At 37.5% G+C, this 288,358-nt stretch overlaps 1 protein-coding gene and 2 pseudogenes across 8 annotated transcripts; all 3 read left to right on the top strand.

Annotated features, from left to right (window-relative positions):
* Positions 1-4,606: 4,606 nt before the first annotated feature.
* LOC101005511 lies at positions 4,607-6,833 on the top strand (annotated as a pseudogene).
* Positions 6,834-45,676: 38,843 nt separating this feature from the next.
* Positions 45,677-239,317, top strand: CHM (CHM Rab escort protein). Of its 8 annotated transcripts, none has more exons than XM_017953980.3 (15): positions 45,677-45,787; positions 66,476-66,542; positions 113,133-113,205; positions 116,041-116,165; positions 129,226-129,613; positions 134,280-134,396; positions 135,285-135,405; positions 136,852-137,077; positions 180,915-180,992; positions 190,947-191,051; positions 191,426-191,489; positions 197,803-197,899; positions 213,725-213,823; positions 219,223-219,383; positions 239,108-239,317. In XM_017953980.3, exons 1-15 carry the CDS (start codon positions 45,739-45,741, stop codon positions 239,192-239,194), a joined length of 1,857 nt encoding a protein of 618 aa, XP_017809469.1. In that variant the 5' UTR covers positions 45,677-45,738; the 3' UTR covers positions 239,195-239,317. The 8 variants fall into 8 exon arrangements, with proteins under 8 accessions (XP_017809469.1, XP_021788581.2, XP_021788586.2 ...); XM_021932889.2 differs by lacking the exon at positions 239,108-239,317 and adding an exon at positions 227,321-231,022 and having other exon boundaries at positions 45,678-45,787; XM_031660757.1 differs by lacking the exons at positions 45,677-45,787; positions 239,108-239,317 and adding exons at positions 45,914-46,024; positions 227,321-231,022 and having other exon boundaries at positions 129,230-129,613.
* Positions 239,318-241,178: 1,861 nt separating this feature from the next.
* LOC101004097 lies at positions 241,179-243,437 on the top strand (annotated as a pseudogene).
* Positions 243,438-288,358: the final 44,921 nt, after the last annotated feature.

Genomic DNA, 288,358 nt, shown 5'->3' with positions numbered 1-288,358 from the left:
ATTTAGAAACTAGATAAATATATTGTTCCTGAAAGAACTGGAAACATGATGTTTAATATGGAACCTATGTTTATCATCATTCTGGTTTGCATGTCCTGGGTACTAAAGTTTTATATTTATTTATATCCCTTATGAGTTTAAAATAAGTATCTTCTTCAACAATCCACATTTGCAAGAGCTCAGTTCATATGATGTCTTTATGGCTTTTTAAAAATTGTTTCTCTTTAAAAAGTCCAAGTTAAAATATTGCATATGGGAGACATTAATGCTTTAGCTTTATGAAACATTGTGATAAAATGTATGGTAAAATTCCTAAAGGAGTTTTGCTTAGTTTAAAACTTTGGGAATTGTCAATTCTTTTTGTTAATTTTCATTTTAATTTTCAAGATTACATGAAGGTTGTATTTTTAAACAAATTTCTCCTAATTTTTTCATTTCTTAAAAAACACAGCCAACACTACTTCTGCTGACACGCACAAGCAAGGATGGAACTCTCTGCCATTACCCCATCAGTGTTGTTGCCAGTGGACCAGGAACACCTAGGCCCTTCCAGCACAACAGGTTCCTAATCTTGAGGGACCAGAGAACAAAGTCAGGGGCCCAGCTGCAACCTGCCCAGGGTTACAGCGTGCAGGCCAGGACTGCTGAGCTGCGCCTTGGGCCCCTGAAATCTTCAAAACAATAAAGTCAGTTGACTGAGTCCACTTTATACCACAATCAAACTCTCAAGGGCAGCAAAGAAGATAAAACCAAAAAACACCACCCAAAGGAGAGCACCTTCAAAGAATAAAGGAACATCACCCACACGGGTGACAATGATCCAGCACAAGATCTCTGGCAACTCAAAAATCCAGAGTGTCTTCTTACCTCCAAATGACCACACTGGTCCCCAACAGTAGTTCTTCACCAGGCTGAAATGGCTGAAATAAAAGACATAGAACTTAGAATCTGCATAGGAAAAAAGATCGTCGAGAGTTAGGAGAAAGTCGAAACCCAATACAAGGACTTTGAGGAATCCAGTAAAATGATACAGGAGCTGAAAGATGAAATAGCAATTTTACGAATGAGCCAAACTAATCTGATAGAGCTGAAAAACTCTCTACAAGAACTTCATAAGGCAATCACAAGTTTATTCAATTATTATTTATTATTATTATTATTTAAGACAGAGTTTCACTCTTGTCACCCAAGCTGGAGTGCAATAGCACAATCTCAGTTCACTGCAACCTCTGCCTCCTGGGTTCAAGTGATTCTCCTGCCTCAGCTTCCCAAGTAGCTGGGATTACACGTGCCCAGCACCATGCCCAGCTAAGTTTTGTATTCCTGGTAGACACAGGGTTTCACCATGTTGGCCAGGCTAGTCTCAAAATCCTGACTTCAGGTGATCCTCCCACCTCAGCCTCCCAAAGTTCTGGGGTTACAGGCATGAGCCACCATACCCGGCCTATGTAATGTTTAAAAATTATTATTTCTATCATTTTTGGAGAATAGGTGGTGTTTGGTTACATAGATAATTATTTAATGGTGATTTCTGAGACTTTGATGTACCCATCACCCAAGCAGTATACCCAATGTGTAGCCTTTTATCCCTCACACCCCTTGATATGTGTTGGGTCTGTGTCTCCACCCAAATCTCATTTCAAATTGTAATCCCCAGATGTTGAGCAAAGGACCTGTAATCCCCAAGTGTCGAGGGAGGGGGTTGATTAGATCATAAGGGCAATTTCCCCAATGCTGTTCTCATGATAGCAAGTAAGTTCTCATGAGATCTGATGGTTTATAAGGCAGTTTTCCTGGCTCTCTCTCACTCTCTTTCTCTCTCTTTGTGGTTCCAGTTTGCATGTTCCTGATCATTAGTAATGTTCAGCATTTTTTCATATCTTCGTTGGCCATTTGTATATCCTCTTTTGAGAATTATCTATTCATATCCTCAGCCCACTTTGATGCGATTATTAATTTTTCTTGCTCATTTGACTTCCTTGCAGATTTTGGATATCAGTCCTTTGTCAGATGCATACTTTGTGAATAATTATTTCCACTCTGTGGGTCATCTGTTTACTCTGTTGATTATTTCTTTTGCTGTGAAGAGCTTTTTAATTTAATAAGGTCTTATCTACTTATCTGTGTTTTGGTTGCATTTGCTTTTGGATTCTCGGTCATGAACTCTCTGCCTGAACGAATGTCTGGAAGAGTTTTTTCAATGTTATATTCTAGAATTTAGATGGTTTCAGGTCGCAGATTTGAGTCTTTAATACATCTTGAGTTGGTTTTTGTATAAGGTGAGAGATGACCCTGCAGTTTCATTGTCCTACATGTGGCTTGCCAATTATCCCAGCATCATTTGTTGAATAGAGTAGTCCTTTTCCCACTTTATGCTTTGGTTTGCTTAGTCAAAGATCAGTCGGCTGTAAGTATTTGGCTTTATTTCTGGATTATCTGTTCTGTTCCGTTGGTCTATGTGCCTATTTTTATACCAATACCATGTTGTTTTGGTGCCTATAGCCTTGTAGTACAGTTTGAAGTCAGGCAATGTGATGCCTCCAAATTTATTCTTTGTGCTTAGCCTTGCTTTGGCTATGCAGGCTCTTTTCTTGGTTCCATATGTATTTTAGGATTTTTTTCCAGTTCTGTGAAGAATGATGATGGTATTTTGATGGAAATTGCATTAAATTTGTAGATTGCTTTTGGCAGTATGGTTATTTTCACAATGTTAATTCTACCTATTCATGAGCATGGGATGTGTTTGCATTTGTTTGTGTCATCTATGATTTCTTTCAGCAATATTTTGCAATTTTACTTGCAGAAATCTTTTACCTCCTTGCTTAGGTGTATTCCTAAGTATTTTATATATTTTTTGCAGCTATTGTAAAAGGGAGTTAGTTCTTGATTTGATTCTCGGCTTGGTTGCTATTGGTGTATAGCAGTGCTACTAATTTGTGTACATTGATTTTGTATCCTGAAACTTTACTGATTCATTTATCAGGCCTAGAAGCTTTTTAGATAAGTCTTTAGGGTTTTTCAGGTATATGATCATATCATCAGCAAACAGCAACAGTTTATCTCTTTACCAATTTGGATGCCCTTTATTTCTTTCTTTTGTCTGATTGCTCTCGCTAGGACTCCCAGTACTATATTAAATGTAAGTGGTGGAAGTGGGCATCCTTGTCTTGTTCCAGTTCTCACAGGGAAAGCTTTCAACTTTTCCCCATTCAGTATAATGTTGGCTGTGGGTTTATCATAGTTGGCTTTTATTACTTTAAGGTATGTCCCTTCAATGCCGATTTTGCTGAGGGTTTTAATCATAAAACAATGCTGGATTTTGTCAGATGCATTTTCTGCATATATTGAGATGATTATATGATATTTGTTTTAATTATGTTTATATGGTTTATCGCATTTATTGACTTTTGTATTTTAAACCATTCCTGCATCCCTAGTATAAAACCCACTTGGTTATGGTGGAATATATTTTGGATACGCTGTTGGAATCAGTTAGCTAGTATTTTATTGAGGATTTCTCCATCGATGTTCATCAGAGATATTGGTCTATAGTTTTCTTTCTTTGTTATGTCTTTCCTGGTTTGGGTATTAGGGTGATACTGGCTTCATAGAATGATTTGGAGAGAACTCCCTAAATCTGTATCTTTTGAAATGGTTTCAGTACTATTGGTACCAATCTTTATTTGAATGTCTGATAGACTGCAGCTGGAAATGCATCTGGTCCTGGATTTGTTTTTTGGCATTTTTTTAAATTACAATTTCAATCTCACTGCTTGTTATTGGTCTGTTCAGAGTTTCTATTTCTTCCTGGTTTACTTATTACCAGGAATTTATTATTATTATTATTACTACTATATTATTATTATTATTATTACTGAGACAGAGTCTTGCTCTGTCACCCAGACTGGAGTGCAGTAGCATGATCTCGGCTCACTGCAGCCTCCAATTCCCAGGTTCAAGCAATTCTCCCGCCTCAGCCTCCCGAGTAGCTGGGACTACAGACGCGAACCACCATGCCCGGCTAATGTTTACATTTTTAGTAAAGACAGGGTTTCACCATTTTGGCTAGGATGGTCTTTATCTCCTGACCTTGTGATCTGCATGGGTTTTTCTTTTCTGTTGCATCGTCAGGCTGCAAATTTTTCAAACTTACATGTTCTTCTCCTCTTGAATACTTTCTATGTTCTTCTCCTCTTGAATGCTTTACCACTTAGACATTTCTTTCACCAAGACCCTAAATCATCTCTTTCAAGTTCAAAGTTCCACAGATCTCTAGGGCAGGGGCAAAATGCCACTAGTGTCTTTGCTAAAGCATAGCAAGAGTGACTTTTACTCCATTTCCCATAAGTTCCTCATCTCCATCTGAGACCAACTCAGTCTGGACTTAATTGTCCATACCACTGTCAGCATTTTGGTCAAAGCCATTCAACAAATCTCTGGGAAGTTCCAAATTTTCCCACATCTTCCTGTCTTCAGAGCCCTCCAAGTCTCTAGGAAGTTCCAAACTTTCCCACATTTTCCTGTCTTCTTCTGAGCCCTCCAAACTGTTCCAACCTCTGCCTGTTACCTGCTTGCAAAGCTGCTTCCACATTTCCGGGTATCCTTATAGCAGCACCCCACTACTTCAGAACCAATTTACTGTATTAGGTCCTTCTCACACTGCTATGAAGAAATACCAGAGACTGGGTTGGGAAGGCAGAGCGGACAGATTCTGTTCAAGGGGATTCCGGACCGCGCTGTGCTATGAAGCAGGTCAATGAGTTGAAAGAGAAGGGCAACAAGGCCCTGAGCACGGCAACATAGATGATGCCTTACAGTGCTACTCAGAAGCCATTAAGCTGGATCCCCACAACCACGTGCTCTACAGCAACTGTTCTTCCCCCTATGCCAAGAAAGGAGACTACCAGAAGGCTTATAAGGATCGCTGTAAGACCATGGACCTAAAAGCCTGACTGGGGCAACAGCTATTCACAAAAAGCAGCAGCTCTAGAGTTCTTAAACCGATTTGAAGAAGCCAAGCGAACCTATGAGGAGCACTTATAACAGAGGCAAATAACCCTCAACTGAAAGAGGGTTTACAGAATATGGAGGCCAAGTTGGCAGAGAGAAAATTCATGAATGCTTTCAACATGTCCAATCTGTATCAGAAGTTGGACAGTGATCCCAGGACAAGAACACTGCTCAGTGATTCTACCTATCGGGAGCTGATAGAGCAGCTACAAAACAAGCCTTCTGATCTGGGCAGCAAACTACAAGATCCCCGGATCATGACCACTCTCAGTGTCCTCCTTGAGGTCGGTCTGGGCAGTACGGATGAGGAGGAACAGGTTGCAACACCTCCACCACCATCCCCTCCCAAAAAGGAGACCAAGCCAGAGCCAGAGGAAGAAGATCTTCCAGAGAAGAAGAAGCAGGCACTGAAAGAAAAAGAGCTGAAGAACAATGCCTACCAGAAGAAATACTGACCCAGCCTGGAAGCATTACGACAAAGCCAAGGAGCTGGACCCCAGCAATATGACTTACATTACCAATTAAGCAGTGGTATACTTTGAAAAGGGCGACTACAGTAAGTGCAGGGAGCCTTGTGGGAAGTCCATTTAAGTGGGAGAGAAAACAGAGAAAACCATCTACGGATTGCCAAAGCCTATGCTCGAATTGGCAATTCCTACTTCAAAGAAGAAAGGTACAAGGATGCCATCCATTTCTATAACAAGTCTCTTGCAGAGCACCAAACTCCAGATGTGCTCAAGAAATGCCAGCAGGCAGAGAAAATCCTGAAGGAGCAAGAACGGCTGGCCTGCATAAACCTGGACCAGGCTTTGGAGGAGAAGAACAAAAGAAACTAGTGTTTTCAGAAAGGGGACTATCCCCAGGACAGACACCATCAAAAGGAACCCGAAAGATGCCAGATTATACAGCAATCGAGCTGCCTGGAGTTCCGCCAAACTCCTGGAGTTCCAGCTGGCACTCAAGGACTGTGAGGAATGTATCCAGCTGGAGCCAAGGGTTCATCAAGGGTTATACACGGAAAGCCGCTGCCCTGGAAGCGATGAAGGACTACACCAAAGCGATGGATGTGTACCGGAAGGTGCTAGACCTGGACTCGAGCTGTAAGGAGGCGGCAGACGGCTACCAGCGCTGTATGATGGTGCAGTACAACCGGCACCACAGCCCGGAAGAGGTGAAGCGAGGAGCCTTGGCCGACCCCAAGGTGCAGCAGCTCATGAGTGACATAGCCATGCGCCTTATCCTGGAACAGATGCAGAAGGACCCCCAGGCACTCAGCGAACACTTAAAGAATCTTGCAATCGCACAGAAGATCCAGAAGCTGATGGATGTGGGTCTGATTGCAATTCGGTGATGACTTGTTCATCCCCGCTTCCCTTCGCCCTCTTGTGGAAAGAGGAGCGGGGACCGCAGCAAGCAGCACGGAGCGGAAGGGAGAGCAGGAGGAGAGAAGGCCTCATCTCTCTGTATTTATACATAAGCCCAGGGAGGACACAGAGACTTGTACCTGGGCTGTTCGTGGCGCTGCTGCCTCTGAGCCCTCCCAGCACATGTGTGGTGTCTCCTCCACTGCCCTCGAGTCTCGTGTCTCCTTCCCCTGCCCCCAGTGGCTGTCTCGGCTGCTCTCCCATAGTTGGTTATTTTTTATTTTTGGGCAGTGGGCATGTATAGGGAGGAAAGGGGATTCTTCCCAGCCTCGGGTCCCAGCTGTCTCATGTTGTTTATTCCGAGTGCCCTTCTCCAATAAAACAAGCCAGTTGGGCTAGGTTATTAAAAACAAGAAAAGAAAAGAAGAAAAGAAAAGAGAAGAGAAGAAAAGAAAAGAAAAGAAAAGAAAAGAAAAGAAAAGAAAAGAAAAGAAAAGAAAAGAAAAGAAAAGAAAAGAAAAGAAAAGAAAAGAAAAGAAAAGAAAAGAGACCAGAGACTAGGTAACTTATAAAGAAAAGAGCTTTAAATGGCTCACAATTCTGCATTGCTGGGAAGGCCTCAGGAAACTAACAACCATGGCAGAAGGCAAAGCAGAAGCAGGAACATTCTTTACAAGGCAGCAGGACAGAGTGAGTGCAAGCAGGGGAAATACTAGATGCTTATAAAACCATCAGATCTTATAAGACTCACTCACTATTCATGAGAACAGCATGGAGGAAACTGCCCTCATAACCCAATTACCTCTACTTGGTCCTGCCCTTTTGGGGATTATGGGAATTATAATTCAAGATGAGATTTTGACTGGGGACACAGTCAAATCATATCAGGGTACCCTGCTTACTACCTGGTGATGTAATAATGTGTACTTCTGAGATCCTGTAACACTGAATTTACCTATGTAACAAACTTGCACGTGTACTTCTGAACGTAAAAGTCATTTAGAAAAAAAAGACAAAAACACCGGGCATGGTGGCTCATGCCTATAATCTGAGCACTTTGGGAGGCTGAGGTGGGTGGATCACGAGGTCAAGAGATTGAGACCATCCTGGCCAACATGGTGAAACCCTATCTCTATTAAAAATACAAAAATTACCTGGGTGTGGTGGCACGTGCCTGTAGTCCCAGCTACTTGGCAAGCTGAGGCAAGAGAATCACTTCAGCCTGGGAGGCAGAGGATGCAGTGAGCCGAGATGGCATCACTGCACTCCAACCTGGCAACAGAGTAAGACTCCGAAAAAAAAAATAATAAAAGAAAAATAAATAAAATTTTAAAAGAGACAAAAATAACTATAGACTACAGACAATGTAAGCTTTACATTGGAGCTTAGCTATGCACTGACACAAAGCTTTCAACACATCAAAAATAATTGCATGTTGATTGGGTAAATGGGAATTGACTACCAAGGGTGGGTTTAACACTAGTGATCAGATTTCTGGTATACCTGCTATGATAGGTTGGAGAATATATCTATATCTATCTATATATCTATATATCTATATCTATATCTATATATATACACACACACAGCAGAAGTCACAAGTTCATGTTCTCACAGGTACCTGGCAGGTAATATAAATGAGTGAAGCTGTCTGACGTAAGAAGAAATATCTTGACATGGGAAACAGTAGTTGATAAGGTTTGGCTCTGTGCCCCCACCCAAATCTACAATTATGGAATTGTAATCCCATAGTTTCCACACGTTGTGGGAGGGATCTGGTGGGAGATTATTTGAATCATGGGGGTGGTTTCCCCCATACTGTTCTCATGGTAGTGAATAAGTCTCACGAGTTCTGATGGTTTTTCAGGGGGCTCTGCTTGTGAATTCCTCTCGTTTTCTCTTGCCACCACCAGGTAAGAAGTGCCTTTCACCTTCTGCCATGATTCTGAGGCCTCTCCAGTCATGTGGAACTGTAAGTCCAAATTAAACCTCTTTTTTTTCCCCAGTCTTGGGTATGCCTTTTTCGGCAGTGTGAAAATGGACTAAGAGAGTAAATTTTTATCAGCAGAGTCGGGTGCTGTTGAAAAGATACTCAAAAATGTGGAAGTGACTTTGAAACAGGGTAACAAGCAGAGGTTGAAACAGTTTGGAGGGCTCAGAAGAAGACAGGAAAATGTGGGAAAGTTTGGAACTTCTATAGAGAATTGTTAAATAGGTTTGCCCAAAATGCTATAGCAATATGGGCAATAAGGTTGAGGTTGAAGTGATCTCAGATGGAGATGAGGAACTTGTTGGGAACTGCAACGAAGGTGACTCTCATTATGTTTTAGCAAGGAGACTGGTGGCATTTTGCCTCTGCCCTAGAGATTTGTGGAACTTTGAACTTGAGAGAGGTGATTTAGGGTGTCTGGCGGAACAAATTTCTAAGCAGCAATGCATTCAAGAGGTGACTTGGGTGCTGTTAAAGGTATTTGGTTTTAAAAGGGAAGCAGAGCATAAAAGTTCAGAAAATTTGTAGCCTGACAATATGATAGAAAATAAAAACCGAGTCCAGGTCAAGAGCTATTTATGACAAACCCACAGCCAATATCATACTGAATGGGCAAAAACTGGAAAAATTCCCTTTGAAAACTGGCACAAGACAGGGATGCCCTCTCTCACCACTCCTATTCAACATAGTGTTGGAAGTTCTGGCTAGGGCAATTAGGCAAGAGAAAGAAATCAGGGGTATTCAGTTAGGAAAAGAAGAAGTCAAATTGTCCCTGTTTGCAGATGACATGATTGTATATTTAGAAAACCCCATTGTCTCAGCCCAAGGAGAACTACAAACCACTGCTCAGTGAAATAAAAGAGGACACAAACAAATGGAAGAACATACTCATGCCTGGTGGATAGGAAGAATCAATATCGTGAAATGCCGCATAATGCCTAAGGTAATTTATAGATTCAATGCCATCCCCATCAAGCTACCAATGAGTTTCTTCACAGAATTGGAAAAACTGCTTTAAAGTTCATATGGAACCAAAAGAGCCCGTGATTCCAAGACAATCCTGCAAGGTCAAAAGAACAAAGCTGGAGGCACGCTACCTGACTTCAAACTATACTACAAGGCTACAGTAACCAAAACAGCATGGTACTGGTACCAAACAGAGATATAGACCAATGGAACAGAAACAGAGTCCTCAGAAATAATACTCACCACATCTACAGCCATCTGATCTTTGACAAACCTGAGAAAATAAGAAATGGGAAGATTCCTATTTAATAAATGGTGCTGGGAAAATTACAGCCATAAGTAGAAAGCTGAAACTGATCCTTCCTTACTCCTTATACCTAAAATTAATTCAAGATGGATTAGGAGACTTAAAATGTTGGACCCATTACCATAAAAATCCTAGAGGAAAACCTAGGTAGTACCATCTGTGACATAGGCATGGGCAAAGACTTCATGTCTAAAAACACCAAAAGCAACGCAGCAAAAGCTAAAATTCGACAAATGGGATCTCATTAACTAAAGAGCTTCTGCACAGCAAAAGAAACTACCATCAGAGTGAACAGGCAACCTACAGAATGGGAGAAAATGTTTGCAATCTACTCATCTGACAAAGGCCAATATCCAGAACCTACAAAGAACTCAAACAAATTTACAAGAAAAAACAAACAACCCCATCAAAAAGTGGGCAAAGGGATATGAATAGACATTTCAAAAGAAGACATTCATACAGCCAACAGACATATGAAAAAATGCTCATCATCACTGGCCATCAGAGAAATGCAATCAAAACCACAATGAGATACCATCTCACACCAGTTAGAATGGCTTATCACAAAGTCAGGAAACAACAGGTGCTGAGAGGATGTGGAGAAATAGGAACACTTTTACACTGTTGGTGGATTGTAAACTAGTTCAACCATTATGTTGCATATGCATTCCTCAAGGATCTAGAACTAGATGTACCATATGACCCAGCCATCCCATTACTTGGGATATACCCAAAGGATTGATAAATTATGCTGTTGTAAAGACACATGCACACGTATGTTTATTGCAGCACTATTCACAATAGCAAAGACTTGAATCAACCCAAATGTCCATCATCAGTGACAGATTGATTAAGAAAATGGCACATATACACCATGGAATACTATGCAGCCATAAAAAGGATGAGTTTGCGCCCTTTGTAGGCTGCATGGATGCAGCTGGAAACCATCATTCTTAGCAAACTATCACAAGAACAGAAAACCAAACACCGTGATGTTCTCACTCATAGGTGGAACTGAACAATGAGATCACTTGACCTGTAGGAAGGGGAACATCACACACCGTGGGCCTATCATGGGAGGGGGAGGGGGGAGGGATTGCATTGGGGAGTTATACCTGATGTAAATGACGAGTTGATGGGTGAGCAGACCAACATGGCACAAGTATACATATGTAACAAACCTGCATCGCTATGCACATGTACCCTACAACTTAAAGTATAATAATAATAAATAAATTTTAAAAAAAAGAAAAGAAAACCATTTTCTGGAGAGAAATTCAAGCTGGCTGCAGAAATTTGCATAATTCATGAGGAGCCAAATGTTAATCCCCAAGTCAATAGGGAAAATGTCTCTAGGGCACGTCAGAGGTCTTCATGGCAGCCCCTCCCATCACAGGCCTGGAGACCTAGGAGAAAATGGTTTCATGGGCCGGGTCCAGGGACCCCATGCTGTGTGCAGTCTAGCAACTTGGTGCCCTGTGTCCCAGTCACTCTAGCCATGACTAAAAGGAGCCAAGGTACAGCTCGGGCTGTTGCTTCAGAGGGTGGAAGCCCCAAGCCTTAGCAGCGATCATGTGGTGTTGAGTTTGTGGGTGCACAGAAGTCAAGAATTGAGGTTTGGGAACCTCTGCCTAGAATTCAGAAGGTGTATGGAAACACCTGGATGCCCAAGCAAAAGTTTGCTGCAGGGGTGGAGCCCTCATGGAGAACCTCTGCTCAGGCAGTGCAGAAGGGAAAGGTGAGATCAGAGCCCCGACATAGAGTCCCTATTGGAGCACCACTTAGTGAAGCTGTGAGAAGAGGGCCACCATCCTCCAGACCCAGAATGGTAGATCCATCGTCGACAGCTTGCACTGTGCACCTGAAAAAGCCTCAGACAATCAACACCAGCCCATGAAAGCAGCCAGGAGGGGGGATATACCCTGCAAAGCCACAGGAGCAGAGTTGCCCAAGACCATGGAAACCCACTTCTTGCATCAGCATGACCTGGACGTGAGACCTGGTGTCAAAGGAGATCATTTTGGAGCTTTAAAATGTGACTGCCCCACTGGATTTTGGACTTGCATGAGCCCTGTAAACCCATTGTTTTGGCCAATTTCTCCCCTTTGGAATGGCTTTATTTACCTAATGCCTGTACCCCCTTTGTATCTATGAGGTAACTAACTTGTTTTTGATTTTACAGGCTCATAGGTGGAAGGAACTTGCCTTGTCTCAGATGAGACTTTGGACTATGCACTTTTGGGTTAATGCTGAAATAAGACTTTGGGGCACTGTTGGGAAAGCATGATTGCTTTTGAAATGTGAGGACATGAGATTTGGAGGGAGCAGGGTTGGAATGATATGGTTTGGCTCTGTGTCCCACTCAAATCTCATCTCAAATTGTACTCCCATAATTGTCATGTGTTGTGGGAGGGACCAGGCAGGAGATAATTTGAATCATGGGGGCAATTTATCCCATACTGTTCTCATGGTAGTGAATAAATTTCATGAAATCTGATGGTTTTATCAGGGGTTTCTGCATTTGCATTTCTCTCATTTTCTCTTGCTGCTGCCATGTAAGAAGTGCCTTTCGCCTCTCACCGTGATTCTGAGGCTTCCCCAGCCATGTGGAACTGTAAGTCCAATTAGACCTCTTTTTCATCCCAGTCTCGGGTATGTCTTTATCAGCAGCATGAAAATTGACTACTATGAAAGTGATCTTCCACTTTCCTGCTTTTGACTGAGATACACCTACAGAAAGTTATTATTTTTTATTTTCCTTTCAAGTACTATAGGAAAAACAACTGTGCAAGAAAAACAAGAATTAACAACTGACATTTAAATTCAAATGTGTTTATGTGAAAGATGTGGCTATGTGTTGTCAGTTTGTAGCTTCTGATTTAGAGTGAAATGTAAAAATTGTTAGGTTATCCAGCCATTGTGATGTCAGGCACACAGCACCCTCTGTGAAGTACTGTTTCCAGGAAGTTGAATCTGAGTGTAACTAAGTCCCCAGAGTTAATTTTCATTTGTAAAAATAAGGAGGACAGAGAAACTAAGAAGGACATAGACAAATCCAGAAAGTGGTATATCCATAAGAACAACTGTTGTGGTTTCTCTAACTAGTCAATGGCAGGGAAAATAAAGGTGAGAGAAGATACTGTTCTAGATTCACAAAGACCAAAGATTTATCAATTAAGTGGAATTTATAAATCTTGTTTCTGTCCTAATTTGAGCACACATTTTTAAATAACCAGGAATATTTACCTGTGGACAAGATATTAGATTATACAAAATAATAATACATATTTGTGAGACATATGTGATATTTTGATACATGCATACAATATGTAATGATCAAATCAGGGTATTTACACTATCCATCACCTCAAACATTTGTCATTTTTTTGTGTTAGGAATACTTAAATCTTCTCTTCTAGCTGTTTTGAAATACACAATAAATTGTTATTAATGATAGTAATCCTGCTGTGGTGTTAAAGGTTAGAACTTATTCCTTTTATCTAACTGTATGTTTGTACCCATTAACCAATCTTTTTCCATCTACCGTACCTTTCCCAGCCTCTGACAACTATCACTCTACATTCTTACTCCATGAGATCCACTTTTCTAGCTCCCACATATGAGTGAAAATGTGTGATATTTGTCTTTTTATCCCTGGTTTATTTTACTTAACATAACGACCTCTAGTTCCATCAACATTGCTGCAAATGACAGGATTTCATAGTTTTCTAACGGCTGAATAGATTCCTGTGTATATATACAAAATTTTCTTTATCCATTCATATATTGATAGACACTTAAATTAATTCCATATCTTGGCCATGGGAATACTGCTGCAACAAATGTGGGTGAAGCACTGTATTGTATGGTGGTTCTATTTTTAGTTTTAGAGAGCCTTCCATACTGTTTTCCATAATGACTGTACTCATTTACATTTTCACTAACCATAAATAAGAGTTATGGAACAGAATGTCCATGATTGTTAGGCATGCATAAAAAGTATGTAGAGGTGACATTATGTGATGTCTGAGACTTGTCTTAAATACTTATGAAAAATGAGAAAGAACAAAAAGAAATAGATGCGGCAGTGAGGGAAATATTGATGAAGACTGAGTCTGGAGATTGGTATATGTGGATCCATTGTACAATTTTCTATTTTTGTTTATGTTTTGAAGTATTCATTTAAAAAATTTAAACTACAGAGAATTTTATTTCTAGGTATGATATATTATCATCCTACCTGACAACTCTCTCCTCCATCCCACTGAAGAAAACAAATATAAAACCCAGGCATAAAACAGTAAGTGAATACTTGAATGTAGTGGAGAGTGGTCAGGAGTGTCTGTTGGATGGAAAGTGCATGTTTACTTGGTGAAAGGGAGATAAGTACATTCCCATCTCAGCAATTTTTAGCCAGCAGCTAAGTGCACTCCACACTTAGATTTTTCTGACTAGACTACCAACCATTTATTCTAAAAATTGATGTAGAGAAAACACATTTTTTTTCTCAATAAACCTTATTTCAGGGAACACAAATAGTTGACTGGAGAAATTCCTTCTTTGTAGACAAATATAAGCTTTTTAAAGTAGAAGAATGATAGAATTAAGAAATCATTTTGTTTTGTTTTATTATGTTTCATTTTGCAATATCTAGTAAAATAATGGATCTTGGTAACAACCATCAGCAGATGCTAAAACCATTAGGAGAAAGGCTATGGGGATTATACAATGGATGAATTGGACTGATAACACAGGAACTCACTCATCAATCTTAATGACCATCATTAACAGGAGACAACGAGATATCATAGCACAACACAGAGGAAGTACATAGCACTCTGAAGCATCATGCCCAAGGAATTCAAGCTGAATTTAAGCAAGCCTCTGGATCTGACTTTCAGTTTAATAGGAAATATGGCAGATAGAGAAACAAGTTAGATGACACCAAGTCAACAATGTAGGACATTCTACAAGTCAATTGATGTAATTTCTCCATTAACTTAATGAAATGACATGAAAACTAGGTGAGGGAAGGTGGCAATTTTAGAAATAAGATACTTTTGTGATAGAATCTCTGAAAATCAGAAGTGGAGTTTGGATCCTGAAACAAACTCAACAACAAATAAAAGCTATTTTTGATGTAGTGTAGGAAACTTAGAATATAGAACAGATATTAAATCATGACAGGGAATAATTATTAATTTATTTGTTTGTAATAATGGATAAATAGTAAGATAAACAAGAAAATATGTTTATTGGTTATAGACACATATAGGAGTCTGAAGTATTTAGGATAAAGTGATACAATGGCTTAGATTTCTCAGAAATATTCCAGTAAAAAAAAAAAGAAAAATGGAACATAATTGGTAAGTTATGGTAATTTTTTATGCTGAATAGAGGGACTCATGAGTTCATTATGCATTTTTTTTTCTTTCAGACATGGGGTCTTGCTCCGTCACCAAGGCTGTAGTGCAATGGCATGATCATAGCTCTTGGGCTCAAGCAATCATCCCACCTCAGCCTCTCAAGTAGCTAGGATTACAGGTGTGCACACCATGCTTGGCTCATTTGTTTGTTTCGTTTTGGTTTTTATTATGAAGTTCTTTAAAGAACAAATTTCTATTTGGCTTTCACTACATAATTTGACTCATCTTGGGTTTATAATTTATAGGAACAGAAAGACCAGTAGTTTGTCTGCAATGGAAGAATTTTATGATGTAACTCTGATGGAACATAATTTATGGACCAAATGACAGGAGAAAGCCTCACATTTCATATGTATTTAAAATTTCATTTATATATTTCAGTTAAATTTTCAAGTTTTCAGAGGAATCAACAAAAGTTGTTTTTTGTTTGTTTGTTTGTTTGTTTGTTTTATCTTTCAGCCTAGTAGGCTGGAAAATGTAGCATCTCTTCAGATGTTGGAAACGTTCTTCTCAGTGTTCAGGAATGCCACCGCTGCTCCTTTTAGCACAATCCCCATATCCCTAGGCTTTTCTGATCCATTTGAGTTAGTTCCTGGTGCACAAGGATTGTTATCGGTGCCATGCTATGGTTCCTATTCCATAATCGAGATTAGCGGTGGGTAAACGTGTGAAGTACAGATCATAGGCCAGAACAGGAGAAGACAGTCAGATCTCCCCAACTTGACTCCCTCTATGCTCTCTTCTCATATGCAGTTGGGTTGATGTCTGCTTCACAAGAGAGAAAGAGACTTTCATGCCTCTGCCTGGAAAAGACTGATTCAGCCCAACCTTCCTCTCCTGAGCCAACCATATAGGTAAGTTCTGTAATCAATGTATGCAAAGTTTCACAGGGAAAACATAAGTTGATGCATGACAGATGTGATCACTTTCCTTCTTGCATGTGTTCTGATTGTTTTATTTTATTTTGGTCATTTGTTCCCTACTTTTTTCCCTACCTTTATTTTAAGTTCAGGAAGTCCATGTGCAGGTTTGTTACATGGGTAAATTCTGTGTGGCTCAGGCTTGGTGTATGAATTGGCTGGGATTTGTCTTCTGACTTGTGAAACCAAAACATTGAATCCAATAAACTAAATGCTGAAGCCAAGGGGAGAATCCTACCTGAGAAAGAACCAGAGAACATATATCCAAATTCTGTCTACCCACATTTTTTAGTGATCTCTGAATCAGGCATTTGTAGAACAGACTAAAGGCATCTCAATTAAAGATCATAACATTCTAATATAGAGGTTGCAAACTGACAACTCATGGGTAATTCCTGCACACAGACATATTTAAATTCAATCTGAACAGATAAGGGAGATGCTGCCCCAAAAATAACGTTTGAAGCTCAAGCCCAGTCCCACCTTCCACCCAGAAAAATCACCTGCTAAAACAAAAGAAACAACACTCGGGTTGCCCTCTTTGAGTCCCAAGTAGTAAAGAAAAAACAGTGTGCCCTATTCCTTTAAAAGCCAGGGTAAATTTAAAACCTATAATTGATAAGTGTAGGTCTTCTCCATGACCCTATAACACTCCAATGCTACCTTGTTGTCAGTGTAAACAAAGGTGTAGCCTGAGAACACTGAGACCACTGACAACCCCTAGCTTTCCTATCAAAAATCCTTAACCCAGTAACCTGCGAATGCATTCAATCATCAAGGAGCAGCAACTGATTTGCTAACAGAAGAAAGTAGAAAAGTAACTTCTACAGAAAACCTCACTGTGAGCACACCTCACCAATTCAGAATTATTCTAAGTCAAAAAAGCAAAAAGGTAGCTTACTAATTCAAAAATCGTAAAGCATGGGGCTATTCTGTTAGAAAAAGGTAATTTAACACTAACCACTGATAATTCCCTTAACCCAGCAGATTTCCTAACAGGGGATTTAAATATTAATTACCATACAAAGGTCTGACCAGACCCAGGAGGAACTCCCTTCAGGACAGGATGATACATGCTTCCTCCCAGGTGATTGAGGAAAAAACCACAATGGCTATTCAGTAATAGATATGGAGACTCTTGTGGAAGCAGAGTTAGAAAAATTGCCTAACAATTGGTCTCCTCAAATGTGGGAGCTGTTTGCACTCAGCCAAGCTTAAAGTACCTACAGAATTGCAAGACTATCTCAATCCTGACACAAAAGGTTACCTACACAAGGAAACGAATTAGCATAAGAACTGTTTATGGGAATGCATCTTGATGGGGCAGCTGGGTTGTTATGAAATACTCAGGAACCCAGCCCAGCTCTAGGACTCACCCCTAAGCACAGAGACAATGTTGGGCACGCTGGTAAAGGACCATTAGGATCCAGCAGACTGGACTGCTTTCTTTGTGGTCAAGAAAGGCAGGAAAATGGGTGCAGGACTGCTACATCTGTGAGTGTAACTAATCCGATAAGCAGAGGTCCATGGGTGGTTACGCACCCTGGAAAGGAATAAACATTAAGACCACAGAGGATGCTCTATGACTAATGCTCATCGGAAAATGACTAGGGGTGCTGGCATCCCTATGTTCATTTTTCAGATGGGAAAAGTTCCCCCCTAGGCAAAAATGCCCCTAAGATGTATTCTGGAGAATTAGGACCAATTTGACCCTCAGAGGCTAAGAAAGAAATGACTTATATTCTTCTGCAGTACCGCCTGGCCACGATATCCTCTTCAAGGGGGAGAAACCTGGCCTCCTGAGGCAAGTATAAATTATAACACCATCCTACAGCTAGACCTCTTTTGTTGAAAAGAAGGCAAATGGAGTGAAGTGCCATATGTAAAACTTTCTTTTCATTAAGAGACAACTCGCAATTATGTAAAAAGTATGATTTATGCCCTACAGAAAGCCCTCAGAGTCTACCTCCCTACCCCAGCTTCCCCCAACCCGACTCCTTCCCCAACTAATAAGGACCCCCTTTTAACCCAAACAGTCCGAAAGGAGATAGACAAAGAGGTAAACAATGAACCATAGAGTGCCAGTATTTCCCGATTATGCCCCCTCCAAGCGGTGGGAGGAGGAGAATTCAGCCCAGCCATAGTGCATGTACCTTTTTCACTCTCAGACTTAAAGCAAATTAAAATAGACCTAGGTAAATTCTAAGATAACCCTGATCGTTATACTGGTGTTTTACAAGGGTAAGGACAATCCTTTGATCTGACATGGAGAGATATAATGTTACTGCTAAATCAGACACTAACCCTAAATGAGAGAAGTGCCGCCATAACTGCAGCCCGAGAGCTTGGCAATCTCTGGTATCTCAGTCAGGTCAACGATAGGATGACAACAGAGGAAAGAGAATGATTCCCCACAGGCCAGCAGGCATTTCCCAGTGTAGACCCTCACTGGGACACAGAATCAGAGCATGGAGATTGGTGCCGCAGACATTTGCTAACTTGCGTGCTAGAAGGACTAAGGAAAACTAGAAAGAAGCCTATGAATTATTTAATGACATCCACTATAACACAGGGAAAGGAAGAAAATCCTACTGCCTTTCTGGAGATACTAAGGAAGCATACAGGGAGCATACCTCCCTGTCACCTAACTGTATTGAAGGCCAACTAATCTTAACCGATAAGTTAAAGGATAAGTCAGCTGCAGACATTAGGAAAAAACTTCAAAAGTCCACCTTAGGCCCAGAGCAAAACTTAGAAACCCTATTCTGTTGAACTTGGCAACCTCAGTTTTTTATAATAGAGATGAGGAGGAGCAGGTGGAACGGGACAAACGGGATTAAAAAAAAAAGGCCACCACTTTAGTCATGGCCCTCAGGCAAGCGGGCTTTGGAGGCTCTGGAAAAGGGAAAAGCTGGGCAAATCGAATATCTAATAGGGCTTGCTTCCAGTGAGGTCTATAAGGACACTTTAAAAAAGATTGTCCAAGTAGAAGTAAGCCACCCTCTCGTCCATGCCCCTTATGTCAAGGGAGTCACTAGAAGAGCCACTGCCCCAGGGGATGAAGGTCATCTGAGTCAGAAGCCACTAACCAGATGATCCAGCAGCAGGACTGAGGGTGCCCGGGGCAAGTGCCAGCCCATGCCATCACCCTCACAGAGCCCCGGGTATGCTTGACCATTGAGGACCAGGAGGCTAACTGTCTCCTGGACACTGACACAGCCTTCTCTGTCGTACTCTCCTGTCCCAGACAACTGTCCTCAGATCCGTCACTATCCAAGGGGTCCTGGGACAGCCAGTCACTAGATACTTCTCCCAGCCACTAAGTTGTGACTGGGAAACTTTACTCTTTTCACATGCTTTTCTAATTATGCCTGAAAGCCCCACTCCCTTGTTAGGGAGAGAGAGTCTAGCAAAAGCAGGGGCCATTATACACCTGAACATAGGAAAAGGAACACTCGTTTGTTGTCCCCTGCTTGAGGAAAGAATTAATCCTGAAGTCTAGGCAACAGAAGGACAATATGGATGAGCAAAGAATGCCTGTCTTGTTCAAGCTAAACTAAAGGATTCTGCCTCCTTTCCCTACCGAAGGCAGTACTCCCTTAGACCTGAGACCCAACAAGGACTCCAAAAGACTGTTAAGGACCTAAATCCCAAGGTCTAGTAAAACTATGCAATAGCTCCTGCAATACTCCAACTTTAGGAGTACAGAAACCCAACGGACAGTGGAAGTTAGTGCAAGATCTCAGGATTATCAATGAAGCCATTGTCCATCTATACCCAGCTGTACCTAACCCTTATACTCTGCTTTCCCAAATACTAGAGGAAGCAGAGTGGTTTACAGTTCTGAACCTTAAGGATGCCTTTTTCTGCATCCCTGTATATCCTAACTCTCAATTCTTGTTTGTTTTTGAAGATCCTTCAAACCCAACATCTCAACTCACCTGGATTGTTTTGCCCCAAGGGTTCAGGGATAGCTCCCATCTATTTGGCTAGGCATTAGTCCAAGACTTGAGCCAGTTCTCATACCTGGACACTCTTGTCCTTTGGCATGCGGATGATTTACTTTTAGCCGACCGTTCAGAAACCTTGTGCCATCAAGCCACCCAAGAGCTCTTAAATTTCCTCACTACCTGTGGCTACAAGGTTTCCAAACCAAAAGCTCAGCTCTGCTCACAGCAGGCTAAATACTTAGGGCTGAAATTATCCAAAAGCAACAGGGCCCTCAGTGAGGAATGTATCCAGCCTATACTGGCTTATCCTCATCCCAAAACCTTAAAGAAACTAAGAAAGTTCCTCGGCATAACAGATTTCTGACGAATATGGATTTCCAGGTACAGTGAAATAGCCAGACCATTATATACACTAATTAAGGAAACTCAGAAAGCCAATATCCATTTAGTAAGATGGACACCTGAAGCAGAAGTGGCTTTCCAGGCCCCAAAGAAGGCCCTAACCCAAGCCCCAGTGTTAAGCTTGCCATCAGGACAAGAGTTTTCTTTATATGTCACAGATAAAACAGGAATAGCTCTAGGAGCCCTTACACAAGTCCAAGGGACGAGCTTGCAACCCGTGGCATACTTGAGTAAGGAAATTGATGTAGTGGCAAAGGGTTGGCCTCATTGTTTACGGGTAGTGGCAGCAGTAGCAGTCTTAGTATCTGAGACAGTTAAAATAATACAGGGAAGAGATCTTACTGTGTGGGCATCTCATGATGTGAATGGCATACTCACTGCTAAAGGAGATTTGTGGCTGTCAGACAACCATGAGGAAAGTAACTAAAATTGGAAATCCCCATGGCCCTCCCTTATCATATTTTTCTCTTTACTGTTCTCTTAACCCCTTTCACTCTCACTGCACCCCCTCCATGCTGCTGCAAGACCAGTAGCTCCCCTTACCAAGAGTTTCTATGGAGAACGTGGTGTCCTGGAAATATTGATGGCCCATCATATAGGAGTTTATCTAAGGGAACCCCCACCTTCACTGCCCACACCCATATGCCCTGCAACTGCTATAACTCTGCCACTCTTTGCAAATATTCATTATTGGACAAGAAAATGATTAATCCTAGTTGTCCTGGAGGACTTAGAGCCACTGTCTGTTAGACTTACTTCACCCATACCAGTATGTCTCATGGGGGTGGAGTTCAAGATCAGGCAAGAGAAAAACATGTAAAGAAAGTAATCTACCAACTGACCCGGGTACATAGCACCCCTAGCCCCTACAAAGGACTAGATCTCTTAAAACTACATGAAACGCTTCATACCCATACTCGCCTGGTGAGTCTATTTAATACCACCCTCACTGGGCTCCATGAGGTCTCAGCCCAAAACCCTACTAACTGTTGGCTGTGCCTCCCCCTACACTTCAGGCCATACATTTCAATCCCTATACCTGAACAATGGAGCAACTTCAGCACAGAAATAAACACCACTTCTGTTTTAGTAGGACTTCTTGTTTCCAATCTAGAAATAACCCATACCTCAAACCTCACTTGTGTAAAATTTAGCAATACTATAGACACAACCAACTCCCTTTGCATCAGGTGGGTAACTCCTCCCACATGAATAGTCTGCCTACCCTCAGGAATATTTTTTTGTCTGTGGTACCTCAGCCTATAGTTGTTTGAATGGCTCTTCAGAATCTATGTGCTTCCTCTCATTCTTAGTGCCCCCTATGACCATCTACACCGAACAAGATTTATACAGTCATGTTGTACCTAAGCCCTGCAACAAAAGAGTACCCATTCTTCCTTTTGTTATTGGAGCAGGAGTACTAGGTAGACTGGGTACTGGCATTGGCAGTATCACAACCTTTACTCACTTCTACTACAAACTATCTCAAAAATTAAATGGTGACATGGAACGGGTTGCCGACTCCCTAGTCACCTTGCAAGATCAACTTAACTCCCTAGCAGCAATAGTCCTTCAAAATTGATGAGCTTTAGACTTGCTAACTGCCTAAAGAGGGGGAACTTGTTTATTTTTAGGGGAAGAATGCTGTTATTATGTTAATCAATCTGGAATCATCACTGAGAAAGTTAAAAAAATTTGAGATCGAATACAACATAGAGCAGAGGAGCTTCAAAACACTGGACCCTGGGGCCTCCTCAGCCAATGGATGGATGCCCTGGATTTTCCCCTTCTTAGGACCTCTAGCAGCTATAATATTGCTACTCCTCTTTGAACCCTGTATCTTTAACTTCCTTGTTAAGTTTGTCTCTTCCAGAATTGAAGATAGTTCTTCAAATGGAGCCCCAGATGCAGTCCATGACTAAGATCTACCATGGACCCCTGGACCAGCCTGCTAGCCCATGCTCTGATGTTAATGACATCAAAGGCACCCCTCCCAAGGAAATCTCAACTGCACAACCTCTACTATGCCCCAGTTCAGCAGGAAGCAGTAAGAGTGGTCATTGGCCAAACTCCTCAACAGCACTTGGGTTTTCCTGTTGAGAGGAGGGACTGAGAGACAGGACTAACTGGATTTCCTAGGTCGACTAAAAATCCCTAAGCCTAGCTGAGAAGGTGACCACTTCCACCTTTAAACATGGGGCTTGCAACTTAGCTCACACTCAACCAATCAGATAGTAAAGAGAGCTCACTAAAATGCTAATTAGTAAATTACAGGAGGTAAAGAAATAGCCAATCATCTATTGCCTGAGAGCACAGCGGGAGGGATAATGATAGGGATATAAATCCAGGCATTCGAGTCAGCAATGGCTACCATCTTTGCGTCCCCTCCCTTTGTATGTGAGCTCTGTTTTGACTCAATTTCACTCTATTAAATCTTGCAACTGAAAAAAAAAAAAAAAAGCTCATGAGAGAAAAATAAGAGAAACACAAATCTTCATAATTTAACATTCAGTGTATCCAGGATATAGCAGAAAATTGCTAGGCATATAAAGAACTAAGAAAATAGAACATAGCCTAAAGAGAAAAATAATCAGTTGAGCCTGACCCTGAGATAAACAGTTGTTGGAATTATTAGACAAATACTTTAAAGTGGCTATAACAACTACCCTCAATGAGATAAACAAAATATGGTTTTAATAAGTAAAACTCTCAGCAAAAATATAAGAAACCTCAATAGAGAAGGAGAAACAATAAAACCAAACTAAATGGAAATTCTAAAATTAAAAGATATATTTTCTGGAATTAAAAATTCACAATAGACTAAGCCAAATGAAACGACAGAGGAACAAGTAAATATATTTGAAGATAGATAAATCAAAATTACTTTATGTGAGGCTAGATACAGTGGCTTATGCCTGTATTCCCAGAACTGTGGGAGGCCGAGGCAAGCGGATCACCTGAGATCAGGAGTTTCAGACCAGCCAGACCAACAAGGAGAAACACCATCTCTACTAAAAATACACAATTAGCACGGTGGCATGTGCCTAAAATTCCAGCTACTCAGGAGGCTGAGGTAGGAGAATTGCTTGAACCTGGGAAGCAGAGGTTGCAGTGAGCCAAGATTGCATCATTGCACTCCAGTCTGGGCAACAAGAGCAAAACTCAGCATGCAGAGAGAAAAACAATAAACTGAGATTCAGATAACTCTTAGGTGTTATCAAATGATTTGACATATGTGTAAATGGAATATCAAAAGATGATGAGAAAGAATGGGGCAGAAAAAAATTTTCAGAAATAGTAGCTCAAAGTTTTCCAAATTTGATGAAAAACAGAAATGGGAAGATTTGAGATACTCAGTGAATGCCATGCAGAGTAAACAAAAAAGAAGTTCATGCCAAGGAGCATCACAGTCAAACTATTGAAAGTCAAAGATGTTTCTAGGACTACTATGTAGCCATAAAAAAAATAATGAGATCATGTTTTTCACAGCAATAGGAATGAGGTGGAGTCCATTACCTTAAGAGAACTAACACAGGAACTAAAAACAAATACTGCGTGTTCTCACGTATAAGTGGGAGCTAAACAATGAGAATACATGGACACAAAGGTGGGAACAACAGACACTGGGGCCTACTTGATGGTGGAGGTGGGAAAGAGTGGGAATCAAAAATCTACCTATCAAGTACTATGCTTATTACCTGGGTGGCAAAGTAATCTGTACACCAAGCCTTTACAACACCCAATTTACCCATATGATAATCCTGCATATGTACCACCTGCACCTAAAACATGAGTTGGAAGGAAACAAAGAAATTCAAAGATAAAGAGCAAATCTTGAAAGGAGAAAGAGCAAGATGCAATGGGAAGAAACAGGGGCGGGGGCTGCTGGGGATGGGAGACAGTGGGGATGGGGGACAGAGACAATCGGAGACAGATCCACTTAATGCCCAATTTCATCAGAAACATGGGAGTCCACAAGATAATGAAGCAGAAATATTTAAGTGTTAAAATAAAACTATAAACCTATAGTTCTATATTCAGCAAAACAATTCTTTAAAAATGAAAGAAAAATAAAGACATTTTCAGGTAAAAGAAAACTAAGATAATTCCAGGTCTGCATTACAAGAAATGCTAAAGGTAGTTCTTCAGGTTAAAGGGAAATAATTCCAGATGGAAAGTTAGATCATTAGAAAAGTATAAACGGCATCAGAACAGTAACTATCTGCCTAAATGCAAGGGCTATTTTTTAAAAAAATTTTGCTCTTTTCTGCTTAATTGCTTTATAAACCACATAACGGTTCAGTACAAAATGATAACATTGTCTTGTATTGTAACGTATATAGATATAATACCTATGACAATGATAGCATAGAATACATTATTAACTATAAACAGACTATAGAATTAGGGATTAATAACATAAGCTCTAGGGAAATCATTAAGAAATAAAATACAGGCAGGTCATAGTGGCTCACACCAGTAATCCCAACACTTCTGGGAGGCCAAGGTGAGAACTTAAGGGACTGCCAGACTAGCATGTGCAACAGAGTGAGACCCCCATCTCTACAAAAAAAAAAAAAAATTAACAGTGTGTGGTGGCATGCACCTGTAGTCCCAGCTACTTGGGAGCTGAGGTGGGAGGATCACGTGAACCCAGGAAGTAGAGGCTGCAGTGATCTATTATTTCACTCCTGCATTCCAGCCCGGCCTGGGTAACAGAGTGAGACCTCATCTTTATAAATAAACAAGCAAACAAGCAAACACAAATAAATGAAAAAAATAAATTAAATGCAAAGAATTTTAAGTAAACATTTATCAGGAAATAATAATGTATTTCTAAAAATATCAAATCGATAAAAGGCAAGAAAGGAAGAAAAGAGGAACAAAAAGCAGAGGGCGCAAACTAAAAACACACAAAAAATTGGTGGACTCAAACATATGTTAATAATGTTACCTTAAAAATTTCTTACCTAAATATTCCAAATAAATTGTCAAAATGGCTAAAAAGAAAACAAGACTCAACAATATGCAGTCTAAAAGAGATGTATTTTAATAAAAGGTATAGGTTGAAAGTAAATGGATATAAAAATATACAAATAGTAAGCATAAGAAGATGAGAATGGTCATATTGATCAGATGAAAGAGATTTCAAGATAAAATATATCACAAGAGATAAAGAAGAACATTTCACAATGATAAAAATTTATCAAGAAGGTGTAACAATCATAAACGTATGTCCCACGAGAGAGCTTCAAAATACATGAGGCAGTAGTTGATAAAATTTGATAGCAAAATAGATAATTCCACAAGCATAGTTGGAGAATTTAATAGTCTGTATTAGTTATCTATTTTATGTAACAAATTACCTCACAATAATTGACTTAAAACCACAAACATTTATTTCAGTTTTTAGGCACAGCTTAACTAGGTCCTCTGGCTCTGGGTCTCTCATAAGACTGCACTCAAGGTATTGCTTGGGGCTGTAGCCGTCACAATGTTTCACTGGAAGAAGATCCAGTTCTAAGTTCATTCATGTGGCTGTTGACAGGCATTAGAAGTTCCAGGTCAAAGTTCATTCGTGTGGCTATTGGCAGGCCTTAGGTCTCTTCGATGGCTGTAGGCCACTAAAAACATTTGCTTCTTGCTACATGTGCCTCTCTATAGGCTATTCACAATATGTTAGCTTGCTTTCTCAAGTGCAAGGGGAGAGACAGAGAAAGAGAGAAGTACTTAATGAGCACTTCTCCATATGCTGCCCTGTGAATGAATTATTTCCTTTGAATGTGTTTTGACTTTCCAAATTTTTGTCTTTCCATATTGTAAATTCCTCAGTAGAAGAAACCATGGCCTTTTCTTTATTACAGCCATTTCCCTGTTTTACCCTCCAGTGTTAACTTCATGGTTCTACAATGTCACAAAATTTATAGCAGTCAACATGTTTAGTGTTACTCATGGCCTCAGGAAGGGCATACTGGCATGTGCAAAGCCATCCAAATAGAACACCAACGTGGAATTTTAAAAACATGTAAACTACACATAGCTAACCATTGTATAGCCAGTTCATGAAGTTTAGAATTTGTACAGTGATAGCTAAAATATTTTAGGATATATTTCTAAGAACAATATAGGAAGTGGTATTTGAATTAACAGCTCCAGGATTTTTGACTTTTTGTCTTTGTACATTTGTGTTATGGAAGGGAACTAAGGGCATCTAGCAATTTTAACAAAGGTAGCAAATTCTCATCCAGCCCTACTTATTGGAAGTTGCAGAATGGCAATACAAAGCTACTTGAGTCTCGGTTGCTAAGGAAAAATAGAAATACAATTTCGGGAGCTAACCCCTCCATTCTATTAATGGGTTCTCTCTAACAGAATTTCTTTCTTTTTTTTTTAATTTCCAACTTTTATTTCAAGTTCAGGGGGACCTGTGCAGGATGTGCAGATTTGTTACATAGGAAAATATGTGCCATGGTGGTTTGCTGTACAGATCATCCCATCACCTAGGTATTAAGCCCAGTATCCATTAGCTATTCTTCTTGATGCTCTCCCTCCTCTCAGCCCCACCCTCCAACAGGCCTCAGTCTGTGTTGTTCCCCACAACATGTCCATGTGTTCTCAACATTCAGCTCTCACTTATAAGTGAGAACATGTGGTATTTGGTTTTCTGTTTCTTCATTAGTTTGCTGAAGATAATGGCTTCCAGCTCTATCCATGTCTCTAGAAAGGACATGATCTTATCATTTTTGATGGCTACATAGTATTCCATGGTGTATATGTACCACATTTTCTTTATCCAGTATATCATTGATGGACATTTAGGTTGATTCCATGTCTTTGCTATTGGGAATAGTCCTGCAATGAACACATGTGTCCATATATTTTATAATAGAATAATTCCTATTCCTTTGAGTATATACCCAATAATGGGATTGCTGGATCAAATGGTATTTCTGCCTCTATGTCTTTGAGGAATCGCCACACTGTCTTTGACAATGGTTGAACTAATTTACACTCCCACCAACAGTGTAAAAGCTTTCCTTTTTCTCCACAACCTTGCCAGCATCTGTTGTTTATTTACTTTTTAATAATTGCCATTCTGACTGGTGTGAGATGGTATCTCATTGTGGTTTTGATTTGCATTTCTCTAATGACCAGTGACGTTGAGATTTTTTTCACATGCTTGTTGGCTACATGTACGTCTTCTTTTGAGAAGTGTCTGTTCATGTCCTTTGCCTACTTTTTAACGGAGTTGTTTGTTTTTTTCTTGTAAATTTGTTTAAGTTCCTTGTAGATCCTGGATATTAGCCCTTTGTCAGATGGATAGATTGCAAAAATTTTCTCCCATTCTGAGGTTGTCTGTTCACTATGATGATAGTTTCTTTTGCTGTGCTCTTTAGTTTAATTAGATCCCATTTGTTAATTTTTGCTTTTCTTACAATTGCCTTTGGCATCTTCATTATGAAATCTTTGCCCATGTCTATGTCCTGAATGGCATTACCTAGATTTTCTTCTGGGTTTTTTAATAGTTTGGGGTTTTGCATTTGTTTGAAATGCTTGTTTCCCAGCGCCATAAAGAAATAGTACTTGAACATAAATTTAATTTCCTCAGCAAGGCCATTTTTATACTTTCTGCAGAAAGGGTACACTTACCGCAGTTTTGCCACAAGAGTACATGGAACAAAGGAAACAGGGTCATTTGTAACCTGACGTGTCCATCCTACTGCTGTGTCCATTTCCATTGGCTGGAACAGGACCTCATATTCTGTATTTGCCCCGATTGGCTAGCAATTTAGAACGTTTTAAAAGAGGCATAGGCAGAGGAGAACAAAGGAAGGAGGAAGTAACTTGTGGAATGCTGAGAAAGGTAAAAACACCTTCAAATAAGGAAGAGGAACAGGCTATGACCTAATGCTTGCTTCTACCAGGAAAAGCATGCCAGGGCAAATATTTAGGCTAAATTGTGGGGGCAAAGAACATAAAGTACGTTGATTTCTTTATTACTGCTAGCAGATATTTAAGAATGCTAGCACAGGTTGCCGGGTGTGGTGGCTCACGCCTGTAATCCCAGCACTTTGGGAGGCCGAGGTGGGCAGATCAGGAGGTCAGGAGATCACGACCATTCTGGCTGACATGGTGAAACCCTGTCTCTACTAAAGACACAAAAAAATTGGCTGGCGTGTTGGCGGGTGCCTGTAGTCCCAGCTACTCGGGAGGCTGAGGCAGGAGAATGGCCTGAACCCAGGAGGCGGAGCTTGCAGTGAGCAGAGATCGGGCCACTGCACTCCAGCCTGGGCGACAGAGCGAGACTCCGTCTCAAAAATAAATAAATAAATAAAATAAAAAAGGATGTTAGCACAGGTCTTTGAATAAATTTTGCTTCTAAGAGAAGTTACTATTTATTCCTAGACAGGGAGGAAAGTCTTTGAAGAGGAACCTCTACTTTACTTTTTACACATTTAAGTCTTTAATCCATCTTGAGTTAATTTTTGTATATGGTGTAAGGAAGGGGTCCAGTTTCAATTTTCTGCATATAGCTAGCCAGTTGTCCCAGCACCATTTATTACACAAGGAATCCTTTCCCCATTGCTTGTTTTATCATGTTTGTCAAAGGTCAGATGGTTGTAGGTGTGCAGTCTTATTTCTGAGTTCTGTATTCTGTTCCATTGGTCTATGTGTCTGTTCTTATACCAGTACCATGCTATTTTGGTTCCGTGGCCATGTATATAGTTTGAAGTCAGGTAGCATAATGCATCCAGCTTTGTTCTTTTGCTTAGGACTGTCTTGGCTATTCAGGCTTGTTTTTGTTGTTCCATATGAATTTTAAAATAGTTTTGTTTTTCTGGTTATGTGAAGAATGTCAATGGTAGTTTAATGGGAATAGCATTGAATCTATAAATTGCTTTGGGCAGTATGGCCATTTTCATAATATTTATTCTTTGTATTCATGAGCATGGAATTTTTTTTCCGTTTGTGTCATCTCTGATTTGATTGAACAGTGATTTATAGTTCTTCTTGAAGAGGTCCTCCTTCACTTCCCTTGTTAGCTGTATTCCTAGGCACTTTATTCTTTTTGTGGCAATTGTGAAGAGGAGATCATTCTGATTTGGCTCTCAGCTTGCCTGTTGTTGGTGTATAGGAATGCTAGCAATTTCTACACATCGATTTTGTATCCTGAGACTTTGCTGAAGTTGCTTATCAGCTTAAGAAGCTTTTGGGCCAAGATGATGGGGTTTTCTGGATATAGGATCATGTCATCTGCAAAGATAGTTTGACGTCTTCTCTTGCTATTTGAATACGCTTTCTTTCTCTTGCCTGATTTATCTGGCCAGAACTTCCAATACTATGGTGAATAGGACAGACTTTCTTAATCTGGGACTGTTGATAACTGGGTCTGGATAATTTTTTGTTGTTGGGGGTGGAGGAGACATGGGCTGACTTGTGCATTGAGGTTTAATAGCATCCATGGCCTCTGCCCACTAGATGCCAGTAGCTCTCCGCCCTCCCCCACCCCAGTCCCCACCGTTAGTGAGAACCAAAAATGCTTCCAGATATTGCCAAATGTCCACTGGGGGGCAAAATCACCTCTTTTTAAGAACCACTTTCGTGGACAGTATTTTTCAAACTGAAGGTCACACCGGTTACCGGGGTATTGGGTAGTGAAGTAAGTTCAGTGGGTAACAGCATTTTTAAATGAAATTGAATTCAATAGAAAGTATCAGAGCACTTAGACTGTAATTAGAGTAAGTGTGTTTCTTGAAATGTAGACATAATACATCATGTGTGTACTGTGTTGCTATTTAAAATCCATTTCTTACTGTGTATTGCTGCCAAAAAAAGTCTGAAAGCAACTGTGCCTAGAGCCCAGCTGAGAGCATTCAACCAGAATGGCTGCTATAAGGTCACAAACTTTCTCGTAGCTAATCTAACAGTCCATGATTGCCAGTATTAACCTTCCTCTAAGGTGGACCAGGCACCACTGTTCCCTCCGTTAATAGGCTCATGCCTTCCTCTCTTGATGCCTTTTCTCCTACAGCTCTTCCTGAACTATCATACTTTTCTTTTTTTTTTTTTTTTTGAGACGGAGTCTCGCTCTGTCGCCCAGGCTGGAATGCAGTGGCCGGATCTCAGCTCACTGCAAGCTCCACCTCCCGGGTTTACGCCATTCTCCTGCCTCAGCCTCCCGAGTAGCTGGGACTACAGGCGCCCGCCACCTTGCCCGGCTAGTTTTTTGTATTTTTTTAGTAGAGACGGGGTTTCACCCCAGGATGGTCTCGATCTGCTGACCTCATGATCCGCCCGTCTCGAACTATCGTACTTTTCAATGTTACCTATCGTTCAAGGTCTCCCCAAGTCTTTTATAATGTATTATCTGTCATTCTAGTACGAAATGGTCTCTCCCTTCTCTGAACACCTTTAGTGCTTTTTGTCTATACTGTAGAAGCTGTCTTTAAAAATGTGATTAGAAACCATACTTGAGAGTTTACTTTTAAAAATTAGTAAAAGAATGATTGGCTGTATGTGAGAGTTCACAAGAGAGGTTAAGAATATTGTACACAAAGATTTTTGATGTTCCTGAGAAAATGCCTAAAAATGCCACATATAGAAGACCAATATTTGATGACTTCAGGGTGGCCAAATAGAAGAAGTGATTTTTTCAGTCTGAAGATGAACTAAGTCTGTTGAGAAAATTATGCAAAAGTAACCATGGGCACTGTTGGTGGAAGATCCTCCTGACAATTAGTGTAAATAGACAAAATCATCATCATTAAATGACCATGGTGGGTTAATGGGGAACTGATGTAATTAAATGTTCTGTTATATTAAAAATATTTTGGACCTGGCACAGTGGCTCATGCCTGTAATCCCAGCACTTTGGAAGGCGGAGGTGGGTGGATCATCTGAGGTCGGGAGTTTGAGACCAGTCTGGCCAACATGGGGAAAGCCCATCTCTACTAAAAATACAAAAAAAAAAAAAAAAATTGGCTGGGCATGGTGGCATGTGCCTGTAATCCCAGCTACTTGGGAGCCTGAGTCAGGAGAATCACTTGAACCTGGGAGGCAGAGGTTGCTGTGAGCCAAGATCATGCCACTGCGCTCCAGCCTGGATGACAAGAGTGAAATTGGAAACAAATACAACTGACTTCTGGTAAACACAGAACTTCTAGAGCAGGGGTATGTAGGTGGCCCAGAGTATTCTAGCTGTCAGCATTCAGTGTGCCATGGGCATAAATCATTATGTGGGGGAAATGAATGGCATGAGAAGGACAAGCATTTGTAGCAATCAACATCCTTTTCTTTACTGGCCTCTTACTCTCCCACAATTGCCCCAAAGTAGAAGCATGGCTAGAGAGAAAGCAGGATAAGTGGTTGCTTTTGCTTGAGCTTTGTCCTCCAAAGTAGCACCTTATCAACACTTTTAAAGGTGGTCTAAATATTGCTTAGACCAGTGATTCTCAAGCCATCTGTTATGAAATAACTTTTTAAAAATTTTGGAATCAATTGCAGACTGATACTTTGTAAAGTGTAATAACAATGATTACTAGAAAAATGAAATGAAAAAAGACATAAAATACAAGCTCCAGTTTTTTTTTGCTTTTGTTTATTTTAGCTTTATTAAGGTATAACTGACAAATAAGAATTGTATATATTTAATATATACAACTTCATTTTTTGATACATGTATACATTGTGAAATGATCACCACCATCAAGCTAATTAACATATCCATCAACTAACTCACACAGTTACCATTTGGGTTTTGCTTTTGTTTTTTGGTAAGAACGCAGGATCTACTCTCTTAGCAAATTGCAAGTATACAATACGGTATTGTTAACTGTAGCTACTACGTCATATATTAGATCTTCCACATGTCTTATATAACTGAAAGTAGGAAATGAAATCAGTACCTCAAAGAGATTTGTGCTCCCACATTCCTTGCAGCATTATTTATAATAGGCAAGATAAGAAAATATCTTAAATTTCCATTGACAGATGAATGGATAAAGAAAATGTTATATATGTCTCTATGCCATTATCTTCTAAGACTACTCAAAACTTAGAATATTCCATTATATATATAATGGAATGTAATTCAACCTTAAAAAAGAAGGAAATCCTGCCATTTGCCACAACATGGATGAAAATGAAGGACATTATACCAAGTGAAATAAGTCAGACATAGAAAGACAAATATTGTATGATCTCACTTAAATATGGAATCTAAAATAGAACCCACGGAAGCACAGAGAAGCACAGAGAAGAATAGTGGTTGCCAAGAGTTAGGGGGTGGGGGGAATGGGAAGATGTTGGTCAAGTTCCAGCTTTTATTATTATGTTCAACATACATAAAATTACTCTATTAAATTGCTATAAAAGTTTCTAAATGCTTACAGTCAATTTCTGTACTTAGACCAGGAACAATTTGGGGGCCTTACTGTGAGTAGTCCTAGAATATAATGGCAAGAACTTAGAGGAAGTAATGTAAATTATGCAGTTTAAAAATTAGTAGTAAGACCCTGAGAAGAGTGTAAAATTGTTACAGTAGGCAGCTGGTCAGTCATGAGTGGGGCAGGAGAGGGCTCCCCACCACATCCCACCAGGAAAGTCAGGAGATCATCAAGTGATGATCAAGCAGTTGTCACACTGCCTCTTTAAAATAATCTTTGGTTGCAGCCAGCACCAGGAAAAGGCAGTATCCCTGTAGATAGAAAACACCTGAAATTGGTGATCAATAGCTTCTCAATAAGACCTCAGGAATTGGGTGAGTGGGCTCAAGCATGAGGCACTCCACCAGACAAGGGAAGAACGCCTCAGGTGAGCATGCATATGACTCCAGTAAACCCACTGCGCGTGCTTATCTCCCAAGTGCTAGAAAGCCACAGTACATGCAGGCAGGTCATCCTAAGGGAAGAATCAAGGAAAAGGGATGCAGGACCCTGGAAGCATGCCAACATATAAAACTGTAAATCAAAGGTCAAACACCGCACATGACCTCCAAGATTCCCACTTGGGTCTCATCCAAGTGTACTTACCTTTCTTTCCTGTTCTAAAGCTTTTTAATAAACTTCCACTCCTGCTCTGAAACTTGCCTCAATCTGTTTTTCTGCCTTATGCTCCTCAGTTGAATTTGTCTTCTGAGGAGGCAAGAATTGAGGTTGCTACAGACCCATACGGATTCGCCACTGGTAACCTAGATACCTCCACCACTAACAAAAAGATATTACTTTTACATGTCTTCACTCACCCACCAACCAAAACGCACAGACTCTTGCCCATTCCCACATCCCTGTTGGAACCTGGCTAGTGCTGGCAGACAAGGGAGTGGAGACAGAGAGGTGTTTTGGTTACAGCCCAGAGGCAACATTGATGTTCATGTCAAACTTCCTTAAAATCCCACTCATCCTCATCTCCATTGCCTACTTCGGAAATACCTACTACACCTCAGACTGATTGCTGATTAAATAGTTGCTTCTTTAAAATGTGTCACTCTGTATAAAAGAAACCAGGATAATTGACTAAACTAAGCTATGTTAAAAAGCTTTCTTCTTGACATTAACATGTATTTACTCTTTCTGCTAAAATGTAAATAGTTTAAGCACCTTTTGACCTCTTTCCTTGAAGTCTGTTTTCTCCCAGATGGCACAAGTTTTTCTTCTTTAAAAACACACACAAGGTGAAGCCAATGAACTCTGTATCCAGAAATGAGGAGACATTAACCCAAGGAGCAGTACATGCCCACACTATTTCTAAATTTGAAGACATATGGTATAGGAGAGAGCCAGATAAACAGTAATTATAACTACACTAAATACTTGCAGTAAACATATTAAATATATAGTAAATGTCAACAGATATAAATAATTTTGATAATTACAATACTCCACTATGCTCCAGGGCTTATAAAGATAATTATGAGGATTTTTTTCATTATTTTGAGTTTTTAAAACAATTATGATGTTTGCTGCTAATGTGTTTACAGAATCACTTAAGTTAAATTATTCACATTACAGTTACTTTTTCTATTTAAAATCGTGTAAGCTCCAAGAAGGCAAGGAATGTGTTTTTCTGGTTCACTGCTGTATCCCCCGCATCTGTCACAGTTCTTGACATACAGCAAGTACTTAAAAAATAGTTATTGAATGAATAACACCACATAATTTTCCTGGGATGACTATAATTGTATTTGGAAAGTACTTTCTTAAAAGATGGGGTCTGTGGGTTTTAGGGTATGTAGAGTATCTTATATTATGCACATATCAGCACTCAATATCACTTGTAGGCAGTGGTGTAAAAAAGTGTGGTGTAAATCTCCACTAAGGCCGAATTCAAGTTACCAACTTCTATCACTGAACTTGGAGCTGGGAAGAGATGTGGACATTGGCTCATGGGAGCTAGCATGCGCAGGCTCCTGCACACCACTGCTCAGATGTCAGTTCCCACTTACTCTGCCCTATCAAATTTTAGATATTGTGACCTTCAAAATGTAGATTTAATTTCTCCCCCTCCTAAAACAGGAGGGAAAGACCAAGCCTGGCATTTTACTGGGGTCTCTATTTCTGCCAGAAGATGGGAGTTTGTAACTAGTCTTGTTGCCATAATCTATTAGTTCTCAAAATGAAGGCCCAAGAACAGCAGCATCAACGTTACTTGGGAACTTTGTAGAAAAAATTTTAGGCAAATTATTAGCCCCGACCCCAGATTTGCCAAATGAGGAATATTTATGTATTTTTTAATTTAATAATTTTTAAATTCACATGTTTATGGAGTACAGAGTGATATTTCAACACGTGTATACAATACATAATGATCAAATCAGAGTAATTAGCATATCCATCACCTGAAACATTTATCATTTCTTTGTATTGTGAATGTTCAAAATTCTCCCTTCTAGCTATTTGAAATACACAATGAATTATTGTAATTTTGTAATTTTGTATACATTAATCAACTTCTTTCTATCCTCTCTTCCCCTTTACCCTTCCCAGCCTCTAGTAACCAGAACTCTACTCTACTCTCTACTTCTATGAGCTCAACTTTTTGAGCTCCCAGATATGAGTGAGAGCATGCACTATTTATACCTTTCTGTTCCTGACTTATTTCATTTAACATAATATCCTCCAATATCATATAAACAGAACCAAAGACAAAAACCACATGATTATCTCAATAGATGGAGAAAAAGGCTTCGACAAAATTCAACAGCCTTCATGCTAAAAACTCTCAATAAACTAGGTATTGATTGGACATATCTCAAAATAATAAGAGCTGTTTGTGACAAACCCACAACAAATATCATACTGAATGGGCACAAACTGGAAGCATTCCCTTTGAAAACTGACACAAGACAGGGATGCCCTCTCTCACCACTCCTATTCAACATAGTGTTGGAAGTTCTGGCCAGGGCAATCAGACAGGAGAAAGAAATAAAGGGTATTCAATTAGGAAAAGAAGAACTCAAATTGTCCCTGTTTGCAGACGACATGATTGTATATTTAGAAAACCCCATCGTCTCAGCCCAAAATCTCCTTAAGCTGATAAGCAACTTCAGGAAAGTCTCAGGATACAAAATCAATGTGCAAAAATAGCAAGCATTCGTATACACCAAGAACAACAAACAGAGAGCCAAATCAAGAGTGAACTCCCATTCACAATTGCTTCAAAGAGAATAAAATACCTAGGAATCCAACTTACAAGGGATATGAAGGACCTCTTCAAGGAGAACTATAAACCACTTCTTAATGAAATAAAAGAGGACACAAACAAATGGAAGAACATTCCATGAACATGGATAGGAAGAATCAGTTGTGAAAATGGCCTTACTGTCCAAGTTACTTTATAGATTCAATGCCATCCCCATCAAGCTACCAATGGCTTTCTTCACAGAATTGGAAAAAACTACTTCAAAGTTCATATGGAACCAAAAAAGAGCCCACATTGCCAAGACAATCCTAAGCCAAAAGAACAAAGCTGGAGGCATCGCACTACCTGACTTCAAACTATACTACAAAGGTACAGTAACCAAAACAGCATGGTACTGGTTCCAAAACAGAGATATACACAAGTGGAACAGAACAGAGCCCTCAGAAATAATACCACACATCTACAACCATCTGATCTTTGACAAACCTGACAAAAACAAGAAATGGGGAAAGGATTCCCTATTTAATAAATGGTGCTGGGAAAACTGGCTAGCCATATGTAGAGAGTTGAAACTGGATCCCTTCCTTACACCTTATATAAAAATTAATTCAAGATGGATTAAAGACTTAAATGTCAGATGTAAAACCATAAAAACCCTGGGAGAAAACCTAGGCAATACCATTCAGGACATAGGCATGGGCAAGGACTTCATGTCTAAAACACCAAAAGCAATGGCAACAAAAGCCACAATTGACAAATGGGATCTAATTAAACCAAGGAGCTTCTGCATAGCAAAAGAAACTACCATCAGAGTGAACAGGCATCCTACAGAATGGGAGAAAATTTTTGCAATCTATGCATCTGACAAAGGGCTAATATCCAGAATCTACAAAGAACTTAAACAAATTTACAGGAAAAAAAATCAAATAACCCCATCAAAAGGTGGGCAAAAGTTAGGAAGAGGTGTTTCTCAAAAGAAGACACTTATGCAGCCAACAGACACATGAAAAAATGCTCATCACTGGTCATCAGAGAAATGTAAATCAAAAGCACGATGAAATAACATCTCACACCAGTTAGAATGGTGATCATTAAAAAGTCAGGAAACAACAGGTGCTGGAGAGGATGTGGAGAAATAAGAACACTTTTACACTGTTGATGGGACTGTAAACTAGTTCAGCCATTGTGGAAGAAAGTGTGGTGATTCCTCAAGGATCTAGAACTAGAAATACCATTTGGCCCAGCCATCCATTACTTGGTGTATACTGAAAGGATTGTAAATCATGCTGCTATAAAGACACATGCACACATATATTTATTGAAGCACTATTCACAATAGCAAAGACTTGGAACCCAAATGTCCATTAATGATAGACTGGATTAAGAAAATGTGGCACATATACCACCATGGAATACTATGCAGCCCTAAAAAAGGATGAGTTCATGTCCTTCCGTAGGGACATGGATGAAGCTGGAAACTGTCATTCTCAGCAAACTAACACAGGAACAGAAAACCAAACACCGCATGTTCTCACTTATAGGTGGGAATTGAACAATGAGAACACTTGGACACAGGATGGGGAATATCACACACTGGGAACTGTCGTGGTGTGGGGGAGGGGGGAGGGGGGAGGGATAGTATTAGGAGATATATCTAATGTAAATGACAAGTTAATGGGTGCAGCAAACCAACATGGCACATGAATACATACGTGACAAACCTGCACGTTGTGCCCATGTACCCTAGAACTTAAAGTGTAATTAAAAAAAAAGATCTGTCCTCAACCTTTGATTTCCAGATAAATATTTAGATTTGAATTAATATTTCTAGTATTTGAATAGCAATTTTTTAAAACCTTTTACATTTTTAATTTTTAGGTAGAGAAACAGTTTGTACAGAATCATCTGTGTGCCCAGCTATATGCATGTTTTAAAACCTTTTAATCAAAACTCCTTTGCTTGCAATACTCACCCTGGCTAGCTAAGAAAACGAGGTGTTGTTATAAGGACACTCAGAGTTTGCATGAATAGAAAGCACAGAAAATAAAACACAAGCAGATTTCATGAACTGAGACCACAGCTCTTTTTTCACAAGTATGAACTTGCTTTTGCACTCATGACAAATATACATGTCTCTGCAGGTCTACTGTATTATCCTTTCTCTCTACCAGTAGACTTTCTCCGGTAGTCATCTTGACTGTGGCCCATACACAATCTGGATGCTGCATATAATGGCTGCTCTACCCTACTTTACATCAAGATAAATCTCAATGCATTTCTTTCAGCTTCTGTTATACTGCATCTTTTATCTATGTCATTTTAAAAGAATTTCCTGGAAAGGAAATCTGATTGACCCAGGTTATCTTTTTAAAACAGGCCACAGGTCTAGGCATAAATTTGGACAAGTCATGGACTCCCTTGGATCAGCTTTCTTTTTTGCTCTCCTTTTGGCAGGGCTCTAAGAAGGTATTGTGTCAATGGTAGACATTGATATTACAGAAATACAGAGACGATCCCTGTTTTTAGTAGGCATGTCATCTATTTCTTTCCAAACTCCTATTCAGTACCTATGTAGAATACAAAATACAGTTGAAGTGACCTTATTATATTCAAAGTTATCACAAAGTTAGTCCAAATATGAAGTGGTTCTTCCTATTTTTAATGCTTTGAATCATATATAGAGTTAATAAAACATTATTTTTGACGATTAGAGAGAATAGAAAGCCCTGAATCTTGGGTTATTCAGCCATTTCTTGATAAAGATAAATGTAAAAATGCTTTTGCATTGAAACAAAACATTACAGTAAAAACAAACTGAAATAATAAGACATAATAGGAGAAACTACTTATACAAAAATAGTAAACCATTTTAAAATTTGGCTATGAATAGCCATGTAATAAATTCTGGGGTGAAGTTTTGTCAGCAAATTTAGTGGAAAATCCCGTTGAGATTAAAATCTGTCTTTAAATTAGATTCTTATATCAAAAATGAAAAATTAAATACAATTAAATGCAAAACAACACAATATTGCCAATTTCAATGTGTTTGAACTTTTCATTTGTGCAACCATACTGAAAATTTACTGTATTCAAACTTTGGGGATAAAAAAAATAGAAGAAAACAAATTACCCTATTGAATTACAAATGCAAATGAATAGTATCTATACTTAATCTTTTCTATGTGTGTGCTTGAATATGTATAGGGAATTCTAATTAACTGGATGTTAGTTTGATAAAATATTGGGAAACTTTGCAATCAGGTCACTGAATATTCAGTTTTATTATGTTGGTATGCACTTCTATTTGCTTCTAATGCCAAGGATCCATTGGTAAAATGAATGCCCATTTTGTGGTCTGTTATGCAGAAAATGTTTAATCCACTGTTTGATTTACTCTGTTAAATCTTCCTTATTGAATGTGTCTATTCATCCATGCAAAATTGGGTATGCTGCTTTCTGTTACTATGACATTACAATTAAACAGCCAAAAGAAGAATAGTAAGACTTTCTATAAAGGTTCGTGAAATTCCCACAAAATTATTCAGCCTCTTTGTTTTGTTTTGTTTTGCAGGGACTATGAAAAATGTAAATGTGTTCTGAATATTTCTGTATTGAAGAAACTGACAAATACAATAGTTAGTACAAATAATGATTTTGTTACTAAAACTAACACTTAAAACATATTTCTAATATATGGAAATAATTGCTGTCATGACATTGATTATCTTTTAAAGATGGAAGTGAACATGAACTCAAAGACCTCAATTTTATAAACAAAAATGGTATGATAGAATAGTATTTATACACATTTGAAATGGAAAACTTTAAGTTAACTTCATCTGGATATATTGTAAAACTCCTCAAGGGGGTTGTATACTCACAACAACACTACTTCATGTAATTTGAGGTTATTCTCCAGTAGACTGGACTTTCTCCATTTTTAGCTATGTTTTATTGTCCAGAGCATTTGTACTGGTGAATTTTTACCACCACTACAACTACAGACTTGGAGACAAAAATTTTAATTCAAAATAAGCTTTAATACTAGTTCTGAATTTAAAAAATTCTTTATAAGTCTGGAACTTATAATAATGTGTAATAATCTACTTCTTGAATTATTATTGCTTATTTTTCATGGTGTTAAGAGATACACATTCATACAAACACAACTGTTTTCTAAGAATCTCTTTTAAATTGAAATCTGTGAAATGAGACAAAGAATTCAGAACTGGGTGTCAAAGATGCTCAATGAGACCCAAGAGAAAGTTGAAATTCAATCCAAGGAAGCCAGAAAAATGATCCAAGACTTGAAAGATGAAGTAGTCATATTAATAAATAACTGAATTGAACTTCTGAAATTGGAAAATTCACCACAGGAATTTCAAAATACAGTTGAATGCCCTAACAACAGACTAGACAAAGCAGTGGAAAGAATTTTGATGCTTGAAGACTGGTTATTCTGATCAACCTATACAGACAAAGAAAAAGGAAAAAGAGTTTCGAAAAAATGAATGCAGTGTTGGAGAGATATGGGATTATGTAAAGTGACCAACCCTACAACTCATTGGCATTCCTGAGAGAAAAGAAGTGACAGTAAGCAACTTGGAAAACATATTTCAGGATACAATAAGTGAAAAATTCCCCAATCTTGCAAGAGAGGTCGACATGCAAATTCAAGAAATTCAGAGAATCTCTGAGAGATATTATACAAGATGACTATCTCCAATGTACATAGTCATCAGACTTTCCAGTGCAGGAAAAAATCTTAAAGGCAGCTAACAAAAAGGGGTATATCACCTTTAAAGGGAACCTCTTCAGGCTAACAGCAGACTTCTCAGCAGAAATCTTACAAGCTAGGAAAGATTAGGTGCCTATTTTTAGCATTCTTAAAGAAAAGAAATTCCAGTTGAGTATTTCATATCCTGCTAAACAAAGCTTCATAAGCAAAGGAGAAATAAAATGTTTCCCAGAACTGAAAGAATCTGTTGCAACTAGACTTACAAGAGATACTTAAGGAGCTCTAAACTTGGAAACAAAATAAACATACCTGCTATCACAAAAACACACTTAAATGCATCACCCACAGACCTCATAAAGCAACTAAACTATCAAGACTACAAAGAAACCAGCTAACATCATCGCAACAGAAACAAAACCTCACTTATCAATATTAATCTTGAATGTAAATGGTGTAAACACCCAACTTAAAAGACACAGGGTGGCAAGTTGGATTACAAAAACAAGAACGAACATTCTGCTGTCTTTAAAAGACTCATCTCATGTGTAATGACACCCATAGGCTCAAAGTAAAGAGAGAAGGATCTATCATGCAGATGAAAAAAAAAAAAAAAAGAGCGGGGCTTGATATTCTTGTATTAGATAAAACAGACTTTAATCCAACAACAATAAAAAAGGACAAAGTGGGCCATTATATAATAACAAATGGTTCAATTCAGCACAAAGACTTAACTCTCCTAAATATACATGCACCCAGATTCATAAAATGAGTACTTCCAGACCCATGAAAAGACTTAGGCACACGATAATAGTGGAAGACTTCAATACTCCACTGATAGCATTAGATAGAACATCAAGGCAAAACACTAATAAAGAAATTCTGGATGTGAATTTGACATTTGATCAATTCGACCCAATAAACACCTACAGAATACTCCACTGAACAACCACAGAATATATGTCCTTCTCATCTGCACATGCTACATACTGTAAGAATGACCACATGCTCTGCTATAAGGCAAGTCTCAATACATTTTAAAAACGTGGAAATCATACCAAGCATATTCTTGGACCACAGTGGAATAAAAACAGAAATGAATGCCAAGAGAAACTCTCAGCAGACATTTTTGAGTGACTATTTGTACCAGATATTGGACTAGGTTCTGGGAATATAATGATGACCAATATGGGCATAGTCCTTGCCTTTGCAGATCTTACCTTCTAACAAGATGAAACAAGTAATTCCATAAGTAATTGGGTATTTCCAATCATAAGTTCAACAAAGAGGGAATATAGGGTGATAGGGGACCTAAGCTAGACTGATGACTCAAGAAAGACTTGCCAGATTATGTGACGTTTCAAATTAACTGTAAAGGATGAGAAGCTACAATAAAGAGGGGCAGAAGGATAAAGGTGCAATTCAGGCACATGGAAGGGCATCAGTGAAGGCCCTGAAGTGGGGAGAAGCATGAGCACTCGAGGAAATGAAGGAGAGCTAATATGGCTGGATCCTAGAGAGAGAAGGTTAAGAGGTATGAGACGAGACTGAAGAGTTAGGCAGGGCCTTTTAGGCTATGTTTATAATTTTGGAGTGTATTTTAAAAACAATGAGAAGTCATGAAGTGTTGTAGGTAGAGAAAGGCATAATCAGATTTGAGTTTTAAAATATTTACTCTGCCTTCAGTGGGGAGAATGGACTGGAGAGAAGCAAGCATTAATGAGGGATCCAACTATAACCAATTGTAGTAGTCTAGGGAAGAGATTATGTGGGCATTCCATATTGAGATTAATTGATATGGTTACAATATATTTTTGAGGTAAATATGGCAAGTGTTGCTGATGAATTGATTTAAGGGTGAAAGACAGTGATGTGTCAAGGATGATTCTTGGGTTTTTGACTTGAATAGCAGAGTAGAAGGTGGTACTATTTCTAAGACAGGGAATGCTGGATGAAGAGAAGATTTGGGAGCGGGATTCAAATGTTCAGTAGTTCAGCATTGGACATGTTTGGAAGAGATGTTCAGTAAGAGATTGGATATATGGGTCTGGAACACAAAGGAAAGGTCCCAGTGATAGAGACCATTAAATTATGATTTGTATAAAGATAACAGCCAGATTTCATAGTTGAGTAAATGTCTGAATACCAGGTAAGTGTTCAAGGAATCATGCTTTTTCAATTCAGGAAATAATTAAGTACAAAATTAGTGCCACAGTGATTTTAATAGAGTGGTCAATTTTTAGGTATCTGTTATCTCATTGTACTGTGACTTATCCCAATAAAATACTTAAGCTCTCAATAACAGATATCCTTAGAAAAACAGAATAGATGCAATTCAGCTGTTTTGCTTTATGCTTTTTTACTGTAATTATTGACTCCTATATTCATCTTTACTTTGCATAAAGTCTACAAAAATACATTTGAAAGAAAAGGTATTTGGAGCATTTTCTCCATGCACAAGATTGAAATTTTCGTAATGTAATAATATTTTCTATGCCCAGAAAAGGGCATGAATGAGTCCCGTAATGATTTTAGAGAAAGGACAGCAAAATAGAAGTTGGTAATATTATCCTTCTGAGGATCATGCTTTCTATCCTTAGGGGAAAAAAGAAGGTTTCAAATTCAGGGCAGCACAGATTGGAAAATCTATGCTACAGAGTAATTACTTGTTTATTTTGTTTTACCCTACTAAATGTAAACTTCATGAAGACAGGGGTTCTTGTCTATTTTGTTCATTGCTCTAATCTCAGCATCCAAAATAGTGTCTTGCACATAGTAGGTGTTCAATGAATATTTGAGGAATAAACAAATTAATGAATTACATCTTCATGGTGTGATTGTCAGAAAATTTCTGAATTCCTAGAAAGAGATACTCATATTGAAAAGTATATGTATGTGGTTTATATATCTCATATACATGAACAAATGTGTAGAAATATATATCCAAAGTATGGTAGAAATACTTTTATTTATCAGATTTTTAACCATCCATCTGTGGCTTCTATTAGAGAAGATTTTGGAAAGTTTCCTGCGTTTACTCTGAGAAATTCATTTGTTTCCATTTTCTACTGTCATATCAAGAGTCTCACAAATAATATCTATTTCACTTCTGATAATACTAAAAACTTTCTTTACATACCAAGCCAAATGACAGAGTGATTTACTGAACAGTGCATTATACTTCTCAGGGGAATCTCTTTTACAGGAAATACTAATCAAAGACCATATCATAAGAGAATTGTGTAATACAACTGGATGATCTATAAAAGAAATTAATGAAACATGTACAGTGTTGCTAATGATTATGGTAAAATGCAAGAGAAATGCAGTAAAAACCCATCAAAATATATTTTAAAGCATTTTCATGGAACTATTTACAATTAATGAACACTGAACATCTTCTAAATATAAGGCACATGATAGTGGTGGGCAGATATAAAGGCGAAGATGGTAAGCACTATGAGGACAGGGACTCATCTCATCCATCCATTAGGGGAGTCAAAATCAAGTTTGGTTTAGCAAACATTTATTAAATTCCTACTATGCACCGGGCTTAGGTTAGGTGCGAGAGTGAAAAAGATAAACGAGACTTGGTGTCTGTCATACTGTACAGGGGTTTCTAATTATGGTATTGCATGTCTGGGTGTGTATTTTTGTGTGGATATGTGGGGATATGTGTACTCTATAGGAATCGACATAAATGCAAACTGTCGAAGCAGTACGGCAGGTTAAGACAAAGTCTAGCACCGTGTAGGAAAACAGCCCACACACGGAGATGAAAGGAGGAGGAGGTGGAAGCCCAACGACATCCTGGGAATAACTGTTAGCTAGAGAATGGGAAGATCATTCCACGCTGAGCAAGAGTGTGGTCACAGATACTGGAAAGAAAACAATGTCTGGGGAACCACAAGCATTTTAGAGGATAGGTGGTATCGGGGAAGGCCCACTCCTGCACACTATCTTCGATTTATTTTGAAACTCTTGTAAAATAACTACACAAGAAATTTCTGTGATCAAAAAAGTATCCTCCTTCATTCCCAGCATGCTTCCCCTTTTGCTTTGGTGTTGTCAGACAGTGGAGTATTTTAAATGATAGGGGTCGGGGTAGGGGGCGGATGAAGGAAAGCGGTGGGAGGTGACAGACCTTGAAGATACTTAGGAGAACTCTGTTAGCTGTTAGACATAGACGACCTAAAGTCCCTCGTCAAATACAATCACTTTAATATAAAGGCCATTTAACCTTAATTATTTCTACGGTAGCTTATGGAAACTAATAGATTGGAAACTAAATGTAAACTAAGGAGAATCTTGCATGAACTTATCTAGTTCGTGCGGAAAATCAAATTCAGACTCAACAAACGCTTATCCAGTACAACTATGGTTTCATATATTTTTTCCCTCTTATAAAACAAGGCTAATCTATTGCCCGAGTGGCTGTCTGGACTAATTAGAACAAATACCGACGCGGTGAGAGTTCCATTCTGAAGAAACTAGGGTGAGAGGTTTTTCGTGGCTTTTCATTGAGGAGACATGGAAACGAAAAAGATATGGAATATATTTTGAAAGTATTGGTGTGAAAAACCGTGCCTCGAGGGCCAACACGAAAGTACAGACACGACGGCGGGAAACAGTTTTTTAGGCTGGAATGAAAATCTCCTTTGTTCACAGAGCAAACCCCTTTCAATTTCACTCCGCTCTCCGTGTCTCCTAACAATTCTTGCTTCAGTATTGTCAAGGGGTATCCAAGTCTCCCACATTCATCCTAGCTAACGGAATAACAATCTACATTTCTTTCCTACTTCAACCCTCCAGGCTAAATGAGCTACAGCACTCAGCCTGGAAAATCAGTCGAGCTTTTAATTTACGTGTAAACATTTTAAATATAATACTGTAGTCGCCTGCCAGGACCTTCCACCCAAGAACTACACCACCCAGAATGCATTGTTTTCCTTTCCGCCTTCCACTGAGGGAATGCCTAACTTGATCTCATTTCCACAAGTAATAGTCACATGACGCGTTTCCCGTCAAGATGGCGGATACTCTCCCTTCGGAGTTTGATGTGATCGTAATAGGGACTGGTATGTGTAACCTGGTACTTCCTGGACAAAGTTTAGGAAGACTGTCTTGTTTCTATTTTTTCTGTCAGTGGCGAGTTTTGGGACAAACATCGTGGGTCGAGGGTGGGAGGGAGAACGGAAAGGAAGTGAGGTAGTCCGGAGTCAGCGCGGGAATTGGCAGTTACAGGGAGGGGCTTGGACCCGCAGTGCTTATCGCCATTTGAGTAGGGGTTGATCTGGTCGATGCTGATTGCTGAGGTTGGTTGCTGCGGTGATTCCTGTTAATTTCCTTAGAGGGAAGTGGATATGCAGTGTCATGAAATGGAGGGTCGGGATTTTATCAACGGAGACGACTTTGGCAAGACATTATGATTCCTTCCTTATTGATTTCAAGGTGATATTCCCCATCATTTTGTCTCGCCATTTCATAGGACTTTTTCATAGATTTGTATGATCCTAGGGTACATCGCAGCTCAGGCACAGCTTAATCCTCAGTTTTACAAGAAAGATGCTCAATTATTGCCCATGTGCGTATGGATTTATTAGCGAAAGCAAACGGATTCTATTTTGTTGAGAAACCTAGGGAATTGTATTTTGTTGAGGTAGCCATTATTCCTGCTTTATGGTGCTTAAAGCATTTCTACCGCCCTAACTGAATGTGCTGAGAATAAGGTCCTGAGTTCCAGTTCAGGTGTGTGACCTTATCTAATTATTTTCCCGTCGTTTGTTCTTCATGTTTTGGGTGGAACCAGAAACTCCTCTGCAATTTCTGTTTGACATATGCAGTGTACAACACGTAGCAGAAGACATGTGGCAGCAATTTCATTTTTTTTTTAAAAATAGTGTAAGGGATGATCATTTTAGGTGGGATGAAATAGGTTGATGGGGTTTTCTACTGTTTGTAGAATGTGGTAGGCCAGAGAAGCTCTGGTGGATGGGACCCTGTCCATTGTGTTAATGAATTCAGTTCGTTGTCTTCTCAAACAGCCATGATGAGGAGCAGCCATGTTTTCAGGATGGGAGTAAAAATAATAGCTACCTGTTTTCGAATGCTTAAAATTTCCTAATCACTGTGCTAAGCACTTTACAAGCCGGACATAATCCTCACAAGCTTGTTAGAGTAGTAGGTACTCTCTGCATTTTGTAGAAGAGGAAAAGGGGACTTGGAAAGGTTGTAATTTGCTCAGGATCACACAGCTTGTACATTTCCAAAGGCCCCTTCCATCCCAGAAAAACAATCCGTGGTTCTGATCCTCAGAGTTGACCCATATTCGTAGAAACAATTGAGAAAACCTGGTTTTAGGCCTTGCTTAGTGCTAGTGTGAATTGCTTGAATTGGGGCGGGGGGCGGGGGGCGGGGCGCAGGCACTACATCTCTCTGAGCCTCAGTTTCCTTGTTTTTGAATATAGGGAAGGTAAACTAGATGGGGTTTATGTTGTCTAACAAAAAATGCCTGGGTAATAGTTCTCAGAACAGCACGGACCTGTTTATTCGTAGCCTGAAAATAACAGCATGGCTACAAATAACCTGGTTGTAGTTGCTATGAACAGATGTTGGATGAGAGCTGGAAAGAGCCAATGAACTATTCATTGGTTCTTTCCAGTCTATACTAAAACTGAGAACAACATCCATTTTGGAATAGTTGTTATACCATACTTGAGATTTATAATCTTGCTTTTTTTGTTATGTAGGAACTTGAGGTGTTTTTAACAATTTTTTTAATCAACAATTTTTCTTTCAGGTCTGGGTTCAAATTTTAATTGATGAATGGTAATTCTTATGAATGATGCTAATGCTTTTCATAAATATTTTGCCTTCTGTACAGTTCAGATTTGGAATACATCCATCCTGATGGAGTTTGTTTTGGTAGAGGTAGGAAGTTATAGTGAGTGAGCCAGAGAATTGCATCAGGTGACATTGCTTATATTTGGAAAAACACTCATATTATATTTATCCCAGTGAGTGCAATATTATTTTTCAGTGTTTGGGAAGAACTTATTTGAAGTTAATCTTAAAACTGAAATTTTTCATATTGTTTATTGGTGACACATTCTAGGTTTTATCAAGCACATTGCTTAAATTTATGATATGTAATTTTGTTTTTAGGTACATCAAAAGTGTAAAAATTGAATAAAAGAGTCATTCCCCAAATAAACGATTCCAACAAATCAAAAGTGTAAAAATTAAATAAAAGAGTCATTTCCCAAATAAATGATTCCAACAATTCTAATCATTATTTAATTTATTTTTTAGCGCGCTTGGAATATTTCTCTTGTGAAATAGTTTGCTGAAAGTCGCCTTTAAAATGTTTGCTTTATTAAATGTATTACATTGTGTAAAACATAGAAAAAGCAGTGTTTCATAGATTCAGTTGTATTAACAAAAGTAGAAGCAATAATGCATGCATCAGAAACATGAAGAAATAGGCTATTAGATATGCTTTTTAGCATATTTAGTCCTAGGTAAAATGTCCTAAAGGGACAATTGCTTCATCAAGTATAATCATGTGAAGATAATATTTTATAATCCCTTTGACCTTGATTAACTTGCATTCTCATTTTCTGTAATTCAAGATGGAAATTTTTCCTTAAGATCATATTTTCAGGAGATTATGGGAAAAATAAACTTTGTATTTTCTTAGTTAAGCCCATTTCCTTCTGATTAGAAAATACAGTAAATATCTCTTGAACACCCAAAGACAGAAGAGTAAGATAAAGTGAATTGTGGAAAAAATAGAAGAAAATGGAATAAAGAAGGAGGGTCAACTGGAGTCTCAAGGGAGAGGATAAAAATAGATATATGTGGTAAGGGTCTAGAAAGTGCTCCTCCTCAGCTTGGGCACAGAATTGTCATTTTTCAGGATATTTTGCCATTTAAAAAGCCATTTAAATGACAGTTTTGTGGATTATAGACAAGTACCATTGGTTTCAGGTTAAAAATAGTCCCAGTAACATAACATCTCACTGGAGGTGACTTATCTGGCAGCCTGTGTAATCTGCAGCACAGCAGAGCCAAGAGCTCAACAGAAGAGCAGTCAAGATGGAAGTTATAAGACCTATATGATAGTATTGAAATGCTTCATACATAGGGGAATCCCTGAGATCATCACTTAGAACATATTCATCCTCATTTTAAAAATAATTCTAGCAAGTTCAGCATATTAGAACCACCCCCTTAGAAGATACAAGGAATGTTATCAACTTCTGAAAAGACTATGTTTGGTGGGGGGGTGCTCTTAGGCATATAAATGACAGTTTATATCTGTATAGGAAAGGGAAGAGAAAAACACGTAAAATGCAAACTTAACATTAAACATCACAAAGCCCCGATAACATTTAGTGTAGTGACAGATATTCATTTTTCAGGTCATTCAACCCACGTTTATTGAGAACCTAGTCCCTTCCCTTGTGAAGTTTACTGCATTGCCTGTTCTGAGGAACTTTTTGGGCTTCCTAACAGTCATATCCCCAAAGCTGTTCTTAAGACAATGTAGGCTTTTCATTGCATCCTTCTTTCTTTTTGAAGACCATACAGAGATTCAGCCTGCATTTTTTTTCCCTTTTTAAAAGCACACTGCTCACATCTTTTGGAGTTCTTCCCCTAAGATGGGCTGCAGAGTATGTTAGCTTAATTTTTCTCCTGAATAGGATAAACACATAGATTCTTTTGATTTAAAAGTTTTATTGTTAGCCAAGCATGGTGGCGTGGGCGTATAGTCCCCCTTACTCCATAGGCTAAGGCGCAGGCATCCCTTGATCCTGGAAGGCAGAGGTTGCAGTGAGCTTCGATGGTGCCACTGCACTCTAGTCAGGGAAACAGAGTGAGACTGTCTCAAAACAAAAAACAAAAAACAAAAAAGAATAAAGGTTCATTGGCCAGGTGCAGTGGCTCACAACTGTAATCCCAGCACTTGGGGAAGCCGAGGTAGGTTGATTGCTTGCTCAGGAGTTAGAGACCTCAGCCTCCCAAGTAGCTGAAATGGGCAACACAGCAAAACTGTATCTCTGCAAAAAAATACAAAAATTAGTTGGGTATGGTGACACATGCCTGTAGTCCCAGCTACTTGGAAGGCTGAGGTGGGAGGATTGCCTGAACCTGGGAGTTTGAGGCTTCAGTGAGCTATAGTTGTGTCACTGCACTTTAGCTTGGGCAACAGAGCAAGCCCCTGTCTCAAAAAAAAAAAAAAAAAAAAGTGTTATTGCTAAAGATTATGGAGAAAGAGAAGGGATAACAAAGATAAACACGAGGGAAATTATAAGGACTACTGCCCCTAAATCCTGATTATCTTGCTAGATAGTGTTTAGCACCATACAGTAGTAGATGTGGCAGCATGGTATATGGTAATCACATGACCATTCTATTGTGTGATTTTTGGGAAAATTACAGAATTTCTTGCGACATCATTTAGTTCATCTGTAAAGTGAGATTTCAATAGTTGATCTTCAAGGTAGGGATCTACCAGCTCTAAAATTACCATTGTATATTTCTATTTATAACACCATGTCCTTGAGAAAAGGCTAAATTGTGTTCTGTGTAGTCTTTTTAAGAAGGAAGGTCAGTGTTTAATATACTTCAGAAATTTTCCTATAAAAATGGCTGATATGGTTTGGATATTTGTCCTGCCCAAATCTCATGTCGAAATGTTATCCTTATTGTTGGAGGTGGGGCCTGGTGGGAGGTGTTTGGGTCGTGGGAGCAGATCCCTTATGGCTTGGTGCTGTTCTTGTAACAGTGAGTTCATTCTTGCAGGATCTGGTGGTTTATTTAAATTTTTTTTTTTTTTTTTTTTTTTTTTTTTGATACAGGGTCTTGCTCTGTCACCCTGGTGGAGTGCAGTGGCACAATCATGGCCCACTGCAGCCTTAACCTCCTGGGCCCAAGCAATCCTCCCACCTCAGACTCCCAAGTAGCTGAGATCACAGACATGCACCACCATGCCTGGCTAATTTTTTTTTTTATTTTTGTAGAGATGGGGTCTCCCTATGTTGCCCAGGCTGGTTTTGCACTTCTGAACTCAAACAATTTACCTGCCTTGGTGGCCCAAATTGCTGGGATTACATATGGGAGCCACTGTGCCTGGTCGACTGGTTGTTTAAAAGTGTGTGGAGGGCCGGGCGCGGTGGCTCAAGCCTGTAATCCCAGCACTTTGGGAGGCCGAGACGGGTGGATCACGAGGTCAGGAGATCGAGACCATCCTGGCTAACACGGTGAAACCCCGTCTCTACTAAAAAAAAAATACAAAAAACTAGCCGGGCGATGTGGCGGGCGCCTGTAGTCCCAGCTACTCGGGAGGCTGAGGCAGGAGAATGGCGTGAACCCGGGGAGGCGGAGCTTGCAGTGAGCTGAGATCCGGCCACTATACTCCAGCCTGGGCGACAGAGCGAGACTGCGTCTCAAAAAAAAAAAAAAAAAAAGTGTGTGGCATCTCCCCACACTCTCGCTTGTCTTGCCTGTCACCAAGGGAGATGTCTGCTTCTCCTTTGCCTTCTGCTATGACTAAAAGCTCCCTCAGGCCTCCCCAGAAGCCGAGCAGATGCCAGTACCATGCTTGTACAGCCTGCAGAACCCTGAGCCAATTAAACCTCTTTTCTTTATAAATTACCCAGTTTCAGACATTCCTTTATGGCAACATAGGAACGGCCTAATAAAATACAATAACTGATTAGAAAAGGCATTTTCTTAAAAATGATAGGCTGCTTTTTTCAGAAAAGGTCATGTAAGTAGCACAGTCCCATTCCTTGATGTTGGTGAATTTAAACATTAAGGTAGTTAACCTTGACTGGCAGCTCATTGACTTATGATGATGTTGGAATAGCATCACTTCTCTAAGCTTTGGAGGATAGTAATATTGTAGGAGGTGTTGTGAAAACTGATATTTACCAAATATCTGTTTGTGCCAGCCTCAACACAAGTGATTTCCTATATATCTAACCTAATCTTCTCCCAGGATGCCTGGATGTGGTTCTCAAATCACAGGATGTCCATAATCCTCCCTGTGTATTTCCGAAATCTTCACATCTATTGTCTACAGTGGATTTTTAAAAATTGTAAAATGCCACCTATTTGTGGATCGTGGAGTGAATTCCAGCATTATAAAAATGAGGTAGACTATATCATAATGCATGTAGTAAGGATGAATGTTGTTTTTTTTAATATATATAACATATATATAACATATAACATCTATGTAATGCATGTTTTATATATATATAACATATATATGTATATACACACGTGCACGCACACACACACACACACACACACACGTTTTTGGAGAGGGCAGGGTCAAAACATTTAAAGCCTAGAGTATATTGATCAGCTGAATGACATAATGAGTAGGAGTGAAATGGTATTTCAAAAGTTGTTTAGTTTTACAAATGCCATACATTACATATATATATTTTTTCACTTTGACATGCGTGTATCTCATTTGAGCAGTATAGTGTAGCGATTGACAATGTGGCTCTGGAATCAGACACTCTGGGTTTGAGTTCAGCTATTCCACTTGTGTCATCTTAGACATTTTCCTTATTCTCTTTGTGTTTCAATTTTCTTATCTATAGGATAAACTTCACAAGACTGTGTTGAGGATTCAATGAAATAATTCCTATAAAAAAGCTTAGTAGGTGCTCATAAAATTCAGTTGACTTGTATGGTTGTAATGCCATACCGAGGTGCTTTTACTACTACTGTTATTTCGTGAATGCTTTCCAGGAAGGGGTCACGATTTTCGTGAAGAATGGTGGAAGGATTGAGTGTCTGATTTATGTTTCTCGTCTTCTCATTGGCTGCTTGGTGGGAAAGACCTTTATGTGTCTATTATCACTATTTCTATCAGATTTCTTACCTAGTGGCTTACAGGTTTTCTTTTTTTCTTTCTGTTTTGTCTTCTCTTTTGTTCACTAGCTTGCATTATTTATCATTGGTTTTCCTCATAGTTTTTGGAACAGATTTAGCATTGGTCTTATTTGAGGTATACTATGAAACACTCCCTTGTCAATGTAAGAGATGCTATAGGAGCGAAAGATAGCCTGCAGATTTTGCTGTTCCGAAAAATGCTTTGCACTTCTTCAGGCATTTGTTGATGGAAAAGTATGTTTTTGTTTGCTTCCAATACCTAGAAAAGTAAAGAGTTATCTAACTCCGGAGAAGACTCTCTGGGAGATGCTTACCCTTCTCTGTAAATCATGAATTTGAGCCAATACGTCAGAGAGAGCCACATCTGTTACCAGTTTCCTCTGCAGCATCATTTTCATCTCCCATGCCTCATGTCATTTTTCTCATTTTCTCCAGTGTTTTCATGATGTTTTGGATAACAGGCTACAGCAATTAAATTCAAATATGGCAGCTCACCATTACATTCTTGTGTTTAACATAAAATCCCAATGCACAGAAACAATTATAATTCCATATAATTGACCTGTTAACTCATGCTAAATCATCTGCTATTCAGTTTCAGTGCATTCTTTAACTAAAAAGTTAGTCTGTGCCTGTTCTGTATGTAAATATATTTCAAAGTAAAATAGACTAAAAATCACTGTTGGTGCTCATTGGAAACATTTTGGGGGCGTTTAGTTGTGGCCAGCAAAATAGGGATACACTGAAAGGTTGATGTTTTGTTTTTGCTTTTCTAATAATTTCATTTAAGGTTTGGTGTAAAAAGAGATGATAATTTACCACAGGTACTGCTTTTTTAGAGCATGATTATGAGAGCTAGCATGTTATATTGAGGGTGTTTTTGGAAAAAAACAGTTTGCAAATAGACAGGAGAAGAGGCCAGAGGCAGCTTGGCCAGTATGGTGCTTAATGTAAGTGTTTCATCTCATACTGGATTTTATCAAGAGCTGAAGTAGGTAACGTATTACTTGACTGATTTGGTTTTTATCACATTTTAAAAAGTACTGGTGAAGCAGGATATTTTCCTGACCCCCTTTGCGGGACTTGCAAAGGGGGCACCCTGTTTACTCAGCCCACTGCTTTCAGCTCTTCATAGGAGGGAGCAAGCTAGTGAACAAGGCAGGAACTGGAGTACATGAGTGCTGGAGTCGGCCTGCTGCTCTGGCGCCAGGAGGAGTGAACTGCACTCACTCCGACCTGCTGCGTTTCACCCCTCACAAGAGGAGATATGCAGTTGAGTGGGTGCAGGAGCCAGGGCAAGTGCTTTTGAACACTGGCAGGAGACAGCTCTGTGCTGGCCCCATGGTAGCATCTCGGGGGTTGGTGTCTGCCCCCCTGAAGCTCCGGAGGGAATGTTATAGTGCTCTTTTAGCTCTGCTGTGAGCAGACGACTTAAGGGTTAAGAACTCAGGGGGGCCTCTGCCTTTTTGCGTTAATCGGCTGCCTTCTACCAGTGAAGGCAAAGGGCAAGTGTGACAGCCTTTTTGTGTCCACACTCGTGGTTCCAGAGCTCTTGTTTGGCATCCAGGAGAAATGAGGTTGCATGAATGAATTGAAGGATGGTAAATGTAGGGAATTGTATTGCTGATGGAGATGGCCCTCAGTAGGAAGGGGAGCTGAAAAGGGGATGGGGCAGGAAGGTAATCTTCCCCTGAATTTCAGCTGTCTGGCTGGATTCTTCTTTGAAGTTACGCTGTCAAGGTGCCCCTCTGAAGTCGAGCCACTTCTCTCCAGTGTCCGACTGTAGTCTGCAGTGTCCAACTGCTTCTCCTCTCTCTGCTGGCTGAGCCTGGGGTTTTTATGTACACAGGATGGAGTGTGGTGTGGACCATGAGTAGTTTTGGAAAAGGCAACATTTGCACGGGAAAACAGGGATATAAGTTCTCACTTAGTGCCATGGTTTCAGGCTTGAGGGTGGGGTTTTCTCAGGGACTTGCCCTTTTCTGCCTAGAATTTCCCTGCCTCCTGTCCCTATCACTAACTTCTACTCCTTCTTTTGAGTATTCTTACCTGTCTTTTTTTTTTGGTCCAGGCCAGTGTTCTCATTGAGTTATTATGGCTATTAGTTAATGGCAGTTTTAATCATTTTATATTGCTTTGAAATGTTATGAATCATGTTTCTGTGATCTGGCTTTGCACATTTGTTAAACTAGTCTTTTATACGTAGATTTAAAATCATCATGAGAAAATTTACACAAGCTATAGAGAAAATAAAGTTTTATACATGGGTATCAGGCATATTAAGAAGATGCTGAGCTGTGAGTTCAAATCCTTATTTTCTGCACCTGTGTTACTTTGGTTTCCTCTATGTAAGCAAAATCAATGATAATTAGAAAATTATTTCTAGTACCTACAACACACTGTCAAACACATGAAAAATATTGTCTAACATTTGTTATATGCCAAGCACTTTGATAAGCCCCTGCAATGCACTGTCTCATTTTCACAGTAACCCTGCGGTAGATAGTATATCATCTGCATTTTACAAATGTGAAGCCTGAGGCTTAGCTAAGTTTGACGTAGGTGAAACAGTTAAGACCGAAGTTTTTCTGACTAAGGTTGAGGTATTAGATTAAGATTACAGTATTAGATTAATACTTAATTAGTATTAAGGTATTAGATTGCTAGAATCTTTCAGTTGAAAAAATAGCTCATAGTATCAAGATTAGATTGTTTTGCCCTGGGTTTGTGGTTGGCAGTTATTTTATTTTGGAGAGTTACCATTGTTGACACTAAAATCCTGATTCCAACAGTAGCCTCATGATGTCAGCTTCTTATTATTAACAGCATCATGACATCTGTGTCAGCTTGCAAACCTTCTTTTGATGAAGGTGAACAGAATGACCTGGTTGTGTTTATCCCTTAAAACCAAAGAGAGAATCCACCACTAAAGCAATGGCCAGAAATGGGATCAGAGATTACAGTTACATTTTAAGACATGATTTGCTTCTGTAGGAATTCTTCATTGATCCTGTAAAGATCTCAGTTAATTTAGAAAGTTTATTTTGCCAAGGTTAAGGATGTGCCTGTGGCACAGCCTCAGGTCCTGATGACTTGCCCCAGACGGTAGGAGCACAGCTTGATTTTACACATTTTAGGGAGACATGAAACATTAATCAATATATGTAAGATGTATAATTCATTGGTTCCATCAGGAAAGGCCAGACAACTCGAAGTGGGGAGGAGGCTTCTGGGTCATAGGTAGATAAGAGACAAATGAGGAAGAGTTACTTATGCCTTAGTCTGTAGTGAAACAGTAGGGCAAAGGAAGCCATCAGATACGCATTTATCTCATGGGAACAGAGGAATGACTTTGAGTTCTGCCTGTCCTTTGGTTGTCCACAAGGAATTTCCTTATTGGCAAATTGTGAGGGAGGTATGTAGCTTTTTAAAAAACCTTCGTAGCGATCTTATTTAGGAATAGAATGGGAGACTGGTTTGCCCAACACAGTTCCCAATTTGCCTTTTCCTTTTGGCTTAGTGATTTTGGGGAGATTTGTTTTCCTTTCACAATCCCAAGGTACATAATTTCCCACTGAAATATTTGTGCATGTGCTGGGGTTTGCCATTTTATGTCTTTTTTAGTGTTCTTTGCTTGCAAATTTAATTTTCAAGATTAAATATGGGACTCATTGTCCTGTTTATGGAGCTTTTTTTCATTTGGTTGACTATTCTTTTGTTTCCTACAGTCTTCAACAACTGTCAGTGCTTACAATGGATACACCACGCATCTTAATTGACAGGATGGATATGGTAGTACCTTTTTTGGTCCAAGGGCCTGCTCATTATAAAAAGTAGTTTATAAAGCTGAAAAGTTTTTATCTCTATTTTTTGTAAAATGATTTTCATGATAGGATTTTATATAAAGGGGAAGTTTTTTTGGTATGATTTTTATAACATTCTTGAAATAAGTACTCATTCTCTTTCATCATCTATTTTAGACTCATAGCTTTATGAGTAATGCAGTAAAGATCATGTTTCTTCTGTGGTACATTAGTAAAATATGTTCTGAACACAGAAGCTATTTTCCTTGTCACTAATTAAATATTATGTTAAGTTTGAAGAGCACTGGGCTGGGTTATACTTTGCTGTGAAAAGATCATTTTGGTCACTTAAATTACAATAGAAATATTTGTGTTAAGAAAATTAAGTAAAAATTAGGCCAGGCACGGTGGCTCACACCTGTAATTCCAGGACTTTGGGAGGCCGAGGCAAGTGGATCACCTGAGGTCAGGAGTTGAAGACCAGCCTGGCCCACTTGGTAAAACCCTATCTGTACTAAAAATACAAAAATTATCCAGGTGTAGTGGCAGGTGCCTGTAATCCCAGGTACTTGGGAGGCTGAGGCAGGAGAATCACTTGAACCCGGGAGCTGGAGGTTGCAGTGAGCTGAGACCGTGCCATTGTACCCCACCCTGGGTGACAAGAGTAAAACTCTGTCTCAAAAAATAAAAAATAAAAAAAAAAGAGAAAATTAAGTAACAATTAGTTGTAGTAGAGACTATTTCCTGGCAAGGTTAAGGTCTTCAGCAAACATTTACATTTATTTAACAAAACTTTAAGAGATTTTGAATTGATGTAGTTTTCTCCATTTAGATAAAAAACAGGGTATTACATCCATTTTTAAACATTTTACCATGGAAAATTTCAAACACAAAAAAGTAGAATAAAGTAACCCTCCACCTACTAGTCTCCTAGTTTCAACAGTTGTCAACTCATGGCCCGTCTTGTTTTCTCTGTAATGAGGACTAAGCTCTGATTTTTTATCTTGCCCAAATTCCTACCTAAGGGATCTCGGGAGTCCTGCCCTACAAACCATAAATTCTCATCAGATAAGTTTTATTTGAACCTATATATCGTGACTTATTTTTCCATCTGACTTTGGCGTAACATTATGAGACAAGGGAAAAATATTTAACCCCAAAATATATTTCCTTGTCATACCTTGAAATTGCCCTGCAAAGTCTCTTGTGGGAAAAATCCATATTCTATAGAGAATCCCCTTTCCCCTTTATTTGCTTCCTTTCTTTCCAGATCCAGGAGGTAATCAGCTAAGAGCCAGGCACCTTTTTAGGTCCAATAAGAAACATTTTACAACCTGCTCTGTCTCTGAGGTCTGCTACCTGAGAGATTCCTCTGCACAATAAAACTTGGTCCCTACAATCCTTTATTTTAACCTGAGCATTCCTTTCCATGAACCCCAGGTCTTGAGATAAACTCAACCAATTGTCTGCCAGAAAGTGTTTAAATTTACCTATAGCCTGGAAGCACCTTCCTCTGTGCCCCCACCAACTTTGTGTTGTCTCGCCTTTCTGAACCAAACCGATGTATTTCTTAAATGTATTTGATTGATGTCTCATGCCTCCCTAAAATATATAAAACCAAGCTGTGCCCCAACCACCTTGGGCACGTGTTCTCAGGACCTCCTGAGGTCTGTGTCATGGGCCGTGGTCACTCATATTTGGCTCAGAATAAATCTCTTCAAATATTTTACAGAGTTGGCCAGGCACGGTGGCTCACGCCTGTAATCCCAGCACTGTGAGAGGCCGAGGTGGTCGGATCACCAGGTTGGGAGACCCAGACCATCCTGGCTAACACGGTGAAACCCTGTCTCTACTAAAAACACAAAAAATTTGCTGGGTGTGGGGGCGGGCACCTGTAGTCCCAGCTACTTGGGAGGCTGAGGCAGGAGAATGGTGTGAACCCAGGAGGCAGAGGTTGCAGTGAGCGGAGATCGCGCCACTGTACTCCAGCCTGGGCGACAGAGTGAGATTCCGTCTCAAAAAAAAAACAAAAACAAAAACCCACAAATATATATTTTACAGAGTTGAACTCTTTGTGTCGACAGTATCTGACAGTATCTTCCACTGTTTCTCTCATTTCACAATCCAATCCTCTGTTATTTTGAAGCAAATCCTAAATATCATATCATTCTATCTGTATGTATTCCAACATATATCAAAAAGTGTAATGGCTCTCCTTTTTAAACATAACTGCTGTTTTGTTTAACATGTGCTTAACACTTGTATTACATGCCCTCCTTTGCATCTTCAGTGTTTTCTAAGGCATCTATCCATTTTGTTTCTTTGGTCTTGTGCTCTTCCTAGTTTAGTTTTCATATCTGAAATGATTTTGTCTTTAATTTGTTAACTCCATTTTTTCCAAATGTTCCTGTCACCTTACTTTTGAGTTTTTCTGATTTTGATTCATGTTGTTCTCTCAGAGCTGCCACCATTTTGTTAATTTCTTTTAGCACATAATGCCATAGGCTATATTTTTCATCTAATTTGTGAGGCTTTCTGACATTCTTTTATTGTCTGTCAGGTTGTTATTTTCTTCCTTATTCCCTTTGGTCCTAATGTACATTGAATGTGGTTCAACTGAGATCCTTTTGCGTTGCTCATTTTTAAGTGAAATAAGTTCTCCCTTTGTTTTCAATAGGAAAGGTAGGCCAGTAAAACCATTCAAACGGTTTTGCTGTAGACCTCTCTTCTGTGTTTTCAGGAAGTAATCAAACATGTAGCCTGAAATCTGCCGGCTCTGGCTCTGTTACGCTCCCCTAGTTTTGTCTAGACCTTCTTTTTCCTTTGCCTCTATTTTCCCTGTTCTGCTGAATTTGGATTAGGTTCCCGGCAGTTACTCCTCAGTGCAGGACTGTCCCCTCATTCACAAGGTGAAGTCTGCAGAACCCCTTCCCAGAGTCTGCTGCTGTTCTCAGAATGGCCTGCCAAGCTTCCAGTGAGTGCCTGATAGCAGGGCTGTAACAATTTTTTTGATCTTCTCTTGATTTCCTTTTGCACACTTTCTTTTTCTTTTTTTGTTTTGAGACGAAGTCTCACTCTTGTCACCCAGGCTGGAGTGCAGTGGCGCGATCTTGGCTCACTGCAACCACTGCCTGCCGGGTTCAAGCGATTCTCCTGCCTCAGCCTCCTGAGTAGCTGAGATTACAGGCACCTGCCACCATGCCTGGCTAATTTTTGTATTTTTAGTAGAGACGGGGTTTCACCATGCTGGCCAGGCTAGTCTCGAACTTCTAACCTCAGACCATCTGCCCACCTCAGCCTCCCAAAGTGCTGGGATTACAGGTGTGAGCCACCACACCTGGACTGCACACTTTCTAATACCATGTGGGTGTTACAGCTATTGGTGGCTTGTAACTACCCACTTCTATTTTGGGTTCATGATGATATTGTATCACCTGGCTTTGTTATGGATATTGTCCCTGGGAGTTTGGTTTGGGTATCCTGATTGTACTGTCTGTTTTTATGGGCGTTATAGGGGAGAATCAACAACTGCTGCCATCTTTACAGAATCCTCTTTTTATCTTTCACTTTATCATTTGCTCAAGAATAGAGGTCAAGTTGTTGACCTAGCATAAACATTCACTTTTCAGAACTTGAAACAAACCTTTGGGTCACTTATTCCAAGCCCTTTATTTTATCTAATAAGGATATCTATAAGGAATCTGAATTCCAGAGGTTAAGTGACTTTCCTGAGGTCACAGCTATTGAAACCTCAGGAAACTCTTTTTATTAGCCATTCCTAAAGGCTCACACCATAGTGAAGTTTTACAAATTAAAATAAATTTTCCAAGTTAATGTTTTAGTGGGTAGTCTATTTTTCAAAAAATTCTAAAATTACATGGCTATAAATACACATTTTCTTCCATGAGGAAGAATTTCGGAGATTTTAAATTACATTTACTAATATGTTTAGTATTTTGTGGGGAGGTCAGAGTGAATAAAAATAATTGTCAATTTAAAAATGATATTTTTATCTTTATGTTGTGGTAGTTCCCTAGGCTACTTTCATTTCCAATTTTTCCCTTTTTATGGTAGCCACTAAAAAGTAGACTTAAGATGTAAATATTTAATATAGAATTTAAGATAGGTATCAACAAAACTTATTTAAACCTGGGTTGAAATTTAGTTTCTGCTTAATTTTGTGATGTCATTATTTTTTGAGTGGCTGCAACATGAGTTAAGTATGTAGTTTCACCTTTGCATTCATTGCTCAATCAAGTTTTGCTTGCCAGCAATTCTGTTTTTCCTAAAAAAGAAGTTACTCGTTATTAAAGCAGTCACAGTAAAATTTCTAGTTCTATGTAATTTTCTTTCCATTCTGGTCTTCACTGGTTATAAATAACACATGGAATGACTTTCAAGGTAGAAAGCAGGAATCCATTTTGAAATGTTCTGTAAAATAAAGAGTGATTTATGGTTTCATATGATTTGAGCTGAAAGTACTTGGGCTTTACCAGGTCATCAAAGTCCTGTCAGGGGAATCTGTTATTTATTGTTCAATATGCTGGGAGTGGTGTAAGTAGTTTATTTTATGTTTATCTTGTGTAAGCATAGTGTTAGGAAAAATCAATCCCAGATACTAATACATTTTAAGAATATATCATGGGGAACTAACCTAAATATTATAGTTGTAAATGATGAGGTTTGACATTAAGAATTTGGATTAAAGGGAGATTTTGAAAAATGAATGAATAATGGTTTTATCCCTGTAAAATATTTTAGGTGAGATTCTTGGGTCCTGATTTTAACTTAGCTCCTTCATTTGATAATGAAACATCTCTATTTTATCTAGACAGGTTTTTAGAAAATTGCAGAAAGCTGGTACCATACATGTTAGTGTATGATGATATAACATCCATAAGCTTCTAATTTTTTTTCTAGCTGCCACCTTTGTAATGGAACCGCAACTGTAAAAGGCATGATGGAGGAAACCTCGGTTTCCCCCACTACAACTGTTATGAAATGCTAATTTAATACCTAATATTTACCTGTGTTTAATAAAAATGACTTGCCAAAATTGTTGTCTTGCATCAGAATTATACACGCTTGCTTATAATACTGTGGCAGAGAAGTTTTTTGGTACAGCCTCTCTAATGAATGTAATAGTTATATTTAATGATGTGAAATGTTTAAATGATATTAAATGTTTGATGAACCTCTTTAATTTACATGAGGAAAAGGTTATTGGACTTTTTAAAAAATGATTTTAAGTTGCTAGATCTTTGAAGATAACTTAAGTAGATGGTAAGCAAGTGATAGCTTTTTTCCTTCAAATAGCTAATCTTATTGAAGGGGAAGGAAGAGGAGGGAAGAGAAGCAACATTTATTGAATGTCAGTGACATGCCAAGAGCCACTGTGTATAGTGTTTAATATCATTTTGTACCTGTTCCTCCCTGCACCCATATGAGATGTATTATTAACTCCATCTTACAGTGAAAAACATTGCACTTGTATATTTGTGCTCACACATTTTACAGAGTGTTTCCAGGGGAATGCTGTGTGATTTGACCCTAATCTAGGTTATCTGTATCTAACTCATGTCTGGCTTTTCCTCGTGGGAGAGACTGTATAGTTCAAAATAAGCACATACATGTTTCATGTAAATGCCTCACAAATTGTGTGAACTTGAGTAGTTGTTCACTTTTTTAAGACCAAAAAGTTTTAAGTATGTTAACTTTTCCTAAATAATTTTTTTTTTTTTTTTGAGACAGAGTTTTTCTCTTGTTGCCCAGGCTGGAGTGCAATGGCATGATCTCGGCTCACTGCAACCTTCGCCTTCCAGGTTCCATCCATTCTCCTGCCTCAGCCTCCCGAGTAGTTGGGATTATAGGCATGCACCACCACGCTTGGCTAATTTTGCATTTTTAGTAGAGACGGGGTTTCTCCATGTTGGTCAGGCTGGTCTCAAACTCCCGACCTCAAGTAATCTGCCCGCCTCATCCTCCCAAAGTGCTGGGATTACAGGTGTGAGCCACCGTGTCCAGCCCTAAATAATTTTTAAAAACCATGAAGCATAAAGCTCCAGTTTTATACAAGTTTATCTCCTTGCTTTGACTACATTTTTTATTTTTATGTTTTGAAACCCTGATTTGAGCATGATCTGGCTAAAGTCCTTTCAAGACTCCCTATTCCTTAGAGGTTCAAGTTCAGATACTATAATTTGGCTTCAACCTCTTGGAAATTTTTTAAAATTTTGTTTTATGTTGATAAGAAGACTTGACATGAGATCTGTGCTCTTAACAAATTTTTTAAGTGTACAATACAGTGTTGTTAACTACAGGTACAAGTCGTAGAGCAGTTCTTTAGAAATTATTCTTCTTTCATAACTGATACTTCATGCTAGTTGATTAGCGACTCCCCATTTCCCTCTCGCCCAAACCTATGGCAACCACCATTTCACTTTTTTATTCTGTAAATTTGCCTATTTTAAATACCTCATATAGGTGGAATCATGCAACATTTGTCCTTCTGTGACTGCCTTCATGTTTGTTGCAACAATGTTCACAATGGGTAAGATGTGAAAACAACCTGAATGTCCATCGAGAGAAGAATGGATAGAGAACTGTGGTATATCCATATAAGGGAATATTACTTGGTTATAAAAGAAAAGTAATGAAGTACTGATCCATGCTGCAACATGGATAACCCTTGAAAACTTTATGCTAAGCGAAGTAGGCCAATCCAAACACTTTTTTTTAAAGCATCACTTTTTGGTTCTCCCTTCCTTTAACTTAACCAGGAATGCTCCTTTCCACTTTCCTTTTTCCGTCTTCTGCACTCCTCAGTTAGGGTTGTTAGAGACCCTGAAAGACCCAGCTAATTTCTCCTGTTCTTTGGAGCTTTCCATGACTCCCTCTACAGAGGGAGTGTTTCTTTCCATTGTGTTTCTATGACAGTTTTAAATAAACTTACTATTTTTTAATCTCTTTAAATTCTTGTTGTATAGACTCTGAGCTCTAACAGGTAGGGATTATCTTGCAAAAAAAATGTATGGCAACTTCTCACTACCTAGCACAGTTTGTTCTCACTCTCCCTTCCTGTCCCCTTCCCCCATTTTCTTTTTTTTGTCTTTTCTTCAGCAAATATCTATAAAGAACCTACTACATGCCTCCTGTCTCCTGGAAATTCTGTTTATTGAATGGGTGAGAAGAAATATGAAATCTTGGCCAAGAAGACATTGTTAACTGTATTATTAGTTTGCTATTTTAGTCATTCTAAGCATGAAGATAATAGGCCCTTGCCATTTAACATTAGAACAGCTTATGAATTTCACAAACTTATGGGAATGTTTGGATGGAAGTATTAAGGAAAAACACAAATGATAGTCATTTTGGCTTTATGTAATTTGGACTCAGATCATGTTCAGTATTGAAATCCATTCTTGGCTTTGCTTTAATAGCAGAGATTTGACTTCTGACATTGTTGATCACAGCCATGGAAATAACCACATGCATAACTGCCTACCCCAAGTAACAGTTATTTTGGACCAAATGGAGGCGAGTAATTTTATTATCGTTCACCATTGGAGTTGGCATCTGGTCAAAATAGGTGTATGTTTGGGGTAGTGTTAGATGGAAATATAATGCTTCTGAAATATCGTTCTGAAGGATAATAAGAGTAGATAGTGTTCATAGGGCAAGTACCCTTGCTAAAAACATAACTGAATCCTATGTGGTAGATCACGATATTCTCATTGATAGATGAAGAAACAAAGGCTCAGAGAAGTCAAGTGACTTATCTGAGGTTGTGCAGCTAGGTAAGTAGCAAAACCAAGATTCAAGTCTAAGTCTGTCTGATTGAGATCATGCCTGTTTCATTTTGTTGCTGTATTGTCCTTAAATCCTCATTTTCAAATTTGCATCCAAGTTGGAGATAGTGAATTAACAAGGTAATTTGAAGTGGGGATATGGAATTACGGAATTACTTGATATTTGGCAAGTTATTTAACCTTTCTTAACCTATTTCTTCACATAGATAATACTGCCTGCCTCCTAGGATTATAATGAATAAATAGGATGATGTATGTGAAAATACAGTGTGAAGGATAAAACCCTATACTAATATTTGGTGGCATTGTTATTAATGCTGTCATTATTACACATAAGAGCATTAATCTTTAAAATACTAATTCTGCTTCTTGAGTATTTCTTTGCCATTATCCTTTTAACTAAGCTGCTTATCAGCTTTTAAAGTACCATAATGACTGCATTTCACTAAAAAGGAGAGTTATTTCTTTAAGTGTGACAGAAAGTTCAGATGGTCTTAAGATTTCAATAAGGGTTTTAACTTAAAAACTACATTTAGCTATTTAAAACTTTCTTCTATTTCCCTCTACTCCAGATATTCTTATTTTGTTTACTTGAATTACATCTAAAGTTAAGGTTGGAACTTTATGATGACTTGTTTTTAGTGATTGATATTTAATGGTTATTTTCAGTACATTTGTTAGAACTTTTTTTTTTTTTTTTTTGAACCAAGCATTATATGCCTACAAAATGTTCAACACTGGAAAACTAGTCCTCTGTGAAGGCAGGCTGGAGTTTGTGTTTAGTATGGTTTTTAGCTAGAGACTGACTATATCAATTGTTTCCATAGGCATATTGTTTTTTATATACAGAAGATGACTTTCCCTTTTCCTGAAATCCTTGATGCTTAGTGTGTAGTTTAAACCCTTGCCAAAAGACTGGTGCTGTTTCTTTTCCACTAAGTAAGAACACGAGAAGATCAGGATGTTTCATCATGGTGAAGGAGTTCATAGTAGCACTATAGAATTGCACTAAACTTTTAAAGCATGCTTTATTTTTATAACTAATATAAAAAAATACTAGCTTCTATCGACATGGTAGATCATATGACAGAAAGTTATTGAAGAGTCTGGAACTTACAGGGTATTAACTATCAAATAGAAAACTTGATTTTTTAAAATCGTAAAACATCATTATCTTTGGCAATTTTTAATTTTTTGTTGGTGCTGGTAGAAGTAATATATATATGTCTTTTTATGATAATCAGCTTTATGGTATGATTAAGTTTGATTCCAAAGCAGTAATGTTTTGTTTTCATGCTGCTATATTGGTCAAAAGCAAAATAATGTATCTTATAAGCAGCCAATTTCTAAACTAGCTGACATATTTCTTAAGCTAAAAAATGTGTGCCATTCCTCTTCAGAGGCATTGTGGCTTCGGAGTTATATCTGCGTTTAAATTTCAACTCTAGAACTTTTTTTTTGTTTTAATCATTGGGCAGAAAGTTAAGATATTCGTGTCCCAGGTTCTTTTTCTTCTCTAAAATGCAAATGCAGATGGTTACCTCTCAGTGCAGTTGGGAGACTCAGATGAGCTAGTGTGTGAACATGGTTTTTAACTGAATATTATATAGTATTTACAATTCCTCATTGATCGTAATTTACATACAAAAATATTGTAAGTACTTTTAAAAATTATTTTTTCTTGCCAAATTAAGCAGAACTGCTTTTTTAAAAATATCTCTGGCCGGGCGCGGTGGCTCACGCCTATAATCCCAGCACTTTGGGAGGCCGAGGTGGGTAGATCACAAGATCAGGAGACTGAGACCATCCTGGCTAACATGGTGAAATCTCGTCTCTACTAAAAATACAAAAATGAGCTGGGTGTGCGGCGCGTGCGTGTAATCTCAGCTACTCGGAAGGCTAAGGCAGGAGAATTGCTTGAACCAGGGAGTCGGAGGTTGCAGTAAGCCGAGATCACGCCACTGCACTCCAGCCTGGTGACAGAGTGAGACTCCATCTCAAAAAAAACAAAAAAACAAAAAACACAATCTCTTCCACATAATAAAATTTTCAGTATGAGTAGTATATGTTTAAGAAACATCTTACAGTATAATTAATATAAAACTTTATAATTCTGAATACTAGCGAGGATGGGTCTCTTTGGTTAAACTATTCTATATAGCAATGGCATGAATTGAACATTTTATGTGAAATATATATATTTCTACATTCTAAATGATACAGGTGTGTGCTTTTATAGGTTTGCCTGAATCCATCATTGCAGCTGCATGTTCAAGAAGTGGCCGGAGAGTTCTGCATGTTGATTCGTAAGTTTATCAACGATAGCATTTAATACTTGCTAAATATCTCTATACAAGATTAAAATTTACATAAACACATATATGTCTGTACCTATGTACATGTATGTGTGTATCATACATAAACTTAAGTTAGGAAAAAGACTGGAATTGTTTAATTTTAACCACTAATATGTGAAATATATAGCATACAAGTTTTACTATTCTGTGAAATAGTGATCTTTCCTTTGAGAATAAACCAAATGCGTCATTTTATTTTTCTCATGAGTGATTTTGTTTAAAGTAACAAGTAATTCTCCAAGAAGCTTGAAAACCTCATGCCTGCCCTTTTTCTTCCATACGTGTGTGGGTATATACAACCTATATATGCTGTTGTATTTTAGGCTTCATATTCGATGATTGTAAAAATCAGCCAATTGATTTTGAGTATTATTTTCTTGAACTTCATCAAAATTTAAACTTAGGAAGTTTTAACTAGGAAAAATATCTACAATTATGTTTTTCCCTTTTTTCTTGAATGTGATGATAAACAGGAGGTTGATGGAAAACTCGGGTTTAAGATAAAGCATAGATTAAATCTCTCCATTTCTATACCCCCCCAAACAAACCCCTAATCTCCCACCTTTCTATTAAGTGCTTTTGACTATTATATCTTGGCACTTTAATTGTTCATTGAATAGGAATAGAAAGAAGAAACATACTTTTTATTTTCTGTTAGATATTAACTACAATGTTTTTCAGAATGCTACAATATAAAAAAAAATTAGATTTATCATAGCTTATAGTGCCTTCCCATATGTTATCTCATTGTAAATATGTGGGAATCTAAAAAGTAGCATGAGTTAATCTTCTTTTAACCTGTTCTGAATCCATTTTGAAAGCATAGTAACTCCTCTGTTATAATAGCTAAGATTTGGGAACAACTGGATGGAATTTCTAAATTGGATTCAGTTTTCATACACATCCTGCCTTTGTAATTCACTTTTACTATTTCACTATTGTATGCACGACTGCTTGTGTTAATCTCTCAATTCAGTCTTTTTGACATATCATGGATTTGCATGTCAGAAAATCTGCTACCTTGGGCCAGATATGGTGGCTTATGCCTGTAACCCAGCACTTTGGGAGGCTGAGGTGGGCGGATCACTTGAGGTCAAGAAGTCAGGAGTTTGAGACTAAACTGGCCAACATGGTGAAACCCCATCTCTACTAAAAATACAGAACTTAACTGGGCATGGTGGTGCATGCTCATAATCCCAACTTCTTGGGAGGCTGAGGCAGGAGAATTGATTGAACTCGGTCCGGAGGTGGAGGTTGCAGTGAGCCGAGATTGCGCCACTGCACTCCAACCTGGGCGACAGAGAAAGACTCTGTCTCAAAAAAAAGGAAAATCTGCTACCTTGAAGCCCAGGTACTGAGACAGTATGCTTTAAAATATTAATTCATATATATTTTTGATGAATTTATTTAACCTAAAATTAAAAATAAAATACTTGCTTCTCATTTCTCAAAAGTAGAATGATAGTAAAAGTTGTTATTTGTTGAGCTTGTACTATATGCTAGTCAACATATTAGTTTCTTTATACATGTTATGTAACTTAATTCTTATCACAGCCAAGTAAGGTAGGTGGTATTATCCCAATTTGACAAATGGGGAATGTGGAACATAAAGACATTAAGTACTTTTTCTAAATTTACCTTGTGTAATTTTAGTTTCAAATTTACTTTGTGTGTAGGTATGTGTGTTGTTTTTTTCTTTTTCTTTTTCTTTCCTTTTTTTTTTGACACAGGATCTCACACTGTTGCCCAGACTATAGTACAGTGGCATGGTAATAGCTCACTGTAACTTCAAACTCCTGGGCTCAAGTTATCCTCCTGCCTCAGCCTCCTGGTAACTAGGACTACAGGTGAATGCCATTGCACCCAGCTAACTTTGAACATTTTTTGTAGAGATGGAATCTCGCTATGCTACCTAGGCTGGTCTTGAACTCTTGACCTCAAAAGATCTTCCCAAAATGCTGGGATTACAGGCAAGAGCTACCGTACCTGGCCTATTTTGTGTTTTCTTATTCCAGGACATGAGGTCTTCCTAGAATGAAGACTATTTTATAAATCAAATTGAGTTTACTCATATTCCAAAAATAAAGTTTGATTAAAAATATAAGAACCTAGATCTTACTTTGACAAGCAGTGAATCAATTAGAAAAGCTTGATAATATGGTTGTCTTAAGACATTATAGTATAATAAAAATGGCATTTCAAAGTGACAAAACTTTTCTTCTTCTCTTGTACATCCTCAGACTTGATAGCTTTTGAAAGTTTAGATACATCTCGATATTGATTCTCCCACACCTTAAGCTTAGATTTGGGGGCTTCTTTGGCACCATTATCTGAGGGTAATGGATGTCTGCATACTGTTGATATCTCCTGATCTGAATCTGTTCTGAGCCCCAGTTTCATGTACCCTATCATCTGATATCTTCATCTAGATGTTCCATAGGCACCTTAACATGGCTATTATTAAGCCATGAATTCATCCTCCCCATTCTCACCTCAAAATGTACAGAACCCAAAAAACAGCATCCTGCTCCCAGTCTTTTGGAATGATAACATCGTCTACCCAGTTGCTCAACTTAAGACACCTGGAAACTTCTGTTGATTTTCTTGCTTTATCCTCCAGATTTATTCAGATGATTTTGATAATAATAGAAAACATTTATTGAGCTCTTCTAGGTACTATGATACATACTTTGAAAATATAATTTCACTTACATCCCCTAACTTTAATAGCTCTCCATATCTCTTTTTCTTTATGTCACTGTCATTTCCCTCGTTCAAACCTTGTCATTTCTCGGCTGGGTAAGCTCATAACCTCCTGACTTTATCTCCAGCTCTCTAGTTTATTTATCACACTGCCACCAGTCACATCACTCTGCTGCGTGAAATCCTTCAGTGTTTCTCTGCTGCCTATGTTAGTGATTTTCCAAGTTTAAAAAAAGACTTAGTGAGGGAACTGAAACAAAACGATGAAAGCAGAGCTGCTGTGCTTGAAATGAGTGGGTCTGGGTCAGTTTAGATATAACTGGCTTATAGGAGAAGGTCCAGATTTTCTGTATGTCATACAGTGCCCTCTATGATGTGGCCTTGCTTACACCTCCAGCCTCATCTCTTGCCACTTCAATCTTTAGATGTCGACACCAGCAATGCTGAAATTTGCCGTAGCTGAACATATTGTAGTCTTTACTTCATCTTCCTACTTTTTGTCTGGGATTTGCGTAAGGTATCCCCTCAGCCTGGATTGCCTGTCTCTACCCCTCAGCCTGGCTAACTTCTATTTGTCTTTCAATGTTTAGCTTCCATACCACCTCCTCAGGGAAGTCCCACTTCCTCAAACCCCACTGGCTATGTGTCACAACTATGCTCAGGTTTTTATAACACTGTATAAGAGTGCCATGACATTTATCATACTCTTAATCATTCACTTCCCTGTCTTCCCCACTACCCTTTAAACTCTTACATCATAGGTCTTAGTCATCTTTGTATCTCCAGCACTAGCACAGTTGCTGGTATGCATTAGATATTTGATGGATGGATAAGTGCTAATACATATTTGTGTATATGATTTTTTTTTTGTTAATGGTTAGTTTGGTGATGTATAATCTTTATGTCACACACATTTTGGATAAATAGCTGTTGTTAGAGATGTAATCTGTGGCTAAAAAAGTATGCAGTCAGTAACCTTGACTTTTAGTGTCATCAAGTTTTTACACTATCACTGTTCATTCATTTTTATTGAGAATCTTTGTGCAAGGAATTGTGCTAGATGTTAAGAATGCAAAGATAAATAAAAATACACTGACTCACAATCTAGTAAGGGAAGTAAAATAGATACACGTGCTATGCTGTTTGATGGAGGTATATATAAGGTGCTATATGGGGACAACTAACTCAGTGAGAGGGCTCCCCATAGGAGTAGGTACCTTATCTAAGGTTCTAAGGACAGGTAGGATTTCATCGAATGAGATGTACTAATAGGGGTTGGAGCTGGGAATAACATTTTGGACAGATGGAGCAACATGTACAAAGACTTGAGAGATGAAAGAGAATGACAAGTTTGGGAAGCTACACGTAGTTGAGTATGACAGGCACAGAGAATATACAATTAAGTACAGGGTGGGGTGGAAAGTTGCGAGTACAAAGGTAGGGCTCAGGTCAAAGAATTACTTTATCTTATAGACATTAAAGAGCTATTAAATGCTCTTAAGCAGGGGAATTAAGTGATCAGATGTGTGTTTTAGTACTACACAGTAGAGAGTTGGTTGGAGAAAGGTAGGCAGACCCACTAGGTGGCTGTTTGCAATGATCTAGTTTAGGGATGATGACCTGAATAAGCTATTGGCAATCAGAATGAATAAAAGGTAGAAGGATTTGAGGTTATATTATAGCAAGAATTTTTGGTGGTGGATCAGATAAAGTAGGTGAGGGAATGGAAGAAATTACAGATGACACCCAAGATTCTGGTTTGAGCCATTTGGTGGATGGTGGTGCCAATTTCATTTACTTATGTGAGGAATTCAAGAGAATGTTCAGACTTAGGGATAGAGCTGGGGAAGGGAAGATAATGTGTTCAGAATTGAAGATGTTGAGTTTGAGGTACTACTGACATACCTTGGTGAAGAGATCCATTCACCTAGGGATGTGTATGTGTTTGTGTATGTGGGTATATGTATAAGGAGCCTGAGTGGAAGATCTAGAGCTGGAGATAAGAGATTTGGGCATTATTTGTGAATAAATGGCCGTTAAAACCAAAGAAGTGAATAGAATCATCCTGAAAATGCATATAGTGAAACACATAACAGGCAAGTATAGAAACCTGGGCAAGAGCAACTTTTAAGGCATGGGTCAAAGGAGAAAAGCCACCAAAGGAGATTGAAAGGAAACAATCAGAGGTTGAGAAGAAAAGCAGGAGGGTGTAGATTTTCATATATGGCGACTCTACTCCTTGAAAACCTTAGTATCTCTCTACCCATAGAGGAGAAAGTCTTAAGGAAGGGAACATTTATGTAATCTTTTCCTGCTCTGGGCCAGGATTAAATATTTTCTCATTTAATACTCATTTTAGCATTTAAAACTCTTCATCAAGTTCAGTCTACTTCCCCAGCTCTATCTGTCATGTCTGCTTTACATGTAAAATTATACCATATATCTGTGTTCTGTGGACATGCCTTTCTTTGATTTTCTAAAAATAATTTTTTTAAATTGTCATTTAAACATGTAAAGTTTACCATCATAACCATTTTTAAGCATTGAGTTGAGTAGCGTTAAGTATGTTCACATTGTTGTGCAACAGATCTCCAGAGCTCTTTTGATCTTGCAAAACTGAAACTCTGTACCCATTCAACAATAATTCCCTATTTTCTACTGCTCTTCCAGCCACTAGCAACCACTACTCCACTTTCTGTCTATGATTTTGACTACTCTGGATGCCTCATTCATATAAGTGTACTTATGCAGCACTGTACTTGTCTTTTTTGTGACTGGCTTATTTCACTTAGCACAGTGTCCTCAAGGCTTATCCATTTTGTTGCATACTGCAGGATTTCCTTCCTTTCTAGGCCTAGATAATATCCCACTGTATGTGTATGCCACATTTTGTTTATCTCTTCATCTGTTGATAGATATTTGAGCTGCTTCCACTTCTTGGCTATTGTGAATAATGCTGCTATGAACATGGCTGTGCAAATGTTTTTTTAGATCCTGATTTCTATTTTTTTGGATAAATTAAAGTGGGATTGCTGGACCATATAGTAGTTCCACTCTTCATTTTTTAGGAAGTGCCATGCTGTTTTGCATAGTGGCTATACTGTTTCACATTCCCACCATTCCTATGCTTTGGCTTTATTGGGAAGTTGTATGTGAGCTTTTAAGCCAGAATGCCTGTGTTCAGATCTTGGTTTCTCCACTTACTAGGTGTGTAACCTTTGGCAAGTTATTCTGTACCTTAGTTTCTTTATAAAAATGACATAATATTGGTACCAACGTTAGCAAAATAAAAAAGGGCATAATATTTAATATCTAAGGTTGTTGGGATTAAATAAACTAATCTATGTAATGGATTTATAACAATGCTTCATAGTAAGCCCTCAGTAATGTTAGCATTTACTGCTCTTAACAATGCTGCTTCTGCCACTACAGGTGAATAGCCCTTATCTGAAATGCTTGGGACCAGAAGTGTTTTGGATTTCAGATATACACACACACACATACACACACACACACACACACATACACACACACACGTATCTGGGATTCAGATATATATATACACACACACACACACACCAGAGATATATAGATCAGATACATATATCAGAGCTATATATTGATATATTTTGATATATATCAGATATATACATCTGATATATTATGATATATATCTGATATATAAGATATGCATAAGATGTAGATATCAGATGTATATATCCATCATATATATCGATATATCAGATATACATGATAAATATATATGATACATGGTAAATACATATAAATATATATGATATATATATCTCTCTGATATGTATCAGAGATATATATAAGAGCATCTACTGCTCTTAACAATGCCACTTCTGCTGCTACAGGTGAGTAGCCCTTATCTGAAATGCTTGGGGCCAGAAGTGTTTCAGATTTCAGGTACGTATATATATATCAGAGATACATCATATATATCAGAGATATATATATCTCATATATCAGAGATATTTCTGATATATATCATACACAAATTTTTGTAATATTTGCAATATATAGTAATATTTGTAATATATATGTAATATATGTATTCGTAATATATATATTTTGTAATGTTTGCAATATATATAGTAATATTTGCTATATATACATGTATTTGTAATATTTGTGGTGTACTTACTAGCCGAGTGTCTCTAATCTGAAAATCTGAAATGCTCCAAGGAACATTTCTTTTGAGCATCATGTTGGCACTCAAAAAGTTTTAGATTTTGAAGCATTTCAGATTTCAGATTTTCTGATTTGAGATGCCCAACAGGTACTAATACTACTGCTACTATTAGATAAGAATAGTGGGAAGCCAGATTAAAGGAGTGACTAATTATGCCTGTGAGATTTGTGGAAAGCGTCACAGAGGTGACATTTCAGCTGAGTCTTGAAAGATGATGTGGGGTTTAATGAGGAATTGGAGCATTTCAGAAAGAGGGAACATACTGAAAAAGCATGGGATGCTAGGTGAACGGTGAGAATTTTAGTAGGACTGGAAGGTAAGGTAAGTGAATTGGGTTCATGAGAGTTGAAATTAGAAGAATTAAACTGGAGTCATTCTGAGGACCTTGTATGCTGAGGTAGGAAGTACTGACTTTTGTCTTTAATAATTATCTTTAATCTCATTCTGTCTTTCCTTCAAACCCATATTTCATGCTTCAGCATATCCTGTCAACTCTACTTCCAAAAACAACCTAAATCTGTTTTCTCTGTCTCCACTCTTCCTCTTAGTTCATCCCACCATCATTGCCATTGGACTACTCTGATAAGCTCCTTATTGATCTTTCTGTTGCTACTACTGCCCCAATTTTTGGCCTTTTCCTCATTTCTAACTGCAGCATTTATGATTCTCTTTCTTGCTTGCTATACTGTGCTATTGCTGTAACTATGCACTCATTTTTTATTTTTATTTTTTAGGCTAGTCAATTGAAGCAATGGGAGTTGAAAAGGAGAAGGAGCAAATAAATCTGTAACTGATTATGATCAATTAGTTGTAAATACCACCACACTTGGACATTTTTTCATTGTTTCATTTTTCATTGTTAATATTATTTATGCCTCTTCTCTGTTTCTTTCTCCTTGATCTTTCTTGCCAGATATTTGTTTGTTTTATTACTCTTTTCAAACAACCAGCTTTAGCTTTATTGACTCCTTCAGTGTTATCTTCAATATGTACTTTTATCTTTATTTCCTTTCTTTGGCTTGGAATCCATCTTGTGCTTTTTCTAACTTTTTGAATTAAATTCTTAGCTCTTTATTTTTAAGCCTTTTTGCTTAATAAAATCATTTATGACTATATAGTTTCCTTTAAGGACCACATTAGCTCTCTCCCATGAATTCTATGTATTTTCTAATGGCTGTTATGATTTCTTCTTTGCTCTGTTGGTTATTTAGAGGTTATCTTTTTAAATTTCCAAATATATATTTAAATTTCAACATCTTTATTGACTTTTAAATTCCAACACCCATGACAGAACATGCAAATGACACAAACTAATGTAAAAAAGTTCCAGTGTGCCTCCTTTTCCTGCCTGCATCCCACCCACTCTGTCCCCTGTCCCACCTCCCAGAAGCAGCTACTGTTACCTTCTATACGTTCTCCAGAGAAGTAAGTTACAGAAAAATATGTATTTATAATGTATATGTTAGATTTGGTGTAGAAAAATTGTAAGATACTGAGTAGTTAACACCAAGGATCTCTCATGTTGCCTTTTTGTAACCGTATCTACCTCCCTCCTCTGCCACTCCCCTGCCTTCAGTTCCTAACCCCAGTGACCACTAATCTGTTTTTCATCTCTGTTATTTTGTCCTTTCATGTATAGAACTGGACAGTTTGTAAACTTTTGGCATTGGACTATTTCACTCAGCCTAATTCCCTGGAGATCTATCCAGGTTGTTGCATATATCAGTAGTTCGTTTATTTTTATTGCTGAGTGGTATTTCATATTACGTATGTATCACAGTTTGTATAAGCATTCCTCTGTTGAAGGGTACCTGGAGTGATTCTATTTTATGGCTGTTACAGATAAAATTGCTATGTGAACATTTATATAGTTGTTTTGGTGTATGTGAACATAAGTTTTTATTTCTCTGGGATAAATTTCCAGGAGTACAATTGCTGGATCATGTGGTAATTATATATATTTAGCTTTTTAAGAAATTGCTATTTTCCAGTGTTCCTATACTATTTCCCATTAACAGTGTATGAGTGATCCAGTTCCTCTGCATCTTTGCCACAATTTGGTGTTGTCACCTTCTCATAGTTGTGTAGTGATATCTCCTTATTTTAATTCACATTTTCTTAATGGCTAATTATCTTGAACATTTTTCATGTGCTTATTTGTCATCTGTATATCTTTTATGATAAAATGTCTTCTGTATTTTGACTATTTTCTAATTGGATCGTTTGTTTTACTGTTGGGTTTTGAGTGCTTTATGCCTTCTAACCAAATACGTTTTTAACTTTAGTTTTTCTTTTGATAATTGGTTTCCAATTTAATTACACTATAATCAGAGAATGAGCTCTGCATGATATCAGTTATTTGGTATTTTTTAGAATTGCTTCATGGTTTGGAAGTATATAGCTCCATGTGGCTTATTGTGTTTAATTGTTGGATATGCAGCTCTATATGTTAGATCAATTTTTTTTTTTTTTTTGAGACGGAGTCACGCTCTGTTGCCCAGGCTGGAGTGCAGTGGCGCGATCTCGGCTCACTGCAAGCTCCACCTCCTGGGTTCACGCCATTCTCCTGCCTCATCCTCCCGAGTAGCGGGACTACAGGCGCCCGCCACCACGCCTGACTAATTTTTTATTTTATTTTTGGTAGAGACGGGCGGGGTATCACCGTGTTAGCCAGGATGGTCTTGATCTGCTGACGTCGTGATCCGCCCGCCTCGGCCTCCTAAAGTGCTGGGTTTACAGGCTTGAGCCACCACGCCAGTCTCTAGATCAAATTTGTTAATGTTATTGTTTGAAATTTATGTTATCTATTAATAATAACAGATAATAATAATTCTAATTAATAGAATTGAGGAGTATATTAAAATCTCCTATACTGATTGTGGAATTCTTATTTTTCCTTTCAATTCTAATTTTTGTTTATATATTCTGAGTATAGATAGGGGCATACAGGTTTAGAATTTTGATATCCTTGTGTAATTACTCTATTTGCCTAGATTTTTTCTTTTTTCTAGCTTTTTTGTAACTTTTTTCTTTAAAGACTATTTTGTATGATGTTAATGTAATGACATTAGATTTCCTTGTTGTATTAGTTTGTTTTCACACTGCTGATAAAGATATGCCCGAGACTGGGAAGAAAAGAGGTTTCATTGGACTTACAGTTCCACATGGCTGGGGAGGCCTCAGAATCATGGCGGGAGGCAAAAGGTGCTTCTTATGTGGTGGCAGCAAGAGAAAATGAGGAAGATGCAAAAGTGAAAACCCCTGATAAAACCATCAAATCTCGTGAGACTTCGTCACTACCACGAGAACAGTATGGGCTTAACCATCTCCATAATTCAAATTATCTCCCACTGGGTCCCTCCCACAACATATAGGAATTATGGGAGTACAATTCAAGATGAGATTTGGGTGGGGACACAGAGCCAAACCATATCATTCCCGCCCTTGGCCCCTCCAAATCTCATGTCCTCCCACTTCAAAAGCAATCGTGCCTTCCCAACAGTCTCCCAAAGTCTTAACTCATTTCAGCATTAATCCAAAAGTCCACAGTCCAAAGTCTCATCTGAGACAAAGCAAGTCCCTTCTACCTATGAGCATGTAAAATCAAAAGCAAGCTAGTTACTTCCTAGATACAATAGGGGTACAGATATTGGATAAATAAAGCCATTCCAAATGGGAGAAATGTACCATAGCAAAATGGCTATAGGGCCTATGCAAGTCCGAAATCTAGTGGGGTAGTCAAATTTTAAAGATCCAAAATGATTTCCTTTGACTCCAGGTCTCACATCCAGGTCACACTGATGCAAGAGGTGGGTTCCCATGGTCTCGGGCAGCTCTGTCCCTGTGACTCTGCAGGGTATAGCCTCCCTCCTGGCTGCTTTTATGAGCTGGCGTTGAGTGTCTGCTGCTTTTCCAGGTGCAAGCTATCAGTGGATCTGCCATTCTAGGGTCTGGAGGACAGTGGCCCTCTTCTCACAGCTCCACTAGGCAGTACCTCAGTACGGACTCTGTGTGGGGGCTCTGACCTCACATTTCCCCTCTGCACTGCCCTAGCAGAGGTTCTCCATGAGGACCCCGCCCCTGCAGAAAACTTCTGCCTGTTTATCCCGGCATTTCCATACATCCTCTGAAATCTGGGCAGAGGTTCCCAAACCTCAATTTTTGACTTCTGTGCACTCGCAGCCTCAGCAACACGTGGAAGCTGCCAAGGCTTTGGGCTTGCACCCTCTGAAGCCACGGCCTGAGCTTTACATTGGCCCCTTTCAGCCAAGGCTGGAGCCACTGGGACTCGGGGCACCAAGCCCCTAGGCTGCATATAGCAGGGAGTTCCCAGCTTGGCCCAAGAAACCATTTTTCTCTTAGGTCTGCAGGCCTGTGGTGGATGGGACTGCTGTGAAGACTTCCGACAAACCCTGGAGACATTTTCCCCATTGTCTTGGGGATTAACATTTGGCTCCTAGTTACTTAGGCAAATTTCTACAGCTGGCTTGAATTTCTTAGAGATATATATATATTTTTTCTATCACATCGTCAGGCTGCAAATTTTCCGAGCTTTTATGCCCTGCTTCCCTTGTAAAACTGAATGCCTTTAACGGCACCTGAGTCACCTTTTTTTTTTTAATTTTTATTTTTTGAGACAAAGGCTCACTGTCTTCTAGGCTGGAGCGCAGTGGCGCGATCTCGGCTCACTGCAAACTCCGCCTCCCGGGTTCAAGCAATTCTCGTGCCTCAGCCTCCTGAGTAGATAGGATTATAGGCGCCCGCCACCATGCCTGGCTAATGTTTGTATTTTCAGTAGAGACGAGGTTTCACCATGTTGGCCAGGCTGGTCTCAAACTCCTGACCTGAGGTGATCCACCCGCCTCGGCCCCCCAGAGTGCTGGAATTACAGGCGTGAGCCACCGTGCCCGGCCTCAAGTCATCTCTTGAATGCTTTCTTTGCTGCTTAGACATTTCTTCTGCCAGATACCCTAAATCATGTTTCTCAAGTTCAAAGTTCCACAGGTCTCTAGGGCATGGGCAAAATGCCACCAGTCTCTTTGCTAAAACATAAAAAGAGTCACCTTTGTTTCATTTCCCAACAAGTTCCTCATCTCCATCTGAGACCACCTCAGCCTGGACCTTATTGTCCATATCACTATCACTCTTTTGATCAAAGTCATTCAACAAGCCTCTAAGAAGCTCCAAACTTTCCCACATTTTGCTGTCTTCTGAGCCCTCCAAACCGTTCCAACCTCTGCCTGTTACCCTGTTCCAAAGTCACTTCCACATTTTTGAGTGTCTTTCAGCAACGCCCCACTCTGCTGGTACTAATTTACTGTATTGGTCTGTTTTCACACTGCTTATAAAGTCATACCCGAGACTGAGATGAAAAAGATGTTTAATTGGACTTACAGTTCCACATGGCTGGGGAGGCCTCAACATCATGGTGGGAGGTAAAAGGCACTTCTTACGTGGCAGCAGCAAGAGAAAATGAGGAAGATGCAAAAGTGGAAACCCCTGATAAACCCATCAGATCTTGTGAGACTTCTTCACTATCACAAGAACAGCAGGGGTAAAACCTGCCGCCGTGATTTAGTTACCTCCCACTGGGTCCCTCCCATAACACATGGGAATTCAAGATGAGATTTGAGTGGGGACACTGTGAAACCATATCAGAGTGATATATGAAGAACTTTCTATTCCTTTAGAATAAAAAAAAATAACTTTTTCATGTATATATTGAGACTAAACTTCTAAGCTAATCAAAGTGTTTTCTCAAGCAGTACAAGGCCCACCCCTCTCATGTTTTTTGTTATGTAGCATTTTGGTGACACTTTGACTTCATACCTCTTTTAATCATTATTGTTGTTGTTTTATTTTGTAAGTCAATGATTATCTAGATTTACCTTTGTGCACCAGTTTCTTTGCTTGCTCTTCATTCTGGCACCAGTATCCTGCTTCCTGAAGTTCTTTCACCCTGAGTCTGTTGGTGGTACACTCTGTCTTTGTGATCCGCCCGCCTCGGCCACCCAAAGTGCTGGGATTACAGGCGTGAGCCACCGCGCCCGGGCTATTTCATTGTTTTAAAACATGTAAAGCAAACTTGTTTTATGGTGATACAGGATTTTTCTTGGCCACTTTGCCAACCAGGGACCTCCACAGCCAGCAACATCCCCACTGCCTGGGCCTCACTTGGTCTTGGGCCTTCCACTGGAGGTGACCCGGCCACTCAGCCTTCCAGTGTTGTAGATTGTACTGGAGTTTGGTGGTTCCCCTAGCTCTTTTCCCGCGTTCAGGAAGAATGAGGATACACTGACAATTAGAAGGGTCTGGATGGGCAGAGAAGAATTTTATTGAGCGATGGAAGAGGAAAGGGGACTCCGGGTGGTTTCTCTCTCTCTTAGTGTGGCTGTGTCCGGGGCTTTTTATGGGCTCAGAATAGGGGAATGTGTGCTGATTGTTTTCTGAGTATGCAAAGAAAGGCTAAAGCAAAGGCACCACTCAAAGTTGGGCATAGTAGTGTAGAAAAGCAATTAGGAAAGGGTAAATATAAGTAAAATAGGTGAAGGGTGGGGATCAGTCAGAGGAAAGCATGCCAAACAGGAAGACAGGTTTTCAATGCAATCGGTGGATTTGACTTGTAGCTTGGCTTTCAGGCTTTAAACTGTCTTCAGCTTGGAGGTGGGGTTTCTCTGGGGACGTGCCGCTATCTGCCTAGGCCTTTGTCTGTCTCCTGCCACTATCGATAGCTTCTTTCACATATTTCCATTATATTGCCAGGTGAGGTATCAGAGCCCTAACACTGGGAAGTGGTCACCTCGTGGGTTGGTAAAAAGAATTTGCCAACAACAGTATAGGTTTGAAAAAGGAAAGTTTATTAGGAAGAACTCTGCAAAAGGTTCCAGCGGGTTGCCTCAATGAGAGGACTGAGCGTTCAGCCGTGTTTTTTTCCTTAGGGGTATTTGTGGACCTTAATGTGGGAGCTTAGGGTTGTAAAATGAGTTTCAACATGGCATTCCAGAGATGTATAGAAATTTTAGTTACTTATAAAAGTTGAAAGAGGCCTGGAATCAGATGTCAACTTTATATACCAGGGAAGTTTAATTATTTCTAAATTCCCTAGATAAGGAGTTGATCCTCCAGATGGCCTGTTTGATGGTCACCAGGTGGTCTTTGCTCCCTTTTAAATTCCTCAGATAAGGAGTTTTTGTCTCCGGGGCCTGTTCGGTTGCCACCAGGTGATTTTCACTTTCCTCATATATAACGTTTATGGGGGGTTTAATACGATTTGTTATTTTCTTTCCAGCTTTAGGGTCAGTATTTTTCCTTCCTTTTTCCCCTGAAATGTTGAATTTTGAATTTCTCTTAAGTGGAACTTTGCCTGGGGGATCCCTATGTTTCTACTGAGTGGTTTTGCATTTCCTTTTGCCTCATCACTTACTGCTATTACTAGTGGTCTTAGTTTCCTATTACTGCTGTTATAAATTACCACAGTTGTAGTGGCTAAAACCAATACAGACTTATTCTTTAGGTTCTGTAGGTCAGAAGTCCAAAATGAGTCTTATGGGGACGAAGTCAAGGTGTAGGCAGTGCTGCATTAGTTTTGGAGGTTCCAGGGAAAAATTTCCTTATCTTTTCCAGTTTCTAGAGGTCACCTGAATCCTTTGGCTCATGGCCCTTCCTCCAACTTCAAAGTGCATCACTTCAGACTCTGCTTCTCATTCCATCTCCTTCTGCCTTTGAATTTTTTACCTCCTCATTTTAAGGAACTTTGTGATTACATTAGGGCATACCTGGATAATCCAGGATAATCTTCCCATGTCAAGATCCTCAATTGCATTAACAAAAAGCATTATATTTTTTTGCCATATAAGATAATACATTCATAGCTTCTGGGGATTAGGACTTGAACATCTTTGGGGAGCCATTCTGTCTACCACCTTGGGCCAAAGCAATGTTTGTGTTTATTTCTAGAATTGAGAGTTCCTGTTGTATGTGAGTAGTATAAATTAGAGCACTATATTTGTGCTCCAAGTTTACAGTTATATATGATTGTCAGGAAAATTTCCCCTCCATCTACAGTCATGCTTCAGCAGCATGACACCATGCACCTTGCTGTCTGAATATATATTCTCTCATACCTTTATGCCTTTTTTAATGCTGATCCCCATTGTATGTGAAAATTCTTTCTCCTCCTTCAGGACCCATCTAAAATACTGCTTTCTATTGATGGCTTATTTGATAATCCCAGTAGTATGAATTTTTCTCTTTGTGTTTCCAAGTACCATGCATGTTTTTGTAATGTAACATTTTTCATACTGTATTATTGTTTGTAGATCTGTCGGCCCTATTAGACTCTTAAAGATCAGGAATCATGTCTTACACATCTATATATCCTCAGTGCCTAAGAGTGCCTGGAATACAGCAATCCCTTAATAAACCTTTGATAAATGAATAAAGTTTAAAAATATATATATGTGCCAAGCCACTGTGCTGTTGGTAGTAATTTACAGTTGCCTAGTACAATTGCCTAGTATAAAGGAAGAATTGATCCCTTGCTGATCATCTGTAGATTTATAAATTTATGGTAGTTCAGATGGAAGTCATCTGTTGATGAGAAAGTTGAGTGAACCCAGTGTCAAATGGACAGATCACAACAGGACTGGTGCCAAAACTAAGACCTTGTTCCTATTCCAGCATTCTTTGAAATATACCACACTAACTTTGCTGCTGATGATTTGTATTACTCAAACTAATTATAATTTATAGACAAAATACAACATCATTACCTTATATTTTTGGATATTCCTCAATTAAGTTCTACTTTTGAATGGGCTAGAAGCATGCTTCTAAGAAACTGTAGTCGTATTCTGGCACTTGGTAGGGTGGTGGTGGAATATAAAACTACAGGATAAACACTGGAGCATCTGCCTGGTATATAAATTTTATTAAATTGAAAACATTAAAGTTTTTATTGATCTAAGTTTAGACTTAGATAAAAGTTGTGAAATTAGTACAGATAGTTTTTGTACATACTTAATTTTACTTTCCCTAATGCTAATATCTTATATATCCGTAGTATAATTATAAAAACTCAGGAATTAATATTGGTAGAATACTATTAACTACAGACCTGATTTGAATTTGACCAATTTTTTCCTTTTTCTTTTTTTTAAATTATACTTTAAGTTCTAGGGTACATGTGCACAACGTGCAGGTTTGTTACATAGGTATACATGTGCCATGTTGGTTTGCTGCACCCATCAGCTCACCATTTACATTAGGTATTTCTCATGATGCTATCCCTCTCCTAGCCCCTGACCTGCCGACAGGCCCCCGTGTGTGATATTCCCCTCCTTGTGTCCATGTGTTCTCATTGTTCAACTCCCACTTATGCGTGAGAACATGCAGTGTTTGGTTTTCTGTCCTTATGATAATTTGCTGAGAATAATGGTTTCCAGCTTCATCCATGTCCCTGCAAAGGAAATGAACTCATCCCTTTTTATGGCTGCATAGTATTCCATGGTGTATATGTGCCACGTTTTCTTTATCCAGTCTATTATTATTATTATTTTTTTTTTGAGACGGAGTCTTGCTCTGTCGCCCGGCCTGGAGTGCAGTGGCGCCATCTCGGCTCACTGCAAGCTCTGCCTCCCGGGTTCCCGCCATTCTCCTGCCTCAGCCTCCCGAGTAGCTGGGACTACAGGCGCCGGCCACCTCACCCGGCTAGTTTTTTCGTATTTTCTAGTAGAGACGGGGTTTCACCGTGTTAGCCAGGATGGTCTCGATCTCCTGACCTCGTGATCCGCCCGTCTCGGCCTCCCAAAGTGCTGGGATTACAGGCTTGAGCCACCGCGCCCGGCCTATCCAGTCTATTATTGATGGACTTTAAAATTATTATCATTTATGGATTTTTAAAAAATGTTATTCTGTTCCAGGATCTGGTCCAGGATACTACCTTGCATTTAGTTGTTAATAGTCTCAGATCGTCTTCCCCGTGATACACTGTGGTGTTTTCCTATGCTGATTTTTCAGTTTTTCCTTTCTCAGCTTCATATGTTTATTGCAATTATTTTATAAAGAAGAGCTGAGCCCTCTGCCCCATTTATTTATTTACTTATTTATGTCAATATGGGCTCATGGATATTTATATTATTCTGCTGTTTATAATCCAGTACTACCATTGTTTAGTTTGTTGCTCAACTTGTTCTAGCTTTGGTCACTCTGAGTTCTTTCCTTTTGATTCCTATGTAGTTTTGAATGTCCCATCCTTGTTTAAGTACTTCCTGATACCACAAGATGCTCCATGTTCATTTGTTATTTTTCTTGCTCTTGCTGGAGAATCAACCACTTACCTCTATGAGAGAGGTTTACATTAGGTATTTCTACAAGAGCCTTGCCTCTATGTATTTGAGAATCATGTTTAGAAACCAAGATCTGAGCACTGGTTGTGCTCATTTCTACTAGGCGTTGATGTTTCTGGGTCCTCTGAGCTGGTTAATATATTTATGTATATTGACCTATTCATACATATATATCTACATTCTGTACCTATCTCCTTCTATATATAGAGAATATATATATTTAGCGTGTATATATGTGTATATATATACACACTAAAAACCATATATCTGTGTTGATACTTTCAATCAAATAGAATACATTTAAGAATACTATTTAAAACATTGATATATAGTGGAATAAGACGCAAAATTTACCAGATTTTTTTGTTAGGATGACCCATGAAAATTAAACATTTTGTTTTCATATAGGACGACTGTAAGCTATCTCCTGGCTTCCCCTATCATAAGCTTTCCCTTAAGCCATGAGAGCTGCTTTGAAGGAAATGTTGGAAGCCTTGTGTTAGTGTACACTTTTTCTGCTCTGAGATGGTTGACACATAGTAGGTACTCAGTAAATACCTTCTGGATGTATGACTCAATATAGTAGTATATGACTGGTGGACCAGAAACTTACATTGTTCCATGATCATGGTCAGAATTTGTAACCCTGGCCATCTTGCCAGATGTATATCATTGACCATATGGGAGATTCGGTAAATAAATTAACCCTTTCGATTCACCATCACAGCTAGAACAACAGCAGTTAGCACATATCCTGGCATCATCTTGTCATATGAAGGACCTTCCTTGTCTTTGTTACTTGGCAGAGCACCATCTGAGTGTAGACACTTCACAAATGCTATTTGGTAATAGTGTAGTGTTGAAGAAAGCTTACTGTTCATTTCTATGAAGAATAGTATACGAAAGTTTTCACAGAACTTGTTTGATTTGCTTTTCAGCTTTTCAATTTTTTAAGATTTTTCCATTCATGAAGAATGAATGCTACTTGATATTTTCATTAATGTTTTAAAACAATCTAAACTGTAAAAATAGTACAGTAAGGACTATGTTCTGAAGGGGTTGGCAAACAGTCCAGTTGCTTTTGTGAATAAAGTTTTTTGGAAAACCGACATGTCCATTCATTTTTGTATTGCCTGTGTCTGCTTTTGTTAGACAATGGCAGTGTTGAGTAGTTCCAACAGAGACTATATGGCTTAAAATATTTACTATCTCATCCTTTACAGAAAATGTTTGCTGACCTTCCTCTAGAAATTTTTTTTTAATTCTTATAAACGTATATATTGTATATTTAACTGTACAATAGCTTTTTTCTCTATTAGAGGAAGATAGCAAATTAAGGATCAGAGAATAATTAAAATTTATTAAAATAGTACTTTTAAAGCTTATTGCAAAATAATACATGTATACAGTATCATGAAGACAGCAATAAAAAGCATACTGCTATCACTTTTTAAAATATAAATGCCATGAATATTAGTTGTAGCATTTTTTAAATTATACTTTAAGTTCTAGGGTACATGTACACAACGTGCAGGTTTGACACATAGGTATACATGTGCCATGTTGGTTTGCTGCACCCATCAACTCGTCATTTACATTAGGTATTTCTCCTAATGCTATCCTTCGCCCAACCCACCACCCACTGACAGGCCCCGGTGTGTGATGTTCCTTGCCCTGTGTCCAAGTGATCTCATTGTTCAATTCCCACGTATGAGTGCGAACACGTGTTTGGTTTTCTGTCCTTGTGATAGTTTGCTGAGAATGATGGTTTCCAGCTTCATCCATCCCTGCAAAGGACATGAACTCATCCCTTTTTATGGCTGCATAGTATTCCATGGTGTATATGTGCCACATTTTCTTAATCCAGTCTATCATTGATGGACATTTGGGTTGGTTCCAAGTCTTTGCTATTGTGAATAGTGCCACAATAAACATACATGTGCATGTGTCTTTATAGTAGCATGTTTTATAATCCTTTGGGTATATACCCAGTAATGGGATTGCTGGGTCAAATGGTATTTCTAGTTCTAGATCCTTGAGGGATCGCCACACTGTCTTCCACAATAGTTGAACTAATTTACACTCCCATCAGCAGAGTAACAGCATTCCTATCTCTCCACATCCTCTCCAGCGTCTGTTGTTTCCTGACTTTTTAGTGATTGCCATTCTAACTGGCGTGAGGTGGTATCTCATTGTGGTTTTGATTTGCTTTTCTCTAATGACCAGTGATGATGAGCATTTTTTCATGTGTCTGTTGGCTGCATAGATGTCTTCTTTTGAGAAGTGTCTGTTTATATCCTTTGCCTACTTTTTGATGGGGTTGTTTTTTTCTTGTAAATCTGTTTGAGTTCTTTGTAGATTCTGGATATTAGCCCTTTGTCAGATGGGTGGATTGCAAAAATTTTCTCCTATTCTGTAGGTTGCCTGTTCACTCTGATGGTAGTTTCTTTTGCTGTGCAGAAGCTCTTTAGTTTAATTAGATCCTATTTGTCTATTTTGGCTTTTGTTGCCATTGCTTTTGGTGTTTTAGTCATCAAGTCTTTGCCCATGCCTGTGCCCTGAATGGTATTGCCTAGGTTTTCTTCTAGGGTTTTTATGGTTTTAGGTCTAACATTTTAAGTCTTTAATCCATCTTGAGTTAATTTTTTTATAAGGTGTAAGTAAGGGATCCAGTGTCAGTTTTCTGCATATGGCCAGCCAGATTTCCCAGCACCATTTATTAAATAGGGAATCCTTTCCCCATTTCTTGTTTTTGTCAGGTTTGTTAAAGATCAGATGGTTGTAGATATGTGGTGTTCTTTCTGAGGCTTCTGTTCTGTTCCATTGGTCTATCTCTCTGTTTTGGTACCAGTACCATGCTGTTTTGGTTACTGTAGCCTTGTAGTATAGTTTGAAGTCAGGTAGCGTGATGCCTCCAGCTTTGTTCTTTTTGCTTAGGATTGTCTTGGCAATGCGGGCTCTTTTTTGGTTCTGTATGAACTTTAAAGCATTTTTTTCCAATTCTGTGAAGAAAGTCATTGGTAGCTTAATGGGAATGGCATTGAATCTATAAATTACCTTGGGCAGCATGGCCATTTTCATGATATTGATTCTTCCTATCCATGAGCATGGAATGTTCTTCCATTTGTTTGTATCTCTTTTATTTCCTTGAGCAGTGGTTTGTTGTTCTCTTTGAAGGGGTCCTTCACATCCCTTGTAAGTTGTATTCCTAGGTTTTTTATTCTCTTTGTAGCAATTGTGAATGGGAGTTCACTCATGATTTGACACTCTGTTTGTCTGTTCTTGGTGTATAGAAATGCTTATGATTTTTGCCCATTGATTTTGTATCCAGAGACTTTCCTGAAGTTACTTATCAGCTTAAGGAGATTTTGGGCTGAGAAGATGGGATTTTCTAAATATACAGTCATGTCATCTGCATGTCAGAGACAATTTGACTTCCTCTTTTCCTAATTGAATACCCTTTATTTCTTTCTCTTGCCTGATTGTCCTGGCCAGAACATCCACCACTATGTTGAATAGGAGTGGTGAGGGAGGCCATCATTTTCTTGTGCCGGTTTTCAAAGGGAATGCTTCCAGTTTTTGCCCATTCAGTATGATATTGACTGTGGGTTTGTCATAAATAGCTCTTATTGTTTTGAGATATGTTCCATCAGTACCTAGTTTATTGAGAGTTTTTAGCGTGAAGGGCTGTTGAATTTTGTCAAAGGCCTTTTCTGCATCTGTTGAGATAATCGTGGTTTTTATCATTGGTCCCGTTTATGTGATGGATTATGTTTATTGATTTGCATATGTTGAACCAGCCTTGCACCCCAGGGATGAAGCCGACCTGATCGTGGTGGATAAGCTTTTTGATGTGCTGCTGGATTTGGTTTGCCAGTATTTTATTGAATATTTTTGCATCGATGTTCATCAGGGATATTAGTCTAATATTCTCTTTTTTTTGTTATGTCTCTGCCAGGCTTTGGTATCAGGATGATGTTGGCCTTACAAAATAAGTTAGGGAAGATTCCCTCTTTTTCTATTGATTGGAGTAGTTTCAGAAGGAATGCTACCAGCTCCTCTTTGTACCTCTGGTAGAATTTGGCTGTGAATCCATCTGGTCCTGGACCTTTTTAGGTTGGTAGGCTCTTAATTATTGCCTCAATTTCAGAGCCTGTTACTGGTCTATTCAGGGATTCAACTTCTTCCTGGTTTAGTCTTGGGAGGGTGTATGTATCCAGGAATTTATCCATTTCTTCTAGATTTTCTAGTTTATTTGCATATAGGTGTTTATACTATTCTCTGATGGTGTCTTGTATTTCTGTGGCATCGGTGGTGATATCCCCTCTATCATTTTTTATTGTGTCCATTTGATTCATCTGTCTTCTCTTCTTTATTAGTCTTGCTAGTGGTCTATCAATTTTGTTGATCTTTTCAAAAAACCAGTCCCTGGATTCATTGATTTTTTTGAAGGGTTTTCTGTGTCTCTATCTCTTTCAGTTCTGCTCTGATCTTCTTTATTTCTTGCCTTCTGCTAGCTTTTGAATGTGTTTACTCTTGTTTCTCTAGTTCTTTTAATTGTGATGTTAGGGTATCAATTTTAGATCTTTCCAGCTTTCTCTTGTGGGCATTTAGTGCTATAAATTTCCCTCTATACACTGCCTGAAACGTGTCCCAAAGATTCTGGTATGTTGTGTCTTTGTTCTCATTGGTTTCAAAGAACATCTTTATTTCTCCCTTCATTTCGTTATTTATCCAGTAGTCGTTCAGGAGCAAGTTGTTCAGTTTCCACGTAGTTGTGCAGTTTTGAGTGAGTTTTTAAATCCTGAGTTCTAGTTTGATTGCACTGTGGTCTGAGAGACAGTTTGTTGTGATTTCTGTTCTTTTACATTTGCTGAGAAGTACTTTACTTCCAATTATGTGGTCAGTTTTAGAATAAGTGCGATATAGTGCTGAGAAGAATGTATATTCTCTTGATTTTGGGTGAAGAGCTCTTTAGATTTTTATGAGGTCTCCTTCGTGCAGAGGTGAGTTCAGTTCCTGGCTATCCTTGTTAACTTTCTGTTTTGTTGATCTGTCTAATGTTGACAGTGGGATGTTAAAGTCTGCTATTATTATTGTGGAGGAGTCTAAGTCTCTTTGTAGGTCTCTAAGGACTTGCTTTATGCATCTGGGTGCTCCTGTATTGGGTGCATATATATTTAGGATAGTTAGCTCTTCTTGTTGAATTGATCACTTTACCATTATGTAATGGCCTTCTTTGTCTTTTTTCTTCTTTGTTGGTTCAAAGTCTGTTTTATCAGAGACTAGAATTGCAACTGCTGCTTTTTTTATGCTTTCCATTTGCTTGTTAGATCTTCCTCCATCCCTTTATTTTGAGTCTATGTGCATCTTTGCGTGTGAGATGGGTCTCCTGAATACAGCACACTGATGAGTCTTGACTCTTTATCCAATTTGCCAGTCTGTGTCTTTTAATTGGGTCATTTAGCCCATTTACATTTAAGGTTAATATTGTTATGTGTTAATTTGATGCCATCCTTATGATATTCGCTGGTTATTTTGCCCGTTAATTGATGCAGTTTCTTTATAGCATCGATAGTCTTTACAATTTGGCATGTTTTTCTGTGGCTGGTACCAGTTGTTTCTTTCCATGTTTGGTGCTTCTTTCAGGAGCTCTTGTAAGGCAGGTCTGGTGGTGACAAAATCTCTCAGCATTTGCTTGTCTGTAAAGGATTTTTTTTCTCCTTCACTTAGGAAGCTTACTTTGGCTGGATATGAAATTCTGCAGTGAAAATTCTTTTGTTTAAGAATGTTTAATATTGTTCCTCAGTCTCTTCTGGCATGTAAGGTTTCTGCTGAGAGATCTGCTGTTAATCTGATGGGCTTCCCTTTGTGGGTAACTTGACCTTTCTTTCTGGCTGCTCTTAACATTTTTTCTTTCATTTCAACCTTGGTGAATCTGACAATTATATGTCTTCCTTCTTGAGGGTTATCTTTGTGGTGTTCTCTGTATTTCCTGAATTTGAATGTTGGCCTGTCTTGCTAGGTTGGGGAAGTTCTCCTGGATAATATCCTGAAGAGTGTTTTCCAATTTGGTTCCATTCTCCCTATCACTTTCAGGTACAGCAATCAAATGTAGATTTGATCTTTTCACATAGCCCCATATTTCTTGGAGGCTTTGTTTGTTTCTTTTTACTCTTTTTTCTCTAACCTTGCCTTCTTGCTTTATTTCATTAATTTGATCTTCAGTCACTGATTCCCTTTCTTCCATTTGATCAAATAGGTTATTGAAGCTTGCGCATGTGTCACGAAGTTCTCCTGTCATGATTTTCAGCTCCATTAGGTCATTTAAGGTCTTCTCTACACTGTGTTTATTCTAGTTAGCTACTCGTCTAACCTTTTTTCAAGGTTTTTAGCTTCCCTGCGATCGGTTCGATCTTGCTTCTTTAGCTGGGAGAAGTTTATTATTACCGACCTTCTGAAGCCTACTTCTGTCAACTTGTCAAAGTTATTCTCCGTCCAGCTTTGTTCTGTTGCTGGCGAGGGGCTGCATTCCTTTGGAGGAGAAGAGGCACTCTTATTTTTAGAATTTTCAGGTTTTCTCCTCTGCTTTCTCCCCATCTTTGTGGTTTTATGTACCTTTGATGTTGATGACCTACAGATGGGGTTTTGGTGTAGATGTCCTTTTTGTTGATGTTGATGCTATTCCTTTCTGTTTGTTAGTTTTCCTTCTAACAGTGAGGTCCCTCAGCTGCAGGTCTTTTGGAGTTTGCAGGAGGGCCACTCCCGACCCTGTTGCCTGGGTATCACCTGCGGAGGCTGCAGAACAGCAAATATTGCAGAACAGCAAATATTGCTGCCTGGTCCTTCCTCTGGAAGCTTTGTCCCAGAGGGACACCCGCCTATATGAGGTATCTGTCAGCCCCTACTTGGAGGTGTCTCCCATTTAGGCTACATGGGGGTCAGGGACCCACTTAAGGAGCAGTCTCTTTGTTCTCAGAGCTCAAACCCTATGTTGGGAGAACCACTGCTCTCTTTAGAGCTGTCAGACGGGGACGTTTAAGCCTGCAGAAGTTGTCTGCTGCCTTTTGTTCAGCTAAGCCTTGCCCACAGAGTTGGAGTCTAGAGGCAGTAGGTCTTGCTGAGCTGTGATCGGCTCCGCCCAGTTCAAGCTTCCTGGCCACTTTGTTTACCTACTCAAGCTTCAGCAATGGTGACGCCCCTCCCCCAGCCAGGCTGCTGCCTCACAGTTCCATCTCAGACTGCTGCGCTAGCAGTGAGCAAGGCTCTGTGGGCATGGGACCCACTGAGCCAGGCACGGGAGAGAATCTCCTTGTCTGCCGGTTGTTAAGACCTTGGGAAAAGCACAGTATTTGGGTGGGAGTGTCCCGTTCTTCCAGGTACAGTCTATCATGGCTTCCCTTGGCTAGGAAAGGGAAATCCCCCGACCCCTTGAACTTCCCAGGTGAGGCGACGCCCTACCCTGCTTCAGCTAGCCCTCTGTGGACTGCACCCACTGTCCAACCAATCTCAGTGAGATGAACCAGGTATGTCAGTTGGAAATGCAGAAATCACCTGTTTTCTGTGTTGATGATATTGGGAGCTGCAGACTGGAGCTGTTCCTATTCGGCCATCTTGGAACAGTTATGGCATTTTTCTGTGTTGTACTACATTAGTTAGAATGAAAGAATAAGGAGCTGTATTAAAAAGACCCAGACACAATGGCTTGAAAACAATAACTGAAAATATTTTGTGGGTAAAACAAATGTGAAGAGTCCATGAGGACTCTGGTTCCTTTTATCTCATTTTCTTTACCACCCCCTAGGGTTTTCTTTGTTAGCACAGTCTAAACTGGGTCATAGGTTTGCCCAGGTTCCAGCTTTCAGAGAGGAGATAGAGAGTGGATAGACCTTTGTCCTTTTAAGTCCTGGGCCTGGGGTAGCATATATCATCTTTGCTCATAGTTCCCTGATAAAAACTAGTCATAATCCACATACAGTTTTATTGAGTTATAAAACTCATCGCTAGCTTGATTGCCATATGTCTACATCCAGCTGTGGGAGAGGGGAGATTCGGTAGAGAGGTAGTGGTCTTTGCTTTAATTGCATGCAATTTTCAGGGTCCAGAGTGTTAACCATTACACCATGGGGCTGGCTTAATTGCATGCAATTTTCTTACAGAAGATGTACTTGTTTTTTTTTTTTTCTTTTAAACAACACTTTAACATGTCAAAAATAGTTTTTCAATTGATTGTAATGGGCTGTGATATGGCTCGGATATTTATCCCCTCCAAATTTCATGTTGAAATGTAATCCCTAGTTTAGTAGGTGGTGCCTGGTGGGAGATGTTTGGATCATGGGAGTGCATCCCTTGTGAATGGTTTAGCACCATCCCCTTGGTGATAAGTTAGTTCTCACTCAGTTCACGTGCGTTCTGGTTGTTTAAAAGTGTGTGGCACCTCCCCCTTGTTCTTTTGCTTCCACTCTCATCATGTGAGATGCCTGCTTTCCCTTCACCTTCTGCCGTGATTGTTAGCTTCCTAAGACCATTTCCAGAAGCAGATGTTGGCACCTCGCTTCTTGTCCTGTCTGCAGAACCTTGAGCCAACCAAACCTCTTTTCTTTATAAATTACCCAGCCTCAGATATTTCTGTATAGCAATGCAAGAACTCCCTATTACTGGCAGTATAGTATTTTTTTTAATGCAGATGAACATGTCATGATTTACTTAGCCATTTCTCTACTGTTGCATATTAAGCTGCTCCCAATTTCTTGTTATGAACAAAATGTAGACATATATGCATGTCCTTTCTATTTATAAATGTCCAATATTTAGAAAAAAGGCATTGTCCCACATCTTTATCATATTTGTGTGTTTGTAAAATGGACTTATGATATTTTTCTTATTTATTTGTATTTTTAAACAATTGATACACGATAGTTGTATATATTTTTGGGGTATATGTGATATTTTCATACCTGCATACAATGTATAATGACCAAGTCAAGCTATTTGGGAAATCTGTCATCCTAAACATTTGTCTTTTTGTTGGAAACATTAAAATTCTTCTCTTTTAGCTATTTTGAAATATATAATTATTTTAAACTGTAATTTCCCTACTGTACTATCAAATACCAGAACTTACTCTATCTACTTATATTTTTGTACCCATTAACCAACTTTACTTCATGTCCTCTGCTCCCTTTTCCTTCCCAGCCTCTGTTAACTGTCATTCTGCTCTCTACCACCATGACATCCACTGTTTTAGCTCCCACATAGGAGTGAGAACATGAGATATTTGTCTTTTTGTGCTTGGCTTATTTTACTAAACATAATGATCTCCAGTTCCATCCATGTTGCTGAAAATGACAGGACTTAATTCTTTTTAAGGCTGAATAGTATTCCATTGTGTATATATACAACATTTCTTTATCCATTAAACCATTAATGGACATTAAAGTTGATTCCATATCTTCACTGTTGTGAATAGTGCTGCAGTAAACATAGGAGTGTGGATATCTCTTTGATATATTGATTTCCTCTTTTTTTTTTTTTTTTTTGAATATATTCCCAGTAGTAGGATTGTTGGGTCATATGCTAGTTTTACTTGTGGTTTTTTTTGAGGACCCTCCATTCTGTTTTCCGTAATGGCTATACTACTTTACTGATCTTTTTCTCTCATTTAAACAACTGTCACAAAGTCAGTTTGACTTTTTGAGCTTGTACAATTTCTGTGCCTCAATAAAACTGAATGTTACAATAAGGATTTACTGTACTTTTTGTTTTCTTTTTCAGGAAGACTTACCAGTAGAACAGTAACCTGAACTAATGAAATATTATTTCATCCTGATAAAACTGTTGAATAGGGTTATCTTTCTTATTTTTATTAAATCTTTCTTACTTGAAAACATTGAATATTAAATGAGACAAAAACTGTAAGACTAACAGCAAACAAAACTACACTTTGACTATTTTATGTGCACGTATTACATTCATGACTTTGTGAAGATCATCTTAGTACTTGTAATCTTTTGCCATTGTTTGCATGTATATTCCCTTCAAGTGATGTTGGTTGATGATTCTGAAGTGCCCCACTATAAATATCAAGTACAACCTCTGTTGATTTAGAAACACTGTCTGTTATTATCAAGAGCAGCTAATCTTATTCAAAATAGTGACTTCATTGTTGTGTTCCCATACATTTCTGTAGACATATGTTAAACTAAAGTGAAATTCTGCTATATTGTAATTGAGGGAGCTCTATTTTTGTGTGCCAGCTATCTGCCTCAGTAAATGTAAAATCTGTAGTTTTTTTCAGAGGCTACAATTACTGTAAATATTAATGAGCTGCGGGCATGTGAAATTTAAAGAACAGATGTGATTTAAAAGAGCAATTTGCAATTCTTAAATGTAGAGATTGGCATTTACTTTAAACTTGAAGTTGTTAAAGGGAGGTGTAGTAAGCACAGAAGTTGATACTTCAACAAAATCTACTTCTGTTTTTGTTCGGTGTAATTTCAATTTCTGTAGTTGTTCATTTACATGATCTCAATTCATCCTTTTTTCTGATCCTTTATGTCATTTGGTTTTATATTTTTAAAATATCAGTCTTCACTTTGTTATATACTACCTTCATATATATATTAACTGAATTCATTTAGATTCAGCTTTTCTTATTATTAAAAAGAGAATGCTTAATATTTAGGGTCTTTACATCTCATTATACTAAGTGTTTGGTGAATTTATGTCATGGGTCCAAATAATTGTCATAAATACAGTTGTTGATTTTTAAATCTTATATAATAACCATATTATTCCTAAAAGTTGAAAACATTGTTATGTTTTAATAATTTCACCAAGTAAGCATATTCATCTAAACAGTATTATCTTAGATTAAGAATTGATGATGTCATTGTTATATGTCTGTCAGTCCCTGGGCTAGATTTCTCTTTGGCCTGACAAATGAATTTTTTTTTTTTTTCCTAGGTAGGAGTTGTGACTAGTTAGGAGTTGTTTTTTGTTTGTTTCTTGGTTTGAAAAAAATCCTTTTTTGTTTAATTATAAAAATATACATATGCTTGTCATAAGAATTCAAGCAACGTATATATCTATATATTACAAGCATATATGCATACATACATGAAAGATATACATGTCATCCTTCCCGTATACCACTCCCAGTAGACCATCAATATAGATTGTCCCCAACTTCTGATGGTTTGACTTATAGTTTTTCAACTTTATGATGGTATAGAAGCAATACTCATTCAGTAGAAATCATATCTCAAACTTTAAAATTTGATCTTGGGCTAACAATATAAAATAGGATACTCTCTTGTGATTCTGGGAAGTGACAGCCAGTCACAGCTTCCAGGCAGCCATGTGATCTTGAGGATAAATAGTTGATACTCTACAGTGTTGCCTGATGATTTTGTCCAACTGTAGTCCAATGTAAGTGTTCTGAAGATGTTTAAGGTAGGCTAGGCTAGGCTATGGTGTTAGGTAGGCTAAGTATATTAAATGCATTTTTGATTTATGATATTTTTAACTTACTGTGGGTTCATCAGGATGTTATAAGTCAAGGCACATCTGTATACATGAAAAATGAAAAATACGCATTATCTTTCCCACATAACACTCCCAGGAGACTCATTATAGTTTGTTATGTTCTGTGCAGGGGACTTAAGAGAGAAAATTTCATGACAGATGAAGGAATGTATGAGTGAAAGGATAAAATGAAGTGAATCGAAGTAGTGAAAATATGCCATAATAGTATCTCACCATCACCTCTGTGTATTTACTCATTCTTTTCACATTTGAGAATATTATTTAGTAATATTATGTTAACAATAAAAAATTAATTTTTTTTTTTTTTTTACAAATAAATAGTGGACAAAAGCTACAAAACTAAATGAGACCATATAGGAATGTATAAAGAAAATTCATCCCAATAGATTTCTTGGGAGCTGTAGAGCTATGGCTGACAGTCATTTCAAAGTGTAGCTTGAAATCTCTATTGTGCTACTGAAGATTATCAGGATATCTTGTAGTTTCTTCACTTATTTATTTATTTATATAAATATGTTGCCCAAACTGGAGTGCAGTGGTGCCATCTCAGCTCACTGCAACCTCTGCCTCTTGGGTTCAAGCAATTCTCCTGCCTCAGCCTCCCCAGTAGCTAGGATTACAAGCATGTGCCACCATGCCTGGCTAATTTTTGTATTTTTAGTAGAGATGGGATTTCACCATGTTGGCCAACCTGGTCTCAAAGTCCTGATCTCAAGTGATTTGCCTGCCTCAGCCAAAATACTGGGATTACAGGTATGACCCACCGCCACCAGCCAGCTTCTTCACTTTTAAGGGAGAGTTAGAATTTTTTTCTTCAGGGCTTTGTAAGGTAGGGTAGGTAGTAGTGGTGGGGAAAGTGGAGTAGGGGCTTTTTGTGCTCATTTTTTCTCCAGCATTGACTTGACATTGTATTGACATCCGTTTTCTTACATGTCGTTATTGGCTATGTTGTGGCACTCAAGCGGGAGACCCTAAAATTTGTCAATAATTGCTACTTCTCAAGAAATATAGAAATTATAATGTAATTAGAAAGCAGTTATAAAACTGATTCAGGTTATGTTCTTTTCTAGTTCCTGGGTATCGAGGTGAACAATAAAACAGACTATGACCCCTGCCTTTGTGATGGACCTTGGACCCTAGGGGGTATAGACATTAAACATGCTCAAATTTTATATTATAAACTGTACTATGAAGGGGAAAAGGGGAGCAGTACTAAAGAATAATAGGGGCATCATTTAGATTTGGTGGTAGCAGGTTGGAGTGAATTGGAGTGGCCACAATGCAATAATCCCTTATTGACTTCTCACTGTGGATATGACACTCTGAAAGTGTTTGAAATATAAATGAAAGAAAATGACAGAGGCAAGTCTTAATCATATTAGGTTTATTTGCCAACATTAAGGACATGTGCCTGGGAGGTAGGTCTTTGCCTTTCTCCAAAGATGATTTTGAGGGCTTCAGTATTTGAAGGGGAAAGGGCAGATGTTGAGGGAAGAAAAATCTTTAAAAACTGTGTCAATAGATAAAAAAACAAAAGATTTGCATCCTTTTGAATCTTTAATCAGCTTTCACTGAATACACAATTTTCATGTGAGCAGAGGTAGAGGAAATAGCCACTCATACCTTCATCAGGCTCAGTGAATCTGCATTTTTACATAAGATAGTGTAGACAATAGGGTGGAGGAAGCAATCAGATACTTATTTGTCTTAGTAGTGGTGGGGAAAGTGGGGAATTTCCTTGTGGGCAAATTGTGAGGGAGGTATGTTGCTTTTTATCTTCATAGCCATCTTATTTAGCAACCAAATGGGAAGCAGATCTGCATGACCCAGTTCCCAGCTTGACTTTTCCCTTGGGCTTAGTGAGTTTGGGGTCCCAAGATTTATTTTCCTTTCACAGGGAGCCAGCATTATTTTCCTGTTTAATCCTTTTATAGAAATAGTTGATTTTTTTAGTAGAGCCAGATTTTTTTGGCTTGAAAAAGCTCTACCTCATTGACTTATTTCAGAAATTGCATCTGTATTCGTCAAGTCAATTTTATGCTATTTTTCTGCCTTGGAAATTAACTGTACATATGTAGAATTAAGTGAGAAATTTAGTTGTGATGCCCTGCTTTGGTAATGAAAGGACAAAAGTACTATGTGTAGATGCTCAATTGTTATTTACTCTTAAGAAAACAGTATTCATTCAACAGCTATTCCTGTGAGGTTTCTTGTTAGTGGCTTGTTTGGAAATTAAGATTGGTTAGTTTATATTTTCTTTACTGCAAAAGTAAAATAAAATGACTCTTTCTCTTCTACCAAAATAATCATATATATGTGAATAAGGTAACTAAAAGATAAGTATTTTAAAGGTTTTAGATTCAAGACTACCATAAAGGGATAGGGGAATAAAGTAAACATAACTTCACTTAGAAGAAATTATCTATTTAGATAAATAAAACAGTACAACCCTGTAAGGGTGAGAAAAATGTATAAGTATCTAAGAATCAGTGTTAACTTAGTTTTCTCTTTCCCTTTTTCCCCCATGTTGAAGACAGATTTTATGATGTCTGTGGAAATAATTTATGAGTGAAAGTGATTGTCGTTTGTTCAACCTAATCTAGTATTCAAGATGTAACCTGTTGAAGCCAACATGATGTAATAATAGCTACCATTTACTGAACAGTTACTGTCTTACGTGTCTGTGTGAAGAGACCACCAAACAGGCTTTGTGTGAGCAACATGGCTGTTTATTTCACCTGGGTGCAGGCGGGCTGAATCCGAAAAGAGAGTCTGCAAAGGGTGCTGGGATTATCATTAGTTCTTATAGGTTTTGGGATAGGCGGTGGAGTTAAGAGCAATGTTTTGGGGGCAGGGGGTGGATCTCACAAAGTACATTCTCAAGGGTGGGGGAGATTATAAAGAACCTTCTTAAGGGTGAGGGAGATTACAAAGTACATTGATCAGTTAGGGTGGGGCAGAAACAAATCACAATGGTGGAATGTCATCAGTTAAGGCTATTTTCACTTTTGTGGATCTTTAGTTGCTTCAGGCCATCTGAATGTATACCTGCAGGTCACTGGGGATATGATGGCTTAGCTTGGGCTCAAAGGCCTGACAGTTACTTGGTGCGCTACTACGTATTTTACAAGTGTTTTAACTTATTTAATTATTACATTTCTCTAAAATAAGTATAATTTGCCTCCTTTTGCAGATGAGGAAACAAACTCAGAGTCCAATGTCACATGCATATTAAGGGAACAACCAGGTTTTAAATCGAGGTCCCTTTGACAACAAAGCTTGTGCTCTTTCCTCTAAGATAAGCTGTAGGGTTGGAAAAGACACAAATACTGGGTTTGATGGTGGGGAGGTCTGGTTCAAGTTATGACTCAGTCACTGATTATTTATGTGACTTGTCTTGTTTTCCTCAACTGTGAAATGGGTCTAGTGCAAAACCTCCTTTGAAGAGTCACTGTGAGGTCCAATGAGTTACCTGTAAAAAGTTGAGGTGTGGCTGCCAAGGCCTGATAATAAAATGTAGCAGGTTCAACAAAACTTTTTTTTTTTTTTAATAATAAGGAATGTTTTCACCCTCTACTTTGGAGGGCAGAGTGGGAAAAATATTTAAAAGTAATTCATGTATTTGTATGGTCTTAAACCAAATGTCATTATATTTTTAGGTCACTGAAATCCATATTGACATTTGCAAATTTCAGGAGCTTCATTTGCAAATGATAATATAGTTTCTGCATGAGGAGAGAATTTTTTTCCCCTAGAGCTCAAACAGAGGCTAGATGGAGACAGCTCTTAATGTAGAATTGTGAAACATCAGCTTCTCTCTAGATACCACTTTGACTTGTTTATTCAGTGGATTTGAATTAAGACAGCTTTCATATGACTAGAAAAATACAAGCAAAGATAATTGAATGTACTGCTTCTACATACAACTCCCTTCTCCCCTTGAACAATTTGTTTACTATCCTTCCTCTTTCGAAAATAAAGAGAAAGGTTTTTCTATTATATTTTTTGCCGCCTTATTTTTTTGTTTGGTTTTAGTTTTATTGTTTTGTTGACTTGCTTTGACTTTGAAATGGCAACTGTCCCTACCAACCGTTGGGTGGGGGTGGTAGTTGAAGAATATCAGTCAGTTTCACAGCTGAAAGTATGCTCTGCAGCAATAAAGCTTTAAGCTTTTATCTGACATTCTAATTTTGCTATTTTTCCCATTAATGAAAATGAAGTTTAATTTTCCCTCCCAAGAAAAAGGAAGGGTTAAATTTAAGGAACCATGAATACTCTGAAGTAGAGGATAGGGAGAAAGGGAGAGGGAATCATCTGTCCTTAACCCTTTGATCTGTCATTTCTGTCCTCTCAGCTGTGTCCCCATTCTTGTCTCTGTTTGTCTTCTTCCTTCCCAGGGTTGTCAGTGAACGTAGCAATGCCTGACTGGCACTGGACTGTGTTAATTGCTTGCACAGGGTGCTGGAAACTCCTGTGGGTACATTCTTCTGTGTTCACATTTTGCAAGGAGAGGAGGATGGTGATGATGCTGTTGATAACTTACTATGTCCTAGACATTGCTTTAAATACTTTCTATGTTACAGGTAAATAAATTGAATTTCAGAGTAACTTCTGTAAAATTATTGACTGAGATCATGCTGCTAGTAAAAGGCACGGCTACAATTTGAATCCAGATTTGTCTGGTGCCAAAGCCTTGATTAATATCATTGTATTCATCGTAATAATTCCCTTAGCTAACTATAATTATTATGCATTAAGGATTCAGAGATGACTAAGCTACTGTCCTTGCCCTTAAGTTGCTCTCTGTGTAGTCACAGGAAGCATTCATGTAATCTAATTATAAGACAGCATGACAAAAGTCTAATAGAAGTATGTGCAAAGCTATGGAAGCACAGGGATCGGTTCTTTTTGAAGAGTTGAAGGCTTCATAAAAGACATGATACTGGATTTGAGTAGTTCTGTCTGTTTTTACTAGTTTCATCATTAGTTTTATGGTGGAATAGCATTTGGGGCATAGGCAGTAGCACTAATAAAAGCAGAGAGATATGCAGGCACTTGGCTCACTCAAGCAGTTTTGAGTGTGCAGTTGTGGTTGATGCATGGCAGAGAAAGGCAATGTCCAGAGATAAGACTGGGGAGTTAGGTTGGCACTAAGTTTTGAAGGGTCTTAGAGCAATGCTAAGGATTTTGGACTCTACTCTAGAAGTATTAGTGAGCCATTAAACATCTTTTAAGCTAGAAATGGCTGAATACGGTTTGCCAACACCTGATCACAATGGCAGTAGTGTGAAGATTGAATTGAAAGGGAAAGAAACTACAGGCAGGGAAACCTTTGATAAGACTAATGTCATAGATAGATAAGAGGGAGTGAAATTGATAATGATAAGACTTTGATAAGACTAATGTCATAGATAGATAAGAGGGCCTGAAATAATGCAGCAGTGGTAGGGATAGCAAGGATAGAAGGGGCTTAAGAAATTAACTAGAATGGATATGTGAGGAAGGAATGATGAGTGATTTTAAGATATTTTTATTTTTTATTTTATTTTAGCATAGGAGGTTGTAAGGATGGTGTTGCCATTTATTGAGATAGGGAAACTGAATGGATGACCAAGTTGGGGGTGTGGGACAGATAATAAATTTGTCTTTTGGACATGTAGAGACTAAAGTACATCTGGGACTTTTTGTGAAAGGAGGTGTCCAATAAGCTCATGACTCATGATCTATGTTTTCAACCAACTAGAAGTAGATTTGAGTCTGGAGCTCACCAGAGGGGCCCAGATTGGAGAAACCAGTTAGTGAGTCATCAACAGAGAAGTGATAATTGAATCACTGGAAACAGATGAGATCTCACAGAGGGAAACAAAAATTGAGGGCAACCTTTATGTATTATTTGCTCATCTACCTGCCTTGGTTGTCTATAAATGGATTTGAATGGGTGGACTAATGTGTAATGACTAATAACTCAAACATAGGAAGATCTCTCTCCAACCCTAATGACTGCGAATACAATCTAGTATTTCTTTCTGGCAGGCCGATCTGATTACCAAACTTCTTGTAGATTCATAGGGCTCTCTTAAAACCAAGTAACATTTCAAAACAACATGTTGTACGTGAGAAATATATATACACTTTGTGTTTGTCAATTAATAAAAGCAAATGAGATCCTGGTCTTCGTCTCTGACATTAGAATTGCTTCTGCATACTCTATCATAGAGGCCCACTTTCCTTGATCTTGGAATGAGGAGATGGTGAAAGGAGCTCAGCTTTCTTGTGTAGCAAGTGTGTGGAACTTACAGTAAATGAGAATTTGTATAGGGAGTAAGTCCAGTATATTTTCTAGCCTATTCTATTATTTGTCACCAAGGAGATAGTGACATGTCATGACTCTTTGTGGTACTTCAACCAAATTTAAATGAAATAGAGACTCTTTTAATGTCCATAGTATATTGTACTCAATAATATCTGGCAAATCAATAGTAGTAGACATGCCAGACTATTATTTTCCTATTCTTATCAAATGTGTGAAGGTATTTGTGCACATTAAATGTGAGATAAACAGTAAAATTGGTTGTATTTTAGGTCCTAGAAATGAATAGTTTCCCCAGCTCTGACATTAGAGTAATCATAGCCATGGAATTATTATCCAGATGAATTGGGGTAACAAAATAAAAGCTAGATTTCATTCCATCTACTGTTTGTAAATAGATGCCACTGTCTTTACTTATAGTAAGTCAGATTCCAGAATTTGTATTATATGCTTATGTTCATAATTTAAATATTCTAATCTTGTAAATTATAGGAGACAGCGTGTTTAGTGGAAGGAGCAGAGGCTTCGGTGCCTGATAGTCCCTGGTCTTAAATCTGGGTTTTGCCATTTCCTAGCTGAGTGAGTTAGACAGTACTCAGCTTCACAATTGTTGTTTTCTCCCTAATTGTAAAATGGGGATAATTGTAGCACCAATCTCTGGATTCTTGTGAGAATAGTGAATATAAAATGCCAAACTCAACGTATTTAGTACCCTATTTTTCTTGTTCTACTTAACATGGATTAAGCCAGCATTTCTCAACATATGCTTTATTAAGCCCTAATCCTTCAATATACTTTTTTAAAAAAAACATGTTTGTTGGTTAACTAAATTTGAGAAATTCTGCCTACTGCTATAATTCCCTCTTGGAGAGCTATAACAGACATTAATGTATTTAATCGTGCTGAGAAGCCGCCACATAAACAAATCTTTTTTTGTTGCTGTTGTTTAAATTTTTCAACCTAACATTTTCCAAATTTATTTTGTTACTGTGCATTTCTTTTCTTGGAACACCTATTAATAATAGCTCATTTTGATGGGGTACATTTTAGAAAAGGTTAATTTAGTAATCAGGACCAGGTACTACTCAATTAAGTGTTTAACTTCATTGAAACACAGCTACCATTATATCTTGTGGACTAAATGGTGCTAGCCAGCTTAAAAGTTTGGGAATTTGTATGTTGTAATGGACAGGATTAGAGTTCAGGAGAACCGAGTTTCAATTGCAGTTCTGCAAATTGTAACTGTGTGGCCCTGACTAGTGACTAAACTCTACACAGACAAGTCATAGTGTTCTCATCTATGAAATAACACCCTTTCTATCTGCCTCACAAGATTACCAGAAGAATCTGTGAGAAAATAGTTGTAAAAACAAGTTGGGAAATTAAAACTGCTGTCAATGGAAGATGGTATTTCTACTACTCTAGGAAAAGGAATTGTAGGAGCAGTGAATGAATAATAGGACAGTCTGAGATTGAGCTATGCTGTTCTTGTTCCCATCGAGCAACCTTGGATATCATCAGCTACCTGCCTGAAAACATTTTCAACTCCTAATTTCTTAATAATTAGAATGGTTCCCAGATGAATGTGCTTGAATGTCAGTAGCTTCATCTTTTGTTACTGTTCTTGGATTTGCTTACAGAAGCCATTTCACAATACAATATGTAGTTTAGTAGCATTTAGCTATGCCTGCTGCTGAATATTCAACACTGAATTGTAATTATGATGCACAATGGAAAAGAAGATTGTTAGGATTTAATTAATAAGCTCTAGTTAATGGGTTTAATACTCAGCCTTCTCATATAGTTCAACTTTCTTTGAGTCTACATGTAATATTTCTTTTCTGTTGAGATGTTAAGCAAACTGATATTGCTTTAACATTAAACACCATGTGAAGGATGAGAAAGATCTTGATTAAGTTTCAGTACTATTTTTTTCTATTATCTTCTTGATGAGTGTTAAGGGAGGGTTGTATAACTTATTTCCTTATTGTTTCTGGAAAACCTTAGGTGGCACTCTGAATAAGCTATGCAAAGCTTTCAAAAGATTACAACCATGTTTTCTACAATTTTTTTTTTTTTTTAACTTTTAGGTCTACAGGTACATGTGAAGGTTTGTTACATAGGTAAACTCGTGTGATGGGGTTCATTGTACACATTAGCTCAGCAACTAGGTATTAAGCCCAGTACCCAAAAGTTATATTTTCCACTCCTCTTCCTCCTCTCACCCTCAAGTACACCCCAGTGTTTGCTGTTGCCTTCTTTGTGTTCCTAAGTTCTTATGATTTAGCTCCCACTTGTAAGTGAAAACACTTGGTATTTGGTTTTCTGTTCCTGTGTTAGTTTGCTAAGGATAATAACCTCCAGCTCCATCTGTGTTCACGCAAAAGACACAATCTTGTTCTTTTCTATGGCTGAATAGTATTCCATGGTGTATATATACCACATTTTTTTAATCCAATCCATCATTGATGGACATTTAAGTTGATTCTATGTCTTAGCTATTGGGAATAGTGCTACAGTGAACATTTGCAGGCATGGGTCTTTATGGTAGAATTATTTATATTCCTTTGGATATATACCCACTACTGGGATTGCTGGATTAGATGGTAGCTCTGCTTTTAGCTCTTTGAAGAATGTTCATACTGCTTTCCACAGTGGTTAAATTTACACTTCCACCAACAGTGTACAAGTGTTCCCTTTCGTCTGCAACCTTGCCAGCATCTGTTATTTTTTGACTTTTTAGTAATGGCCATTTTGACTAGTGTGAGATGGTATCTCATTGTGGTTTAGATTTTCATTTCTCTAATGATTAGTGATGTTGAGTTTTGTTTTTTTTTTCATATGCTATTGACTACATGTATGTTTTCTTTTGAAAAGTGTCCATGTACTTTGTCCACTTTTTAATGGGATTGTTTGTTTTTCTCTTGTAAATTTGTTGAAGTTCTTTTTAGATGTTGGATATTAGACCCTTGTCAGATGCATGATTTGCAAAAATTTTCTCCCATTCTGTAGGTTGTGTGTTTATTCTGTTGATAGTTTCTTTTGCTGTGCAGAAACTCTTAAGTTTAATTAGATTCCACTTGTCAATTTTTGCTTTTGTTATGATTGCTTTTGGTATCTTTGTTATGAAATCTTTGCCCATTCCTATGTCCAGGATGGTATTGCCTAGGTAGTCTTCCAACGATTTAATAGTTTTGGGTTTTGCATTTAAGTCTTTAATCCATCGAGTTGATTTTTGTATATGGTATAAGAAAGGGCTCCAGGTACAGTCTTCTACATATGGCTAGTCTGTTATCCCAGCACAATTTATTGAATAGGGAGTCTTTTCCCCATTGCTTGTTTTTGTCAGCTTTGTTGAAGATAGGTGGTCATAGGTGGGCAATCTTATTTCTGGGCACTCTATTCTATTCCATTGGTCTATGTGCCTGGTTTTGTACCAGTACCATACTGTTTTGGTTACTGTAGCCATGTAGTATATAGTTTGAAATCTGGTAACGTGATGCCTCCAGCTTTGTTCTTTTTGCTCAGGATTGCCTTGGCTATTTGGGTATTTTTTGGTTATACATACATTTTAAAGTAGTCTTTTCTAGTTCTGTGAACAGTGTTGTTGGTAGTTTGATAGGGATTGCATTTAATCTGTAAATTGCTATGGGCAATACGGCCATTTTAATGATACTGATTCCTCCTATTCATGAGCAGGGGATGTTTTTACATTTGTTTGTGTCTTTTGATTTCTCTGAGCAGTGGTTTCTAATTCTTACTGTAGAGAACTTTTACTTCCCTGGTTAACTGTATTCCTAGGTGTTTTATTCTTTTTGTGGCAATTGTGAATGAGATTGGCTTTCTGATTTGGCTCTTGCCTTGCCTATTATCAATGTATAGGAATGGTAGGGATTTTTGAACATTGATTTTGTATCCTGAAACTTTGCTGAAGTTGTTTATCAGCTGGAGGAACTTTTGGGCCGAGACTGTGGGGTTTTCTAGATACAGAATCATGTAGTCTGCAAACCAAGATGGTTTGACTTCCTCTTTTTCTTTTGGATGCCCTTTATCTCTTTCTCTTGCCTAATTGATCTGACTAGGACTTCCAATACTATCTTGAATAGGAGTGGTGAGAGAGGGCATTCTTGTCTTGTGCCAGTTTTCAAGGTGAATCCTAGCTTTTGCCCATTCAGCATGATGTTGTCTGTAGGTTTCTTATAGATGATTCTTATTATTTTGAGATGTATTCCTGTAATACTTAGTGTGCTAAGAGTTTTTAACATGAATGAATGTTGAATTTTATCAAAAGTCTTTTCTGCATCTATTGAGGTAAACGTGGTTTTTGTCTTCAGTTCTGTTTATGTGATGAATCACATTTATTTATTTATGTATGTTGAAGTAACCTTGCATCCCGGAGATGAAGCCTGCTTGATCGTGGTGAATTAACCTTTTGATTTGCTACTAGACTCCATTTGCAAGTATTTTGTTGAAGATTTTTGCATCAATATTCAATCAAGGATATTGGCCCAAAGTTTTCTTTTTCTATTGTATCCCTGCAAGGTTTTTGTTTCAGGATGATGCTGGCCTCGTAGAATGAGTTGGGGAGGAGTCCCTCAGTTTTTTTGGAATAGTTTCAGTAGGAATGGTACCAGCTCTTCTTTTGTGCATCTGGTAGAATTCGGCTGTGAATCCATCTGGTCCTGGGCCTGTTTTGGTTGGTAAGCTATTTATTTCTGATTCCATTTCAAAGCTTGTTATTGGTCTGTTCAGAGAATCAGTTTATTCCTAGTTCAGTCTTGGGAGGGTGTATGTGTCCAGGAATTTATCCATTTCTTTTATGTTTTCTAATTTGTATGCATAGTGGTGTTAATAGTAGCTTCTGATGGTTATTTATATTTCTTTGGGGTCAGTGGCAATACTCCCTTCGTCATTTCTAATTGTGTTTATTTGTGTCTTCTTTCTTTTCAAGTCTAACTGACGTCCTATCTATCTTATTAATTTTTTCAAAAAGCCAACTCCTGGATTCACTGATCTTTTGAATGGTTTTTCCTGTCTTCATTGAAATTCTTGGTTGCAAATCTTTTTCTTTAAGAATGTTGAATATGGGTTCCCACTCTTTTCTTGCTTGGGTGGTTTCAGCTGAGAGGACCACTTTTAGCTTGATGGGGTGCCCTTTCTCTCTAGCTGCCCTTAATGTTGTTTCTTTCATTTTGCCTTTGGAACATCGGAAGATTACGTGTTTTGGGGATGATCTTCTTGTGTAGAATCTTGCAGGGGTTTTATGTATTTTCTGTATTTGACTATTGGCCTCTCTAGCAAGGTTGGGAAAGTTATCATGGAAGATATCCTGAAATATGTTTTCCAAGTTCTTTGCTTTTCACCTGTCTCTTTCAGGGATGCCAATGATTTGTAGATTTTGCCTGTTTACATAATCCCATACTTCTCAGTCATATTGTTTATATCTTTTTGTTGTTTTTTATTTTTGTTGGTCTTATTTTAGAGAACCAGTGTTAAAGTTCTGAGATTCTTTCCTCAGGTTGGTTTATTCTGCTGTTAATACTTGTGATTGCATTGTGATATCCTTGAATTATTGTGTTATTCTGCTTTGTCAGATTTGTTAGTTTTTTTTTTTTTTTTAATTGTTCCAGCTGTTTCATCCTTCAGCTCTTGTATTGTTTTATTGTGATTCTTAGCTTCTTTGGGTTGGGTTTCTCCATCTTCCTGAATCTCAAAGATTTTCATTTCTTTCCATATTCTGAATTACATTTCTGTCATTTCAGGCAGCTCAGCCTGGTAGAGAACTCTTGTTGGAGAACTGGTGTGGTTGTTTGAAGGACGTACGACACTGGCCATTTGAGTTACCGCAGTTCGTACATTGGTTCTTTCTCATATCTGCCTGTGGGTATTCCTTTAACTGAAGCATAGACTGAGTACAGTCAGTAGACTTCTTTTCTGGTTCTTTTCACAGGACCAAGGCTTTGTGCACAGTCTTTATTGGAAGCTGACTTCTTGTCTTTGGTTTAAGAGAGGGCTATGTTAGTGAGTATTTTTGGTCTTGAAGCCTTGGCGTGTCATCCAGTAGGTGGCACTTAAGTGTTCTGGTTAGTTGGTAGATTCTTGCTTGGTCGTGTCTCTGCTATGTTTCCTCACAGTTGCAGCCATGTTCCTTATCAATGCTCTGAAAGTGTGTGTTCCTTTCCCCCTTGAGTGCTGGCTGTAGACCATTACTTGGTGCTCCTGGGCTGCCCACTGAAACTGGGGTGATCTCAGCGTTTATGTTTTTTCCATAACTTGGAGGCAGCAGAGTAAGGGACCTTAGTAGTGATTTTGGCCAAGGGTCTTTTACTTGTACCGTGGGGGCTCCACCCCAGAGAGATGCAGGTCAGCAGTTGCTCAGTGCGAGCAGTCCAGGAATCAGGATCTGTGCTCTGGGCCCAACCTGGGTGTTCTCTAGTGGCGAGCAGTGGGGGGTGGGTGCAACTTACGGGAAATGGAGTGACCCTTTTTTCTGTCGACTACAGTTAGTTGGAGGTTTGGGTAAAACACTTAGGATCTTTGCTTCTTCACTAGTCCGAGGGTAGCAAGGGAATTCCACTGCAGAGGCAGTGGCAGAGAGGCTTTCAGATGCTCCTGGGGGCTCTGTCCAGGGAGTTGCCGAGCTGCTACTGGCTTAATAGCTCTGGTGTGGGTAGCTGGTGACCCAGGCCTGGAGGACCTGCCTGGTGAGGAGTTATGGGAACGGGCTCCCGTGTAACAGTCTGGCTGCTTTTCTGTAGGGCTGCTATGGTATGCTGGGTGCCTGCTCCAGTTGCTAATGACCTTGGATTTTCCAGTACCTCCAAGTATCAACATTGAAGGCTGTGAAGCAGCAAATATGGTGGCCTGCCCCTCCCTTTGGGAGATCTATCTGAGGAAGATGTGGACTTATTGCCAGACTTAAGGCACCTATAGGATATGGCTGGAGACTTTGGTTGGGAGGTCCTGCCTCATAAGGAGGAATGGGATTGAGGTTCCACTTAAGAAATGCTGTCTGGCCATGTTTTTGTAGAACAGCCGTGCTGTGCTGGTGGACCACTTCCGTCCCTGGTTGGCTTGGACTCCCCAAAGCCCGAAGGCTGGAATGGCTATGTCACCCAAAGAGCAAAGATGGTGGCGCACCCCTCCATCTGGGAGCTTCCTTCCAGGGAGTTTTTATATCTCTTTTGGCCAGAGAACACTGGCGAGGGCTGCTGGTTCCAGTTGGGAGGTCCCACCCAGTGAGGAGGAATGGAATTGGGAATCACTTAAAAAAGCAGTCTGGTCACATTTTCATAGAGTAGCTGTGCTTTGCTCGGGGACCGCTTTTGCCCTGGCTTGAACTCTTCAAAGCTCTAAGGGTGGAAGGGCTAAGTTGCCCAAACAGCAAAGATGGTGGCCTGCTTTTCCCTCTGGGTGCAATGTTTGAAAATTTGAAACCAGGGAGGTTTCAAATTTCTTTTTGGCTAGAAAACACTGGTGGGGGTGGCTGGAGGTCCTGGTTCAGAGGTCCTGCCTAGTGAGGAGGAATGGGAAAACAGCAGTCTGGGCCCGGGTGCGGGGGTTCACGCCTGTAATCCCAGCACTTTGAGAGACCGAGGCAGGCAGATCATGAGGTCAAGAGATCAAGATCATCTTGGCCAACACGGTGAAACTCTGTCTCTACTAAAAATACAAAAATTTGCTGGACGTGGTGGCACATGCCTATAGTCCCAGCTACTCGGGAGGCTGAGGCAGGAGAATCGCTTGAACCCGGGAGGTGGAGGTTGCTGTGAGCCGAGATTATGCCACTGCACGCCAGCCTGGAGACAGAGTGAGACTTCATCCAAAACACAAACAACAACAACAACAAAAAAAAGTCTGGCCACGTTTTTGTAGAGCAGCTGTGCTGGTCTTGTGGAACTGATTCTGACCTGGGGTGGCTTGGACTCTCCAAAGTCCAAAGACTGGAAAGACTAAATTGCCCAAATAGCAAAAATGGCAGCCCGCCTCTCCCCCTGGGAGCTCTGTCTCAGAGAGGTGTGATGCTGCTCCCTTTGGCTGGCTAGAATTCCAAGCCAGTGGTTCTTATCCTGTGAGGTGCCATGGAAGTGGGGCCTGCAGATTGTTGCTGCCCAGTCCCCTGAATTCGGCCCCTTTCCTAGGGATATGTATGGGGGTCTAGCCTCCCACTTCTTTGGAGTCGCAGCTTCTTTAGCCGGGTTGCCTGAAAGTTACAGTCAAGTCCTGACCCCACTCCCAGTTTGTGGTATTTTTCATCATAGATTAACTTTTTCCACAATTTTATATAAATGGTATCATACAATATGTACTCTTTGGCTAAGGCTTTCACTCAGCCTAATGTTTTTGAGATTCATTTATGTTTATATAGCAGATGATTATTCCTTTTTATTGGTGAATAGTATCCCATTTTATGGATATACGACAGTTTGTTTATTCATTCTCCTGTTGATGGTTACGTGGATTATCATCAGTTTGGGGCTATTAATAAAGCTGCTGTGGAAAGATTTGTACAAGTATTTTTGTCAGTATATGCTTTTCTCATGTGTAATTGCCTAGAAATTGAAATTACTCGATCATAAGGCGGATATATATTTATCTTATAAAAAACTGCCAGATATTTTTAGAAAGTGCTTGTACTGTTTTATATGCTCACCAAAATAAATGAGCGTTCTGGCCCTCTACATCAATACCAGGTATTGACAATCTTTTAAATTATTTTGGTGGCTGCATACTGGAATCTTATATGTTCATTTGTAATGCTACTATAATATGCACTTACCTAATGATATTGAGTACTTTTTCATGTGCTCATTAACCATGTTTTTTTGTGACGTGTCTCTTCAAACCCTTTGCCCATTTTTACCTTTTAATATCTATCTTATTAAGTTGAAAGAGTTCTTTATATATCCTGGATAACAAACCTTTAGTTTTACCTTTTTTTATTTTTTATTTTTGAGACGGAGTTTTGCTCTTTGTCACCCAGGCTGGATGGAGTGCAATGGCACAATCTTGGCTCACTGCAGCCTCCACCTCCTGTGTTCAAGCAATTCTCCTACCTCAGCCTCCTGAATAGCTGGGACTACAGATGTGTGCCCAGCTAATTTTTTTCTATTTTTTTTAGTAGAGATGGAGTTTCACCATTTTGGCCAGTCTAGTCTCGAACTCCTGACCTCAGGTGATCCGCCCACCTCGGCCTCCCAAAGTGCTAGGATTACAGGCATGAACCACCGTGGCCGATCAATACCAAGCCTTTATTATATATATTTTGTGAATATTTGTGTCTGGCCCATTCATTTATTAAAATAATTTATTTTGTAGGGAGGTTTTTCATTTGAAGCCTAATTTATCAATAGTTTTAATTGCTTTTTGTGTCCAAAGAAACTTTTGTCTGTCCTTAATGTTGCATTTTTGATATACATTTATTACTTACATATTGGTATATCCATTCAAATAAATTTTACTTTAATCTTGAAGCTTTCACCCATTAGCCAGTGATGCTCACTTAAGACCTTATGTTGATTGCAAATCAATCTAAGTATCTCAACAAAAAAATATAGAGTCAGTAGTTTCAGGTTTTTTTCCCCTCCTTTAAAGCCTAGGATATTTTCTAGTTTTGTAGTTTCAGGTTTTTTCCCCCTCCTTCAAAGCCTAGGATATTTTCTAGTTTTGTTGAGTTTTATATTTGAAGGATGAGAAGAGATAGCAGAAGTGTATTCTTCTCAGGCAAGAGGGATGAAAGTATAAATTGCTATGGGGAAACCTCAAATTCTAACATTCCTCTGTCTTCTCTATAGCTGCCATCACCCACCTTCTCCTTCCTTTCACTGTTCTCTCTGACGCAAGGGGTCACTGCTTGTAGGTTTCCTGATTCCAACATTTTAGTAAAGAGTGGCCATCTAGAATTGCTCCTATAGCTGAAATTCTAGCTAAATTTTAAAGACCACTGGAGATTCTGGACAGTGTATGAATTTACATTATTTCCGAAGAGACTGTCAGATGTAAGTACAATACGATTTATATTAATAAAGCTACTTTCACAGGCGTTTTATTTAACCCTTTTCTCTGTTAGAGAAAAGCAGTACTTGTTTGGTAAAATGCTTGAGCCTAAAATCTGCTTACTTTTCAGACCTATGTCAACAGTTGATTTAAGAAACGTGAATCAGAATTGGGAGATGATCTCTAGTAGCATTATGCAAGAGTTATTTTATATTGTATTTTATTTCATTTCATTATTTTATTTTATGATGAGGTCTTGCTATTTTTCACAGGCTGGTGTTGAACTCCTGGGCTCAAGGACTCCTCTCTCTTTAGCCTCCCAAGTAGCTGGGATAACAAGTGTGTGCCCCTGTGCCTGGCTGGAAGAGTCATGTTAGATATCACATTATAAGTTTTATTTTTTGTTTAATTGTTTAAAAACCTTTCATGAATTTTTATTTTATTAGAGAAGCAGAGAAGCAAAAATAAAAATGAAACAAAACCAAGAATCCCTCCCAACCAGAACCAGAATGGGTGTTGTAGGTGGGGTCAAGTGTACTTAGGGGTTCATCATATAGAGTCAGTAAGTGCAAATCGTTTTACAAGGATCGGAGGCCCAATATGCAGTGAAGAATTAAAGAGTTCTGGTTGCAGAAAATCCCCACTTAATGGTCTAATGTCTACAAAGTTTACCTGATCCTAGTTAGGAGACCTCTGGGTTGTCCGAAACAGCGATCTTCACATGACTGAGGAATGAAGAATAATAGCTCACCCAGTTATTAGTGAGAATTTTGTTTCTGTTACACTTACTGCAAATGTCTTGACGTGATGTGAATAACTGTTTCCCAGGATCTCCTTTTATTTTTGACCCTAAAGGCTAAGAACAGCACAGGGTCTTCTACTTTATCTAAAGTATCCAATTGTGTGTCTGGGTGTTTGTGTACGTTTTGTGTTGGAGATGGGTTTGGTGGTGGGTGGTGGTGGTGGTGGCGGTGGCGGCGGAGGTGTTGGTGGAGGAGGAGGAGATTTAAGTACTTACAGAAAACTTAGCAGTTTTTTAGTAGCTTTTTTTGAGATCTATCAAGATTTTCTTCCTTGCCACATTTGTAAACCCAAGAGTCATATATATTTATGTTATGTGCTAAATGCCCATGTCAAGCTGTTCACATAATCAGTGGAGAAAGCTTTAAGGAAGCCAAAGATGTTTTTTTAACTCCTTATATGATGAAAAATTTCTTTTGGGATCTGAGAGGCCCACTTTTAGCCTACCACTTCCACTTATGTGAGCATTCCAGTTATGTGTACTTTTGAACTCTTGAGGCAGTAATATTAAAAAGTGAAGTAAGTTTAAGTGTTAAAGATGGTTTGTTGATGAAGATCAGTGAATTGATTTTTATACCCTTTTCTTTACTCTTTTTTTTTTTTTTTTTAAATTGTTACAGAAGAAGCTACTATGGAGGAAACTGGGCCAGTTTTAGCTTTTCAGGACTATTGTCCTGGCTAAAGGAACACCAGGTAAAGTTTGTATCTGATCTTTTAATTTGCTTTGTTTTATTGTATGTTACATAGTAACCCTGCATTGAAGAAAACCCTAAGCTTCACCTGCAATACGGGATTGATTCTTTATTTTTCTTCACTTATTTTACAAAAAACATATAAAGTCACCTTTTCAGCTAATATTTTCCCAGTGTCTTTATCCTGTTTTAAATATAAATAGAGGCCGGGTGCAGTGACTCATGCTTGTAATTCCAACATTTTGGGAGGCCAAGGTGGGCGGATCACCTGAGGTCAGGAGTTCAAGACCAGCCTGGCCAACGTGGCAAAATCCCGTTTCTACTAAAAATACAAAAATTAGCCGGGCATGGTGGCACGTGTCTGTAGTCCCAGCTACTCAGGAGGCTGAGGCAGGAGAATCACTTAAACTGGGGAGGTGGAGGTTGCAGTGAGCCGAGATTGCACCATTGCACTCCAGCCTGGGCAACAGGGTGAGACTCTGTCTCAAAAAAAAAAAAAAAAAAAAAAAAAGAAATATATATATGTGTATAAATATAAATAGAAATATTGGCCGAAGAGTAAACTGTTTATACTTAATAACCATTTTCTAATTATTTATATGCCAAATATGACAATAATTTTTCCCCAAAATCATCTTTAGAAAAAATATCCTAGTCCTTATAAAATCTCACATTTACTGGTTGCTCTTAGAGTTAGTATATTTTGAACAAACACCAAAAAAAAAAAAAAAAAAAAGCCTAACAATTTGGGGAAGATACATTAATTTGAAATGATCTCAGTGGTGATTTTATATTTATAGATGTCACCTGACAGAATCAGCCAAAAGAAAAATCAAAGAAATTTAGTATGAATTCAGTGATTTTTTTCTAAGGGTAGGATCTCAATACCAAGCTGTTTAATACCATTATAAAGAAACTGTTTAGGGATCATGTATAGCATAATATGGAGAGTCAGTTATGGAGTTTGCTAACTTTTATAAGACAGATTTTTAAAAAGCTGTCCTAATCTTATGCAGATTGGTACGTGTGGCTTGAAATGAAATTTCTGCTGAGAGCATCATACAGAAGATCAGAAACTGCCGTATCGCAAAAGAATTTCGATGTTTGGAAAGGAGGATGATGTAGTCCAGAAAATTGTATTCAGTTAGCTAAGACTTGTTAAGCATTTATCATGTACCAAGCACCATTGCATTGATTGATTGATTTAATCAGTGTACATGACTTAATCATTGTGCATGACTCAAAAAGTGCCTCTCATGATGACAAAGACACTGATATTGAAGATACAGTGAAAATTCAGATTGAATATTGTTGCATGAAATGAGTGTAGAGAAACAAGCAATATTTGTAAAATAGCATTTCATATAATTCAAACTGTGTAAGTCAAGAGAGTAAATAAGTAGATATTTAGCTGTTTGGTCTGTATGCTTAAATATTCATGTATTTACTTTGATCAGAAACTCTTTTTTACATCTTATTTTTGGGAGGTGTATGTGACGGTCACCTTATATTTAGGCTTATTTAGTACTTCCATAAGAAAATTTAGTGTAGATTCTCAGAACAACAATAACAAAATATACCCCAATAGTCTGAATGGAAGTTAAAAAAAATAAATTTGGTGATGTTTTATATTTATTCAAATAAAAATGTTTTTCTGGAAGTTTAGTTTATTTTAATGATTGTTTTACTCCAGGATCTTAACTCTGCCACTGTCTTTGTCTCTCTCCACTCCCTTTCCCTGGTCCACAGTTCTTTTCTTAGGCTGGTAACCTCATGTCTACACATTCAAAATTCTTGTATTTCACCTTCTCTTCTACTTATGGTGGGATGTTTAGTACTATCTAATATTATACTTGATAATAAGAGCTGTATGTCACTACTTTTCTTCAGTTTAAAATTTTAAACACAGGACAACAAAGCCTTTTAAAAATGTTTATTGCCTTTATGACATTTGTAAGTTTAGAAATTTTCTGAGATAAATTTACTTAAAAGATGTTGTAATTCTATTTTCCTACTAGTTCCTTTAGTATGTATAATACAATTTCAAAAAGTTTTCTCTGAGAAAGATGTGTATTACACAGCTTAAGATTTTAAACAGATTAAAAATTGATCCTTGATATTTGAAAAAGGTTTATCTTGACACCTTCAAAAATACTCTGTATTCAGATACTCCATAAAATATAATTCGGAATTATTGAACATTTTAACAGACCACTTTCAACCCTTAGTGAGAGTTTACATGCTTTGTTACACATTCTTGTTTTTTATTGTCTTTCTTGTTTTATAAGGTATTCAGGGACTAATTATTATACAGCCCTTATTTATACTGTGCTGAATATTTTTTAGAAGTACTTTTATATGTAATCAAAATTTGATATGACTAGTGACCAACCTTCAAAGATCTGAAAATAAATAGAATGAAGTTATTTTGACTCTGCTGTTTCAACCAAAAAATGTAAAAAAACCCTGTTTTTATTAACGAGTAATGTATATAACAGATATACTTGATTCTCAGCAGATAGAGGGTTAGTTGTCCTAGTTCTTAAGCAATGTCTAAACAGCCATGTCCGAATGACTTTTTCAAAATTTCATATACCCTGATAGAAAAGTATAAATCAGATCTAGTTTTTGATAGTATAGATTTTACACATTGTTTTTCTCTCCTTCCTTTAAAGTTGGAACACTTGTTGGACTGTCTTTCGTGACTCTGAGTTGATATCCTTTGAGTTTTGGTAAGGTGAAATAAGCATGAATTTAGACAAGAGGTGCATTTTCTCAGAAAATGACATGTTTCACACTGCCCACTTTAATTAAAACTTATCTGTGTTTTGTTTAGGAAAACAGTGACATTGAAAATGACAGTCCAGTGTGGCAAGACCAGATCCTTGAAAATGAAGAAGCCATTGCTCTTAGCAGGAAGGACAAAACTATTCAACATGTGGAAGTATTTTGTTATGCCAGGTATGAAAAGTGTTTACTGCAGGTAAACTAAGTTAATGTCTTTTTCACTCTTCTTCAGAAGAAGCCAACAATAAAGATTTAGGTGGCATTGGTTGCTACAGGTTACATTAATATGCTGGTTTTGCCTGTTTTTAAATGGAGCTTTCAGTTTTCTCTGTTTGGGTGATAATGATAACATCTTGCCTTAATGCCTTCGAATTTACCAAGCTGTTTTAAATATATTATCTCATTTGATCATTAAAACAATTCTGTGCTAGGGTAGGGCAGATAGTAGTAGTAATAGTTGGATTTTTTACAGAAGCCTCAATGGAACTTAAGGAGATTAAGTAGTTGCAGAAGGTCACGTGGCTTGGTAAATGGCAGGGCCACACTTAAGCTCTAGAGTGGTAGAGCTCAAGATTAAATTCCAGAGTTTTTTCCTCCTGCTCCAGGATTCTTCCAACTATATCATCTTTCTTGAATAATACTCAGTGTAGCAAAATGGAAGATTATAATTTTTGAATAAATAAATTTTGTGGGCATAATATTTGGGTACATATTTTGGTAAGTTAGGATAGAACAGTGGGAAGTAATAATGTTTTAAGTATCTTCCTCTGAGAGAGATTCACTGTTTAAAAACAATTGGGTTAGTTTACTTTTTCAAATGATATATGATTGACAGGTTAAAAGGTAATAATCACATAGTTAAGTCATTCAAGTAGTTGTAGAGTCCAGAGGTTTAGAATATCAGACTGTCAGGCACTTTAATGGTAATTAAAACTTAAAATTCAATACACCAGAGATTCTTCAGGATATGCTTTGTCATCTTACATATCATTTTTGTGGCAGAGTGTTAAGCATGAGCCTGTGAAAAGTTTGGGAACGTGCTTGACTTCTTTTTTTTTTTTTTTTTTTTTTTTTTTTTTGAGACGGAGTCTCGCTCTGTCGCCCAGGCTGGAGTGCAGTGGCGCGATCTCGGCTCACTGCAAGGTCCGCCTCCCGGGCTTACGCCATTCTCCTGCCTCAGCCTCCCGAGTAGCTGGGACCACAGGCGCCCGCTACCTCGCCCGGCTAGTTTTTTGTATTTTTTAGTAGAGACGGGGTTTCACCGTGTTCGCCAGGATGGTCTCGATCTCCTGACCTCGTGATCCACCCGTCTCGGCCTCCCAAAGTGCTGGGATTACAGGCTTGAGCCACCGCGCCCGGCCTCGTGCTTGACTTCTTAAGCTATGTTCATATCTTTCATGTAAGTAGCATTCTTTCCCTGTAATATGCAGTTTGTGTTCTGTGATTTTCTGTAAAAGCGCAGCCTTTGAAATGTCTGGTATAGATTATAATTTGTATAATGCTAAATGCCATTTGGTATGAAAAGGTGCAGCTCACTAGCTATTGTTCAGAGCCAGTGCTGAAAGATTTAAAACAGAAGATGATTTCAACTGAAAAGACATATGCTTTAATGAAATGAGGAATAAATATTTGTTAACTTTCTTGTGTACTTTTGTGTGCCCATGAATATAGCTTGACTACAATATAGTGACAGTCACACTGGCCTTCCGAGAGGTATTATACTTTTGTTACTTCAAGGCCACTGATTACTTTTTATGATAATTGAGGTTCATAGTTTCTAATGGCTGAGTTGATACATTTTGAATGCAAAGAAAATTATCTTATTTTCAGTTCCTGATCTCTTTAGTTTCATTTGTATAACTTCTCAAAGTGAGAAACTAAATTGTTGTTGGTGGAAGTTTTGTTTGAAGACAGTGAAATAGAACTGTTATATGTTCCTCTTGCCAGTTAGAGTGTGGGGCAAACAGTAAATTGGGTAATGTTCTATATGTCTTAATTCACTTGGAAAAGTTAGCTGGTTATTAATGTCAGGAAAATAATAACTGGTTATTTCCTAAGCAGGAAAAGCCTTGAGAACATCCAGGAAAGTAGAGAAAGTACAGAAAATCCATTTGTAAAGGCTATCTATAGTAAGTTCTGGCAACATGGGTAAATAGGACTAACAATATCTCACTTAGCCCCAGCAAGACTGGCTTCCTTAATCTTTTGGATCATGTTCACAAACTTGAAATTATATGAAAGAGGCTAAGGCCAAAATAGTTGTCACAAAATTTTACATTATACAAGAGGTTATCATCAGCACTCACTTAAATCAAAAGCCTTATTTATTTAATACTTATTTCTGACAACTTCATTTTCTGTGTGTGTGTGTGTGTGTGTGTGTGTGTGTGTCTATGGGTGTGTTGTGCATGTTTGTGTTTCCCCCTAGCATTGTAGTTTAAAGCAGCAAATAGGAAGGGGTATCTGCTAGAGGCAGGGAAACTGAGAACCACATGGAAACTAGGGTTATAGTCCTTAATTTGCTATGTGATACTGAGCAAGAGATGTCTATTTTGAGTCTATGTTTTGCCATTAATAAAACGTGTTTGGAGGGGTTTGGACTAGGCGATCTCAGAAGTCTCTCTGGGCTCTAACATGCTACTATTTTAAGTGCTACTTGGTAGAATAATAAAGGAGAAGACAGCATTGGCAAGCTGAAAGCATACTTTGGGCCATTTAGTGTATGGGTAAGTGGCTTTTCATGTCAGAAGATCCCTTAAGGCCATCACTATATTATAGTCCAGTATAACAGGTGATGATCACAATTGTATCCCAGTGTCTTCAGGCAAAAGTTACATAATGTTCTTTATCCTCTACTTGAAAAAGTAGAGGATTTGAAGTACGTTTTAGAACGACAAGTATTAAAAATGATTAGAATAAAAATTGTACCATTTTAAGAGACGAGCTTTTGTTATCTAGAAAATTCTCTTACTTCCTCTTGAGTAAGTAAGAGTATCACTATATAGTAGATCTTTAACATTTTTAAAGGATACATTACAAAATCTTCATGGCTACCCTTTTGTAAATAATGAAAAATATGGTACAGGTTTCTGGCTTTTTGTCGTTGCTTTTTGAAACATATGTGTTAGTGATGCTAATGTTACATTTTGCAGATATGGAGTTTGTGTGTATTTAGTTCCATACAATTTTATCACATTTGTGGGTTCATGTATTCACTATCACAGTCAAGTTACAGAGCAGAGCAGTTCTATCACCACAAGGACTCCTACTATTGTTTTTCTGTTAGCACATCTGATCTACTTCTTATTCACCCTACCATTCATAACTCCTGGCAACCACTAATCTGTTTTCCAGCTCTATAATCTTGTCATTTTAAGAATATTATGTAAATGGAACTGTATAGTATGTAATGTTTTGGCATGGGCTTTTTTTTTAACTCAGCATAATTCCCTGGAGATTCATCCAGGTTGTTGTCTGCATTAGTAGTTTGTTCATTTTTCATCACTGAATAGTATTCCACAGTAATGGATTTACCACAGTTTGTTTAATCATTCAACCATTGAAAAACATCTGACTGTTTCTAGTTTTTGCTATTATAAATAAAGCTGTTATGCAATTTTGTGCATGCATTGGTTTTAATGTGACTTTCTCTGGGATAAAAGTTTTCATTTATCTGGGATAAATACCTAATATATAATTGCTGGGTCATATGGTAATTACATATTTGGTTTTAAAAGAAACTGCTAAGCTGTTTCAGAGGAGCTATGCCATTTTACATTCCTTCCAGAAATGTGTAAGTAATCCAGTTTCTCCACATACTTACCTTAATTTGATGTTGTCACTTTCTTATTTTAGCCATTTTGATGGCTCATTTTGAATATTTTTTCATGTTCTCTTATTTGCCGTCCATAAACCTTTTTTGGTGAAGTGTCTGTTCATGTCTTCTGCTTGTTTTAAAATTGGATTAGTTTCTTACTGTTGAATTTTCAGAGTTAAAAAAAATCCATTCTAGATATGTGTCCTTTGTCAGATATGTATTTGGAGAATATTTTCCCCAAGTCTCTAGGTTGTGTTTTCATCCTCTTTAAATAGGATATTTTACAGGGCAAATATTTTTAATCTTGATGAGATCTAATTGATCAATTGGATGATTATTTTGGTGTGAAGTCTAAGAACTTTTTGCCTAACTATAGGTATAGATTTTCTCTTATTTTTTTTTTTTAAATTATAGTTTTATGTTGGATGTTTAGGTGAGTGTTCTTTTTTGTTTTTCGATCTAAGGATATCCAATTGCTTCAACACCATTTATTGAAAAGGCTATTCTTCCTCCATTGAATTACTTTTATACCTTTGTCAAAAATCAGTTGATTGTACTTGGATGGGTCTATTTTGATGTTCTTTATTCTGTTCGATCTATTTGTTTTTTCCTCCACTAATATCACATTATCTTTATTACTGAAGCTATATGATAGGCTTTACTCTTAGATAAATTCCTCCCAATTTATTTTTCCTTGTCAAGATTGTTTTAGATATTTTAGAGTTTGTGCCTTTCCATATAAATGTTTAAATAAACTTGTCTATGTCTAAAGAAAAACCTTGCTGAGATTTTGATAACAATTGCTTTAATACTATAGATTAGTTTGGGAGGATTGACCTCTTTATTATTTTGAGTCTTCTAATCTATGAACATGGTATGTCTCTCTATTTATAAAGCTCATCTTTGATTTTCTTCAATAGAATCTTGTAATTTTCAGCATACTGATCCTGTACATGTTTCGTTAATTGCATACCTAAATATTTAAATTTCTTTGGAACAATTATAAATGGTATTGTCTTTTTAATTTTGGTTTTCACATATTCATTGCTACTATCTAGCAGTGCACTTGCCTTTTATGTTTTGATTTTGGATATTTATTGAAATCTTGCTGAATTTACTTCCCAGTTCTGGAAGCTTTTTTGTAGATTGCTTGGGATACCTAGATAATTATGTGTTCAGTAAAGAGGAAAAGTTTTACGTCTTTCTTTTCACTGGCTGCTTTTTTTGTTTGTTGGTTTAGTTTTGTTTTTAAGAATCTATTTTCTGTTGTGAGTCATGTGTTTTCCATCCACAGCCTTATGCCACAGGTTAATTGTGTTTCTGCTTATCTTTAGGATCGCTTAATAAGCCCTACTTTGTTCTTTTTTCCCAGAAAGGAAGTTCTCATCACTTCCTGAGGACATTTTAATTATACACTAATGCTGGGTAATCATTTGAGGTCTCTCATTTGCTGAATATATTGTTCTTCCACATAGTGTCTCAGCATATGCAATTCAAATCTATAATCTGGCCAAATGACAAATTATCAAAAGTACTACCCTTAAATGATTATTCATGCCAAGAGTTTAGTGTTTTTGCTTGTATCAAGCAAGTAAATAGATATAAGTCAACCTTGAATCTTTGGTGCACTATATATGAGGAGTATTGTTTTAAATGTTTTTGTAAATTTCTAAAACATCATGTAAAAATGACTTCGTAATGATATGAAGGCTAAAATATTATGATGTGTCTTGTCACTTTAGACCAGATGACTTAGCTTATTTATAGAGTTGGTGTATATTATGGTAGAATCTATGGTTTGATTTCTTTCTTTTTTTTTTTTTCTTTGAGACAGAGTCTCACTTTGTCACCACGCTGGAGTACAGTGGCGCCATCTCAGCACACTGCAACCTCTGCCTCCCGGGTTCAAGCGATTCTCTTGCCTCAGCCTCCCGAGTAGCTGGGATTACAGGCACATGCCACCATGCCCAGCTAATTTTTGTATTTTTAGTAGAGACGGGGTTTCACCATGTTGGCCAAGATGGTCTCGATCTCTTGACCTCATGATCTGCCTGCCTTGGCCTCCCAAAGTGCTGGGATTACAGGCATGAGCCACCGTGCCCGGCCTGTGGTTTGATTTTCATATATGCCACTTGATTATTTAACATTAAGGAAGAGTAAGATGTATATTTCTTGGTCATAAGCAATATTATAGCTATACTGATAGCCCTTTTATCTTTGATTGCAAGGAGGACTGGGCAAGAATTCAAATGGATTAGTGCAAACCCATTGCCACTGCTTGGAAAATACCTCAAAGAATTTGGGCAATGTAATTCTAATATATGTATTATAATATAAATATATAGGGTGTATTTATATATTATGTATTCTAACACATATATTCTAATATAAATATATAGGATAGTTATTTTTTGATTGTCATAACTTAAAAAATATTCTGAAGTATTATTCAACTTAAAGGTTTTCATGATCATTTCAACATTAAATTTAATAGTTTGGGTATTGCAAAACAGGCTAAATACTAAAATGTAAATTGTAGTAATTATTCTATCATAGGCTAGGTTCAAGCATCATAAACTGTAAAGAACTATCCAGAATGTTTTATCAGAGCTTTGTTTTCCTGATTCTTCCTTACAATAAGTGGGCTACTTAATATTTTGTACCTAAAATATTTTTGCTATACAAAAATTGTTTTTCATTGAAGTGATTTTTTGTGATCACACAGTTAAGTTAATGGAAGGGAAATGAAAAAGGACTAGCGTTTATTGGATATTATCTTTGTGGCAACTGTTATAACCTGTTGCTTTACATATTAATTTCATTTGTTCTATGCAGCAGTCATGCGCATGAGCTATAGGTACATCTTACTGACAAACAGAAACTCAGGGAATACTAGAGATGGCAGAACCAAATTTGAACTTGTGTGTTTCTAACTTAAAAACCTGTACTATTTCCATTGTATCATGTATTTCAGTCATCAGGTAAACACGGGTGTGTACAACAAGGGAACCAACCATTCCACCAAGTGAATAAAGTATTTCCTTTGTGAAGACTAGCACCTAAGAAAGTGCATTTACTTTAATTTACTGGAATACTATATAGTATTGTAATGTAGTTATATCTATAATGAGAAATTAAAGTACCTAACTCCTAGTGTTAGGAAGCTATGGGAAAAATCCGATATTCTTTAGTTGTTGAGACCAGTTTATATGCCATGGGATTTTTAAAATTGATACATAATAATTGTATATATTTATATGTTTTGATACATATAAACTTTGTGGAATGATGAAATGATCAAATCAGGCTAATTAGCATATCCCTCACCTGAAACCTTCATTTTTTTTTTTTTGTGAGAACATTCAGAATCATCTCTTCTAGCTATTTGAAATATACAATGCATTATTGTTAGCTATAGTCACCTTACTGTGTGATAGAGTACCAGAATGTATTCCTCCTACCTAACTGTAACATTGTACCCACTGACCAACCTCTCCTCATCTTCCCCTCCCTCTTGTTCTCCCCAGTCTCTGGTAACCACTATCAAGTTTTTTAGATTTCACATATGAGTGAGATCATGCAATATTTTTCTTTCTGTTCTCAGCTATTTCACTTAATATAATGTTCTCCAGGCTCATCCATGTTGTCACAAATGACAGGATTTAATTTTTTTTTTTTTTTTTTTTATGGCTGAGTGGTATTCTATCGTGTATATATGCCACATTTTCGTTATTAATTCATTTGTTGATGGGCATTTAAGTTGATTCCATATTTTGGCAATTGTGAATAGTGCTCCAATAAACATGGGAGTGCAGATGTCTCTTCAACCTACTGATTTCATTTCCTTTGGCTATATACCCAGTAGTGAGGGTGAAGATTGCTGGATCATATGATAGATTTATTTTTAATGTTTTGAGGAACTTCCATACTGTTTTCCATAATGTGCATTCCTGATTTGCATTCCTCCCAACAGTGTATGAGAGTTCTTCTTTCTTACCATGTAATAGTTTCATAGTTTATCTGAGAAAATAAAAGTAGCTATTGTTTCTAGTTTTAGATCTTTAACAGACTATAAAAAGGTGAAATATATTAATTCACACTTAAGTCACACAAACTCAGGTTATTCTTAGGTAAAATCTTGTTGCTTGTTAATTGCATAAAGTCATCTAGTTTCTTTAGTGAGAAGAGATTTTATCTTTCTAAAATATTAACAATAACTTTATACATTTTCTGCCCTATTTTCTGCATTTTACTGAGCATTGTTTCTCTTTTTCTGGTATAATATTAAAGCAGGGTGAAAACTTATTTGTTACATTTAAATGAACCAACTCTATATTCATACCAAAAATAAAGATTTTTTTGTAATAGGAATCTAAAATTCTACTGATTTATTTTGAATTCTTAAATTTTCCCTTAAAAATTATACAAGCAACAGGAGTTTCTTGAACAATAATATCAATTAGAAGAAAGGAATAAAAATAAAATGTAAAATCACTTGTAATTTTTACAATTTAGAGGAAATTACTCATCACTGTCTACAGTTAAGTGTGTTTTAGACCAGAATTGAACCACTGCCCAACTAAATGTAGTTGAAACAAGTACATACGTAAGCGGGTGGGTGGGTAAGTTGAGGATTTGTAATTGTGCTGCTTCAGCCCATCAGAGCACTGGGGTAGCACTCCACATTTCTCTTAGCTTTCCATTTGGAATTACAAGATGTTTGCCAGGATTTCAAAGAGGCTCTTACATAACAAAAAAATCTCTCAACATGAGGAAAAGGGGGAAGAGGTTTTCCTAACATATTTATGCTTTTTTATTTTACTGGACAGTCTTCAACAAGGGCCCCAAACAGACTCTTCATTATCTTATTGGCTTAAACTGGATAATGTACTTACTTCTAAATCAGTCACCAGCAAAGGGAGGTGAAATTATCATAATTGGTTTTGATCTGTCATGATCCATCCCTAAGGACTAAGCAGTTTCTAATATTGGAACAAAATTGGAGCTCTTAAAGCAAGGAGGAAAAGGGTATTTGTTGTTGAGTAGACAACCAACAGTCCTGCTGTACACCATTTTATGAACTTTTGTTCTTGGGTAAACATGACAAGAGGTTGATAGTTCACCTGTATTCTATAGTATGTGTTAACCTTTTAGGTTGGTAATAAACAGGGAAATATATATCTACCAATGTATCATATTGCAGCAGTTCAAAATTGATTTCATTTTTATATTGCTGTTTTGTAGAACAACAATTTTTGAATAGTCTGATTTTTGTAATTCTTATGAATAGCCATTAAACATTTATTTTAGGAATAAACAGCTGGGTAGCAGTATAATATATACTGTGAAAATCAGATACAAATGGCCTTAGAACAAAGTATAAACATCAAAGTAAAAGAATACAATGTCAGCAGCAAGTCGTATTGGGTAAGAAAAGGTACAAATGGCTAAAAGATAAATGGTGAACACCTGTGCTGAATAAATTAAACACCTGTTTCTCAGTTTTTCATTTGATTCCTCTAAAAGGCTGTTACAGGGTATTCATAAGACACATTTACTTTGAGGTGTTTCTTTGTTATTACTATTAATTGGTAAGCAGTACTAGATGATATCAGAATTTATACCTCCAAACTCTCAGAGTAATATGTGAATTTTGGCAATTAGTGAAAAATGCACTTACAAAAAGTAGTGTTAAGCAGTTTTTATTAAGAGAAATTATCTCAAAAATATTGTTATATTATAAATGACCTTTGGAATTAAAGTTAGCAATGTAAATGACACTAAATTTAATTTGTGAAATCAGTTTTGACTGTGAACATTTGTATAAGAACTAATGATGCAGATTGTTTTCCTTTATCAACAGTCTGCAGCTTATGATGGTTTGACTTAATGATTTTTCAACTTTATAATGGTTTTATTGGGGTATTAAATGCATTTTGTCTTACTATATTGGGTTTATCAGGATGTAACCCCATCATAAGTTGAGGAGCACCTGTGTATGTTTTAAAATCAACGTAATATCTTAGAACTCCAAGGTTCGTTTGAAGGCTTCTAATGCAGCTACATTATTTTGTAACTGGTAAATGTGTTTTTATAGTTTTCAAACACTTTTAAATTAATAGAATTGAACTATTACTGCATTCTGAGATTTTCTCTGAAAGGTTGAATATCTCTTTAAGAAAATGTCTTTTACCACAGTATAAAGTTTTACATTTGGGGGAAGATAGCCCTTTTAGATGAACAGAATTTTGCTTTCTGAGGATGTACGTGGAGTTTTAGGAGCTTTTGGGTATCTTTATATTTTCTCATTAGGTATTAACTTCAACCTTGGCAGAACTCCAAAAATACTGTGGTTGTATTTAATGCGAAGTGAGGACAGTGTCATGTTTTTATTGCTTGTGTTTTCTGTAGTGATAGGAATCTCACCAAATTATAATGTTCAGAACAGTAAAACAATAGTTTATTGATATAGAAAAAATTTCTGAAGAATTTCTTCTCTTCGCTTATACCTTTAATTAAGTATTTTGACTTATATCTTCCAGGTTGTTCAGTACTGGTTAATGTATTTCATTCACTCTATAAGGCTCCCCATCACAGAATGTAATAGAGAATCCCTGACTAGATCATTTGCTATGCTCAATTTTCACAGTGTCATCATCATAGTCTGTAATAAGAGAAGTTGCCATATTCTGTCTTATCTGTAAAGTGTAATTAATTATCCTGTCATTTCTTATAATTAAAGGCATGGAACTTTTTCTTTAAGAGTTAGGTGTAGAACTTTTACTGAAAAAAAAAAAAATTAGGCATGGAACTTTTGCTGAAAATTATCCCCTTAGATCCCTCCTGGAACACACTTTAGTTTTGTTGGTTTTCAAAATAATAAAAGTGAATACAGAGTGTGAACAATTCTGTAGAAAATATACAAATCACCTTTCATGTTATTGCACTTCGTTCTTAATGTTGTTAATGGCAATGCTATCATATGCTTATATGACCAATGAGATTTCATCATGTGAATGCAGAAAACCTAGGTATACAGGTTTTGAGTTGACTATTGAGCTATGGGCAGTTTAACAATATCTTATTTGATTAGTATCTTTTTTTTTTTTTTTTTAGGACGGAGTTTTGCTCTTGTTGCCCAGGCTGGAGTGCAATGGGACAATCTTGGCTCTCTGCAACCTCCACTTCCCGGGTTCAAGCAATTCTCTGGCCTCAGCCTCCCAAGTAGCTGAGATTACAGGTGCCCACCACCACGCCTGACTAATTTTTGTATTTTGGTAGAGACGGGGTTTCACCATGTTGGTCAGGCTGGTCTTGAACTCTTGACCTCAAGTGATCCACCCACCTTGGCCTACCACAGTGCTGGGATTACAGGTGTGAGCCACCGTGCCCGGCCTGATTAGTATCTTATATTTGATTAACCTTTTATAGTTTATAAACTACTTTTCATATATGTTAACTTTCTTATCTCACAACAGTTTCATAAAAGGTAGGGCAGGTGGACTGATCCCCATTTTATAGGTGGTGAATCAGACAGATTAAATGACTTGCAAGTATTTCCTAGGTGATGAGTCTGGGATAGAACATGGATGTTTTCCTCACTTTAGTTTCCTAGATCTCAAAAGTATTCATGTAACATTAATGATATCAATTTGTTTTTTTGTTAGATTTTATTAGAATTACTATAACAGTAAATGTGGCATTTTATTTCTTGACATTTGAGTGTTATTCTTTCATTGCCCCTCTTTATTTTTGTAGTGTTTATTGTGTTATTTTTAATAAGACAATTATTTTTTTCACTTAACTCAGATTTTCTAATTTGCAATACAATGTTTTTTTCTTGGCCTTATTTTTTGTGTTTTTTGCAAGAAGTTTGTTTCACATTTGAAACAAAAATAGCCTTTGCATGTATAAACCATTATTCATCAAGCATTTATCAGATACCATATCTATAGAGCAGTGCAGTAGGTGTTGTGTGGGGCACAGAAGGAACGGTGCTAAGGTATTCCCTCCAGGAATTACAGTCTGATTGGGAAAATAAAGGATATACTGGAAAACCAAAAGATTATTAAAAAGGAATGGATAAATACATGCTAGGTAAACTGCATGTGTGTATTATGGGAGCATGGTATAATAGAGTGATGAGTGTAATTGGGCTAAGGAAGACTAATTCAAAGTGAAATTTAAACTTTTTCTTAAAGTAGTTTGTTAAAGTATGTGATTATGTTTGAGAATGGAAGAATTGTGATATTATGCAGATTGGGAAGAAAAGGACAGAAGAGACAAATGATATGAACCAAACTATCATGATTTGACAATTAGAATTGATAAATTTGGAGTTAGAGATGCCATGTTGGAAAGTAGGTGGAGATGAAGCCAGAAGATTAGTAAATAAGGAAGGCGGTTTGATTTAGAGACAGGAAGAGGAAGATTTTTTTGTGGGGTAAGTTTTAGATTTGTTACAAGGAAGGGCTATTGTTAGTTCTTGATCAGTCAACTAGCAGAATTTTAGTTGCCAAGACCAATCACATACAAGGCATTGTGCCAGATATTGAGCAGTGTGGCAACTCAGTGAAAATAGTGGGCTCTGTGGAGGATAAAATATCATACAGAAATTGCTAAAGCAGACAGACTGAATGGGAGCCTGTTCTATAAATCAAGACAACGGTGGACTGAGAATGTTAACTCCAATAATAAATTTGGAAATGGGACTTCGACTAGAGTAATAGACATCAGTGCTAAAAAAGGCAGGAAATTATACAGAAAGGTCCTATTAGACACCACATTGTGATAGGCCAACTTAATCTTTTCAAGGCAGATTTATTTTCCCCTTTATTGAAGGTCTTCAGTCATATCACCAAGTCAGGAATTCCTCAATAATAACAATGTTGATAACTACCACTGTTGAGCATTTACTATGTCCCAAGCACTGTGTCAGGCTCTTTGCATGCAGTACTTAATTTAATCTTCAGAACAACCTTGTGAGGTGGGTGGTATTATCTCTGTTTCATAGATGGGTAATTTAGGTGGTCTCAGAGAGGATAAATAACTAGTCTAAGTTCACAGAGCTTACTAGTCATATGGTCAGGATTTGAACCAAGATCTGTTATTCTGAAGACTATGTTCTTCATCACTGTGGTAATTTGCTTCCAAAATACAACTCCCCTGTCTTAAATTCTCAAAAATGTGCATGTGACGTGAAATCTTTATATTTTTCAAATCTTAATTTTGTTTCTTATTTTACTGAAACATGAACAGATGAATGTTTAATGTCTGAGTCACATAAGCAAAACGTACACTGAATTTGATAAAAGGGGTAAAGGAATAAAAGTTGCTGTGAAAAGTTAAAGCAATATAAAAATGTAGCAGGGTAGAATTAACAAAAGCCTGGTGTTTATTATTATAATTTCTTATTAGTCAGGATTTGCATGAAGATGTAGAAGAGGCTGGTGCACTGCAGAAAAATCATGCTCTTGTGACATCTGCAAACTCCACAGAAGCTGCAGATTCTTCCTTCCTACCTATGGAGGATGAGTCATTAAGCACTATGAACTGTGAAATGCTCACAGAACAAACTCCAAGCAGTGATCCAGAGAATGTGCTAGAAGTAAATGGAGCTGAAGTGACAGGGGAAAAAGAAAACCACTGTGATGATAAAACTTGTGTGCCATCAACTTCAGCAGAAGACATGAGTGAAAATGTGCCTATAGCAGAAGATACCACAGAACAACCAAAGAAAAACAGAATTACTTACTCGCAAATTATTAAAGAAGGCAGGAGATTTAATATTGATTTAGTATCAAAGGTAAGTACTAATTTTACCCATCTTTGCATTAAAAACAGTATCTGGACCCATAAACCCAGTTTTTGTAATTCTCTGAGATGCAAAACGTTTGTTTTGTAAAGAGAGAGTAGCCAGACATTTGTAGTTCATTTAAAATATTCCTTAAGTACAAATTAAAAACACATTTAAAGTGATCACATTAAAATGCTTTAATTATGTTTTTAATCTATACCTGAAGAATACTTTTGTACTTGAGCACATACTACAACCTAATATTCTCTGGACACTATGAATTCTATCAAAAGAAAAATTCTAATGAACCTGTTTAGAAATCCATGTTATTTACAGTCCATTTCCATCAATTCTTTTAGCCTTTATATATAGTAACTATTTTCACAACTGTATGATGATGAATACTCAGAATAAACCAATGCATTTTTAAAAATCATGTGTTCACATGGACACAGGGAGGGGAGCATCACACACCGGGGCCTGTGGGGGTTGGAGGTTAGGGAAGGGATAGCATTAGGAGAAATACCTATGTAGATGATGGGTATGTAGGTGACGGGTTGATGGGTACAGCAAAACACCATGGCGTGTGTATACCTATGTAACAAATCTGCACGTTCCGAACATGTATCCCAGAACTGAAAGTATAATTTTAAAAAAAGAGTCTCAAAAAAATCATGTGTTCAGGTTTGAAAGCTTCAGAGGAAAATTTAATAGTGATGGAGGCAGGAAGGCTGGGAAGAAAGCTATTGTCTTCAGTTATGTTCCTGAATATAACTAACTTGAACGTAGTTCACTGTAACTTCACAGGAGGTCCCTCCATCTTAGAAGGGTACAATATTGCATTTGGTTTATAGGAAGCAAGACTATTTTAGTGCAAAAGAATAGAAAATCAGTAAGATAAAGGATTATGGCCTTAAAGGGTTACAGTACAGGACAGGATAAAAGTAGATAAAAACAGAGACTAAATCCTATAAGTTGAGAACTAACAATAAGGAATTGAAAAGAAGTACAAGAGGATAGTAAGTAACTTGCCACAGAACTAGCACAGAACTAGGCTTTTCAATTTAATGTACTTTCTTCAAGTTCCAAGTAATAGGGGACAGAGAGGGACCAAAACATTTCCCTTGACAAGTTGTTTCTGCAAATCCTATATCCTCATACTCTTGCTCCCTTTGAACTTGATGCCTGAAAATATAAATATCTTTTTACTACCCATTTTTCTTTCTGTCTGTCATATAGCACTCTGTGTCTGATTTTGCACAGTTGGCTATTGCATTGGTTCTACTTCATACTTCTGTACTATCTCTCCCCCCTTCTCCATCTACTTTGACCCTGTCATGATTTGAAATCTAGCATTTTTTGCACATTACCTTGGCTGTTCATCTGTGGATGGAAGTTTAATCCTAGCTCACTAATAACCTTCCTGGTCCCATGAGCAGTACTCTATGAAATAGGTGAAACAAAACATAAAAACTGAACAAGTCAAATAACAAATGGGCTTTGGTTTACAATTCCATTTTGAAGTAGTTACTTGGAATTTGTAATGTTTTACCTAAATAAATGATTATATAAATGTGGTTAAGAATCAAGGCTATTTCTTGAAAGTCTGTAACTTTTGTGTTAGCTGAAATTTAGTATATATCTCGCAAAGGGAAATGGTAGAAGATGGGACTGTTTCAATTGTAGGAATTGGTGTAGAAAATTATTCAGTTGTATAAGAAAATAAATGCTGGTTATGGGAAGAAAAAGATAATTGAATTAGAAGTTGACACATTTGAAGATACTCTGAAGGAGACTTCTGGGTATTTTCATCAGTTTAAATGGTTAGTAATAACCAGTTCTCTTATGGTAAGTAAAAACCAAACATATCTAGAGGCAGTGGGCTAGCCAGTTGGGACTGCGTCCTGCAGAGTTTCATGGGTTCATACATTCTATAAAATAACTAATAATCATTTAATGTACTCATTTTCAAAACCAGAAGTATCTTACTCACATATAACCCTAGTAATACAGGAGATTAATTGTCCGTTTTTAAAATGTAAGTCATTTAATACATATTCAGTGCATACTAGATGGAAAGCAATATATTCCATGTTATTGGGGCAATTGGTCACTCCTTGGAAATTTCATCGGTTCTAATAATTGCAGTTAATAAGCATCTAAGTTTAGGATGATTGCCAAATATCTATCTTAAAGCCCTACCTCTTTTCTTTTTTTTCTTTTTTTAATTTTTTTGAGACCGAGTCTTGCTCTGTTGCCAGGCTGGAGTGCAGTGGCGCAATCTTGGCTCACTGCAACCTCCACCTCCGGGGTTCAAATGATTCTCCTGCCTCAGCCTCCTGAGTAGCTAGGACTACAGGCGCGCACCACTGTGTCCGGCTAATTTTTGTATTTTTAGTAGAGATGGAGTTTCACCATGTAGGCTAGGATGGTCTCGATCTCTTGACCTCATGATCCACCCGCCTTGGCCTTCCAAAGTGCTGGGATTGCAGGTGTGAGCCACCGCACTCGTCCAAAGACCTCTTTTCTAAAGTCCAATGCAGTATCTCCAAACTACTTGACATTTCTATATGCGTTCAACCTCAAAGACATGGTGATATAATTAACAAATACTGTGCAAATACTGTGGGGTTTTACAGTTGACAGTACACATTCATGTATATAGCCTTTTAAAAAATAATAGCTCAAGGTAGGTTAAATAAAATATGTATAGTGTCATACTGCTCAGACTAATAGAGAAGATCAGAGATGAAGTTCTTAAAATGAAAGCTCATTTCTAAGTAAGTACATACTCTTAGTAGTTATAGAACCAACATGCTAAGTGAAGGAAAAATTGTTAATTATTAAATCTAATTTCCGTTATTGTAATCAAATTGCACTGCTCTTTAGCCCCTCATCACTGTGGTAGATCACCTAGAGGGTAGTGAAAAAGAGGCTTAGGCTGAGCGTGATGGCTCAGGCCTGTAATCCCAGCACTTTGGGAGGCCAAAGCAGGCAGATCACCTAAGGTCAGGAGTTCGAGACCAGCCTGACCAACATGGTGAAACCCCGTATTCTACTAAAAATACAAAAAATTAGCTAGGCTTGGTGGTGCATGCCTATAATCCCAGCTACTCGGGAGGCTGAGGCAGGAGAATCACTTGAACCTGGGAGACGGAATTTGCAGTGAGCTGAGATTGAGCCACTGTACTCAAGCCTGAGCAACAGAGTGAGACTCTGTCTCAAAAAAAAAGAAAAAAGAGGCTTAGATTTGAATATGGTGCACATTTATTATTTCTGAGCTTCAGAAACAAAAATCTAGTATAATTTTAATTGAAATTTGTTTTTGTTCTTCTGTGATATCTTAAATGCATTATTTTTCAAACTGGCATTAAACCTTAAGCTTTATTGGATCTTATTAAATAAAAATGCATTTTCATGTTTTATATCGTAATGTTTAGGAAATTATTATGGCTATTCAGGGATCCTTGAATCTCAAATGTGTATCTTTTTAAACAAATAAGGTTTTTGAAGTAACTATTTTTTATCACTATCGTAGAGTTAAGAATTGGCAATATATTCTTTAAAGCATGGGTTCTTTCAGTTATGTAGTGTGTTAGGAAGAGGGTAATGAAGTAACATGCCATATTTAATCAGGATAATCAGATTAGTTTCAAAAAAGTGATGTCAATTTTATTTTGCAGAATGCTGAACTATATAAAATTTTACTTGAATGGTATTGATTTACTGGTAGTCTTTACTGACTTATTAGTTGCTCAGACTAATGGTTTAGGTTGATTTTTGAGATTCCTTTTTCTTTGTATAGTAAAGCTAATTTTCCCATTTACTTATTATAGATGTAAAATTCATTTTTAATATTTATCGAGTTGTAGGCATTATTTAAGAGTATCTTAATATAGGAAATAGTCAAATCTGTTGCATTTAACCATACGGTTAACATGCTAGACAATACTGTTTACATTATTGATTTTATCTCTCTGATATTACTTATGAGATGTTGAAAATTAAATCAATTTCTCCCATACGTGCCAGCAATAACCATCATCTTCACTTTTTGAGAAAAGCATATCTCATATAAACCCAGACTTCTAGAATTACAGAGGGACCTTATAATTTGACTCTTTCAGTGTAAATGCATCACAAATATTTTTTTCTTTTTTGATGGGGTGGGGAGGTTCACTGGACTGATTTCTTCTTATGACTACCTGGCTTTATGTAAGATTATAGATTCTTATCCAAAACCCTTAGGGCCTGGTGTGTTCTGTCATTAAGATTAAAAAAATACATATTTTAGAAAGTAATGAAGTATATATGCTGATACGTTATATGATTAGCAGGGTCTGAGGACGCACTCTTAACTAAACACATTATTTCTGCAATGAAATATATGAATATTTATGTTAATTGGGACAAAGCCAGAGTGCCTTATCAGTATAGATCAGGTTTTGCTGCTAAACAAGTTATGAAAAAACTTATGGATTGCAAAGTTTTTTGGATTTTGAATTTCAGCTTATCAATTCTGAACCTGTAATAGATTGTGTTATGTATTATAATATTTATAGATATGACTCTTTCTACAAATAATCAAAAATATAACAAAATTATGTATCTTTATTGTTTTTCCAATTTTTCTAGTATTTCACCTTTTATCTTCTAAAATATTTACTTTGTACAGCTGCTGTATTCTCGAGGATTACTAATTGATCTTCTAATCAAATCTAATGTTAGTCGATATGCAGAGTTTAAAAATATTACCAGGATTCTTGCATTTCGAGAAGGACGAGTGGAACAGGTACTGTGCTGATCAAGAATTATAACTGGGCATCAGCTTAAGTTATTATGGTTTGTTTTGGAAAGATAAGCAAATAAGATTGTTATTTTCCTCATAAAGCAGTAAATTCCAATCCTGCATAGTGATTTACAAATGTAAATGCTTAATTAAAATTTCTAGTGCTAATTTTCTCATGACTTACTCTGCAGCTTGGTGTTGGTACCAAAAAGCACACAAAATACCAAAAAGCATACCAGAGTCACTATACCCAAGACTAGTAGTCACATAAATCCTTTTCTCCCATTAATCAAGATTTTGGAGAGGGAAAAGAAAGAAACAGTGAGTCTTACTGTCCACTTGATCAGATTCCACACAGAGAAGGAGGCCCAGAGCCTGGTTTGGAAAAATTCTTACCCTTATGACAGCTGATGAGATCCTGGGTTCTTCACTACAGCTTCCAGAAGAGCAGAGCTTTGCTATCCTGCTTACAGCACCAAAACTGTAGGGGCCAAGGGAAACACTCCCTCTTAAGCCTCTGAAGTTTCACTGAAAAATCAACTCACAAAAGGCAGATTAATTGGAGAAAAGGCATAATAATGTACTAACATATACATGGGGAGAACCACAGTGTTTGTTTTAGATAGCACTGCTAAATTTTTCTCTGTTAGGATGACATGCCATTGGTTTTTTAATGGCATGAGGAGTAACTTGGCAGAATTAAGTAAGAAAGCTCACAGTTAGCCCTGAAGTTAGCAGAGATGCCATTAATACTGATGGAAGGTGATGTGAAAAAGCCTGACTAGAATGGAAATGATAATCCTGTTATATGTAAAGGGGAAAAAAGTGTAATTTGGAATACTTATATCGTTAGGAAGCAGTTTCTTAACTTAAAATTGTAATATTTTTCAGGTTCCTTGTTCCAGAGCAGATGTCTTTAATAGCAAACAACTTACTATGGTAGAAAAGCGAATGCTAATGAAATTTCTTACATTTTGTATGGAATATGAGAAATATCCTGATGAATATAAAGGTATGTTTTTCATTAAGTTGTGTTCTCCAATTATTTGACATTTCTTACTATTTTAATACGCTTGCTCTGATTTAGTGAGCCACTTATTACTGTTTTAAAATGCGTCCTGACTCTGCACTATCAATAGGTTAGCCATTAGTAACATGTAGCTATTTAAATTTAAATTAATTAAAATGAATAAAATAAAAAATTCAGTTTCTCAGTCTCATTAGCTATATTTCAAGGGCTCCATAGCCCCATGTGGCTACAGTGCAGATATTTTCACTATTGCTGAAGTGGCATGCTAGATTTTAATTTTTATTCTTATTATTTAAATACTACTGTCAACTGGCTCTTTGTAGATAATAATTCCATTTCATGATTCCATTATTTTTTCTCATAAGTAAAAATACTATATATTTTGCCATTTTCCAGGATTGCTTTTGCCTAGAATCTTGAACTATTTTGTTTGGAAAAAAAAAAAAAAGGCTATATGGTATATGGGGAAAAATACTGGATTCAGAAAAGGCATGGTTTCTATTCTTGGCTTTGACCTATTTCATTGTGTGATCTGGGGCCAGTTACTTCACAGTCTGTTCAAAATTGAATATGCCATTTTAATATCAGAGCTGTATACTTTAAGTCCATTGGTCTGAAAATGTTATCCAAAATTGGAATATACTATTGATAATTTATTTATAAAGTTACAATGAGAAGTGCAGCGATAGTTTTTTTCCTCTGCGAAATAATGAAAGTCTAATCCTTGCTCTTAAAGCTTCAAGTCTACTAGGATCTGTCATGTTATCCACAGTGGCTGTATAAAATTCAGTTCTCTCAGTAAATTTTTATACTTTTTATTTATGTAAAATATTTCCGTAAAGTTTTTGTCTTTTATCATGGCATGGTATTTCCCACCACTGACAGTCCAATTACATTATATTCTGTTCTTGGTTTAAAAGAGTAACTTTTAGGGGTCCCATATGTTTTGATGTGATTATGTGGCTGTAAGACTGATTCTAGTAGCCACACAGAAATTCATTTCATTATTTTTTAGTTTATTTTCTGATTATTAGTGAGAAGTATTTATCATCTTAAATAAATACATTCCCATGTTGTCATAGTTGTTTAATATTTTCAGTACCATTATTGGCATTATCCTGCAGGTTTCATGACAATAAAGTGAGATTATTGCCAAATATGGTAACCCATTGAGTTATTTAATATTTTCCATTTTTTTAAATGCATGAAATGCTCAATCATATAAAGCTTAAAAATTGTGCCATTACTCCAAATTGGAGAGCGAGATTGTTTCCACTTTTTTCTAAGATCAACCATCAGTGTCCAAAATGTAATACCACCTACGTCCTTTTTGAGGTCTTTGAAACACACTTCATCTCCTTTTTGTGGGGTGCTTTTAAATAGAAGTTTGGTTCTGATTTTAAGTGATAAAATTTCATCTTTTCATAGGATATGAAGATATTACATTTTATGAATATTTAAAAACTCAAAAATTAACCCCCAACCTCCAATATATTGTCCTGCATTCAATTGCAATGACATCAGAGACAGCCAGCAGTACCATAGATGGTCTCAAAGCTACCAGAAACTTTCTTCACTGTCTTGGGCGATATGGCAACACTCCATTTTTGTTTCCTTTGTATGGCCAAGGAGAACTCCCCCAGTGTTTCTGCAGGTAAGTTTGCCATTGGTTTTCTTGTCCCTTCTAAAGGTGATACTTAAATAACAGGTGAGAATTAGGAAGGCAAAAATGAGATTTATTCAAGATTTAGTGTATGCAAATATATACTTTATTTTTTTTTTATAATTGATTTACCTGGCTATCTACCCACCTAAGTGATATATTCAGTGTGGCCTGTTTTTGAGCTTTATAAAAATACTATAAGTTCCTTTTTCCACTCAATAGCGTGATGGAAAGTGTTGTCATTGCATATAATTTTAGTTAATTTTTATTGCTACATAATATTTTATTGTGAATATACCACAGTCTACTTTTTCATTTTTCTGTTGATGTAACACAGGATGTTTCCAGTTTTTCTGCAGTTAACACCCTTGTGAATATTTCAAGTTGTATATATTCAATAATTTCTCTTGGAAACTTATCTAGGAGTGGAATTTCCAAGGCATGAGATACATGAATGTCAACACTTTACAACATCGTGTTCAGTTATTTCTCTAGAGGGCTGTACCAATTATAACCTTTTAGCAGTACATAAGAATACCCAAAGCTTTTCATGTTTGCCAGTATTTAAAATTTTTTTGTCAATCTAACTCATATAAATTATCATTGCATTGGATTTTTATTTTTCATTTCCCTAATTAGCTGTGAAGTTGCGCCTCTTCTCATGTGTTTACTGGCCATTCATGTTTTATCTTCAGGAAATACTTGTTGTGTCTTTTTTTGTTTGTTTTACACATTTTTAAAAAAAAATTTATTTTTTGTGGGCACATAGGAGGCATATATGTTTGTGGGGTACTTTAATACAGGCATGCAAAGTGTAATCCATCATGGTAAATGGAGTATCCATCCCCTCAAGCATTTATCCTTTGTGTTGAAAACAATCCAATTATACTCTTTATTTTAACACGTACAATTAAATCATTATTGACTGTAGTCACTCTGTTGTGATATCAAATACTAGATTTTATTCATTCTTTCTAACTACGTTTTGTACCTATTGACCATTCCCACTTAACCGCTGCCCCCTCAAAACCCTCAGGCTCTGATAACCATCCTTCTACTCTCTGTCTCCGTATGTTTAATTGTTTTAATTTTTAGCTCCCACAAATAAGTGAGGCTATGCATTGTTTGTCTTTCTGTGGCTGGCTTATTTCACTTAATGTAATGACCTTCAGTTTCATCTACATTGTTGCAAATGTCAGGATCTCATTCTTTTTTTTTTTTTTTTTGAGATGGAGTCTTGTTCTGTCACCCAGGATGGCGTGCAGTGGTGCGATCTCGGCTCACTGCAACCTCTGCCACCTGAGTTCAAGTGATTCTCCTGCCTCAGCCTCCTGAGTAGCTGGGATTACAGGTGTGCCACCACGCCTGGCTAATTTTTGTATTTTTAGTAGAGATGGGGTTTCAGCATCTTGGCCAGCCTGGTCGTGAACTCCTGACTTCGTGATCCACCCGTCTCCCAAAGTGGTGGTATTACAGGCGTGAGCCACCGCGCCCAGCCAGGATCTCATTCTTTTTATGGCTGAATATTACTCCATGGTGTAACTGCACTACATTTTCTTTATCCATTTATCTGTTGCTGGGCACTTAGGTTGCTTCCAAATCTTGGTTATTGTGAACAATGCTGCAATAAATGTGGTGTGCAGATATCCCTTTGATACACTGATTTCCTTTCTTTTGGGTATATACCTAGCAGTGGGATTGCTGGATCGTATGGTAGCTCTAGTTTTGCTTTTCTGAGGAACTTCCAAACTGTTCCCCACAGTGGTTGTAGTAATTTACACTCCCACCCGCAGTGTTCAAGGGTTCCCTTTTCTCCATATCTTTGCCAGTATTTGCTAGTACCTTTCTTTTGAATAAAAGTTATTTTAACTGGGGCAATAAAATATCTCATTGTAGTTTTGATGTGCATTTCTGTGATGATCAGTGATGTTGAGCACCTTTTTATATGTCTCCTTGCCATTTGTATGTCTTCTTTTGAAAAATGTTTCAGATCTTTTGCCGATTTTTTAGTCATACTAGATTTTTTTACCGTAGAATTGTTTGAGCTACTTGTATATTCTGGTCATTAATTCCTTGTCAGATGGGTAGTTTGCAAATATTCTCTTTCATTATATGGGTTGTCTTTTCACTTTGTTGATGGTTTCTTTTGCTGTGCAGAAACTTTTTAACTTCATGTGTTCCCATTTGTCAATTTTTGCTTTAGTTGCCTGTGCTTGTGGGGCATTGTTCAAGAAATCTTTGCCCAGACCAGTGCCTTAGAGGTTTTCTCGAATGTTTTCTTGTAGTAATTTTATAGTTTGCAGCATTAGATTTAATTCTTTAATCCATTTTGATTTGCTTTTTATATACGGCAAAAGATAGGGGTCTAGTTTCATTTTTCTTCATATGGATATCCAGTTATCCCAACACCCTTCATGGAAAAGACTGTCTTTTACTCAGTGTATATTCTTGACACCTTTGTCAAAAATGAGTTCACTGTAGGTGTGTGGATTTGTTTCTGGGTTGTCTATTCTGCTTTTTGGTTTATGTGTCTGTTTTTATGCCAGTATCATGCTGTTTTGGTGACTATAGCTCTGTAGTATAATTTGAAGTAAGGTAATGTGATTCGTCCAGTTATGTTCTTTTTGCTCAGGATAGCCTTGGCTATTCTGGGTATTTTGTGGCTCCATATACATTTTAGGATGTTTTCATTTCTCTGAAGAACGCCATTGGTATTTTTATACAGATTTCATTAAATCTCTAGATTGCTTAGCATAGTATGGACATTTTAACAATATCGATTCTTCCAGTCCATGAACATGGAATAGTTTTCCATTTCTTTGTGTCCTCTTCAATATCTTTCATCAGTGTTTTCTAGATTTCATTGTAGGGATTGTACACTTCTTTAATTAAGTTAATTCCTAGGTATTTAATTGCATTTGTGGTTATTCTAATTGAGATTACTTTTTAAAGTTTCTTTTTCAGATTTTTCAGTGTTGACATATAGAAATTCTACTAATTTTTGTATGTTGATTTTATACCCTGCAACTTTACTGAATTTTCAGTCTAATAGTTTTTTGATGGGGTCTTTAGGTTTCTCCAAATATAAAATTATATCATCTGCAAACAGGGATAATTTGACTTCTCCCAGCCTCTCCCAGTGGCCACCACAGCCACTGGCCCACTGGGAGTTCTGCCAGGCCACGCCTGATGTTCACTTAAACCCCAAGTGCTCTTCAGTAAGCTTGTGTTGAATGCTTCCAGGCTTGGGCCTTACCCTTCATGGCAGTGGGTTCCCCTCTGGTCGAGGGTAGGTCCAGAAAGGCTTTCTAAGAGCCTAGGCCTCGACTTGGGTCCCCAAGAGCCTGCTTGGTGCTCTGCACCCCTGTGGCTGAGTTGGTGTTTAACACACAACACAAAGTCCCCTTTACTTTTCTCTCTGCTTTGCTCCAGCAGAAGTCTTTTGCCATAGACACCACAGCTGGGAATGTACCAGGTCTCACCTGAAACCAGCATGTCTCAGAATCTCACAGCATACTACCTGGGTATTACTGTTGGTTATTTTGTAGCCAAGGGCTTTTAACTAGCAGGAGATGAGCCCTGCCAGGATTGGGTCCTTCCTTTCAAGGTGACAGGTTCTCTTATGGTCCATGGTATGTCTAGAAATGTTTTCTGGGAGTTATTAGAGTCTAGAATGGTGGCCTCATGACTCTACCTCGTGTCCTATCTTATTGTGGCCGAGCTGCTATCCAAGACAAAAGGCAAAGTCCTTGTAATCTTTGCTCTCCTCTTCTCAAGCAGAAGGAATTTGTCACCTTCATTGCTGTGAGCTGCATGGCCTCGGGGTTAGGGAGGGGTGGCAGAAGCAGTCCCTTAGCTGCTCAGGCTAGTTTCTCCTTAGGCCATGTGCTGCCCTAGTCCATGGGCTCTAAGCCCAGCCCAGCATTAGCACTTACCTAAGAATTACAGTCTTTATGTCCTAGCCTGCCTTTCAAGTATACCTAGAACTCCAGAGCACCTTAGCCCAAAGTGGCAAGGCTTGCTGAGACGCTGGAGCTCCAGCTGCTGGGATGGGCCATTCCTCTCTTGCTAGGGCTGGTCCAAATGCTGTCTCAGTGCCAACTGAGCCCAGCATAACTTTGCTCTCCACTGACAGGGCAGCACCGGGTTCAATGCTACATCCCCCAGTTGCTATGCTCTCGCTCCCTCAAATGCATAGATTTCTCTCTCCATGCCGCATGGCCACTGCCGTGGAATTGGGGAGGGGTGGTGTTGACGATTCAAGACTGTCTTCAGTGCCTCCTTCAGTGATAGGAAGTTGCCACCTGGTACTGTGATTGCTTACCTGATTTTTGCTTCTTATGATGGTGCTTTTTTTGTGTGTAGTTAGTTGTTAAAATTTGGAGTTCCTGTGGGAGGGATGATCACTAGAGGCTTCTTCTATTTGACCATCTTGCTCTTCTTGTTGACCTTCGCCTGTTTGTCTATTCGGTTGTTGTCTTTTTCTTACTGATTTGTAGGAGTTTTAAAATATATCCTGATTAGTGGTCTTTTTTCAGTTATATGTGTTGGATGTATTTTGTCTTACGGTTTTTATGATACATGAAGGTCATGAAGATTAATACAGTCAAATAGAGCAATGTTTTTTTTTTTTTTATGCTTAGCGTTTTTGGGGAGGTCATATAGTATACCTGAAGTATGGAGACAAAACTGCCTAGATTTAAGTCCTGACTTTTCTGTTTATTAGCTATGTAACTTCGGGTAAGTTTTACCACCTCTCTTTGTTTTTCAGGTATCAAATTTGGGATTTTTTAATTCAGTTGTAACTTTGTGTCCTAATTCATTATTTTCTGCTCTTTATTATCTCCTTTATTTTGCTTTCTTTGGATTTTATTTAGATCATCTCTCCCCTCCCCTGCCCTTGGCAATTATTAGGCTGAAATTCCGTGAATTAAGTATTCATCTTTTAAATATTTTCTAATATAAGCATTTAAGAATAATTCCTCCAGTTTATATCTGTTGGTGGCAAATGCTTCCTAGTTATATCTGAAAATAACTTTTTCTTCTTTTTTGTCTTGAGTGGAAGTTTACTAAGTAAACAACGCTAGGCTGACTTTTTTTTTTCTCAATACTTTAAAATTTTGTTCCATCATCATTTATGTTCCACCTTTGCTGCTGAAAAGTTCAATGTCAGCCTACTTTGTCATTTCTTTATTATGACAAGTTACAAAGATACCTTTTTTCTCTTATATTGTTTTTTAATATAGTTTGCTTTTGTATTCTGTATTTTTACTACAGTGAATATTAGGTGTTGATTTCTTTGTATTTATCTTGCTTAATATAGGTTGAACCATATGAAATTAACATTATTCAACGATTTTAGACCTACATTGTCCTGTGGTTCAACCAAATACATTGTGCTTTTTCTGTCTGTAAATTTATGTTGTTTATTGTTTTGGAAATTTATCAGCCAATATCTTGATAAGTATTGTTTTTTCTTTCTTTTCTCTTCTCACCTTTTTGTAACCCTAAGTAGGTATGTTTTAGAACTTAGCATTTTCTCTTCTATATCTCTCAATCTCTTTTTCATATTTGCTATCTTCCTGTCTTTCTGGCTGTATTCTGGGTACATAATTAAGATCTGTATTCCAGTGTATTAATTCTCTTCACCTGTAACCCATTCATTTTCCTTCTTCAATATTATATTTCATTTTCAGAACTTCTACTCACCATCTTCCTTGTCATTCTTGATACTTTTTACTTGTTCATTTTTTGAAATTATTTATTCTATTTGTTTAGTCATTTCATATATAGATATTTTACATTTTCTTTCTGATAACTCTAATATTTAAACTTCATAACAGTATAATATTGCCATGTATTGTTTCTGTTGATTCATCTCAATGATTTTGCTTGTGTGTGCAATGCTTTTCCTTAGCTGAGAGTTTATATTTGATTGATTTTAATCTGGGTACCCAAATTGCGAGTACCTTTCTTCAGGGATTGTGTTTGCCTCATCCTAAAGGCACTCCAGAATTAGGATCATTTTAGTTCCCTTTGGGGGACCTCACTTAATAATGCAATACAACCTCCACATAGTGATACCGTCACAAGGTTTTGTTTTTTGTTTTTTGTTTTTAATTTCAGTATTTATTGCTCAAAGCTTTTATTTCAGGTTAGGGTTTGTATTGTATGTACATGGAGATCAGTGTTTCCCATGGACGTTCCCCTTCCTTCAGTGTCATTGGTTCATAACAATTATTTCATCCAAGACCTAGTTTTGGTATTAACAGGAAGTCTCTTCACAGTATCTAGTTTAGTTTACCACTGGAAATAGATATTCTCAAATTTACATTTCCTAGATATGTGATTTTATGACTTTAGGTGGCAACATTATAAATTTGGAAGTAATTTATTTCCAAATATGATAGATTTGTGTCTTTCTAGACAAGCTCTTCGTCTTCTGATCGTCAAAGTAGGAATAAATGGGGAGTGCCATGTCCCGCAGGAACCAAAGGTCCTTCTATCAACTTAATACAAGCGGGGGGAGTTCTATGGTTTTCTTAGTTACTCTTCCCCTCTTCCTGTGTCATTGCCTGATTCAAAGGAGACGTACCATGTTTTCTCTCATGTTGCCACTTGCTACTCACTCCTATGCAGCTTAGGATAAGGAACAGAAACAGAATGAACAGATCACTGGGAAGTGATCTAAGCTCACTGACCTTGTTACTAGTGTTTTACAAAAATGGAATGTTTAGCCCTATTTATCTTTTTTCCACTAAATCCCTCTATTTCTAATTAATACATTAAAAAATTCATTTTGTTTTTGTTTATTTCTTTGAAGGGAAAAGACATTTACAAGTTTTGTTTGTCGTGTACAGATATAAAATTTCAGAATGTGATCCTATGTATTGAATCTTAGACAAAGAAAGCATTTTTCTCCAAAGATGGTTGTAACCTTAAGGCTGAGATTTGTCAGCCTTACATATATTTTTATTCTCTGCAGAGCCTACATGTGGCTCAGATTGAATGCTTTTTTATAAAAATTATACCTTATCCTGCCAGGCGTGGTGGCTCATGCCTGTAATCCCAGCACTTTGGGACTAAATATATTAAACTTCTGGGTAATTCTCTTGAGTTCTTATATTTTATATACTTGAGACTGTCTGTGAATTATAATAAACATGCATTTCCTTGACCTGCAGATAATTAACTTTTAATTTTATATTAGATTCTCTCCATAATGCTTTATAATTCCATATAAATATTGTTTTATTTTTATCCTAAAGTAGTAACACTATCACCATCTATACATCATAGCCTACACATTTTATCACCAGGTCATCAGAATAAGGTGTCACCTGTTCTGTGATTTCTAACCACCATTCTATATTCTGTTTTAATATAAGCCTCTTAAGCATTTCTCAAAGCTAGTTACAGCATGTTCTCATCAAGGCTACTATTATAAATGGTATGCATGCATATTTATGTGAAGGATTCAAAGACATTTGGAAGTCATATCCTTGCATTCTAAATGATTTCCGCATGTGACATTTTAACTACTAGAGATAACTTTCATGAATAAATGTCCTTTGAGGCTTTTATCAATTTAAATAGGTAGATTATTTTTTGGTAAAGAAAATGAAACATATTTATGTTGCTACCTAGTATCCATTAATATGTCAGGATATAATAATTGGAACATATTGGAAGAAAAGTCATTAAAATCTATATATTTTTCTAGTCTAGCAAGCTTTACAGTTTTCCCTAATGTAAATTAATTGGTTGATAAGTTTTCTGGCACATTGCACAGGATATATATGCAATTTATAGACTTTACTCTCACAATATATCTTCCAAACAGAAGCCCTTTTTAAGCCCTAACTGACATATTTGGTTATCTGTGTAGTTGGTAACATAGTAGCCTTTATAACTACATTCTAGTTTGGAATAAGTTTTATATACTACATCATGTATTTATAACCTGTTAATTGGAGCAGTGTCAGTGGGAACAACCTTTACATTTTTTATATGTAGATGTGAACTGCCCAGAGATTGTTACTTAATTTTGTTAAAAGAGGGCATTTAACTGTCAACCTTCTATATGATTCAGTTTTTCATTATTCTGTGTCCTAGATTTGATCTAATTTTTTCCTTTAATGTGGTAGAATTGTTAAAAGATGAAGGATGAGTATGTTTCACTTTTAGCATGTGATAAGTTTATGTATATAAATAAATCATGTAAATTATCACCACCAAACACTTTTTTTACCAATTGTTCAACGTCAGATGAAATTTTCCTGAGTATTGTATGTGGAAAATTGAAGATGTGAGATTTATAGGAAATCGTGTAACACAAGCTGATCTCTAACTTATAGCTTTTATTTATTTATTTTTAACTTTTAGTTTCAGGGGTAGATGTGCAGGTTTGTGCTATAGATAAATTGCATGTCGCTGTGTGTAGTAGGCCATTCTTGCATTGCTATAAAGAAATACCTGAGACTGGGTAATTTATAAAGAAAAGAGGTATAACTGACTCATGGTTCTGCAGGATTTACAGGAAGCATGGTACTGGCATCTGCTCAACTTCTGGGAAGGCCTTAGGAAGCTTACAATCATGGTGGAAGGAGAAAGGGCAGCAGACATGTCACATGACCAGAGCAGGAACAAGATAGGAGGAGTTGCCACACACTTTTAAACAGCCAGAACTCATGAGAACTCACTCATTATCATGAGGGCAGCACCAAGGTGGTGGTGTTTAACCATTCATGAGAAATTCACCTCTGTGATACAATCACCTCCAAATAGGCTTCACACTTCCAGTACTGGGAACTACAATTCACTGATATTTGGGCAGGGACAAACATACAAACTTATTCTGTCCCTGGCCCTTCCCAAATCTCATTTTCTTATCACATTTCAAAATACAAGCATCCCTTTTCAGTAATCCCCACCAAAATCTTATTCCAGCATTAACTCAAAATTCGCAAGTCCCAAATTCAAATTCTTTTCTAGAAATGAGTTCCTTCCACCTCTGGGCCTATAAAATCAAAACAAGTTATTTACTTCCAAGATACAATGGGGGTTTAAGTATTGGGTAAACATTTCTACCGAGACCAACTTGGTCGGGGAGACCCTAACCCAGCAGCGCTAGAGGAACTAAAGGCACACACACAGAAATATAGAGGTGTGATGTGGGAAATCAGGGGTCTCACAGCCTTCAAAGCTGAGAGCCCTGAACAGAGATTTACCCACATATTTATTAACAGCAAGCCAGTCATTAGCATTGTTTCTATAGATACTTGATTAACTAGAAGTATCCCTTGTGAGAAAGGAAGGGATGGGCTGAAATAAAGGGGTGGATCTGGCTAGTTATCTGCAGCAGGAACATGCCCTTAAGGCACAGATCGCTCATGCTATTGTTTGTGGTTTAAGAATGCCTTTAAGCGGTTTTCTGCCCTGGGCAGGCCAGGTGTTCCTTACCCTCATTCCGGTAAACCTACAACCTTCCAGCGTTGGCGTTATGGCCATCATGAACATGTTACAGTGCTGCAAAGATTTTGTTTATGGCCATTTTGGGGGCCAGTCTTCCTTAGCCCAATTACACTCATCACTCTGTTATACACATTTCAAAGGGAGTGTGTTCCCAACACATTCCAAAAGGGAGAAATTGTCCAAAAAAGGGGAGGCTATAGGCCCCATGCGAGTCCTGTAAGGAGTGGGCTCCCAAGGCCTTGGGCAGCTGTGCCCTGTGGCTTCATAGAGTTCAGCCCCTGTGGCTGCTCTCTCAGGTTGTTGAGTGCCTGTGACTTTTTCAGGTGCAGGGTACAAGCTGCCTGTGCCTCTGCCGTTCTGGAGCCTGGAGTATTGTGGCTCCCTTCCCACAGCTCCACTATGCAGTGCCTCAGTGGGGACTCTGCATGGGGCCTCTGACCCCACATTTTCCCTCTGTACTTTCCTAATATAGGTTCTCTGTGGGGGTTCCATCTGTGCATTAGGTTTCTGCCTGGACACCCAGGCTTTCCCATATATTCTCTGAAATCCAGGTGGAGGCTGCCAAGCCCCCACCACTCTTGTACTCTGTGTGCCTGGAGGCTTAACACAATATGTTAGTCACCAAGGCTTATGGCTTGCACCCTCTGAAGTAGTGACCAGAGCCAAACCTGAGCTCATCTGAGCTGAGGCTGGAGCTGGAGTGGCCTGGGTATGGGGAGCATGTTGTGCAGGAAAGCAGGGCCCTGGGCCTGGCTCCTGAAACATTTCTTTGTAGCCCACAGGGCCTATGATGGGAGGGTCTGCCTCGAAGTTCTCTGAAATGCCTTCTAAGCTTTTTTCCCATTGTCTTGGCCGTTAGTACTTGTCTCCTTTTTGGTTACGCACATTTCTCTAGAAAGAGATTGCTCTGAAGCTCACTTTGATTCTTCTCCTAAAAATGAGCTTTTCTTTTCTACCACATGGCCAGGCTACAAATTTTCTAAACTTTTACACTCTGCTTTGCCATTAAATATAGGTTCCAACTTAAGTCATTTATTTGCTCCCTCACTGAACATAGGCTATTAGAAGCAGCCGGGTCACATATGGAATGCTTTGCTGCTTAGAAATTTCTTTAACCAGGTACCCTAAATCATCACTTTCAAGTCAAGCTTCCACAGATCCCCTGGACATGAACAGAATGCAGCCAGGGTCTTTGCTTAGGCATAACATGGGTGGCCTTTGCTCCAGTTCCCAATAAATTCCTCCTTTCCGTCTGAGTCCTCCTCAGCCTGGACTTCATTGTCCATGTAACTGTCAGCGTTTTGATCAGAGCCATTTATCCTGTCTGTGAGAAATTTTAAACTTGCCCTCATCTTTGTATCTTCTTCTGGGTCCTCTAATTTCTTCCAACCTTTGCTCATTTTGCAATTCCAAAGTCACTTCCATATTTTCAGGTATCTTTATAGGAATGCCCCATTCCTCTGTACTAGTTTTCTATATTAGTCAGTTCTTGCACACCTATAAAGAAATACCTGACACTGGGCTATTTATAAAAATAAGAGATTTAACTGGCTTACAGTTCTGCAGCCTTTAGGAAGGATGCAGCACCATAGGAAGCATGGTGCTGTTATCTGCTTGGCTTCTGGGGAGGCCTCAGGAAACTTAGAATTATGGCAGAAGCTGAAGGTGGAGCAGGCACATCACATGGCAAGAGCAGGAACAAGAGAGAGAGGGAGATGCCATACATTTTTATACAACCAGGTCTTATGAGAACTCACTATAGTGAGAACAGCACTAAGAGGATGATGCTAAACCATTCATGAGAAAGCCACACTCATGATTCAGTCACCTCCCCCCAGGCCCCACCACCAATACTGAGGATTACAATTCAACTTGAGATTTCGACAGGGACAAATATATAAACTATATCACGGGTCTTTGGTGTACATATTATTTTGTTAGCCAGGTAATAAGCATAGTACCTGATAGGTAGTTTTTCTAGTTTTTCAGTCCTCACCCCTCTCCCATCTTGCACCTTCAGGTAAGTCCCAGCATCTATTTTTTCCCTCTATGTGTCTGTGTGTTCCTGTCATTTAGCTCCCACTTATAAGTGAGAACATGTGGCATTTGGTTTTCTCTTCCTGCGTTAGTTTGCTAAGGATAATGTCCTCCAACTCCATCCATGTTCCTGCAGAGGACCTGAACTCATTCCTTTTTATGGCTGCATAGTATTCCATGGTGTAGATGTACCACATTTTCCTTATCAAGTCTTACATTGATGAGCATGTGGGTTGATTCCATGTCTTTGCTATTGTAAATAGTCCTGCAGTGAACATACTGGTGCATGTATCTTTATGGTAGAATGATTTGTATTCCTTTGTATATGTAACCCATAATGGGATTGCTAGGTCAAATGGTAGTTCTGTTTTAAGTTCTTTGAGAAATCACCAAACTGCTTTTCTTAGTGACTGAGCTAATTTACATACCCACCAGCAGTGTATAAGCTTCCCTTTTCTCTACAGCCTCACCAGCAGCTGTCTGACTTACAGCTTTTAAAAAGAGAATTAGAGAAGACCAAAAGTTACAAATATATACATGGATATATGCATCTTTAAGCAGCTTGCTCAAAATTATAGGAGCAACATGGAGGGAATGGAAAAGGAATCTCCCATTTAATGAACTTATTCAGTGATGACAGAAAGAACTATGCCTAAAATGGGACAACATGCTACTGTGATTTTGTCATAACCATGGAATTTGAGCATTTATATAGACTATAAGGTATTTTCTATTGTTTTGTCTTTTCCCCCTGCTTTTAAAAATCCCCTTTTTCAATCCAAAGTCAATACATTTTACTGAGTGTTTTTTAGTTCTCTTTGGATAAATCATAAGATATAGCATCTCTCAGACCAAAGGAACTACCTTATTTTATTCTATAATAACCAGTGTGTTTTTCTTCAGAAAGTTTTCAGAAATCTAAGAAATGTTTCCCGTCCTGGATCAACCTATTAGAAAACCAAGAGAAGTCTTAAAATTGGCCAAGGAGTATACTGTTGGAATATTTAAAGAGTTTATATATTCAACTGCATGTGAAGTCAGAGCAACATTGAGATGGAATTTTAGTGTCTGCCCCTGATGTTGTTGCTCCTCTTCCTTAACAAGTTGAAGTTAGATTATAGATGTAAATTCTTCAACAGTACATTATTTTTTTTTTTCTTCCATAGTATTCTCCTTAATCTCTTTTCTTGTAAAAATCTACCTACTATTCTGGTAGCAGTACAAAAAAAATTAAAGTTGATAGAACTCTTTTATATTGTATTGACTGGTTGTCTAATTGTTACAAATGAGCAAAGTTAAGATAAAAAGAGACTGAGGCTAGAAACTAGATTTCCTAATATGCATTTTTCTTGACTCACCTATTATATAATTTTTAAACAACCTTTTTGAAAAAAATTAAGACATAGTCTGCAAAAATATTGTATTTTCTGGAACTTGTTATATTTGTGGTATTTCTTAACTTTTAACAACTTGTAATTTGCTGTGACTTATTTATTTTCTCATTATGGATGCATATTCAGTTTCCAGAAAAAAATGGAGAGAATAAAGGACATTCTTACAGTGTTCTAGAAATGTATTCCAATTCTGTGCCCAATATAAAATGCCAGTTTAGATAGTTTATTTCAACTTTCCATATTTTAATTAATTGATGAAGGTAAAAGGAAAAACAAGCCATGAGCAAATTATCTCCTCCCTACCCCTATCACTTGAATTTGTGCATTTGATAAGCACTAATGCTAAGGAGCCCAGTAGCAGTCGGAATAGTTAGCATTGATCTTTTTCATGTCCCCAACCCCATTGGTTTCCTTCCACACTGTCATAGAACCAGGCGATATAGCTAAATATAGGTGCAGAAACTGACCCTATGTCAAATGGGTAGATTTGACTAGTCCAAATGTGTGTGTGTAAAGCTTGATTATTGAATCACAACATACTATCCTTTTGCAGCACTGCAGCTGAGGAGAGCTGCATTGAGATATGTGAAATGTTCTTAATCTAGTGTCCGTAAGACCTTGAAATTTATTTATAAAATGTTTTATGTTTCTTCATAAAAGGAGTCCATAGTTTCATCACATTTCACAAGCATCCATGACTTAAAAACAAGGATTGAGAACATTGTTAGGAATTTTTATTATTTTTTTAAACTCAAATAAACATTCCTTAAGAGCTTATAAAAAGAAGAGGTCCTAAAGAGTTAATACAAGAGTACTTCTGGGATGTAAAGATTTGGAGTTGGGGGTTGGGGGTTGGGGGCTAAGGGAAGGGGAAAAGTTGGAAAATGTTGCTGTTAGTACTATGATATATAGGTACCTCTTCATATAACATGCAAGCAGATGATATCTATGCCTTAGTCGTATGGGACAGAAATATTTTAACAAGTGTAGAATACTGAATAAGAAGGTATATTTTGGAGCCAGACCGATGGGATCATCTCCTGATTCTGCTATTTATTAGCTGTGTATCTTTGGGCAAATTATTTGACTTTTCTGTGCTCCTCATTTTTGCGGGGATAATAGTACGTACCACATAGGTTGTGAGGATTAAAATGAGCTAATATGTAGAAGAAGGTGCTTGTAATATTGCTTGCCCAAGTACTACATAAGTGTTAACTGTTATTACTATTACTGTTGTTACTGTGATTGTTTTAACAATTGCAGCTGCTGCTACTGCTGCTACAGAATGCCAGCAGGGCAAATATGAGGCAGTTAGAGACTTAGCCAGGTTTAGTAATCTAAGTTAGGAATCAATGATTTTTTTTTTTTTTTCGTAAAGAGACAAATATTATCGTACATAGTTTAGGTATTGCAGGCCATATGGTCTCCATTGAAATCTTTTGTAGCCATAGACAATGGATATGGCTGTTTTCTAAAAAAATTATTTCTAAAAATAGGTGGCAGGTTTTTCCAACTTCAGTTGAATAGTTTTTTTTCTAAAAAATATAATTTTTTAAAATCCCAGTATTAAGAGATTATACAGGAATGTCTTAATGCAATGCCTAGTGTATATTAGTTATGCACTAAGTATTTGATGGATTAATGAATGAATAGCAGATGATGTATAACTGAGGAAATTGTATGTTAAGGAAATGATAGAGCAGTGTTTTCCCAAGCTTTCAGTTGTGTCAGAAATTAAAATTACTAGGCTCCATCTCCAACGTTTCTTACTTGTAGATCTGGGTGGAGCATGAAAATGTGAAATTTTAACAAGTTCCCAGGTGTTGCTCATGCTGCTGGTCTAGGGAACACTGCTGTAGAAGCAGCAATCACAAGAATTGTTCTCTGGGCCTAATTCTAATGAACAAGAAAGAAAGGGTTTAGTTAAAATGACCAAAATATTTTGAAGAAGCATCTATGTCTTTGTTGTAAATGTAATTTTTTTTCATTTCTTTCCATTTAATTCAACAACAACTTTTTAAAGCATCTGTTCTCTGCATTATACTCTTCTAGGTGTAGTGGATGTACAGTATATGAAAAAGATTATGACATAGACCTGGATATCAGTGTCAAGGAGCATCTAGTTAAAGACAGATAGTGTGCACTTATGGACCAATTAGAGAATTAGAAAATGTATTTTATCGGGTTCCAAAATTTGCAATAGAGGTGTCAATGCTGTCAGTACTCAGAAATGATCAGAAGGGGCCTAAGCAGTTATGACATGAAGCTAATCAAAGTAGGCTGACTACTTTGCTGAAGTTATAGGAATCTCAGACTACTGTTAACCCATCCATTCTCAGAAAAGAGCAACGAGATTGGGCTCCACTCTAAGCTAATAGCCGTCGGTGGTCTGATCATACCTATCTTTAACATGGTGCATATATGTTTGAGATACTTAATTGTTCCAAAGACTCGTGGTTTAGACCAGAGTTTCTCAATCTCAGCACTGTTTACATTTTTTTGCCAGGATAATTTTCTCTATGTTGGGGGAAGGACTGTCTTGTACATTGTAAAATGTTAGCAGCATACCTGGCTTCTACCCACTAAATGTCACTACCTTCACCCAACCCATCTGTGACAGACAAAAATGTCTCTAAACATTGCCAAATGCCCTATAGAGGCAAAACCATACCCGTTTGAAAAATACTGGTTTGCTTCAACTCAGTATATATTGAATTGTTGTAGTCTTTACAATAATATGATGAATGTGTGATTTTCTTTCTCTTTAACAAGTGCCCTCAAACTAGTTCAATGTTGAAAGGCAGTGATGTGGTTTGGCTCTGTGTCCCCACTCAAATCTTATGTCAAATTGTAGTTCCCAGTGTTGGGGGAGGGACCTGGTAGGAGGTGATTGGATGAGGGCGCATTTCCCCCTTGCTGTTCTTGTGATAGTGAATGAGTTTGTAAGAGGTCTGGTGTTTAAAAGTGTGTAGCACTTCCCCCTTTGCTCTCTCTTTCCTGCTTCGTCATGGTAAGACGTGCTTGTTCCCCATCACCTTCTGCCATGATAGTTTCCTGAGGCCTCCCAGCCGTGCTCCCTGCATAGCCTGCAGAACTGTGAGACAGTTAAACCTCTTTTCTTCATAAATTACCCAGTCTCAGGTAGTTCTTTATAGCAGTGTGAAAATAGACTAATAGAGGCAAGAGGAATAAAATTTTCTTGCATCCTTTCTTTGAATCTTATTACTCATTTTTTTGGTTCTGTAATCTAGAACAAAGTACAATTTATTTAAGGAACAGGACAGTTTTAGATGTGTTGACATTTGAACCAATGGACTAATTTGTGAAGGTTATTTAGCAAAGTGCCAAAGCATATAGGAGATACTGAGTAACCACCGATGAGCAAATTCTTGTATACCTTATCTTAGTAGTTAGAAAAAGAATAAGAATATGGGGGGAATAATGTGCACATACACATATCCTCCTCACTCACATTCCACCCTTAATCATTGTTTAGTTGGTTGCATGTCTTCCTACCTTTTGCATGCTTGTACAGGTAACCGTGTATGAGTACATATATGCATACTTTAAAGGAATTTGGATGGCTGTATTGTCTGGTATGAGGGTGTGTATGCCATAACCTAATCATTTTCCTTGTTGGTGTAAGCATCAAAATTATGTCTTTGATATGGAAGAAATATCTCATATCCAGAAATTTTAGAAAATAAGTATTATTTTTGTTATTATAGGAAATCACTGAAATCCCATCACCTGTTAAAAATAACACACTGAACATTTTGGTATATTTTGCTATATTTTTCTTCTACTTTTTTTAGTCCACACATTTGAAAAAGTATATAGCTTCACGCATCACTTAACAGGGATACATTCTGAGAAATGCATCATTAGGTGATTCCATAGTTCTTACACAAACCTAGATGATACAGCCTACTATACGCCTAGACTGTATATAGCCTCTTGCTCCTAGGCCACAAACCTGCACAGCATGTGACTGCACTGAATATTGTAGGCAATTGTGTAACATAATAAGTATTTGTGTATCTAAACATACCTAAACATAGGAAAGGTACAGTAAAAATACAATATTAGAATCTTATGGGACTATCCTCATATATGTGGTCCATTATTCACTGAAATAATATTATGTGGCACATGGTTATAATCTCAATGTTTTTTTGTTTTTGGGCATCTTCAACTATAGAATAAGCAAACTTACAGCCATCATTAAAAAAAAAAAAAAAAAAAACACACATATATCAGCTTAAAATAGCAATGGAAGGCTGAGTAAATGAAGAGGAGCTCTTTAAATTCAGGAGGCCTTAACCTGATACTCAATGTCTGTAATCAGTTACTTGGGTTTCAGGAACTTAGGGGGTAAATACTCTGAAATTGCATGCCAAATATTGTGTGTATAATGTGCTACATTTTTCTAGGAAGGAAGTTCATAGTGTCTCTATTAGTGTCTCAGAGGAGTCTATGACTGCCCCCTGCAACCCCCCCCCCCCACACACAAAAAGATTAGGAACCACTGAGATATACTATCTCAATTGAGAACTGTCTTTACTAAATTAGAAGAGTAGTGCGTGGTAGATTGACAAAAAGCTTCTATCCCAAAAGTTTGAAGGTTGCTATTTGAATAGAATTCTTATAAACTGTCGAATTTTGGAGGATAAAATAAGCATAGCAACATACTTTATTTTCAGAATAATTTGTATATGATTTTAAAGACAATTTCCTCTCTAGTTGATAGTTTATATTAGCATGGAGATGATACATGATTATGTTTGTATGATCATTTGTTTGTTTTTCCCTTGAGGAAAGAGTGTTTCTTGGGATAAACAGAAAGGGGTGGTGAGATAATCCATCATTTTGAAACCTATTCTCTGGTGATGGATGGATATATTGGTAACGTAACTCAATAATCTTCATTTTTTTCCAGGTTATTCACAGATCAGTGAACATTGTCGTTAATAAAACAATGGAATGCTTTTGTGTCCTTGCCTGCGTTATTCCTTACGTTTTGACAGAAAAATATTTCCCATTTGGGAATAACCTCTTTTAAGACTTATATTTAAGTATGTTTTGTGGAGGAATTATTGTGACTCTCATGAGTATATTGGAATTACATTGGCTACACAGATTATAGAGTTTGATTTCCTTCATTTTTAAACCTTTCCTATGGTGTGGATACAGTGTAATTCCTTTTTTTTTTTTTTTTTTTGAGACAGAGTCTTGCTCTGTTTCCCAGGCTGGAGTGCAGTGGCAGGATCTCGACTCACTGCAACCTCTGCATCGGGTTTTTCTTCTGCCTTGGCCTCCCGAGTAGCTGGGATTACAGGTGTGCGCTACCACGTCCTGCTAATTTTTGTATTTTTAGTGGAGATGAGGTTTCACCATGTTGCCCATGCTGGTCTCGAACTCCTGACCTCAAGTGGTCTGCCCACCTCAGCCTCCCAAACTGCTGGGATTACAGGCTTGAGATGTGAGCCACCGTGCCCAGCCTGATTTTCCATTTTAATAATAGCCCCTTCAGTGCTAACTAACTTAGATACTAGATTACCCTCATAGGTAGATACAAAACTCACCCAGTCCAGTTTTTTCTGTATGCTATATATGTATACTACTCCAGCTCTTAAAATAATTTTAATAGTTTGTATTAGAATAAAAGGTGGTTGGCTTGTAATAGGGCAAGGCTGATATTTGAATTAAGGCAAGTGTTTGGAGCTGAAATCTTAGTTTGATTAAACTGAAAGATAGTATTATTGCACAGATTAACTTTTTAAAGATTGTTCAAGACAATTCTTGACCCATCTCTTTGGAACCAGTATACCGTTACCCAGATGTGATAGAAATAATATGTGAAGTGTGTTTATTTGCTAGCTAAATTCAAGATTGCCATTCAATAAAAAGTAAAACATAAAACAAAAACAAACAAAACAAAGGCAGCCAGATCTAAGGCTTTGCTTGCTGGGTTTCCGTGTGTTCTCTACTATTCCCCAGTGTAAATTTGTTTTTGTTCTAGATTAAAGTAATCCAATTAATGGGATTGTATAAATTGTAGCAAAGCAATTTATTTCTGATTCTTCATCAGTTTACCTTCTACTTTGGAAGGGAATACTCAAAAACAGTCTTTTTATAAAATCTTTGTTACCTCTTATGAACTTTATAAGGTTTTCCATGTGCTACAGAAGTATCAGTCTCAGAACTGGGTTTTGATTCTAGCTTTGTCATGTTGTTATTTAGGTGAACTTTGGCTACTTTGAGACTTGAATGTGATGATGTAAGGAAAAGTGTGTTGAATTTTATCTCACACTCATGCAGAGTATTATTACATAAAAGTTGCATGACTTTGCGGTCTTGGTATTTAGAATGAATGTTTTGGTGATTACTGAAAGATTAATTTATATATTATAGATGAGTCAGTTTATACAAACTAGATTTGGTATTAACATTTAATTATATAAATTAGCTAATAATTTACATCTGTTGTTAGATGTATTTGCTTTATAAAAGTCATCTCCATCTCTCCCATAGTTCTGAGCATATTGCCTTCTACAAAATGGGTACTCCATAATTTTTTCTTATCAAATTCTGTGTTTTATTCATACACAGTTAATTACCTAGAACTTTTGTAGGCACATAATAGGTGCTTAGTGAATTGACTTTTTAAAATTTAATTAGCAATTACCATAAAAAGAAATTAAATATTATGAGACAGAAACTTTTTCTTTCATGTACTAGAGAAATAATTTGTAAAAAGAGCTCTCTCGTTAGGACTGAAATAATTAATGTAGCTTTTACTCTTCCTTCTTTTTATTTCTCGATCTCTTCATGCTCCATCCTCTGCCTTCCCTCCAAATTAGGCAGTAGATACATGCTTGCTTAATATAATAAAATAGTATGAAAGTTTTGACCAATAGTTTTATAGTCATGTACTGCATAATGATATTTCAGTCAACAATAGACCACATATATGATGATGTTCCTATAAGATTCTATTACTATATTTTTACTGTACATTTTCTATGTTTAGATATGTTGAGATACACAAATACCATTGTGTTACTGTTGTCTACAGTATTCAGTACAGTCACACATTGTATATTTTATAATATGCATCCTTCAGTTATTTCATAGAAATCAAATTTTGCCATACAGATACACACATACTTGTAAACAACTGTATCTCTTAAATGTTTTGCTTTTCCATCTGGAGTTTTTAAAAGAAAAATATTCTGTGTGGCTATTTTTCTTAAGTAAATCTCTTTTCACCCTATTAGAATGTAAAATATTACTTCTTGATCCCAGTCTTTAATTGTGGTCCTATCTGCACAGAATCTTATTCTTCAGGTGTATTTAAAGGAGAAATTAACTCTTAAATAACCCTTTTAAATAGCACACATTTATTGAACAAATAATTAACTTTGATCCTAACTTTAAGGTGTTTTAACTTCTTGTATTATAAAAGTCTGCAAAGTGTATATAGCATAGTGTGGTGGTCAAGAGCACAGACTTTGGAGCCAGACTTCCTGAGTTAGAATCCTACTGTTTAACCTCTCTGTTTTACAATTTCTTCCTTTATAAAAAAGGAATAGTACCTATATCATGGGGTTATTATGAGAATTAGGAAATTGATATTTACAAAGCTCTTAGGATAATACCTGCCACATGATTAGCACTATATGAGCCATTGTTAGTGAAAATAATTTCCAAACTGTGTTAAGTTGTGAATATATGATTTCAGATTTTTTTTTTTCTTGTTTATTTTATTTTGTTTTATTTTGAGACAGAGTCTCCCTAAAGTCCATGCTGGAGTGCAATGGCTATGCAGAGGTGTGATCTTGGTGCACTGCAGCCTCAAACTCCTGAGCTCAAGGGATCCTCCTGCCTTAGCCTCCCAAGTAACTGGGACTAGAAGCACACCACTGTGCCTGGCTTTGAGTTTAGGTTCTTAGGTATAGTAGACTGGTCCCAAATACCTGACAAATTGAGAGACAAACTTCTGACTTCCGTGATATTTTCATAATCAGCACTTAACTGCCAGGGTGTAGTGATCCTATAACAAGTGTAAATATACCAAGATCAGAGCTGCTACTGTCACACATCTTGTGTAGTACCTACTTGTCCCTCACTGAATTAACTTTCTTGCTTGTCTTATTTTTGTGAGGTTAGGCCTCACTCTTTTCCATGCACTGTGGTGGGGCGGTAGTATATGCTATGATGTATACTTTTTTCCTAGAGTATACAGATGAAAACAAGCATTAGTTTTCTTTGTGCTCCAAAAGGAGAAATAAAAAGTGCTGTTTAATGTCTAATTAGGACATGAGAGTTTTAATGTTTGAAATGAGCTCTTTAAGGTCTGCAGACTAAGGCAATCACTGTATTGTACAGATAAATCAAGTGCGACTCAGAAATGTTTTGTCATGTGTTGTTATATGTTAAGTATTCTAGCCATGATGAGACTGCACTACTTATGTCCAGTGCAGTTTCTGTTTTATAATAGAGATTTAATAATATCACAACTTATATGAGAAAAGAAATACTACTTTATTTCTGAATAGTTACTGGGGCAGAAAATGATTTTCCTAGGATATGTAAACTTTGGAAGTGGTATTTTAAGGCCTTAATAAACACAGCGATGCTTGTTGATATTCACAGCCAATTGAACAAACCAAATATTTCTGCTGTTCACTTTAGCCATTCTTTAGAGAGATAGTCTTAATCCTAGAAATGTACTAATAGAATTGGCCTGTTGCATTCAGAAAGGTTTTAGGAGTACACTTATATGGTGAGGTTAAGAAATACAAATCTGTCAACCTTGCAGATTAAATTAGAGCTTCTATGCAGTTTGCTCCCCCGGAAGATATCAAAGGAGCTATGGGTAACATATCTCCATAAGTAGGGATATTTTCTGTAGTGATACAAAGCTAAGTTTGCCAAATTAAGTTGAGTTTAATTCCTTAATGTCAGTTTGGAGCATATTGTTTGTATGTTGAAATGGCATGAGGAAAAGATACTATCTATCAGAAATCAAGCTAGTAAAAATGAGGACATTGAAAGCAGCAAAGCACAAAAGCATGGTGTAAGGATCTCTGGAAGGATACCCTCTTGTTCTGCTAAGAATTGAATACTTAAATAATCATTAGTTCTTTAAACCCATTTATATGTCAACATACATAGTGAATGTGTTTTCACATGTGACTCATTCCCAGGGATGTACCTAGAGTTTTTATAGGCTTTGGAATAGGTGAGAGGCTATAGCCTCTGCATGGGTCCCGCTGTGACACCATTTTTTTCTCCTGTGGGATTAGGATACAATACTATCTCTCAGACCATTGAGGTTAAGATCACTATATTATAAAACTCAGCATGAAATTCATAGTAGATCTGTAAGTCATCTGGGAGTGATCGCTTTTATTGATCTTGTTAGATGGAAGTTGGCTTATTAACAACTGATATGTGTGTTTCCTTATGTTTTAAGGAAAAAGGAGAACACAATTTTAGATTTCTTATTCAGATGAAAAAATAGTATCTAAGATATGTGAACTATATCTCTTTGTGGGTCTGGATTTTTACGCATTTTTAGTTCCATAAAGCAAATCGAACTGGTCTATTTTTGGCAGTGCATGTATTAGGTAAGGATAGCATTCTGTTTATTTTTTTACTATTTTTTTTCCTAACTTACTGCTGTTCTGTTTTTGGTTGTGCCTCATAGCAAGTTGACCTTTTTTTTCCCCCTGAAATAAAGTATTGTTTTCTTATGAAAATAATGCATGCCTATGATTAGGAATTTGGATAGGAAAGAAGGTATTAAGAACATAAAAATTAAATTGATAATTATTTGTATCAGAATTACCTTGTTTCATTTTGGTTTGTTTTAAAAATGGCTTGTATAGGCTTATCGTTACTTTGACCATCCTGTTGCTTAGTATCCCAGCCTTAGTTTATGCATAGTGTCAATACTGCTATAATACTTGAAAACTAAAAAGAGCTCTTTCATACTACTCAATATGGTATCATTTTATAGACAAGTTTGTTATCGAAGTTTGAAAATTCCCAGGCTTTTTTCGCTCTTCTGTGGCTTCCAGTGTTGCAAATATGTTTTGCCTTTTTAATATTTACATGATTTATTGGCAAAGGAAGAAACTCTGATCCTCCTACAAATAACTCGATAAAGACTTGAATTTCTCATGAGGGGAAGAGTTTCAAGAGGTAATAACTTGAATCCATAAGTTGGAGAAATTAAGTTACGGGAAGGCATCTCTCTATCTCTTTGTGTGTTTTTTAAAAATAGTATTATCACAAAGTTTCTGTGAGGACTGGGAATAAGAGAGTAGATTTCAGACATCCATCCATCAAAGTTGAGGCATTTTTCACTAGAATGTAGGAATAGAAAACAGTATATATGTTTATATGCTACTTTTTGCGAGACTGAAGCTTGCCAGTTATTATGACTGTTAGAAACTGGACATTTCAATAAATCAGACTTTTCTACATTAGAGGTTTTTAAAAACAAAACTGTAAAAAATATTTAAATAGGAACTTTGACCTTGGGGACTTGTACTAGTTTTGATCTCATTTTCTTCTACCCATTGACTATGTCCTCTTTGAAAACGGATCGCTTCCCTGTCCAAAGATTGAGGCCCTAAACCTGTCTGGCAAGTATGTACTCTTGGTCACAAGAGGGACCTCGTAAGAGTAGGAATGGTTAATGTGTCTGTTAGTACCACTACATTAGTGCATTTCTAACATTCTTTGATAGCCATAAGAGTTTTGTCTATGTATGCATACATAGACACACGTTATGGCATGTTAGGTATGGGTTAATGGTTATGGAATTTCTTTCCTTTTTTAAAAACTTTTTGTTGTTTTGAATTTTCTATTTTGAGACAGAGTCTCTGTCGCCCAGGCTGGAGTGCAATGGCATGATCTCGGCTCACTGCAACCTCTGCCTCCCTGGTTCAAGGGATTTTCATGCCTTAGCCTCCCGCGTAGCTGGGACTATAGGTGCATGCTATCACACCTGGCTAATTTTTGTATTATTAGTAGAGATGGGGTTTCACCATGTTGACCAGGCTGGTCTCGAACTCCTGACCTCAAGTGATCCGCCTGCCTTGCCCTCCCAAAGTGCTGGGATTACAGGCGTGAGCCACCACACCTGGCCTGGTTATGGAATTTCTTACCAAAGACCTAAAACTAGTATTTTATTAAATGAAAAGTTAAGGGAGGAATTGACTATAAATTCGGGCTGTTTTATCATATGCATATTTAGAATAAAAATTAGGATTCATTTAGTAAATATATACTGAATGTATTTATCCCAGCTCTTTTGCAGGTATTTGGAATACACTGCTGAAAACAGAAAGTCTCTCGTTGTAGAAGATGTTGAAGGCTCTTCCCAGAGAGACAGTAGACAAATATAATTTGAGAGAGGGAATGTGCTGTGAAGAAAAGAAAAAACAAAAATAGGATGATAGATAGGCCAGGGAGTGACAGTTGGCAGGAACAGGGAGGAATTCCTCTTTAGAGGGCATAATGGTCAACTAAGGCCACTAAGGAGGGTGGCATTTGAATGTGTAATGATACCAGAATATGATGGGAATGGATGAGTTTTTGAATATTTGAGGGAAGAGCTCTCTAGTCAGAAGGAACTGTGAGTGTCAGAGGATCTTTTGATATGCAGAAAGGTTGAGTGAGGGAGTTAATCAGGAGTGTGTTTGTGACAATACCAGTGGAGACCATTGGTGAGCATACAAATCATTGCTACTTGCTTTTATGCTGCATCACTGTGCTTCCCTAATTTCTTATGTTCAAGCTTTCTGTCTTTGGTATATGATTTTCTGAGCTTGAGGGTTACTTTTTACTTCTTTTGGAAAATATGCATCATATTTAATTTGCTTTATTGCTTTTATATAGTTGTATGACTCAACAGCTTTGATGATAGAACCTTAGCTGAAGGGCTGGGGAACTTTAAAAAACATAATAATAAGATGAAGCCTTAATTTCAGTTCACAGAATGTTCTGTGTATAAAAATAGATTAAATAATAATAATATATCAATGTCCCTTGACATTTTTTCCTCTGATCTCCCTCCAACCTGTCATGGCCTTGTGCCCAGTGTTTGTCTTAAGGGTCAGAAATGGCCTCTTGTCACCTTTAGGAAAAACTCCGGTTAAGGCAAAGACCTCCTGTTCATTTTTCATATATAGAATCCCACATGCAAAATTTTAGAAATGAAAACATTGCCTTACATATTGCACTTATGAATTTGGAAACTATTTTCAAAGATTCTTTTATGTTTTCAATTTCTAAAGCATTAATACAGTTCAGTTATTATTAATTTTTTAAATTTTATTTGTTTGTTTATTTTTTGAAACGGAGTCTCGCTCTGTAGCCAGGCTGGAGAGTGCAGTGGTGCGATATTGGCTCACTGCGACCTCTGCCTCTTGGGTTCAAGCGATTCTCCTGCCTCAGCCTCTCAAGTAGCGGGAACTACAGACGCCCACCACCATGCCCAGCTAATTTTTGTATTTTTAGTAGAGATGGGGTTTCACCATGTTGGCCAGGATGGTCTCAAACTCCTGACCTCTCAGATTATCCACCCGCCTCGGCCTCCCAAAGTGCTGGGACTACAGGCCTGAGCCACTGCGCCCGGCCCTATTTTTATAATTTTAAAATTAGTACAAATGCATATGTATATAATAGCTCTTCTCTTTTGACAATAAAGATACTGGATAAAGAGACACTTTCATTATATCCACACAGTATATTTCTGTCTTAACAGATTCGCTAACCCTGAAGCTTGTCTTCTTTCTTGTTATACACATTAGTTTTTAATTAAAGAAAACTAGTTGGATGCAGTTACTTTCTGTGAAATGAAGATTTATTTTGGAAGTGACCTTCACTTTATTAGCTGAAGCAGTAATCAGAAGAATTAATAGAATAATCAAATTATATACAAACTCATAAATCATCTTGAATAGTGCTGTCAAAAGTTCAGCTATTAATGGGCCATACTGTTTTGCAGCTATGATTAAGAAAATTACAGCTGCTGATTTGTACCTTGATAGGAACCAAAATTGCTTTTGTAAAGCCTATGTAGAATGGGGGCTACCAGCCAAAAATTTGCACAACTCTTAGTTTATCGGTAGTACAATTTGATGTCACCAGGGCAAAGGTGAAATTCAGTACATGTTGGTATGCTCTGTTTCAGTAAAATCTGACTCGTTTGAATATAATATACTCAATTAGAGTTATATTGATTTAAATGTCTGTTGTTTAGGGTTAATAACATCAAAGAATTTGATTATACTCCAGATATACACAATTATCTGAATAATATACTGTAAAGATATTTTGTTGCTTTTGTGAATTTTTCTCAAGCTTGTGAACAAGTAATTGAAGTGACAATTTAATAATTGAAACTTAAGCAGGAAAAATATCTCATTAGACTCAGTACTTCACATTACTCAGAAACTATTTACATGGATTCCCATGTTCTTTTTAACTTCAATTAAAATGAGACAAATGGGAAAGTCCTTGCTGCTGAACATTATATTTTTCTACAGTTGAGTATACAAGAATTGTATGCGAATCGTGATATTAGCTCGTGATACCACAAGTTTCAGCCACAGCTTGTACAGTCAAATGGTACACTCTTGTCAGAGCCTGTTAAATTTATTTTTTTTTAAATCCAAGACTGTATTAAGTTAGAAAACAATTTTTAAATTACTGGACAGTATAATTTATTTTGTATTCTTGAAAGTGACATTTTCTTTTTTGTAACAAATTTTTTACAAAAGAAAACCATGCTAACATGTGAGGAAAATTGTCTTTTCTCTCAGTCAGTAGTCAGACCCAGGTATTAATTTCAAATAAATGCCCATTTTTTTCAAATTAGTATTCCCGTTGTGCTAATTTCAGAACTCTCCAAAACTTCTGAAAAGTATGAGGATTATCTTGGTATTAAATGGTAAATAACTGTTATGTAAAGCATATGAGCATTCTGTGTAAGAATAACTCAGAATAAGGTTTAAACTTTAATTTATCACTGTCTTATTTTTATTTTAAATTAAATTTTAATTATTAAAAAATCTTTATTAAAAAAGGATGTATTACAAATAAGGTCAGAGTGCCCTTAAGGCATTTATCCTCCTCAGTTTCATCCTTAGCCCCCTATAACCCTCTATTGAAAGGTAATAGCTCTGGCCAGTTTTTGGTGTATTTTTCCTAATCTTTTGCTATGCATTGAAATATATATTTTTTTTCTCATCAGAGGAAATATATAGTATTCTATAGTTTTTTTTTTTTTTTTTTCCTTCTGAAGTTTCAAGAAACAGGCCAGAAACCCTAGAGCAGTAAGACTAACTATTACTGTGGCATGACAGTCAATTTTGTGAAAAATAGCTAAAGGGTGAAATTCTTGAACATATAACCCACAGGAGAGAAGAACCTGGTTTTTGTGAGGTAATTATACCTCAACCATCTAACGGAGTTCTTTGAGAGGGATAAATAAGGTATGAACAAGGAGGAGCCAGTGAACATTTGAATTTCCAAACAGCCTTTGAGAAGATTTTATACCAAAGACTGCTTTAAAAAATAAATATTCTCCCACCATGGGGTTGGGAATAATGTTTAGTCATGCATAATGATCTAGTTTAAACACAATATGGAAGGAAGGGGATGGTTTATATGAGCTCTTACCTGCATGGGGAGATTTTTATAGTAGGCTTTGCCAAGAATCAATGTTTAGTTTTTTGTTTGTTTGTTTTTTTCACATTTTTATAAATGATTTAAGAGTCAGCATAATAACACACTTCCAACCCACTTTCCAGGTTATTGTTCATTCTGAGAGCTTATAGATAGTAAAATAAAATGCTAAGCTGAAGAGTATTTGCTAATGGACTGTTTCCCAAGGACCCTGTGATAAAGCAGGAAAATGGCATGAGTGGCCGTGTTTCTGAGAAGATGGTCTCTGTACATTTTTCAACCCATGAAAGGAATCTAGGAGTTGTTATGTAGGGCTCCCTAAAGACATTCGCTTTGGATATTTTTGTTTCTACATTCAGAAAAACTGACATAATACTGGACATAGCCGTGAAGAGCATTAAAAGTAAAAGAAGTATATTCTTATCTGGATTCAAAATGGATGTCTCTTTACGTTTATGTTATTTGTACAATTTGAATTTTCAAGACTAGGCAGCAAAATAGAACAATGATTTAAATAAGGATTGTTCAAAACAGAAATGAATATATCTCATACAGAACATTAAACCAGAGAAAGAGCCCAAGAAAGGAGATTGAGCAAAAGAAATCTTATAGAGAGTCTAAGTAGGATCGCTATAGACTAGTTTGCTACACCCCAAAAGTTTGAACCAAAGACTTTCTTTTGAATGTAAAAAACCTGTTTTTGAATGAATTTGCTTAGATAGCTCTGCAGCAGATAATAAAGATGGGGCAAATGGTATGAGTGTTCAGAATGAAAAATTCAGTTTTATTGAGAGCTTAGTTTAAATTACAATATGTTTAAAGAGTAGTCAGGAGACGCCAGTGCTTTTCCATCAGAAGTTCCATTGACATCATTGTGATAAGCTATATTGAGGAATCATTGAGTTGGCTCGGTGGTTCTGGCCCTTGTACGAACCAGATAGTCACTGTACTTGTGAAACATAGATATGGAGGCTAGGTTTTGACCCAAGCGTGTAAGTTGACCCTCAATATTTTAGAAGGCTTTATGTTTTAAAGATTGAGTGAACACTTGTAGTCTATAATTTGTGCTAATTTATTCTGGACCCCTGGTGCAATTACTAATACAGATCTGTTTTTGTCATCCAATCCATAGTTTTATTGTGACTTTCCTATAGAAGGTTAAATTTAAGGACAGCCGGAAAAACTGAAAAATAATGAGTATATCATCTACAGAGTCTCATCAAGAATAGGAGAAGCTAGATAAATGGCTAAGATTTATAAAAAGGAGGCACTTTTTGGGAGCAAGTTTTCTGAAGGCTATGTGTTGGGTTTTTTGGACAGCTTTTTCTAGATTAAACATGATGATTATGCCTTCCAAGATTGACAGCGATTCTAATGGGCAGTCCATCTGCCCACAACCTTTTCCTTGAGTGAGAAATCTACACCAGAAGCCCCGTTAGACTCAGATACTTGTACTAAATAATTTCTTGAATTAGCAACTGTGCTGTTATTCCAGGTCCATGACGACTCCTTAAGGCACAGAAACTAACCTGTTCCTTGTGCCCTCCTATATAGAAATTAGTACCCAGAGTATTAAGTTGTAATCTTGATGGTCAAGAGATAGTGGTTTTTGAGGTTGGTAACAATTTGCTGTCTCTAATAATCACTCCACAGGTGGAGTAAGAGTGCTTTCTGGGTATTCCTTCACAGCAATACTTGTATAGGAAGACTATCAGGCTTGAGCAGTTGCATTTGATTATTTCACATTTCATGGGGGAGACTGCTTTCATGAATATGCACGTTACCTTATACTTGTTCTCAGGAAGACACCTCCCTTCTGCCTCTAGTCCATTAGCAATTCTTGTCAGCTTTATGACTTATATATGTCCCCAGCCTCTCCACTTCTTCATCTGTACTGCCATTGCCTTGCTTTAGGTCACCATCTTCTCTCACTTGGTCTATGGTAGACATAACTGGCCTCCCCTCTTTCACTCTTGCCCCTTTGAGAATTCTCCACAGAGCAGCCAGGCCCATTTTTAAAATAATACAAATCTGATCGTGTTGCTGCCTTGCTCAAAACTTGCTGGTTCCTACTCATTGTACTTAAGAGTAAAGTTTAAGATCTTTACCCTGGCCTTGAAAGCCTTGCAAGATTAGGCCCCCAACTATGTGTGTCCTTGTTTCCTACTGTATTTCTCCCTTTTCACTGTGTTCCAGCTCCATTAGGCATCTCTCTCTTCCTCAAATATACTGAGCTAGTTTGCACTTGAAGTTTTGAAATTTCATTTTCTTTCTGCTTGGAATATTTTTCCACCCTTTCATGTGGTCAGTTTCTTCTGATCATTCAGGTCTCAGCTCAGATATCAGTTCCTCAAAGAGACTGTCCCTGAATACCCTGTCTAATGTTCCAACCCCCTTATCACCTTCACCTTACCCTGTTTTATTATCTTCAGAACACTTATCACTATCTACTCTTATCTTATTTTTTGTTTGTTGTCTCTCTCTTGTACTAGATAAGTTATATGACAGCAGGGACAGCATTTGTCTCACATACTTTTGTATCCCCAGTGCCCAGAATTACACCTGGTACATAGTAGGCCTCGTTCTACAAATATTTGTGCATAAAGGTATAAATGTTGTTGCTTGTTGCCGTCAGCGTTAACATTTTTCTTAAAACTGTCACAAGTTCCTCTGTAGAAGGTAATTGAATTGACCAGGTCCCCAAGTTGCTTGAATTCTGTTAGAAACTATAGGGCTTGAACACCTGGAGGTGGACTGTCACACAGTCAATAAGAGCAGTGTAGCCTACAAACTCCACATTGGTGGTACAATATGTAATCATTATCTCCTTTGCAACAGAAGGTGATAGCTAACACAAGCTATGATGTATTTAACATTTACGATGCACCAGGAAGACAGTAAGCACTTCACATGTATTAATCCATTTAATCCTTGTGGCAAGTCTATACAATAGATATCATTATCCCCATTTTATAGTCTTTAGAACTGAAACGCTGTCATACAGCTGGTAAGTGGGGGGAACCCGGAAAAGAACCTAGGCAGTCTGACTCAACACTTAGAATGTCCACATTACTTTCACAATCACCCCCACGAGTTGATCTCATTCCAATTTGCACATCATGACTAAAGTTATACACTTGACTTCTAGTGACCTGGTAATTTTGATTTTGGTGATCACTGCTTGCTAAACAAGCCCACTCAGTTTCTGTCATTATGACTCGTATCAGGTCGCGCTTGCTATTTTGGCAATACTGGATCACTGTGAATGAGGCTGTGTTGTAGTGGAACATTGATTTGAAGGCTTTTTTGATGGCCTTGCTGAATAGAGTAAAACCTTATAGATAATGAGTTTCAAGAGCTTATAGCAGAGGATGAGGCCTGACTTGGGATTGTTTTGAACATAACTGTTTCCTGAGGCTGCAGGAGTCATTGCTTATGACAGATCATCCCCAACTAGGTTTGACTTTAGGTTTTGTTTGACATTAAAATGGTATGAAAGTGATACACATTCAGTACACTTCTCAACTTATGATGGAGTTATGTCCTGTTATATCCATTGATATTTGCAATTTACAAGGCAAGGAACATCTGTATTTAGCTACTGCTCTTGAGGAGGCATTCTGTTTCAGGCCAATAGGAAGTCTACGCTGAGTTGGATTCCAATATCTTGAGTCCTAGCAGGCATCTTGGGGAGAGATGATGCTATGGCATATACTGTCTAATTTTGCCTTCCCAGGAACCAGATCCACTACAGCAAAATGCAGCATTTACTTCTGACACCCACCTTACAAATATTCTCCTTCCATCTACTTCTTGCTCAAAGAAAGATACCAAATACCAAGAAAGGAAGAAAAAAAAGGGGGAGGATGTTAGCATAAGTGAACACTGCTAATTTACTATATACTGTAGATCATATAGCATGTTTGTGGGTTACATACTTATATCGTATATTTATATTATATCATTTATATTAGTACTATATGATTTAGTAATATAAATACGCGATATAAGTATGTAACCCCACAAACATGCTATATGATCTACAGTATATAGTAAAACTGCATTTATAGTGCATGAACATGTATGTAAACAGCAGTAAGACCATCCCGTGTAAAAACTGCATTTATAATGCATGAACATGTGTGTAAACAGCAGTAAGACCATCCTGTGTAAAAACTGCATTTATAGTTCATGCACATGTGTGTAAATACCACTAAGACTTTTGGAATCCCCTTTCCGTGTGTGTGTGTGTATAAAAATAAATATGTGCATTTAGGTTTCCCTACATGTATTTTTTCAGACTGGCAGCCACCAACCAGGGCAACATTACATGACAGAAAACTCAATATGTTGTTTTAAATATAGTGTTATGATAAATACATATGTATGAATTTAGTTACAAGAAACGAGTTGAACTTTTTACAGATAGATGCAATCACTGAAGCCTTATAGTATCTCGTGACATGTAGACATGCCTACTTACTGTTGGAATGGAACTTCCACTTTTCTGTTTACAGTTTTAGCTGGGGTGTCACTAAAGCACAGTGATGATCAATGGTCACTCTAATTTTTCTCTTGTAACAGACCTCTTTGGTTTGTTTTTAATGGAATTTAATAAAGAGTTCTAATGTATTTTTGTAGTGACTTTTTTGGGGACAGTCCTACATACTGTGTTTAGTAGATTTCTTTTTTAGATAAGTCCTGCAAAATTTATATTTGATTGCCTCTAGGCTGCATACTACCCTTTGGAAGGGAAGTGTACAGAGCTGTCTTGCCAGGCGTTATGTTAGACCTTAGGATGGCTGCTATAAACTGCACGAAAGCTGGAGCCTACCTGACATCTCAGAGATGTTTGCCATCTTCAGTTGCTTAATTGTCCATCACTAAGGCATGTTAACCTGTGGGTTGTTAGGCTGCCATTTAATGCACTGGAAGAAAACGTGTCATGTGGAACCTTATTACCTCCCCCCAAATCATAGTAAAGTATTTACCTTCTACTCACAGCATTTTCTTTATTTAAAAATTTCTAGCTTACCAGTATACTTTATACATCACTTTTTAAAATGTGGATTACAGGATAGTCATAATTTGCTAGGTACTCTGAAGACCACTATTCCCATGGTTATACTTACTTTGAGTTTTTGCACTATCTAAAATGAAGTCACACATAATCCGTTTAACATGTACAGACAGAATAAACATGTACTTTCTTGAGAGAAAATAATGTGTAGAAGCTGAGGGATTATTTTACTCTTTGTAATAATTTTTGCAATTCAACAGGAATTAGAACAAGTCTTAGAGTAACTTTGATCATCTGATTCTGTTGCTTTCCTTTTTAATCCCAAGAAGGATAATACTGACAATGGGGCAGGTTGGTATGATGGTTAACAGAGAAACCTCTGAGACCAAATCACTTGGATTTTTACCCCAGCAATACCATTTCCTAAATGACCTCAAGCAAGTCACTTGACCTCTTCCTCAGTTTCCAAATCTGTGAAACCCTGGCTTATAGGATTATTGTAGGATACAATGTGTTAATACATGTAAAACTTCTGTTGTGTAGTAAGCACTCAGTGCTAGTTGTGATTATTATTTGTATGGTGGTGGTTGTTGGCTTTGTGCCCCAAAGAACAATATGTAACCAATAGTTATTTCCCCACATATAATTCCCTACTTCTCATGTAAATGCCTCCTATTTGGGTTTTGAATACAGCTCTCAAGAACTCCCTGCTATTGTGCTTCTTACCCACTTATGAAATATTTCCACTGTTGCTTATTGACACCAAGTAGTCCTCACACCCCCAACCAAAACTTTTTTTTTTTTTTTTTTTTAAAGAGTATGGGAATGACTGATAAGAATAGCATACAGAAGAGTCTTTATATCAATACTCATTCTGTGTGGCACTTCTTACAAATCACTGTTTTTTGTTTTTGGTTTTTTTGTTTTTTTTTTTCACTTGGGCATAAGATACAGGAAGAAAATACAGAGGTGACGTAGAACAAATGCTGCCATTATGAGCTACACATAGCTTCCCTTTCTAACAAAGACTGGTATGGGGGAAAAAACAAATGAGAAGCAGTATGAAAAATGTATGTGCACATGTAACCATATACCTTTCCAAGAGCACAAAATACTTCCTATGTTCTCGTTTAAAATTGAGAGGATATTTAAATGAATTATCACAATTCTGTCTCATTATTAAACTTCTTCTATAATATTTCCCATCATTCACACTAACTAGTTCTCAACATTCTTTACATTCTTGTGTTTTTTTCCATATAGTATATATCCACTGTTAATAAATTATATTGTTGAAAATCAGATAATTTTTTGATGATTTACTATAAGTAGTTATAGATGCCCCCTATATCTTGGCATCTATAACTGTATTTAAATGCATTTGAGGCCCCATTTAGCCTAAAAATACTTTATAAAATTAATTTTCAAAGAAAAGGATACTTAATAATATTATAAAGTAACAGTATATTTCATAAACTTTATACTATTTCATAAAAGGAGGTCTTTATAGACAATTACATTTAATTTTGGTTAAGTGGATTATTTAGGCTTTTGATAATGTAATAGCCTGTGGCATATTGTTTTATATTTTTTTAACCTTATACAGCTTCCAGTGGGTTCTGAATTTATTCCTTTGTATTTCTTGTAATGTGGAAAGACATTTAAAAGTTATTTTTCTCCAGTGGGGAATTGATTCAATAATATTAAGTTTTATCTAATGATCTTTTTCTGTGTGTGTATGTGTATATGTAAACATGGTCCATCTGACTGAAATGGAAAATTCAGTAGGTTGGTTGGTAACAACTCATGTATAGCTGCTTACGAAGAGCTTAGAAACACAGGTGCTGCCATTCACGTGGCATGAAGATATCCTCAGGCAAATTGAAACATGGATTATGTGGTCTACTATACATTTCTGCAATTGCAAAGGTGTATAGCTACATAAGCGTATACATTTTTCATACTGCTTCTGATTGTTTTTTTTCACCATACCAGTCTTGACTGTTAGAAAGGGGAGATATGTGTAGCTCACAATGGCGGCATTTGTTTCCTCTCTCACTTCTGTATTTTCTTCATGTATCTTATACCCAACTGACAGGTTTTTTTTCCTGGTCTTTTTGGGCGCCTCAACCTAACTCAGCCTATTGATGTGGAATGGGCCTGTAATATTTCATGTACATATTGGCTCTTTCAGTATCAATAGGAAATTGATGGTGAAGATTGGTCTGATTGTCTTGATTACATCAGTTTCCCCTATATCAGTATCCCCCTATCAACAACAGGAGGCAGACTACCACTTGGGCGTATTTATTAATCACATTTATTGATTTGCATATGTTGAACTAACCTTGCATAGGAATAAAGCCTACTTGATTATGGTGGATTAGTTTTTATGCTGCTGGATTCAGTTTGCTAGTATTTTTTTGAGGGTTTTTGCATCTATGTTCATGAAGGATATTGGCCTGAAGTTTTCTTTTTTCATTGTGTCTCTGACAAGTTTTGGTGTCGAAAGACGCTGACTTCATAGAATTAGTTAGGGAAAAGACCCTCCTCCTCGATTTTGGGGTAGTTTCAGTGAGATTGGTACTAGCTCTTTGTACGTCTAGTAGGATTTGACTGTGACTCTGTTTGGCCCAGGGCATTTTCTAGTTGGAAGACTTTATTACTGATTCAGTTTTAGAACTTATTATTAGTCTGTTCAGTATTTCAGTTTCTTGCTTGTTCTGTCTTGGGGATTGTAGGTTTCTAGGAATTTATCCATTTCTTCTAGAATTTCTAGTTTGTGTACATGCAGGTGTTCTTATAGTCTCCGAGGGTGTTTTGTATTTTAGTGGGGTCGGTGATATGTCACCTTGTCATTTCTGATTGTGTTTATTTGGACCTTCTCCCTTTTTTTTCTTTATTAGTCTAGCTAGTGGTCTACCAATCTGTTTATTCTTTCAAAGACTTACCTTTTGGTTTCCTTGATATTTTGTGTGGATTTTCGCAGCTCAGTTTTGTTCAATTTAGCTCTGATTTTGGTTATTTCTTGTCTTGCTAGCTTTAGGATTGGTTTACTCTTGGTTTTTTTGTTTTTTGTTTTGTTTTGTTTTTTAATTCTTTTAGATGTGATGTTATGTCATTGAGGCATTTCTAACTTCTTGGCATTTAGCGCTATAAGCTTTCCTCTTAATTCTGTGTTAGCTATGTCCAAGAGATTCTAGTATGTTGTATCTTAGTTTTTGTTCATTTCAAAGCATTTTTTAAAAATTTCTGCCTTAATTTCATTATTTCCCTAAAAGTCATTCAGTAGCAGGTTATTTAATTTCCATGTAATTGTGTGGTTTTGAGTGATATTTTTGGTATTGACTTCTATTTTTATTGCTCTGTATTCTGAGTTTAGTTGGTTTAATTAAAAAATTGTTGAGAATTGCTTTATGGTTGAACATGTGGTCAATTTTAGAGTATTTGCTATGTGCAGATGAGAATATTGTATATTCTGTCGTTTTTGGGTAGAGTGTTCTGAATTCGGGTCCTCAATATCTTGGTTATTTTTCTGCCTCAGTAAATCTAACACTATCAGTGGGGTGTTGAAGTCTTCCACTATTATTGTGTGGTTATCTAAGTCTCTTCGTAGGTCACTAAGAAGTTGTCTTATGAATCTGGGTGCTCCTGTGTTGGGTGCATTTAGGATAGTTAATTCTTTTTATTGAATTGAAAGCTTTATCATTATGTAATGCCCTTGTTTGTCTTTTTTGATCATGTTTGGCTTAAAGTCTGTTTTGTCTGAAATAAGAATAGCATCCCCTGCTCTTTATTGTTTTCCATTTGCTTGATAGATCTTTTTCCATCTGTTTACTTTGAGCCTATGGGTGTCACAGCATGTTAGATGAGCCTCTTGAAGACAGCATACCGTTGGGTCTTGCTTCGTTATCCAACTTGCCACTCTGTGCCTTTTAAGTGGGACATTTATCTTGTTTACTTTCAAGGTCAGTATTGATATGTGAAAATTTGATCCTGTCATCATATTGTTAGCTGGATGTTTTGTAGACTTGATTGTGTGGTTGCTTTATAGTGGCAGTGGTCTGTGTACTTTAGCATATTTTTCTGCTGGCAAGTATCTTTCTTTTCCATATTTACATACCTTGAGGACCTCTTTTAAGGTAGATGTGGTGGTAACGAATTCCCTTAGCATTTGCTCGTTTAAAAGTATTTTATTTCTCCTTTGCTTATGACACTTAGGCTAGATATGAAATTTGTGTTGCGATTTCTTTTTTTAAGGATGCTGTATGTAGGCCCCTAATCTCTTCTGGCCTGTAATGTTTCTGCTGAAAGGTCTGTTGTTAGCCTGACGGGGTTCCCTTTGTACATGATCTGCCCCTTCTCTCTAGCAGCTCTCAAGACTTTTTCTTTCGAGTTGACCTTGGAAAGTCTGATGACTGTGTTTTGGGGATTGTCATCTTGCATACTATCTCACAGGGGTTCTTGGAATTTCCTGAATTTGTATGTTGACCTCCCTAGCAAGGTTGGGGAAATTTTTATGGATAATATCCTCAAATATGTTTTCCAGGTTGCTTGCTCTATCTCCATCTCTTTCAGGAATGCCAATGTGTTGTAGGTTTGGTCTCTTTATGTAGTCCCATGTTTCTCAGAGGTTTTGTTCAGTTTTTCACTTATTTTAAAAATTTTTGTCTGTGTTGATTCGAAGCATCAGCTCTCAAATTCTGAAGTTTTCCCCCTCAGATTGGTTTATTTTATTTATGCTTCCAGTTGCATTATTAAATTCCTGTAGTGAATTTTTTTTTATTTCCAGAAGTTCTGTTCGGTTCCTTCTTAAAATGGCTAAGTCATCTTTCAACTTTTGGATCATTTTACTGCTTTACTGGGATGTGTTGTTGAAACGCAGGTCGCTTCTCCTGTATCTCATTGTATTTTCTTCCCATCCAGGTTCTGAAATGTATGTCTGTCATTTCAGCCATTTCAATCTGGTTAAGAACCACTGCTATAGAGCTAGTGTGGTTGTGTGGAGGTAAGAAGACACTCTGCCTTTTAGGGTCGCCAGAATTGTATTTTGTTTGTTTTTTCTTTTTTAAAAAACTTTGATTTTAAGTTCAGGGCTACATTTGCAGGTTTGTTACATAGCTAAACTTGTGTCATGGTGGTTTGTTGTATAGATTATTTCATCACCCAGATATTAAGCCTAGTACCCAATAGTTATTTTTCCTGATCCTCTCCCTCCTTCCAGCCTCCCTGACCCATAGGCCCCAGTATATCTTGTTCCCCTCTATATGACCATGTGTTCTCATCATTTAGCTCCCAGTTATAAGTGAGAACAAGTGGTATTTGGTTTTCTGTTCCTGTGTTAGTTTGCTAACGATAATGGCCCCCAGCTCCATCCATGTCCCTGTGAAGGACATGAGCTCATCTTTCTTTATGGCTGCATAGTATTCCACAGTGTATATGTACCACATTTTCTTCATCCATTCTGTCATTGATGGACATTTAGGTTGATTCTATGTCTTTGCTATTGTGAAGAGTGCTGCAATAAACATACATGTGTATGTTGTCTTTACAATAGAATGATTTATATTCTTTTGGGTATACACCCAGTAATGGGATTGCTGAGTTGAATGGTATGTCTGTCTTTAGGTCCTTGAGGAATCTCCACAGTCATCCATAATGGTTGAACTAATTTACACTCCCACCAACAGTGTATAAGCATTCCTTTTTCACCACAACCTTGCCAGCATTTGTTATTTTTTGATGTTTTAATAATAGCCATTCTGACTGGTGCTAGGTGGTATCTCATTGTGGTTTTGCTTTGCATTTCTTTAATGATCACTGATGTTGAACTTTTTTCCATATGCTTCTTGGCGGCATGTATGTCTTCTTTTCAAAAGTGTGTGTTCATGTTCTTTGCCCACTTTTTTATGTGGTGTTTTTTTTTTCTTTTAAATTACTTTAAGTTCCTTATAGATGCTGGATATTAGACCTTTGTCAGATAGATAGGTTGCAAAAATGTTCTCCCATTCTGTAGGTTGGCTACTCTGTTGATAGTTTCTTTTGCTGTGCAGAAGCTCTTTAGTTTAATCAGATCCCATTTTTCAATGTTTGCTTTTGTTGTGGTTGCTTTTGGCATCTTCGTCATGAAATCTTTGTTCATGCCTATGCCCAGAATGGTATTTACTAGATTGTCTTCCAGGGTTTTTATAGTTTGAGGTTTTACATTTAAGTTGTTAATCTATCTTAAGTTAATTTTTACATATGGTGTAAGGAAGGGGTCTGGTTTTGATCTTCTGCATGTGGCTAAGCCAGTTATCCCAGCACCATTTATTGAATAGGGAATCCTTTCCCCATTGCTTGTTTTTGTCAGTTTTGTCAAAGGTCAGATAGTTGTAGGTGTGTGGTCTTTTTTTCTGGGTTCTGTATTCTGTTTCATTGGTCTATGTGTCTGTTTTTGTACCAGTACCATACTATTTTGGTTACTGTAACCCTGTAGTATAGTTTGAAGTCAGGTAGCCTGATGCCTCCGGCCTAGTTCTTTTTGCATAGGATTGCCTTGCCTATTCAGGCTCTTTTATGATTCCATATAAATTTTTAAATAGTTTTTTTTTTCTAGTTCTTTGAAGAATGTCAGTGGTAGTTTAATGGAAATAACATTGAACCTATAAATTGCTTTCAGCAGTATGGCCATTTTAACAATATTGATTTTTCATATGCATGAGCATGGATGTTTTTCCATTTGTTTGTGTCATCTCTGATTTCTTTCAGCAGTGGTTTGTAGTTCTCCTTGGAGAGATCTTTCACCTCCTTAGTTAGCTATATTCCTAGGTAGTTTATTCCTTTTGTGGCAATTGTGAATGGGTGATCTTTCCTGATTTGCCTCTCGACTTGACTGTTGTTGGTGTATAGGAATGCTAGTGATTTTTGCACATTGATTTTGTATTCTGAGACTGCTCAAGTTGTTTATTAGCTTTAGAAACTTTTGGCTGAGACTATGGGGTTTCTAGATACAGGATCATGTCATCTGTAGACAAGATAGTTTGACTTCCTCTGTTTCTATTTTGATGCCCTTTCTTTCTTTCTCTTGCCAGATTGCCCTGACCAGAATTTTCAATACTGTGTTGAATAGGAGTGGTGAGACAGGGCATCCTTGTCTTGTGCCAGTACTCAAGGGGAATGCTTCCAGCTTTTGCCCATTTAGTATGATATTGACTGTGGGTGTGTCACAGATGGCTCTTATTATTTTGAGGTATATTCCTTCAATACCTAATTTATTGAGCATTTTAAACATGAATGGATTTTGAATTTTATTGAAAGTTTTTTCTACATCTATTGAAATAATCAAGGATATCGGCCCGAGGTTTTCTTCTTCTGTTATATCTCTGCCAGGTTTTGGTGTCTGGATGATGCCAGGGTTTCCAGAATTCTTATGGTGGTTGTTTCTCATCTGTGTGAGCTGGTGTTTAATCTCTGAAGTTGCTGGGTTTTATATTTTTTAATTTCCTTGAAGGTTTATTTGTGATATAAGTTGGGTTTATTTCATTGGTTTCCTTTCTGGGTACTTTCAGGTGGCCAAGGCTCAGCTCACTTGTCCTGGGCTGCATGCCCTAACCCTAGGTGGCTGGGACCAGGCCTGCTGCTTTGTTCTGGTTTATTGAGGTCAAGCACCTGCTGTGCTGGAGAAGGTGAGGTGTTCCCATTCCAATGGCAACAATTCTTCAACAGGGGCTGCTGGCAAAAGTGCTGCAATTGGGCGTGGGAGGCACAGAGTGGGTGCTGTGGCAGCTGGGGCACAGGCAAATGTACACCAGCAGGGTGGTGTTGGGCTCCATGGGTGACTGCAGCAATGGTATCGCTGAGGGAGGGGCTCCCAGTGTGTCAGTGGGACTGCGGTTGGTTTGTGTGTGCATGGGCACTGATATGGTGGTGGTGGATTCTTATACATGTGGGCTCTGGCAGCGTGGCTTGGGGAGGCTGTGGCTAAGTACGCACCGTTGAGGGGAGGCTGCAAGTGGATGCTCACTGGTGGAGGTTTGTCTTCAAAAATACTCTGATGGGAAGGTGGATACTGCCAGTCAATGATCTATGATAGTGAACTCTGGCAAGGATTTTGTCAGGGCAGCTGAGGCTGTGCTGCAAGCAGGTGTGGCCAGAGCAGATACCAGCAGATGGGGGGGTTGTTTAGATCACACCAACCCAATCCTGCAGGTAAGATAGCCTTGCACTCTCCAGGTCCAGCTGTTCACAAAAGGGTAAAACCACCTAGAGGAGCATGGTGAGCCTTAGGGGATGGGCTTCCTTGGCTGTGCTCCACTGCAGCTCTTCCCATGCCAAACCTTCTGGACTCCAAGTAGACTGGATTTCTGTCTGTACCAACTCTCTGGGCAATTCTCCTTGCCATCTCAAATGTCCATGGGACTCATAGAGGCTCCTGCAGCTAGCATTCCAGAGGTCTGTGACAAAGATGAACCATTCTATGCCTATGTCACTCACCCCTTCTTTAGGAGCCGCTAGTGACTAGGAACAAGTTCCGGTGTTTGGGAACCCCATGGAGTATTCTGGGCCTCCTCCCTTTTCAGCCCTGGGGCCTGCATTCTTTCTCCCTATATCCACTCTCAGTGCCTTCTTCCTGAAGATCTGTTCGCAGTGTGTTTGTCTACTTGATTGTCTGGTCTCTTTTGGTGGGAGAAGCTTTTACTGGCTGTGTCTAGTGTGCCATCTTGGCTCTTCTCCTTCCAAATCATCTTTTCAAGGTTCCATTCTTTCCCCACTGCTTTGTAATGCCACTTCTGTCATCATTTCCATACATTCATGGATCTTTCTGTTACTTTCCTATTGGTACCATAACAAACCTAGTAGCTTATAACAACACAAATTTGTTATCTTACCATCCTGGAGGCCAGAAGTTTAAAACTGGTTGGCAGAACTTCATTTCTTTTCAGGCCTCTAGGAGAGAATCTGTTCCTTGTCTTATCTAGCATATAGAAGTTGCCTGTATTCCTTGGCATGTGCCCCACTTCCAACAGTGGAATCACTCTGATGGCCACTCCTGTCTTCACATCATCTTTTTTGACTTTGACCTTCCTGCCTCCTCCCCTCCCCTCCCCTCCCCTCCCCTCCCATCTCTTTCCCTTCCCCCTTCCCCTCCCCCCTCCTCTCCTGTCCCTTTTCCCCTTTTCTTTTTTTTTCCTTTTTTTTTTTTTTTCCCCCACAGAGTCTTGCTCTGTCGCCCAGGCTGGAGTGCAGTGGCACAGTCTCAGCTCACTGCAACCTCTGCCTTCCAGATTCAAGTGATTCTCCTGCCTCAGCCTCCCAAATAGCTGGGATTAAAGACATGCGCCACCACGCCCAGCTAATTTTTGTATTTTTAGTAGAGACAAGGTTTCACCATGTTGGCCAGGCTGGTCTTGAACTCCTGACCTCTGGTGGTCTGCCTGCCTTGGCCTCCCAAAGTGCTGGGATTACAGACGTGACCCACCGCTCCCGGCCCTGCCTCTTTTTTTTCTTTCTTTTCTTTTCTTTTTTTTTTTTTTTTTTTTTGAGACGGAGTCTCACTCTGTCACCTAGGTTGGAGTGCAGTGGCACGATCTTGGCTCACTGCAATCTCTGCTTCCCAGATTCAAGCAATTCTCCTGCCTCAGCCTCCCATGTAGCTGGGATGACAGGCATGCACCACTATACCCGGCTAATTTTGCGTTTTTATTAGAGATGGGATTTCACCATGTTAGCTAGGATGGTCTCAAACTCCTGACCTCAGGTGATCCACCTGCCTCGGCCTCCCAAAGTGCTGGGATTACAGGTGTGAGCCTCTGCTCCCGGCCACCTCTTTCTTTTAAAGATACTTGTGATTATGTTGCACCCACCAGAATAATCTCCCAATCTCAAGATCAATACATTAATCACCACTGTAAAGTCCTTCTTGCCAGGCATGGTAATATATTCACAGGAACCAGAGATTAAAATGTGAACATCTTAATGGGAGAGTGCATTTTTCAGCCTACCATAATCGTCTTTCTGGACATTTTCCATTATTATTTTCTTGTGTTTTTGGTTCATTCACTGTAAGCATACCCATATCTCAATCAGATAGTTATACTAGCCGAATAACATTTTGGGGAGTTTAATCCTGCTATTTCTTTTGTCTGCTCACTCAAAGTAAGATGTGTTTCCTCATGTGTTGTATAATTTTAGATTATAAAGTCATTATGTAGGTATCTGTGGCAATCTCATGTGGCCTTGGTTAGTCTTATTCCACCACAAAGCTTTAGCTATTGCTTCCCCTAAGTGTCCAGGAGTCTACTCACTGACCCAGAGCCATTTCTCATGATATTTTATATTTTACTGGCTAAGAGCTTCTTGTATCATATAGTGGTATAATTTCAAACCCCTAACATGTATGAGGGCAGACTACTGATAAATACACAGTGTAGTCTTCCTCCATTCAGGGATCCACCCAAACAAAAATGTTTTTTGTTTTTTGTGTTTTTTTTGCTTGTTTTCTCCCTGTTTTAGTTCATGTATTTCTTTTCTTGGTTACCCTTTAACTGAGGCATAGCTCTTTAATAATCCAGACATTATAAGAAAATATCTCCTTTTCTACTTACTGCCTTGTTTGGATCTTAAGGCCTCTCCTCTCCTTATGTGTGCATTAAAACTTACACACTTAGATTACTACTGAGATAGGCACACTCCCTAGGGCTTCTGCTGCATTAAGTCATGCTTAGTGCTCTAGCTTTCAGTTCCCAGGTTAGTTTTGGCTACGGGAGATTTTGCTTACATTTATTGTAAGTAAAATATCTAGGAGTTTTCCAGAGTCTTCCCTGCTTAATTCCTCTTTAACACTTCTCAATGGTGATTTCTCTTGGGTGTGTCATACATACATTACCTCTTGAGACTGTTTGTGTTCTTTGTACCTTAGGTAGGCAGGAGCTGATTTTCAGGGGATAATTGGCTCTTGCTTAGGGACACTTTTGGTTTGGTCACAGTTCTAAATGTCAGCATTATATTATTATCAGTAGCACTTCTACTGTGTCAAGATATTACTGATCTTGCCTCTGAGAGACTTTTAGTACTGTGATAGAGAAAATAATACATTATCAAAATGTTTTTTCTGTAATACCAATTATGAATTGTAAAATACTTAAAAGAAGATACTTTTACCTTAATTTTCAACCCAATTACCCTAATTCTTATTTTCCCGTTCTCTTCCTAGGATGTGTGCAGTGTTTGGTGGAATTTATTGTCTTCGCCATTCAGTACAGTGCCTTGTAGTGGACAAAGAATCCAGAAAGTAAGGATGATATAAGTAACCTTCATATATATGTATATATCCCAAACACAGGTGAAAAATGCTGAAGTCAATTTAAAAAAAAAAGATTCTTCAAAGATCCTCCTTGGTATTAATAACATATCAACCTTGATTAAAAGTAATTTGTGTTTAGGTCCTCCAGAACAAGAATAGTGAGTTCAGAATATAGAAACTAAATTAATTTCCCTGCAATATGCCTATAGCTCCTGGTCATCCAAGCTTGGAAGACAAATCATTTCAGCTGCCAGGGGGTGGGTGATGAGTGATGTTAGTTTTCCTTGTGGCCTTACCTCCTCTAATTGATTTTCATCAGATGACAACAAAGCCCTCTGTTATTGCATTTTTAAAAATGGAATTCACCTAAAGACTCATCAGATTAATCTCTGCTGATAATGCATGTCACTCCAAGAGAAAAGGCTTTAATGAGTTTTTTAGGTAGATTGTTGTCATAAACTATGCTGCCCTCTTATCTGAGGATAAATTTTTTACAATAGTATCAGGCCTATAGGCTGCTTTAGGATTGAAATAAGAATTTACCTGTTCTTTAAAAGACTGTTTACTGTGTATTTTATATTTCAGTTATAATCACTGGTCTGAATTACACTGGATAAAATATTCTCTGATTTCTACCTTCTACACTGAAACTTAAATATTTTAGATCCAGTTTTAGAGACTATCTAAATTGCTATGTGTTTTTCTTTTTTGTTACACGTTCTCAACAATCTACTGACTTGTGTTTCTTGGATGATTGTTTTTAGGAGTATATCGTTAAATAGTATTTTTGAGGTTATAAAACATTTTAATATTTGAACTGGAAGCTTAAATAATATAAATTTTAAGCTGTTTCTTTCATTTTACAAAAGTTTTGTATCGTCTAAATGGCATACAGTGTCTCTTAACTTCTTATAGACTAATTGTAGTGAAAAAACTAGTATTTTGAGGTATGGTGAAGAAAATCCTCAACTCTAGAAATATGTAATGCTTAGATAGTAAATTTGCTTTAGAAGGGTAATTCTGTAGTATAAGATAACACTGATACATATTTTAAAAGGCTTGTAAAGTACCTTTAGCACTTTTATAGAAGGATAGTACAAAATGAAATGTGATAATTTGCAGAGAAAAATTAATCCCTGAAGACCCAGGATGTTAACATCTTGATTCCTGAAGAACTCTATGGAAGTTAAGGAATAGTTGTCTTTAGACTTCTAGAATCATTTTTCTTTGAGCATTCATTTTGCTACAAGAGTATGTTCCCATGACAGAAAGCCAGATAATGAATTGCTTATTTGGTATTTATTTGCTTATATTCTTTTATCCTTGGGGTCCCATTTCAGTCCCATGTGACATGAATAATTTGCCTAGCTCATTTTTTCTTTTTTTTAAAGGTATGCTAGTATAGTAATTGCATTTGTTGAACTAAAGGCTACCTTTTCCTTACCTTTGTCTTAGTTTTTATGACATGCTCTGAACAGAGGAGCTCTTTTTTATGATCCGGTACAGATTCCAGTTGCAACAGATAGCTGAAAGCTAATGGTCTAGAGACCAAATGAATCTCTAGATTGGTGGTTTTCAAACTTTAGTGTGCCTAAAAATTACCAGGTTATCTTGGCAAAAATGCAGATTTCTGTTCTTCACCCTCAGAAAGTGAAATTGGTTAATATGCTTAGGGGGAATGCAGTAATTTGCAGTTTTAAAGAAAACCCCAAGTGAATCTAGTATAGGAAGTCCTTAGATGACACTGAGAAACACTGATCTATAAGGTAAAATTGAGGGTTTAGTTAAGGGTACTGTGTTCCATGGCAAACTGGGATCTCTAGGTCTTAATTCAGTCTAATCCTTATCAATTTGAAACTACCAGATATACCGACAATCAAATGTGAATTCTAAATAGCAGGCAGACTGCTTCTAAGAGTATCTTCATAGAAAGACATGTCTTGTTTTGTAACTTCTAAGGCATAAGTAAAGGTTGGGTAGCCCTTGAATGAGAGGAGATTTGGATTTCCATTAGTGCCATGAATGACAGTAGGCAAATCCTTTCCTCTAGACCGGATCCTTTATCTGTAAGATGAATGACATGGACTCTGCAGTAATCTCTGGATCTCCTTCTAGATTTGACATGCTTTGGTTGAGTCATTTAATGCTCTTAGAAAGTACTTGGCTTTTCCTTAATATTTAGAAATAAATTATCTTAAAATATTTTATATGCTCAAGTGTAAGCCATTCTCTCATAATGCATAATCTTCAGTCCCAGTGAGAAATTTTAAAAAAGTTGAACAACTTGGATGTGCCTGCTTTTATGAATGTAAATTAAATAGCAAACAGTCTTCTTGTGCTATTAATTATATTGTTATATTACTAGAACCCCAGTTTTCCAGTGAGCATCATCTTCATGTCCTTGTTTTTTTAGAATGCAATGATTTTGAATTCTGTATATGAATCTCATCCTGGAAAATTTATTCTAAGCTATAACTATTTATTTCTGTAACTTGACAGTTTAAAAAACTTGACCTGTAATCATAATACTACTGTTATCTACAATATTCTCACTATACTAAATTGCTTAAGTGATCTTTAAAAGTTTTAAGAGTCAAGCAATACTTGAATAGTATAAGTTCATATTTATACCTTCAGGAATAATTACCATATTTATATTAAAATTTTCCTCTTTAAACAAATCTGGCAAGTCAAATAGTCTTTATAAATACCTAAAGCTAGCATTGGCTGAAGTTGGCTCAAGTCAGTATATCTTTACCAAACACAGCTTTGCCATTCAAAATCAAATATACAAGAGAGATAACCAGTAATAGGAGATATTTTGTTAGGACTTGAAAATAAAGTGAGGGATAGTTTTTTGGAGGAAAAACCTTGACCTTGTATCGGGCAAATGCAACATACATTTCTTTTTAAGGATTCAAGGCTGGCTTAGACAGTTGTTATATTCTAGGTATAATTAGGGTACCAACTAAGGAATCTGCAAAGATTTGCGTTTGTCTCCTTATGATTTTAGTTTGCCTTTCTTTTCCTAGTTTTCTATATGTAACACTTGACATCCTCTCTCCTGTTTAGGACAGTTAAGAACTACTTATACTTTGAGTCAAAATTCTGAGTTTATTCTGTGATCCCACAGAGTACATCAGAACCCTCTGTCAGTCTCCACTCCCCACTGTCATGTCCCCTCGTATGATCATTTCATAAGTTCTCTTTAAGAAAAGGAAGGATCTCACTGTTGTATCTCCAGAACCCCCCAGCAGGTTCCTAGTAGCCATTATACTCAATAACTTTGACTTAAATAAATGAATAAAGATTAAAGACTGACTATAACCCTTTTTGTGCTTTTCTTTGCACTGTCCATTTAGGAAAACTGAGAGAGGCATAAGTGGTCACAGCATTGAGTTTAATGTGGTGATTATACATCAAAATACTGTACCAACTTTGAGAGAAGAAATAGGGCATTGAGGAGGCACATTAAATCATGGTATATGGAATATGTAACCAAATGCATACGTATTTTCAGCCAGATTTTATTTTTCATTTTTGTTTGATTGATTCTGCTTTCTTATTTGAGAGGATGTAGGTACGTATCAGTGGTTCTCTTCTAAACCTTTTCACTAAATTCTAATACTGCATGCTTCCGTTGACTGTTTTTGGAAACACTGAATGTTCTAGTTGAATAGTTTTGTTTTCCTTTGCAGCTATGCTGACCAGGTAAAACTCCTGTAAATTAGATCTGGCCATTTAGTAGTATAGTATTTGATATTTTAGTAGGGTAGAAAAGACCTTGGACCAGGACCAGATACATCTATAACCAATAGTTGTAATTAATTACTTCAGCTACTGTTTCCTGTGTACTTCAGCTGTCTCACTTATCTGCTTTCCTACTATGACTCTCTCTTGATGTCAGGAATATATTTTTCTGATGTCAGGAATATATATTTTATGATGTCAGATATATTTTTCTGATGTCTATGCCTTTTTTTTTTTTTTCTATTTTTGAGACAGAGTCTCGCTCTGTCACCCAGGCTGGAGTGCAGTGGTGCAATCTCAGCTCACTGCAACCTCCCCCTCCCAGGTTCAAGTGATTCTCCTGCCTCAGCCCCCCTAGTAGCTGGGATTACAGGCATATGACCAAGCTTGGCTAATTTTTATATTTTTAGTAAAGACGGGGTTTTGCCATGTTTCCAGGCTGGTGTCAGACTCCTGACCTCAGGTGATCCACTGGCCTCGGCCTCCCAAAGTGCTGGAATTAGAAGCATGAGCCACCATGTCCAGCTGTCTATGCCTTCTCTAGATACTTGGAAGTTAGTAATGAATAGAATGTTAGACCAAGTTTGAGGTGACTGATTCTTAACACCATTTGTCATTGCTGAAGCACTGATTTTAGCATGGCCTGCTTGCAAAATGGTAGTGGTCATATTCTAGATACTTAACATCTGCCAACCCCCATGCTAGTTGTTATGGGCATAAAGAAGTGAATAAAACATGGAACCTGCCCTTGTATACAAGGAGACTTCAGTAAAGAGTACAGCTCTAAAGTTAGATAGATTGGATTTGGATCCTGACTTTGTCACTAGCTGTGTGTACTTGAGCAATTGTTTAACTCTCTATGACCCAGTTTCTTTATCTAGAAACTTGGACAATTGACTACACCTACCTCGTAGGGTTATTATAAGTATTAACTAAATAGATAAAGGTTGTAGAACCATTTGTTACACATTCTAAGTGCTAGCTATGTTAGCTAACAGTAACTGTTAATACAGTTGGAGACCTTGGAATCCAGTGGTGGGGGATACCTATTGTGAAGATTCTTCTGTGCTATGCTAGTAAGGAATTTGGACTATAATCAGATAGTTTTAAACAAGATTAGATTTGCTACTTTTAAGTTGGTAATTCTGGCAATGATTTGGAAGCAGCACTGTGATGGAAAGTGATTCTTCACCTCCTAAATCAGAGATTCGGTATCATTTTTTTCCTGTCTCTACACTATTCACAAGTACAGAATACTTCATTAACCATCCATCCATTCACCCATCCATGCAACAAGTATTATTTGTTTTCTTTGTGCCAGGCACTGGGGATACAGCAGAGAATAAGACAATCAGAGTCTTTGTTCTCATGGAACGTAGAGTCTACTGGGGGACATTACAGAACAACTGAATTTATAAGATAATTGCACGTTGAGATCTGTTCAGTATGCACATCTGGCCCCCTCCTTATTTAAAAAGCTTCAGCGCCTTTATATAATCTCAGAATAAAGTGTAAGACCTTTTTATATGACACATGATGAGTGAGACTGTAATCTGGCGTCTGTTTCCTTGTCTAGGCTCATCTCTCTTCCCTACTTGCCTTTCATTTTATTGTCACATAATACTGAACTGTTCATGGGTCTCTGTACCTGCTCTTCTCTTACTTGCCTTTGTAACCCTGCAAATGCTGCCCTTCTACCTGAGATATCTGTATCCTTAACAGATAATCTGTATCTTGCTTAACTGTATGTTATCCTTTAAAAGCAACAAATGTGTCACTTCCTCCAAAGAGCGTTCCCTGATGCTCCATCCCTCCACCATAAGATGAGTTAGGTATCTCTTCTAGTACTGTGCAATTCCCTATCCTTATCTTTTATCACCGGACTTTGCTATTGTCTTAAAATTGTCTCTGCCTGAATCTTCAAAAATTGTCTCTGTCTGAATCTTGTCCTTTAGAGCAAAACATTTTTATTCTTACCTCTTAGAACAGCACACATGGTTGTTATGCTATACATTTATGTTAAACAAATGAACTACCAATTTGCTAGCAGGTCATCTTATTAGACATTATAAGAGTCTAAGGCAATATCAGTGGAGATGGAGAGAAGAGGCTAGTTTCAGGAAGTATTTATAAGGTGGAATCAAAATGTTATAGCAGACTAGATATAAGAAGAGATTTGAGGTAGGAGAACTGCTGGTTATTCCATTAGCTGACATAGGGATTCCATGGGAGTGGGAGCAGGTGAGGAGCCATGATAAACTCAGTTTGCAGCATGCTAGTTTTGAAAAAACGCTTGGCTAATAATACTGTATTTTTCCTTGAGATTTGGTAAGAGTAGGTTTTAAGTTCCTCATGACACCCACAGATGGTAATGATGGGTGGCGATAGATGTGTTAATTTGAGGTAATCACTACACAGTGAATATCAAGTCATTACATTATGCACCTTGAATATATACAATTTTTGTTTTTCAATTATTTATTAAAAGGGAGCTTGGAGTCTATCCAGAAAGTAATAGATAATAGACAGTTACAAATATGGATACAGAGCTTAGCTGAGGTCAGAGCCTAAAACTATAGATTTGAAGTTATTTGCCTTGTAATGGTGTTTAAAACTATTAGAGTGTTTTTCACCCAAAAAAAATGAGTGGGAAGCATTTGAAATGGTTTTATGGATGAGGTGGCGTTTGAACTAGTGTGTTTGAGAAAGCTCAGAAGGCCATAGTGACTAGGGAAAATTATTTTGTTTTCTTTAGTGATTGAGAATCTTCTAATTTCCTTACTACATTTTCCTTTAAATTATTCCATATGCGATTTCCGCTTTCTTTATCATAAAATTATTTGGTATATTCATTCTGAAGATCACAGAGATTGAATACTCCTTTTAGTGTTATTTTTCTCTTCTGGGCCAAATTCCAGATACTGACTTTTCATCTTACTATTTTCTTCCTCATCATCATTTTGCTATTTACACACTTATATCATTGAACCAAGAACTGAATAACTTGTGATTTGTTGATTTAGAAAGCTTAGCTCTAGAAATGTTCTCTCTGCCTTCAGTGTTTTGTATGATCAGCTTGGTCATTGTGTCTCTGTAACTGGGGACACCTGTTATGTTCCTCCTCAAATTACTATCTATGAGGCTCAGCAAGGCCCTCAACTAAATCTTACATGATTTAATCTTTCCTGGCTTCCTCAGGTTTACGTGGGAAGGGTATTTTCATGACTCTGGCAGCACTGTTTAATTTTGCTGCTTTCTGTTAATTAAATGTCATCTGATTTTTTTAAATGAATCTTTATAATACAAAGACTAAATTTAGATCAAAATCAATGTTTTTTTATTCATTGTTTTCTCAGTTAGGCCGAATATATGACAGTAAGTTAAATGTCTGAGAGGAAAACAAATCTTATTACTTGCTAAACATGTCTTGATTTGAGCAGCTTTGCTTAAGCCTAGAGCCTTAGTACTTCAGCGTGATATTATCAGGTGAGTCATGTGATTATCATCTACCAGACTGAGACTTGGGCATATACGACCATCACCTCAATTTTTGCAGAAACAAGTATTTTATCTGTACCAATAGCCCTTGACTTTTCTTCACCTAGCACAACATAAAAGATACAACAGTAACAGTGGCACGCTTGACAGTGATTCTTTCTTGGGATTTGGGAGCTTATCAGAATCTCCAGGGGTACTTTATAATTTCAAAAAGTCCCCCAGGTGTGATTCTGATTTGCTTCCTTCTCCTCCTTCTCCTCTGAGAATCACCGTTTCATTAGAAGCCTCAGCATAAATAGACACATGTGTTAGTATCTTCTCCTGGTATGGTTGAGCTCCCTAACTCCCACACCCCCATACTTGCCTTTTGAGTGATCTCCGTTAGTTCTTTCTAATATAACTTTTGAAACAAATGTCTGTCAACAAAGGTATGGCTACCACCAAAACAACCTTGTTCATGTTTAGAAGCCTACAAAGCTTGAGGGCCAAGTTTAATAATGCAGTTTAAATGGGAACCCTTTGTAAAGACTTAACACTCAGGTCTGAGATTTATATTAACACTGACCCCCTCCCCCAGTTTTATTTTAACATTTTATGATGAACATTTTCAAACTTATACTGACATGGAAGGAATTTCGAGAGAACACCTGTATATCCACCTCCTGGATTCTATAATTAACATTTTAATAAACTTGTTTAGTCACATATCTACCCAAATATTAACCCCTCTATCCTTGTATCGATTCACCTTTTTGATGCATTTTACTGTAAATTGCAGATGTCAGTTAAATTTCCCCTAAATACTTCAGCTTACATTTTATTAACTGGAGCTCAATATTTGTTTAGTGTTTTTCTTTTGATGTAAATTTACATACTGTGAAGTGTCCAAATTTTCAGTGCTCTTAACTGAGTTTTAACAAATGATAAATCTGTATAACGTAAGCCCCTATCAAGATACAGAAATTTAACACCCCCTTTTTTCTGCCCAGTTATTTCCTCTTGACTTTACATAGTCTCTGAATTAAAGGTAAGAAAAAGGCTTGTCAGTGCTTACAGGACAAATAGAGATTGATGTTTAATGACAGCAGATTTCTCTTCTCAATTGCCTGAAGTACTTTGTGTTTCAAATGGTATATGAGTGTTTTAAAATAGAAGACTGAGTGAATTACTTATATTTTCAGTTTTTAAAACATTATTTTGGAAAATATCAGATGTAAATACTTCAGATGTATTTTGTTAAGTATTTTATAAGGCAAGAGCTGTAGTTCAATGAAATATGAGGAGGTATGTATAGAAACTGAAGTGTAGAAGAGAAAGAAGGTGGAGATGAGATGGAAAAAATCATGTAAATATTACTGTAATATAACAAACGTTATATTTAAAGGTGGTTAATTGGTTAAAATATCTATTAATGTACATGTGACATCATTAGACATCATACTCTATCCTTACAGCAGTGGGATGCCATTTATTCAAAAATACCAGCATATCATAATCTGCCTTTAGGAAATGCAAATTAAATTCCTCTCACTACTGGTCTTGAGTGTTGGTCATTTTATTTTTAATGCCTTTATTCCTGGAAAATATCACTTATATGGCTTATTTTTAGAGTCATTGAACAGATTTTAACTTATACCAGTATATTTCACAGTATGCTTTCGGAATTAATTTGCTTACATTTTATGAGGGATAACACATAAGTTCATTTCTAATAAAATAATTCTATTCCCCAAAGGAGAAGCTGTGACACAAATAAATTGATATTTCCATAATCAAAAGATATAGCAAACACACAGTCATTTGCATATAGTTCCTGAAATATTGCATGCTGACTTTGTCAGTGCTGGTAAGTCCATTTCAAGGATGTTGCCCTTAGTCCATTAGTTTGGATAATGAGCCCTATAAAGTACATTTATAACTTGTGGCACTGCAAGGAGATGGATTCTAATTTTCATCCTTTTATCTAGACACATTGAAAGAAGGTCAATGGAGGGTTCTATATGATTCATTGTCCCAACACATATCAGATGACAGAGACCTGATAATGTCCGTGCATAAGTGTTTTCCTTATTTGGAAACAGCACTTCAAAGAAATCTTTCTATGATCATCCTTTGAAGTAAAGTGGAAACAGATATTAAAAGAAGCTCTATCACATTTTTCTGTTTCAAACATTATCCAACACGTGATCATATAGCTATTCTTGGACAAAAGAGAAACAACGTTTAACAGAAAAATAAAAACCCTGTAAAAGGCCTTTACAGGCTGTGAATGGTATAACAAGGTATTTAATCAATTTTTCTCTCTTTCTTTTCTTAGAACTGTGAAGGGGGATGGGGAGAAAGCCTGTTTTCTAAACAAAGGAAATGCTTCTATGTTCCTAAATATTAGAAAACTTACGGTTTACTATAATTCTTATCCTGACTTTATTCTTATTAATGGCATTCAAAATACATGTTTAAGTTGTATTCCATGTTCATTTTGTACTTCAAAAGCCCTCAAAACAGCAACAAGAATATATATTCTGTCATTTAGTGTCAGTTTTGTGTCAGAAAACGTGGAATTGTAGGCAAGTTTTAAATCTTATCTTCACAAGAAATTCATTTTAGATTCAAAATTGGTAGCTGATTATGTTGTTTTTCTCAATTATTTAATTATTAATATGAACTTTTATGGTATGCTTATCTTCTTTATAGATGTAAAGCAATTATAGATCAGTTTGGTCAGAGAATTATCTCTGAGCATTTCCTCGTGGAGGACAGTTACTTTTCTGAGAACATGTGCTCACGTGTGCAATACAGGTAAGGCCCCCTCCACCCATTAGCAAGTGAAGGTAATTTTACTGACATTTCTGTATAATTCTGTTCTTCAGGTAACTTGCAAATAAATGCCAAACCAAAGATATATTCAATATCTTACTTGACTCACAGGGTCTGGTATTAGGGGAGCCTAGCATAATTTCAACTCCTTTACTTCAGCTGGGGTTTGTCTGTAGGTCAGGCATTCTTCTTTCATGAGCCAAGAAAAGATTAAAGCGGAACTTGACTTGGTTTGGGGAGGTGACACTTTTATCCTGACTTAAATCTTTGAAACGTGCCTTCTGGTGGTTGTATAACTATAAACGGAACTTATCCATGGAATCAGAATTACTGCTTCACTGTTTTATGCATTACAGGCAGATCTCCAGGGCAGTGCTGATTACAGATAGATCTGTCCTAAAAACAGATTCAGATCAACAGGTAAATTCAGTCCTATATATTTTTAATAAAAGTTGTATATATGAAGATGTTTCGGTATATATATACATGGTGAACTAATCACTGCAGTCAAGCTAATTAACATATCTCTTTACATAGTTACCTTTCTTGTGGTGAGAACACTTAAGATCTACTTTCAGCAAATTTTAAATATACAATACCATATTATTAACTGTAGTCTTGTGCTGTACATTAGATCTCTAAAAGTTATTCTTTTTGTGTAACTGAAAGTTTGTACCCTTTGACCAACGACTCCCCATTTTGCCTAACTCCTGGCAAGCACCGTTTTATTCTCTGCTTCTATGACTTTGAAGTTTTTTGTATTTCACATATAAATGCAATAATGCAGTATTTTCCTTTTTGTGTCTGGCTCATTTCACTTAGCATAATATCCTCCAGGTTCATCTATGTTCTTGCAAATGGTAGGGCTTTCTTCTTTAAAGATTGAATAATATTCCATTGTTTACACGTACACACACCCCATTTTTAAAAAACCCATTCTTCCATTGATGGACACTTAGGTTGTTTCCAAATCTTGGCTGCAACGAATACTGCTGCATTGAACATGGGAGTGCAGACATTTCTTTGAGATACTGATGGATGTATACCCAGAAGCTGGATTGGTGGATCATAGGATAATTCTATTTTTAATTTTTTTGTGGAACCTCCATACTGTTTTCCATAATGTTTGTATAGATTTGCATTCCAACCAACAGCATACAAGGGTCTGCTTTTTTCTACATCCTCGTCAACACTTGTTGTCTCTTGTCTTGTTGATAATAGCCATCCTGAAAGGTGTGAGATGATACCTCATTGAGTCCTGTGCTTTCTAATAACATTGTTACTAATTTAATCTACGTAGTAATATGTATAAATCAATATTGGCAAAATACAGTGTATTAAGCTATATGTACTAAAGTTTGAATATCCCTTCTCCTAAATGCTTGGGGTCAGAAGTGCTTGGATTTTAGGGTTTTTTTGGGGGGTTTTAGAACACTTTGGATTTCAGATTTTTGGATTAGGGATACTCGTAGTATTTTTTAAATGTGTTTTTAAAAAATACACGATGGCAATAATGTAATGGCGTTGGTTTCTTAAGGATTTCCATCCAATGGAACAAATAGTTGCATCTTATATAATAGATTTATTTTAGGAAAATCAGACTAAATACTAGATTTTGACAATTATTTCTGGGAAGTTGAAAATACATTGTTATGGGAAGAAAAAGAGAATCCCCAGATAATACATTTGAAAATCTGGGAGGAAAAGACAGTAGCCAACCCTATGGCAATGATTTAAGTCCGCTGTTAGGCCTGGTGTGAATGAATTTCCACACATATCCCCAGTTATGGTGTTTCCTTACTACCATTATTCATTTCGGTACTCTCTTCTTTCTCCTTACCCCCAGTTCCATAGAGGAATGGCATTATGCCTCTAATTTTTCCTCAGTCAGACCTCTTAAATTCCAGGGTACCCAGTTCTCCTTCTGACCATATTTTATAGTTACTGATAAAATCACCTTACTCAGTAGGTGTGATTGTTGGTTCTGTATGCCACTGCTAAAAGTAGGCTTCTATAGTTCCTTAAGTTGAAAGCTTCTTCTGATATGAAAAAAGTGTGTAAGTGGATAAAGTCAATTCATTTGTCCCAATTTTTATTGGTAATAAATGAACATTATATACAAAAAAGTCCCCCAAATATACTTGTTACATGTGTAAGTATAAATATTTTCATTAAGCCATTCAGCAAACAATGAGTGCCTTTTACCTTCCAGCCAGTGTTGCTGCGTTCTAAGGAGACAGTGGTCACTATGATAGCATCTCTGCTCTCAAATAGCTTACAGTCTGGAGAATACGGATACTGATAAGTATTAACTCTAATTCAGTGTGACAAGTGTGAGCATGGGCATGTAGAAGAAATAGTACAGCAGCTATTATATTACTTACTCCACTCTCCTACAATTACTGGTTTATTATCTGTATCTCCCAGTAAGCTATGAGGTTTGTGAGTGGATCAAAGAGTGCCAGGGAGGCAGAAGAGTGAAGAGAGCAAATAGAGATAACTCTTGGAGGAAGCTAAGCTGTGAAGAGAGTAAGAGAGAGGAACTGGTCTTTGAAGAGGGACGTGGAGATGAAGAGGGTGTTTCTTTACTTTAAAAGATTAGTGTATATATTTCAGCTGATGGGATGAAGCCAGTAGAGAGGGAGAGGTTGAAGATACCAAAGTAAGAAGGAGGATAATTGATGGATCAAGGTCCAGGCAAAGGCTGGGGAGGCTAAAATTCAGAGAACAGGCAGAAATGTTGCCCTTGGATGGAATGGGAGACACGTTGAAACCAGAGGGTTAATACATTTGTAGATTTGGGAATTCCCATCTTATGGGTTACATTTATTCTTTAAATTATACACAAAGTGAGGTCATCTTTTGAGAGTGGGGTGTGCAAATGTGGATAGGTAGAAGCTCAAGGAAAGATGTAAAATAATCATCATAAGGAGTCGGAGAGTGTACTGTCTCATGGTCAAATTGCTGAGCAATATTAATGGCCCAGTTGAGTCTGAAGGTCATGGATCTATAGTGGCATTAATCTGCCCCTAGCCTTCCAGCTCTTTCATTCTCTTACCTCCCGCCACCCCCTAGTCTGTTAAGAGATGTACAATTCTTCATTCCCTCTGTTTCTTTTCAGTTTATCTCCCTTCTGCCCTTTTCCTTTTCCCTATGCTAGACCCCATAGTAAATCTTCTGAATTGCTCTTTGTCTGACACTCCCAGTACCCATGTTGTCATGTCCTTCCACTACACCCACAGAGGAAGATCCCATCCCTGAGTCAGGCTATAATCTTCACCTGGATCACTGATGGCTGCTTAAGAAGACCATACAACCAGACAGACTAACCATGCCACAGATGCAAGGGTGCCAGCGTTATTCAGCTGGACCTTCAGCACACATCACCAGTCAGTTCTTCCACTGGCCTGACATCTCCCTTTCCCTTTTCCCTCAGTGCCTAATGCAGGTCTTCATGATTTTACCCAGCCTGCTTATCCCTTGCTCCTCTCAGCCCACTGCCCCTCCCCCGACCTTGCTTCACTGAAAATAGTGAGGCTATCCACCACGCACAGTAGTCTTTGACTTCCTGTCCCACCACCACGTGTGTACTTTAACTCACGAATGAATCAGGAGGCTCCCCTCCTTGTTCAAAGCCAGCCCCTTTGACAAGTGCCCTTGACACACACACACACACACACACACCCACACACACCCCACCCTTTATTGCCTGCTCTCTCTCCTGTATCTTCAGCGTCTCCTCACTGTTGCTGGCACCATTTTGTTTTTAAACAGACATACACACACATACACACACACACACACATACACAAGCAAGCATTTTCTATTTCATATATGCTAATATATATATACACACACACACACTAGCATTTTTTGTTCTAAAAATAAAAAAGGAACCACTCCCTTGATTCTGTCCCCATCTCTAGCTATCTTCCCTCTTATCAACATTTTCAAGACAGTGTCTATACTTGCTGCCACCAGTTCCTTACCTCCCATTCATTTCTATGACACTGCAACCTGGTTTCTATCCTCATATTTCTGCCACATTTTTTTTCTTGCTAAATTCATTAATAACTTCACAGAAGTCAGAGCTAGGGGATATTTTTTGGTTCTTGTCTACTGGGACTTTTGGCAATGTTATTATTCCATTTCTCTTGAAAGTCTGTACTCTTGGCTTCCATGAAACTCTGCTCTTGTGGTTCCCCTCATGACTCTGTTTCCTCTCTACTTCGTTAGTGGGCCCTTGTTCCTTTACCCAGTCCTTAAATATCAGGGCTCCTCAGTGTTTTTCTCTCAGCCCACAGTTTGTCTTGCTGTGGGCATACTCACTAGATGACTCTGTGTAGTCTCATGATATCAATTCTGCATAAATCTTGGTGACAGACACTTCTATATCTCCCAGGAGTGTCTGGCCCACAAGCTTCCTGCTGGACGTCTGTCAAATGGAACACACTCAAAACTTAACTCACCATCTTCCCTCTGCAAATTGCTCCTCATCCAGTGTTCCCTACTTCTGGGAATAGTTCTGACATCCTTTCAATGGCAACTTCTTCCTTCCCTCTCTGACATCTCATCAACTTCACGTCCTTCAATGTACTTTCTAAAAGTTGCTTTGATCTGCCTTTTCTCACTGTTCCAGTTACGGGACTCATCATCTCTGACTCGTAATTGGTCATCCTTCTCTCATCTTGTCTACTTCAAATCTGCCTTCTACATATCCTTCAGAGTGATCAGTCTAAAGTGTGTGTCCTGCTTGTCTTTCTTTGTTTCCTGTAGAGAGTTTTCTTCCTTCATCTTCTCCGCCCCCCCTTTTCTTTTTTTTTTTTGAATTGTACAGTATAGATAGAATGATGAGACTTAGAGGGAAGAATAGGTGTGAGTCCAGGTAAATTTTATGGTATTAGAGGGTTGAGGGAGTTCTTTTTTGATGGTTTTTATCATCTCTATGAGGTTTAAGACAGTTAACTTCTCAGAGTTCAGGTGACGGAGGTACTGTAGTAGGAGGTTACTAATCGCATCTCAGTTAAAAAAAAAAAAAGTGATAGTTGTAGAAATCAAAAGAAGTCCTTACATGTTATTGCACTCATTAAGATACTTTTCCAATTATGGTCATGTTTTTAGTTATACTCATTTAACTGTTGTTCAACATTCAATGTCTTAGTGGCTACTATCTCTTTAATGCCAAAGTGCATTTCCTATCATGAACAAAGGGAGTTGAGAGGAACATGGAGAAATAAGTTTTTGAGACATTTTGAGGCCAGAAATGTACATAAAAGTAGGATAGTCATGGTTATCAAAATAATTTCTATTGTAAAATTTGTTTTAGGTGTTTCCTCTTTGGGCCATCACTGTGACATTCTCAGTCAAAATGTAGCATAGCACTTATAGGGCAAAGTGCAAATGCACTTTTCCCTTTTGATAAGTATTTTCTATGTGAGAGGATAAAATTTCCTGAGATTGAAGATTAGATTGAGGATTAGTATTGAAACTTTAGGATCTACAAAGAAACATTGACCTGGGCCGGGCGCAGTGGCTCATGTCTATAATCCCAGTACTTTGGGAAGCCAAGGTAGCTGGATTGCTTGAGGTGTGAGTTTGGGAATCGGCCTGGCCAACATGGGTAAGAAAACCCCATCTGCCAAAAATACAAAAAAAAAAAAAAAAATATATATATATATATATATATATATATATATATATATAGCCAGGTGTGGTAATGCATGCCTGTAATCCTAGCTACTTGGGAGGCTGAGGCACGAGAATCATTTGAATCCAGGAGGCGGGGGTTGCAGTGAGCCAAGATTGCACCACTGTACACACCAGCCTGACAGCAGAGTTGAGAGACTCCATCTCAAAAAAAGAGACATTGACCTGAAGATCATTTAAAGTTTTTAAATATAAAGATATAAAGCCATCTAGCATATCATTAATGCCTAGGATAGTATACTACATATCAATAAATAGTACTTAATAATTTTACATTTTACTTTTGATTCTGAATTTCTACTTTTATTAATGGAGTGTTTAAAAATTATTTGTTTTCAAATGTTTTGATATATATTTAGTTTGCTTGCTTCAATATGATTGGAATGGGTAACATCTTTAATTATTAGTGCTAGTTGCTGTTTTTAGCCATTATGAGTAATCAAGATTGATTTAATATGGTCTAATTTCAAACAGCAAAGTACACATATTTCAGAACTAAGAAGTCCTAATTGTATCCTTTGAAAATACAAATTGAATATCCCTTATCTGAAATGCTTGAAACCAGAAGTGTTTGGGATTTCAGATGTTTTCAGATTTTGGAGTGTGCCAGTTGAATGTCCCTAATTTGAAAATCTGAAATCCAACATGCTCCAATGAGCAACATGCTCCAATGAACATTTCCTTAGAGCATCATGTTGGCAGTAAATTTTGGATTTTGGAGTATTTTGGAATTTAGATAATGGTTACTCAACCTATAGTAAGTTTATAGTAAGAAACCTATAGTAAGTAAGGATTAAATAAATATTAAATGTATTTAAAATAGTTGTTATCTATGAGAATTATGAAAAGATACATAAATATGTTTCAAATTCTGTTCCAAAATTAAATCCGTACAAGCCATATTTTTTTCAGACATCAAGAGATGTTTGAAAAAGATACTCAGTTTAGAAGTTAATAGCATTTTAATGTTAGAAGAATGAAAATGAGATCTAACAGCTGTGTCTGATACTTTATTTTTGCTTTTTAGATTTCCATTTTGACAGTGCCAGCAGAGGAACCAGGAACGTTTGCTGTTCGGGTCATTGAGTTATGTTCTTCAACGATGACATGCATGAAGGGCACCTGTAAGCATAGTGGAGTGGTTATTTGTATTTTGTGTTTGTTTAGGGGGTAAAGGGAGCAGCTATTACAGTTGTGAAGGTGCTATTTACAGAGATTTTCTCGCTTTTTTATTATTCACAGTTTTTGTTTATACAAAATATGGTTATAGAGTAAGTCATTTCATACCATCCCCTTACCTGTAAACATTTCAGTGGCTAAATCTTCACAGGCTTAATGTTTTAGTTCTCCAGTGAAGGAATTTTATGACTTTCAATTCTAACTTTGATTTAGCTTATTGGAAACCTGGTTGCGTAACATTTTTTTTTTTTTTTACTGCTAATTGTTTTTTCTTTACTTTCTGTCTTAGTCCATGTGAGCTGCTATGAAAAAATACATTAGACTGGGTAACTTATAAACAATAGAAATTTACTGCTCACAATTGTAGAGGCTGGAAAGTCCAAAATCAAGGTGCCAGCCGATTCAGTGTCTGATGAGGACCTGTTCCTAAGTGGCACCTTCTGTGTGTCCTCATATGGGCAAGGGAGTAAAAAAGCTTCCTTGAAGCCTTTTGTAAGAACACTAATCTCATTTATGAGGGCAGAGCTCTTGTGACCTAACCATCTTCCAAAGGCCCTACCTTTTAATACTTTTGCATTGTGGGCCTACTTGAGGTATTAAGAGGTAATACTTTTGCATTGCATATGTCAACATATGAATTGTGGGGAGACACAAATATACAAACCATAGCACCTTGAATTCTAAATTCTAAATCCAATTACTGAACTTTTTTCATGTATAAATTTTCCATTTATTTTGTTTTTTTATGAGACTAAAGTTAAGGACTACTTTACCTGCTCTTTCACTTATATGTTTCAAAATTTTTGTTTCCAGCAGCATTAGATATCATGCATTCTACAACATATTTCTTGATATTTCAGTAAATAGGAGTCAATAAGTATACATTATACATCACTGTGCCTAGACCTAAGCTATGTACTATAAGTATTAGAAGCAGAAGGTGAGATGCCTGATTTGAAATGTTCGTAATTGTTCTTACTGCTCACCTAATGGAACAAGACAATTTATTTATTAACTGAGTACGACATATTGTGCTAGGCATTTCATTGTACGTAAAGATGAGTAAGATAACCCCTGACCATAGGGGATTCACAGTCTAGTTGCACAGATAAAACAAGCACAAAAGTAGCTGGAAGACGCAAAATATGAGAGGTACCAACAAACAGTGTACTCTGGGGATTCATAGGAGGGAGACATAATATCATTAACTAGAAAAATAGTTTTTGATCCTGTAAACGTGTTGCTCAGATTGTTACGTGAATTCTGAGAAGCAAAAAAAATTAATATGGTTTTGCGTGGTCACAAGGAAAATTTCAGTGGGGAAATGTGGAGCTACTACTTAAAAATGGAAAGTCTGATGCCAGCAGAGAGGGTTAAGAAAACTTTTCAACATTGCTATAATCCTAAACTTCCTTTGGAAAAGTAGCTCAGAGGACCATTTCTCCTTTTATAGTGTATTAGTCGGTTTTCATGCTGTTAATAAAGACATACCCGAAATTCGGAAGGAAAAGAGGTTTAATTGGAATCACAGTTCCACATGGCTAGGGAGGTCTCAGAATCATGGCAGGAGGTGAAAGGCACTTCTTAACATGGCGGTGGCAAGAAAAAAATGAGGAAAAAACAAAAGCGGAAACCCCTGATAAACCCATCAGATCTCGTAAGACTTATTCACTCTCATGAGAATAGCACGAGAAAGACTAGCCCCCATGATTTAGTTACCTCCCCCCGGGTCCCTCCCACAAGACGTGGGAATTCTGGTAGATACAATTCAAGTTGAGATTTCAGTGGGGACACAGCCAAACCATATCATTCCACCTCCGGCCCCTCCGAATCTCATGTCCTCATATTTCAAAAGCAATCATGCCTTCCCAAGAGTCCCCCAAAGTCTTATTTCAGCATTAACCCAAAAGTCCACAGTCCAAAGTCTCATCTGAAACAAGGCAAGTCCTATCTGCCAATGAGCCTGTAAAATCAAAAGCAAGTTAGTTAACTTCCTAGATACAATGGAGGTCTAGGTATTGGGTAAATACAGCCATTCCAAATAGGAGAAATTGGCCAAAACAAAGGGTTTACAGGCCCCATGCAAGTCCAAAATCCAGCGGGGCAGTCACATTTTAAAGCTCCAAAATGATCTCCTTTGACTCCAGGTCTCTCACATCCAGGTCACACTGATGCAAGAGGAAGGTTCCCTGGTCTTAGGCAGCTCTGCCCCTGTGGCTTTGCAGGGTATAGCCTGCCTCCTGGCTGCTTTCACAGGCTGGTGTTGAGTGTCTGCAACTTTTCCTGATGCAACCAGTTGGTGGATCTGTCATCATTCTGGGATCTGGAGGACAGTGGCCCTCTTCTCACAGTTCCACTAGGCAGTGCCAGAATAGAGACTCTGTATGGGGGCTCCAACCCTACATTTCCCTTCCACAGTGCCTTAACAGAGGTTCTCCATGGGGGCCCCACCCCTCCAGCAGCCTTTTGCCTGGGCATCCAGGCATTTCCATACATCTTCTGAAATCGAGGTAGAGGTTCCCAAACCCCAGTTCTTGACTTCTATGCACCACAGGGTCAACACCACATGGAAGTTGCCAAGGCTTGGGGCTTGCACCCTCTGAAGCCACAGCCTGAGCTCTACGTTGGGCCCTTTCAGCCACTGCTGGAGTGACTGGGACACAGGACACCAAGTTCCTAGGCTGCACACAATATGCGGGGGCGGCCCATGAAACCACTTTTTCCTCCTGGGCCTCTAGGCCTATGATGAGAGAGACTGCAGTGAAGGTCTCTGACGTGGCCTGGAGACATTTTCCTCATGGTCTTGGTGATTAACATTAGGTTCCTTGCTACTTATGCAAATTTCTGCAACAGGCTTGAATTTTCTCTTCGAAAAATGTGTTTTTCTTTTCTACTGCATCGTCAAGCTGCAAATTTTGTGAACGTTTATGCTCTGTTTCCCTTTTAAAATGGAATGCTTTTAACAGCACCCAAGTCACCTTTTGAATGCTTTGCTGCTTAGAAATTTCTTCCACCAGATACCTTAAATAATCTCTCTCAAGTTCAAAGTTCCACAAATCTCTAGGGTAGGGCCAAAGTGCCACCAGTCTCTTTGCTAAAACATAACAAGAATCACCTTTACTCCAGTTCCCAACAAGTTCCTCAGCTCCATCTGAGACCACCTCAGCCTGGACCTTATTGTTCATATCACTATCAGCATTTTTATCAATGCCATTCAACAGGTCTCTAGGAGGTTCCAAACTTTCCCACATTTTCTTGTCTTCTTCTGAGCCCTCCAAATCATTCCATCCTCTGCCTGTTAACCAGTTCCAAAGTCACTTTTACATTTTCGGTTATCTTTTCAACAATGCCCCACTCTACTGGGACCAATTTACTGTGTTAGTCTGTTTTCATGCTGCTGATAAAGACATACCTGAAACTGGGAAGAAAGAGGTTTAATTCGACTTACAGTTCCATAGGCTGAGGATGCTTCAGAATCATGGCAGGAGGCAAAAGGCACTTCTTACATGGCAGCAGCAAGAGAAAAATGAGGAAGAAGCAAAAGCAGAAACCCCTAATAAACCCATCAGATCTCATGAGACTTACTCACTATCATGAGAATAGCATGGGAAAGACCAGCCCCCCTGATTCAGTTACCTTCCACTGTGTCCTTCCCACAACACGTGGGAATTCTGGGAGATACAATTCAAGTTGAGATTTGGCTGTGGACACAGCTAAACCATATCATATAGTGATTTGTGCTACAGGAAAATCTTAACCATGACGGTTGTTATTTTCTATTATTACTTTAACTATTTTTCATGTCTTTTTATCTGTGTTAGCTTCTTAGATATAAAATAAAACTGCACCTGTTATGATTTTTGTAATTTGTATTTATTTTATGTTTGTGAATATACTTTTTCAAATTTCCATTTTTAGTTTAGATTCACGGAGTATATGCACAGATTTATTACAAGGGTATATCGCATGATGCTGAGGGTTGGTCTTCTGTTTATCCTGTCACTCAGATAGTGAACATAGTACCCAATAGGAAGTTTTTCAGCCATTTCTTCCCTCCCTTCCTCCTTTTGGAGTCTTCAGTGTCTGTTGTTCCCATCTTTATGTCCATGTGTACCCCAGATTTAGCTCCCACTTATAAGTGATTTCATGTAATATTTGGATTTCTATTTCTGTGTTAATTCACTTAGGATAATGGCCTCCAGCTGCAGCTGCATCCATGTTGCTGCAAATGACATGATTTTGTTTGTTTTTTATGACTGCATAGTATCCCATGCTGTATATGTACCGCATTTTTTTAATCCAGTCCACTGTTGATTGGCAGCTAGGTTCCATGTCTTTGCTCGTGAATAGTGCTGTGATGAACATGGGAGTGCATTTTTTTTTCTTTGTGCAATGATTTATTTTCTTTTGGTTATATACCCAGCAATGGGATTGCTTGGTTGAATGGTAGCTCTGTTCTAAGTTTTTAGAGAAATCTCCAAACTGCTTTCCACAGTGGCTGAACTAATTCACATTCCTGCCAACAGTGTATAAGCATTCCCTTTTCTCTGCAGCCTGGACAGCATCTGGTATTTTTTGAATTATTAATAATAGCCATTCTGACTAGGGTGAGATGGTGTCTGTTTGTAGTTTGATTTGCATTTCTCTGATTAGTGATGTTGAACATTTTTTCATATGTTTGTTGGCCACTTATATCTCTTCTTTTGAGAAGCGTCTGTTCAAATCCGTTGCGTACTTTTTAATGGGATGGTTTTATTCTTGTTGATTTAAGTTTTTTATAGATTTTGGATATAAGTTGTTTGTTGGATGCATAGTTTTTGAATATTCTCTCTCATTCTATAGTTTATTTGTTTACTCTTTTGATAGTTTCTTTTGTTGTGTACACGCTTTTTAGTTTAATTAGGTCCCATTTGTCAATTTTTGTTTTTGTTGCAATTGCTTTTGGGGACTTGGTCATAAATTGTAAATAGCCTTCATAAATTGTTTTGTAAATTATTTTTCCATTTGTCATATTTTAATATCCCCAGTCTAATAATTCATGTTCACTGTTGATAATTTGGAAGATACAAAAAAGAAAAGTTACTATAATTCCTCTACGAAGTAATGATAAATACCCTTGGTGTATGATTCTTTGTCCTTTTTTCTTTGTATGGGCATGCACATGTATTTTCATAAAATGCAGTATTGTTTTATGTACTGTTTTATAATATGTTTTTTAATAAATGTAGTACGAAAATGTTTTTGCATGTCTGTGATAGCATTTTCAGTTATTTTGGTTATGCCATTTAAACTGAAGTGAGACCTCAGTTTTTTCAGTGGTGCTTGGCAGGAGTAGAGGAATTATTGTCCCAAAGTTTTCTATCTTGCTAAGATACTCTTTCCTGGTCTTTTGCTAGAGAGTGTAGGTTTTTGTTGGGGCTTTTAAAATCTGAGTCCATTGGTGTTTCCAGTTGTCAGTTTCTGTGGCTCTCACTTGGAGATATATGATACAAAAGAAAACCCAGGGGACTCTGCCATTTTGCTCTTTTGGTCTCAAGTTCTCTAACCGGTCTGCTTTCTTCGTTCCAGTTTTCAGAGTCTTGCTATGTTGGTTTTATATATTATGTCCAAGATTTTTAGCTGTACTCAGGAAAAACCAGGATAATCTCCTTTATTCTTTCTGGATGTGGAAGTCTCAAAGTGCCCCCAAAGTTATACCGACTTACACATCCAATGGCAGTTTGTAAACAAACATGTCTGTTTTCTTCAAAGCTTCAAGAGCACTGAGTGTTATCTTATCAAAACTCCTTTGCCAATTTGAAAATTGAAATACTGTGTTTAAACTTGCATTTAATAACTCATAAAGTTATGAGTTAGGAGCTGTACTTCGGCCCCTTTTAGCCATGACTAGAGCAGCTGGGATGCAGGGCACCACATCCTTAGACTTCACACAGCAGGGGGGGCCCTGGACCTGGCCCATGAAGCCATTTTTTTCCTCTTAGGCCTCCAGGCATGTGATGGGAGGGGCTGCCGCCAAGGTCTCTGACATGGCCTAGAGACATTTTCACCATTGTCTTGGTGATTAACATTTGACTCCTCATTACATATACCAATTTCTACAACCAGCTTGAATTTTTTCTCAGGAAATAGGTTTTTCTTTTCAATCTCATTGTCAGGCTGCAAATTTTCCAAACTTTTATGCACTGTTTCCCTTTCAAAACTGGATGCCTTTAACAGCACCCAAGTCACCTCTTGAATGCTTCACTGCTTAGAAATTTCTTCCACCAGACACCCTAAATCATCTCCCTTAAGTTCAGAGTTCCACAGATCTGTAGAGCAGGAGCAAAATGCTGCCAGTCTCTGCTAAAACATAACAAGAGTCACCTTTACTCCAGTTCCCAACAAGTTCCTCAGCTCCGTCTGAGACCACCTCAGCCTGGATTTCATTGTCCATATAATTATCAGTGTTTTGGTCAAAGCCATTAAACAACTATCTATGGAGTTCCAAACTTTCCCACATTTTCCTGTCTTCTTCTAAACCCACCAAACTGTTTCAACGTCTCCCTGTTACCCAGTTCCAAAGTCACTTCCACATGTTCAGGTATATTCTCAGTAGCGCCTCACTCTAATGGTACCAGTTTACTGTATGAGTTCATTTTTGTGCTGCTGATAAAGATACCAGAAACCGGGCCATTTACCAAAGAAAGGGGTTTATAATGGACTTACAGTTCCACGTGGCTGGGGAAACCTCACAGTCATGGCGGGAGTCAAGGAAGGGCAAGTCACGTGTTACATGGATGGCAGCAGGCAAAGAGAGAGAGCTTGTGCAGGAAAACTCCCCCTTATAAAACCATCAGATCTCTTGAGACTTATTCACTATCACGAGAACAGCATAGGAAAGAGCTGTCTCCATGATTCAGTTACCTCCCACTGGTTCCCTCCCACAACATGTGGGAATTCAAGATGAGATTTGGGTGGGGACACAGCTGAACCATATCACCATAGCTTAATCAGTTTATCAGTACAAAACTAGACAAAGGGACTGGGTTTGGTTTTTTAGTCTTAATAGTAAGGCTTACACCAGGAAGGTTGGCTGAGAGAGTTAAGTTTCAATTTATTATTTATACTATGCCTTGTTTCCAATAAAAAGAGAAGTTAATGTTCATTTAAAAATCTTTTATGCATTCTTTTTACAATAACATTCATTACTGGAGTAGTGCTATAATAGAGTTAATGTTTAATGTGTAATATATAACGAGACTTAAGAAATACACTGAGATAGAAACTGATATTTTTATCATTCACTTGCTCTTATTAAAGCTTAGATTCTTTTTTTCCTCCTTCTTTTTTAATGCTTTTTGCCTGTTCATAGACATTCAAGAACAATTTGTAACTTGGACGTTAAAGGTCTTTAATGGTGTATTTTCCTCCTGCTGCCCTAATTGAGAGTCATTGACATCACAGATAGTTGCAAGTTGTTCTGTTCTCAGTCTGTCTTCTGAAACAACTAGCCTTATAATCTCATAGAAGATTAAACCACCTTTTTCTTTTCTATTGGTTTCTTTCTGTTTCAAGTCAGAAAAAAAGAAAAGAAGCAAATATACCCTGTGTTTATTTTATGTATCCAAACCTGTTTGTAACTCATTTATTTTTCTCTTTTTAAGCTCCCCAACTATGAACAAATTATTTAGTTTAGAATGTTACACAGTCATTTCTCTTTCCTAACTACTTTTACTTTCAAATCTCTTTTAAGGGTTTTGACTTTCCTATACCTTTTGAATAAAGCATCTCCTGAGCACAATGGAACATGTTTTAAAATTCACATAATTGTTTCTTTACAGAATAATTTAGAAACATAATTTCATTATTTTCCAGGTCAAGCTTCAAAAACTGAAAATGCTAAATATGCTTATTTGTGCCATATCATCTCACTTTTCAGGGGGAAGGATGTGTGGAATTTGACATTACTCAATTGGAAAGAAATGTATATTCAAAAGAATTTGTTTCAATTAGAATTCTTGGTGGAAGACTTTTTACCATTCTATCTGAATGGTGTTATTTATATATGTTTACATTAGCTATGTGGTGGAATTCTCATATTTGTAATAATTATGTTGTTGAAATGTTTGCGATCATCCATTTGATCATGGTTTTGTAGAAATCAAACAATAAAATAGTGTTTAAGAAGAATAAATTTTAAATGTAAATTTTATATTAAAAAATCACTAACTTTAAATGGATTTTGTTGTGACTTATTTTCTCTTCAAACAGTTACTTAAAATAAGTGGACAAACACATCTATACATTTAAACTTTGGTTCCATTGTATAAGTGGCAGACATGTAATCAGTATTGCTAAATGAGTGGAACCGAGTGCCTTCCTTGCCCTAAAACTTGATGCTGTAATAATGAAATCATGAAATAAACTTACTGTTCTTCCTGTCGGAAGAATCATTTGACAAATATTGGCAAGTACTGTAACTGAAGTAGTTATACTTGAATAAATCAAATATAATCAAAATATAGACCAATGAGACTTTGTGACTTGTACCCATACCTCAAAGTTTATAAAATGAAATTTATAGAAAGTAAATGATGTAAACTTTGATGATTTAGAGTTCAGTTGTTTAACAAAGAATGTATTTTAAAGATATGTTATTCACGAGCAAATTAACTTAGACATACTTATTACAAAATTATGGCTTTTAGAGAAATTATGGGAATTCTTCAGTAAAAATTTAAGCCTTTTTGTAGTTTTAAACACTGGATTTCATTTATGTCTAATCGAGTATGTTCATTATTCATTAGCCATAACAATCTATATATGAAGATGTATTTTTCTTTGAAAAATATTACTGATTTTAAAGGTATTATTTTCCCCACATAAATCCAAGTAGATGAGGAAGTTTAAATTTGTCACAGGTGGCCGGGCGCGGTGGCTCAAGCCTGTAATCCCAGCACTTTGGGAGGCCGAGGCGGGTGGATCACGAGGTCAGGAGATCGAGACCATCCTGGCTAACATGGTGAAACCCCGTCTCTACTAAAAATACAAAAAACTAGCCGGGCGTGGTGGCGGGCGACTGTAGTCCCAGCTACTCGGAGGCTGAGGCAGGAGAATGGCGTGAACCTGGGAGGCGGAGCTTGCAGTGAGCCGAGATCGCGCCACTGCACTCCAGCCTGGGTGACACAGCGCGAGACTCCGTCTCAAAAAAAAAAAAAAATAAATAAATAAATAAATTTGTCACAGGTACTCTACTCTTAACTATGAAGGTTTTATGTTGTCTTTAAGTACATATTAAGTATTCACTTGTTAACTAATTCTGATACTCATTTTATCTTTACTTCTCTTCAGTATCTACTACCCAAATTTATCCATTCTTAAATCAGCACAAGCTTTTACTTTCTTCCCATTGAGCACGGGGTAGAAATTTGCAAATTTTTAGTGTCGACTAATCAGGTTTGACTAATACTGTGGCACTTTATATTAAATATTATTTAATTATTGTCACTTTCAGTGGTGTATAATATATAAAACATTAAATCTTAATGTTTTAGATATCATGTAATAAGGTAGAATGTATAATTCTCAGTGTTTTCAACTTCTCAGCCACTTTTGTCTTTATACAAGTCACACTTTTTACGCTTTTTATTTTTAATCCTGTGCTATGCAAATACTATATTGTATGTAGTCTTAAGTGTGTGCTCAAGAATGTGCTTAAGACATAAAACTACCTCAGAGTTCACTTATACTTTTTATTCTCTTTAATGACTTTTCATAGATGTCACATTGCCTTAAATTTGGTTTGATTTAGAATTTGTAAAACCATAAGTATACCACTGAAGTTTACCTTTACAGATATGGGAATAGTATATATGAAAGGTTCTTGAAAGGCAAATAAATAGTTCACTAAACAAGGGAGATACATTTCATTAGCACAATCCGTATAGTGGTGGAGAACATAGGCTGGGTTCAAATCCCAGTTTTTACTAACTACTTGACTAACCTTAGGCAAGTTACTTAATTTCTCTGTGCCTCAGCTTTCCTATCTGTGAAATAGGAATAATGATAGTATCTACCTCAGGACTGTTATTAGTATCAATGTTACTTAAGCCGATATATTGATAGACTGATAGGAAATCATGGTTACCCAGTAATGTAGGCATTTTTCTAAGCAACTTTGGGTTAGCCTCGTTTTTGCATCTGTTTTTAAAGTAGTAGAGTTACGTTTTGTAAAATCTAAAGTCCGCTTAAATTTTCCTCCCCTCAGCTAATTTGGTTCAGGTTACTGAGATTGTTAAATAACTGAAATGTATTTGTTTATTGTGTTTTTCAAAGCTAAACAAGCCATATTTTTTTTTCACAGAGTTCATCTTTCAGGACATACCTAATATATTTATTTCTATTCATCTTATATCCTAAGTGAATTTAATATGAGATTTACTTTCTTTTAAAGTCATTAAATGAACAAAACATTATCTTTGCAACCCTTCCATTTGACGTTCATTTTCATGTTCTTTGCAGTATTTACTCATACACTAGACATTTTGAATTTTTTTCATACATATTAATCAGGCAATAACAGCTGTTTTATTCTGGGATTTGATGTTACAGGATGTTATTTATCTGTGATATGATTATATATTTGTGAATATATAACGTGAAATATATATATGATATACATAATAACACAGAATTTCATGTAGATGCTGGTTTATATACTTTTTCTGCTTTTGTGACCCCATTTTAAAAGTGCTATATACCTTTTATAAAAATGAGTTAGATACTGATTTAAAATAATTATCAGTGCCTTTTTCATTTGCTTTTTGAAAATATGACATTTCAAATTATTATTATTAGTTTTGTCACAAGACAAAGATTTGATTTTATTATACGTAAACTAATTTTTCTTCCTGATCTTAAGGTGACGTTCTGGATTTTTTTTCTTAAATTCTACTGAGAAAGTGTAAGTTGACTATAGACTTTTTCATAGTAGAATTTAAAAATTAAATTGTGTGTCATATGTCATCAAACTCATTTCCTTACTTGCTACCATAGAGAAAGTGTGTCTGAGCTTCTCTGTTTTATTGATACAGTCATATCCTCATTTGTGCTATATTACATAAATTACATGTGGCCTTTATAGTTATATGAAAGATATGTTACCAGCCACATTGATCTCTTATGTAAATTTATTACATATTTCTAGTTAGGTTGCACAACAAAGCCTACTTGCTGACTAGCCTATAAATAAAGATTCTTTAAATGCATTTGGAACAATTTTGCCTGCTTGTATAGAGTGAATGACTGCTATATGTGGTAACCTCAGAAGCTTGAGGAATAGATTTCCTGCCTTTTACAGCAAACATTTACTTAGGTTTTACATTCACATTTGTAATGCCATCCGTTTTGATTTAAAATCTGTCATCATTGAAAGAATCGTAGCTGGTGAGTAAGGAATTACTTTCGTAAACTTGAGACTAGAAAGAGGTCTTATAGATGGACTAATTGTACCCCTTCATTTTAATTACAAGGACACTGAAGCCAGAGAGAAGAACTGACTTGGCCAAGTAGATATAGAGAGCTGAAGTGAATACCAGACCCATGTAATCATCCTATACTATGTCACTCTGCTACTGTACATTGGACTTGTTGCTTTTAAATGTGCTCATTATTATACTTGTGCATATTCTGAGTAGAAATCCTACTTCTTATGTGTTTCAAAACAACTCGTAAGAGCGATCAGCATTCCAAAGGCAGTTTTGGAGAACTAAAAGTGTGTTGTTATTTCTAGTTTTGTGTTGAGTTACTTCTCACTTCTAAATTAAGACTTACTTTGCACTAAGATTTCTTTAATGCCAATACAAATCAAGTATATTGCCAAAAGAGGGATTGTGATAGAAAATACATGTTTTCATTAAGTCTTTGGCCATTTTTAGCTCATTAAGCCTTTAAGCAGTTACTAAATGAAGTCAAAGGAGCATAATTTATAAAAAGATAGAGTTAGGATTTAAATTTTTTTTTGTTCAGTTACAATCTCACATGGTGCCTGTGGGAAATGTTTCCACTTGTATTGCATCTTCCACAATCTTAGCAATAGTTGTCAATTGGTACTAATGAAATGTAATACTTTTAGGAAAGCATTTGCCCTGCGTGATCTAACTGGTGGTCGTTGTTGGCCTGTATTGAGCAAGTTAAGTATTTGGAGAAGAATTAAAGTCACAAAGATGCAAAGAAGAATTTTACGTAATTGAATTTTAGTAGAAATGTGATAACATGTTCTACATGTTTGGTTTTGAGTTTACCTTATATCCTTAAGGTCTTCAGACTTTTTGCTCATTTATCCCTTGAACACTTTACAAGTTGACATACACGGTTTTTCATCAGAAGAGTCAAATAATTGCAAAGAATATAATTTCTAACATCATAAATATTGACTTATAGTAAAACTATAACATTACTCATTTAAATGTATTCAGTGGAATCTAAGTACCAGGGATCTTTGATATCCATCACCTATTTAAAAAATAAATGCAAATAGAATTGTTTTGAAACTTTCTAGGGCAATAAGCTCCTAATTATCTAAAATTTTCTTCTGGATTTAGTTATTAGTGCAATTATTATTTCTACAGAATTAATCTGTCTTAAATATATTACAGTTTTGGTAAATATTAAACAGAATAAGTAAAATTTGTTGAAATGTGTCACTGAATGAAGTAGGAGAGGTGGAGCTGAGCATCTGTATGAGAACCCCCTTATATGTGATATAACTTGTGAAAAGTCCTCTTGTATCCTCACACACATCCCTGTTTGAATGCTGCTGACTTAAGTGACTGACTGTGCCTTCTGCAGGATAGAATCACATAATATAATTTAGTGACTAAGGGCAGACACTCTGCAGGCAGACCATATGGGCTTCAATTCCAGCTCTGTGTCCCAATTCTTCCTTGTGCTAATTGCATGACTTTAGGAAATCTGTGTAACCCCCCATCCCTCTGTTGTCTCATCTGTAAAATGAGAATAACAGTTTGCTGTTGCACAGGTAAAGTGAAATAATACTTGTAACATGCTATATATGCTCGTAATATGCTATAATACTTGTAACATAATAGTGTCTGACACATGCATGTTAGTTGTACAGTCAACTCTAGATATTCTTTTAAATGTATTTTGAGAATTTTATAGATATATCTTAATGTGTTTATAAGCATTTCTCAGACAGATTTAAATAATTTGAGATTACCAATTGGTACTTCCCTTTCCTCTTTCCTGGTAAATCAGATAATTTCCCACATTTTATACAAGAAACTAATCAGAATTTCCCCATGAATATGTACACATAGATCTATTGGTATAGGAATGCATATCTATTTAAGCACAAGAATACTTAATGTTTGTCCGTGACAGTGAGACAAATTATAATTAACAAACATTTATTGAATACCCACTTTAAGTAAAAGTTGTATTTAACAAAAAGGAGAAAAATCGACTCTAAAGCTTGCCCCTGCAAAGGACTTACAAGATATATTAAGATTAATAAACAAATGTTGGGAATCATTGAATTTTACAAATAGCACAATCAGCAATCTCTGATTTGAAGAGAACCAAAATGAATTCAGTGATCTATACTAGAAGGTGACCTAGGTAGCAGGAAAAGTAGGAAGGATAGGGGAAAAAATAGTTATTCATACCTTAAATTCGTATTAATAGATCAATTAACAATGTAGCCTCTAAGCAAAGTCAAGGTATAGGGATTCGAATTCAGCTTATTAATGTCTTTGTAAGAATTGTTATAAAACTCATTAATCATGAGATGATAATCTTACACTTCACTACTAGACATTTTTCCTAGCATAACCTGAACTCTCTGTTATGTTGGTAAGAAATATAATGATATATTAACTTAAGTGTATCTCTTTAAAATATATGTCCTGTTTAACAGAACCAATAGTTTAGCCATTAAGATATTTTTCAAAATATACTTATTTATATCCAGGTTCATCTGCTTTTTCCCTAATAAACATAAACAAACAAAAAACTGGAAAATTGAGAACTTTGGCATGAGCATTTGTATTTCATGAGATTTTGAAATAAGAGACAGGATAGGTTCTCTCATATGGATTGCTGACCTTCGTAATTGCATACCCTGTTTAATTCAGTAATTATGTAGGAGGATTAAGTCTTATCCTCACTAATGCTATACAGCATTTGAAAAAAGTTAACCAAAATAATTTTTGTTATGATGCTCATTATATCTTTGGAAATAATTAGTACTATACATCCTACAGTATCCCAGAACCAATGAGAATCATTGTTAAATTCATGTAAAAATAATGCTTAAGGCCGGGCGCGGTGGCTCAAGCCTGTAATCCCAGCACTTTGGGAGGCCGAGACGGGCGGATCACGAGGTCAGGAGATCGAGACCATCCTGGCTAACACGGTGAAACCCCGTCTCTACTAAAAATACAAAAAACTAGCCGGGCGAGGTGGCGGGCGCTTGTAGTCCCAGCTACTCGGGAGGCTGAGGCGGGAGAATGGCACAAACCCGGGAGGCGGAGCTTGCAGTGAGCTGAGATCCGGCCACTGCACTCCAGCCCGGGCTACAGAGCAAAGACTCCGTCTCAAAAAAAAAAAAAAAAAAAAAAAAATAATGCTTAAATAAGGTAGACCTATTATTAGGCCTTGAGTAATTCAGGAACCATCCTTAAATATCACTTCCTTTGGTGGGCCTGGGAGGGAAAAAGCTACAAAATTTGATTTTAGTTCCATGGTTATTAGAGTCCCTCAATTTATGCTTAGATATATTTTAGAATAGTTGAATATGGAATGAATTTTGATAATGTGAATCTTATTCTGATGTTGGCTTTCATGATAAAATTTGAACTGTCTTCCTGGAGTTTAAAAAAAAAATTCTACTAGTCTGAAACTCTTGGAAAAGAAGTGGGTGTATCTTTCTCCCCCTACTAATATAGTGGGAGGAGAAATTTCTCGGTACTTACTGTTCTCTAATATATTATTTCTGCTATTATTGTATCTCATCCCAAATAACAGGACCATAAGAACTTCTTTCATTTGGAGATCCCCTTACTCCTTTATTGCAAAACACAGAACTCTTTATTCTTTCTTCACCTTTTGTGCATAGGCCTGTAGGAGTTTTAACGGAGTTAGGCTACAATATTTTACTTCCGTGAAGGGCCTTTTTTGTACATGATTTTCTCTAACATAAACATTCTGCAGGTTTCAGGCCCCATAACTCTGTAAATGCAAAAGGAAAGTAATTTGAAATTCCTGAAAATATTATAGACTGTTTTAACCTATGCCGTTTTATGTGCTTTCAAGTATATGTGATTGTAACTAAATCAGCAGTGTTCTCCCAAAAGGTTTTTAGAGAACCCTGTAATTCATAGATGATGTGTTGTTAACTTATCAGCAAACATGTATAAATGGATTTTTCTGTCTGCAGTGTATGAAGTGTGTTCTCTTAGGTAAATACATACCTCACTTTCAGCCTTTCTTTACCCAGTTAATCTTTAGGAATGTCGTAAGTTATAACAAGCTCTTTTCTGTGAATAAATGATGTCTAAGATTTTCTACTCTGTTTTATCAAATTAACATCAACTGGTTCTTCTTGGGTACTTGTTGGGTACTTCTTTTAGCTGTTAGTTAACATATGTTGTAACTACCATGACTTGCTCAGCTCTCTATTATCCATAATACCAGCTTCATGCCTTAAGTATGAGTAAAATAGATTTGTGATGAGAAGGAACTCAAACTTTTTTTTTTTTTTTTAACAGATTTGGTTCATTTGACTTGCACATCTTCTAAAACAGCAAGAGAAGATTTAGAACCAGTTGTGCAGAAGTTGTTTATTCCATATACTGAAATGGAGATAGGTAAGAAAAATAATTGACTCATGATGGAAGGGTAATGTAACCATCATAATCTTCTTAGATATATCATGAAAGTTTCTGCAACCTAAACTGAAATGTGATGTATTTAACAACAATTCACATGTTTTGGTAAGATGGTTAAGCATAGTGTCTGCCTAAACATGTAGGAAAATGTTCACTCTACAATGTTAAAGGAAATATATGCATCATACACACACAAAAAAGCATAATTAAGCACAAAAATATACATTTATATTTATAGTTACACAGAAAAAGGATTGTTAGAAAATTTTGGTGGGATTATGGGGCATTTTCCTTATAATTTTCTTTATTTTACAAGTGTTGTACAGAAAGCATATATTCCTTTTTCAGAAAAATGTATCTTCCTTTAAGGAAAAAAGATTCAAGTAATAGATTAAAATATTAATTGGCAGATGTAGAAATCCTTTCCTATCTAATAGTCTTTTTTTTTTTTTTTTTTTCCTTTTGAGACAGAGTCTCACTCTGTCGCCCAGGTTGGAGTGCAGTGGCGTGATCTTGGCTCACTGCAGCCTCCACCTCCCAGGTTCAAGCAATTCTCCTGCCTCAGCCTCCTGAGTAGCTGGGACTACAGGCGAGTGCCACCACACCCAGATGATTTTTGTATTTGTAGTAGAGACGGGTTTTCCCATGTTGGCCAGGGTGGTCTGGAACTCCTGACCTCAGGTGATCTGCCCACCTCGGCCTCCCAAAGTTCTGGAATTACAGGCGTGAGCCACTGCATCCGGCCTCTAATAGTCTTTTAATACATAATGTACTCGTGATTTAATAAATATTTAACTCCCAAAAGTGTATATGCTACTTATTCATAGGGGAAACACATTTTAAAATTTTCCCCCTATATAATAGGGTAGCACTTGCAGCTATGAATGGAGAAAATATGGCATACTTTCTGTGTAAATGATAAAAGAAGCCTTTTGAATTTTCTTTTATATGACATGAAGGTGATTTTTATTATAGGATTTGCATGTGCACTTGAATCTTGATCATTTTCTTCCATTGATTTATATGTCTTTTTTTGCATGTCACTTTTGTTCATGCAACCATTTATTTACTCATACCTATTCTGTTTCCTTGCAGCTCATTTCCTATGTGGGTTGCTTATTTTCTTAATGCAGAGATAGTGCATAGAGGGGGGTTTATTTACATGAGAAGACAAGCTGTTCTTTAGTTTTTTTTTTAATTTTATGGGCACATACTAGGTGTGTATATTTATTGGGTACATGAGATATATTGATACAGGCATACAATGTGGAGTAATCACATCATGGTAAATGGGATACCCGTCACTTTAAGCATTTATCATTTCTCAGTGTTACAGTCATTCTAGTTATACTCTTTTAGTTACTTTAAAGTTCACTGTAAATGACTGTACTCACCCTGTTGTGCTATCAAATGCTGGATCTTATTTGTTCTGTTTATGTTTTGCACCCTTTAACCATCCCCACTTTTCCCTCTTCCTTCTCCATTACCCATCCCAGCCTCTGATAACCATCATCGTACACTCTATATCCATGAATTACATTGTTTTAATTTTTAGCTCCCACAAATAAGTGAGAACACATTAAGTTTGTCTTTCTGTGCCTGGCTTATTTCACTTAACATAATGAACCTGTTATGTTCTCAGGGGCTAATATCAATTATGTTTTTTGGGAGCTATCCAAATAAAGTATTTGAAAACTTCACTTTAGTTTGGGAGTTAATTTAAAAATTAAATTATTTTAGTTATAATTTATTAATTTGTAAATTGCTTATATGTTTTCTTTATTGGAAAGTATCATATAAGTGTTTGGATTATTAAAAATTTGATTGCCAAGGTAAAACACATGATAATATTCCTAAATCTAATATGGAGTCATAGTTTTTTCTTTTGGCTTTAATTACAACTATACTTTGTATAGAAACCCTGAGTTTCTTAATTATTTCTGAAATTTTAAATAATTATTATGTTGTAACTTCATTGTGTGGTAGTCTTAATGCACTAAATATGAATCATATCATTACTCTTCACTTTTTAAATGCATTTAATTTTCTTTAAAAAAATATCCAGCTGGGGGATATTACATGTTCATTACTTAGCATCCTCTATCCATTTTAGATTTTTAAACATTAATCTTAATAGTTAAAGTGATCCCATTTTTGAAATGATGTATTGTTTAGAACCTGAGAGGAATTCTTTGGTAAGAACTATGTGCTCAGAGGGGTCCTCAGGTGCACTGAGGCACTGAAAAGCTAGTTTTCACTGCCACATGGGCCTTTTTATCATCAGGATGAGGTAGTGGTCATATTTTAATTAAAATGTCAGAACAAATACTGTTGGAGTTATTGAAAATGAATCACCAGATAAAGTGAGCACTGGGCCATGGCAGGTCAAAGAGGCAAAGTCACCTGGAGAAGAGAACTCAATTCATTTTCCTGCCTAAATGAGGAAGAAGGAACTTTATGAGCAATATGAACTTTTAATACTTTAAAGCACATTCTTCTCTGTAGCAGAAGCCCCTATTTTCACAGATTGATGGCTTTTAGTATTATGTTTTGATTATTTGACATTCATGTAATACCTTATGCTTTACTGCATTGTAAATATTGTAGTTTAAAACGTGTACCAAAGGAATAACATTATTTGGGCTTATTTTCTTTTTGTTTGTGTTTGAATTCTACATTCTCTGTGCTTCATAATCCTCAGTGAAAGTCAGCCTAGTCACCTTTTAGAAAAAAAATCTGTATAATAGCCATCCTAGTACGTGTGAAGTAGTATCTCATTGTAGTCTTGCTTTGCTTCTCCCCCAATGATTAGTGATGTTCAACATCTTTTCAAGAGCTTATTGGCCATCTGTCTGTCTTCTCTGGAGAAATATCTATTCATTGCCTTTGCACATTCTTTTTATTATTATTATACTTTAAGTTCTAGGGTACATGTGCACAACATGCAGGTTTGTTACATATGTATACATGTGCCCCTATGACAGTCTCCACCACTCTGCCGGTATTACCAACATAGTTTACTCTATCCCTAAACACGGCATGCAACTGTAGACACCATTTCTTGCTTTGTTGTTGTTGTTGTGCTATAGTTGCTTTTCTTCTACCTACCCTATTCTACACTTACTCCAGTTCAATTTGCCCAACATCCTATTCTAAATTGCCTATTACATCTTTAGTCCTTCTTACTATCAAATTGAATGAAATGAGCTACTGCAGAAAACCAGTTCTACCACCGGCAACTTGTGATGCACTCCTAGCCAAAGCTCAGCAACTTTAATATTTTTGGACAGTTCTGCACTTCAGAACTGCATGTTATTTTTCCAGCTATCTCTTTGCCTTCCAGCTGAACTCAAAGAAAGATGAAGCAGTTATATATCTCTTTAAGGTTTTAAGGTCAAAGCCTGATAATGCCCTTGTATCCAGAGCATTTATCTTCAGTCTGTGTCAGTTTTTCACCTTCCTCATGGTTTCTTTTCAAAGTTTCAACCTCTATAAAATTAGTTTAAATCTATTGGATTATTCGTTTCCTCCAGCTTTTATTAAATGGAGTGTTCCTTTGAGCTGGATCTTTAATGAGATACAAGATAAACTCTCCTAGTATATGCTTAGAAATGGGCTGGGCAATATTAAAGACTTTCCAGACCTTAGCCCACTTGTTAGCAGTGCTCCCCAAGTCTGGTATACCAAATCATAGGAGATACATTTAAGTACCTTCCCATAAGATTTGTGTGACTAAACTCACTAATCAGTTTACTAAGAGCCATATGGTGTTAGCTATAAAATATGAATTCCTTATGTTCCTTTATTTTGTCAATAGATTTAACCACCTAATATGTTCCTACATGAAGTTAGTGATATCTTAGACGACTCGTAGATCTTGGCACTAGAAAGGAGCAGCTTAGGAGATCACTTCTTCCACTCAGAGTTTCTTCATCCTATTCCACTAATAATTATGGATTATTCAGGATGAACTAGGAAAATAACTTATTTGGTATTCTTATAGTGGAGATACTGTAAATTAAATATAATAAAATCCTGTTTATCCTGATGTGGGAAATAGGGCTTTCTTGTTAATTGAATACTGCAATTAGGTAAAAATTTCTCTACATTGATTACCAATTAAATAATAGTTATTAATGAGATAATTATGCCTTTAACATTTTCTTTATTATTCATGAGGTACTTCATGGTCTTGGGCAATCTTCATAAACATTCATTATTATTTTTGTACAAAATTTGAACTTTTGTTCAGATTCAGGCTAAAGAAAACTCTCTAGTCAATGAATGTATCCACAGCAATATTTTATGTTTTCAAACAAAGAAAATCTAATTATAACAATTTTAAAGAGGAGAGGCAAATAAATGATTGTCATATTAGCAAGAAATAGGCTTTATGCATTGAGATTAATAACATTGGACCTTTTTACAAGCATATCGTACTTTGGATCATACCTGAAAATACAATAACATCAATTCAGAAATTATTTACTGAGCATCTGTCATGTGCTGAGCCCTATATTAGGGAACCAAAAACAAGGGAGGAGAGTAAGAACTAAGTCTACTTCATGTGTGTATCCCCAGCTCCTAGCTTAATGCCTAACACGCGTAATAGACACATGCTCTTAAATGAGAGAACATATGCTCAAAATGGCATTCACTGTTATGACTTCATTTTTTATATTTGTTGGTTATCATTAATTTTTTAATCCAATAAGACAAAGCATTAGGATGTGAGTTAGGACAACAAAGTTTTAATCCTATATTTACTATTTTTGTAATAATAACTTTATCGATATATCATTCATATACCATATGATCCACCCTTTTGAAGTGTACAATTCAGTGTTTCTTAGTATATTTATAGAATTGTCCAAACATCACCACCATCAGTTTTAGAACATTTCTATCACCCCCAAAAGAAACGTCATACCAATTAGTGATCACCTCCCATTTGCCCCCAGTTTCCTTCAGCCCTAGGTAACCTACTGACCCACTTCCTGCTTATCCTAGACATTTCATGTGTATATACTATTGAATTACTATATAGTTTATCAAGTTGGTTTGTCCATTTGAAACATAAGGAAATCAATTTATGTTGTCTTCTGTCTTTATAGGGAAAATTTAAGCATGAATGTGATCATAAACCCTTTGATACTAGTGAGAAGTAATAGAAGTCCAAAAGAGCACGATTGGAGTAAAATCTAATTAACTTACTCATCAAAATAGTGTGTAGATGCAAGTTTACTGATTGTTTACATACAAAGCTCTGATTTACTACAATGTCTAGTCATGGCTTAATCGGTAATAGGCTACACAGTGTAGTAATTGACAAGCATATTGTATTTTAGAATGTAAATAAAATTTATTTATATGTTTAGAAAATGAACAAGTAGAAAAGCCAAGAATTCTGTGGGCACTTTACTTCAATATGAGAGATTCGTCAGACATCAGCAGGAGCTGTTATAAAGATTTACCATCCAACGTGTATGTCTGCTCTGGCCCAGATTGTGGTTTAGGAAATGATAATGCAGTCAAACAGGTAAGGCTGTTGATGTTTCTCAGTTTTGTGTTAGGATGTTTGTGTGGTTGGGAAATATTTTTTCCTCTGGGAGGAGAAAAAAGTCTAGAAAAGCATCTCTCAATACCATTTCTGTAATTTGCCGTAAAAGTTTTTTCTATGTAGCTTCTACAAAGCTACTTTAAGTATACTTTAAATACAGGATCAGGTATTTTCACTTTCTTGAATAAAATGTTGAATTACAGAGATTTTTTTATGAGTTCCATTGTGGGAATAAGGATAGAAGATGCTAAAAATACATATTCATAAATAAGAATTTATAATGCCAGTATTCTAAAGAAACATTGTTTCTGATTTAAACAGTTGAACCATTGGTATATTATTTTGAAATACATAAATTATTTTTCTTGATAAACAGTCATTTCAAGAAGGTTGTAACTAGTAAGTCATATAAAATTAATTTTACAGTAGTCTTAATGCATTTTTTTAATCATAGAAAAGAAGTTATAGCATAGTTTTACATAGTTAACATGATTCCATTAATGTTTTGACACAAGTTCATGTCCCAAGAGCTACCATTACTGATGCTGAGGTCTGTTGTAAAGTAAGGTGGAAGTTTGTGATAGCCATCCTGGTCAGGGCTATGAAGAGGCACAGACTGATACAAGCTGCTAAAAGTGAGCCATGATTCCATTAAGCTGAATATTGATATGTATATATAAATATACTTCTTTGCCCTGGACAGGACGAAAAAAACAGAAAATATTTTTTGATGATACATTTCTAAATTTTTCACAGGTAGAACTGGCATATCTGTCCATTAAGTCAATAAATGGGTAATTTAACATTGTTCTAAGACCACAGATGGAACTTTCGTTCCTACCAGTGGCAAGGATCTTATAGTAGCAAATGTCCTGGTTGAGCCTGTAATCTAATTTTGAGTCGTGGTAGCAAAGCTATGTCTATGATGAATATACAAACATCTGCAGTTTTTTTCTGGAATTCTTGTTTATTTTCTTCAGTGCCTGATGGTGATCCTGTATAATTATATTCAGCCAGTGACACCAAACAAAAGCAGAAAGTCACATCCATCTCTCATCCATCATTCATTCTATTAGTTTAGTAAGAACCCAAGATGGCTGAAGATCTGCATTTATAGCTTGAAATGATCAAGTCATTTTTACTTTGATGTTCTAATTTTTTGCAAGTAGAAATTGCCAACAAGTTTTTAGCAAGGTAGCTTAGGTCATTTTTATCCCTGAATGAACTTTAATATTTTTTAACCAAAAAAATTTAAGTAAGGGCTTATAATACAAGTACTAATGTATTCTAAACATCCAAACTGCATGCTAGAAGATTATAATTGAGGGATAATTTTATCATGAGGTCATTTGCTTCTCAAGAAGATAATCTTCAGAGGTCACATGCTGTAACAGTAGAAAACAGTACAGTGCTAATTTTGGTACTAATTAATATATGCTATTAAATGTAAGCAGTTTTAAATTTGTTGTATAGCTTTTAGTCTCATCAATTTTGGGGGAAATATTATGATGCCTACTTTTAAAGAGCATTGACAATATTTATAAATAGCTTGTGTATTCAGATAAACTGCATGCTAATTCCTGTATATCAGCCTGTAATTATGTCAATCACTAATTGGCGATTTCTGGTGATTGGTATTTTCCAAATGAAGATTATCCATAAAGGCTCTCAGAATATCACCTAGACTTTGCTTATGTAGACAACACAAGCCCATGCAAATTTCTTTATTTTAAAAAAACAAATGAAATACTTCATTTTACCAGTTGGCAAGGTGGCATCTTTTCTTATTTGTAAAATGTATAGAGGTTGAGTAATGTAAACTTGACACTCTTGTGTTCATAGGGAACTATTTGTGATTTGAAGATGCACCAAAAACATAAAGTGATATGTCTGTAATACCCCCAAGTTCAAATTGTTTGCTCCTGGCCTCCAAGACATTCTCTATTGTCACCACAAAACCAACCTAAGTGATAGTTGCGATTCTTTCTATGACTTGCTCATTTTTGTATTTTATGTTGCTTCAGATTTGTTTTTATTTGTCTGAAACTGACATCTGAGATATCTCTTTTTCTTGGCAGATGTTGTGTACCATTTACCCAAACATACTGATGGACAGTTCCATAGTCCTCATTCCCAAGACATTGATGGCTCACTCCTTCAGGAGCCCCACCCTCTAGGAGATGTCACTACCATGGGAACAAGAATAAATAGTACCATACTCTTTGTATTTTACTTCAAGTATAAAATGAGTTAAATTGGCTGATGTTGGGCTGGACTGGAAACCTAACCTCCATTTAGAACATGGTTTTATGGACAGATTAGCCAGTCACTTACGACGTTTGATACACAGCCCATTATTAAGTTGAGAGCTAGCTGTATAGATTGAACTATCAGGTTGTTCACATACTGTAGTACCGTTTCTTTTCTCATGCCTTTGAGAGAGAGAGGGCAATTTTAGATGTCATATTTTCTGTAGCTGCCATTCACTTGAGCACTTTCTATGTGTCAGATTCTATCCTTGGCATCTCATATATATTATCTTATTTTGTCCTCAAAACAATCTTGCAAGATAAGTATTTGTGATATCCCCATTTATAGATAAGGAAGCTACATCCTAAAGGGGCTAAATAACTTGTCCAGAGGTCACATAGCTAGTAAGTTCTTGAGCCAAGAATTAAACTCAACTCCTTTGGATCCCAGTGCTTGTACACTCGCCCAGTGAGTGTTATATGCTACTTTCAGCTTATGAGTAGGCCTACATCCTAAAAACATTAAAGTACTATATTAATGAAATGTTTATTTTTGTTTTGTGTTGATGTATGTTAACTAAACTTATAAATATTTTAAATAATTCACTTTGTTCTGTCCGTACATCCCAGTGTGAGCACACCAAGTTACAATATAATTAGCACTTTCCAATTTTTTAACCACCTGAAATTTTTTACCCTTTGAGCTAACTTCTGGCTTAAAGGTGAAGAGGATGAAAAGTTGCCAGTTAACTATTCTGTGCTTAGAACTAGGTTTAGTTGGCAAACAAAATGCAGCAGACCAAGAAGCATTAGATACACTTTCCAGAGCATGGCAGTTGACCCTAAGAGGTTCCAGCAGTTAGAGAGAGGAGAGATTTGGGAAGGACTGGAGTCCGGCTATAGGAAATTGGCATCAACAAGGGCCAGGGCAGATGGGCTAAAGGTGGGAGTTTCATAAGCAGGTAGAACACAAAGAAGAGTGGTGTGGCAACTGGCAACTGGTGCTAATCTTAGGAGGCGGGTGGTGCATGACAAGATGTATGGAAGCATATGGTGTGGGATCCAGCCACAGAGATTGGAGTTAAGGGTAAAAGCTATTCTGTGGGAAGGAGGCAAAAGGGAGACAAGGTGTCAAACACAGAGGAATTGGCATAGAAGTAAAAGAATTTATAGTAATTATTATTATTATTATATTTATACTTAATATTTGTATTAAATGTTACTGACATTCTATTTTATGCCAAGGCACTAAGGATCGAGTTGACTAAAAGTGTTTGTCATTCTGGAGGAATCACTGTCAGGTAAAGGAGAAAAGCATGTAAACAAATGACAGTGTAGTGTGGTATATGTACTAATACATCCAAAGTCTAGAAATAATATAGAGGAGCAATGAGCCCAATCTCGGAGTCAGAGAACCTTACAGAGAGGGGTATAATAGATGAGTAGTGATTCTCCATCTAAATCAAAGACAGTAGAATTGAAACATTCTGGGTGTAAAGAATAACATTGGTACCAGCCCAGTATGTAAAAAATAAGTATGGTGTATTGTTTCATACAAATAAACAGGTATTAGTAAATCAAGAAGTCTGAGAGATGCAGGCTAGATGAAGTGGTATTTGATAAGATCAGAGAAATTAGGCCTGAAGGGTTTTATTTTCTATAGTCGGGATCTTGGATTTTATCCTATTGGTGACGGGGAGTCATTGAAGAATTTTAAGCCAAAAGTTGAATAAACAGAATTTTATTTTCCATAGACCCATCTGAGGGTGGCATGGAGATGGATTATATGGGCGGACTCTAGAGGCAAGGAGACCAGTCCAATTCCGAGGCTATTGTAGTTGTCTGGTTGAAAGATGGTGCATGTCTGGGCTATGTCAGTGTTGAAGGAGCAGATGAAGTTAAGAGATAGAAGATAAAATTGATAGAATTTGATGATTGTTTGCATGCCAAGTGTAAAAGGGAGGGAGAACTTTTACAGATAGTAAAGATAAAGATGTAAGACAAAAAAGACCATTAGGGGAACGGAAGTATGAGGTAATGGCTTTGTCTGACCTAGATCCCGCTTCTACAGGGACTGTGTTTCTAGCAAAGGAGTATGGTGAGTTCCCGGGATGGAGAGCAAAGATAGGCATCTGTAATGTTTGATTTCCAGATAGCCACAATAAAAAATGCAGTTAGCTATAGTTACCATGCTGTACATTAGATCCCGAGAACTTATAACTGAAAGTTCATACCCTTAAACCAACAGCTCTTCACTCCCCAGCCCCTGGCAACCACCCTCAACTTTTCTAGATTCTACATATAAGTGAGATCATATGGTATTTTTCTTTCTGTGCTTGGCTTATTTCACTTAGCATAATGTCCTCCAGGTTCATTCTTCTTGTCATAAATGACAGAATTCTTCAATTCAAATTTGACAAGAGAGCAGATTTTAAGTATTCTTACTAGAAACACACACACACACACACAGTGGTAACTATTGGTAGTGATGGACGTGTTAACTTAATTGTGGTAATAATTACACAGTGTATATCAAATGACCTTGTACACCTTGAATATAAATAATTTTTGTCAATTAAGTATTTAAAAACTTCAAAGAAATTGTCTATAGCAATTGGCGTGTCCAAAAACATACCCTTGAAGTTTTTTTTATTCTGTTACCGTGTCATACTAATAAGTTCAGCTTAAATCTTGACATTTTTACTTATGCTATTATTAGTAATAATGAAAATAGCTACCATATATGTTGGCTTAATCTCTGATATTTTATAGATAAGGAAGCCAAAGCTCAGAAATTGAGTAAGCATTCCCCAAATCACATAGCTGCTAAATCGTAGAGCCAGTATTTTTACTGAGGCTATCTTTTCAAAACTCACGTGCTTAAACAAGTGCTGTAGTCCTTAAAGTCCAGGAAATGGGAATTATATCAGAAAGCAAATAGTTGAACAAACAGTGAAGCGTTTTCTTCATTTGAACAGTGACTTGTTAAAATTGCTATATGCTAAATTAGATTATACCAGTATCATATATAGGCTTGTATTAGTCTGTCCTCACACTGCTATAAAGATACTATCTGAGACTGTGTAATTTATAAACAAAAGAGGTTTAATTGACTGACAGTTCCTCATAGCTGGGGAGGCCTAAGGAAATGTAAAATCATGGTGGAAGGCAAAGGGGAAGCAAGGCATGTCTTTCATGGTGGCAGGAGAGAGAAAGCGAAGAGGGAACTGCCAAACACTTTCAAACCATCAGATCTTGTGAGAAGTCACTATCACGAGAACAGCATGGGGAAAACTGCCCCCATAATCCATTCACCTCCCACCAGTCCCTCCGTAATACTTGTGGATTACAATTGCAAATGAGATTCGGGTGGGGACACAGAGCCAAACCGTATCATTCTGCCCCTGACCCTCCCCAAATCTCATGTCCTTTTCACATTTCAAAACCAATCATCCCTTCCCAACAGCCCTCCAAAGTCTTAAAACTCATTCCAGCATTAACTCAAAAGTCTATGTCCAAAGTCTTATCTGAGACAAGTCAAGTCCCTTCCCCCTATGAACCTGTAAAATCAAAAGCAAGTTAGTTACTTCCAAGATACAATGGAGTATAGGCATTGGGTAAATGTCCCCATTCCAAATGGGAGAAATTGGACAAAACAAAGGGGCCATAGGCCCCATGCAAGTCCAAAACCCGGCCAGGCAGTCATTAAATCTTAAAGCTCCAAAATCTCCTTTGACTCCAAGTCTCACATCCAGGCCATGCCGATACAAGGGCTAGACGCCCACAGCCTTGGGCAGCCAACCCTGTGGCTCTGCAGGGCATAGGCACTGTGCCTGCTTTCACAGACTGGCATTAAGTGCCTGTGACTTTTCCAGGTGCATGGGGCAAGCTGTCAGTGGATCTACCATTCTGGGGTCTAGAGGACAGTGGCCGTCTTCTTACAGCTCCACTAAACAGTTCCCTAGTGGTGACTCTTTGTGGGGGCTCCAAGCCCACATTTCCCTTCAGCACTGCCCTAGCAGAAGTTCTCCATGAGGGCTCTACCCCTGCAGCAGACTTCTGCCTGGCCATCTAGGCATTTCCTAACATCCTCTGAAATCTCTGCAGAGGCTCCCAAACTTCAGCTCTTGCCTTTTGTGCACCCTCACGCCCAACATCACATGGAAGCTGGCAACGCTTGGGGCTTGCACCCTCTGAAGCAACAGCTCAAGCTGTACCTTTATTCCTTTTAGCCATGGCTGGAGCTGGAGCAGCTGGGATGTAGGCTATCATGTTCCAGGGCTGCACAGAGCAGTGGGGCCCACCCAGCCCACAAAACCATTTTTCCCTCCTAGGGAAGATCTCTGACATGCCCTGGAGACATTTTCCCCATTGTCTTGTCTATTGACATTTAGCTCATCGTTGCTTATGCAAATTACTGTAGCCAGCATGAATTCCTCCCCAGAAAATGGGTTTTTATTTTCTCCCATGTGGTCAGGCTGCAAATTTTCCAAACCTTCATGCTCTGCTTCCCTTTTAAACGTAAGTTCCAATATCAGACCATCTCTTTGTGAACACACATGACTGAGTGCTTTCAGAAGCAGCCCGGTCACATCTTGAATGCTTTGCTGCTTAGAAATTTCTTCTGCCACATACCCTAAATCATCTTTCTTAACTTCAAAGTTTCACAGATCTCTAGGGTGGGGACAAAATGCCACTACTCTCTTCAAGCATAGCAAGAGTCACCTCTGCTCCAGTTCCCAATAAGTTCCTCATCTCCATCTGAGGCCACCTCAGCCTGGGCATCATTGTCCATATCACTATCAGCATTTTGGCCAAAACCATTCAACAAGTCTCTAGAAAGTTCCAAATTTTCCTACATTTACCTTTCTTCTTCTGAGCCCTCCAAACGATTCTAACCTCTGCCTGTTACACAATTCCAAAGTCACTTCCACATTTTCAGGTTATCTTTTAGCAGTACCCCACTCCTGGTACCAATTCTGTGTTAGTGTCTCTTACACTGCCGTAAAGATACTACCTGAGACTAGGTAATTTGTAAACAAAAAAGGTTTAATTAACTCACAAGACCACATGGCTGGGAAGGCCTCAGGAGAGTTATAATCATGTCAGAGGGTGAAGGGGAAGCAAGGCACATCTTACTTGCTGGCAGGAGAAAGAGAAAAGGGGGAACTGCTAAATACTTTTAAACCATCAGATCTTGTGAGAATTCACTATCACAAGAACAACATGGGAACAGTCACCCCCATAATCTAATCGCCCCCTAACATGTGGGGATAATAATTTGAGATGAGATTTGGGGGGGGACTCAGAACCAAACCATATCAAGTCTCTATAAGATATCATATAAGCAATATTAAGGCAATTGTATTTCTTTCGATATATAGAATGAATGTGTTTCAGTTCTCAACAATCTGAACACTTGATAATGAACCTGATGAGATACTACCATACTTGAAGTGTTGACCTGAATACATGTATAGAATTAAAGGGAGAAGTCATAGAATTCTGAAAACAGACTTATAGAAGTTCATGTATTCTGATAAAGTACTATAACCTGCTTAAGGAAAATTTTAAGGATAACACTTAATTGTTTTTAGTTAATGCCAGAAATGCACACACATTTTAAACTGATTTCCAAAACCGATTTATCTTTTCGTCCTTGGCCAGGCTGAAACACTTTTCCAGGAAATCTGCCCCAGTGAAGATTTCTGTCCCCCTCCACCAAATCCTGAAGACATTGTCCTTGATGGAGACGGTTTACAGCCAGAGGCTTCAGAATCCAGTGCCATACCAGAGGCTAACTCAGAGACTTTCAAGGAAAGCACAAACCTTGGAAACCTAGAGGAGTCCTCTGAATAATGGATATACACCGAACTGGATACCCAACTTTGGAAATTTCTACTGGTCTCAGAGTCTGCTTGATAGAAAGACTGTTTGAAAAATGTTAGAAAGCAACAGCAATTATAAGGCAAAATGGGTAATAGAAATCCAAAAGGGGATTTTCCTTATAGAGGACGTTACAAGAACACACAACACTTACAAAGCACATTGACTTGCTCATTTTGAATACCAAACTTGTGTGACTAGCAGATGAAAATTATAAATCAATTGATTCTCAGGAATGTAACTGTGGATATGAAAGTGATCCTATGCATTGTTAATAATTCCGTGGTCTTAGGACAATTTTGCTTACCACTATGGATCTTTGTTTGAAAGCCACATTTTCAGAACCAGCTCACATATTTTCTTTGGTTATTTGAATTATATTTTCTTTATGGACAAGAGCATCATAGCATAATGATAAAAACATATAGAAAAACTAAAGTATCATGATCTAGATAGAAGCCTGTATTTAGAATACAGGTTTGTTTTGTTTTGTTTTGCTTTCTATGTTGAGAAGCATTGAAAATGCTAATACAAAGGTGTTTAGGCATTGTTAAGAACAAGTCAGTAGTGTTTTTTAGTATCAGTAGTGATATTTGTTTGTAAATTATTTACATATTGGGAAAGGTCAATAATGAAGAAGTGAAAGAATGGAAGGAAAGGTGTGGATAGGCTCATTGATATTTGGATGTTCTGTCTGTCAAATAACTAGAGTATTAGGCTAATTGTCTACAGACCTAATTTAATCCTGGCTGTCCTTCTGATGATATGTGGTAAATTGTTTAATTTCTGAGCCTACGTTTCTCCATATATAAAGTGGAAATAGTATTACTATGCCTACTGTATGAGAGTGGTTATGAAGACCAATGCAATGCCATGTTTAGAATGGGTTTGCCAGAAGAAAATCGTTTTAGAATTTTCCCATTGACTTGATGAATCTCAGAAGTCTCACGCAGGAAATAATTGCTTGTTGTCAGTCAACAAATGAAATAGATCACGCATTTTTATTGCATTAAGCTTTTTAAATGGAAATTTCTTTTTAAAATTAGTATTTTATATTCTTACATACAGACCAGTAAAAATAGTAACAAGTAGAATTATGGTTTTGAAATATTACTAAGGAAAACACTCTATAAATTGTTAATACTCCTTTTCTGGTAGGTAAACCTGCAACCACCAAGGGCTCCAAATTGTGTATGATAGTTGGCAAGCCCTAAAATACACTCTACATAAAAATGTTAGGGTTGCCTCTAATCCCAGCACTTTGGGAGGCTGAGACGGGCAGATCACTTGAGGTCAGGAGTTTAAGACCAGCCTGGCCAACATGACGAAACCCCATCTCTACTAAAAATACAAAATTTTAGCTGGGTGTGATAGCGGGCACCTGTAATCTCAACTACTTTGGAGGCTGAGATAGGAGACTCACTTGAACCAGGGAGGCGGAGGTTGCAGTGAGCCAAGATTGTGCCACTGCACTCAGCCTGGGTGACAGAGCAAGACTCTGTCTCAAAAAAAAAAAGAAGTTAGGGCTGTACATAGGCAGCAAACCAAGCTACAGTGACGTTGCCTGTATTTAAATTTTCTCAAATGGCCAAGCTCTGATGGTCTACTTTATTTGAGTAATAGTTTAGACTTACAATTGCCTGTAAATAAACAAACAAATGCACTCTTAGTTTTTTTGGTTTTTTGGGTTTTTTTCCACAAGATCTGGCCTATATTGTCTGTCAGGAAGCCATGGCTCCAATGTAAAGTACATAGTTCTTACATACTTCAACTGCAGCTGGTCCCTGACCTCATCAGGTTTCAGAGATGTTCTTAAAGGAAGCCAGCTGTGACAGGTCACAGATTGATGGGAAATGGAAAGAACCAAGGAACGTAGCTCTTGCCTCACCTTTCTACCCACTGCAGATGTAGTTCAAGCCAGAATAATGGAAGAACTTAACTAACTAGCCTCTCAGGCTGCTCCTATCCCTACCTCCCAGTGTACAGCCCCTCCCCATCTCTTTAGTCCCCTTTCCTTCGCTTCCCCTTTTATAATGTCACATAAATCAGGGACAGTAGGATCACATTATAACCTACTTTGTCACAGGGATTCGATTTTTCTTATATCAAATCATGTTTCCTGAAACCCAGCTGGGGCATATGCACTCAATGTCTAATACATACCTATTAATGTACCAGGTATTGGCCTTGCTCCTGAATATCAGCAATATATTATAAAAGATTCCAGTAGATGAGACGATTGAGTCTGAGTACAATTGCAGTAAATTCTGCCAATAAAGATATTGTACTGTTACGGTCTTAGAGTTAAGGCCACTTGAATGCAGTATGCACATTCATGTAAACAGACAATCAGGGTAGGCCTAGAATAACCACAAAAATTCTATTGGCCTTACTACAGCCGCCTATGTATAGAACAATGGAGGAGATAGTTTGTGGTCCATTATTGTACCCTGTTTCATCCATTAGCCAGCAGCAGAATCTCTCTTTCAGGTCATTTATTAAATACGATTGAAATGTTTAAAAGTTCCTGAACATGATTCGTGATGATTAAAATATCATATGACTGATAAAAGACTTTAAGAACTTCAGATATTACCTGTTGCCTCAAAATGTAACAGAAATTATTCTTAGAGCTTTCTTTTTAGCTATCCTAATTACTGCCAATAAATATTTGTTCTTATAGTTTTAAATCTAAAAGAAAAATCTTTTGGTTTTGTTTTAAAACCTTAAACTTGAAGTCATATTAATAAAATTAATATATTGTACATAGTGGAAAATTTTCAGTAGCTAATTTAAAATTTCAAAAAATGCTATTAAAGAATTTTGATTCATATATTTAAACTTTTTAGTTATGCATGCTTCTTATTAACCAAAAATGATAATACCATTCAGTTTAGTGAGCAGTATGAGAACCAATACCTAATCCTTATGTTGCTGTTGTATATTTTCCTAGTGGTGTGCCTGCTCAGAAAAACATACACTGTATGTGTATACATACTTGTGTATATATAAAAGGTCAATTTATATATTTTTCTATAGGAAAATGGAATAACAATTTCCCTACCTCCCATAATATGTATTTGTCCATATTAAAATAGCCACATTGATGATAATTTCTAGAACTAGTTTCTGAGATTGTCAGCCCTTTGTCTAAAATAATGGCAGTATTAATGATTGACTTCTGTCACTGCCATAGTTACCTGGATTGGCAGCCTTAGTAGCCTTTGTCTAAAGTCCTAAAGAGTTCCCAAAAAATGTGTTGAAATTTAATTGCTAAATAGTGGTTGGTGATTCTTTACATCAGGAATTGTAATAATTTTCTTGCAAATAAGTTATTTACTGCTATTGATATTGAAGAATTCATCTTTTACTCAGTTAATTTTATTATATGTATTTCAAAAAGCATGAATATATGATTATTCATAAATTGTACACTTTAACAGTAAGTTTTCAAAGGAAATAAAGACTTTTAAATCCTTTTCAGGCATGGTGTCATACTTTGTAGTACTTACATCTTTTATATATGCCAAGAAGTTGAAGATTGCCTTTAACCTGATTTATGTTTTAATATTAGTCTAGTATGTAAATAGTTAATTGTCAAGCTGTATATTTGGTTTTGTTTTTAGGCATCTGCCAACTGTGTTAAGTTTGTGAGAAAGGCAATGAAATAATATAGGGCGTGAGTTACTTTGCAAACTGTTCTAGATGCCAACATTAGTGCCAATATCAAACAAAGGTGAATGAGACCTTTTTCTGTTTGGAATCAGTGCTGTAGAGACTGTGCAGCATGGGCTATGAATTTATAGTACATTGATTGCCTGCAGACTGTTTTCACATCTCACTTACATGATGAGAATCTGAAAGGTGTTTCATATCTGCTTGGTAAATGAGAACCTGAAATGTTTTTCTTTAAGGGGTTTGAGTCCCCAGCAACTCATTTGCAACAGACAAGAGACTGCTGATATTCTTTTTATGCAGAAATTATTCAATAAACTATGATTTGCTATTGAGTCAAATAAAGCAGACTGACACTTTTTGTCAATTTCAAGTAGTTTCTAAAGTTCCTCAGTAAGGAGACATTAAAAAGATAACAAGACTCTCAAAACTGGCGGTTTATCTGTGAGATTATTAATTAATCAATTTTAAGAAAGATAAGATTAATTGAATTTTTAAATAAATAGCTGTATTATCCTTCAAGCACCTTGAAACTCATACAAATTCACACTTTAAAAAAAAAAAATGGTTCCAGATGTTTGAATTTTCTTTAATGATGGCTGTTTAAAAATACTGGTTAAGTGATTTAACACTTAGTATCCCAAGTCACATTTTGAAGGCCACTTTTCTTTCCATTGATGCACAATTTAGCTTTGGGGCTGCAATGAGATACCCTTGTGGTGTAAGTTGCCACGTCTGCTCTTTCTGATGATGAGTCCTAGGACAGTATGACAGGTAATCATTAGAACCTGGATCCTGGTAGACTGTAGGGTCTTTTTGGTCTATCGTTGCAGGGGGATTTATGCTTGTAACTCCTATTAATGTTAATAGGACTTGCATGTGCAAATCTTCCTCCTGTCAATGAGACAGTCGACCCCAAAAGAAACATTCTTTAGAGGTGGACACTGTAGCTGATCTAGAAGCCTCAGTGAATTGTCCTGTTTAGGATTTTTATGTGTGGGGGAAAAAAATGGAATGAGTGTACCAGCTTAGCAGAGTATTTTCTCCAGAGCTTGGAAAGATGAAATGCTAGCACTTAATTTTCTATTTCCATTTCTAAAATATGTTAGAAACTACTGCTCTATGTGTACTATTAACATAGCATTTTTTTCTCTTATTTTTAAAAGTAAAATAATTTTGCCCAGGGTTGTGTTGAAATCACATTTTAATATGTTAATACTATCCTGAAAGTTCTGGAAATTAACATTTTAAAGCTATATAATAGGATCCAGTCTCATAATAATCAAGGAAATGCAGACAAACCCAGGGGATATATTTTGCTTATCAGGTTGGCAGAATCCCAAATACTGATAATAGCCAGAGTGGTAAGGACGTAGGGGAAAAGACACTCTTACATGTGAATAAGAAAGTACATAAATAGGTTACAGCCTATTCAAAGGGCAATTTGGCAGAACCTGTCAAAACTTTTTTTTTTTTGCAGATTATTAAAATGACATTATTTTTGATATTTACAAATGTTTTCATTGCCACCTTTATCTTCAGGCAGTACATATGAAGGAGTATTACATGGGAATATTGCATGATACTAAGGTTTGGGATATGAATCCCATCACCCAGATAACATAGTACCCAGGAAGTAGTTTTACAATGCATGTCCCCCTCCCTCTCTCCCTCCCTCCCCAGTAGGCTGCATTGTCTATTATTACCATGTTGATGTCTACATGTGATCAGTGTTTAGCTCCCACTTACAAGTGAGAACATGCTGTATTTTGGTTTTCTGTTCCTGCATTTGTTTAGGATTATGGCCTCCATCTCCACATTGCTGCAAAGGCCATGATCTCTTTTTTTGTTTTGTTTTTGTTTTTGTTTTTGTTTTTACAGCTGCATAGCATTTCATGGTGTGTAAGTACCACATTTTCTTTAGCCAGTCTACCATTGATGGGCACCTGGATTGATTCCAGGTCTTTGCTATTGTGAATAGCACATTGATGAATATATGAGTACATGTGTCTTTTTGGTAGAATGATTTATTTGGCATCAGAAATGCAAATCAAAACCTATCAAAACTTTAAATGCAGATAGCCTTTGGCCAAACGCTTTCATTTCTAAAAACCTAGCTTATAGACTGTTTTGTACATGTACACAAAATACAAGGTTCCACACTATAGCTTTGTGGTTTTATTTAATTTTGGAAATAACCTATATGTTCATTAAATGGAGACTGACTTGAATTGTTAATACATGCATTTAATAGTATAGAATAGTATGCAGCTGCGAAAAATGAGGTACGTCTGTATGAAATAGATCTCCAACATGTTTAAAAACCAAGTCTCAGAATGGTAAGTATATATGTGTAAAAATAAAATCCCTGTGTTTATTACATATGTATGCCTATCATAGGAAATTTTTAGGAATTTGCATACTAAAGTGGTAACTGATTATGTTGGGAAGAGATTAGTATTCGTAGGGGGAGAACAAAAAGACTTTTTTTTTTTTTTGAGACGGAGTCTTGCTCTGTCGCCCAGGCTGGAGTGCAGTGGCACGATCTCAGCTCACTGCAAGCTCCGCCTCTGGGTTCAGGCCATTCTCCTGCCTCAGCCTCCCGAGTAGCTGGGACTACAGGCACCTGCCACCGTGCCCGGCTAATTTTTTTGTATTTTTAGTAGAGACGGGGTTTCACCGTGTTAGCCAGGATGGTCTCGATTTCCTGAACTCGTGATCCACCCGCTTAATTCTACATAATTGTTTTAGTTTTTCAGTTTTTTATAACTAGTAAGTATTCATGTATTGTTGTATTAAAAATTTGAATCTGTTTAGTAATCCACCAAATTCTTAGGTGGCATGTGGTACCTCCAAAAATAGTGACTTCGAACTTTGGGTTACATTGATGTTTTATAAAGTGCAGTTCAGATAGGAAAGGTAATAATCAATGGGTGACTAGTTACATAAACTATGATTCATCTCTTACAGTGGAGTACTATGTAGTTGTAAGATGGAATTAGGAAACTACTACTTATGTGATCACCAGAATATACTTATAAGTGACAGAAGAATACACACAAAGGTGCGTGTATATCTTCATTTTGTGTAAGAAAGGGGCATTCCAAAACATATTTAAATAGTCACCTATTGTGAAAGGGAGGAGGCAGGGTGGAGGAATGGAAGCTAGACCTCCTTTTACCTTGTTTTATAGTTTTGACTTTCAAACTAAAAGCAATCCATAAAATTTGAAACCATTAATAACCATGTATTGAGTTGTTGGCATAACTATATGTAGAATTAAGTGACTTTAAAGCATTGGTATGGTCTGGATCTATGTTGCCACCCAAATCTTATGTTGAATTGTAATCCCTGATGTCGGAGATGGGGCCTAGTGGGAAGTGATTGGATCATAAGGGCATATTTCTCATGAATAGTTTAGTACAGTCCTCTTGGCACTCACCTCACGATAGAGAGTGAATTCTCACGAGACCTGGTCATTTAAAAGATCTCTTTTGCTTCTGCTTTCACCATGATTGTAAGTTCCCTGAGGCCTCCCCAAAAGCCAAGTAGATTCTAGCATCATGCTTCCTGTACAGCCTGCAGAACTGTGAAACGATAAAACCTGTTTTCTTTATAAATTGCCCAGTCTCAGGCATTTCTTTGTAGCAATGCAGAAGTGGACTAATACAAGCATAGTGTTTAACTATATATTGTAAGATATGGAGATGGTAGAGAACACAAAGAAATCTTAAACTTTATTGAGTGGACTTGATGATAGTGCTAATATTTATTGTGAAAGATAACATTGATGGAATTATTAACATTTTCTAGAACAAGAAAATAATATAAAAACAAAGATAATAAAAACCCTGTCCTCTTTAATTTGAATCAGATCAATGTATGCATATGTTCAAACTCATCAAATTGTACAGATTAAATATGTGCAGTGTTTCGATTTCAGTTAAACCCCCCCCCCCAAAAAAAATCAATATAAACTCAAGATGCAGTTACTTCATTCTAAAAATATATATTTTCTAGCTAGAAAATTGGCAAAGGCTACTGGTGTCATGTCAAAAGAACATCAGAACCAATGTGAAGGAACTCCCATTGGTCATAGATAAGGCCATTTGAACATCAAGAGGGAATAATGGTACTCCAAAAAGCAAACGAACCTCATTGACCAGGCATGAAGATTGCTAAGGCACTCTTTGTTCTAGAAACTAATAAGTAAAGAGAAGGAAGCAATTATCACATATATCCTGTAAAGACTGTATTTCAGGATATCCAAATAGTTGATAAGGAAAGTTCTTGTAGAAGAATCACAATTAATAAATGCATGAGGAATGATAGAATTAGAAAAATCACTGTTTTGTAAACTCAATATAGTATAATAATGTACCTAGGCAATGATTACCAATGACTGCTAAAGCCTGTAGTTGAAAGGCATCACTCAAACCTACTGATAAAATTTAAATTACTACAAGTAGAAAGGCAGACATTGTAAGTTTCCTTGTGTGTTGAAATAGAAAGTATACAGCATTACCTAGGAAGAATTCTTGCCAAAATAAAAAATAAAATGGACCTAAATCTAATCAAGGCTTTAGCTGTAACTACCAGCTTACAGGCATGAGGGGGACAGGAAAGCATGCTAAATGACACCATGAAGATACAACGTGTAAAGTTTTACAGGACAAATGACCCAATTTTATCAACAATTAACTGGCACAGGAAAAAAAATGTAGGAAGCATTATTACAGACTAAAGGAGATTTTAGAGATATCAAGCAACTGCAACATGCTGACCTTGTTTTCAACAAATGACTTTTTTTTTTTTTTTAAGATGGAGTCCTGCTCTGTTGCCCAGGCTGGAGTGCAGTGACATGATCTGGGCTCGCTGCAACCTCCGCTTCCCGAGTTCAAGCAATTCTCCTGCCTCAGCCTCCCAAGTAGCTGCTGGGATTACAGGCGCAGGCACCAGGCCCAGCTATTTTTTTCCGGCTATTTTTTTTTGTATTTTTAGTGGAGACGGCTTTTACCATGACGGTCAGGCTGGTCTGGAACTCCTGACCTCATATGATCCACCCACCTCGGCCTCCCAAAGTGCTGGGATTACAGGCGTGAGCCACAGCACCCAGGCTGACATCTTTTTTTTTTTTTTAAAGCGAAATCCAGACCGTTTTGAGACAATCAGAGGGAATTGAACATTTACTGGATGTTAGTTGATACAAGGAATTCATATTAATAGTGTTGAATGAGATAATTTTAATTTTTAAAAGATATCTCTTAGACATTTTAAAAATAGATGAAACAAGTATAACAAAATGTTAACAATGGTTAAATACATGATATATGGGGAGTTGTTTCTATTATGTATTTTTATTGTGTTTAAAATTTTTCATAGTAAATTTTTAAAATGACAGATAAAGGTTAATAATAATATATAGGTTAATAATAATAATAACCTACCTGTACATTGTTTCTTCCTTTATAACATAACTACCCTCCACTATTTCTGAAAAGGAGGTCCTATAGGATTCAGTTCAGTCCTATATACTTTGTTTTATAATGTTTTGAAACCAGGGGCTCTAAAAATCACCTGTTTAAATTTATTACCTTTGATCGATGTCTTCCCAGGACAGAGAAAGAAAGAGAAAGAGGTAGTGTGGCTGAGCAACACTGGCACAGGGCAAGGTCAAGAAGAATAAACATGTTTACAGAGTCAACCCCTCTCCCTCTCTCTTCCCCTGTCTTAGTTAAAAATTTAAAAATGAAAATGGCATTATTGAGCACCATGAAGTGGAGGGAATTTATAGTCTTACAACTTAGATTGCCTACTTTATTATCACCAATCAATGATAAAATTGTTAATGCTTTTTAACCTCTAAAATGTTTCTATCTAGGCAGTTTTTAGAAGTTGCAACATGGAGCCTGCTACTAATTTCCACACATGAAACCTTTCTGATGCCTCACATTTGGACTTGTGACACTATTCTATGAGAATCTGTTGAATTTTTTGTTTCAGAAACAGCCGAAAATGTATATTGTGTAATATATGCCCCAATTATCCAGTAAAAAATTCAATCTTTGCCCTATATTAAAAATATAATTTATTGTGAAATGATACATGTATACATTGTGAAATGATTACCACAGTCAAGCTAATTGGTGTATTCATTTCTTCACCTTTATGTTTGTACATTTGTGGTGAGAACACTTAAGTTCTACTTTCTTAGCAAATTTCAAATATACAATACAGTATTATTAACTATAGTCACCATGCTGTACATTAGATCATTTCACAATATATACATATATCAAAACGTGTATACCATAAATATGTATAATTTTGTCAGTTGTATCTCAGTAAAACTGGAAGGATATAAATATAGTTTCACTGTTACTAGCTGTTGCCTTCAACAATTATCAGTGATGAGGCAGTAGATCTATTGTGTGTGTGTGTGTTTTTTTTTAAAATATACTTTAAGTTCTGGGATACATGTGCAGAATGTGCAGGTTTGTTACATAGGTATACACGTGCCATGGTGGTTTGCTGCACCCATCAACCTGTCATCTACATTAGGTATTTCTCCTAATGCTCTCCCTCCCCTAGCCCCCCACCCCCCGACAGGCCCCAGTGTGTGATGTTCCCCTCCCTGTGTCCATGTGTTCTCATTGTTCAACTCCCACTTATGAGTGAAAACGTATGGTGTTTGGTTTTCTGTTCTTGTGTGTGTTTGCTGAGAATGATGGTTTCCAGCTTCATCCATGTCCCTGCAAAGGACATAAACTCATCCTTTTTTATGGCTGCACAGTATTCTATGGTGTATACGTGCCACATTTTCTTTATCCAGTCTATCGTTGATGGGAATTTGGGTTGGTTCCAAGTGTTTGCTATTGTGAACAGTGCCACAATAAACATACGTGTACACGTGTTTTTATGATAGAATGATTTATAATCCTTTGGGTACAATTTTGTTTGTCAGTTATATCTTAGTAAGGCTGGAAGAAATAAATATAGTTTCACTGTTACTAGCTGTTGCCTTCAACAATTGTCAGTGATGGGGCAGTAGATCTATTGTGTTTTTAAATTTATTTTTATTTTTATTTTTTTAGAGACAGGGTCTCACCATGTCCCTGAGTTCAGTGGCGCAATGATAGCTCACTGCATCCTTGAAATATTAGGCCCAAGCAATCCTCACCTCAGCCTCCTGAGTAGCTGGGAAAACAGGCACATGCCATCACACCTGGCTAATTTTTCTTTTCCTATTCTTCTTGAAGGGCTGAATGGAGATCATGCCAGTTATTTTTGTCTAACTCATGCTACCAATGGAACAAATGAATAAACCAATTGAAATCTGGAGGATTTTTAAAAATCAAAATAGTTGATCCAGTAGAGTCAAAGGATCTATTAATCTTACTTACACACATGGTAAATTACAATTCATCACTTTTCCTCAATTTCCGCATGCATTTGGGCACACAATGTTAGTGATTTTTTATCTCAGAATATCTTCCTGATCACAGCCACCTCCTCTTTATTCCCACGACCCACTGTTATCATTCTCTTGCAGACTATTCTAATGAGTCATCCTGACACCCGGCTCTTCCGTCTACTCCAATACCTATTGAGGTAGAAATAACCACATTGGTTCCTTCTTCTGCTTATGCATTATGGGAAGGGGGTCATTTAGCATAGTAACACACCACAGATACGTAAGAGTGAAGCCATTAAGTAGGTATCCCCAGCCTGCACCATATGTGGCTGTGACAAGGTAGAGCTTGGGACCCTGAGCATAGCTCAGAGGATAGGAAAAAAATTACAGGTAACACTCATAGTGCCTACTATGCAACAGGCTCTCTTCTGTTAATCTCATAATAACCTGTAAGTAATTATCCTTTTTTATTTTTATAGACGAAGACATTGATGAGGAAACTGAAGTGCCGAGAGATAGAACGATGTCCAAGGTCATATTTGGAAAGGCTTGGATTGCACCTCTGAATTGGTACACACCAAAAAATGTTTGTGAACTAGTAAATAGTAAGATTCTATTCTTTCTCATCATAATGAACTGTATCTGCCTGCCCTACCAGTGGCAGAGTTTCACCCCAAAATTAAATACATATAGGAGCCCTGATCATGTCAGTCCTTTAAAACTGTTGCCTATAAAATACAATCTGACCTCTTCAGTATAACATATGAGTTCACCTCCCCAAAATACAAAATACTCTTCTCTTGCTTCATCTCCTGTCATTCTACCTCCCTTCTCACCTCTCACTCTATTCTTCAATCACAATGAACTTCCCGCTATCCTCAGACTCTGGCCTACTGCACGTATCATTTCTTTTTCTAAAATGCCCTAACTCAGCGGTCCCCAACCATTTTGGCACGAAGGACCAGTTTTGGGGAAGACAATTTTTCCACAGACGGGAAGCAGGGCAGGGATGGTTTCAGGATGAAACTGTTTCACCTCTGATCGTTAGGGATCAGTTAGATTCTCATAAGGAGCACACAACCTAGATCCCACACATGCCAGTTCACAACAGGGTTTGTGCTCCTATGTGAATCTAATGCAGCTGCTGGTCTGACAGGTGGCAGAGCTCAGGCACTAATGCTTGCTTGCCCGCCACTCACCTCCTGTTGTGCTGCCCAGTTTCTAACAGGCCGTGGACAGGTACAGGTCCGTGATCCAGTGGTTGGGGACCCCTGCCCTAACCTCTCTGTGCTACTACCACACCCCTTTTCTTCCAACAAATTTATATTCTTCCTTTAAAATCCAGATGTAGTGTTACTTTGACTGCTAATACTTTGGCAAAACTACTTTTTCCCTCTGTGGAACCCACAGTACTGTTCATAAAGTACTTACTTCGTTGGATTCTAAGTTTTCTGATTTTGTTTCTGTCTTCTAGACAGTGAACAACTTGAGTGCAGGGACCCTGCCATTCATCCCTGTGTCCTCAGCACATGACAATGCCTGACTCATTGCCATGCATCACCTGCATAACCCTGTTCCTCTGGCCACAGTAGACTCGACCTAGGGTGGGGACAGGTCCCTGACCCACTTTGAAGTTGAGATCCATCATGAGTTTTAAATTTTCTCTATGGCTGATCTGTACTATGAAACCTCTTTAGCTATAGGCAGCCATATTTTCCACTAGGTGGACAGTAGAGCAGAGAAAATCTGTTTGTAAAGAAAAAAACAGTGATGAGAGACACAGAACGGCCAGGTGAACCTAGAATTGGTTTCTGACGCTTTCTAACTCTAATGATGCTGGAGGTCCAGTATCATTCCTGACCTGGGGGTTTGTGATACACTCTTGTATCCTTATAATCGAATCCCCTGCTTTGATGTTCAGAAAACACCACTGGATTTCTGACACTTGCACACAAAATACACACTTCTGGGAAATGTCATTTATTAGAACCTCTGAAAATGCCTCTACCTGTTTGAGTGCAGGCACATGATCACCTGCACCAAGTGTAGCAAGCGCATGAGCAAGTGCCCCACCTGCCGGCAGTATGTGGTGCGAGTCGTGCACACGTTCAAATCCTGGAAACAAGGAACTCCCAACAGGGAACTTGCCCCTAAACTTGATCCCTAACATTTCAAAGCACAGAAGGGACTAGAAAATTACTCTTCAAAGGCTAAAATTGTTTTTAAAAAGTATTTTCACAACTGGGGACAGAAAGATTCATCCAAAATCGTAGAAACATTGGTCCATACTATACTCCTGTCTGCATGTGGACACACTGAATTTCTTGGGTTCTGCCAGGATTTATTACATGTCCCCTATCACTCACTGTTGAAGTCAGGCTGTTTACAACATGTGGTCATCAGATACTGCTCTTTGCAGGACACTTAGCCGGTTTTCTTTTTTTCCTTTCATCATTTTTTTCTAACTTAAACTACTCAGATGTTTAAAACGTATGTTCTTTTTGGATGAAATCACTGTTCACAAGTGGCCAACGTGAAACATGCTGATCGATGGTCTCTCTTATTATTCATGCATATCTATATGTGTATGTCTGTGAATGCATTTCTGTACTAGGCAAATTTACATTTATACTGATTAGGAAGGGTCATAGAAGGTTCAGGTCCAAAGCTCCATACAGAAGGGACAGTAAAACACCAGCACCATTTATTGAGGAAGGTATCCTTTTCCCTATGTATATTCTTGGCACCTTTGTCAAAAAATCAGTTGGCTGTAAATATGTGGTTTTATTTCTGGCTTTCCTGTTCTTTTCTATTAGTCTATGTGTCTTTTTCTATCAATGCCGTATGTTTTGGTTGCTATAACTTGATACAGTATATTTTGAAGTCAGGTAGTATGATGCCTCCAGCTTTGTTCTTCTGTTCAGGATTGCTTTGCCTATTGAGGGTCTTTTGTGTTTCCATATGGATTTGAGGATTGTTATTTCTATTTCTGTGAAGAATATTACCTCTGATCATCAGGCATCAGTTAGATTTGCATTTTGATAAGGATTGCACGGAATCCTCTTTGGGCAGTCTTCTTATTTTAATGATGTTCATTCTTCTGATCTATGAGCCTGGAATGTCTCCATTAGTTTGCATCCTCTTCACTTTGTTTCATTAGAGTTTTTTAGTTTTCCTTGGAGAGGGCTTTCAACTCCTTAGTTAAGTTTATTCCCAGGTACCTTTTTGTAGCTATTTTAAATGGGATTGCTTTTTTTTCAAAATTTTGGTAAGTACTTAGTAGATGTATATATTTATGGGGAATATGAGGTGTTTTGATATGGGCATGCAATGCATAATAATTGCATAATGGAGAAAGGGGTATCCTTCCCCTCAGGCATTTTTCCTTTGTTTTACAAACAATCCAATTATACTCCTTGAGTTATTTTTAAATGTACAATTAAATTTTATTGACTATAGCTCTCTCGCACGGCCCCGCCTTGGGCACAGGATAGATTTATGGCCGCAACTACATGTGCTTTCTGCTCACACTGGGTATAGCAGAGAGGTAAACCAATATTTCATTTTCAAGATGGAAAATCAGTCAGACTAGGTTTTGCCTAGTACCACAGGCCTTTGTGAATCCATCATCTCCCCATACAACTAGTTCATGAAAACAACCTATGAGTGCAACACTTAAAGAAAGATTAAGGAAAACAAGTTCTTCATTTAATTCCTGTTACAATGTGATAAAACATCTTAAAGTAGAGAATGAAGAAAACAATAAGAACTTCTCAGAGAAACCAACATCTTCCACAGAGGAAAACTGTTTGGAATTTCAAGAAAATTTTAAACACATAGTCAAGTGAATTTGAAAAAAGCACATATTTGAAAAACACCTTCAAGAATATCCATGTGAGTGAATCTCAGTCACTTGATTCTGTGTCACGTAGTGTTCTTCAAAATGAGTCTGTGAATTAGAATCTTCCTAAACAAGAATTAAATGAAGAAAAAGCAAATTTGGTGAAGCAGGTTCAGGAGAAAGAAGACCTTCGTTGGAGGCGAAATCTTGTCCAAATGTATAGATGAAAGAATGTTGATCAGTCTCAGTTACAGATGTTAATAAAGAAATGGAGAAGCTGTAGCCAGCTGTTGATTTATGAGTTATAGTCAGCTATGTCTGAAGAGAACAAGAAACTAAACCTACTCAACTGATAGACCACTATGGGTTAGATAATAAATTGCTACACTATAACAGAAGTGAAGAAGAATTTATAGGTGTTTAATTCCTAATCATTTCTCCAGATTATCTTTGAGAATAACAACTTAATTAAAAGATACTTATACATTTTAAATGGAAGATAGAAACAATTAGGGCTCAGAGGAAGGTATCCTGATGAACATCAATTTAGGACACTCTACTATATAAATATAAATTAAGTTGTAAAATGAAAATGTAGTATTTGGATAGATTTGCCAAAGAAAATTTGACATTTAATGGAATGTGAAAAATATTTAAATCATGTTGAAAAAATCATTTGGGCAATTCTCTAAACCAGTTTTAATACATTGCTTTGTGTTTTTTTGTGGCAAAAAGATTTATTTTAAATGCCAAAAATTGTCCAATCTGGTGAATGTCTAAATTTCAAGTGGTCTAAAAATGCCTGCCTCTCTCCTAAGTATATAAACCTTTTTTCCATCAATTTACTACATATTTCCATCTGATGGTCTAGCAGGTAATTAAACTCCTATGTCCAAATTTTTAAAAAATAAACATAAATTATTATTGACTCTAGTCACCCTGTTGTGCTATCAAATACTAGGTCTTATTCATTCTATTTTTTCTCCCCACACCCCCACTACTCTTCCCAGTCTCTGGTACCCACTACCCTTCCCAGTCTCTGGTAACCATCCTTCTACTCTCTATGTCCATGAGTTCAATTGTTTTCATTTTTAGATTTCATAAATAAGTGAGAACATATGATGTTTGTCTTTCTGTGTCTGGCTAATTACAGTTAACACAATGACTTCAATTCCGTCTATGTTGCTGCAAATGACAGGATTTCATTCTTTTTATGGCTGAATAATATTCTGTTGTGTACCACATTTTCTTTATCCATTTATCTGCTGATGGACACTTAGGTTGACTCCATATCATGGCTATTGTGAATAGTGCTAAAATAAACATAGGAGTACAGATATCTCTTCAATATATTGATTACCAGGTTTTTGGATATATACTCAGCAGTGGGATTGCTGAATCATATGGTAGCTCTATTTCTACTTTTTTGAGGAACCTCCAAATTGTTCTCCATAGTGGTTGTACTAATTTACATTCCCACCAACAGTATACGAGTGTTTCCTTTACTCCACATCCTTGCTAGCATTTGTTTGTTCATTTGTTTGTTTTCTTTTGTTTTATTATACTTTAAGTTCTGGGATACATGTGCAGAACGTGCAGGTTTGTTACGTAGGTATACATGTGTCATGGTGGTTTGCTGCACCCATCAACCCGTCATCTATATTAGGTATTTTTCGTAATGCTATCCCTCCCTTAGCCTCCCACTGACAGGCCCCAGTGTGTGATGTTCCCCTCCCTGTGTCCATGTGTTCTCATTGTTCAACTCCCACTTATGAGTGAGAACATACGGTGTTTGGTTTTCTGTTCCTGTGTTAGTTTGCTGAGAATGATGGTCAGGAAACAACAGATGCTAGAGAGGATGTGGAGAAATAGGGACACTTTTACACTGTTGGTGGGAGTGTAAATTAGTTCAACCATTGTGGAAGACAGTGTGGCGATTCCTCAAGGATCTAGAACCAGAAATACCATTTGATCCAGCAATCCCATTACTGGGTATATACCCAAAGGATTATAAATCATTCTACTATAAAGACACATGCACATGTATGTTTATTGCAGCACTATTCACAATAGCAAAGACTTGGAACCAACTCAAATGCCCATCAATGATAGACTGGATGAAGAAAATATGGTACATACATACCATGGAATACTATGCAGTCATAAAAGAGGATGAGTTTATGTCCTTTTCAGGGACATGGATGAAGCTGGAAACCATCATTTTTTCTGATTTATTTGTATTATTTATCTGTGTTCTTTTGCATCTCACTGAGCTTCTCTAATATCATTTTGCATTTTTTCAGGCATTTTATGGATTTCTTTCTCAGTGGAATCTATTGCTAGAGAATTATTATGTTCTTTGGAGGTGTCATAGTTACTTGTTTTTTCCTTTTTCTTGTGCTCTTATGTTGATATTTTATGTCGGATGTAGCAGTCACTTCTTTTATGGATAGGATTTTGTAGGTAAAAACTGTTTCTTGTAGATGTATCTATAGTTCTGGTTGGATTGGGTGATTTTCCATTGATTCTGGGTGCATGTTTTTCTGTAGTCTCTGGATGATTTATTTGACTGTAATCAGTGTTAAATGGTGTCTGTGAGTTCTTCAGTGGCTTAGGCTGAAACTGTTAGTGGAGGCTGTGGTAAGGCCTTACTGGAGACAGGGATGCCAGATAGGCTGATCCTTGGGCCCTACTGGTGGCAGCAGTGGGCCAAACATGCCAGTTGTTGGGCCCCCATGGAGGCGTATGTGAGATCTGGTAGTAGTGGGTTGATGCAGGTTGATCCTTGGGCCTCCAGGTATCTTATTCATGTGCCAGCAGTGGAGTGGTAACAGTAAGTCAAGTGTGTCTTTAGGTCCCTGGATGGTGTGTGTAGCATCGACAATGGTGGTGGCAGTAACTGTGGCAGGTCAGCTCTTGGCCCTTCAGGTGGTGGTACGCACAGACATCAACAGTGGCAGCTGAAAACTGGGTGGGCCAATCCCCAGGTTACCAGGTAGTTTATGCAAGTAGATGCTGGCAGTGGTGGTGGTAGCAGGCCAGGTAGGCATGTCCTCAGACCCCCAGCAGGAGTGTCTGGATGCCATTGGCAGCAGGTGAGGCAATCCAATCCCCAGAACCCCCAACGACATATATGGGGACTGGAGGATATGGTGCCAGGCAGGGCTGGCCTATCCTCAGGCTCCTAATGGTGCACACAGATGCAGGCTGTGGCAGGTGTGGATGGTTGATCTCCAGAATCTCAGCTGATGTGCATAGGCACCAGCAGGCTGGACTGGTTTGTCCTCAGGTTTCTGAAAGGGGTGGGTGGACACTGATAGCATTGAGCTGGTGGGTCGATCCCCAGGCCCCTTGTCCACATGCGTGGGCACTCATGGGTATGGTGCTGGACTGTTAGCTGTAACTCTTAGCAAATCATTTCAATCTTTATAGTTATCAGTTTCCTTTTTTGTTAAACAAGAATAATGATAGTACCTACTTCATAGAATGTTTGTAAGACTGAATACGTCAAAATCCATGTGAAGCACTCAGCAAAGTACCTGGCATGTAGAATAGAACTCAAGAAAAGATAGCATTACTGTTTGCATGATTAAGGACAGAGCCAGGATTAGGAGCCAGGTTTTCTAATTACCAGGTCACTCTTCTCTCCACCATGACTGTAACAGCAGCTGTGCTGGAGAATTTTTAGTGAACTTGAACCGAGATTTTCTAGTATAATCAGACTAGAGTCCTTCTCATTACTTGTTGTTAGTGGTTTTAGATACTTAAACCTGCAAGCTGAAAAGTGACATCTATAAGAGTACATTCAAAGAGGCAATGAAGTCTAAATATTCAGATTTAATCCCAAGAGAAATGACCCATCATTATCTCCACGTGACACTTTATCAAACAAGCTTTCCAAATACCTGAAATTTGGTCATGAGACACAGGAAATTTAGGAGGTATGTGAAATTCAATATTTTATTGTGAGAAAAGCATCTGTTATGGATTCCATCACTATATTTATTAACAGGCTTTTTGCCCATATTCTAATAGTGTGATTAGTGCTATACAGGCTGAAATGGAAATACTACAAATCTCTGTGGCAAATGGGACTTGTCTTGGAAAAAAAAAAAAAAAAAGATCCAAGCAGTTGCAGTAGCTACCAGCATGGGAGGTCTAATTAAAGGAAGCTTGTGTCAGAGCTACTTGACTGGTAATTCTATTTGTGGTTTAAAAAAAATTGCTTGGATGTATAACAGAAATGTGTTGTATATTTGAATAGAGTTTTGTAAAAAGAGTAATTAACTTGCTTCTCTCTTCATGTTGCAGTCCAGATCCAAAGAACATTTTCCAGGTATTCTCTAGAAAGGCCTCAACCTGTGAATGGAAGGTCCTCTGAAAATTATCTCAGTGCCATTACAGTGATAGGCACTCTCTCCTTATTTCTCCTTCATATATCAAAATACTTGTCTGAATGATTCATGTTGATGTTACATACACAAATGATAATGCTTTTACAGCAGTAACAACAATACCTTTAAAAAGCATTGAAAGAATTCAGATTTATGTATACGCATGGTATTTGGGAAAGTGCCTGGAATCTAGTATGCACTATAAGTTATTGTTAAATAAATAAAATAGGCAATTAATGTCATGGAAAAAAATCCACAATGTATGGTTAAACCAAAAAGCATGTTATGAAAGTGGCATGTATGTGGAATCCCACATTGTGTAAAAGAGAGCTAGAGACATCGATGTGCATATATGTATGTGTGTGTACACAGAAGGGTAATAATAGTTAGCTGTGAATTTAGGAAATTTATGAACAGTCTTTTTTCTTTCTACTTTTGAATTTTCTACATTTTTTGAAATATTCCTTTACCACCATTTATAATATAACTTCTCCCTAAATGTAAAACTGTTGTTTGGTGTGTTCTTTCAGATATTTTTCTCCACATATGCATGTGTATACAAACACACACACACACACACACACACACACACACACACATACACTGAGTATAAGGGTATAGGATCTTTTTAAATGTTTTCTAAAGACATAAGTTGGCTCACATCATAGTTCTGTAACTGGCTTATTTCAACAACTATATCTTAGACATCATAAAATAAAAGCACATAGGAATGTTCTTCTCTCTTATTTATTGCTGCATAGCGTTCCATGGTATGGAATCCATTTATCCAACAATGATTAATGAATATTTAGGTTGTTTTCAGTTTTATTGTTCTTGTAAGTAATGATTCAACAAACATCTCATACATATATCTCTGTTCACATGCATATCTCTGGTAGGTAGAGTCTTAGTGGTTGAATTACTGGTTTAAAGGGGATATACACTTTACATTTTGATAGACTGCCAAATGGTACTTTACAAAAGCTGATTCCCACTCATTGATACTAGATATTACTTTTTAAATGTCTGCCAATCTAATGAGCTAAAAAATATGGTATCATATTGTTATACTATGCATTTCCCTCCTTATACATCGAAGCATATATTCACGGCCAGTTTTGAGTTACCTTTTCTGTGATTTCTAAGTTTATGCCCTTGCCACTATTATAACTTGAAAAAAATTCTTTTTATATTTTCATATTAATACTTCATTACACATATTGAAAATCTTTTTTTCATTCTAGATTTTAACTTTCATGGTGTGATTCATTACCTAGAAATTTTAAATTTTGATGTAGACAGTTCACTTAATATTTTCTTTTATGGCTCTGGACTTTGCATCTTGTTTAGAAGAGCCTTTCTCAATTCATTAGTAGGAAAATATGTCCCTTATGTTGCTAAAACACCTGTGATGGTTAATATCGAGTGTCAACTTGATCCGATTGAAGGATGCAAAGTATTCTTCCTGGGTGTGTCTGTGAGAGTGTTGCCAAAGGAGATTAACATTTGAGTCAGCGGACTGGGAGTGACAGACCCACCCTCAGTCTAGGTGGGCACCATCTAATCAGCTGCCAGCATGGCTAGAATAAAGCAGGCAGAAGAAAGTGGAATGAGGAGACTCGCTGAGTCTTCGGGCCTTCATCTTTCTCCTGTGCTGGATGCTTCCTGCCCTCGAACATCAGATTCCAAGTTCTTCAGCTTTTGGGCTCTTGCACTTACACCCGTGAATTGTGTCTCTTGGACCTTTTGGCCACAGACCAAAGGCTGCACTGTCGGCTTCCCTGCTTTTGAGGTTTTGGGACTCTGACTGGCTTCCTTGCTCCTCAGCCTGCAGATGGCCTATTGTGGAATTTCACCTTGTGATCGTGTGAATCAATTTTCCTAATAAACTCCCCTTCATATACATATACATATATACTAAGAGTTCTGTTCCTTTATAGAACCCTGATTAATACAATACCTTTATAGATTTTTTTTTTTTTTTTAAAAACCTTTAGCTCTTTAATTGACCTGAAATTTATTTGGGGGATTTATGTGAGATAGAAATCTACCATAATTTTCATATATGAATATCCAATTTTCGTCATGCCATTTCTTTCTTATCATCTTCTTTCTTTCTTATCTTTCATATTACCATTATCTATTCTTCTATTCTCTCTACTTCTTATCTGTTTCTCTACTCTATTCAATGTTCTTTCTATTCTTGTCTATTCTTTCTTTCTTATCATGTTCTTTCTAATTACTTTAACTTTCTTTCTTTCGTTTCTCATACTCTCTTCTTGTCTGCCTTCCTTCCTTACTTTATTTATTTTTTTTTGTTTTTTTGCTCTTTGATATACATTTGAGAATGGAGTCTTGCTCTAGTCCCCCAGGCATGCACAGTGCAGATGGCGCGATGCTCAGCTCACTGCAAGGTCTGCCTCCTGGGTTCACTACCATTATCACTGTCCTCAGCCATCCCGAGTAGCTGGGTACTATCAGGCGCCCTTTACTTCATTTTTTAACCATGCCTTCAGCATAATTTTTCGTACTTTTTAGTAGAGACTGATAGTTTCCACCATGTTAGCCAGGATGGTCTCGATCTCCTGATCTCATGATCCGCCTCGTGAGCCTCCCAAAGTGCTGGGATTACAGGTGTGAGCCACCGCACCTGGCCTCATATACTGTTTCTTAAACTTTTCTTTTATAATAATTTGCTGTTGATGTATAGGAACAAAATTAATGTTATATGTTGATCCTGTAGCTAATAACCTTGCTAAACTCTCTTACTAATAATTTATCCATAATTCTTTTCAGTTTTCTATGTTGGTAATTATATAGTCTGTGATCAATGACAGTTTTATTTTTCCTTTTCAATCCTATATATTTAAATTATTTATCTTGTCTTACTGAACTGCCAAGGACCTCCAATACAATGCTAAACAGAAGTGGTGATACTAGACATACTTCTAATTTTCCTGACTGTGAAACAGGAAAGGTTAAAACAGTTCACCATTAGGTGTATGTTTGTTGTAGGTTTTATTAAGTTAAGGGAGTTGACTTCTATTTCTAGTTTGCCAAGGAGCTTTTATCATGAATGGGTCTAGAATTTTGACCAAAGCTTTTTCTGCATCTATTTATTGATTGCCTATTATGGGCTAAGCACTAATCATGCTTTTCCCTCCTTTCATCTATTAATGTAATAAACTATAATAGGTTTTTAAATGTTAAACCATTCTTAAATTTATCCTGGTGACATAGATGCTCTGGGTTCATTGTAAGCCTGTGTGTGTTGCCAGTGTGTAGCATAGCTGCTGGCATAATATAGGCAAAATGTTTTACTCATGTTCCTTATTATTTTACTTAATAAATGATATCTTTTATTACTGTATTTGTAATATTTCTAGTAGCAGAATACTATAAAACACGTTTTAAATAAATTTGTGTTAAAATAAGGCAGAAATGTTCAACCAATCCCAAGATAAGGGTTATTATGTGACATGAAAGTAGCCAATACTGAGTATTCTTTGCTCCCAGTTGCAGTTTCCTTTGGGGATATGAAAAATGTTTCTAGATCCATTGTAATATATTAGCACAAAGCTCTTGTATTGTTTGTTCCTGGAAAAAGTTTTTACAGTCCGTAACTGCTGTTTTCCAAATTAGTCCCCCTAAGCAAATTAAAGAAAGCCAATCAAAATGACAATGTACATACTTTAATGTTAAATGCAAAAAAATCAGAATAAAAAATTATTAGTATATATCTCCTAATTTTGTTCACATACATATAAGCAAAGAAAAAATACTTGATGGAAATGAGGCTCATAGGAAACATATTAAAGTAGTAAACTCAAGGTAGGATTTGAAGTGATTTTTATTTTGTTAATTAGAAAATATTTAATTGACAAATGATTATATATACTTATGGGGTACAGTGTGATGTTTTGATATGTGTACACATTATACAGTGTTGAAATCAAACTGACTCCTGTATTTGTCACCTCATCTTAACTTTTCTTTTGTGGTATGTATTAGTCCATTCTCATGTTGCTACAAAGATACTACGCAAGACTGGGTAATTATAAAGGAAAGAGGCTTAACTGACTCACAGTTTAGCATGACTGGGGAGGCCTCAGGAAACTCACAATGGTGGTGAAAGGGGAAGCACACACGTCCTTCTTTACAGGGCTGCAGGAAGGAGAATGAATGACTGCCCAGTGAACAGGGAATCCCTTTATCGGATCTCGTGAGAACTAACTCATTATCAGGAGAACAGGATGAGGGAAACTGCCCCCATGATTCAATTATCTCTGTGGGGACACAGCCAAACCATATCATGGTGCCAGCATTTAAAATCTATTCTCTTAGCAATTTTGAAATATTCATTATGTTATTAATACAGTTGTCGCCATTCTGTGCATTAGATCTCAAGAACTTAGTCCTCCTATCTAACTGAAATTTTGTATCCTCTCACCAACATGTCTCCATTCCCCTCTCACCCACCTCCCGAGGCCCTGGCAGCCACCATTCTACTCTTTTACTTCTATGAGTTTGACTTCTTTTGATTCCACATATAAGTGGAATCATGCAATATTTGTCTTTCTGTGCCTGGCTCATTTCACTTAGCATAATGTCCTCCAGGTTCATACATGTTGTTGAAAATGGCAAAATTTCCTCTGTTTTAAGGCCAAATAATATTCCACTGTACATATATACCACGTTATCTTTATCCACTCATCCATTGATAGACACATTTTGCCAATACTTTTTATATTTAACATATATTAAAGATAAGTCTTTAATTTTATCATTGTAAAAACATACATTTTAAATTTTCCTATATTGAGTTAATGCTTTTAATTTAAATTTTATGTATATTTTAATGTGAAGGGTTATGTGTTTAAGTCTCTTGGAACTACTGTCTATTAATATACAATAGGACACCATGTGTGAAAGTTTTCTGAAATCCCTATATGATCACTCACTGGGTAAGTAACAGGCCTACACCAGAACCAGTGTTTCAAAAGTCATATTTTCCCAAGATAATTTTAAATGCCATGGCTAACCTACAAATCCAGAAATCAGCCCACTCTACAAACAAGGAATTGGGAGGGTGAAAATGATACATAATGCTAGATCTCTTCATATCTGTTCTTCTTCCCTATGCCCTCTTCTCAATCTACACACTCTCCTGGGGTAATTGCATCCTCTCCCATGGCTTCAAGTATCATCTCTTTGCTCAGGACTCATATTTTACTGCCTATGGAACATCTCCACTTAAATGTCCCTGGGGAGCACTCACACTTAACTCATCCAAAATCGAAAGCAACATCTCACAGCTTCCTACTCTTATTTTCTCTTCCTTCAGTTACTCCTTATTTCTTAATAAATGACACACACATGAAGCCAACCTATTGACCAGAACCAGAAACCTAGGAATCATCCCATCATTCTTTGTATCTTTCACTACCCTGTATCAATTTTTAGTAACCAATCTTTGTGATTTCTACTTCTGAAATTTCTCTTGAATATATCTCCCTATTTCTATCCCAACTCTCTGGTCCAAGACATTATCATCACTCAGCTGGACCCCTAGAATAGCTTGCTAACTGGTCTGCTTTGCTTGCCTTCACTTTTAGTTCCCTATAATCCTTTTAACACAGTACAATCAGAACAATCTTTCTTAAAAATATGTAAATATTATCACATCTTTTCTCTACTAAAAATATTTTAATGTCTTTTCAATCACTACCCCACCTAGGGTACCCCACTACAGTACCCTAGGTACCTTACCCCACTGCAGCCTATGCTCCAATCATTTAGAATTATTTGCAGTTCATTGAAGATGCTATGCTCTCTCTTGCCTCTGTGCATTTGCACATGCTATTCCTACTTTCTTGAATGCCCTTCTCTGCCTGGATATCTCCTACATAGACACTCACAGGTTAGCCAGGCATGGTGACTCACACCTGTAATCCTAATGCTTTGAGAGGCTAAGGCAGGAGGATTGTGTGAAGCTAGCAGTTTGAGATCAGCCTGAGCAACGTAGTGGGGCCCTGTCTCTACAAAAAATTAAAATTAAAAAAATTAGCTGAGCATGATGGAATGTGCCTGTAGTCCTAGCTACTCAGGAGGCTGAGGTGGGGAGATTGCGTGAGCCCAGGGGTTTGAGGTTATAGTGAACTATGATTGCACCACTGCACTCCAGCCTAGGCAACAGAATAAGACCTTGTCTCAAAAACAAACAAGCAAACAAACAAAACCAAAACAACAACAAAAACAAAACCTCTCAAGCATCACCTCTTCCAAAAGCCTTCCTTGTTACCCCCAGTCCAGGTTAACTGCCAAATTAGGATACATTCTCCATACCTCCATTACATTGCTTAACATTGGCACTGCCTAGTTTTACAGGTTACTCTAACAGACTGGTGAGCTATTTGAGAGCAGAAACTGTGTCTCGGTCAACTCAGAGTTTCAGAATTTTGTTCTTTTAAGTCTTTGGTTATGCACGTTTTACAATAATATATCTGCTCTTCTCAGCAAAGCTTCAGTTTCAGGTTTTTTCACTATCTTGCATCCTACAATTTTCCTTCTATGGCAACACAAAATCAGTTAAAAATTACCATTCTCTGAAAAATGTTGCTCAGAACTCAGAATACCTAAGTTTGTCTCCTTTCTTGGAATGAGAAAGAGAAAATATCTACAAGCAATGAGAACAAACCCAAATTCCTATGTCAGTAAATGACTTTGTGATAGAATAGAGATGCCACTTAAGGAAAATAAACTGCTACTATGGAAAAAGCCTTGAGAGGTTCTCAGTTTTGACTTCTTTATTTTCCTATAGCAGGTCAAAATTCTCTATTATTTTCTCTAAAGCGCAAAACACATTTAGTAGTAATTAAATTGTGCATTCAGAATTCAGTTCAAAATTGAGTAATTATAATAAAATAAAAAATATTTTGTTAAATTAAAATGGTATGAATAGAAATGAAATTTATTTATGCTATATGGGGCCTGGATTTGAAACATCTAGCATAAAGGTTTTTGATTAAGACATCTTAGAATTATAGGGATAATAAAAATATTCTTTTTCAGATAAGGAACGTTTTCAGGATTTGTGTGGTGGCAAAAAAATATGACATACATCTACAGTTTGGAAAAATACAGGATTCTAACTCACACATTTTGTCAGCTAGGAAATGTCTACTTATTCTACTTCCTGTTTCTGCTGTATCGTTAAGACTGAAAGGCTTTAAGAAGAAGACAGCTGCTAAAATTGAACATCAAAGTGCTTCCAAATTCCACTTGGAGCTTTCAGCATGGACCTAAGTTAATGAGTCAAGGACAGGATGTTACAAATGCTGCTCTCATTCTTCTTTAACATGCTCAGAGGTAGATATAAAATACCTGCTGAAATAGGAGTTTTATTTTCTGGACAATCTCAATCTGAGAGCAGGAAAGAGGTCAGGGGAAATATCGAACAATTAAATAAATGAGATCAATAGAAAAAGCACAACAAGCAAAAGAAACTTCCTAGAATGGCAAGCGTGTGTGTGTTTAAAAAACAGAGTTAACTTTTATTAATTAGATTTTATCATTTACTAAGACTAGTTAATAATTAGCTAATAGCTAACACCCACAAAGCAGATACTCTGGAACAGGCATTGTTTTAGGTGCTTTATATACATTAGTTCAGCCAAGAATGCAGGCACTATTAATCCTCATTTTTACAGATGAGGAAACTGAGTCACAGAGAGGTTAAATAAATTAACCAATATCACACAAAGCCAAGGTGTAAACCCAAGCAATCTGATTCCAAAGCTTCGGCAATTAAAACGCATGGGACTTTGGTTATTTGGATTATGTAAAAGCAATAAACAAATCTGAATGCATACTAGCGAAATTCCCTGCTCCCTTTCCCCTACTAACTTTGCATTGTCTCTTTCATTTGATGGTAGTTTAGGGGGTTAAACTAAAAAAGAGCAGTAGCCAAATGTTTGATTTTGATGCAAATCTCTCACTTATTTAAAGTACAAATACTGGACAATTTTAGTAGCTCAATTTCTGTAGAATTTTTTATCCAACAACTTGAGAGTAGAAATGCCATGATAGGCCATCTATAACCTCACCATGGCAGAGTTTTCTTATTTGACCTCCATTAAGAGAAAGTAACATATTTCATATTTAGAATCTTCCAGTCTAATAATGTAGTCTGCTGAGAAATAGTTTCATAGACATAGTTTTCACTAGCACAGAGAAGTGCAGAGTTTACTACACCATCAGATAAATGAATGCCTGGTCTAATATTTCAACAAAATTAAATGAATCTCATCTTAAGCAGGCCATTTTGCCCAGGAAAACTGGGCCCTGACAGGAAAGCTGGATCAATCAGGCCCAAGTTGCTTGCTAAGGAGACTGGATTATATCCAAGATGTGAAAGACAGATTACATTCTTCCTCACCTAATGCAAGAGATATGGCCCTGTTCAATTCTTAAAAGACACTAGGCAGTTAGCAAAAAATAAAATTTGAGCTAGGTGGCACGGCTCAAGCTTAATTGGTGATGTCAAAGCAATTGTGTGAAGATCATGTGTTTCAAATGGCTCTAAATTTTAATCAGATATACTGTGGCAATAAAATGTAGCCATTGCTGCCAGTGTATCCTTGAAAGTGTATTGTCTCAGTATGCAACTCAAATTATTTATTCTGCCTGATTTAATTGTATAGCCTGATTGACAACACGAAGTGCAAACAGTCCATTCTAGTGCCTTTTGACTGGAATACCTGCGTGCAGGTTCATAAGCACTGCCAGAACAGTGATAAATGGCTACATAATCTTCTTCTGACACGTATAGCAGCACAGTGTGAAGTGTCGTTTAGCAGAGAAAACAGGGAGTGTTAATGATAAGCCAAGAACATGTGCTGGAAAAAAATGCTAACAACAGGTGCAAACAATTTTCTGGGTGGAAAATCAAATATAGTTGTAATAATACGTGATGGAACAGCAGACGTTTCCCAGACCAAGTATGACTTACATCACTAATATTTATTTTTTTGAGTCACTTTTATTGACCCACAAAACGTTGCTTTGTTTGGAGTTTAATCAAAACAGAAGCAATCAAAGTATAACACAAAATGACATTTTATTAAAATATATTTTACTTCTGCACATGATTTGCTAGCAGAGTAAATGTTAATGTCATTATATTCTTGCTTGATAAGGCTGTGAACTTTTCTTTTATGAGCAGGTGCTGAAAAAGGTCATATTTACACACTGACATTTTTCCAACTATAAAATACATATTTTAAATTTTTCATAAAATATTCTTTTTTTGCATATTTCAAATGAATTGGTGTTCTTTTTATGTTTTATAGTTTTTTTCTTTCTAACTTTTAGGTTCAGGAATACATGTGCAGGTATGTTATATAGGTAAATTGCATGTCATGGGGGCTTGGTTTACAGATTATTTCACCACCCTGGTAATAAGCATAGTACCTGATAGGTAGATTTTTGATCCTCACCCTTCTTCCGCACATCACCCTCAAGTAGGCCCCAGTGACTGTTGTTCCGTTCTTTGTGTCTATGTGTACTCAGTGTTTAGGCTTTAAGTGAGAACACGTAGTATTTGGTTTTCTATTCCTGTGTTAGTTTGCTTAGAATAATGGCCTTCTCCTGTGTCCATGTTGTTGCAAAGGGCATGATTTCATCCTTTCTATGGGTGCATAATATTCCAGGATATATATATACCACATTTTCTTTATCCAGTCTACCACTGATGGGCATTTAGGTTGATTCCATGTCTTTGGTATTGTGATTAGTGCTGTAAAGAATATATGTGTGCATGAGTCTTTGCGACAGACTTATGTTCCTTTGATTACATACCCAGTAATGGGATTGCTGGGTTAAATGGTAGTTTTGTTATTATGTATTTGAGGAATTGCCACGCTGTTTTCCACAATGGCTGAGCTGACTTATGCTCCCACCAACAGTGTCAAAGTCTTCCTTTTTCTCCACGACCTTGCCAGCCCCTGTTATTTTTTGACTTTTAAATAATTGACATTCTGATGGGTGTGAGATGGTATTACTTTGTGGTTTTGATTTGCATTTCTCTAATGATCAGTGATATTGTTTTTTGATATACTTGTTGTCCAATGTATGTCTTCTTTTGAAAAGTGTCTGTCCATGTCCTTTGTGCATTTTTAATGGGGTTATTGTCTTTTTAAAATTTTTTATATTTTCATAGGTTATTGGGGAACAGATGGTGTTTGGTTACATGAATAAGTTCTTTCGTGGTGATTTGTGAGATTTTGTTGCACCCATTACCCGAGCAGTATATACACTGGACTCAATTTATAGTATTTTATCCCTTAATCCCTTCCCATCCTTTCCCCCTGAGTCCCCAAAGTCCATTGTGTCGTTGTTATGCCTTTGCCTCCTCATAGCTTAGCTCCCACTTATGAGTGAGAACATGTGATGTTTGGTTTTCCATTCCTGAGTTACTTCACTTAGAACAATAGTCTCCAATCTCATCCAGGTTGGTGTGAATGCCATTAATTTATTCCTTTTTTATGGTTGAGCAATATCCCGTCACATATATCACAATTTCTTTATACACTCATTGATTGATGGGCATTTGTGTTGGTTCCACACTTTTGCAATTGCGAATTGTGTTGCTATAAACATGTGTGAAAGTATCTTTTTTGTGTAATGACTTATTTTTCTCTGGGTAGATACCCGGTAGTAGGATTGCTGGATCAAATGGTAGTTCTACTTTTAGTTCTTTAAGGTACCTCCACACTGCTTTCCATAGTGGCTGTACTAGTTTACACTCCCATCAACAGTGTAGACGTGTTCCCTGATCACTGTGTCCATACCCACATCTATATTTTTGTTATTTTTTGGATTATGGCCGTTCTTGTAGGAGTAAGGTGGTATTGCATTGTGGTTTTGATGTGCACTTCCCTAGTCATTAGTGATGTTGAGCATTTTTTCATATGCTTGTTGGTCATTTGTCTATCTTCTTTTGAGAATTCTCTATTCATGTCCTTAACCCACTTTTTGATAGGATTGTTTGTTTTTTCCTTGCTAATTTACTTTAGTTAGTTGTAGATTATGGATATTACGTTTTTTGTCAGATGTATAGATTGTGAAGATTTTCCTCTCACGCTGTGGGCTGTCTTTTACTCTGCTGACTGTTGCTTTTATTTATCTTTGTTTTTATTGCATTTGCTTTTGGGTTCTTGATCATGAAATCCTTGCCTAAGCCAATGTCTAGAGGGTTTTTCTGATGCTATCTTCTAGAGTTTTTATAGTTCCTGGTCTTAGATTTAAGTCCTTGATCCATCTTGAGTTGATTTTTGTGTATGGTGGGAGATGAGGATTCAGTTTTATTCTCCTAAATGTGGCTAGCCAATTTTCCCAGCACCGTTTGTTGAATAGAGTATCCTTTCCCCACTTTATGTTTTTGTTTGCTTTGTCAAAGATCAGTTGGCTGTAAGTATTTGGGTTTATGTCTAGGTTCTCTATTCTGCTCCATTGGTCTATGTGCCTATTTTTATATCAGTACCATGCTGTTTTTGTGACTATGGTCTTATAGTATAGTTTGAAATCAGGTGATGTGATGCCTCCAGATTTGTTCTTTTTGCTTAGTCTTGCTTTGGCTATGTGGGCTCTTATTTGGTTCCATATGAATTTTAGGATTGTTTTTTCTAGTTCTGTGAAGAATGTTGGTGATATTTTGATGACGATTGCATTGAATTTGTAGATTGCTTTTGGCAGTATGGTCATTTTCACAATATTGATTCTACTGATCCATGAGCATGGAATGTATTTCCATTTGTTTGTGTCATCTGTTATTTCTTTTAGCAGTGTTTTGTAGTTTTCTTTGTAGAGGTCTTTCATCTCCTTGGTTAGGTATATTTCTAAGTGTTTTTTTTTTTTTTTTTTTTTTTGCAGCTATTGTAAAAGAGGTTGAGTTCTCAATTTGATTCTCCGCTTGGTCACTGTTGATGTATAGAAGAGTTACTGATTTGTGTACATTAATTTTGTATCTGGAAACTTTGTCAAATTATTTTATCAGTTCTAGGAGCTTTTTGGAGGGGTCTTTAGGTTTTTCTAGGTATACAATTGTAATATCAGCAAAGAGTGAAAGTTTGACTTCCTCTTTACCAATTTGGATGCCCTTTATTTCTTTCTCTTGTCTGATTGCTCTGACTAGGATTTCTGGTACTATGTTGAAGAGAAGTGGTGAGAGTGGGCATCCTTGTGTTGTTGCAGTTCTCAGAGGGAATGCTTCAACTCTTCCCCATTCAATATTATGTTTTTTGTGGATTTGTCATAGATGGCTTTTACTACATTGAGTTGTGTCCCTTGTATGCCGATTTTGCTGAGTTGTAATCATAAAGGGATGCTGGATTCTGTTGAATGCTTTTTCTGCATCTATTGAGATGATCATGTGATTTTTGCTTTTAATTCTATGTGGTGCATCACATTTATTGACTTGCGTATGTTAAACCATCCCTGCATCCCTGATATGAAAACCAGTTGATCATGGTGGATTATCTTTTTGATATGTTGTTGGATTCAGTTGGCTAGTATTTTGTTAAGGATTTTTACATCTATGTTCATCGGGGATATTGGTCTGTAGTTCTCCTTTTTGGCTATGTCTTTTCCTGGTTTTGGTATTAGGGTAACACTGGCTTCATAGAATGATTTAGGGAGGATTCTCTCTTTCTCTATCTTGTGGAATAGTGTCAGTAGGATTGGAACCAATTTTCTTTGAATGTCTGGTAGAATTTAGCTGTGAATCCAGCTGGTCCTAGAATTTTTTGTTGGTAATTATTTTATTACTGTTTCAATCTTGCTGCTTATTATTGGTTTGTTCAGGGTATCTAATTCCTTCTGATTTAAGCTAGGAAGGTTGTAAATCTTTCCAGGAATTTATTCATCTCCTCTAGGCTTTCTAGTTTATGTGCATAAAGGTGTTGATAGTAGCCTTGAATGATCTTTTGTATCTCAGTGCTGTCAGTTGTATTATCTCCTGTTTCATTTCTTAATGAGGTTATTTGGATTTTCTCTCTTCTTGGTTAATCTTGCTAATAATGATCTATCAATTTTATTTAATCCTTTCCAAGATCCAGCTTTTTGTTTCATTTATCTTTTGTATTGTTGTTTTTTTGTTTCAATTTCATTTAGTTCTGCTCTGATCTTGGTTATTTCCTTTCTTCTGCTGGGATTGGATTTCATTTGTTCTTGTTTCTCTAGTTCCTTGAGGTGTGACCTTAGATAGCATGTGCTTTTCAGACTTTTTGATGTAGGCATTTAGGGTTATGAACTTTCCTGTTAGCACTGCCTTTGCTGTATCCCAGAGGTTTTGATAGGTTGTGTCACTATTGTCATTCAGTTCAAAGAATTTTTAAAATTTTCATCTTCATTTAATTGTTGACCCAATAATTATTCAGGAGCAGGTTATTTATTTTCCATGCATTTGTGTGGTTTTGAAGGTTCCTTTTGGAGTTGATTTCTGGTTTTATTCCACTGTGGTCTGAGAGAGTGCCTGATATAATTTCAATTTTCTTAAATTTATTGAGGCTTGTTTTGTGGCCTATCATATGGTCTATCTTGGAGAATTTTTTTTTTTTTTTTTTTTTTTGCGTTGATGAATAGAATGTATATTCTGCATTTGTTGGGTAGAACGCTCTGTAAATATCTGTTATGTTCATTTCTTCTAGGGTATAGTTTAAGTCCAGTGATTCTTTGTTGACTTTCTGTCTTGATTATCTGTCTAGTGCCATCAATGGGGTATAGAAGTCCCCCAGTATTATTGTGTTTCTGTCTATCTCATTTCTTAGGTCTAGTAGTGATTTTTTAAATAAATTTGAGATCTCCAGTGTTAGGTGTATATACATTATTGTGATATTTTGCTGCTGGATGAGGTCTTTTATCATTATGTAATATCCCTCTTTTTCTTTTTTAATTGCTGTTGCTTTAAAGTTTGTTTCTCCTGGTAAAAGAATAGCTACTCCTCCTTGCTTTTGGGCTTTTGGTGTCCCTTTGCCTGGAATGTCTTTTTCCACCCCTTTACCTTAAGTTTGTGTGAGTCTTTATGTGTTAGCTGAGTCTCTTGAAGGAAGCAGATAGTTGGTTCATGAATTCTTATTCATTCTGCAATTGTGTATCTTCTAAGTGAAGCATTTAGGACATTTACATTCAACATTAGTATTGAGATGTGAGGTACTATTTCATTCATCCTGCTATTTGTTGCCTGTATACCTTGTTTTTTGGGTGTGTTTTTTTATTTGTATTTTTGTTTTATAGGTCCTGTAAGATTTATGCTTGAAAGAGGTTCCATTTTAATGTGTTTCCAAGATTTGTTTCAAGATTTAGAGCTCCTTTTAGCAGTTCTTTTAGTGCTTGCTTGGTAGTGGCAAATTCTCTCTGCATTTGTTTGATAAAGACTGTATCTTTCCTTCATTTATAAAACATAGTTTCACTGGATACAAAATTCTTGGCTGAAATTTTTTTTTTTTTTTTTTTTTAAAGGAAGCTGAAGATAGGGCCCCAATGCCTTCTAGACCGTAATGTTTCTTTTGAGAAATCTGCTGCTAATTTGATAGGATTTTCTTTATAGGTTACCTGGTGCTTTTGTCTCACATCTCTTAAGATTCTTTCCTTCATCTTAACTTTAGATAACCTGATGACAAGGTGCCTATGTGATGATCTTTTTGTGATGAATTTCCCAGCTGTTCTTTGAGCTTCTTGTATTTGGATGTATAGGTCTCTAGCAATACCAGCGAAGTTTTCCTCGATTATTTCCCCAAATATGTTTTCCAAACTTTTAGATTTCTCTTTTTCCTCAGGAACACCAATTATTCTTAGGTTTGGTGGTTTACTATAATCCCAGATTTTTGGAGGCTTTGTTCATATTTTCTTATTCTTTTTTCTCTGTCTTTGATTGGATTAATTCAAACACCTTGTCTTCAAGCTCTGAAGTTCTTTCTTCTGCTTGTTCAATTCTATTACTGAGAATTTTCAGAGCGTTTTGCATTTCTAAAAGTGTGTCCTTTGTTTCTTGAAGTTTTTATTGCTTTTTAAATTTATGCTATCTATTTCACTTAAGATTTCCCCCCTCATTTCTTGTATCATTTTTTTTAATTTCCTTAATTTGGGCTTCACTTTTCTCTGGTGCCTCCTTGATTATCTTGATAACTGACCTTCTGAATTCTTTTTCAGGTAAATCAGGGATTTTTTTTTTTTTGCTTGGATCCTTTGCTTGTGAGCTAGCATGATATTTTGGGGGAGTTAAAGAACCTTGTTTTGTCATATTACCAGGGTTGGTTTTCTGGTTCCTTCTCATTTGGGTAAACTCTGTCAGAGGAAAGGGATAGGGCTTAAGGCTGTTGTTCAGATTCTTTTGTCTGATGGGGTGTTCCCTTGATATAGTACTCTTCTCCTTTTCCTAGGGATACGGTTTCCTGAGAGCTGAGTTGTAGTGATTGTTATCTCTATTCAGGATCTAGCCACCCAGCAGGTCTACCAGGCCCTGGACTGGTACTGGTGGTGGTCTGCACAGAGTCCTGTGATGTGAACTGTTGTGGGTCTCTCCGCTGTAGATACCAGCACTTGCTCCAGTGGAGGTGGCAGGGAGGTGAAATTGACTCTGTGAGGGTCATTAGTTTTGGTTGTTTAATCCACTATTTTTGTGTTTGTTGGCCTCCTGCTGGGAGGTGGCACTTTCAGGAGACCATCAGCTGTGGTACTATGGGGAGGATTAGATGGTAGACAGAGCCCTAAAACTCTCAAGAGTATATGCCTTTTGTCTTCAGCTACCAGAGTGGGTAGGGAAGGACCATCAGGTGGGGGCAATGATAGGCATGTCTGAGCTCAGACTCTCCCTGGGCAGGTCTTGGTGTGGCTGCTGTGGGGGATGGGGGTGCGGTTCTGAGGTCAATGGAGTTATGTTTCTGGGAGGATTATGGCTGCCTCAGCTGTGTCATGCAGGTTGTCAGAGAACTGGGGGAAAACTGACAGTCACAGGTCTCACCCAGCTCCCACAAGATCCAGAAGGCCAGTCTCACTCTCACCATGCTTCCCCCCAACAGCACCAAGTCTGTTTCCAGGCAGTGGGCAAACAGGGCTGAGAACTTGCCCCAGGCTACCTGCCTTCCAGTGACAAAAGCAAGTAGGGCTTTGTGCTTCTCTGCCAGTGGAGTCTGCACATTGGATTCATGCCTTCCCCCAAGTTCTGGCCAGAAGACTTCTCGTATGGTTGGAATTGTTACAAAGTTCAGTTGGAGGTTTCCTTCTCCTTGTAGCCTTTTCCCAGTTCCACTGGCAGCCCTCCCTAGGTAGCTCTGTGAGACAAGTCAGACATGGCTTCCCTGGGAACTCAGAGATCCCAGAGGGCTTTTCCTGCTGGTTTCTCTACCCACTGTATTTCACTTAGCTGTCTAAATTGACTTAGATCCAGGTAAGGTCAGAATCTTCTCCCATAATCTAGACCTTCAGGTTCCCCAGTGAGGGTGTGTGTTCAGGGGCAGATAATCCCCCTTTCTTATTTCCATAGTTTGGGCACTCACAGTATTTGGGTTATCTCTCAGGTCCTGCAGGAGCAATCCACTTCCTTCAGAGAGTCTGTGGGTTCTCTCGGCTTTCCTGAATTATTCCTGCAGTAGTCCTAGAGCAAAAGTTCATGATGTGAGACTCCATAAGCTGCTCTTTGCATCTGAGTAGGAGCTGCAATCTAGTCCTGCCTCCTGTCTGTCATGATCTTCAGGACTCTATTGTCTTGTGTATTAAAGTTCCTTATAGATTATTGATATTAGATCTTTGTCAGATGTATAGTTTGCAAATACATTTTCCCTTTCTATAGGTTGTCTGTTTACTCTGCTGATAGTTTCTTTTGCTGTGAAGAAGGTTTTTAATGTAATTAGGGTTTACTTGTCAATTTTTGTTTCTGTTGTGATTGCTTTCTTTGGAGTTTTCATCATGAAATCTTTGAGAGGTCCTATGTCCAGAATAGTGTTTCCTAGGTTATCTTCCAAAGATTTTATAGATTTAAGTTTTACATTTAAATCTTTAATTCATTTTGAGTTGATTTTTGTATATGGTATAAGGAAGGGTCCAGTTTCACTTTTCTCCATATGGCTAATGCCAGTTATCAAAACACCATTGATTGAATACCGAATCCTTTAAGCATTGCTTGCTTTTGTCAGTTTTGTGAAAGGAAAGATGATTGTAGGTACATGGAATTATTTCTGGCCTCTCTATTCTATTCCACTGGTCTATGTGTCTGTTTTTGTACCAGTACCATACCATGTTGTTTTGGTTACTGAAGCCTTGTAGTATAGTTTGAAGTTGGGTAATGCAATGCCTTCACATTTGTTCTTTATACTTGGGATTCCCTTGGCTGTTATGACTGTCTTTTGATTCTATATGAATTTTAACATAGTTTTTTTTCTAATTTTGTGAATAATGTCATTGGTAGTAAAGTGGCTACATTTTCTGGGCTGTATACCCTGGGGTTCGTCATCTCGTGCCAGGAAAACTTAGGACACAGAAACGCACAAGGAGTTTATGAGCAGAGGTTTAATAGATGGAAGAGAACGATAAACAGCTCTTTCTAGAGAGAGAGGTGTCTACAAGTGGAAAGGACTGGCAGACAGTGCATGCACTGGATTTTATAGTCAGGATTGAGGAGGTGGTGTCTGATTTACATAGGGTTCACAGATTGGTTCGATCAAGTATGACATTTACATAGTGTGTGGGGAAGGCTGGCTGCTCCAGCCTAACCTTATTATGCAAATGAACTGTCCATTGACACCACCTTGTCTGCTCCTTACTGTACACATGACTGATAAAGAGAAGGGAAGATGGAGCCACTATTTTGATCATGATTAGCACAGCTGCCAGCATCTATGTCTGCAGCTCGATTTTATAGGCTGCTCTTTGTTAGAAAGGAGAATGATTTGGGCTGCTTTTCATTAAGAGGAATACCTTATGAGAACATTCATACCCTCAGTATCTGCCTAAGTAATTTCTTCTTAACTTCTGTATCATTGCCCCCTGTGGAGTGCTAACCCTAACTGCTGTGAGAGGGTATTGGATGACAACTCTTTCTGCCTACTTCCTGCTGAAAAGAGGCATCATGTGGGGAACAGTAGCTATGACTCCTCCTGTGGTCAATCTAAGGATCCTCAGGAGAAAGGCACGTTCATGTGTGGTTCTGTCTGCAGCACCATTTGGAGTTTGATTGCTGTCAGTCATTCCAATGAGTTGTAACACTAGTGTGCCTCCACCAGATGTTGCTGAAACATTAATATAAAAGTAACATTTCTTTTAGGATAAGTGGCATTGGATTTGGGTGGCTAAAGTAACTTTAGTGTTAATCTTGGCTAAATCTTTCCTGCAATTATTAATCCTTTCATGACTTCCACAGACCATTGAAGACATGCTTAAAGTTTCTGACTTGTCCTAAACATCCTTCTTTTTAAACAACCAATTATTCTGCTTGAGGAAAGTGTTTACCATGCAAGATTCTTTCTTATATAAACTCTGTTTCCTTTATAACCTTCTTTGCATAGCCAAGGTGTGACATATTACCAAATCCAATAAAAAGTCCTAGCGGGCTCAGTGATAGAAAAGCTTTCATGCTTCCTTTATGTTGGTAACTATTATCCCTGCTATTAGGATGATAACTAAGCAAAATACTACAGCAATTGAAACTCTATGTTTGATATTCCAGTTAGAAGATGCAACAGTATATCGTCTCACTGCAAATAGAGTGAGTATAGCAATTCCCACAAGTGTGACATCATTACCTGGCAGAACTTCAAGATAATTGCTTAGAATTAGCATATTGATCCGATATTTGCATTACCCATCCCTTTTTGCTTCTCTCAAGCTGCAGGAGATCACCACTTAATTCACAGGAATAAGAAGGTTAGTCTAAAATGTAGGCAAAAAACTTAAAAACCATTAATGAGACTAGAATTTAAGGACAAATGTATGATAAGCTTTGGAGCATAATTTCTCTCTCCAGTCCTCATTTTTGGTAAAAGAACAATTATGATAGGACCATGTTGTTCATAGAATAAACTTCAGTCTTATACTTGGTCTGGTTATTTGCACAATGTGCAGCAAGAATAATTATCTCTAAATGGGCTTTTTCAGTTGGCTTTGGTGGAACTCTGTTCCACAAGGAATCTCAGATAAAACCTTTCAAAGTGGAGCTCAGCCATGGGTTTGTATCCTCAAATGCCTATGAGTTGGGTGAGTCTTTTCTCTTAAGATTCCAAGATAAACTTGAAGCTCTTGGACCTGTTGGAAAGTGACATTCTTCACTGACCACAGGTCAGAAACTCTGTGCAGGGACTGTGTAGACAAGGTATGGTGCCAGTCTTCCCTAAGGGGCTTTTATTGGCTCTGCATGTCAAGATTGATTCCTTAAAGGGAAACGCACACTTCCAGTCAAAGCTTCGTAAGATAACCAGTTTTTCTTTCCAATTGTGTCCTGTTGCAAAATAAAAATGTAGTCTTATTGCACTGATTCAAAAATCTTATTGCCAGAAGTTAAGAATACTCAGAGATAGTTTCCAAATTCTAGAGGAACTAGGAAGAGTGAAACAAACATGCCCCAAATTTTGTATACAATAGTATGGTTTATTCAATTATTAAAGGCTTTAAATAGTTCAAAATAAGTTTCCTTGATTCTGAAAAACAAAACAAGGATCAACAATATTCCAATGAAAAGTCAAAGGAGATTGCTTTAACTTTCTGAGTGTAGTCTATTCAGTTAACTCTTGTTTTGTTCTACATTTGTGAACATTTCAGCTCTTCATGAGTCTTGTATATTTTCTCTATTCCAGTGTTACAATCTTCAAAGCTATTAGAAACCTGCATTTGAGAACACCTTTAAAGTCTTATAGCTTGATTATAAACCATCTTTTGAGAAGGGACAAAGCAAGACAATTGTATGTGAATGACAAAATTCCCAGGATAGTTACAGTTAAAAATATGACTGACAAAGAAGTTTAATTATCTCTGTGGTTTACAATAACTTTACCCTTAATTATGATTGTTAGCATATACTTAGACATTAGTATTTTAGAAGCCCCACACAATTTTGGAACATACATTAGTATTATTCACTAAATTATAACTTAAGTTTGGACATCATTTTGACAATCCCATGTAACTAAACATGTCAAATAATCCTGTTCACATCTTTTCTGCATGTTTTGGGGGCCCTCTGAATCTTCTAGAAAACCAGGCATCAGGAAAGACAATTTTGCAATTTGATTTTGGGGAGCCTGTTAAATGTTAGAGGTTTAAAACACTTGATGTTATGAAATAGAATTCCAGATTGCCATAAATTATTTATTTTGCCAAAATGATGATTCAAGAAGAATAAAATCTTTTGTTAGCCTTTGCTATTACATAAAAATCCTGTTTAAAGCCAAATTTAACCCTTGCATTTGTTTGTTAATGTTAACCCCAATTTTAGTGAAACCTCATAGAAAATTCTATCTAATCTTAACCAATTTGACCATGAGGTGAAATCTTTAGAAACCTATTATGACCCCTTTTGCTAAAGGGCAGATTAGCATCTTAAGACAACCTTGCTGTGTTTTTATTTCAGTGCTCAATTTATGAAAAGACCATATAATACCCATTTGAATTTAATGTTTACAAATGGGATTTTGTGAGATTAATTTTTATAATCTTTCTGTAACTTACTGAGGCCTCTAGCTTTATCTTATTAAATCTAAGATAATTCCTCATCCCTTGGAAAAAATTACATTTCCATGCTTTCTCATAATCTTTTACTAAAAAACCACATTTTCCTGATTTTCCTGTTTTTATATGCCTTACATGTAAACTTGCTTAGTGGTCTCAAAATACATGTTGCACTGTTAACTCTTAGCAACTTTTACTTTTGATAAAAAACCTGGTTAGTAAGCTATTTCAATTATGTACCAGGTGTGGAGCCTAGAATCTAGAGAGAAGTGCAAGTAAGGTCTGACTCTTTCCAATGTCTAACTCCACATATCCCAGGCCTTAGGTATCTGTAAAATAGGCAGTATACAACCTTGGAACATTTAGCAAACCTAGTATCTAAGTTGTATGATTTAGACCACCTATTTGCAGTTTGACAACACTTGAATTTTACAAATAATCCTTAAGACTATTTTTATTTCTTAAAGATTAAAGTAACGAGAACTAAAATATATTTGATTTAAGCACTTATTTTTCTTTAAGCCAATCAATTAGAGCTCTTTTTATAGACATTACACACAACAGATATATAGCAACACAAACAAATAGAAGATTCAGCGCTTGTAAGATGTTTCATTTGCCAGCTTTTTGATTGGATTACTGGCTTCAGGGTGGAGCCCTTGGAGGAACAGGGCTAGAATATCATGCATTTTGGGGGCCTAATAAGCAGGCATAGCTGAAAGAAAAAGATAGATCCCCAAAATTAAGGGTGCTATTTTATACTGGATCTTGGATCCCCAAAAGGAGGGAAATGCCATGGGAGAAGACATTGCAGTGCTTCTCCCATGCATTTCATTGCAAGGCAACACAAAGCGAGTTGGCTTATTTTGTAATCAGCCCATCCCCCATGGGAGTCTCATCTCTTAGTGTGGGGTGGAGATGTTTCCATATCTTCTGGTGACCAAGAGCATGCTTCTCTGATTTAAATGTGCAAAGAGTTAAGTATTCCTCCATAACTACTATTAGCCATCCCTTAAAATATATTTCCTACCCACTTATTACACACCAAAGCTCTCTCATAATGTGAAGTACTTTGATACCCCCCAAAGTCAAAACTGTCAGATAACACAATGCAAAACAGTACAGAGCCTTTAAATTTGAGAGGGAACTGTCTGCTTCCAATTCCTGGGGTTTCAGGGTTTTGTTTTCCAAGGAGTCTCAGGCTACCAGAAGTTATATTAGGGCCTCTCTTGTGTGCATTAAGAGTGGCAAGACAAAAAAAAAAAAAAAAAAAAAAAAAATGTAGAAAAATAATTCAATCGACTGAAAAAAAAAAAAAACTTTTTCCAGAAAAACAAGATCCAAGAAGAGAAAAACATAAAGACCTTTTAAATGTGCCTGTAACTTGAATATACACTTTTAATTAAGCTGAGTATTCTTTAAGAAAATCCTTTTAGATCCCTTGTTACTCTACTTTAGCCATGCCAAGAGTTAAGATTTTGGACTCTTGAGCTTTACAGAAAGTAACCTAACTGGTGAAACCAAGAAGCCATAATTAGGTTATGACTTAACCACAAATGTATGAGGTATTTTCAAAGGGGTGATAAGCAGTTTTTGAAACCATCATTGCAAAATTGTGACTAAGAAAGTGAAAGAGATTCGACCCAAGCAATTCTATTTTGTTTTCAGTCCCCAGGCTTGCCCATCCCTGGACGTAGGCTGAACCAACATTGGGAGGAGTCTGGTTTACAGTTTGTAGTCCAAAACAAAGGTGATGACAGCTCCTAAGACATGCTTCCCTTTTGCCAGGGGAACAGACCAAGAAACTCATCACAAGATTAGAAACCATGGCTTAAGAATCATGTAGGTGGAAGCTACAAGATTTTGACTCTCCCTTAACTGCTCTCAAGATCAGTGCTTAAGATATTTTGTAAACCCTGCCTTTGATGGATTAGCTGGCCCCACCCATATTGATAAACTGGCTTATCTGATTTTGTGGTCCTCACCCAGGAACTGACTTAGCGCAAGAAGACAATCACCATTGTAAAATGGCAGAGACTAAAACAAAGTATTGCCACCTGGTTACAGATCATTTTGCCAAGAACACGTAACAAGATGGACACCTGTTGCCATGTTTGTTATTGACTATGTTGTTGGGCTGGCTTGAACAGCAGGTTTATGGGGTCTTATGCCTGTATCCTAACCTAAATTACCCTTTTTTTTTTTTTTTTTTGACAGAACCATATAGAAAGACACATAAGGTACACCAGATTGGTTACAGCTTAAGAACAACCTCACAAATACTTTTTCATTAATTAAAACTTAAGAATATAAACAATGATCCTTATTATTTCTTTTACCAGTTTCGCAGGGAGAGAGAAGCCAAAAGGTCAACTGGTAAGAAGTTTTTACCCTTTTGCTGGTATGCCAGGCTTCTGTGTTCCCTTCTCCACAGCTCAACTCTAAGCTGAGCATTTTAAGATTTGTAAATTTATCTTTTCCAAGGTTGGAAGAGCGTTATAAAAGGAGATAAAGCCATTTTAAACCATGAAAGAAGGAAAAATACCATAGAAAAGTCTGGGAGTTTCAATTAAGGTCTTCAAGAGATACTGCCTCTCTTCCTACTGGCAATGTGTTTCCCCTATTTCTTTGCCTTCCCTATTTTCTCTTTTCCCTTTTGGCCTACTATAGGAGAGATATTGCTCATCTCCAAAATTCTCTCCTGATTACAGAGCTGCCTGTTTGTCAGCTGCAGTTGGGGTTTGGCTTAGGAGCAGCCTAACCTCCCTTCATGAGAGATAAAAAACCTGAGTTAAATTTTGGAAAGCTTCTATATACTTACCAGCATCATTAGAAAATTGGCCTAAATCTCACTTTATTTGAACATGGTCCTGTAATGAGAAGGGAACTCAAGGGGGCCCCAAATAAGGGGGATCCTCAGATGGTGCTCCTGGAAGTTGCTTCTCTAATTTTGGAGAATCATTCTTTATAGGCCTGCCTGTTATGGCTGCTAAAAGAGCTGAGGTGGTTGCGCAATGCTTACAAAAGTCTAGTAAGAAGACCATGCCCTCATGCAAAAGAAAATAAGCCACTTTTTCTTCAAAGTCTCAGGGTCAAAAGAGCTCCTGTGCTTCAGAATGCACTCCAGGAGTACAAGTTGAAGATGGTCTGCTACCCATCTAGAAAGAGAAGTGAGAAAAAGGCATCCGTTTAGTCTCCTTCCTTTTGGTGTGACCCAGGGTGTAGAGGAAGACAGTGGGGGTGTCTTCCCTGCTGTTTCCCCTCCATGGTTCCTGGGTACTGGCACCTTGTTAAATGTGCTGCCCATGGCTGCAAGCATGAACTCCAGCCATGGAACCAGAGGAAGTAAACGATTAGGATTAGTCATGCTCATCCATGTGTCTCTGGTCATATACCTGTGATCTCCCTTTGACTTCTTAGACTTGTGTGACTTGCCTGACTCCCTGAAAAAATGGATCTCAGGAGAGACTATGTGACAGTTGTATTTCCCTTCTTAATGGAGGAAGTGTTCTGGTTTGAGCTCTATATCCTGCTTTTATGGCCCATGCTGAAGCAGTTACCCTTAGAGAATGGTCCTGGTTAACTTCTGAACTTAAAATCCCCTTACTAATTAAGTACCATGTAAATTGGAGGCAGGATAGATGCCTTAAAAATGTGGGGGCTGAATGGCCATTTTCCTGTTGATGGGACAGTATCAAGACTAAAATTTGGTTCCAGGGGACATTTTACTCCTAATTGTTGAAGGTAGAGTTTTCCTGTTCACAGAAGCAGCATGAAACCTGTTCTCTGGTAGAGGGGCAAAAAAGGGGAGAATTGGGAAGCTAGAGTGTTTTGGTAAAGGACTGAAAATGTGCCTCATGGAGAGGATCTCTATTCCACTAGGTGGGGCTGTTGACCTTGAAATACCATGTGCTCTACAGACCAAGGGCAAAGAGTGATGCTCACTGTGGTGGGTGGGGACACTCTATTCCTAGAAAATCACAAAGTTGCCTCCCGTTGAGCTATCTCCCCAGTTACTATGACATTCCCTGATCTTGCCAAACAAGATTACTTCCCTGAACTATAAAACTTCCTGCACATTGCATACACAGAGAGGTTAAGAGATATGGCCGTCACAAACAAGAAAGGAGGTAATTATGATAGGAAAATTGGAGATCCTATTGCCAATATCCCATCAGGCAGTTGGAGGCTGAGGTCAGTATGGAAGTCTTTGGATAACACCGGGGAGAGCCTCAGCCAGAAATCCTCAGTTACCCCAGGACTTCTTCCAACTCCACATGATGGCAATTCCTATATGAAAGGAAGCTGGTTGAAACACAGCTAACATGCCCAGCAACCCATGAGTGCTGGGGAATTCTCCATGTTCTCCCCAGTAAGCCTGTCCTCCAAACCTTGTAAGGCTGGCAGCCACACTAATCATTTCTAGATGGCTGAAAGGGGACCAGTATTTGATTTGATTTGGTTCTAAAATGGAGGCCAAGAGCCTCAAAATGAAACGACGGATTTGTAGTCTACTCCTCCACTCACCGTTTTGATGAATGTTGTACCTTGGTATCCTGGATCAGCCCCCAATATGAAGCAGCTATGTTGTCTGGGGTATATATCCTAGGGTTTGTTGTCTCATGCCAGGAAAATTTAGGACATAGACACACATGAGGAGTTTGGGAGCAGAGGTTTAATAAGCAAAAGAGAAGAGAAACAGAAACAGCTCTCTCTATAGAGAGAGGTCTCCAAGCAGAAAGGACCAGTGGGCAGTGGATGTGCTGGATCTTATAGTTAGGTTTGAGGAGGTGGTGTCTGATTTACATAGGACTCACAGATTGGTTTGATCAGGTATGACGTTTACATAGTGTGTGGGGAAGGCTGGCTGCCCCACCCTACTCTTAGTGTGCAAATGAACTCTCCCATTGACCAGTGCTATCTATTCTGCTCCTTATTGTACACATGGCTGATAAAGAGAAGGGAAGATGGGGCTACCATTTTGAACATGATTAGCACAGCTGCTGGCATCTATGGCTACAGCTCGATTTTACAGGCTGCTCTTTGTTAGAAAAGAAAATGATTTGGGGCTGCTTTTCATTAAAAGGACAACGTTACTGAGGATATTTATACCCTCATTATCTACCTAAGTAATTTTTTCTTAAGTCCTGTATCAGTATTTTGATACAAATAGCATTGAATCTGTAGATTGCTTTTGGCAGTATGGCCATTTTTAGGAATACTGATTCTTTTACCAATGAGCATGGAATGGTTTTCCATTTGTGTCAACTCTGATTTCTTGTAGCAGTGTCTTCTAATTCTCATTATAGAGATTTTTCACTTCCCTATTTAATTATATTCCTAGGTATTTTATCCTTTTTGTGTCTTTTGTGAATGGACTTGTGTTCTTGATTTGGCTTTCCCAGTTTGGATATTGTGGCTATATAGACGTGCTACTGCTTTTTGCACATTAACTTTCTATCCTGAAACTTTGCTAAACTTGTTTATTAGATCAAGGAGCTTTTGGACAGATTATGGGGTTTTCTAAGTATATAATCATATAATCTGCAGAGATATTTTGACTTCTTGTATTCCAATTTGGATGTGTTTTCTTTCTTTCTTTTGCCTGATTTCTCTGGCTAGGACTTCTGGTACTATGTTGAATAGGACTGGTGAGAGAGGACAATCTTGTCTTTTGCTAGTTTTCAAGGGGAATTCTTCCAGCTTTTGCCCATTCAGTATGATGATTGTTGTAGGTTTGTCATAGATGGCTCTCATTAATTTGAAGTATGACAAACTGAAATTCTCATGAGAATGAATGCTATTGAATCTCATTTATTTTTCTATTATTGTAAACATGCAAAATAGTGACTCTCACAGACAAATAGTCTTATTTCTAAAACTTTGTGTCTATAAGAATGGAGAGAGAGTAAGAGAAATGAAATGAAGTACATGGGTATGTAAATGTATAACTGCAAAGAGGTAGGATTGGTGAAGAAGGGACACTGGTTCTATAATCAGCATGCTACCACTAAGAGAGGTTTTTTATGGATGAATGGGAGAAAGCTTCCCAGGTTCTGGGATTAGGGAGGAGTCATGCCTTTTTAACCAGGAAGCAATACAAGAAGAAAGAAATTACGATTTTGTTCCTTCTCTTCCAGAGTTAGGGTATTGTAAGCATAATATCATAGTGTGAACTAAGGCACTCAGAATAGATTAGGATGTGCCAGAATCCAGAAGGATATCCTCAGGTTCTGAAATGGCTGCTGGAAACAAAGACAACTAGAGCTTTAAGAAAAGTGAGAGAGTTTGGAACACTAGGAACAGTATAGAATGGCGGGGAGCTGAAACAAGTGTGTTTCCTATCTTTTCAGTTATTAAGTTTGAGATGATGAGCATTCAAAAGAGTAGGGTTTAGATTAAAATGTGGAATTTTAATCTCTCATAAATTATATATGCACATTACTTGTTATAGCTTATTTTTGTTAAAATTATGTTTTTTATAAATTTGTATTAAGCTCTAAGAAAGGGAGATTCCAAATGTCTTTTTTTAATAGAAGCTATTTCCAGAACTGCTGAAAGGGATGTGTGTGTGTGTGTGTGTGTGTGTGTGTGTGTATGTGTGTCCAGGAGCATGGGTCTGGTAGTGTGAGTGAAGCAGATAGAAATGTTAGTCAAAGGTAAGGTATGTTATGACAATTTCAGTTTCATGACAGATAAACCAACTCAGACTATTTAAAGAAGAGATAAATCTTGTTTTGTGGAGTTGGAATGTTCAGAGCTTCAAGCAGAACTGATGTCAGACCCTCAAGGAATGGCTTTCTCTTTCTCTCCTTTATTCTGATTTCCTCTGTGTGTGCTTCATCCTCTGGAAAAATCTCTTCCCACAGTAGTAGCAGGTACAGGCTTACATTATATCTCTCACATTGCAGAGATAGGAAGAAATATATTAAGGTCCAACAAGAGTCCTAGAATCTTCCCTCATCGAGAAACTTAGGTCACTTGCTCATTCCTGGACTAAACATTTTGTCCGAGAAGATTGGACACTCCTATTTGAAAAGTCTAAGTAATCTTACCACTCCTATGGTCACAGAGAGCAGTCAGCCTAACAACAAGTTGCGGTTACCAGAGGAGGAATGGGGTGGGAGAGGAGCATGTTGAGCAGACAAAACTATAGCTAACACAAAAGCCTACCAGCAACATTTCCAAACTGATGATATGAGGGCACACATGAATGTAACGAAACCCAAAGTAAATAACTTCAATCATAATTGTCTGGATATTTTGTGTAAAAGTATAGCTTGGATGTTTGTCCATTTTTAAATAAAACAGCCTTCTTTCTTATATTAATCTTTCTTCATTGTAGTCTTTGGACAAACTGTATCAGAATTATTTGAGGATGCTTGTTTAATAATGTAATTTCCTGGGCTCTACCCTAAACCTCTTGGAGCAGAATCTGGATTGTTGGCTAGGAATCTACACCACCTTAGGTAATTATGAAGTGTGCTAAAGTTCCAGAATAATGTCCGTTTGTTATTTAGACACATTGAAATTTTTTTTGAGACACGGTCTCACTTTGTCACTCAGGCTGGAGTGCAGTGGTGTGATCTTGGCTCATTGCCTCCATCTCACAGACTCCAGTGATCCTCCTGCCTCAGCCCCCCAAGTAGGTGGGAATACAGGCTGGCTAATTTTTGTATTTTTGTAGAGATTTTACAAGGTTTTTTGTATTTTGTAGAGGTTTTACCATGTTTCCCAGGCTGGTCTTGGACTAATGAGCTCAGGCAATTCTCCTGCTTTGGCCTCTCATAGTGCTAGGATTACAGGCGTGTGCCACCATGCCTGGCCTAGACATCTTGAATTTTAATACCAGGAGAAGCCATTATATCTGGGTTTGTAATTAGGGTTGTATTCCAGTCAAAATCATTGTTGTTGCTCAACAGATATTTGATTTATTGAATAATCATATCCTACTAGTTTAGACTAATTAGTTGGAAGCCCCAAGACTTATTGAAAATTCAATGCTATAAGTCATTTTAAAAAATAAATGGGAGATGGCTGACTAGATAAAGTCAGGTGGAAAAGCTGCCACCAAGAGACAGAGATGACTGATGCACTCCTAACAGATATTCAGAGAGAAAGTATGGAGAATAAATAGAGGGAAGAGACAGCAGCTGCTCTGAAGGGGAGGAAGCTGGGAACTCTGCATGGGGCTACCCCACACCAGGACTTGTTTCTGGCCTCCAGTGATGCCTGGGAATGGGTGAGTTGAACTGGCAAGGAGCAATCCACTCTTGCCATGGGCCTCTGGAATTCCAGTAGTAGGAGACCCCTCAACCACCATGAACACTTGAGTTGGCAGGGAGAGCTGCTTAGAGAAAGTGGTAGGGGCAGCATACCTGTTGAGGTGGAGTCCAGAGGGTTTTGTGTGGGAGCATCAGTAGTGGAGTATGACCAGGAAAGCCCATCTCCCTAGGCTCTATTTGCTGCTTTAGCTTTAGGGGAACTGTTATGCCTGAACTCTTCAGGTCCATCTTGTGGGGTCAGTCCCACCTGAGCACTCCTTGATCTGCTGTCTCTCCCTGGGCCCTAGCCTGGCCTGACCTGCTTGTAGGAAAGCCTTGGGTGCCCTCGGGGACTGTATCATAGCTTCTGTGCTGGTGGACTGTTTCTGACTAGTGAAGAGCTCCAGCAGGATGGCCCCCATAGCCTGACCAGCTCATTTCCCACAGTACAGCTTCCTCTGAGCTCACAGGAATTCCTTATATCACTTTGCTAGTGCATGTGTGCACAGGCAGGTTTTGCCTTCTTTGCCCCGCCAGCGTGCATGTGTGTTGTCACCTTCTCTTGCCACTGCTGTGGTGGGTTCACTCCACTTCCCCGTGCCCCAGCTGGACCATTATTGCAGTCACAGCCTTGGCAGGCACAGAGCCAGCCAGCCCTGCCCCCTCCAGTGCCCCTCCCTTGCATCAACACTGCCATGGCAGTAAAACTGGGCACAGAGAACAGCAGACACCCCCACCCTGAGCAACCACCCTTGCCTGTGGCACAGAGAGTGCACACAGACCTGTGCCCACCTGTGTTTCACCCCTATGCTAACACCACCACCAAGGTGACTGTGTGCACACTTAACAGCAGCCCCTCCCCATCACCCCCAAGCCACACTGCCTCTGTCACGATGGTGAATGCTGGGAAAGAGGCAGGCACCCTGGCACCCACTAGCACCCTCTTTCAGCTGAAGAGTATGCACCCCACTGGGCTGCTGCTCCCACTGCTTCTGGCACATGTGAATGGAGGGTGAATTTCACACTATGAAATAGTTTGACTGGTAACACCCATCAGAGTGTAGCGATTAGTGGTTCAGGAGCAACTTGGCCACTCCAACACAGTTGTTTCCTAACCTTGAGAGACAGAAAACAAAGTTGAGGACCAGTACAAGTCTCTCAGTATTAGAGAATACAGTCCAGGAGTTGGAAGTGGAGCATTGCCCCCCAACCCCCACCCCAATCAAAGTATTCCAGAAATGAAGCCAGTTGGCGGAATCCACCTTATACCACAATAAAACCCTCAAGGTCACTAAACAGGATAAAAGAAAAAAATATCCGAAGCTCGACAACCTCAAAGATTGAAGAAACTGCAGCCCAAAAAGATGATAAAACCGACACAAGAACTCTGGCAACTCAAAAAGCCAGAATACCTTCCTTCCTCCAAACAACCGTACCACCTCTCCAGCAAGGGTTCTGAATTGGGCTGAGATGGCTGAAATGACAGAAATAGGATTCATGATATGGATAGGAATGATGATCATTGAGATGCAGAAATATGTTGAAACCTAATCCAAGAAAGCTAATAATCACAATAAAATGATAGAGGAGATGACAGGCAAAATAACCAGTATAGAAAAGAATGTAACCAACCTCACAGAGCTGAGAAACATGCTACAAGAAATTCACAATGCAATCACAAGTATTAATAGGAGAATAGACCAAGCTAAGTAAAGAATCTCAGAGACTGAAGACTGGCTTTCTGACATAAGACAGTCAGATACAAATAGAAAAAATAATGAAAGACAATAAATAAACAGAACCTTCAAGAAATATGATAGTATGTGAACAGACAAAATCTAGGACTCACTGGTATTCCTGAAAGAGATAAGGAGAATGGAACCAACTTGGGAAACATTTAAGAATGTCATCCATGAGAACTTCCCCAACCTAGTTAGAGAGGCCAACATTCAAATTCAGGAAATGCAGAGAACCTAAGTAAGATACTTCACAAAAAGATCATCCCTAAGACACATAATCATCAGATTCTCCAAAGTCAAAATGATAGAAAATATGTTAAAAGCAGCTAGAAAGAAAGGTCAGGTCACTTACAAAGGAAGCACCTCAAACCAACAGTGGACCTTTCAGAAGAAACCCTACAAGCCAGAGTAGATTGGGTCCTATATTCAACATTTTTAAAGAAAATAAATTCCAACCCAGAATCTCATATCAGGCCCAACTAAGCTTCATAAGTGAAGGAGAAATAAGATTCTTTTCAGACAAGCAAATTCTGAGGGAATCCATTACCACCAGACCTGACTTACAAAAACTCCTGAAGAAGCCACTAAATATGGAAAGAAAAGACCATTACCAGCCACTACAAAAACACACTAAAATACACAGACCAGTGACACTATAAAGCAACCACATAAACAAGTCTGCATAATCCCCAGCTGACATCATGATGACAAGATCAAATACACACATATCAATACTAACCTTGAATGTAAATAGGCTAAATGCCCCCAATTAAAAGGCACAGAATGGCAAGCTTGATAAAGAACCAAGACCCATTGGTATGCTGTCTTTTAGAGACCCATCTCATGTGCAATGACACCCATAGACTCAAAATAAAGGGACAGAGAAAAAACTACAAAGCAAATGGAAAACAGAAAAAAACACGGGTTGCAATACTAATTTCAGACAAAACAGACTTCAAACCAACAAAGATCAAAAAGGACAAAGGAGAGCATTGTATGATGGTAAATAACTCAATTCAACAAGACCTAACTGTCCTAAATGTATGTGCGGCAACACAGGAGCATTCAGACTCATAAAGTAAGTCCTTAGAGACCTTCAAGGAGACTTAGATTCCACACAATAATAGTGGGAGACTTCAATATTCCACTGACAGTATTAGATAGATCATCCAGGCAGAAAATTAACAAAGATATTCAGTACCTCAACCCAGCAATGTATCAAATGGACCTGATAGACATCTACAGAACTCTCTATCCAAAAGCAACAAAATATACATTCTTCTCCCCACCACATGGCACATACTCTAAAATTGACCACATAATCAGACACAAAATACTCCTCAGCAAAGTAAAATAACTGAAATCATAACAATCTCTCTTTCAGAACACAGTACAATATTATTAGAAATCAAGATTAAGAAATTGGCTACAAATTATACGATTACATGAAAATTGAATAACCCCCTCTTAAGTTACCTTTGGGTAAATAATGAAGTTAAGGCAGAAATCAAGAAGTTCTTTGAAACTAATGAGAAAAAGGTATAATGTGTCAGAATCTCTGGGACATGGCTAAGGCAGTGTTAAGAGGGAAACTTATAGCACTGAATGCCCACATAAAAAAGTTAGAAAGATCTCAGTTTAACAAACTATCATCACAATGACAACAACAACAAAACCCTAGAGAACCAAGAGCAAACTAACTTCAAAGCTAGCAGAAGAAGTCAAATAACCAAAATGAGAGCTGAACTATAGGAGTTTGAGGCACAGAAAATCAAAAGTTCAATAAATCCAGGAGTTGGTTTTTTGAAGAAATTAATAAAGTAGGCCATTGCTAGACTAATACAGAAGAAGAGAAAGAAGACCCAAATAAACACAATTAGAAATGACAAAGAGGATATTGCCAATGAACCCACAGAAATACAAATAACCATCAGAATATATTATGAACACCTCTATGCACATAAACTAGAAAATCTAGGAGAAATGAATAAATTCCTGGACTTATACACCCTCCCAAGACTGAACCAGGAACAAATTGAATCCCTAAATACACCAATAATGAGCCCCAAAATTGAATCAGTAATAAATAGCTGACCAACCAAAAAAAGCCCAGGACCAGACAGAGTCACAGCTGAATTCTACCAGATTTACAGAGAAGAACTGATACCATTTCTACTGAAACTATTACAAAAAATTGAGGAGGAAGGACTCCTCCCTAATACATTTTATGAGTCCAGCACCATGCTGAGTTAAAAAATAAACTGGCAGAGACACAACAGGAAAAGAAAAGTTCAGGCCAATATTCTTGAACATTGATGCAAAAATCCTCAATGAAATACTGGCAAACTGAATCTAGCCACACATCAAAAACCTTATCCACCATGATCAATTAGGTATTATCCCTGGGATGCAAGCTTGTTTCAACATACACAAATCAATAAATGCGATTCATTACATAAGTGTAGTTAAAGACGTGACTATCTCAATAGAGACAGAAAAGGCTCTCAATAAAATTCAACACCTCTTCATGTAAAAAATCTCAACAAGTAAGTATTGAGGGAACATACCTCAAAATAATAAGAGCTACCTGTGACAAACTCACAGCTAACATCATACTGAATGGCAAAAGTTGGAAGCATTCTCCTTGAAAACTGGCGCAGGACAAGGATGCCTTCTCTCACCACTCCCATTTAACATAGTATTGGAATATCTGGCCAGAGCAAGCAGGCAAGAGCAAGAAATAAAGGGCATCCAAATAGGATGAGAGGAAGTCAAACTATCCCTGTTTGCAGATGACATGATCCTATATCTAGAAAACCCCATAGTCTTGGCCTGAAAGTCACTTAAGCTAATAAACAATTCCAGCAGTCTCAGAATATGACATCAACATTCATTAGTAGTTTGACAGGAATAACATTGAATGTATAACTATCTGATCTTCAACAAAGCTGACAAAAATAAGCAATAGGTAAAAAAGCCCTCCCTATTAAATAAATGGTGCTGGGATAACTGGCTAGCCATAGCCAGAAAATTGAAACTGGATCTTTTCCTTACATATATACAAATCAACTCAAGATGGATTAAAGAGTTAAATGTAAAACCTCAAATTATAAAAACCCTGGAAGGCAACCTCTGCAATACCATTCTGGACATAGGAATGGGCAAATATTTCATAATGAACATACCAAAACCAATCACGATGAAAGCAAAAATTGACAAATGAAATCTAATTAAACTAAGGAGAATGGGAGAAGATTTTTGCAAACTGTGCATCTGACAAAGGTCTAATATCCAGCATCTCTAAGGAACTTAAACAAATTTACAAGAAAAACAAAACAACCCCATAAAAAAGTGGGCAAACGACATGAGCAGCACTTTTCAAAAGAAGACATACATACGGCCAACAAGCATGTGAAAAAATGCTCAACACCATGATCATCAGAGAAATGCAAATCAAAACCTTGATGAGATACTACCTCACACCAGTCAGAAAGGCTCTTATAAAAAGAAAACAATACAAAACAAACAAACAAACAAACAAAAAGCAGATGTTGGGGAGGTTGTGGAGGAAAGGGAACGTTTATACCTTGTTGGTGGGAGTGTAAATTATTTCAGCCATTGTGGAAGGCATTGTGGTAATTCCTCAAAAAGTCAAAAACAAAACTACCTATTTGATCTGACAATCTCATTACTGGGTGTGTACCTCAAAGGAATATTAATCATTCTGTCATAAAGATACATGCATTTGTATGTTCATTTCAGCACTACTCACAATAGTAAAGACATGGAATCAACTAAAATGCTGATCAACGGTATACTGGATAAAGAAAATGTGGCATATATACACCATAGAATACTATGCAACCATGAAAAAGAATGAGATCATGTTCTTTGAAAGAACATGGATGCAGCTGGAGGCCATTATTCATAGCAAACTAACACAGGAACAAAAACTAAATACCATAAGTTCTCACTTATAGGTGAGAGCTTAAAGATGAGAACACATGGACACATAGAGGAAAATAAAAAATACTGGGGCCCACCAGAAGGTGGAGGATGGGAGGAGGGAGAGGATCAGGAAAAAGAACTAATGGGTGCTAAACATAATTCTTGGGGGATGAAATAATCTGTACAACTAACTCCCATGACATGAGTTTACCTATATAAATAACCTACACATGTACTCCTGAACTTAAAAGATTTAAAAAAAGAATTTATCTGTGGTGATGGAGTTTAGCTTGTTCTATGTTGATTTCTCTTTGTTGTTAACGTCTGACCCAAAGCATCATCCAATACAAATTGTAGCAAGTTATTGATTCTAAATAAATGATTCACCTTAAAAAAAAAAAAAAAAAAGAAAGAAAGAAACATTGGGACTTCTGGCTATGGTACAGTGAAGAGGACAGCAAAAATCCTCTGCTCCCAAGTAACTATAAAATGGGATAATACTGTTTTTGAAAAAGCCCACCACTGTGTTAGGGCCATGGCAATGAACAATGGCAATGAAAAAAAACTGAGAAGCATTTATTCACGAGTAACTGAATTTTAGGGAAGAACAATGAGAGTCTGTGGCATTATTTTCTGAGGTTGCTCCTATTCCACCACCATATTAGTAGGTGAGAGAATTCTACCACAGCAGAGTGGCAGTGAAAATCAACAGCTTCCCTGAAATGGGGGGCTAGCTTCGTTTGGAGCAGTGGATGGAAACTCTATGTCCAGTGACATTGTCAGTAAAAGTCGCAAACTTGGTAGAAAATGAGCAGGGAAAGCCAGCAGCAATGGTAGTCTAGGGTGCAACCCTGATTGGATCAATGGCAAACCAAACAATTATCTAAAATGACCAACCAATTATCTAAAATTTAACAGGAAGTTCTGTGTATGAAAGAACAACAAAGGAGCTATTCTTGGCATTTAGAAGGCTGTGTGGATGTACAGGGAGATCTAAAATGGCCTGGTGGACATTAAAAGCTGGGAGTATTTGAGAATTGCCTGAAAACCACACACAAATTCATCAGAAATGGGCGGATGCTTTCTGCTGTTTGGATATTTTTGTTCCCCAAATATGCTGAAATTTGGTTCCAAATGTTGGAGGTGAGGACTAATGGGAGATGTTTGGGTCATGGGGCCAGATCCCTCATGAATAGATTTATTCCCTCCTTGGAGGGGGCTAAGAAGATTGAGTTCTCAGTATTACTTCTCATGAGAACTGGTTCTTAAAAATAGCCTAGTATCTCCTCCTCCTCTCTCTTGCTTCCTCTCTCACCATGTGATCTCTGCACATGCCAACTTCACATCAGCTTCCACCATGAGTAGAAACAGCTTCCACCATGAGCTTTCACCAGATACATGATCTTCCAGCCAGCAGGATTATGAGCAAAATAAATATTTTTTCTGTATAAGTTACCCAGCCACAGATATTTCTTTATAGCAACACTAACATTAAGTCAATGCTTTCTTGACTCAAGTTATTGGAGTAAAATGTCTTACCATCATTTGCTGACCAATCATTTACTGACCATTAAATTGTGTAAGCACAAGGGTGACACCTAGGAAGCCAGGTTAAAAATAAAAAATTAAAAATTACAAAAGGCCTTGTCTCTCTGCCACTGAGCTCATGGTCTTTCCTTCCCTACTAGTCTTCTCTGCTCTGAGGAGCTCCAAGTGGCTCTGTCCCAGCCTCTGTTGCCCTGTGACCTGCAGGTACTGGGAGAGTCGGAAGGAGGATAGTTGGACACCCCAGAAGCTGAGTAATCATGGCTGACTAAGGATATTAAATGCCAGTTCTCCTCAGAAAGAAGATCAAAGTTACAGGTGAATGGTCATGATCTGAATGGAAAGCTGAAGGAGAAAGGTCAAGACTTGAAGAGTCCATAGGAAGAAGCTGGGACACAAAAAAGTAATGCAGTAAGAGTAAGGCAGAAATTTACTGCCAAGAAGCAGAGTCCCATGTGTAGGATAGGTGGTGGTGCTTCTCTGCTCCCCTCACCCCTGCAACATGATGCTGACTTCCAAATTGTCAGGGAGATCCTTTGCCCTTGTGACCTTGGGACAATGCTGTTGGTGGAAATCTGAGAACTTCACAAGGACAGAACACTGAATGGCCAGCTTGTGCTGGTGCACCTGCAACTCCCTTTAGGCCTGAACTGAGATGGCTGATGCCATACCGATTATGCACCTGTTGTGGGCCACTATGTTGCCCAGGGAACCTTGGCCCTTTTGTTGCCAAATTACCTGATCTCTCACAAACATACCCAAGAACCTCTTGTGACTTTGGCAACCACAAGAGACCAGTGGTCCCTGGGGAACTGCAGGGTCCCTGGAAATCTAGCCCTGGTGCAGATCACCCCTGGGAGAAGGGGAAGCACAGCTTGCCAAGGCCCCTGTTGAGACAAAGAAAATATAGGTACAGTACCAATTGCTAAAGGGCGTGGCACCAGTGGCCAGGCATAGACATTGAGAGGTTGTCATCTCTCACTCCCCCATCTACCATTGTGGATACAGCAGAGGCTTTCCCCAATGGGGACTGTTGTGAATGCACTTGGAGAGAGCCTTTCCAGCATTTTTGTAGTAGCTGCACCACTGTGAAAAGTGAGCTCATGACTCTCAGTCTTACATTAAAACTGGGGCCCATTTCCTGCTCCTTATATAGAGTGGCAGTGTCCTGACAATGAAGGGAAGACACAAGCCATAAGGCTCTCTGCTCTAAACTGGGAGAAAAGGTTTTGGTCTAAGTCCATTTTGGTGGTTGCTGCCAGAGGGACGTTTCTGCAGGCTTCAGTTGCACCAGGAGCCAAAAGACAATGTCTTTATGAACTGAAGTTTATCAGCACTGAGACAGAAGCATGATAGGGAAGTTGACCACATTCCTGACTGCAGAGGACAAGGAGCTGGTGCAGCCTCCATCCCCACATCAGAGACCTCAGTGAACCCCAACATTATTGTCGCCACCACCCCATCATCAACAATTGGTTGACTCGCCTCATTTCTGTGCTACCTGAGGGCAATCCAGTTGTTACCCTTAAGTGCTACCTACTGGACTGGAGACTGAACTGTACCTGCCAAAAAAAAAAAAAAACCTGCCGTTAGAAAGGCAAGGTGCTAGAGCATGAGATAACCTTACTGAGACCTTCACACTCCCAGCCCTGTAGATGATAGTGTGTCGGTTCATATATTCAGCACAATGCAACAACAAGCACATTTGAGAAAGCCACTACACAAGAGCAGTCCATAACCACAGAACCAACACAGAGCGTTGGCCCTCTGAAAACACCAAGAAAGGAAGCTGAACAATCATACACCACGTACACCACAGTCAAACCCTCAAGGAAAACAGGAATAGAAAATTTAAGTCTCATCCAAATGATAGAAAATTCAAATATGGCCGGCACAGTGGCTCACACCTGTAATTCCAGCACTTTGGGAGGCCGAGGTGGATGGATCACGAAGTCAAGAGATAGAGACCATCCTGGCCAACATGGTGAAACCTTGCCTCTACTAAAAATACAAAAATTAGCTGGACGTGGTGGTGCACAGCTGTAGTCCCAGCTATTTGGGAAGCTGAGGCAGGAGAATTGCTTGAACACGGGAGGTGGAGGTTGCAGTGAGCCAAGATTGCCCCACTGCGCTCCAGCCTGGTGACAGAGTGATACTCCATCTCAAACAAACAAACAAACAAAAGTTCAAATATAAGAAGTGACAGCTCCTTCATATGAAAAAGAATCAGGGCAAAACCTCTGGCAGTACAAAAAGAGTGTTTTGACACCTCCAAAGGATCACACTAGCTTTCTAGCAATGGATCCTAACCAAAGTGAAAATTCTGAAATGACAGATAAAGAATCAAAGTATTGATGGCAAGGACGTTCGATGAGATCCCAGAGAAAGTTGAAAACCATGCAAAGAAACCAGAAAAACAATTCAGTGTATAAAATAGGAGATAGCTATATTAAAAAACAAAAAACAAAAAACAAACTTTCTGGAAATGTAAACTTCACTAAAGGGATTTCAAAATTATTTCTTCTTCTTGGTCTACTCTAGTGGTAAAGCTTTTAATTTTTCTAAGAAGAAAGAATTTAAGAGCTTGAAGACTAGTCTTTTTTTTTTTCTTTTTTATTATACTTTAAGTTCTAGGGTACATGTGCACAACGTGCAAGTTTGTTGCATATGTATACATGTGCCATGTTGGTGTGCTGCACCCATTAACTCATCATTTACATGAAGTATATCTCCTAATGCTATCCTTGCCCCCCCCCCCCCCCCCCACAACAGGCCCCAGTGTGTGATGTTCCCCTTCCTGTGTCCAAGTGTTCTCATTGTTCAGTTCCCACCTATGAGTGAGAACATGCAGTGTTTGGTTTCTGTTCTTGCGATAGTTTGCTGAGAATGATGGTTTCCAGCTGTATCCATGTTCCTACAAAGGACATGAACTCATCCTTTTTTATGGCTGCATAGTATTCCATGGTGTATATGTGCCACATTTTCTTAATCCAGTCTGTCACTGATGGACATTTGGGTTGATTCCAAGTCTTTGCTATTGTGAATAGTGCCGCAATAAACATACGTGTGCATGTGGAAGACTAGTCTTTTGAATTAACCCAGTCAAACAAAAATAAAGAATTATTAAAAATGAACAAAACCTTTGAGAAATAGGGGATTATGATTTATAGACATTCCTGAAATAAGAGAAGAAAAAAGTGATCAATCTGGAAAACATATGTGGGGGAATAATTCAGGAAAATTTTCTTAATCTTGCTAGAGAGACCAAAGAAATCTGCATCCACATAAAAGAAATTCAGAGAACACCTACAAGGCACTATATAAGATGAACATCACCAAGACATATACTCATGAGTCTATCCAAGGTCAACACTAAAGAAAAAATCTTAAAGGCAGCTAAATAAATGGGCCAAATTATCTATAAGGTAAAACCTATCAGACTAACAGCAGACATCTCAGCAGAAATCTTACAAGCCAGAAAAGATTGCGAGCCTATTTTCAGTTTTCCAAAGCAAAAAATCAACCAGCTAAGAATGTTACATTCAACCAAACTAAGCTTGATAAACAAAGTAGTCTTTCCAGACAAGCAAATGCTAAGAGAATTTGTCATCACTATACCAGTCCTACGAGAAATAATCAAAGAAGTTATAAAGATAGAAACAAAAGGGTGACACTTGCTACCATAAAAGTTCACATAAATCTGAAGTGTTTAGGTCCTATAAAGCAAGCACAATTGAGAATACAAAGCAAGTAGCTCGCAATACTATGACAGGAAAAAAAAAAAAAAAACCCTCACATATCAATATTAACCTTGAACATAAACTGCCTAAATGCTCCAGTTAAAAATGCAGGTTGGCAAATTGGATGATAAAACAAGACCTTCTACTGCCTACAAGAAACCCACCTAATGTGTAAAAACAACCAGAAACTCAAAGTAAAAGGACACAAAAGAATATTTCATCAAATAAAAAATAAAATGGAACACAGGTTACTATTCTTATATCAGATAAAGCAGACTTTAAATCAAAAACAGTAAAAAAATAAAATAAAAAAAGACAAAGAAGGGCATTATATAATGATAAAGAGTTTAATTCCACAAGGTGGCTTAATATATATATATATATATGTAACACCAGAGCATTCATATTTATAAAACAAATATTACTAGATGTAAGAAAGTAGATAGCAGCCATAAAGCAATAGTAGGAAATTTCAGTACTCCACTGACAGCATGGACAGATCATCAAGGGAGAAAACTAACAAACTCTGGACTTAAGTGGGGCTCTTGACTGAATGGAGCTAATAGACATATACAGAACATACCACTCAACAAAGACAGAATATACATTTTTCTCATTTGCTTATGTAACATTCTCTAAAATTGACTATATAATTTGCCATAAAGCAAGTCTCAACAAATTCAAAAAAATCAAAATCATATCAAGTGTCTTCTTAGACCACAGTGGAATAAAATTAGAAATCAATAGCAAGAGGAACTCTCAAAACCACACAAAGATACAGAAACCTCCCAATGTGGGATCCAGCCACATTGTAGGTGCATTTGACTGGACAACCAGGTCTATACCTCTCTGAAATGGAGCTCCCAGAGGGAAGGGCAGGACCAGGTTGCCATCTTTGCTGTTCCACAGTCTTCACTGGTGATACCTCCAGGTACTGGAAAATCCAAGGCAACTAAGGATTGGAATGGGCCCCTAGTATACCACAGCAGCCTTATGGAAAAGTGACCAGACTGTTATGTGGGTGCCCATTCCCAAATCTCCTCACTGAGAAGGTTCCCCAGGCCTGGGTCTCCAGCCACCTTCCACCAGAGCTATTGAGCCACTAAAAACTCAGCAACCTCCTGGACAGAGCTTCCAGGGGCAACTGAAAGCCTCTCTGTTACTGCCTCTGCAGTGGAAGGAACTGCCCTTGCTACCATCAGACTACTGAAGAAGCAAAGACCCTAAATGCTTTACCCACACCTCCAGAAAGTTGAAGTTGACCCAAGGAGAAGAGGCCAATCCATCTCCCACAGGTCCCACACAGTCCACACTGCTTGTCACCAGACAGAGAAACCCTGGCTTAGGCCCAAAGCACAGGACACCTATCTTGGGTTGATTGCACTGAGCAATTGCTGACCTGCATCAGTCTTGGGAGGAGACTGCAGGAGACAAGCAAAATGTCCTTGGCCAAAACCAATATTAAGGTCCCTTTCTCTGCACCTCTAAGCTGGGGAAGGAATAAAAACACTGAGATCTCCCCAGAGCTGCAGTAGGCAGCTCCGGAG

The sequence above is a fragment of the Papio anubis genome, chromosome X (genome assembly GCF_008728515.1).
Source record: "Papio anubis isolate 15944 chromosome X, Panubis1.0, whole genome shotgun sequence".
NCBI lineage: Eukaryota > Metazoa > Chordata > Mammalia > Primates > Cercopithecidae > Papio > Papio anubis.
Note: the sequence above shows the minus strand (reverse complement) of the source record. Positions and strands in the feature narration are given on the sequence as shown.

Coding starts and splice junctions, on each gene's coding strand:
- CHM (XM_021932889.2), top strand. CDS start 45,739: ATGGCGGATACTCTCCCTTCGGAGTTTGATGTGATCGTAATAGGGACT. Junction 134,397..135,284: donor GAGAAGGACGAGTGGAACAG/GTACTGTGCTGA, acceptor AATATTTTTCAG/GTTCCTTGTTCCAGAGCAGA. Junction 135,406..136,851: donor ATATCCTGATGAATATAAAG/GTATGTTTTTCA, acceptor ATCTTTTCATAG/GATATGAAGATATTACATTT.